The 288,358-nt window shown below is 35.6% G+C and overlaps 7 protein-coding genes across 20 annotated transcripts; 5 read left to right on the top strand and 2 right to left on the bottom strand.

Annotated features, from left to right (window-relative positions):
• Positions 1 to 22,371: 22,371 nt before the first annotated feature.
• On the top strand, positions 22,372 to 27,656 carry LOC131803876 (ATP synthase subunit alpha, mitochondrial). Its single transcript, XM_059125686.1, has 4 exons — positions 22,372 to 22,562; positions 25,530 to 26,110; positions 26,214 to 27,015; positions 27,078 to 27,656. The coding sequence occupies exons 1-4, from the start codon at positions 22,497 to 22,499 to the stop codon at positions 27,285 to 27,287; spliced, it is 1,659 nt and encodes a 552-aa protein (XP_058981669.1). The 5' UTR covers positions 22,372 to 22,496; the 3' UTR covers positions 27,288 to 27,656.
• A 15,759-nt stretch (positions 27,657 to 43,415) lies between these two features.
• LOC131803899 (G2/mitotic-specific cyclin-B-like) lies at positions 43,416 to 48,545 on the bottom strand. Its single transcript, XM_059125777.1, has 5 exons — positions 48,085 to 48,545; positions 47,542 to 47,678; positions 45,353 to 45,675; positions 44,413 to 45,290; positions 43,416 to 43,878 (listed from the first exon to the last, which is right to left on the bottom strand). Exons 1-5 carry the CDS (start codon positions 48,118 to 48,120, stop codon positions 43,588 to 43,590), a joined length of 1,665 nt encoding a protein of 554 aa, XP_058981760.1. The 5' UTR covers positions 48,121 to 48,545; the 3' UTR covers positions 43,416 to 43,587.
• A 20,892-nt stretch (positions 48,546 to 69,437) lies between these two features.
• Positions 69,438 to 128,227, top strand: LOC101893463 (uncharacterized). Its single transcript, XM_005176506.4, has 14 exons — positions 69,438 to 70,023; positions 71,428 to 72,217; positions 99,921 to 99,993; positions 105,158 to 105,445; positions 112,268 to 112,458; positions 112,545 to 113,460; positions 116,448 to 116,607; positions 116,769 to 116,897; positions 116,966 to 117,215; positions 123,805 to 123,951; positions 124,021 to 124,792; positions 125,026 to 125,339; positions 127,298 to 127,772; positions 127,842 to 128,227. The coding sequence occupies exons 2-14, from the start codon at positions 71,783 to 71,785 to the stop codon at positions 127,928 to 127,930; spliced, it is 4,239 nt and encodes a 1,412-aa protein (XP_005176563.1). The 5' UTR covers positions 69,438 to 70,023; positions 71,428 to 71,782; the 3' UTR covers positions 127,931 to 128,227.
• Positions 128,228 to 131,360: 3,133 nt separating this feature from the next.
• Positions 131,361 to 231,564, top strand: LOC131803890 (glutamic acid-rich protein-like). Of its 14 annotated transcripts, none has more exons than XM_059125739.1 (20): positions 131,397 to 131,586; positions 163,019 to 163,213; positions 180,637 to 180,696; positions 187,597 to 187,757; positions 187,830 to 188,141; positions 188,299 to 188,442; positions 188,532 to 188,626; positions 189,817 to 190,114; positions 193,247 to 195,097; positions 203,796 to 204,155; positions 204,795 to 204,941; positions 205,044 to 205,197; positions 205,263 to 205,420; positions 210,283 to 210,403; positions 225,424 to 225,495; positions 227,046 to 227,609; positions 227,672 to 227,820; positions 227,896 to 228,007; positions 231,166 to 231,263; positions 231,335 to 231,564. In XM_059125739.1, the coding sequence occupies exons 2-20, from the start codon at positions 163,153 to 163,155 to the stop codon at positions 231,515 to 231,517; spliced, it is 5,100 nt and encodes a 1,699-aa protein (XP_058981722.1). In that variant the 5' UTR covers positions 131,397 to 131,586; positions 163,019 to 163,152; the 3' UTR covers positions 231,518 to 231,564. The 14 variants fall into 14 exon arrangements, 13 of the variants coding, with proteins under 13 accessions (XP_058981729.1, XP_058981728.1, XP_058981722.1 ...); XM_059125737.1 differs by having other exon boundaries at positions 163,014 to 163,213; XM_059125740.1 differs by having other exon boundaries at positions 131,397 to 131,591.
• A 12,996-nt stretch (positions 231,565 to 244,560) lies between these two features.
• Positions 244,561 to 254,673, top strand: LOC131800344 (putative inorganic phosphate cotransporter). The gene is made up of 4 exons (XM_005176517.4): positions 244,561 to 244,697; positions 250,271 to 250,407; positions 252,056 to 253,141; positions 253,207 to 254,673. The coding sequence occupies exons 1-4, from the start codon at positions 244,676 to 244,678 to the stop codon at positions 253,396 to 253,398; spliced, it is 1,437 nt and encodes a 478-aa protein (XP_005176574.1). The 5' UTR covers positions 244,561 to 244,675; the 3' UTR covers positions 253,399 to 254,673.
• Positions 254,674 to 254,675: 2 nt separating this feature from the next.
• On the bottom strand, positions 254,676 to 259,273 carry LOC101895348 (putative inorganic phosphate cotransporter). The gene is made up of 4 exons (XM_005176518.4): positions 259,140 to 259,273; positions 258,930 to 259,066; positions 255,077 to 256,150; positions 254,676 to 255,007 (listed from the first exon to the last, which is right to left on the bottom strand). The coding sequence occupies exons 1-4, from the start codon at positions 259,159 to 259,161 to the stop codon at positions 254,813 to 254,815; spliced, it is 1,428 nt and encodes a 475-aa protein (XP_005176575.1). The 5' UTR covers positions 259,162 to 259,273; the 3' UTR covers positions 254,676 to 254,812.
• Positions 259,274 to 267,040: 7,767 nt separating this feature from the next.
• LOC101895520 (putative inorganic phosphate cotransporter) lies at positions 267,041 to 268,906 on the top strand. Its single transcript, XM_005176519.4, has 4 exons — positions 267,041 to 267,166; positions 267,249 to 267,385; positions 267,481 to 268,566; positions 268,621 to 268,906. Exons 1-4 carry the CDS (start codon positions 267,145 to 267,147, stop codon positions 268,834 to 268,836), a joined length of 1,461 nt encoding a protein of 486 aa, XP_005176576.1. The 5' UTR covers positions 267,041 to 267,144; the 3' UTR covers positions 268,837 to 268,906.
• The last annotated feature ends 19,452 nt before the right edge of the window (positions 268,907 to 288,358 follow it).

The raw sequence follows: 288,358 nt of genomic DNA, 5'->3' as shown, positions 1-288,358 counted from the left end.
GATCCAGCTCACGCACATGGACCGACGGACACATACGCAGTCATGGATATATGTACGTATATATATCAACTGTTATGCACAGCACTATTTTGTAGACTTATGCTTGTTCTATGCTCTCACACCCACACACACACTCATTCTCAGGGCCCGATTAATGTTTGAGATCACGTTCGAAACACATACACGCACGCACACACGCACGGACATACGATAGTTACAGCGAATTTTATTGTTGTTGCTTTTCAAATGGTAACGGAAAGAGTAGGAGATTTTTTTAATTGAAAAACGTATAACAACAATACAACGACAATTGTAGAAGGAGAACTCGTTACCGATGCGAGAAGAGTTGTAGTATATATTTTTTCTGTAGAGCAATTAAATAACATTAATTTTAGAGATTTTTTCCCTTAGGGTAGTTCGGGGAATTCCTTGTAATTGTAATTAGATTTTTAGTATAGTTTTTTGCATAATTAAATACTTATTTGCGACCATTAGGGAAAATAATGACAACGGAGTTAATTGCCGGATAAATCTGTAATGAGAAAAAATAGATAATTTATTAGATAGTGGTAAGAGAACGAGACATTTTCCAAATAAAAGAATAAATAACATTTTACAAGCCGCCGGAAATCTGTCTATAAAATTTTTTAGGTCTCAAAGGCTAACAAAAAATCTTCTGAAAAATGTTGTAGGCCTCAAAGGGCAACGAAAAATCTACTAGGACATTTTTAAAACATTTGTTTCTATGAAATTTCTAAGATCTCAAAGTCCATCCGAAAATTGTCAGAAAAATTTCTTCCGATCATTGAAATAGAGAAAGACTTTAACAAGCCTTTTAAACATATCTTCGGACGCATGGAGAAACTTAAATTTACTACTACAAATAATTAACTAGAATATATATTATATCATATTTAAAATTATAGCCCATGACAGAGGCATGTTAGGAGTAAAACACAATTACACTTATTATTATTATTACGGTTTAAATCCAACAAATTTGAAAATAGAACCAAACAAGTAATTAACTTTTAATACTCTCCGCCTTTGGGTAAAGAGAATATTTTAATGCAACAGTAACTAAATTTAAACGAGTTCCACTTTAAACTACAAATACCAGTCAGACCATTTGGATAATGCTCTTCAACTTTTCAAAAAAAAAAAAAAAACATATAGTAGGTGATGCCATTATATGGGGGCCACACCAAAACGGAAACCTTATAGACAATTTTATACTTCAAGAATTAGCATCTACCAATTCTTCTTAGCTCCAAAACAATTTCCTGGGTTATCAAAATACGGGGTACAGTTGTATGTGCGCTTTAGGAAAACGTGGACCTGTTCTGTCACCTGAACTAGAATCCATTATGAACAGCAAAGACCAATTTTTAGACAAGTCCGTCGAAAAATCCGGCAATTATCATCAAAATACTGAATGTTGAATGAACATTGGAACATGAACAACCGCCGGAGCTAGAACTTATTCGAACTACAAATACCAATTTTTAGACAAATCCGTGGAGGTACCGTCATATGGGAGCTTTACAAAAACGTAGACCGATACATCTCATTTTCAATATCAACCATCTTAGACACAATACAAATTGTTTTGCCAAATTTTGAAGCTCTATGTCAAATAGTGTGTGCTATATCTGTATTTTAACAGACAGATGGACAGACATACAGACGAACTTCGTTAAATCGACTTAGTATTTTATGCTGATCATGAATATATATATTTATGGGGTCGAATACTTGGATGTTACAAACGGAATGACAAAGCTATTGTACCCTTGTTTACATGGTGGAGGGTATAAAAAAGAAGACACGTTTTTTGGCGTTTTGAAAATTTGCATCGAAAAGTAACCAAAATTGAGGGGGCAAGTTCCCCCCATTCCAAACTTTTGGACATTTTCGGATTGAGATTCTACAGAATCCGTGCATTTTAGGTATATGGAGTCTTCGGCAATATTGTAGATAAATGTACAAGAAAAACTTTAGTAGAAATTATCGGCCCTCAAACGAGTAAACGTTAGTTAAACAAACAAGCTGTAAGTTCGGCTGGACCGAACTTTGAATACCCTCCATCGTTTAGAACAAATTTGGCAATTTTCAAAAACAATAAAATCCGTTAAAAATTCTGTTAAAATCTTAAAAACCACCGAATGTAGCTGTTATATTAGGGTCTATACGACGACATGGACCTGAGTAGGTAGTATTTGTCATGAATTAATAATGTAGCTAAAATCATCAAAATACCGAATATCGGGAGGTAACGTTATATGGAGGCTATACGAAGACATGGACCAGCACAGACAATCTCCTGTCATAGGCTGTTGCATCCATTACAAACATCAAATACCAAATTTGATACAATTCCGGTGAATAAAATCGTTAAAATCATCAAAATACCGAATATCGGAAGGTACCTTTATATGGTGGCTATACCAAATCGTGGACCGACATGGCCCATTTTCAATACCAAAGTCTTGCAGACATTTGAGTAAAATGTTATCAATCTACTTCAATTCGTTCGGAAACTAGAGTGATTTCCACAGACTTACGAACATCGCTAAATCGACATAGAATTTTATGCTGATCAAGAATATATATATATACTTTTTGGGGTCTAAAAGGTATATTTCGAGGTGTTACAAATGAAATGACATATACCCTTCATACTATGGTGGAGGGTGTAAAAATTCCTTTCCTCGTAGCAAGTAAAACATATTCCACAAAATTATTTGTCATAAGTTCTTACTATAAGTCCTAGAAGACTCCAAGAGTCTAAAACATACCTAAACGTCAGGAAATCATATATATGAAAAATATACATTTAAGGGATAAAGCCGTACTTTTTGTAAGTTTGTACAAAAATCTTCAACAAAGAATCAATTTAGAAAGATGACGTCAAAGAGAAAAATATTCTTCGTAAAATTTTTAATCTATGGAGGCCTATAAAAATGTTTCCGCAATACTTTTAAGACCTGCGCAAAAGCCAACGAATTTTTATACCATCAGCCATGTGGCTAGAGAGGGTATATATCATCTAATGCGCTCAAAACGTGCCTAGACGAAATAACGATTTTAGACCCTAGGTCTCATTAGACCAAATCTATTGAGGACGTTCAGATTCGATCTAGCGATGTCCGTCCGTCTGTCTGTCTAAAGGTGAGAATACATAAATACGCTTTTTTGACTGGCTTAAGTCATCGGCTGGCTTCTTCGGAAAAGAACAAAGGAGCCTCGGACCGAAATCGGTCTAAGTCAACCTAAAACTCCTTTTTTCCGTTATGAAGAAGCCAGCCGATGACTTAATCCAGATAAAAAAAGCCTTTTATGTACTTTCATCTTTAGGTTTCAGAGGCCTACAAAAAGTTTATACATTTTTGTAAAAGGAATTTTTATGAGGTACAGTAAAATGGCATTTATCTCACACATGGAACATTAAAACGAATATTGGCCAACAGAAATTGGTTATAAATATTTTGTAGACATGAATGTTAAAGAAAACATGTAAAAAGCTGTATGTTCGGCCGGGCCGAACTTTGAATACCCTCCACCATTTGGTACAAATTTAGCAATTTTCAAAAAAATTAAAATCCATTAAAAAATTCTGTTAAAATCTTAAAAATACCGAATTAGCCGTATATTAGGGTCTAGACGACGACGTGGACCTGCATACGCAACTTTTGTCATAAGCCTGCACAGGCATAGGCATACAATACTTGAAAAAATGCTGGTAAATAATGTCGCTAAAATCATAAAAATACCTTATATCGGGGGTACCGTTATATGGGGGCTATACGAAGACGGAGACCTGTACAGACAATTTTCTGTCTTATGCTGTAGTATCCATTATGAACTTCGAAAACCAAATTTGAAATAATTCCGGTAAATAATGTCGCTAAAATCATCAAAATACCGCATATCGGAAGGTACCGTTATATGGGGCCTATACGAATATGGGGACCTGCATGGCCCATTTTCAATACCAAAAGTACTGCAGACATAACACACATTTGAGTAAATTTTTATCAACTTACATCATTTCGTCCGGAAGCTAGAGTGATTTCCACAGACGGGCAAACAGATAGACGGATACCCGGACAGACGGACGCGCATTGTTAAATCGGCATAGAATTTTATGCTGATCAAGAATATATATATACTCTGTGGGGTCTTAAATCTGTATTTCGAGGTGTTACAAACGGAATCAGAAACTTAATATACCCTCCATACTATGTTGCAAGGTATAAAAAGATAAAAAAAAATTATAGGCCCCAATAACTAATAAAAAACTTTCTTGCTTCTTCAATTTTATAGCCTCAAATGCGAACAGAAAATTTTCAATGCAATTATACAGGGCTCCGAGACCTACAAAAATTTTGTACCAGATTTTTCTTTAAACATTCTGCATCAAAAATTATAACATCTGCTTTGCAACACCAACGAAAGCCCAAAGCGTGCTTGTGGCTTCCATTAAAAATTTAAAGAAATGTTGTTTTAATTTTATGTTTCCTCTCTCTCTCTCTCTCTCTGCCTTTCACCTCTGATTCCCAGATCATGGAAACGTGTTATTTTATTAGACATTATGGACGAAATACCTGTAAATTATGCATTTTATTTTTCATTCCTTCATTTCATGGTTACCTACTTGACGTGTGGTGTGGCGTGGCCAGGCGAAAATGTGATTAACATTTACTCGAAACTTTACAAGGCAGCGTTAATGTTCAGGTCATAAAGATGTTACTTCATTGTAATTTGAATCCCAAAAGATTTACTTTGGTAATATGAAAATAGCTTTTATGATACCATTGTGTTGAGTGTAAAATTGTAATTTTATGAAGAAAGTGAGGTGGGGTGAGGTGCGATGACTAAAAGAACATTGAAATACCAGGAAATTAACAACTTCAATGTTCCCTCCATACATACATATTTCAAAAGTCATGAAAAGTTTAAAGGAAATTAAAGATAAAAATAAAGCCCTGTGAAGTCGATATATTTTAAGAGTAACATTTTCGCAGACATTTGAGACTCATACAACTTTAAGAGTTTTTTTTTTCAACTATTTTGAGCGCTTCTGTGGCTAAAGAAATAAGAAAATTTTTTGAAGAATTCTGAGTCTTTAGAACCAAAAATGACTTTAACCACATACAACAGCAGCGACGTCTACTTCAAATTTCAGGATTTCAGCTCTATTCCTTTTGCCATTATCAAATTTAGTACTTTCCGAACAATTATCGTACACATTTCCAAAACCACCTCCATCTGTCCAGGCTACACATACACAATAGCCCCAATACAAAATTTCAGATTTAAAGGGACCCCAATACAAAATTTTAAAATTCCAGCTACATCCGTTCATTACAACCCAACGGTTTTCAAATTTAGTACAATTAAGTACACTCCGCTTACCATTACCTTAAACACATTTCACATTTCCAAAACCACCTTCATTTACCCAACTTTGATTCTCATAACATTTTTAGCTCTCTCCATTCACATAATACCAAATGGTACCATTTTAGAAGTTTAGTACCATTTTAGAACATTTCGTATACTTGAAGTTCGAATTAAAAAAAAAACCTTTGGTACATCTATCCTGCACTCCATCAGTGACTTTAATTCCATTTTCTAGCTCATCCCGCTTGTCTATTACAAAGTATTAATTTTTTAATACTTTTCGTACGGATTTCCAAAAACCCAGCCTTATCACAAGACTACGCACCAAGACAGACCCTCACGCAAAATTTCAATATTTTAGTTTTATCGGTTTCGTCTGATCGTTTTATTCTCGGTCAGTCACTCAATCAGTCAGTTATTTCACTAATCTTTAACAACTTCAATGTTTTATCTCATGGTCAGCCCCGCACGACTATAGCGTTTGCTTACTTGTTTGTTTTCTGAATAATTATTCGTTGACCTCTAAGGCCTACCAAAATGGTATAAACAAGTTCGGTACCCTCCACCATAAGGTAGCTAGATATTCAATGTTCTGCCACCGGAGCTAGAACCCATTACCAATTACAAATGACAATTTTTGGACAAATCGGTGACTTTGAAAAAAAAAAAATTAGAAAAATTATTGTTAGCCTCTGAAACCTAAATTTTGATACCTTACAACATACATAGTATGGAAGGTATACTAAGTTCGTCATTCCGCTTATAACTCATCGAAATAATAATTTTAGACCCAACAAAGTATATATATTCTTGATCAGCGTTAAATTCTAAGACGATTTAGGCCAGGCCGTCCGTTTGTCTGCCCGTCTGTTGTAATCACGCTACAGTCAAAAGGAATTAAGATAGGAAGCAAAAATTTTGCACTGATCTGTCTTTTGTCTGCAGGCAGGTCAAGTTCGAAGATGGGCTATATAGGTCCACGATATCATATATCCCCCATAGAACGGCACCGATGTAGGGTATTTTTAGCCACATTTTTTAATGGAATTGATATCGTATACCCCCGATGTTCGGTATTTTGATGATTTTAACCACATTTTTCAACGAAATTGTCTGAAAATTCACACAAGGAGTTCCTTGCGGGTACTTTATCTCCTAGAAGAGAATTGTCTATACAGGTTGTCGATATCGTATAGCCCCCATATAAAGGTACTCCCCGATATTTGATATTTTGATGATTTTAGCCACATTTTTTAACGGAACTATCTGAAATTGCATACAAGGAGTTCCGTGTGAGTACTTTATGTATATATACGTCCACAATATCGTATATCCCCCATATATCGGCACCATGCGATATTCGGTATTTTTAAGATTTTAACAGAATTTTTAATGGATTTTTTGTTTTTGAAAATTTCTTAATTCGTTCCAAACTGTTTTTCTACTTTTTTTGCTACAAAACTGAATAAAAAATTCAAGCACTCTAAAGTCCACAACAAAGATTCTATTCTCCAATTTTCTCGTTTTTTTTTTCAGAAATGCCTAATGTCATTGTGAATTTTTCCAACAAATTGAAATACCAATATCCCTCATTTTTATTGTGAAATAAAGATACGTTTGTTTGTTGTTGCATCAAAAATATTATTTGTGAAAATAAAAGCGAATCACTTCCAATGTATTCAATTTCCATTTAAATGCAAAAAACGAAACGAAAATAAATCCAAGTTATTTTAAATCTAGAATTTCAAAATTCATTCAGAGAAAACAAAAACAGCAACAAAAGCCTGCACTGGAAATGAACAGTGGAGAAGCAAACCAAACAAAAAAAGCACAGCCGTTTTACATTTTACGCTGATTTCTATCACACAAATTGTTGGTGCTAACAGGCACACACACACACACCAATACCACCACAAACTTGTAAGCGTGACGGTATTACTTTTCATATTACAGCCATCCAAATATCAAAAGAAGAAGCAGCGGCAGTGGCAGTAATATCATCAGTTGTGATTGTAGTTGTATGGGAGAACAACGAGTTTTCCTTTTGTTCTCCATTTTCCGCTGCTAACTTTGTTGTAGTTGTTATTGGGCGATATGATGATGGCGATGGTGGTGTGGTGGTGCTTTTTTGTTACGAAAACGAAGATGGTGAATAAGAGAAGAAAATAAAACAACTTTAACAAGTTGTCGAAAAGCAATGGCAAAGCAATCTTACACGCACACACAAACATATATACATGTTCATAAATGCCCTGGGATACGGGACCGGGGATGTTGAAGGAAACAAACAACAACGTGTTGTATGCATCCAACATCCAGAGCGTTGCTGTATTTAACCCCAGTGACACACTCACATGTTGGCAACGGGCAACAACAACAAAAAATTGACAGACAGCTGAGATTGTCCAATTTGAAGTGGAACAATCCAGCCAGCTGGGGAGGGAGAACTTTGTTGTTCTTGTCATTTCGGCAAATTTCTTATAATTTTCACATTTTCATCTCTTTTGCCTTTTTGCCCCCCACTCACATGCTGTACGAAAAACAAAACCGCTCCGAGAACAAATAAACCACCAGACTGGGAAAACTTAGAATGTGGAAATTTCTTTTGGGTTGATGTAGAGTAGTTTGTGAATGGAGATTCTTCCAACAAAATATGATTGAAAATTATGATTGTCGTTCTCCATTTATTTTTTCAGCTGTTTTCTATTCAGTTTTTTTTTCTTCTGACATGCCAACGAATAACAGCAAATTTTTCTATTCTCAATTCTTTTGTTTGTTTCATCTTTAATGTCTTTCGGTATTTTTTGGAGATTGGATTTGAGTTTTCAATGAATTCACACAAAACAGAAATTGTCTCCTCTCTCTCTTGAGCATTGGCTGAAATGTGTGTTAGTGTGTGTGTGTGTGTGCCATGCTCTCTTTCTTATTTGTTGGTAATTGAGGTATGAGTTTTGTTTTAATGAACTTTTACTTTTTTCCAGTGGAATCGTGAGTTTGTGCTTCTAACAGAAACAATGAGTCTGTGATGATGTGAAACGAGTTTTTCAATAGTTTTAGAAAGTCTTTTGTTATTTTTCTAAGAATATTTTTTTTTTCGTTGGCAGGAAATTTCTAAAGTTCCGGAGGAAATTAGAGGATGTTCTTCTTTCTTTTTTTTTGCAAAAGGGGTTTAATTTATTATGATACTCTGTAAAGTAATGTTTAAAATAACTGAAAGAGATCCCATTACCTTTAATAAAAAGGGCCATTGGTCCTCTATAGTAAGGCGTAATGTTCTTCTAAAGAAAGAGAAGACTCCATATGAGAAAACCCTTTTGTCTTCTATGAGACGACCTAATTGTCGTCTATGAGAAGACGTAATTCTCTTATATGAGAAGACCTAATTGTCTTCTATGAGAAGACCTAAGTGTCTTCTATGAGAAGACCTACTTGTCTTCTATGAGAAGACCTAATTGTTTTCTATGAGAAGACCTAACTGTCTTCTATGAGAAGACCTAACTGTCTTCTATGAGAAGACCTAATTGTCGTCTATGAGAAGACCTAACTGTCTTCTGTGAGAAGACCTAATTGTCTTCTATGAGAAGACCAATTTGTCTTCTATAAGAGAACCTAATTGTCTTCTATGAGAAGATCTATTCATCTTCTATGAGAAGACCAATTTGTCTTCTATGAGAAGATCTATTCATCTTCTATGAGAAGACCTAATTGTCTTCTATGAGAAGAACTACTTGTCTTCTATGAGAAGACCTACTTGTCTTCTATGAGAAGACCTACATGTCTTCTGAGAAGACCTACTTGTCTTCTATGAAAAGACCTACTTGTCTTCTATGAGAAGACCTACTTGTCTTCTATGAGAAGACCAATTTGTCTTCTATAAAAGAACCTAATTGTCTTCTATGAGAAGATCTATTCATCTTCTATGAGAAGACCTAATTGTCTTCTATGAGAAGAACTACTTGTCTTCTATGAGAAGACCTACTTGTCTTCTATGAGAAGACCTACTTAACTTCTATGAGAAGACCTACTTGCTTCTACGGGAAGACCTACTTGCTTCTACGGGAAGATCTACTTGTCTTCTATGAGAAGACCTAATTGTCTTCTATGAGAAGACCTAATTGTCTTCTATGAGAAGACCTAATTGTCTTCTATGAGAAGACCTTTTTGTCTTCTATTAGAATAATTGTTAATTTTCTATGGGAAGACATTTAGGCCTTCTCCGAGAACATCTTTTATGAGAAGAATTTTTGGCCTTTTTTGAGAAGATGTTCTTTTCATCTATGAGGAGACTTTTCCTCTTCTGCAAGAAGATGTTGTGGTGTTCTATGGATAGGGCTTTTGGTTTTTTTTGAGAAAATATTGGTTGTGAAAAAACTTGTTGTCTTCCAAATGAAGACCTATTGGTATTTATAAGAAGACTTTTTGGTCTTCTATGACAAGACTTTCTATAAGAAGACCTTTTGGTCTTTTATTACCGACTTTTTGGTCTTCTTCTTTAGGAATAATTTTGCTTCTCTATTGGAAAACCTTTAATATTTTTCCGAGATCATCTTTTAGTCATCCATGTGAAGACGTTCCGGTCTTCTTTGAGAAGACTTATTTGTCTTCTATGAGAAGACTTTTATGTCTTCTATGAGACGACTTTTTCGTCTTCTATAAGTAGATCCTTTGATCTTCTATGAGAGGGGCTTTTGGTCTTATATACATTTGAGAAGACCTGTTTGTCTCCCATAGCAAGACCTATTGGTCATCTGTGAGAAAATCTTTTCGTCTGTTATCAGAAAACCTATTGGCCTTCTGTTCATTACCTATTGGTCTTTTATGAGTAGTTATTTTGGTCCTGTGAAGGAAAAGATCATTTTTCTATGAGAATAATTTCTGTTTTTCTATGAGAGGTCTTTAGTAAACACAATCTACTTAGGATGTATATTTGCGAACTAAGTGAAGAAATTTTAAAAATGTTTACTACATTCTAATTATGGACGTAAATTATTTGGATAGAACGGATTATTTACATGAAACCAGATTATTCGTAGCTCTACCGCTGACATTATGCACTACAGTGAACCTTTGTCAAAACGTGGACCGATATTGAAATGTTTTTTCGGACGGATTCCGATCCTTTTTTTTTTGTTCTAAGAAAAAAAAAACTTAGCACCAAAACAAAAAATCGGTGCAAAAATAGCACCCATATGCCAAAAAGAAGATCTACATTAATAACTTATTGCGTGACTACTTTGTATGCTCTTAGGACCTCAAACTCCACACAAGTACTATGTTGGTGAAAAATTCAGCTGAAACCTTTAAAATATTTAACAATTAAACATGCAGTCAAGTTATATCAACAGGAATTCTTAATAGACTCCACCATCAGAAAAATGTTATTTCTGAAAAGGAACGTGCGATACCAAATTTCAAAAAAAAAAAAAAATCCCGTAAAATATGTGGTTAAAATCATCAAAATTTCGATTAGAGACGTTATTTGAAGGATATAGTTTAGATGATAGTTTTGGGATAATCTTTAAATGTGCGTGAGGTATTAGATTTAATATACCGACGAATTCCACTTTATCTTATGCTGATGAAAAATATTGGAATGTGCAAAACATAATGAAAATCAAAATTCTGGTTGAGAGAAATATTTAAATATAGGATCGCTGACTTTTTTCACAATATATATATATATATATATATATATATATATATATATATATATATATATATATATATATATATATATATATATATATATATATATATATATATATATATATATATATATACATATATATATATATACTTCCCATTTCATGAGTGTTTTGTTATTCAAAATGTTGATGTTTATTTTCAATTTTAAGAGAGATACAATTCTTCAAAATTTTGATGCGTTCTTGGGAAGATACCTAAGTAGTCCAATATTTTCCATATTCACACCGAATCTTGTTCCCTATAGAAATATTGGGATATGCTAACTTTAAAAGTAATAGGATGCAAGAAATGCGTTTTTTAAGTTGACCCGTTGTAGGGAAGGTGCGCGAAGGAGTGGTCCGATATATTCCATCTTCACACCTGACACCTGGGATGTGCAAAGACTGAAGAGAATCGGATGCTTTTGCATATCTTTAAAATCATAATTATTCAAAAAGTTAACCCTTAGCATGGGAGGGATATGGTGGACCGAGCGGATATTGCAGATTTTCGCGCTTAACACAGCACTGTTACAAATATAAGGATTTTCAAAGTTTGGATTATCCTTTCATGTTTTATGCGGTAAAATATTTTCTATAAAAAATTTGACCTTTTGAGGGAGAGGTACCGGAAGGAGTGATAAGATATTGCCCATGACCGAACACGAACTAATATTGACAATAATATTACGATGTACTAAGTATGAACAAGTAAAAAAACATTAAGTTCGGCCGGGCCAAACTTTTAATACCCTCCACCTTAGGGTAAAATAAACATTAGAAGAAATGTGGCAAAAACCATTAAAATGCCGATTATGGGGAGGTACCGTAATAAGGGGGCTACACCAAATGTGGGCTGTATCGTGATTTCAACAGACAGACAGACGGACATCGTTACATCGACTTAGAATTTTATGCTGATTATGAATATATATACTTTATGGGGTCTAAGACGAATATTTAAGGATGTTACAAACGGAATGACAAACGGATACTCCCTTCGTGAGTTACCGTGCGTACATACACACAGAGGGGCGGTGGGAAACATCCATATTTCCTGAAACGAATTTTGTCCAAAGGGACCTCGATTGCATAACCGATATTTTGATACGCGCATTTTGTCCGTATCAAATTATTTATACACTCTGTAGCCATATTGTTTACCCGCTAAATATTATCCGATCGCCAACCAAAATGCTAGTCTTCTGTCTTATGATTAACTCTAAGCTCTTGCAAAATTCCGTCTCGATAGATCTTTAATTGTGACCCGTAGAACGACTGCAATTTCCAGTTCTTAATCCATTTCAACCCCTAAATATTTTGGGAAAATCTTTAAAACAGTCGGCTACTATTCCGACAGTAACCCAACCCCCTTTTTGTGATGATCAGACAATAATTGCAACCTGAATAAAAAACCCCAAGACATAGTGTTGTAGGGTGTGAAAAATATTACAAGACGTACAATTCAATATTTTAAGTAAAATTGAAAAAATCTTGTGCGATTAGAAATGTTAGAAAAAATATCATAAAATACTACAAAAAATATTCACAATTTTATTTGCGTATTTTTAGGAGATTTTTCTTTTCTTCTGAATATTTTTCGATGACTATCCAAATTGGAAGGCTTCTGTCCAGCCCTGAATTCTAACCGTTTGCAAAATTTTGTTATTTGGTCTTTACTTGTGAACTCTAGAGCAACTGCAAAATCAAGAAATTAGGAAGAAGAATAGGAAGTTCTATATGTAATATCGTATGTCCAGGACCAATATTTCGAGGTGTTACATACGTTTTGACCTAATCAAACTTAGTATTGTAGGGTATAATAAACGGACAAAAATCGTTCACTCTCTCCAAATCAAGTTATCTTTATCAAGATAAAACCTCTGCTTCAAAAGTTAGGAATGACAGAAATCAATTTCGCACAGATAAGTCTTTTGTCTGCAGACAAGTCAAGATCAACGATGGGCTATATCGATCCACGGTATCATATAGCTCCCATATAACGGTACCTTCCTATATTCGGTATTTTGATGATTGTAGCCACATTTTTAATGGAATCGTCTGAAATTTTACACAAGTAGCTCTTTGTGAGTACTTTATCCCCTGAAAGAGAATTGTCCATATAAGTATTCGGTATCTCCGAATATTCGGTATTTTGATGATTGTAGCCACATTTTTAATATAATTGTTTCAAAATCCACACGAGGAGTTCCGTTAGAGTACTTAACCCCCTGGAAGAGGATTGTCTATATAGGTGCACTATATCGTATATCCTCCATATAACGGTACCTCCCGTTATTCGGTATTTTCGTGATTTTAGTCACATTTTTTAATGGAATTACCTTAAAATCCCCACCAGAAGTTCCTTCTTAGTGCTTAACCCTCTAGAAGATAATTCTCTATTTTGGTCCCTGATATTGTAAATCCCCCACATAATGGTTCCTCCCGATATTCGGCATTTTCATTGTTTTAGCCACAATTTCCAATATATTGGTCTCAAAATACACACAAGGAGTTCCGTTAGAGCACTTGACCTCCTGGAGGAGAATTATCCATATATTTTCACGATATCGTATATCCCCCATATAACTGTACCTCCCGATATTCGGTATATTGATAATTGTAAAAAAAAAATTATCGGAATTGTTTCAAATCTCGTATTTGAAGGTCGTAATGGGTAGTACAGCGTATCAGAATATTCAGTTTTTTGGCGATTTAAGCCACATTTTCCAATGAAAATTCTGAAATTATACACAAGGAGTTCCTTCTGAGTACTTAACTGAAAGACAATTGTCGATATCGAATAGCCTCCATACGATATCTGATATTCGCTATTTTGATAGTTTTAGCGACATTTTTACCAGAGTTGTTTCATATTTAAAGTTCGTAATGACAGTATGCGTATCTTGATCTATATCTTCGTATAGACCTCATGCAACATACAGTTATTTGATTATATTAGCGACATTATTCACCTGAATTGTTTCCAGTTTGATGATATTTTTACAGGAATTGCTCCAAAATTCATATTTAAAGTTCGCAATGAGTACTATAGCCCATGACGAAAAAATTGTTTATGTCTTCGTGTAGCCCCAATATAACGGTTTTCCTCTAAGCGGTATTTTTCGATGCATTTTTTTTAATTTTTTTTAAAGTTTCTTCAAAATGGTGCAGGGTATTAAAAATTCGGCCCGGCCGAATTTATCTGCTTTTTTGCTCGTTCATACTAAATTGGTGGTGTATTGAATCATTCGAAATATTGATGAAAAAATTGTTTTTTTGACATAGATCCGAAAAAAAACGGATCAATTCAAGATAAGCAGACAATTTCAATCGATGTACTATATGGAGAATCTTGAGGCATCATTTCTCAATGCTGCAAATTTTGTAAACGAAAGGTTTCCCAAAAACCTATTCAGAGGTGACAGATATTTTGGAGGCAAATCTAATTCCCACAATTCACAATTGATTCTACACAGTTTCATTAGCTTTAGTTTGTCATATTTCTAGCAAAAAAATTCGAATAGATAACAAATTGCTATATTCAAATTCTAAACACACACCTTCTTTTGGCAGCGTATTCTAATGAAACTCCATGTATTTTGTTCGAATACTTAATGTCACCAAACACACACACACTCACGCACTCAAAACGAAACAGAAATGAATACTCAAATTGTAGTTTATTTCATTTTTCATTCACACTAGTTGATCTCTTTGTTTGTGGAATGTTTGCTTGGCTTGGCTTGACTTGTCATTGCATAGAATTCGTTCGTCTTCAAGGTTGTTGGAATCGCTGCTTTGTTCGTCCAACACATTTATAGCCTTAAAGTATGCTATGACTTTTTTTTCTTCGTCTTCTTCTGCTTCTTCGCTTTTTGTTCTATGGAATTTTATTTATTTTTCTCGCACTTAACCTCTTTGCGGTTTCTTTTCTTTTTTCCTACTTTCTTTATGTTTGTTGCTCTGAGCTCCCTTAAGTATACTTGAATTTTGGTACTTCAAACGCGGCGAGCGGTGGCGGGGGCAGCGGAGCTGTTTTCATCTAAGACTTAAAGTAGATTTGGATTCTTGTGTGTTTTTGCGCGTAATAAATTAATTCCGACTTGACTTGAATTGAATTGAAAGAAGATTTGCCATAGTATGTTGGGCAATCGTTTTCACAATTTCATTTTACACTCCGCTAACATATTTATGTGAGTTTTCATCCTGTCACACACACGTGTTATTCAAAAACACACACATTTTTTCGCGATTTCGTATTCAATTGATTATTTAATCTCATCAATATTCCGAAAATTGAAAAAAATTATATTTCATTTCTTTTTTTGGCATCTTTTTGTTTATCTTTTTTCTTTTGCCTTTTTTTTAACTCCCAGTAATGTGCTCTAATTTATCTCATGTAACTAAAAGTATGCAATACTTTTGCAGTGAATTTACTGTGTATGTGAATGTGCTGGAATAGCAAAACTTAACACGTTTAATTGCCTTAATTGAATGAACTCTTGGCAATGCTTTGTTGTTCGTCACAATTTTTGTTGTTGTTATTATTATTGTTGTAGTAGTTATGTTTTTGTATTCTGCTTAAAACTTCGTTGACTGAGAAATGATGGCACTAGAAATGGCGTTGGCTGGTTAGTGTTGGTGACGAAAATGACGATGGTCGTAATGGTAGTTGTGGTGGTACCGATGCTGCTGCTCCAATGCTGGTTGGGTTGTTGATGGTGGTGGTGATGGTGATGGGGATGTTGGTTTCTGTTTTATTTTTACGTCACAGACTCAGCAGCCGCCACTCTGCTATACATAACAATAACCTTAAACATTCAAAACGTTTGTGAACGCACTCACACAAACGTACACACACACTGTCATCAGTGATACGCACTCACACTTATACACTTAACCACTTTCACATGAAAGCACACTTGCTGGCTTAACTTGCCTGCTCGACGCACAAGGATTTATTTATCAATTTCTTTTCTATTTTTATAGCCTACATTGGGGCTTTCGTTTTTTACCGAAATATATCTCTTTGGCAGCAAATTTACTTTCACTTTTTCCCCATTATTTCATTTCATTTCTTCACTTTTCATTACTTTTTGTTTTCCCCAAAAAAAAAAAAGAAACCAACGACTGAAACTAATTCCAAAAGTATTTTCACTCTTCTTTGTGGTATTAGATTTTCTCCTCGTTACGACCGTACCCTGACACGCTAAACATCGGTTTCTTAGGTTTTCAATGTTGACCCGTCTATGTGAGGCTGCTATCAGCGACTGATTTGTTGTCAGGCATCTGTGCGTTTCGCAGGAATACTCGGATTCAAAGAGCTATTTTTCACTCTTACTCTCTGTCTCTCTCTCCCGCTCATTGAATAAAAGCATCTCTTGCATCAAGTCTCCACAAGTAAATCCTGTGCTCCCCCCCCACACACACACATACACCACAACCTGCACCCTTGTCCAGCCACACAATTGGCATTCACTTCATTTCAACCCTCCCCCTTGACGTAACATTCAACAGTCATTAAACTTTCAACTTAAAATGTCCCACAATACACATTTGTGTGTGTGTTTGTATGTGTTTGTTTTTTGCCAAGAGACAATGCTGGAATACCAGAGAGCGGCAAATTGAGAGTAGTCTCCAAAAATGTATTATGTTTTTACAAGTTTTTTTGCACTCTCTCTCGTGATAACTTTCCAATGTGTTTTACTCCGTTCCCTTATCATATTTGATTTATCCTTCCTTCTTTGTATCCTTGTTTTGACATATAATTTTAGGTTAGTGGTTACTTGTTTGCCGTAATAATTTCACACATATGCATGCCAAACTCACACCGATACACTCTCACTCTAACCCAGACTGACATCTGGCGTTGCTTAGCAATAAATTAACGAAGCATCATAGTAATGAAATGAAGGAAGAGGCAAGTGATAAATGCCAAAACATATGAAACAAATAGCAGGTTAATTTCATGTACCCATATTTTGAATGCAATCTTCAGGGTGATGGCACTATGATATAAGACATGCCATGCAAGATGTCAATGAAGGAGGTCATATTAATATCTCAGTGGAAAAGCTGGAACAGGAGCTGTGATATTCATTGAAATTTGGAAATCAAAAAACTGCAGGATTAAAAATGGGTCCAATTGATTCACGATTCTGTGAATTTTCAAACATATGGCTACATTTTCCGAGGATTAAACGGTTTTGAAAATTTTAAGATTATGCAAGAACACAAGAACTTCTAAGGATGGTATAAAAAGCGGGATATTTTTGCCATTGATTTTTAAAAAACCACTAAAAATTTCAAGACGGATTTACTTTTTAAAATACGTTTTATATAACTCTACCGCTCAACTATAGGAAATTGAATTTGTAAAAACGTTTCTAACGATTCTAAGGAGACATTTGAACTGGCAGTGAACTAGAAATTAGCAAAGCGTATATACAAAGTGACCCGGTAAGACTGGCAGATCTATTTATTTTTTTGTTTTCAAAGAACATTTCCTCTAATCAAAATTATTCTCATATTAAAATTTTTTAATTTTAAAATTTTGTGAAATATTTATTTGTGTTTTCACTTTTGACAGCAAGAAAAGACTAAGGTGTGTGTGGCCTTACTAGAATGGTTTTGGAAGCTTTTATGTCTGCTATTTTGAGTCAATTACATGCTTTTGTACCTACATCAACTTGATATCTAATTAAGTTCTTAATATAAAAAAAACATTTCTGTATGATTTATTACAAACACTATTTATTTATATAAATATATTTTCTACTATTTCTATTTTAGTTCTTGATATTTTATCAAGAGGAGTGTATACATACATTTTTTTTGAATACATTTTTCTATAGATTTCAGCAGCTTTTGTAACGACCATAAGTGATGCCAAATTGTTTCCATGTGTAAACCACGTTTAGTGCTGCCCATCTCCGTTGTATACGATTTCATACATAGATGGCGCTACGTGAAATACATGTACATTCAGTCAATATAAAGTTCCTATTAACATGATTAGTTCTTTCATGTGTTGTTTTTAAACCATTGCACTAGAATAAAAGAAGATAAACCTAGATTTGGAAAAATTAAAAAGAAAAAAACGAAAAATTATTATTCTCAAGCAAATATAAATACCTTCCTCATAAGCCATGGTATAACACATGGCAGAAGACTACGGGTAGATGCATCAACGCTTGGGAGCATTGATATGTCAAAAAACATTTAAATGTTTTTTCAAATGTAAGTAGATTTTTATATGTTTTCTTAAACTACGTCATTCGGATGCTATTATAATTCGCGTTTTTCAAAAATTTTTACAAATTTAAATAATTTTTCATTCAACATTTTCAATTCCAAAATTAGTTTGACAGTTCATTGTCCCAGCAGCTGTGTCGACGCGTCTACCTATATACAAGTACGACATCTCAAACAATTTCGTTGAGTATTGTACCTAAAATCGTCAAAATACCGAATATAAGGAGGTACTGATATATGGAGCCTATACGAAGACCTGGACCTGTATAGGCAATTTTCTGTCATAGACTGTAGTTCCCATTACGAACTCTAAATACGTAATTTGAAATTACTACGGTGAATATTGACGCTAAAATCATCAAAATACCGAATATTCGGAGGTACCGTTATATGGGGGCTATACGAAGACGTGGACATGCACAGACAATTTTCTGTCTCAGGCTGTAGAATTCATTTCGAAGTTCAAATGCCAAATTTGAAACAATTCCGGTGAAAAATGTCGCTAAAATCATCAAAATACCGAATATCGGGAGGTACCGTTATATGGTTGCTATATGAAAACGTGCACCTACATGGTCCATTTACGAAAGTAACCCTGCCTAATAAACATGTGTGCAAAATTGTAGCCTTCTATCTCAATTCGTTCGAAAGATAGCATGATTACAACAGGCAGACAGACGGACGGACATGGCTAAATCGTCTTAGAATTTTACCCTGTATCAAAATTAATTTGGCCGGATATCTTCTGGTAAAGAAATTTTTGGCTGTTGAATGTGAAATCATCGTTGCCAATGTTACCAAGACTGCATACTGTGTAAGGATGATGAAGAGATAACAACGATTGGACATCTATTACCGCAAATGTCTCTCGTTGGCACCCTGGAGACTACGCATTATGGGCGATCACTCCATTTCCAGTCTCCATGATTTCAACAATATTGTATTAATCGTGCTAAAATCAAATCAAGATACAGCGGATTCAGTATTATTTTAAATCGATTTTGGAAGTTTCGAATTCTGCATTTTTAATATAAAAAAAATTTTGAATATTTTTAATTTAATATCATGGTAGAATCAAGGAGGTAAAGTTCTGCAATCATATGTTTACATTTTTTCATAAACTATTCATTCGACAACATCTCATTGTCAAAATTTGTATTTATAAATCCATTGTACATACACAAATCAGAGATGGGAACCTCTTTTTATGTAGTAAAATGTGACAAGGTAACATGGTAGAAGAATATAGGTAGACGCGTCGACACAGCTGCTGGGACAATGAACTGTCAAACCAAATTTGGAATTGAATATGTTGAATGAAAAATTATTTAAATTTGTAAAAATTGTTGAAAAACGCGAATTATAAAGCCTCCGAATGACGTGGTATAAGAAAACATATAAAAATCTTCTTATATTTGAAAAAACATTTAAAATTTTTTGACATATCAATGCTCCCAAGCGCTCTTAATTTTACCATGTTTAATATTTTGATTGGATAAACAATTTGCCCCAAATTTTGTACTTCAAATCAATTCGCCCTGATTACAACTTCCAAAAAAGCAGCTTTGTTGTAATTTTCGCCCATGTTGCTCCTGGTATTTCTACCATGCAGTTTTCTGAGGAAATTTACTAACTAACTTTTTGTACGGCCGTATTACCCATGGTACAATGATATCAAGGTAGGGCTATGATACCATATGATTTCAATTTTTTTATTTTCTTGGCTTAATATGTCATCTTTATTTGTTTATGTATGTGTTTTCTTTTCAATAATAAAAAAAAACAAAATCTAGAGTTTTTGTAGCGAAATAATCCTTTAGAGATATATAGAACCTGGTTTTGAAAAGAAGTATTGACCTTTCATTCAGTTTTTGCGGTTTTCAATTATTTATTCAAAATAAATGCAACAAGTTGTTTGATTTGTTATTGTTTTGATACTAATTCTGACATTACAAGCCAAACAGGTAGACCTCTATACTTGCAATTTTTTCAAAGTTGGCCTACCTTCTCTTCATTCTACATGGTATTAGCCAAATACGCGGAAACACTAACTCCATTCAAAATTAACTAAATTTGAAACACATTAAATATAAATTTTCATTTTCAAAATATCAAATATTCACATGTTTTCTATATTATTATTTCAAACTACCAGAAAACCCAAAGTTGACAATTTTTGGCTTTATTTTTTCATATGCTTATTTTGGGGAACTTTGTGGCGAATAACCCCGTAATTTTGTTAGAGCCTGAAAGTTATTTTACCACATTTTATTAATTATGGTTAACTCCTGCCTCGGCCACCTTAAACTGAATATGGTAACTTTATTACCCATTCAGTGTTACCACATTTTTAATTGGTCCAACATAAATTCATAAGGTTGGCAACACGTATCATTTTAACGAAGAAGTTGCTGAATAAATACAGCGTTGTATTGTTGAACGTTGCCATATTATAACACAGAAATGAACAGCGGATAGCCGCATAATGTTTCATTTCTATTTTATAATATGGTTTTGTTGTATATTTTAATTTTAAATTTGGCATAGTCCAAAATAATTTTGATTAGAAGCAATAAGTGTAAGAAAAACATCTAAATTATCTCAAAAAAAGTATTTATTGAAAAAACATAATTTTATATTGACACATCTATACAAAAGTCAAATACATAGTTTTCAATGAGTATTGCCCAAATACACATTGCGTATGAACATAAGCTTTGTATTGCTTTTTTATAGTTTTACAAGAACTTTTATGGTAAATTGTCCTTGCTAGTTAAAGCCACGGGGTTCCGAAACATCGCATTTTAGAAAAACTTTAAAGGATATACTGAACCAAACCCTTAATATAAGCCTAAAACAAAAATTACTAACTAGATTACGCGACTAATCACGAATTTAAAAAACCAAATACTACAAATATCTACAGGTACGCGTACAAGGGGCCACTAGTAACAGGAAATTAATTAGATAATGCTATAGTTCTACACTGAGTTTTTATAATTCCTAAAAGTAAAAAAAAACTGTAAGTTCGGCCGGCCTGAACTTTGAATCCTCCACCATTTGGAACGTATTTGGCATTTTTCAAAAAAAATAAAATCCGTTAAAAATTCCGTTAAAATCTTAAAAGTACCGAATGTAGCCGCTATATTAAGGTAAACATAGACAACTTTTGTCTTAAGCCATTAAAACATTCAAATGCGAAACTTGAAAAAATTCGGTGAATAATGTAGCTAAAATCAACAAAATACCGAATATAGGAAGGTACCGTTATATAGGGACCTAAACAGACAATTTGGTCCGTGGACAATTTTCTGTCATAGGCAGTAGTATCTATTATCTATTACAATCCCGGCGAATAATGTCGCTAAAATCATCAATAACATGAGGGCTATACGAAGACGTGGACCTGCCCAGACAATTTTCTGTCATAGGCTGTAGTATCCATTACGAACTTCAAATACCAAATATGAAAAAATTCTGGTGAATAATGTTGCGAAAATCACCAAAAAACCGAAAAAAGGGAGGTACCATTATATGGGAGCTATACCAAAACGTGGAGCTAAATGGACCATTTTCAATATGAAAAGTCCTGCAGACATAATATACATTTGAGGAAAAATTTATCAACCTTTATTTCGTTCGGAAGCTAGAGTGATTTCCACAGACGGGCATTGCTAAAACTACATAGAATTTGATGCTGATCAAAAATATATATTTTGAGGTGTTACAAACGGAATGACAAACTTAATATCCACACACACTATGGTGGAGGGTATGCAAGCAGTTGGCGTTAGCCAGGTTTCGAAAAAAAATTAGAGGTTTTATGATCATTTATGTGGAATACTAATTTTTCTTTAGTATACAATTATACTCCAATATAAAATAATTTAGAACAATACAACGCTTTAACATTCCCTTGTCACCATATGTCGTCCATTTGATCTGGCAACACGGAAACAACGAAAAGGAACTTAACGCTGTGGCTGAATTCGATGCTGACAAAACTTAACGTCAATGGCAAAGTGAACGAATCAGCACCACAAGTCAACCATCTTTGCAAGTATTACGTCTAGAGAGGGCTGGGTGTATAAGAAGTAAATCCGTTTTTTCTGCAAGCGACAAGAAATAGAAAATTAATTTTAAGTCAAAATGTCGATGATTTCTGCTCGTTTGGCTACATCTGTGGCCCGCAATTTGCCAAAGGCCGCTCAACAGGTATTAGTTTAAACAAATTGGAATAAATATTAAAAAACCAAAAATTATAACGAGAAAAAATGTGCAAAAATGTCTTTGCCCGACGAAAGTGTGTGAAAACTCTTCAAGAGAATGAAAAAAGTTGTGCAATCAGAAAACATGGCTTGAACGGAAAGAAAATTATGGCCACAACAAAAGTAAAGTGATTGGAACAATTTTTCACAAATAAAAAGTGAAGTTTTATGAATTTTTCATGGATTTAAAAGATTTGCCGATAATGTTACGCAACCTTTGGTTAGGTTCAGTGGCTGAGTTGAGTGGCAATGAGTTTGGAAGAATGTGGAACCAAGTAAGATGGGCCGAACCGAAGGAATAAGTGCAGTGAAATTTTGGTTTTTATCGAAGTTTAAATTGTTTATTTTGGGGTAAATTCTAAGCATAGCTTTTAAGTTTTCCCCCAAGTTACATAATGTTCAGAAAACGGCTGAATTTTGCGGCACTTTTCCCCGTCTTCGGCAACTGCTCTCTTCTTCAATGCTAAACTGTATTCTTCTATCGCTCTCTCTGGTCACTCTCCCAATGGCCCGGTTCAATTGTTGGTGTTATTTTTCTGTTTCTCTTGCTCAGCTGTCAAAAATCACATAACTGCCAAGATGAACAGCAAAATGCCTACACTACCGAGTTGAGGTTAGGTTATGTCCACATTTACATTTTAATAAATATACGATTTAAAGTAAAGAAAATATTCATAGAAGAAAAAAAACTTGAAATATTAATTTATTGTGATTTTTCTAATTGGAATTAAACTTTTGTTTGCAAATTATTGCAAAGATCTGTCTGTTATTTTTCGGTAGTGTGTGTTTGTTGGTTGCTTTTGTTCATAGTATGTGTGTGAGAAAAGAACAACCAACTGCATGTGCTGCCATATTTACTGCTGCTGATGGTTATTCAATTGCCAGATTAGACTTTTTTCGGTCAAATCTTACATAAGTGTAATTTAATGAAAATTCCATGAAATATATACAAAATTATTGACTTTTCCTGTAATTTATTGTAAATGTAAAAACTTTTGCACATTTTTTCTAAATTTAAAAAAAAATATATATATTTTGTAAGCACCCGGCATTTACATTGCATATTTGTAAAAAAACTATTATTCATCACTTACTAAGTTTAAGACAGTAGGACATTGTTTTTAATGATGTATATACATACTTATATATTGGCATTTTACCAATATTTTACTTGGTACATAGGTATGATAAAACTTTTTCCGGTTTCTGGTTGGGTTATGTCACTATATGGAAAAGGTGTCAATGCCTTCCCCCTAACGAAGAAAAATTGTTTTCTGCCAGCAAGAAAATTGATTTTGCCAACATCGGTCCTCAGATCTCGAACATATATCCTTGTTTTGATATACCTGCCTTACTATTTATTATTTGTTGTGTGCGACAATAATTTATTGGGCGTTGCTACAAAAATATTTTACGAACTTTTTTTAATATTCTGCAAAAAATTTATTTTTATTGGTTTGGAGGGGTTCAAACCTTCCCTTAAATCTAGCCTAATTACAAAAAAGTAATGAATTTTCTATTGTACATTTTAACAATGAGACTGCCCCAAGGTATTTCTTCGAGTTAACGGAGATTTTCTACATTTCTCGACTATAAAAAAGTGTATTTCAGTATTTTTTAATTGTGAATTTATTTTTTTGCTTTAATTTAGAGCCTGTATATATATCGAAATTTAAAAAGAAAAAAGAAAATGTTGGTCCTGGGTCTGCTTGATTAGTGAGAAAATACTAAGAAAAATTAAGGAAAGACCAAAGATTCATTTTCAAAATAACTGGGTACCAACCTAGAAAACAAAAACAACAAATATCCATAGACCTCTTGTAAATCGTACGCCTAAACAAAATATGACAGAAAAGAAAACAGGGATATGATTTTGGGATACATTTAAATGGTGTGTCCCTCTAGAAGAATGAAGACATTTTGAATGTATAATATATATAGAATAGTCTTTGGAAATTTTTTAATAGAAAAACTTTTAATTGCCTTATGAAACTCATTTATATGTATGTCAATGTCCTGTTGAAAATTCTCTTGTGTTGTTCTCCCATGTAATGATCTAGAATGTGAAAAATGTGCAATTGCTTGCCGCTATGCAACTAACAGTAAAGAGTTGATATCCCACTTTGTAATTGTCCCGATTTAACCTAACTCCTGCCTTTGTTGAAACCTCACGTAATTAGCTATGTATATCAATATTTGACAATCGCAGTTTTGAAAATGCTAAACTTTGCTTACCAAATGCTTCTTTCCACCCCCCTTCCTTTGGCAAGAGCACTCTGCGTCAAATTTGATCATGCCTCATTTGATGCGATTTTTTAAACTTGCCAAAACTAATTGGTGGCAAACATTTATTCATTGATTTAGTCATGTCAAGACTTTATCAAATGTATATGACTTGTCACATTTGCAAATATATATGTGCAAAACTTTCCCCCTCATTGGCATGTCAGTAGAAAAGTAGTTAAAATCTCTTGTAGTTTGCTATTTTTCTAACCTCAAATTTGTTTTTCCCTCCGAGTCCATGTCACACGATTTTTTTTTCACGGAAACTGCAGTTTTGTTTGTGGGTGGGAAGAAAATATCGTCATTATTCTTCTCTCTTACTCAGAATTCAAGAGTTATTGTGAAAAAACGTCCACAGTGTGTTATTTGACCATTTCAAAATTTGCTTTTGCACTTTTATCCACCTCGACAAAGCATCTAATACCTATTGTACTGTCTATCCGTACAACAAACTCCCAACAACTTTTTTTATTTCTTACATAACAAAAGATATATTGTAGGCATAATTTTTTTTTTGTATATTGCATAAAACAAATAGATTCTTCTTCTCAAAATAACAACACCAACAACACATGACATTTGATGAGTATTACATACTAATATATTTTTCCTTTTACTTAACTGCATTTAGGTTGCTGCCAAAGCCGCTTACCCAGCTGCAACTCTAGCTGCACGTAAACTCCATGTCTCCAGCACACAACGCAGCGCTGAAATCTCTTCCATCTTGGAAGAACGCATTATGGGCGTTGCTCCCAAGGCCGATTTGGAAGAGACTGGCCGTGTGTTGAGCATTGGTGATGGTATCGCTCGTGTCTATGGCTTGAACAACATCCAAGCCGATGAGATGGTAGAATTCTCCTCCGGTTTGAAGGGTATGGCTTTGAATTTGGAACCCGATAACGTTGGTGTTGTCGTATTCGGTAACGATAAGCTCATCAAGCAAGGCGATATTGTCAAGCGTACCGGTGCTATTGTCGATGTCCCCGTCGGTGATGAATTGTTGGGCCGTGTCGTTGATGCTTTGGGTAACGCCATTGACGGTAAGGGTGCCATCAACACCAAGGAACGTTTCCGTGTCGGTATCAAGGCCCCCGGTATCATTCCCCGTGTCTCTGTACGCGAACCTATGCAAACTGGTATTAAGGCCGTCGATTCCTTGGTACCCATTGGTCGTGGTCAACGTGAATTGATCATTGGTGATCGTCAAACTGGGTAAGATAATCTGAGGGGGGATGAAGGAGAAAGATTATTTTCCATATTATAACATGTTCTTAATATTTTTTTATTGTTTCCTTAAACCTTTCCTCAAATACAGCAAAACCGCTTTGGCTATTGATACCATCATCAACCAAAAGCGTTTCAACGATGGCCAAGATGAATCCAAGAAATTGTACTGTATCTACGTTGCCATTGGTCAGAAGCGTTCCACCGTCGCCCAAATTGTCAAGCGTTTGACTGATGCCGGCGCCATGGACTACTCCGTCATTGTCTCCGCCACTGCCTCCGATGCCGCTCCCTTACAATACTTGGCTCCCTACTCTGGCTGCGCCATGGGTGAATACTTCCGTGACAAGGGCAAGCACGCCTTGATCATCTATGACGATTTGTCCAAACAGGCCGTCGCCTACCGTCAAATGTCCCTGTTGTTGCGTCGTCCCCCAGGTCGTGAAGCCTACCCCGGTGATGTCTTCTACTTGCATTCCCGTTTGTTGGAACGTGCCGCCAAGATGTCCCCCGCCATGGGTGGTGGCTCCTTGACTGCCTTGCCCGTCATTGAAACCCAAGCCGGTGATGTATCCGCTTACATTCCAACCAACGTCATTTCCATCACTGACGGTCAGATCTTCTTGGAAACTGAATTGTTCTACAAGGGTATCCGTCCCGCCATTAACGTCGGTTTGTCTGTATCCCGTGTCGGTTCCGCTGCCCAAACCAAGGCCATGAAACAGGTCGCTGGTTCCATGAAATTGGAATTGGCCCAATACCGTGAAGTAGCTGCTTTCGCCCAATTCGGTTCCGATTTGGATGCTGCTACCCAACAATTGTTGAACCGTGGTGTTCGTTTGACTGAATTGTTGAAGCAAGGTCAATACGTACCCATGGCCATTGAAGATCAAGTAAGTATTCGGCTGGGAGTGAAATCCAGGCAAGATTATAAATTACTTTTCGTCCTGCTTAGGTTGCTGTCATCTACTGTGGTGTCCGTGGTCACTTGGACAAGATGGATCCCGCTAAGATCACCAAGTTCGAAAAGGAATTCTTGCAACACATCAAGACCTCCGAACAAGGTCTCTTGGACCAAATTGCCAAGGAAGGCAAGATCTCCGAATCCGCTGATGCTAAGTTGAAGGAAGTCGTCACCAAATTCTTGTCCACCTTCCAAGGTTAAACAAAGGATGCTAACATCTACAAATAAATTCACACAACAACAACCTACCATCGTCATTAATGTAAAAGCGTAGCATTAACAACAGCCAAAGCTACCTTACACACTCACACACCAAAATACCAACTACACAACATAGAGTGTTCCATCATCGGTGTCGTCTCACGTTATTCTTGTAATTTAAATATAAAATATCGTTAAACGATTTCACTTAAGGCATAAACACACACAGAAACGTTAAAGCAGAATTAAACACTCTTTTAAAAAGAATTAATGAAAAAATAGTCACTTGCAAAACAACAAACAAAACGTTAAGTTAAAGAAAACATTGAATAACAAACAATAAAATATAAAAACTTATAAAAATCGAAATGTTCAAAAACTCTTAAAAATTTCCATAAAAAAAAAATTTCGTTCAGGTTTTCCTTATTCTACTTTGTTATTACCCACCAATGCCCAGCCTGACCAGTAGATGAGAAGAGATAAAAACACGAGGGCTCGAATGATGCGAAATCGAAATGGCCGACAACATTAGGAGAATGTTTCCATCCAAACTTCATCATAAACAAGATCTATGAGAGAGCGCGCCTAAAGGGAGAAATGTTCTCTTGGATGTTATTAGCCGACGATATGGATTTTTTGTTTTATTTTCCCCCCAAAAAACTCGACAATTCGTTTCAAACGAATTTCTTTAAAGTGTTGCTTTTTAAAGATATGAAAATATTACTCTTACAAGCCATTATTAAACAATAAAGATTGAAAAACACATTTATATAAAGATATGATTACATCATATAATGGAGCATGTGGATGTTTAAATTAAACACATTAAATTACTGATTACTATAATAAATATAATGGAATATCCTTAAAGTTAAACAAAATACACCACTCTAAAACAATGTGTTTTTATTTCACAGTTGAAATGAACTTCTAGATTAGTGAGGGTGTTTGGATTGTAGAAAAAAAACGTGTTTCCTTACGTAAGCGTAAGGAGAGTTGGTATTGATTTGAAAGAAACAAAATTGAACGAATGTAGAATAAGGATTACCATGAATGTGGGGTGGGGAAAATGGAGGAGTTAATTTTGGTCTTTGATCAATCTGAGATTATTGTTATATGGGGGATATACGAAAACGTAAACCTACATACGAATGTTTTTGTCATAGGCTGTAGTACCGTTGACGAACTTTACATACGAAGTTTGTTACAATTCCGGTGAAAAATGTCGCACAAATCATAAAAATACCAAGTATTTGGAGGTACCGTCATATGGGGGCTATACGAAGACCTGGACCTGCATACAAACATTTTTTTATTATTAGCTGTAACACCCATTACGAACTTGAAATACGGAATTTGAAATAATTCCGGTTAATAATGCCAATCTCAATCGGACAATACATGGTAAAATTAAGGAGGTAAAGTCATTTGAAATAAGACTGTCCATCTCTGCATTTTCTGTAATTTATCTTGTCAAATTTCACTGAATAAAAAACAGGTTCCCATCTCTGATTTTTGTGTATACAATGGATTTAAAAATATAAATTTTAACAATAAGATGTTGTCAAATGAATAATTTTGAAAAAAAAAATTGTAAACATATGATTGCATGACTTTACCTTCTTCATTCTACCATGGAACAATATATGCGACATGCACTTTATTTTCAATGTATGGACATGTATAAATCGACTCAGAATGTGATTCTATGAATATCATCAAGAGGTACTATGAGTCTATCTCGTTTTATTCTGCATGTCACAGACAAATGCACAAAGACATAATACCGTGTACCGCAGTGAGTCGTAGGGTTTAATAAACATATGTAGACGATTAGGATATTTCATATACTAGATTCTTATTCTATGGAATGGAGTGGATCTATTTTATACCCTCCACCCATGGTAAAAGAATATAGGTAGACGCATCGACCCTGCTGCTGGGACAATGAACTGTCAAACCAATTTTAGAATTGAAAATGTTGAATGAAAAATGTTTTAATTTGTAAAAATTGTTGAAAAACGCGAATTATAATAAACTCCGAATGACGTAGTATAAGAAAACATATAAATATCTACTTATATATGAAAAAACATTTAATTTTTTTGATATATCAATGCTCCTAAGCGTTGATGCATCTACCTGTATTCTTCTGCCATGCCTCCACCATACTATGAAGGGTTTTGGTCTGTTCTAGAACTGTAAGAATGTACAAGTTTTTACTACTATAATCGATTCCCCTTTTATGATATCAAAAAAAAAAAAAAACAAAAATAGTAGATTATTGTAGGTACTGGAACAGATCATGTATTAACTTTGTAATTGCGTTTGTAACTCATCGAAATAAACATTTTTGTTAGAAATGATTAATTTTACTTGACAATATAAAAAAAATTCTTAATTACTGGTTTTTATCGGGCTTTTTTGGTCGGATTATTTTAAAATGAAAATAAGATTTTATTTCATTTTTTTGCTCGACGTTTCGTTGGTTTTTTTCCAACATTAACAAGAGCTTATTTATTTGAAATTTTTAATTATTTTTCATTATTATCTATTAAAATGCATTAAAAACTGGACTCCACGTACATATAATTAATACAATAAATAATAATAAAATAAAAAATCAATTGAATACTCAATTGCGATAATGTAGAAACAGTTCTGTGATAAAATTAACTTAAGTTTAACTGTTTTTTTTTTTATTATTTATTATTTATTGTATTAATTATATGTCCACGTAAAGTTTTTAATGCATATTAATAGATAATAATGAAAAATAATTAAAAATTTCAAATAAATAAGCTCTTGATAATAGTTGTGTTCCAGAACCTACAAATTAGTACTAATTCTGCTACAACGCGTTCCCGTACTCCAAAAACTAGAAAAACTTGGAGCTCCCTCGAGAAAAAAATGGCGCTGAGTGGTGCCCATTTCTGCTTGTTTTAGCTACATAAATTTGGCCGAGCAGAAATGTGCATATTGTAAATTTGACATTTAATTGGCAGGGCTAACAAGGTTGATACATTTCAATGTTCGCGCGTCACAACAAAAATAAAGAAAATGGTCAACTTAAAAACTAATATTTGTCGGGCAAAAAACAAAAAGAGAAAATATGGAGCAACTAATGTATTAATACCAGCAGTGAAGAGGACTGGCTGAATGAGGAATCAGATTAGTAATTATTATTATAGATTATTAATTTTAACTTATTATCTTCAATACTCATTTTTTAAATTTTTGCGTCCTTTTCAGTAAGTTTTCACCAGTCCGATTCAACTGTTTACTTTTGGAATTTTGACATTTTATCGCATTTTGACATTTTATGCTAATTTTCCGTTCCCTTATTTTTTTAGCACACCCTAATGAGAATGACATTTCGAACTGTTCTCTCTTCTGCTAGTTTTACTATTAAAAAAGTCCTGGAACACAACTAATGTTGGAAAAAAGCCAACGAAACGTCGAGCAAAAAATGAAATAAAATCTTATTTTCATTTTAAAACAATCCGACCAAAAAAGCCCGATAAAAACCAGTAATAAATAATTAAATTGGTCGAAAATCAAAATATAAAAATTCTAAATTTTTTTTCCAAGAAAGATAAATTTATTACAAAAAATTGCTTACTTGCAGAAAATCCAAGAATCCTTGAGTTTTTCAATTTTTTCGATATCATAAAGAGAACATCGGTTTTTATAGTTAATATTTTTAAATTCTTGCAGTTCTGGAACAGACCAAATATAAATGCTTGATCAAATGATTCTTTGCCCTTTTTAACGTTGCCATATTTTTTTTGAGTAAGCTCAAAATATATTTACATACAAATTTTTCTCATACAGGCAGGTATGAGAAAATGGTTTCAATTCCGTAATTCAAAATCGTTCGTTTTTGTTTTAGCTTCTTCAGATTTTGTACGATTTGGTGAACTACAAATTCAATTTAAATATGACAATATTAAATATTCAATATGGTAACATTAGAGGAATGAAAGAACGAATGAATGAGGAATCAAAACAAAACACATGATTAGAAACATTGTAGAAGTCTTGGTACAATAAGGAAGTAGAACAGCTTCGTAAAACTACAGAAATACAGCCCTGATGCTATGCCCGCTTCCTGTCAGAATTATTCAAAATTATAGGCAACAAGTTGATTTCATTTAAGATGATTTAACATTTTGTAAAGGTAAGAGTGCCAGCAATAATTTGGCATCAATTTAGTTGACCCCCATAATGGGCCATTTTTCGTCTTTTTTGCGGTTTTATAAAAAAATCCGGGTCCAAAAATGGATAATTTGACTATAACTTCCAAAATTAAATTCCGCTTAAAAATTACCTCATTGGTTAGATATTTTCATAAGCTTTCCAATGATACCTATATTGTATATATCGGGTAAGTAGATCCTGTCCAAGAACCGGACTTTCAGGACAAAAATCTTGGGTCCCGGGTCTGTCCTCCGAGAAAAATATAGTTTCCCGGGATCAGGTAAAAAATACGTACCACTGGAAAAAAATTAAAAAAAATGAAGAGTTTTTATTAAAAATCCTTTTTTTGTTTGAGTGTTCTTTTTGTTTTGTTTTTTCTCTACTTCAGTTTATTAAATATACCCTACAACACTATGTGTGGGGGGTTTTATAAGTTTGATTGGGCCAAAAATTATGTAACACCTCGAAATATTGGTTTCCCACATAGGAATGTATATATGGGCCTCCCTAGCTCGCCGAGCTGAGTAGATTTTGATTGATTGATGATTTTGCAGTTGCTCTATAGGCCACAATTATGAAAATTTACATGGATTTATAGTTTGGGACTGGGCAGAAACCTACCAATTTGAGCGGCCATCGGACAATAATTAGCGGGTAAAATAGACCCTAACTTTTATGTTAGAAAATAGAAAATTTCCACTAAACCGCGAATATTTTTAATCCCGGCCAAATCACAGATTTATTAGAAGGTCGCTTGTGACCATTACAGTGATGCTAATAGTCATTGAATCGGATATATAGCAAAATAGATACAAAACATATGTAAAAGAATTTATCTTATTTATTCTGCTTATAAATCAAGAACCGCTGGGCCCATCTATTCGGAATGGTCTCTTTCCAGAAAAGGATAAAATCTAAGAAAATCGCGGGAAAATATACCAATAAAAAAGTTATACCCTTTATTTCATTTTTTCCATTTTGTCATATTTTTTTATCGCATGCGATTTTTTTAATTTGACTGGGCAGAAACCTACCAATGTGAGCGGCCATCGGACAATATTTAGTGGGTAAAATAGACCCTAACTTTTATGTTAGAAAATAGGAAAATTTCCACTAAACCGCAAATATTTTTAATCCCGGCCAAATCACAGATTTATTAGAAGGTCGCTTCTGACCATTACAGTGATGCTAATAGTCATTGAATCGGATATATAGCAAAATAGATACAATACATATGTAAAAGAATTGATCTTATTTATTCTGCTTATGAATCAAGAACCGCTGGGCCGATTTTCACAATTCCCATCTATTCGGAATGGTCTCTTTCCAGAAAAGGATAAAATCTAAGAAAATCGCTTGATAATATACCAATAAAAAAGTTATACCCTTTTTTTCATTTTTTTTCCATTTTTGTCATATTTTTTATCGCATGCGATTTTTTTTAATTTGACTTACAATTTTGAATTTTAAATTTTCTAAACTTTTACACCCCCAACACTACGTTTAGCGTATTATATGTATGTAGCAATTATCGTCCGATCCTCACGGAATTTTGAATGGGGGTAGGGTCGGAATTGAAGCCTATTGTTCTTAGGATGTGCATATAGAGATTTAAATGGATAAAAAATTTAAATTTTTCTAATTTTGTAGTCGTTATATAGCCACAATTGAAAACTAATCGACACGGAATTTCGCATCGGAAGAGAGTTGAGGACAGAGAAGAAGTCTAGCATTTTGGATGACCATTGGATTATATTTTGCTGTAAAATGGATCACAACTTTCGTGTGCAATTGTTTTGAATACTTCAAAACACTACGGAGTGCGTAAATATTGGCCAAGTTCACCGGGTCAAAAACCTAAGGCTCTTTAGCATTATTTCAAAAACGAAATCTTCCAAAATGGATTTTGATATAAAGAGACTTCGAACTTATTGTAGTGTTATAGGGCATTACATGGTCGGCCCCGCACGACTATAGCCTTTGCTTACTTGTATTTTGAATAATTTTTGTTTGACGTAAAAAGTAATTTTCAAGAAAAAAGTGATGTGGCAACACTTTGTTAACAATTGGCTTCGTCAATTGAGAAACCATTAAAATTTGCTAATTATTTAAAATAAAAAAAAGTTAAAAAAATTTAATTTAACTATGTATTTGTCATTAAGATAACATTTTATTGCATAAAAGTTTTTTAAAGTGACAAGTTTCCATAAAAATACAATTTCACTTGCAAAAACAAAAGTGGTTTCAAACCGAAAAGAATTTTGCGTTTTACGATTTGTGAAGAAGCTAAGTACGAAATTAAAATCACTTTCGTACGGAATTCATTCCAGTGACATGCCTGATAATTTTATAGTTCTCACAAACTCACAACAATTGATGAGAAATATCGAAAATATTAACAATGTCCATTGTCGATCAAGCAAATTTTGATTTTATGCAAGATCTCCATAGTGCGGTTAATGTTTCCGTCAAATTCCAGTACAATAGCTTTGTAAACACAAATTTTTGATGAAAATTTGAAATTTTCTATTGACCAAAGGTCAGTATTGAAGAAATCTATTTCCGCACATCTGTCTAATGTTCTGAACACACAATTTTATTATTCTTAAAAAAATATAATACTGTTCCTATTCATCTTAGAGAGGAAAATATACTCTCTTATGTCTGCAACAACAATTTCGTCAGAGAGGTTAGGTAAGAAGCAAACGGAATACTTTCCATTGAACATGCTTACACAAAAAACCTATTTATTTTCAATCACCGTAACAAAATAAAAATTACCAAAGGAAGTTGTCAACTTCTGCAGCAGACAATGTCTGGGGTAGACTAACAAACCATAATATTAGGATTATTTCATTAGGATTATTTTATTGTTGTAAAGGATTTTTAGCGCCTTTTCTGCATTCAATGCAGCTTGCCTGGACTATTTAAGGACAGTACTTAGAGCTAGTTAAGATTCCATTGTGTTTAATTTTTTGGTCACAAGCTGAGAGGATTTGGTCACAATGTTCTTTTACCTGCAATGTATTTTTTTTGTTAATCTCTATAGGGTATTTTAGAAATCTCCGAGTTTGGTAGAAATTATAACATTGTCAACAGCAAGGAAACAAAAAAAAAAAAAGAACAAGTAAAAAGCAGTAAGTTTGACCAGGCCGAACTTTGAATACCCTCCGCCATTTGGAATGTATTTGGAAATTTTCAAAAAATAAAATTCGTTAAGAATTTTGTTAAAATCCTAAAAATACCGAATATAGCCGTTATATTGTGGTCTATACAAAAACTTGGGCCTACATAGGCATTATTTGTGATAAGCCATTACCATATTCAAAAACGGAACTTGAAAAAAAAAACGGTGAATAATGTAGATAAAATCATCAAAATACCGTATATGGGTAGGTACCGTTATATCGCAGATATACGAAGACCTGGGCCTGCATGGACAATTTTCTGTCACAGTCTGTAGTATCCATTAGGAACTTCAAATACGACATCTCACACTAATTTCGCTTAGTATTGTAGCTAAAATCGTCAAAATATAGAATATAGGGGGGTACCGTTATATGGAGGCCACACGAAGACGAGGGTCTGCATTCGCAGTATTTTGTCATGTCAAAATACGAAATATGAAAAATTTAGCTAACATCATCAAAATACCGAATATGAGAAGGTACCGTTATATGGGGGATATACGAAATTTGGTTACAAACATCAAAATATGGAATATCGGGTGTTACCGTTATATGGAGACTTCGAACAAAAAAAAAAACAAAGCAAGATCTGATCTATGCAAAATTCCGAACTTCAAATACTAAATTTAAAACAATTCAGGTGAATATTGTCGCTAATAACATCAAAATACCGAATATCGGTAGGTACCATTATATGTAGGCTATACGAAGACGTGGAATTGCATAGACAATTTCCTGTCATAGCTTACAGTACCTAATGCGAACTTCAAATACCGAATATTATGAGGTACCGTTTTATATGGGATATACGAAGACGTCAGCGTGCATATGTATTTTTTTGTCAGATAACAACAGACAGGTAGACGGACAGACAGACCCACAGCCGTAAATCGCTAAATCAACTTAGAATTTTACGAATTTCACCATATTATGGTGGAGGGTATAAAAAGGTATTATATACATAAATAGGTAATCAATTCAAGCAAGTGGACTGTTCCAGAGCCGCAAGAATGTAATAGTTTTTACTACGATAACCGATTTTACCATTATGATATCGATAAAACGTTGCAAAACTAGAAAATTCTTGAAGGATCTGGAACTGAGCAAATTTCTATAAAAGGTTTTAACATTAGGAGATCTGTAGAATACCTGTTTAATTTCTCTTGTTCATTAAACACGTTATAGAAATTCCTATCCACCAAAGACCTTTTAGAGTCCTCCTCTCTATAGAGGACACATGCAATTTTTTATTGAAGTCGTTTGGATCTCTTATCTATTGAAAGTCGGTGGAGGCCTCCAATCTTTAGAATACCTTTGTAAGGCCTCCTATGTTAAAAAAAAGTTGTGGAGATTCTTCGACCTGTAAAGGGTCATTTATTTCTCGAAGGCCTATTGAAGTTATGGGGGTCTTCTAAGGAAGGGTCTATATTTGAAACAAATTCACAGTCAGTACATGCGTAGAATTTTCATCAATGTTGCATACAAATATAGGTGTTTATAATCCTTAATATATTTAGAATCTAATGTCCTTATTATATCTGTGTACCTACCTCATAAAAAATGCCCTTCATATTCTCTTTCGAAATAACTTTCCTTCTTTTGACTACTCTTTATCATCTATCACCTTCATCACAGTATAAACACCATTGGAAGAGTTCATTGCTAACATTAGTGTGATTGTTGTACCTCTACCTCTGCTATTCGATTCGATTTATTACCGCTATTGTTGTTATTGTTTTCGATGTTTTGTTTTTTTTTTTGGTGTGTTCATTTACTAATGGCACTTGTCGAAACGCACGAAGCAACCAAATTGTTACTCACAGCAAATATGTGTATCTACAAGTCGGAAAGTAGGTAGTTGTGTACTACGCGCGAAAAGAATCTATGATGCAGGTTTTGCTATTTTGTGAAATGCAGGGTATCTACATATCTGTTCGATTGTTCGTTCACTTTCTATATGTTGCTGTGCGCCTATTCGAAAATCGAGTTTGACGGTTTTATGACCGTCATTTATTTTCTTCTTCAACTTGTTCTTGGGCTTTTTTATGGCCTGTTTTATTGCGCTACTACAACTTGCTATACCGCCGCTTTGACTGTTGTTGGTGCTGACACATTAATTACATCGAAAAGCACCACACTCTGCCTTCATTCAGAACAGACAGACATGGTGCAAATAAATGGATACATCAGGGTGTGCCGCCAAAATTGCTGGAATGTATTAAAATTGGTGATTAATAAAATGTTTTAATGAGGTTGGATTGCTGAGGAGCTATAGGAGCATAATAAAAAACATAAAAATCAGAATAAGCACTGAAATCGTTTGGTCAGTTCCAGATCTGCAAGAATCTAAAAATTTTTACTGCGATAACCGATTTTCCCTTTATGATATCGAAGAAAATTGCAAAACTAGTAGATTCTTGCAGGTTCTCGAACAGACCATTGATAGTACGGTCCAAATAATTTAATGTTTGAATATAAATTCATGCAAATGTTGAACGCGACTGCGATTCAAATAATCTGCCCGCTTAGTTCAATTTTGGCATATTCTTTCAACATTTCAGCCGGTTGCCTTCTAATGAGTCACTTAAAGCGGACTCTTCTATATATGTATACATAAAATCACATGTCATGCAAGTCAATGTCTTGAATTTTGGGCAAGAAAAGTTGGATATAGTCTCACGGTAAAGCTGACCATACACATTTACATCATCTTTGAAAAAGTACGGCTCAATGATGCCACCAGGCCACAAACCGCACCATACTGTGATGTTCATGGACGCTTGCAGTGCTCCTATCTTATATTCACTCCAAAATCGACAATTCAAATGATTTTTGTACCCATTGAGACAAATGTGAGCTTAACCGATGAATGGAGAAAAGCGCGACTAACTTTGTTAACAGGGCACGCATTTTTATGATAAAATTCAATTCATGGACCAAAGTGAAGATGATTGACAGTAAAACGAAACAAGAAACGTGGGTGAGCTGTTTAAACCAGTGCACAGTGGTCCCAACCCATGACAAAAATCAACGACCTCAATACAATTCACTTTAACTCAAGCTCAGCATAGTCACTTCAAACATTAAATTATAGGGTGAGATGAAAAAACTGCAACTGTCATTATATTGTTTACAATCGTACAAAAGCATTTTGGTGAAAATTTTCAGAAAAAAGTTATACGTGCTGGAATTCATGTGTGATAGTGTGATTTCTTTATATTTGGCTGAAAAACCACATGTGGCTATCGTTAGAGCACTCCTGCATTTAAACGTGAATAAATCTTTTGTGTCTCGTACCATTGCTCGTTACCGTGCTCCTGGTAGCGTAGCCCGACGTCAATGAAGTGAACAGCAACATCAGCAGAAATGGTTCGAAAAGCAAAGAAACTTGATCGAAACTCGCGTCGCAGTGGCCGAAAAATGGCTCGGCAAATATTGAAAAATGAGCTCAGGGTACATCCATTGAAATTCCAAAAAGTGCAAGAACTTACACCGCCACAGAAAGAAAATAAACTCAAAAGAGCTAAAGATTTGCTTCGCTTGGCCGAATGGTGATCGACCGAATTCGGTTTTCTCCGATGAGAAAACATTTTTTGTCCAGCAGTTTGTAAACAAACAAAATGATCGTGTTTACTTGCCAAAGAGGTCTGCTGAAAATGTGCACCTTCAGTTGGCCACCAGAACTTCAGCGCCGGCCGTCGTGATGGTGTGGACCGTGAATGGTTACAAAATGAGGTTCCTCGCTTCATTTCTAGCGCACAATGGCCACCAAAATCTCCGGATACCAATCCGTTGGACTATTGTGTCTGGAGTATTTTGGAAAGCAAGGTGGGCACTAAAAAATACCAAAGTGTCGATCACCTCAAGCAAGCGCTTCGCCGAAAATGGGCCAAAATACCGCAGAGCAACATTCGGGCAGCGTGTGACGGTTTCATTGGCCGTTTAAGGGCCATAATTCGTGCCAAAGGTGACCAATTCGAACAAATCTTAACTTATTTTAAAATTTGATGCTATTTCCCACATTTCTTGCTTTGATTCAAAAAAATGTAAAAAAAAATAAAAAGTTTAGCGTTTCACTTTGTTGCAGTTTTTTTAATCACCCTGTACACCAAATAATTCCTATCGCTTATCTTTTGAATTCATTGTAGGGAAAAGAAGCCAGCCAAACATACACAACAACACAAGAAGACTTACATAGCTTAGCCAACACAACTAATCCATCCTTCATCTAATGTACTCCTTAAATGTGTTTCTTATTATTCCCTTTTAGAATCATCGATTCCGATTTTTTTATTAAAGTTACTTCTTAACCGATTTTGTTTGCTTTTCTCCGTGCTGCAATTTGTCTTTAATTAATTCCTTTTTTTGAGTGCAATTCGGCCAGCAAAAAATTAAATTATTTCTTACTCGTATATTTTATGTACCTACATACGCATACAAGATAACATTTTTTCTTGGCCTCGGTACTGATAAATGCCGGTAACTGTATGTTAATTATTGAGCCTTACCATTTGCATACAGGCATACGCATCTACATATATGTATGTATGTACGAATTTATGTGCCTATCATTCTCTCTTAATCACTTACTCTATCGCTATACTTTTGATTGGAAACCAGGGGATACAGGGTGTTTTGATGTTGCTTTCCATATCTTTTTGCCAGTTCTGTGCTGCTGTTACTCAAATATGCAAAACATTATGTTTGGTTGTGTATATAGAGACGAGAAGAGTAGTAAGTTTTATTATAAGCGGAGATAATAACTGTAGAGTGCTGAGCGACTATGTCACAGACACAAGTAGTTAGACCTTCTTATGACCATATGCAATAATCTTTTCTATCAAGTTCCAGCAGAAATGAAATTGGTTCAAAACTACAACACTACAGGAATATAATTTTAACGACAATTGACATGACAGTGACAAAGAATACTTTGTAGATGTCCCATGGTTAACAGAAGGAGACACCAAACATTTCCTAGGTATGTCATAGAATGTACATCACATTTACAAGCTTATATAGCAGGCCAAAGGAAGAGATATAGGCCTATAGTTAGTTTTGATGATCTTCGTAGAATCACATTCGGACTCGATTGTTTGTCGATAATTTTTGTAAACGAAGTACAGGTCTTATTTATTTTCCACAAATCTCTTTTTGTGATAGTTCCCATATATATCTTCGTCCGATTTGAATTTAATTTTACGCCATATGCGTCAAATAGGATGTAAATCGGCACATCCGAACGAATTCAGCCTAGAAGCAAGTACTTCTAATTTGTCGGTACAGATATACCTATAGATTTGGTCTTTAAGTCCCTCTTTTTCACAATATATCCCCTAAAAACAATGTTATTTGGTACCAGATATCAAACAGAGCGCAGAAATACCCATCTTAAATTTTATGAAGATCAGTTCATATTTAGATATAGTTTCCATATCTTGCATGGATTTATAAACACTCAACCGAATTTTCCATTTGGTAGAACTCGGTTTCTTATTGCTCCTATATATATTTTTATACCCTCCAACATACATAGTATGGAGGGAATAGTAAGTTCGTCATTCAGTTTGTAACTCATCGAAACAATTTTAAACCCAACAAAGTATATATACTCTTGATGAGCGTATAATTCTGAGAAGTCCGTCGGTTGTAATCACGCTAGAGTCAAAACAAATTAAGATAGGATGCTAAAATTTTGCACAGTCTATTGTGCGCAGGCAGGTCAACTTCGAAGATGGGCTATATTGGTCCACGACATCGAAAAGCCCCATATAACGGTACCCCCGATATTCGGTGATTTTAGGCACATTTTTTCAATTGAATTTTCTAAAATTCTACACAAGGATTTCTTCACATTTGTCAATGGTATTGTCTGAAATTCTACACAAGGAGTTCTCTGTGAGTACTTGACCACCTGAAAGAGAATTTTCTATATAGGCCCACGATAAGGGTACCCCCCGATATTCGGTATTTGGATGAATTTAGCCACATTTTTCAACGGAATTGTGTGAAATTCTACACAAGGAGTTCTCTGTGAGTACTTTATCTCCTGGAATAGAATTGTTTATATAGGCCCGCAATATAGGATATTTTGATGATTCTGAAATTCTACACAAGGAGTTCTTCGTGACTACTTTAACCCCTAAAAAAGAATTGGCTATATAGGTCTACAATATAATATATCCCCCTCATAATTGTACCTCCCGATATTCGGTATTTTGATGATTTTAACCACATTTTTAAATGGATTTGTCTGAAATTCTGCCCAAGGAGTACTCTGTGAGGACTTTATCTTCTGAAAGGGAGCTTTCTATATAGGACCACGATATCCTATAGGCCCCATACAATGGTATGGGTTATTCGGTATTTTCATGATTTTAGTCACATTTTTCAATAGAATAGTCTGAAAATCCGCACAATGAGTTCTCTTTGAGTACTTTACCCCGTGGAAGAGAATTGTCTATGTAGGTATACGTTTTAGTATAGCACCCATATAACGCTACCCCGAGAAATTGGGTATTTTCAGGATTTTCGCAACATTATTCACCGGAATTGTGTCAAACTTCGCATTTGAGTTCGTAATGGGTACTACACCCACTGACGGAAAATTGTCTATGCAGGTCCACGGAGGTACAACGGTATCTCCCTTTATTGATATTCTGATTATATTAGAGACATTATTTACCGGAATTGTTTCGAATTTCATATTTGAAGTTCGGAATCGGTACTTCAGCCTATGACAGAAAATTACTAGCATTACCAACACCACGTCTTCGTATAGCCCCTTATACAAAGGTATTTATTTGAGCGATATCCCTTTCCAATGGTGAAGGGTATAAAAAGGTCTGTCCGGTCGAACTTAGCTGATTTTTTAGTTGTTTAATATAATCCTTTTCAAAGCCATATCATGCACTCGATAACAATGTTATAAAGATACAAATGTCTCCACAAATTTGGTGAAAATCGATGTGGAGTTTATAAATTATATGAGTTCCCTCCGGTTCCAAATTATAACTGCTTTAAAGCCATAATTCGCATTCAATAAAGGTTTATAGTCTCATTAATTATTTGTTACGGGTAACTCTTCTAAACATGTATAGTGGTGTAGGGTATCCGTAGGGCCTTGACCTTTATTTGTTTTATAAAGAAAGAGACAATCCTAATCTCCAAATGAAGGGGCTGCAATGGTGACAATTCAATTCTTCAACCCAAAACGGAGGACGCATGAGGATCCGAAAATTTCTGAAGCGGCGACGGACAAGCAAATTCTTTCCAAACCAAATTCAATGGGAAGAAGCAAAACGTTCTTCACGATTTAAAATGTACAAGAAATTGCCAAAGCCTAAACAGGGTCCGGCCTTTATTCTTTGCCAGAAGTGTCAACAACAATTTAGACAATTAATAAAACTACACACCCTCTTGTTTTTCTCTTATTTAAAATAATTTATATTTATTTTTTAAAACTTGTTTTACATATCATGTTTTGTGTATTTTTATGAATTAATTAAAATAATAAAAATATATAATCGAGAAAATTTGTTTTTTAAATACATACAAAAATATAAATTGCTTTTGTGTGAAATATGCGATACTTAAATTCTAATAGAAATTCGTGTAACATACACTACTACGTTTTGACCATTATTTTTGTGTTTGCATAGCATAGACGTATTCTTAGGGAAAATTTAGCTATAAAATGGGATGGATATATTGGTCGTATAAAGTGTGGCGAAAGTGACGTTTTTGTGTGTGCGGAGGGACTACCATATTTGAAACAGTGTTAAACAAAATAAAAATGGTCAAACATAAGAAAAATAAACATACCAAACAAAAAACGCTCATTAATTTATAAAATGGACAATGAGATGGGAAATTAATGAATCAACATAAAAAACTTAAAAATATAAATAATAAATGGGACAAAAAGTATTTAAAATAGCTAATGTTCGTATGGAATTTATTGAAAAATCAGTCAGATAAAGGTGAGAAAATTAGGGGAATTTTAAAGCAAAGCATTTGTTGTTAAATCTTTTTTATGAAAGGCATATAGAAAAGGAACGCTGTGTAGAAAAGAATAGTAAGTTAGAGATTTATCGCAACATTTATTTAGCCAGCAAATGCGATTGTTTTGTAAATATCATGAGTAAAACTATAAAATACAGCTGCTTTTTTCTGAGTCATACATTTGCCATGTAAGCAAATTAAGCCAAATCAAGCCGCGCCTAAGACCCGAACCTAAACAAAATCCTAACCAAATCATATTTATATATTTTTTTTGGTAACAAAAAGCCGCGCCGCGCCTATAGTTTGTTTGAAATATGGACAACAATGAAACGTTTTGTACTTCCCAAAGCTACTGGTTTTGTTTTCTTTTCAAACATCACAAGAATCAAGGTGATGTTAAAGAAAACAAATATTAAATTAATTAAACTGCCTCTATGTATGTGTGATGAATTAAATGGGGATTCCATACCAAAAATCAGTACGTACTTAATGGGTAAATTTTGTACTAAATAAGGGATGGGGTAGGGACAAAAATTAAACAATTATGCTAACTATTGTTACAATTATTAAAGACAAAGGCAGAGAGAGTAGGAAAAGTGTCATCTAGGAAATCTCAAACCTTAAGGTCTTTTTATTTTTTGAAGTTGGAAATATGATCATGGATTTCTGATCCTCACTGTGGTCAGTCAACATTAAAATGTCTAGATTCACATTAAATCATAATAATAATGCATAGTTATGTAATTTGCTTATACAATTGTTTTATGACACAAATTTGTTAATATTTATTAACATTATTAAATGGACTAAAATTTCTTTCGATGAAATTTTTCTCACTCCCTTTTGTATGTGTTTGAAAGAAGAATATTACAAACAAAAGAAAAAGTCAACCACTACAATTGTTATATCTACTCCTTACTGCTAACGATGGAATCCATTAGAGTACTATACAATTCGGAACGTGTGGAGACTTTTTGGAATTTTGAAGCTTGATATTTGGTATACACAGCCTTCAGTTTGGCATTTGGTGCATTACGAGCCACAGTGGCAATTTTCTTGGCAATGGGTCTTAAATGCTCCGGCGAGTAACGTGAATACCATTCCAAGGTCGAGTTCCAATGTTTGTTGTTCAAACCGGTGGCCATGTTGGTATTTTCTTTCAATAGATTTAGGGAGAGGAACAGTGAGGCGGCAGCAATCTGGAATGAAAAGATTAATGGTTTTACATTTTTTTTATAAATTTAAAAATAATTTTAAAAGCAATTTTAAAAAAAATGAAGTTTAAAAAATTAATTATTTGAAATATTCAAATTGATCACATCTAAAACATATTTTACATAAACATATTTTACATAATTAATGGTTTTACATTTTTTTTATAAATTTAAAAATAATTTTAAAAGCAATTTTAAAAAAAAATGAAGTTTAAAAAATTAATTATTTGAAATATTCAAATTGATCACATCTAAAACATATTTTACATATCGTTAATAAAAAAAGTAGATGATTCGCAAAAATAAAAACAATTCCATTTCGATCCAAATTTGTCCGATATTGAATCAGAGGATTTGGTTTAGTTCACTTGTCGTTGAGTGGTTGAAAATAGGTTAGGTGAAAATATTAATCTCTTACTGGTTTTAAGTGAAATAAGGTCTTACTGTTCAAATTTTTAACATTTACAATATCTACTTTATATTATACGAAAAATCTGTTAATTATCAGTCTATACTTACTTCGGATGGCTTATAATGGGACATATCATACTCAATCATGGCCAATTCCAAAAAGTATTTCGACATGGCATGATGATTGTCTTCAGCTTCAGCAGCTTTGGAAAAACGGCGCAAGAAATGTATGGGCAATGGTCGCGACAAATTGCAATCCAAAGCCTTGAATATTTGCAATTCCATTTGACGAATTTGCTTGCCAGTATAGGTATCATCGGTGATATAGATGAAATCAGCAATGGCTGGTGGGAAAAGCTCTTCATACTTGGCAGCAATGAACAATGCGGTAACACCAACCAATTGCAAATGTGATCGTTTAGTATCCTTAACAGCTTGCAAATAACGATCAATTATTGCCACAGCCAATTGGAATGTCTCAGCGGCCAAATGGAACTGAGTATGAACTTCGTTGATCCAATCAATTAGAACGGCACGCATTTTGGCGTAGACCTCAGCCTGGCCTTCCAAGTGATTTTTGGCAACTGGCTGCTCGGCTTCCAATTTGAAAAGGTACGAATAGATGTCGTTTACATAGTCTGAGACCAAAACCAAATTTTCCGAATCGCCTTCATCTATGTCCTTAACATCGTCCAATAGCTTGCTTGAGTGTGTTTGAACACTGACAATTTTCAGTTTATTATCGGCGGACTTAGTGCTGGTGGACGTAGCTGTTGTTTCGGTGGTCTTGACAACTGGTTCCTTACGGCTTAATGTGGCAGCTGCCGAATGCGATTTGACCAGTGTTGGTTTGGTTGTAGCAGCATTTTGTGTTATGGCAGCCTTGATTTTTGTTAATGATTTACGGGATAAATTGCTATCTTCACGACGTAGAGAAGGTTCGACGGTGACATCCGTTTCAGTCTTGTTGGTTGTTTTGTTGATAACTGAAAATAAAGATTTTTATTTAAATAAATGGTGATTTAAAGATATATGGGGCCCAACTTACTTTTAACTTGTTGCACTTTATTTTCGACCAGTTTTGTGGTCAGCGTCTTAACTTTATTATGCCCGACAAGCAAGTGCGAATTTGCCGATGCATGTCGTTGCAGTCCTCCCAATCCGGTGGTGGTTGTGGTGCCCAAACGCACCGAATTGGATCGGGTTAATACTTTACGCTGGGCTGCGGCAGCAGTAGGTGCCATTTCGCCGGTTGCAACATTTGTACGTGTAGCACCGCCGACTGTGGTCGTTGTTGTGGTCTTCTTCCAATGGGTATCCACACGAGCCTTGGTTGCACGCAACGCATTTTGAAGTTTTGTATCCTTCAGGCTGAAATTTAAAAAGAAGAATGGTTTGTTTATATAGAATATACTGCAGCAGACTACTGGGATGATTAAAACAATAGTCAAAACAAAAACAGGAAGAAAGGCATTCAAATATGTCGTTTTTTTAAATAACAGGTTCAACGCCGACTACACGAAGTAAAGAAAACATGATTTCAATGTACTCAACAGTCCGGGTTCAAAACTCATATCTCTGAACCAGGAAATATAACATATATTGTGGCATGTGTCAACTTTAATTTTAATTGGAACAAATTAAGTTTACACCCAGGTGGAAAAAAATGAAATTTTCCGTAAAGGTAGACCTCCTGATCCTAATTGTAATATAATCAATACTTATCGAGATATAGGGTTCCAAAGATGCAAAAATTTCCTTTTTATACTTTGCTATTTCAAAACCAGTAAAGAAAATATCGGTAAAAGATTCAGAAAAAAATCGAGCTGGGCGTACTCACTTAAAACCTTTTAATTTTCGATATTAGGGGAAGGATTTTATATAAAAACAAGTAAAAAAGTAGGTATGTTAGTCCGAAATAAGAAATTTGAAACAACTACTGTAAATAATGTCGCTAATCTCATCAAAATACCGAATATAGGGCTGTACCGATATATTGGGGTTATACGAAGATCTAGACCTGCATAGTCAATTTTCTGTCATAGGCTTTAGGACGAAACACAAAATTTTTAACCATTCCGGTGAATAATATCGCCGAAATCATTAAAATACCGAATTCAGGGAGGTACTGATATATGGTGCCTATACGAAGGCGTGGACCTGCATAGACAATTTTCTGTCACATGCTGTAGTACCCATTATCATGTACAAATACAAAATTTGAAACCATTCCTGTGAATAACGTCGCTAAAATCTTAAAAATTCCGAATATAATGAGGTACAGTTCTATGGGGGTTATATCTGGACGTGGACCTATATAGCCCATTTTACACCTATACCAAAAGTCCTGCAGATCAAACATTCAGTTGAGCAAAATTTTATCAACCTACTTCCATTCGTTCGGAAGCTGAAGTAATTTCCACAGACGGACGGACGGACAGGGCTAATCGACCTAGAATTTTATGCTGATCAAGAATACATATATTTTGTAGGGTCTAAAATGCTTAATTCTAGGTGTTACAAACGGAATGACAAACTTAATACTATGGTGGAGTGTATCGATACTTTTAATATAACACCCGTACCGTTTTAAATAACCCCCATCATGTGACCATGTGTTATCAGTAGCTTTCATACTTCATGTGCAGTAGTTTAGTAGATCTATCTGGGAGCCGGACTTTCGGGCCAAATATCTGGGCATCCGTCACGCAAGAAAAAATACAAACATCTACCTCTAGAAACAATTAAAAACCAAGATATCCTACTAAATTAGAGCTAAGCATATAAAACAATTATTTAAATTTGTGTTTCATCTATGGATGTGATCATACTGGAATGTAGATATTTAAAGAAAAATTTATATTCCATCTCTCCAAACTGCACTTATCGCACCACAATGGGTTAACATACAATAACAAGTCTACGTGATCTCTCAGCAATAAAAGCCGTTAAACTTGACGAACACTGTTTTCCATTCTACTCTTGTCCTATCTCTCTCTCTCACCATTACATACAGAGGTCTCGTACAACAAACAAAGAATAATACAAAAATGAAAATAAGAATAACAGATGGAATGGATAGATTGATTGTGTACATATAATGATTGAAGTTAAACATCCCTGGCCGGGGAGGGAAAATGGAGAAAAATGATTACATCTAAAAAAATTGAAAATCATAATCAAAAGAAATTATATTCTCCCCAGCTGTCATTAATATGAGGATTGTAAATTACTTACTCCTTTTGTGCTGCATCCTTGGCGGTAATGGTCCGTACGACACCACGATTTTGTAGGTCTCCTAATGCGGCTCTTTTTGTGACCTCTGTTGTGGAGACACCAATTTTTTTAACTTGCTTGAAAGCAGCAGACTCATTCTATAATAAAATAAATCGAGTTGAAAATTAAATGCAAATATTTTGATTTTCTTTTAACTTATTCTTGCAATGAAATTTGATAATTGTCAATTCAAGTATGAGGTAGACGCAAGAATTGAAAATGCCGCCATAAGGGTAAGTTGTTGTTGCAAATCACAGCATGCAATTGGCTGTGTTGTTTCTGTATCAAAAGGAATGGGAATAATACCGCAAGTAAAACATGCTCGAAGGAAAAGAAGATATTCCAATGGAAATTGTGGAAAAAAAAAAACATATTTGTTGTTGTTGATCGAAAACAAAACGGTAAAATTCCCAAGGAAACAATGGATTTCTTTACATTCCTCGAATGGCGGGCATTTTAAATAAAATGTTTTATTAAAGCCCTTGTGGGAAAACCTCCACTTACCTCATCGACACGTTTTAAAACAGTTGTTCCAACCATTTTTGTCTAGTTTTTGTTTTGTATTCTATAGAATCCTCTTTAGAATTTGTTATAATTACTGAAATCGATCGCTTTTTTCTTCGTTTATTTTAATTGAAAGTTTTTATTCCCAGAATTTTCTTCGAGGAGAATAAAAACTGACACACAAATACAGAGACGTTTTGTTCAGGCTCGACAAACACACAAATTTATTTGAAGTTTTTTCTTTTTGTTACTTGATTACATTAATGACACACAAAAATTGTTAATTATTTCTATTTGTTACTATTCTTTTCGATATTTCTCGTTGATTGCACTTTTGTGAAAACGTAGGTGTTTTCTTTAAAATAAAATAATAAATAAAATTCTTATAAAACGAAAATCTCTGCTCTCTACCTACGATCTGAACTCGAGCCGTTGCTGTTTGCTTTTGAATAAATGGCGTTTGAATTGTGGCGCACTTAGTTCGTTGAGTTGCGTTTCTTTCGTCAAAAAAAATGGAGTTCTCAAAAGCAAGGCAGCTGAATTCAATGTGGATGATGTGAACGCGTGTGTGTGAGTACTTGTTTTGTTTTTGCTTTGACGAAAACCTCTCTCTTGCTCTATCTCTGTTGTTGTTTTGTTGCATAATGTGTTTGAATGTTTTGTTGTTATACCAATTGGCGGGCTTTGATTGGGTTATGACGTTTAGGGTAGAAATTGTGATGTTAGAACCAAAAATACTATTTATGGACACACATTTTTGATCGTTTTACACAAAATTAATATTTTATAATAGTTTAAATAAATTAATAATGTAATTTTAGGGTATTTCTCTCGTAGAATTATTTGACGAAACTTAGCAGTGTTGTATTTGCGAATATGCTTCAAGAGGGAACCTATAGAAAATGCGTATATGATATGCCGAGGAGGTGTTGTACAATTTGTTGACAGTTTTGGAAACATTGAACATACACATTAGGGCTTTCAATGTTAAACACACCGTAGATGCACTCACAAATATGGAAAAAATACAATGTTTTTATACCCTGTGCTATAATTTGGTAGAATCAAGAAGGTAAAGCCATGCAATCATGTATTTACAATCTTTTCAAAATAATTCATTTGATAGCATCTCATTAAAATGTATATTTATTTATCCACTGTAAATACACATATCAGAGATGGGAAACTATATTTTATGCAGTGAAATTGGCTAAGGTAAATTACAGAAAATGTAGAGATGGGTATGCTTATTTCAAATGAGTTTATCTACTAAATTTTACCATGGCAACTACTCGATATACCCATATCAGACCCATCAAAGTATATACATTCTTGATCAACGTAAAAAGCTAAGTCGATTTAGCTATGCCCAACTGTCAGTTTCTCTGTCTGTTGTAATCACGATATTTTTTCGAACGAATTCAGACAGAAGGCTAAAATGTGTCACACATATGTATTTTGTCAGTAGACAGGTTAGGTTCGAAAAAGGCTCTTATCGGCTCACGTTTTCCTACAGCCCCCATATAACGATAGCTCTCAATATTCGGTATTTGGATGATTTTGGCGACATTATATACCAGAATTGTTTCGAATTTCGTATTGTAAGATCTAAATGAGTACTACTACCTATGACAAAATATTACTAAGGGTTCAAGTACATAAAACGCTTGAAGTCACGGCTTGGCATATTAATGTCAAATTATAATGGAAAACGACGGCAGGATTTTAGTGCGGCTCTGTAATCGCTTTGTGAAAAGTCACAAAATATTCCTAGCCATGACTTCAAGCCTCTTATGTACTTAGCCCTTAATACAGGTCCACGCTTCCGTATAGCCCCTATATAACGAAACCTCCCAAGATTCGGTATTTTAACGATTTTAGAGACATTATTCTCCGGAATTGTTCGTCCCGGCCGAACTTAGTTGCTTTTTATACCTTCCACCATAGTATGGTGGGTATATTAAGTTTGTCATTCCGTTTGTAACACCTCGAAATATACATTTTAGACCCCATAAAGTGCATTTATTCTTGATCAGCATAAAATTCCATGTCGATTTAGTGATGTCCGTGCGTCTGTTGAAATTATTCTAGCTTCCGAACGAATTAAAGTAGGTTGATAAAATTTTACTCAAATGTACATAATATCTGCAGGACTTTTGGGATTGAAAATGTGCCATGTAGGTCCGGTACCTCCCGATATCCGGTATTTTGATGATTTTAATGAAATTATTTACCGGAATTGTTCCAAATTTGGTTTATGAAGTTCGTAATGGATACTGCAGCCTATGACAGAAAATTGTCTGTGCAGGTCCACGACTTCGTATAGGTACCATATAACGGTATCTCCCGATATTCGGTAATTTGGATGATTTTAACGACATTATTTACAAGAATTGTTTCATATTTGGTATTTGAAGTTCGAAATGGATACTACATTCTATTACAGAAAATTCTCTGTGCAGATCCACGTTTTGGTATAGCCCTCGTATAATAGTACCTGTCTATATTCGGGATTTTGATGATTTTAGCTACATTATCTACCGATTTCTTTTTTAAGTTTCACATTTGAACATTGTAGTGGCTTATAACAAAAGTCCGCGTCGTCGTAAAGACCCTAATATAAGGATTTTAACAAAATTTTTAATGGATTTTTTTTTTTTGAAATTTGTCAATTTTGTTCCAAATGGTGGAGGGCATTCAATGTTCGATTTTTCCAATTCCAATTGTAAGACAAATCCATAAAAAAATGTGGCAAAAATAATCAAAATACCGAATATCGGGAGATACCGTTATATGGGGGCTATACCAAAGCATGGACCTATACATACAATGTTTTGCCACACAAACTAGGACCCATTATGACCTATAAATAACAATCTTCAGACAAATCCGTGAAAAAGTGAGGCAAAAATCTTAAAAATGCCGAATAGCGAGAGGTATTGTTATATGGGGACTATACCAAAATGTGGACTGATATATCTCATTTTCAATACCAACCATCCTAGACACAATACAAATTATTCTGCGGAATTTTGACGCTCTACGTCAAATAATGTGGCCTGTATTGTGATTCCAACAGACGGACGGACAGACAGACGGACATTGTTAACTCGACTCAGAATTTTATGCTGATTATGATTATATATACACTATGGGGTCTACGACGAATATTTAGGGATGTGGAGGGTATAAAAATAAGTAGATTTTTAAATGTTTTTTTTTTTATACGACGCCAATGGGAGTTTGTTATAATATGCATTTTTCAACAATTTTAACAAATTTCAATCATTTTCATTCAACACGATACCAATCGGAGGTTGTTATGGTATACATTTTTCAAAAATTTCTACAAATTTGAATAATTTTTCATTCAAAATTTTCAATTTCGAAATCGGTTTGACAGTTCATTGTCCCAGCAGCTGTGTCAATGCGACTACCTGTAATCTCCTCTCATGGTACATAGCCAAACAATAGAGGGACATATGATTTGAGATTGATGTAAAATAAGTTTGTGTATTCACATTGGTCTTATAGAATAACAGTAGGTTTTCTTTACAGAATCCATTTTTTTGTGAAAACTTTTTTATTTTTTATGTCTTCGGAAGAAAAAAACCCTTTGGAAAACCTTGAACATTAACCAACAATGACAGACAAACAGTGTTAATTGAATTTTAAACACCTTCCATTGACTTATCATTCAACAATTTATGATTTCCGCCAAATCACAAAACTGAAGTACCTACCAATCCAACAGCAAAAAAGGCAAAAACATCGCCAGAATCCATTAGCATGCATTGGTATTACAAGAAACAAAAATACACTCAGCATCAAAAACAATGACAACAACAACTAATTCTAGAATCAAAATTCTAACAAGAACATTGTTGTGTTTGTTGTTCTTGCCAATATAAGCACTTATCATCTGCATATCTTCTGCAAACTGGGTATCTTTGAAAAGAATCTTTGCACGGTGCAGCAGTGGTTAGCTGGCGGCAGAGGAAATGCCTGCAAAAAACAGTGGAAAATAAAACAAAGAACGGTCAAAAGATTTAGCTGAACTGTGTCTGGGTGTTTTTTTTTTGCGGGCACACATGTGCACGAGTCGATGATATTCACAAATATTTGTGTGTTTTGAGATGTGTTATGGAAAAATGAGCAAAAAATTAGAAAAAAAAAAAACAACTCCAAAATCAAAACAAAAAACACAAGAATTGGTTTTTCAAATTCCATTTCAACCGACTGTGATGATCAGTGTCAAGATTTGACATACAACTTGTGCTTCTTGTTTGGTCTTTTTATACCCTCCACCATAGATAGTATGGAGGGTATATTAAGTTCGTCATTCCGTTTGTAAACCATCGAAATAATAATTTTAGACCCGACAAAGTGTATATATTCTTGATCAACGTAAAATTCTTAGACACTCTTTCCGGCCGTCTGTTGTAATCACGCTACAGTCAAAACAAATTAATATAGGAAGCTAACATTTTGCACAGATCTGTGTTTTGTCTGCAGGCAGGTCAAGTTTGAAGAATTGTCTATATAGGTCCACAATATTGTTTATCGGCACCTTCCGATATTCGGTATTTTTATGATTTTAGCCACATTTTCCAGTGGAATTGTCTGAAATTCTTTTGTAAGTACTTTACCCCCTTGAAATAGAATTGTTTATATAGGTCCACAATATCGTATATACCCCATATATCGGCACCTTCCGATATTCGGTATTTTTATACCCTCCACCATACTATGAAGGGTATATTAATTTTGTCATTCCGTTTCTAACTCCTCGAAATACTCACGTCAGACCCAACAAAGTATATATATTCTTGATCAGCGTAAAATTCTAAGACGATTTAGCCATGTCCGTCTGTCTGTCTGTGTGTCTGTCTGTCTGTTGTAATCACGCTATCTTTCGAACAAATTGAGATAGAAGGCTAAAATTTTGCACACATGTTTATTTTGCCAGTAGGCAGGTTAAGTTCGTAAATGGGTCATGTAGGTCCAAGTTTTCACATAGCCCCCATATAACGGTACCTCTCGATATTCGGTATTTTGATGATTTTAGCGACATTATTCACCGGAATCGTTTGGTATTTGAAGTTCGTAATGGATACTACATCCTAAGTCAAAAAAAGAGCCATATAGGTTCACGTCTTCATATAGCCCCCATATAACGGTACCCCCCGATATTCGATATGTTGATGATTTTAGCGGTATTATTTATCGGAATCGTTCCAAATTTGGTATTTGAAGTTCATAATAGATACTGCAGCATAATACAGAAAATGGGCAATGCAGGTCCACGTCTTCATATAGCCCCCATATACCGAACCCCCTGATATTCGGCATTTTGAAGATTTTAGCGACATTATTTACCGGGATACTTCAGCCCATGCCAGAAAATTGCCTGTGCAGGTCCACGTCTTCGTATTGCCCCCATATAAAGGTACCCCTATATTCGTTATTTTGATGATTTTAGCTGCATTATAAACAGATTTTTGTTCAAGTTTCGCATTTAAATATTGTGATAACTTATGACAAAAGTTGCCTATGCAGGTCTACGTCGTCGTATAGGCATTCGGTATTTTTAATATTTTAACAGAATTTTTAACGGATTTTATTTACTTATTTTTTTGTGGAAATTGCCAAATTTGTACCAAATGGTGGAGGGTATTAAAAGTTCGGCCCGGCCGAACTTACAGCTTTTTTAATTGTTTTTTTTTTTTGAAAATTTCCTAATTCGTTGCAAATGGTGGAGGGTACTCAAAGTTCGGCCCGGCCGAACTTATTTTATTTATTTTTTTTTTTTTTGAAAATTTCATAATTCGTTCCAAATGGTGGAGGGTATTCAAATTTCGGCCCGGCCGAACTTAGAGCTTTTTTACTTGTTTATCTATTTAATGCGTTTGAATGGACAATTGTTTGCAACATGTTTGAGTGTGGCTCATTTAGTGTTTTTGTACAATTTCAATGTCGTAAAATTATGATTTATTAACGCGTCGTTCGTTACTCTTATCAGGAATTCATACCTAAAGGGTCTTAAAAATTAAATTAAGAGTTTACAGACGAAATGACACTATCAGTATATGCTTCTGAACATTGATCATGGCACAACCAGAAATGTAGTTTAAATTAACAAAGGAGGCAGAAAAATACAATTCTGTACTAGAATCTAACCATGTCAAATAGTAGTAGGAATGTGGGGTTTATTGCACAAAAGATAGAAGGGCAATATTTGTTTTATCCCAAAATTTAATAAGTTGTTCCCCACTACACTCGTTTAATCGATGGCACCTTTTTTTAACAATCTAGTACTTCTCGTACCTCCTTACTTCAAATTCGTATATTAATAGTGGTTACCTTAACATATTCAAAAATTATACCTCAGGCAAAACTATCGAATATACTGATCTTCGATACAATATATAAACAGCAACACATTTTAGTACCCATTAAGTACTTTTCGAACAATTATAGTGTATAGCCTATTCAGAACCAATTCCTTTCACCAAAAGTGAAACCCATATCAAAATTTAGGATTTCAGCTCTATTCCTTCAATCAATACCAACGCATTTGCAAAATCACCACCAGCTCTATACTCATTTAGTAATTTTCGAACAATTATAGTACACATTTCGAGAATCACCTCCATATCTTAACCGCAGATACCAACATAGTACTTCTCGTATAAATAGAGGACATATATCCAAAACACCGTCAAAGCTCAAAGACGGTTACCATCAGTAATCTAAATATCAAATTTCAGAACCGTTTATCGAACCCTTCACCCAATACCTAATATATTACCATTCAGTACTTTTCATACAATTGTAGCATACATTTTCGCAACCACCTTTATATGTCCAAGCTATACATACCAATACCAAATCGTTCCAAATTAAGTACTATTTAGTACTTTCCGTGCATTTCCAAGACCACCTCTTTATCACAAACCAACCGGCAACAGGGACCCAAATACAAAAATTCAAAATGCCAGCTTCATCTGTTCACCCCAAAACCAAACTGTTGCAAATTTAGTACCATTTAGTACATTTCGCATACTTAGTACACATTTCCAAAATGACGTTAATTTTTCAAACTTACTTTCCAACCTAATTCTCATATTCAATTTAATTTTTTTATATCCTCCACCATTGTATGGAGGGTATATTAAGTTTGTCATTCCGTTTGTAACACACCGAAATACACATTTTAGACCCCACAAAGTACATATATTCTTGATCAGCATAAAAATCTAAGTCGATTTAGGGATGTCCGTTCGTCTGTCCGTCCGTGTATCCGTCGGTCCGTCTGTGGAAATCAATCTAGCTTCCGAACTAATTGAAGTAGATTGATAAAATTTTACTCAAATGTTATTACTCAAATTTCTGCAGGACTTTTGGTATTGGAAATGGGCTATGTAGGTCCACGTTTTGGTATGGCCCGCATATAACGGTACCTCCCGATATTCGGTATTTTGATGATTTTAGCGACACTATTCACTATTCAGATTTGGTATTTGAAGTTCCAAAGGGATATTACAGCCTAAGACAGAAAATTGTCTATGCAGGTCCACGTCTTCGTATAGCCCCCCATATAACGGTACCTCCCAATATTCGGTATATGGATGATTTTATCGTCAGTGTTCACTGGAATTGTTTCAAATTACGTATTTAGAATTCGTAATGGGATCTACAGTCTGCGACAGAAAATTGTCTGTGCAGGTCCAGGTTTTCGTATAGGCTTCATATATCAGTACCTCCCTATATTCGGTATTTTGACGAGTTTAGGTACAATACGCACCAAAATTATTTGAGATGTGGTATTTGAATTTCGTAATGGAGAGAAAAATATCTACGCTGGTCCAGGTCTTCGCACAGCTCTGATTACACGGTACCTCCCCACATATGATATTTTGATGATTTTAGCTACATTATTCACCGTTTATTTCAAGTTTTCGAATTTGAATATGGTAATGGCTTATGACAAACAATGCCTATGTAGGTCCACGTCGTATAGACCCCAATAACTCATCGATATTCGGTATTTTTAAAATTTAAACAGAATTTTTTAAGAATTTTATTTTATTTTTAAATTTCCAAATTCGTTCCAAAAGGTGGAGGGTATTAAAAGTTCGGCCCGGATGAACTTACTGCTTTTTAACTTGTTTTTTTTTTAATTTGTTACAAATGGTGGAGGTTATTCAAACTACCGATTGTACTTATTCTTACTTATAAAAAAAAATTTGTAATAATGTCGAATTTATTTAAAAACGTCTCTCTTATAAACGCTACATTGTTCACACTGATGCAGCGTTGGTGTTCGATTTGAGGTCCACAAAATGAATCTAATGAATTTTCAACACAAAAACATACATACATACATACATACATTGCATATTTTAGCATTATTGGAAGAACAATGAATATGAACAAAAACAAAGATGTATACATACATACACACATATTTTCATAGTTTTAGAACAAAAGAAATGTATTTTTGAATTTTTAGAATCAAAAGCTAAGAACTTTTGAATTGTTTAAGGAAATTTTAGTGAGGTAAGAATAACGATAATTTAGTGTATAGATAGGTAAAAATGAAAATATTATTACAAACATATGTTTTGTTCCAGATTCTGCAACAATATACTAGTGCTGCATTTTTATACCCTGCATCACATTGTGGTAAGGGTATTATGTATTTGTGCACTTGTTTGTAACATGGAGAAGGAAGCGAGATAGACCCATAGTTACTTTTGAGAACATTCGCAGAACCACCATCTGAGTAGATTTATAAATGTCTGTTTGTCCGTCCGTCCGTCCGTCCGTCCATGTATTCTTGTGAACAAAATGCAGGTCGCATTTATTATCCGATTGAGATGAAGTTTTGCAAAAATATTTGTTTGGTACAAGGTCAAACCCTATTGAAATTAGTGATAATCGGATCAGATTTAGATATAGCTTCCATATATCTTCAACCGATTTCGGGTTAATTGTGCACCAAATGGCTAATATCAGTCCAAATTACCTGTATTTTGGTACGTCCCACGGAACTCCGCCTAGAAACAAGTAAACCCATATATTATGTTTTATTCGAATTGTGGGCTGAAGTCCCTCACATGAATAATATGCACTCCAGAAGAATGATATTTGATACCGGACATCAGTTACTGCTCGAAAATATCTCTGTTAAATTTTATAGAGATCGGTTCAGATTAGAATACAGTTGCCATATATATCTTTATCCGATATCAGGATTATTGTGCACCAAATGGCTAATATAAGTCCAAATGTACTGAATTCATCCTATAAACCAGTACTTCAAATTTGGTGTAAATCAGTTCAGATATAGCTATACCTCCCAAATACAGGGTGAGATGAAAAACTTAAAAAACAAACTTCAGATTGTTGTCATTCCTAAGACACTCGTCCGACAGCTGCTAAAATTATTCCATTAACAGCTCATTATATTGCTTACAAGCGTAAAAAAACATTTTGGTGAGAATTTTTCAAACAAAAAAGTTATTCCTGATGGAATTCAAGCGTGATAGTGTGATTTCTTTATATTTGGCTGGAAACCCACAAAGGGCTATCGTTAGAGTACTCCAGCATTTAAATGTGAATAAATCTTTTGTGTCTCGTACCATCACTCGTCACCGTGATACTGGTAGCGTAGCCCGATGTCAAAAAAGTGGACGGAAGAAAACAGCAACATCAGCAGAAATGGTTCGAAAAGTAAAGAAACTACTTGATCGAAACCCGCGTCGCAGTGGCCGAAAAATGGCTCGTGAGCTGAACATATCGCAATATTCTATTCGGAAAATATTGAAAAATTAGCTCGGGGTAAAGCCGTTGAAATTCCAAAAAGTGCAAGAACTTACACCGCAACAGAAAGAAAATAGACTCAAAAGAGCTAAAGAGTTGCTTCGCTTGGCCGAAAGTAGAGAACTGCCGAATTTGGTTTTCTCCGATCAGAAATTATACGTTGTCCTGCAGTTTGTAAACAAACAACTTGCCAGAGAGCTCAGGTGAAAATGTGCACCTTCGGTTGACCACTAGAACTCAAGCACCGGCCATGGTGATGGTGTGGGCCGCCATAACAGCCGATGGTCGCTCTCTGCTCGTATTAATCGACCGTGGCATCAGAATAAATACCGAATATTATCGCGAAAATATTCTGGAGGGTGTATTAAAGCATTGGGCACGCAAATTTTGTGGCCGCAGACCTGGCACATTCCAATAGGACTCAGCACCATCCACCATTCAGCACGCGCCACCGAAGAATGGTTACAATATGAAGTTCCTCGCCTAATTTCCAGCGCACAATGGCCACCAAAATCTCTGGATACCAATCCGTTGGAATATTGTGTCTGGAGCAAGCGCTTCGCCGGGAATGGGCCAAAATACCGCAGAGCAACATTCGGGCAGCGTGTGACGAGTTAATTGGCCTTTGGAAGACCATAATTCGTGCCAAAGGTGACCAATTCGAAGAAATCTAAACTTATTATAAATTTTGATGCTATTTCCGACATTTTTTGCTTTCATTCAATAAAATTAAAAAAAAATGTAAAAATGATGGCTTTTGACTTTGTTGCAGTTTTTTTATCTCATCCTCTACATTTATATTTTTCAATTGTTTGATGCCTACTTGGACACGCATTTATCTATGCAAGTATGTGTTTAAATATATTAACGACTACTTAAATTGAATAAAGGTAATCTACATTGAATACATTTATTTAAAAAAAATGTTTTGTGCCAAAGGTGACCAACTCCAAGATATCTAAACTTGTTCTAAATGTAAAAATGTAAAAAAATGTAAAAATTATGGCGTTTGGTTTTGTTGCAGTTTTTTTATCTCACCCTGTATGCTTTGTTTCTGCAAATTTTTCGATATCTAGTTTTCCAAAAATTATATTAAAATTAAATTATTTTGTGTGTTTGATTTATTCATAATTGGAAAAACGGCTCATAACAGAGTTAGATGATGTTGACCTTATTCGTATGTCTAGGTGTAATGGGAGAATTAATAGTCGTTAGATGATATAGGTATCGCCCTTAAATGCATGTGTAAAACTTGGAGAATAGAAAAAATACTATTGGTCGGTGTTAATATTAAAATATACACAAAGAAATAGCAATTCCGGTATTGTACAACCATATAGTGATGTTTTCGTAATTATACAAAACATGGCCTAGCTTGTTATTACTGTCTTAGGTTTTTTTTGCACGAATCTTATCACCCGTTGATCCACACCATTGTTATAATATCAACAATTTGAATGTTCTATGATCAGCTTCACTTAATCGGATATGAGATTATCAATAAACTGACAAAAAATGTATTTACATAAATGTATTCAACGTCAATTACCTTAACTCCATTAACGACTACTTAGTTAATAGATTTATACACATACTCGCATAGATAGAATGCATGTCCATCAAAGAATTGAAAAATATAAATGTACAGGGTGAGATAAAAAACAACTGCAACAAAGTCAAACGCCATAAGTTTTAATTATACCCTACAACACTTTGTGTTGGGGGCATTATAAGTTTGATTGGGCTAAAAATTATGTAACACCAAGAAATATTGATTTCCCACATAGGAAAGTATATATGGATCTTCCTATCTCGCCGAGCTGAGTCGATATAGCTATGTATGTCCGTCCGTCCGTCTTTCCGTCTGTCCATGTTAATTTGTAATCACTCTACAGGTCGCAGTTATGGCCCGATCTTCGCGAAATTTAAAATGTAGATGGGGTTACGGTCAGAATAGAACCCTATTTCTTTTGAAGATGATGGCATAATATTTAGGGGTTGAAATGGACCAAAAACTGAAAAATTCCTGATTTTGCAGTTGCTCTACAGGTCACAATTATAGACCAATCAAAGCGAAAGTTAGCATGGGGCTAGGCTGGGCAGAAGCCTTCCAATCGGGTAATATTTAGTGGTTGAAATAGACCATAGCATTTGTGATAAATAAAAGTCAAATTTTCCATTAAACCGCGAATACTTTTAATGCCGTCGACATCACAAATAGACGAACAGGTCAATTCTGACCGTTACGTAGATGCCGATAGTAAATATATCGATTATATATAGCGAAATAAATAAAACATATAAAGGGATGTTAGCTAGAATGCATATATCTCCAGAATGGCTGGAGGATTTTGACAAATTTTGTAAATTTAGAATGACCTTTTGGCATAAAAGTATAAAATCTAAAAAAATCGCATAAAATGATGCCAATAATGATGTTAATATAGATTTTGTAGTATTTTGTGAAATTTTTTTATTTTTTCATATTTTTTATCGCAAGCGATTTTTTCAATTTGACTCATAATATTGAAGTGTATGTTTTGTAAAATTTTTTACCTTACAACAAATGTTGGGTTATTATATACAGCATACAATTATCGTCCGATCCTCACGAAAATTTCCACAAGGATGCTCGCAATATATTTAGGGGTTGAAAGGGACCAACAACTAAAAATGTTCCTAATTTTGCATCTCTTATAAAGGTCATAAATAGAAACCAAAGGACACGAAATCTCGTAGTTAGAGTTTAGAACAGTGGGTAGAATGGACCACTACTTTTGTGTGAAAAATACCAACATTACTTACAGGCGATATCCAAAATACACAAAAAGGCGAACTTCTGGCTTTTTATGCTGATATAGCCAAATATCGTAGGGAAGAAGTCTAGCATATTTAGCTGTAAAATGGACCACAACAACAAAGAGCACAGCGGAGTTCGTAAATATAGGGCAAATGTCACTGGTCATAATACTGGGCAGTGCTCCGTGATATAATTTCAAAAGCGAAATGTTCCAAAGTAAATTTGGACATAAGAGGGCCTCTAACACATTGTAGTGTTGTAGGGTATCACATGGTCGGCCCCGCACCACTATAGCCTTTGTTTACTTGTTTTTTTTTTTTAATTTTATTGAATGAAAGCAACATATGTCGGAACTAGCATCAAATTTTAGAATAAGTTTAGATTTGTTCGAATTGGTCACCTTTGGTACGAATTATGGCCTTCAAAAGGCCAATGAAACAGGCTGCCCGAATGTTGCTCTGCAGTATTTTGTTTTCTTATCGCAGGAAACCAAATTCGGCAGTTTACCACTTTCGTTCAAGCGAAGCAACTCTTTAGCTCTTTTGAGTCTATTTTCTTTCTGTTGCGGTGTAAGTTCTTGCACTTTTTGGAATTTCAATGGCTTTACACCGAGCTCATTTTTCAATATTTGCCGAATGGAATATTGCGATATGTTCAGCTCACGAGACATTTTTTAGGCCACTGCGACCCGGGTTTCGATCAAGTTGCTTCTTTACTTTTCGAACCATTTCTGCTGATGTTGCTGTTTTCTTACGTATACTTCCTTGAGGTCGGGCTACGTTACCAGTATCAAGGTAACGCCATCGCTCGTTACCACACAAAAGATTTATTTACATTTAAATGCTGGAGTGATCTAACGGTAGCCACTTGTGGTTTTCCAGCCAAATATAAAGAAATCACACTATCACGCTTGAATTCCATCAGGAATATTTTTTTTCTGGAAAATTCTCAACAATATAATAAGCTGTCACTAGACTAATTTTAACAGCTGTCGGACGAGTGGCTTAGAAATGAAGTTAGTTGCAATTTTTTATGTCACCCTGTAATAAGGTGTCCGATATACGAATACTTTTTAATGATTCTGACAAATATCGGGCATGGCATCAACACAAAATTTTACCTCCTTATTCTACCATGGCTTCACATTTTTAAGAAATAAATACTTGTTGTATTTTACACACCCCTAAAGTTAAATGACACTTGTGAAACATAAACAAAGCAATGACATTTCTTTGTGAGTCAAGTGTAATTTGAAATTCGCCCAAATAATCAAATTCTAGAATTTTTGATGTGGTCAGAACTTTTGATTTGTAATGAAATAGGATCGTTCAAAGTTGTAGTAACTTAAGAAATGGTATGAAACGAACATACCTCTAAAGATCCAATTGCCTGAAGACGATGATTATCATAACCAAACGAAAGTTTCCAACAAAAGTTTCCACCCCTTACTCCAATTTTATTGCTGAGAATGGCACAATTGTTGGAGCAGCGAAAGAGAAATGCTTTTGTTGCCGGGAGGAGTGTTTGTGTTTGTGCCAGTCCAGTTGGTTGTGTGATGTTCGATTGGCGCTTGTCTAGGGTGAGTGTTTGTTTTGTGGGGGATCGTCTCTATTGTTGGAGGTGTTGTGGCGACGACTAGCTCTGGCTGGTTGTGTGTAACATTGCGGTGTGTTGTCGTTGTTTCGTTCATTTTTTTGTAACAATAAAAGAGAACACTTTGCTTTGCGAAGTGTGCGCTTCTGATCGTCAGCGCGATCGTTGCGTTGAAACAAGAACACACAACATTTTCATGCAAAGAGTTTTTCCCATTTGCACGAACAACAAGTCGCTCATTCGCGTTTGAAACGGCGTTGTGATACAAACGGTGAACGCGGAAAATCTTTGTTTGCCAATCGAATGAATGCAGCGTGGGGGAAATGTGAAAATTCCGAAACGAAGAAGAAACTAAGAAACGGACAAAGAATAAAAAGTGTTTAATTAATTAAATCATATAACGGTGCATAAATAATATAATAAAAACGAAATTAAAATAATTTAATATTTTTAAAATAAAAAAATATTAATTTTCAAATCCACATGTTTTGTGACCTTAAAAATAAAATAACAATACTTTGTGCTAAACATAATTTTCAAAACATAATTAAGCAAAGTTCAAAATAAAGTAAACTACTCCACATTTTGTCATGCAATTAAACAATTCTAACAATTTTGTTGTTTGGTTTTCCGTTTGGTTTTTGGTGTTTGTTATGTTTGAGTTTTGCGTCCATTTTTTAAATTTTGTCTGTTGTGGCAAAAAATGAACGAGAATAATTGGGAAAAACTAAAATGGAAAAGAACAAACTTTGTTACGCTTCAAGTGCGAACATTATAAATTATATTTTTTCGCCATGATTTTCCAAATTTAAATTTTTATTTGCCTTTTCCACTGGCATTTCTAGGTTATGTGTGTGCGTGTGGCATATAGAATAGAAGAACAAACTGAAGTTAGTCCATGGTCGGTATCATAAAAATAAAAAAGGTGCGGATTTAAAATACCCTTGCATTTCAATTGATTTATTATTGAAAATATAAAAAAAGTTTGCAAGCAGAACCATAAGTTTCTTAATTTGTTAAATTTTGTAATATTGAAAAATCCTCAGTTCGTAGTGAAAGAATGTTTTATACAGTTCCCGATAAAACAAAAAAATTAATTTTTCATTCTCTTCGGCGTAATTTTTTGCCGATTTAGCCATGTTCGTCTGTCTGTCTGCCCCTCTGTTGACATTACGATAGATTTTGCACCATTAAATATAGAGCTATGACATTTTACATAGATGATTGGGACCAAAAAAAAAAAAAAAAAAAAAAAAAAAAAAAAAAAACATAAATATCTGTCCATTTTTGGGTAAAGCTATAGATTTTGGAATATTTTCCCCTCACCAAATAAGCTGTAAATTTATATTCGGATTTTTTGGGTTTTGTATTGCTCCCATATAATTATTATACCCTCCACCATGCTATATTGATTTTAGCTATATTAATCACAATTTATTTCATGTTTCGAATTTTAATATGGTAATGACTTATGACAAACAATGCCCATGTAGGTCCACGTCGTATGGACACCAATACAGGGTTGCCCATATTCGACGGACCCATCTGGCAACGCTATAACTTTTGACAGAGATGTCACATCGCCTAATGACATACCGCGTTTGAAGCGTCAGTCCAAGCAGATTTTTACCATGAACCAATACACGCCTCGCGAGCGCTCTGAAATAGTTGAAATTTAAATTAAACAGAAGAAGTCAATAAGAACACCATTAAGCGTTTATACGAAAAATTTTCGACTGGTAAGGCTCTTCCTAATCCGAAGAGGCCATATAAAAGTCGACCAAGAATATCGCAGAATATCGCTGCCGTACGAGCCAATGTTGAGAGGTCCCCAAGAACATCCTAAAAACGCCGTTCTCAGCAGTTGGGCATGGCTCGGCCCACTTTACAACGGATTATTCGCATTGATTTGCATTTGTTCCCGTACAAAATTCAATTGACGCAAAGAATGTTGCCTGCGGACAAGCCTCGTCGATTAGAATGGACCCATGGGTCCGTCGAATATGGGCAACCCTATATAACGGCTATATTTGGTATTTTTAAAATTTTAACAGAATTTTAAGGATTTTGTTTCCTAATTCGTTCCAAATGGTGGAAGGTATTTAAAGTTCGGCCCGGCCGAACTTACTGCTTTTTCACTTTTGTTTTTTTTTTTTTTTTTTTTTTTTTTTTTTTTTTTTTTTTTTGGTATTTTAAAGATTTCTGTTTAAAATTTTCAACCAAATCAATTCCGGTGTTCTGTTGGCAGATTAAATCTTTGCTCGATTAGATTTTAGGTATTTGCTATGTTTTGATTGGTCCATGACATAAGATATAGACATTATATGTGAATTTCAAATATCTGAATTGATCTTGATATGTGTGTTCGTCCTTCCGTTTGTCCAAAAATTTTAATCACGCTACAGGTGGCTCGATCCTCACGAAATTTTGCATGGATGTGGGGTTAAGGCAAAAATAGAAGCCAATTGGGTTTGGGTTTGATTGCAAAATTTTTTGCGGTTTAAAAAGTTCCAAAGTCAGAAAATTTTCTTGATCTTGCAGTTGAGACTCGGAATTTTCCATGGGGCTGGGCAGAAGCCTACTAGTTTGGATGGTCACTGAATAATTTTAAGCGGGAGATTATTAAAATAAAAATTACGAAAATTTCCATTAAGTCGTGAATATTTTAAATCCCAGCGAAATCACAATACTTGAAGAGGTCATTTCTGAGCGCCATATTGATGCTTTGATCCAATATATCGATATATAGGAAAAATATAAAATCTCATATAAAAAAGAAGGAATTTTTAATTAGGAGTTTTTAGTTATAACTCAAGAACGGCTGGACGGATTGTAACAATTCTGTTGGCAGAAAATAATAAAATATATATGACTTTAAATAGACCAAAAAAAAAAAACCTAAAAATTGTTTGGATTTTTCAGTCGTCCTACAGTTCTCAACTAGATAGACCAATAGACATGGATTTTTATAAGGTTGGAGTTAGGGACAGCGTTGAAGCCTAGAATTTGGATGATCATTTGATAATATCTAGCTGGTGAAATAGACCACAATTTTGTGTGAAAAATACCAAAATCGGCGAAGCCACAAATACATGAAAGGCGCACCTCTGACCTTTACATTAATACAGATTTCATTGGCGAATATAGCCAATATCGGAGATACATGAAGTCATACAGAGGAATGTTAATTTTCAAATACATATTGTTTTGAATAAATTCTGTGAAGATTTGCATGACCTCGTGGTTTCGGTCAAAAGGCAAGATAAAACTTTTGCAGGACTATGTGACATTATTTAAAAAATGAAATGAAGGTAAAAATTTCAATATGCACGGAAAATTTTTTTGAATTTTAAAAAAAAAAATTTCCGAAATTTAAGTATTTGACGTTGTTGAATATCTGCTTCATCAAATACCGATGTTTTTTAGAGATCATATGTTTTTTTTTTCAACCACTTTAGCTGGAATTTCTTTTGTTTTTGATTCTTTGTAGGCAAATTAACTCCTCTCAAATAATTTAATGGAGCTTCTAAATATTAGGGATTCAACGATTTTAGGACCCAAGAAGAAGACTTAGTAAGAAGGCTTCGAAGGTGCTTAAAAGGATATTTAAAAAGCACGCTATAAATCTTGAAAAAAGTTTAAAAATGTCTTAAAAATTCGAAATACTTTCATTTCTGCACTTTTTGCATATTTTAAGAAATGAGTTTGAAGAAAATCGGTTACTGATTTCACAATTAATAAGACAATAATATAATACAACAAAATAGCTACGTTATTCCAAATAAAGTGTCAACGCCGTTCTATTATATGCGAATTTTGACATCCTGAAAAGAAACGGAAATTTAAGGAAAATCGTTTCAACAATGATTTTAGGTATCAGATGCCTCACACAGCCCAGGCATACTTCTTTCAAATTTTATAAATATCAGTTCAGAGTTGAATATAGTTGTTCACCAAATTGTTAATATCAGTCCAAATGATGTGGATTAAGGCCCATATGACCGATATCAGCCTAGAAGCAAGTACTTTAAATTTCATGAAAATCGGTTTAGATTTAGCTATAGCTCCCATATATATGTTTCATTCGATTTGGTAATTAAGTCCCTCACATTCGTAATATGCACTCCACAACAATGATATTTGGTACCAGACCAGAAATACCTCTTTCAAATTTTATCAATATCGGTTCAGATTTGGATATAGCTCCCATATATATCGTTATCCGATTTCACATTTATTGTGCACCAAATGGAAGATATCAGTCCGAATGAAGTGGATTTAGGCCTATACGACCAATCTCAGGCTGTTTCATCCGATTTAGCGTTTATGTCCTTCACATTTGTAATATGCCCTACACAACAATGATATTTGGTGCCAGATATCACAGCTAGAAATACCTTAAATTTTATCGAGCTTGGTTCAGATATGGCTATAGCTTCCATATATGTCTTCATCCGATCTTTCCGTTATTGTGCTCCTAATATGTTAAATCAATCCAAATTGGATGGATTTTTGCACATTGAACCAAGTTTTTTCTATTGGTGAGACTCGGTTCTCATACATCTATAGTTGTGATATACAGGGTGAGATGAAAAAACTACAACCAACTTCAGACTGCTGTCATTTCTAAGCAACTCGTCCGACAGCTGTTAAAATTATTCCAATGTCAGCTTATTATATTGTTTACAAGCGTACAAAAGCATTTTGGTGAGAATTTTCTAGAAAAAAAGTTATTCGTGATGGAATTCAAGCGTGATAGTGTGATTTCTTTATATCTGGCTGGAAAACCACAAGTGGCTATCGTTAGAGCACTTCAGCATTTAAATGTGAATAAATCGTTTGTGTCTCGTACCATCGGTCGTTATCGTGATACTGGTAGCGTATCCCGATGTCAAGAAAGTGAACGGAAGAAAACAGCAACATCAGCAGAAACAACAAAATGATCGTGTTTACTTGCCAAAGAGGTCAGCTGAAACTGTGCAACTTCGGTTGACCACCAGAACTCGAGCGCCGGCCATGGTGATGGTGTGGGACGCCATAACAGCCGATGGTCGATATCCGCTCGTAGTAATCGGCCGTGGCACCAGAATAAATGCCGAATATTGTCGCGGAAATATTCTGGTTGTATACCAAAGTGTCGATCACCTAAGCAATCGCTTCGCCAGGAATGAGCAAAATACCGCAGAGCAACATTCGGGCAGAGTGTGACGGTTTCATTGGCCGTTTGAAGGCCATAATTCGTGCCAAAGGTGACCAATTCGAACAAATCTAAACGTATTCTAAAAATGTAGGTCCACGTCTGCGTATAGCCCCCATATAACGGTACATCCCGATATGTGGTATTTTGATGATTTTAGTGACATTATTTACCGAAACTATTTCAGATTTGGTATTTGAAGTAAGTAATGAATACTACAGCCTGTGCCAGATAATTGTATGTGCAGTTCCACGTCTTCGTATAGCCCCCATATAACGGTACATCCCGATATATGGTATTTTGATGATTTTAGCGACATTATTCAACGGAATTGTTTCAAATTTGGCGTTGAAGTTTGTAATAGATACTGCTGCCTAAGACGGAAAATTATCCGGGCAGATTCACGCCTTCGTATAGCCCCCATATAACGGTACATCCCGATATATGGTATTTTGATGATTTTAGCGACATTATTTCAACGGAATTGTTTCAAATTACGTATTTAGAGTTCGTAATAGGAACTACAGTCTGTGACAGAAAATTGTCTATGTAGGTCCAGATCTTCGTATATATATCCGTATCTCCCTATATTCGGTATTTTGACTAGTTTAGGTACAATACCCACCGAAATTGTATGAGATGTCGTATTTGAATTTCGTAATGGATGCTATAGGTCTTCGCACATCTCCGATATAACGGTACCTCCCTATATACGATATTTTATTATATTTTATCTCAACCTGTATAGTTTTGAATATTATCCTTCTAGATACCATATAGGGTAGTGTAGGGTATCATATAGTCGGCCTAGCCCAGCCCAGCCCGACTCGAATTTTGACCTTACTTTCCTGGTTTTTACTTTCCGTTGCAAAAATCATTATCTAGCTGATAAATTTCAGAAATAGTTATGAAACTTAGAATCTAAAGTTTGTTTCCTTAATAAATATGAAAGTGGACCAAAGACTGTAAATTTAATGATAATGGAAGACGAAATTATTATTTTTTATCCCGCTGAAGATTTAAGTTAAAGTACGCCATAAAATACCAAAGATATCTATAGTTTTTAATGTTTACAATAATACATTATTGGGTTAAGTTAAAAAAAGTTAAAATTTATTCGAATGTCTTATTGAAAAGTGAGCCCCCGGGTCTTGGGAGACACCTTTGAACCTTAAACTGTTAGACTTGGGCTCATAAAATTATATAAACTACATTTTTTTTAAATCTAGACGGATAAAGAGGGGAAACTTTATAAATTTATTTCATTCGAATGAAAAAATCTAAGTCTGTAAATGATTTAGTATTTTAGTATTTCTCGACATCTATGGTAGAATTATATTTTGGGCTATATACATTGCATCATAGAATTGGTAATAATTTCATGAAACAAATGACCTCAACAGTTTATTTAAGCATCCATCAGTATCATGTGAAGCTGTCATTAGCTAAATTTGTTAAAATTGTTAGAGATTTGATAAATTTGATGCATGATATATAGAATATATAAAAAATAAATATTTATCAAATGACCCAAGAAAATTAATGATTCTAATGTGCAAAAAATGCTAACAAACCCTAGTGTTGATTGTCTTCCCACATCTAAAATTTTAATAAAACAAAAACAATCCCAAAAAAGAAATAACCTGTCTTGTTGTCGCTAAATTTTTTTGGTATATTTCAATGTTTATATTTGACAGTTTGTCTTTACAATATTTTTAGTAGCGATTTAAAACTAGGACTCTAGAGAAGCATGAGTCGGTTATGCTAGTGGACAAGTTAATAAAATCTTTAAAGCAGTTGCAGCTAAAAAAAGGTGCAACAAAAAAATATTTGTCAAACCATCGACAAAATAAAAACCACACAATAATTAACATTACAACACACACCTACATTGTACATTATAAGAAAATGAAATTTTCAGATACCTTTAAAATATAAAAAAATATTAATAATAAAAAAATAAATTTTCGAACTGCAATGTAAATATAGCAAAAAACACACACATACAACAAGTGCATGAAGTGAAACAAAAGACTTAAGCAACAAACGTGATTCTGGCTGGCTTAGAAGACGACGATATACAGCTAACCAACAACAACAACAGCAAGAGCCACAACAACCATCATCTAAGCAAGCTAGCAACCAACGAATCATCCAACCAAGCAAACAATTCACTAAGCCTGCAAATGTAAACATAACCACAAAACTATAACAAAACCCTCCTCCACCCACCCAAACCAGAGTAAAATAACATCATCGTAAGCATTATCATCATCGCTACCACCTACACCACCAGCACCACAACAACGACGACGATTAGTGGCAGCAGCAGCAATCGCTCCGTACACTGAGCCGCACTAATTCGAAACCCACCTAAACTGGAGTAAACCAAGTTAAACATAACAAACAATTAATTAGTGCATAAACTTACAAATAATTAACTGCCGTTAAATTTAACTCTTACGCCTCTGCCTTGGTGTGCAGCCAGCCCGCCGCTGCTGGCCCATCGAATTGCCCAAATGTAAGCGCACTACACAATGATTTCGTTTTTTCGAACATTCACTTTTTTATTTTTTTGTTTGGTTCGGTCCGTCGATGTGAAATTGAAGACGAGTGCAGATAAGAGAAAAACATGTAGTTTTGAAAAATGGGATTCGACTTGTAACCTGCTCTATAGGCAGCCATAATTTTTAGACAAGAGTTGGACACTTGTATCTTCAATCGGGGAAAGATTTTTTCAGAGGTTTCCTTCAGATAGTAGGCCGTTCGATAGACAATTATTCGGGTAGATATGTTGTCTTCTTATGGAAAACGAAGAGGTCTTTCCCTTGAAGAGAATAATATCTTCTCAAAGAAGAGCAGGAGATCTTCTCAAAAAAGAGCAGAAGATCTTCTCATAGAAGAGCAGAAGGTCTTCTCATAGAATAGCAGAAGGTTTTCTCATAGAAGAGCGGATGAAGGTCTTCTCAGAAAAGAGCAGAAGAAGAGAATAAGGTCTTCACATAGAATTAGAGTAGTTCTTCTCATAGAAGAGCAGAAGGTCTTCTCATAGAAGAGCAGAAGGTCTTCTCATAGAAGAGCAGAAGGTCTTCTCATAGAAGAGCAGAAGGTCTTCTCATAGAAGAGCAGAAGGTCTTCTCACAAAAGAAACATAAGTTCTTCTCACAAAAGAATGATTCATAGAAGAGCAGACGTGAAGGTTTTCTCTTAGAAAAGAAGATGAGAAAACGAGAAGATCTCTCATTTAAGAGAAGAAGGCCTTCTCATGGAAGAGAAGAGAAAATGGTATTCTCATGGGAGGTAAGACGAAATGATATTCTTATAAAAGGTAAGGAGAAAAGATAAAGTAAAAGATAATAAGAAGGTCTTCTCGTAAAAGAGAAGAAGAATGTCTTTTAGTTGAAAAAAGAGTGTCTTTTGAAAGATGAGAGGAATGGTTCGAATAGAAGATAAGAAGGTGTTCTAAGAAAATGACGAGTTAAAGAGAAACGTCTAGACGACCAGAAAGGTTTCTCTTTAGACAATCAGAAGGTATTCTCTCTCAGAGGGCCTTGTCATAGCAGTACCGATGGTCTTTCATAAGAGCACCAGAGTATCTTCTCTAGAAGACCTGAAGGTCTTGTCATAGAAGTGTTTAAGATTTTGTCAAGAAAGGCCAGAAGGTCATTTCATAGAAGACCTCTTAAAATAATATCATTTCGAGGTCCTGCGTAAATTGAATTTACATATCCTTCAGAGCTTTTCTAGTTACAGAAGACCCCTCCTCTATTCATGGAAGATCCTGCAGACCTCTTCTGTACATAAAATTTCATTCGGACGTCATCTATAGTTATTAGACACCACCTCCATCCTCTGGTGCAGAGTAAAGGCATAGTCCACATTGCCAATCATAAATTTTCAAAACAAAATTCTTCAACATTTTCAGATTCCTGAGGCGAAAATATGGCAAAATGTCTTGGAATGTTGGCAAATTATTTGGAAATTAATAACAACAACTGCTCAACAGCAATCACAAAATCAATGAGCGAGGAGGCCGCATCAGCTATCAGCAACAAAAACAACAACCCCAATAATAATGATGTTCATGCTGATGTCTATTGATCAATCAATTCCAAAAGAGGCTAATTAAAACTGCATTAAGAAGACGGCAAACGTCAGGTGCTGCAAAAATAATAACATTCGAACAGCAAAAACAACAACACCGAACACTGCCAACGAAAGTGTAACGTTTTACTTTTCGTTTCGTTGCGAATACAAACACCAACAACAAAACCACTTCAATGCTTGCCGAAAGCCCCACCTCCTGGAAAACAACACGAAAAGCGAAACATTGTAGAATGTGTTCAAACATTGGCTTGATTTTGATTTTATTAATCGCTTTATTTGGTCCATGTTTTTACAACGTCAATTGCCTGCAACAGCAGCAGCAGCAACAACAACAACATCAAAATAGTACTACAACAACACATAAACTCACAAGTGCCGGACTGCAAGGTGGTCATCATCATCACCATCCGCATGGAGTAAATATTTCGACTGATGACGTCGCCGACGATGACGACGGCGATGTGGGTGATTTTGAAAACAATTCATGGCACGCTTCGGCTACCACACACCAACCTCATGCGGATTCGGACGAAAGCTCAAGCGCAACGGGCGGTGGCCACTTTATTGATATAACACGGAAACACCAAATCCACTACAACGGTCAGTTGGTAAGTGATATTCATTTTTCATTTTTGTTGTTTTTGGAGTTTTCTTTTGTCTGTTGTTGTTTTTATTTTAAATATGTTAAAAACATTTCTTAATTTTTATGAGTTGGAAGTTTTGGGGGTAATTTAAATATTCTTGCGTTTTTAATGTAGCTAACTAATTAGGCAATATTCAAAATGTTTCATATTTTGGAAAAAAGTGTGTGGTCATAAATTACACAAAATCGGGTTGTAGTAATAGATAGACGACCTTCTAAAGATGATTTTCAACATTCCTCACAGATGGTAAATGTTAAAAAGTATTTTATAGATGGAAGCCTACGGAAACGTCTTACATTGATATTAGATATTCGAGGCGGCCTATTGTAGATATAGGGCCTTTAAATAGATTTCTGTTAAAAAAAAAAAAAAAACAAAATATCAGCAACATGTCTTCTATAATTTATAAAGCGTTTTCAGTACACCAGAATCATTTCTCATAGCAGACCGATAGGATTTCTTCTACGACTTCTTCAGGAAGACTAGAATCTTTCGCTTTGGCTTTGAACAGACAACATTCTTATAGAAGACAATAGTTCTTCTAATCGAGGGGTGGTAACCTGAAGAATTTATTTAATAAAGACAAATGGGTTCTTTAACGGAACTTCTCAATAATACTCGTAGGTCCCCCTTTAGGGAGAAGGAATAAATTCTCAGAAGTCCAGAGTCACATAGAAAAACAGGAGGCCTTTCTCTCATGGAAGAGCAGAATGTCTTCTCGTTGCAGAGAAGAAGGTCTTCTCCTCGAAAAGCACAAGGTCTTCTCTTCGCAGAGAAGAGGGTATTCTCATCGACGAGAATAAGGTCCTTCCATCGATTATAAAAAGGCCTTATCATCGATGTTGAGAAGATCCTTTATAAGATTGTCGCCTAAACATCGAAAAGAAGGTTTTCTCATCGACGGGGAGACGGATCTCCCATCAAGAAGTAAAAGTTTTTATCATCGAAAAGAAGAAGGTCTCCTCACTGCATCCATCGACTATAAAAAGGCCTTATCATCGATGATAAGAAGATCCGTTATAGGATTGTCGCCTAAACATCGAAAAGAAGGTGTTCTCATCGACGGGGAGACGGTTCTCCCATCAAGGAGTAAAAGTTTTTATCATCGAAAAGAAGAAGGTCTCCTCACTGCAGAGTCTTCTCATCGAAGAGAAAAAGGTCTTCTCAACGAAGAACAGAAGGTATTCTCATTGAAGGTCTTCTCGTCTTCTCATCGAAGAGTAGAAGGTCTTTTCACCGCAGAGAAGAAGGTCTTCTCATCGCAGAGAAGAATGTCTTCTCATCGCAGAGATGAAGGTCTTCTCATCGAAGAGAAGAAGATATTCTCATCGAAGAGAAGAAGGTATTCTCATCGAAGAGCAGAAGGTCTTTTCATCGAAGAGAAGAAGGTATTCTCATCGAAGAGAAGAAGGTCTTTTCACCGCAGAGAAGAAGGTCTTCTCATCGAAGAGAAGAAGGTCTTTTCACCGCAGAGAAGAAGGTCTTCTCATCGCAGAGAAGAAGGTCTTCTCATCGCAGAGATGAAGGTCTTCTCATCGCAGAGATGAAGGTCTTCTCATCGCAGAGATGAAGGTCTTCTCATCGCAGATATGAAGGTCTTTCCACCAAAGAGAAAAAGGTCTTTTTCATCGCAGAGGAGAAGGCCTTCTCATCGAAGAGAAAAAGGTCTTCTCATCGCAGAGAAGAAGGTATTCTCATAGAAGAGAAGAAGGTCTTCTCATCGAAGAGAAGAAGGTCTTCTCATCGAAGAGAAGAAGGTATTCTCAACGAAGAGAAGAAGGTATTCTCATCCAGGGGTGCTCAAAACCGTGTTCTAGAACATGAAGAGAAAAAAGAGATAATTTAAGAGAAAATTAAAATTCTGTTTTTCTTTATATTTTACTGTTCAATTTAATTGTTTTTAAACACGAATGTTTGCCAAAATAGTTTATAAAGCGAATGGATAAAAAATATTTGTATAAATAATGACTTAAAACTGTTTTGTTCTTGATTTAAATAAGCAAAGAGAAATTTGACTGAAAACAGATATTTCTTCTTGAGCACCCCTGTTCTCATCGCACGGAAGAAAAAGAGGCATCTCACCTCAATGAAGGAGGTTTTCTCATGGAAGAAAAAAAGATCATCACGACGAAGAGAAAAGAACGTTTTCTCTCCAAAGAGAAGAATGTCTTCTCGTTGAAGAGAAGGAAGTCTTCTCGTTGAAGAGAAGGAGGTCTTCTCGTAGAAGACCTTTCATCGAAAAGGGGAAGGTCTTTTCATCGAAAAGAGGGAGGTCTTTTCAACGAAAAGAGGAAGGTCTTCTCAGAGGTATATCTACTTATCGTAAAAAAGAATTCCTTCTCACAAAAGACAAAAATGACATCCTGTAGAAGAACTGAGAGTCTTCTTATAGATGAACAGCCAGAAGGTCTTCTCATAGAAGACAAGAATTTTTATTGCACACCATAAAGTCTTTTAATAGAAGATCGGAAGGTCTTTTCTCAGAAATCCAAATGGACTTTTCAGAGAATAGCGTAAAGTCATTTGACAGAATATGGAAGGTCTTCTCAGAAAAGACTAGAAGGTGTTGTCATTTAAAAACAGGGGGTTTCTAGTTTATATAACGAGGAAGCACCCATCTAGAAGAACCGAATGCTCTTGCTTCTCACAGAAGGCCAGAAGATAAAGCAGGTTTTATCAAAGAAGACCAGAAATTCGTCTCCCAGAAGAAATACCAAAACATTTTCTCTTTGCAAATAAAAAGGCTTTCCATAAAAAATTCTAATTTTTTCCCATTCCAGGTGGTCTTCTCACACAAAAGCAGAATGTGTACATATGAAAGGCCAGAAAAATTTTCTCATGTAATATCAGAACGTCTCCTATTGGAATATTGGTAAATCTTTCCGTGGAAGACCAAAAAGTCTTTCCACACCAGATCAAATGATCTTCTTATAGCAGAACAGAAAGAACTATTTGATAGCTTTTTTATTGACCTGTTAAAGAAATGCTATAAATTATAATACATCTCCGGTCTCGCTATGTGCGTGATCTGTCTCAATAAATCTGTGTTTCATGAATTCAAATGTTTTTTTTTTTTAACTTAAAGCCTTGTCCATAAAAAACTCTCATTGTTTCGATTTGTTATTCACCCAAGAATGTCTATCCCTGCTTTATGAATAACGTTTAATTTGAAAATCATGTAAATTACTCACATTCGAGCTCAAGTGATCATATTAAAAGACTACAAATCAATCAAACTATTTGAAATATGTATTGAATGAGGAGAGCGCCACACAACATAACATTGTCAGTCAGTCAGTCGGTCGGTTAGCCAGGCAACCAGACGAGCCTCTGTGCTACTCGTAAATCACCATCACGAATGGCTGGCTGCACAACTGACTGTCAATGATGCAAATCAGATGCCAATACCAGTCAGGCAATCTGACTCACGTGCCACCGCTATTTAACATAGATTTTCATTTGTCTCCCCTCCCAACAATGCGTCCAAAGAGCGCAACAGCAGTGGTTGCATATCTATGCCACCAATCGAACATAGATATTGTAACAAAAACAAATAACACGATCAAATATTTCAATAGAGCAAAGATCATGAAAAGAGTTTTTGTTTTGCAGCATGTCAATGTAAGTGCTAAAAGTGGGTAGGTACCGAAACGAGGTTCGAAATCGGAAGTTTATTAGTATGGACTGTGTTCATGGAATATTGGGTATAATTTGGCTAGTTTGGGATAATAATCTTTCATATATTTTTGAATGAATAACATTTTTTAGTTTTTTTTTTTAATCGAAAATGGAGCCACATTCTCACTACTACAACGTATTAATCGTTGATTTCAAAAACTTAAAAATAAGACTTATAGGTAATAACATGAAATAATTTAGTACCAGATTATGTACGACGATACGAAAGCAAATGCAAACAAAAAATACCATTCCAAATATGTTTCTCAAAAGTACAAATAAAAAATAAATAAATAAATAAAATAAAAAAAGTAAAATAGCAGTAAGTTCGGCCGGGCCGAACTTTGAATACCCTCCACCATTTGGAACAAATTAGAAAATTTTCAAAAAAATAAAATTCAATAATTTTTTTTTTTAATCTTTACAATATGTAATATGGGTAGGTGCCGATATATGGGGGTATATATGATATTGTGGACCTATTAAGACAAATCTATGTCTGGGTGTAAATTATTCACAAGGAACTACATGTGTGAATTTTCAGAATCTTCCATTGAAAAATGGGGCTAACATCTTCAAAATACCGAATATCGGAGGGTACCGTTATATGGGGGCTATACGATATCGTGGACCGATATGGTCCATCTTCGATCTTGACCTGCCTGCAGACAAAAGAAAGATCTGTGCAAAATTTTAGCTTCCTATCTTTATTCGTTTTGACTATAGCGGTATTACAACAGACGGACGGACAGGGCTAAATCGTCTTAGAATTTTACGCTGATCAAGAATATATATACTTTGTTGGGTTTAAATGATTATTTCGATGAGTTACAAACGGAATGACGAACTTAATATAACCTCCATACTATGTATGGTGAAGGGTATAATAAATTTGATCGACTTATTTTACATCGATTTTAAATGCCTTATTTCTATACTTGTAACACAAATTTTCCATACCCCCCTCATATGTAAAAAATTATGACTTTTTTATTGTTTTAGAAAAAAAATCTATGTTAGGGTTCTGTTGGCACACCCTAGAGACATTTGAACGTCAGGGTTAAGTGCAAAAATCTCAACAGTTTTCTGCATTTTTAATTCTTCGATTGTTTGCAATAAAATAAAAATGGAAATATAATTCAAAATAATTTTGTATTGTTATCTTGACAAATACTGAATAATTAAATTAAAAACTCTGAATTGAGGTGTTGTATTTAATGACAATATAATTATTGGTTTTTTGGAATTACTCAACACTGTTAATGACGATACTAAAGAGGACTAAACATTATTACTGTAAAAAGTTTTTTGTTGGGTAAGAAAAGCTTTTTTCGAGGTTATATTTTCATTTAAGATCTGAATATCTTATAACGGAAGAGAAGAAAGTCATTTCATAGAAGAAAATAGGGTTTTCTTCCGAACTAGGATAAAATCTATTGTAGAAGACCATACGAAAGTCATCTTAATAAAATGGACCAAAAGGCCCCTTACAAGAAGCCCAAGGTCGTCCCATAAAATGCCTGCTTACTATTAAAAATAACATTGCCTTCTAACGGAAAACTAATAGTTGATCTCATAGAGGCTTATCCCATTGAGGGGCTGAAGGTCTCTTCATAGAAGACAAAAAAATCTTACACAATGCCAGGCGTCCTGCTCATGAAAGACCGAAGCAGAGAGAATTGGTTGGGCTTTATTTCAAACTTTGGAAGGTTTCTTCATCAAGGACTTCGCGTAAAAGATTACAGAATCGTCTCATAAATAGACAAAGGCTTTTGCAAAAGGCCTTCTCATAGAAGAGCAAAGGTCTTCTCAAAGAGGACCAGAAAGTCTTCTCATAGAAAGACAGAAGGTCTTCTCATCGAACTCCAGAAAGTGTTTTCACAGAAGGCTAGAAGAACTTTGCACAGATGAGAAGAAGATCTGCTTACAGATGATCCCTTTAGAAGACCTCAAGGTCTTCTCTAGATGAGAGAAAGGTCTTCTCTAGAGGAACGAAAGGTCTTCTCTAGAGGAACGAAAGGTCTTCTCTAGAGGAACGAAAGGTCTTCTCTAGAGGAACGAAAGGTCTTAATTAGAGGAGAGAAAGGTCTTCTCATAGAAAAGCAATAGGTCTTCTCATGGAAGAGCAATAGGTCTTATCAAAGAAGATCAACAATTCTTCTCATAGAGCCGAAGGCCTTCTCGAAGAAGGGCTGAAGGTCTTCTCGAAGAAGAGCTGAAGGTCTTCTCGAAGAAGAGCCGAAGGTCTTCTCGAAGAAGAGCTGAAGGTCTTCTCGAAGAAGAGCTGAAGGTCTTCTCCAAGAAGAGCTGATGGTCTTCTCGAAGAAGAGCTGAAGGTCTTCTCCAAGAAGAGCTGAAGGTCTTCTCCAAGAAGAGCTGAAGGTCTTCTCCAAGAAGAGCGGAAGGTCTTCTCCAAGAAGAGCTGAAGGTCTTCTCCAAGAAGAGCTGAAGGTCTTCTCCAAGAAGAGCGGAAGGTCTTCTCCAAGAAGAGCTGAAGGTCTTCTCCAAGAAGAGCTGAAGGTCTTCTCCAAGATGAGCTGAAGGTCTTCTCCAAGAAGACCTAGAAGTCTTCTTATAGAAAAGCTGAAGGCCTTCTCCTACAAAACCTAAAAGTTTTCTCCTACAAGACCTAAAAGTTTTCTCGTAGAAGACCTAGAAGTCTTCTTATAAAAGGTTTACGGGTCTTCTTTTAGAAGGCCTCGAAGTTTTCTCATTTGAAGACCTGGAAGTATTCTCATAGAAGACCTGGAGGTCTTCCCAAAGAAGACCTGGAGGTCTTCCCACAGATGACCTGGTGGTCTTCCCACAGAAGACCTGGAGGTCTTCCCACAGAAGACCTGGAGGTCTTCCCATAGACGACCTGGAGATCCTCCCACAGAAGACCTGGAGGTCTTCCCACAGAAGACCTGGAGGTCTTCCCATAGACGACCTGGAGATCCTCCCACAGAAGACCTGGAGGTCTTCCCATAGAAGACCTGGAGGTCTTCCCATAGAAGACCTGGAGATCCTCCCACAGAAGACCTGGAGGTCTTCGCACAGAAGACCTGACGGTCTTCCCATAGAAGTTATTTTATAGAAAACCTGGAAGTCTTTTGATAGAAAACCAAAATGTCTTCTCTTAATGTCTGACTATTCCATATTTCTATCGTCGCTATGACTAAGGTGGAGATGGAATATATCGCTCCACTCCTTCTTCTTCAATTTTCAAAATTTTCTACTAACATGTTCATTATAAGAAGCGAAGAGACTATCCTCTGTTCAACAAACCTCATACTTCGTATTAATTGTATCACGCTTATTTCGGGTGCGAAAATGGACAGTATCGGTCCGCACAAAGGTCGCACTAATAATTAAAACAATAACAATAAAAAGAGTTGCAATAATATTTTTTATAATTGTTATAATTCAGATAATAAACAACAGCGACTACAACCTACTCAACAATATCTGAATTATGGCCAACAGAAAATTATCAAAAAATCTCTTCACCTTCAAATCATTCATTCCTCCACGTCTCGGAGCCAAGTACTTGAGTTGCAATTAAATCGCAATCATTTCTTTCTTATCGGTTCGGATTCTAATGTAATGACTTAATTGCAATCGAAGACTGATAGAGTCATTGTGACACACCGTCAAATAGTCAATCCACTAGAAAATCAATTGACCAGCTTGCGCTTGTTGACAATTATTTTGCCATGGCACTTCAAAACTATTGACCATTCCGCACACGTGTCGTGTAGTATCGTTGCTGGCAAACTGGCTACGTCGTCTTGTGTGTAAAGTGCAATATTTCCATTCACGTTTGCTTTTATTTTCCAGTTTTATTCTCACTTGCACTGCCTAATGATGCCTAGTATTATTATCAGCTTTTTATACCCTACAACACTATGTGTTGAGGGTATTATAAGTTTGATTGGGCCAAAAATTATGTAACACCACGAAATATTGATTTCCCACATAGGAAAGTATATATGGATCTTCCTATCTCGCCGAGCTGAGTCGATCTAGCTATGTATGTCCGTCCGTCCGTCTGTCCGTCTGTCCGTCTGTCCGTCTGTCCATGTTAATTTGTAATCACTCTACAGGTCGGAATTACGGCCCGATCTTCACGAAATTTAAAATGTAGGTGGGGTTAAGGTCAGAATAGAACCCTATTTCTTTTGGAGAGGGTTGCATAATATTTAGGGGTTGAAATGGACCAAAAACTGAAAAATTTGCTGATTTTGCAGTTGCTCTACAGGTCACAATTATAGACCGATCGACGCGGAATTCCGCATGTAGCTAGAGTTTAGGGCGGGGAAGAACCCTACCAATTTGGGTGGTCATCGGATAATATTTAGTGGGTAAAATAGACCCTATCTTTTTTGTTAAAAAAAATTCAAAATTTTTCATTAAACCGCGAATATTTTAAATCGCGGCGAAATCACAAAGCCATGACAAGGTTACTCCTGATCTTTACATTGATGTTAACATCCAACAAAACGGATATATAGCAAAATATGTGCGATATATATGTTTATCAAAGAAGATATGCTTGAAAAATCTCTTATATGTAGAGAACGGCTGAACTGATTTCGACAGTTCTCATTAATTCAGAATGGCCTCTTGGCAGGAAACAAAAAACGTCTAAAAAAATCGCATAAAAATATCTCTCTAAAGATGAAAATATTGATTTTGTAAAATGTTCTCATATTTTTTCAATTTTGTCATATTTTTGGCATATTTTCATTTTGAATAAAACATTTGGTAATATTTCTACAGCTAACAAAACCAAGTAGTTAGGATATCAGAATATCATATACAGATCGCATTTATGGCCCGATCCTTACGAAATTTTGCATGGAGATAAGATCAGGGTCAGAATAAAAGCCTATTCTTTTTGGAGATGATCGCCATATATTTAGGGGTTGAAATGGACCAAAAAACTGCAAAATTGTCAACAGGTTGTAATTATGGGGGTTACCGGACATTGCAAAAGCCAAGCAGTTTTGGATGGCCATCCAAAAATATTCAATGTGTGAAGGAGTTTGCCAACTTTTATAGACAAAATACGAAAATGTCCATTCCAGTCACTTTTTGGAGAATTCACAAATACAGGAAAGACACACTACTGACTATTTCGTTAACGCTGATTTCGTTGAAGAATATAGTCAAATGTCTATGTCTCATATAGATGCGTTTCAGTCAAAAACCAATAATAAATGTTAATCTTTTGCCACTTCTGAGAGATTATACGTCTTTGGGAAATATTGGTTCCAGATCTTGGAAGACCATTTAAGTGCAACATTTACCATGAATTGGAAATGAGCAAATTAGTTTAAGTTGCTATTATTCGAATATTAGAGAACGAAACCTGATGGTTTTCTTTTATTATTTGTGGAATTCTTTCGAGTATCTCGCCTATATAAACTGTATCGTTTATTATAGTGTTGTAGGGTATTCAACGGTCGGTCCCGCTCGACTGTAGCCTTTGCTTACTTGTTTTCTATTATTGTTTATTGTTATTGTTTATTTGTTTGTTAAACGATTGATAGATTGTGTTTCAATTGAACGCCATCGCCATCATCTTCATCCTACACCGCCGAGAGAGAGAGAGATATTGATTGCAACAAATTGTCGGTTGCAAATGAACCATTTCGAATGCATAACAAATACTTTTGTCCGGGGTCGAAGTTGTGATTTGTGGTTGCGCTGTACACTTTATTTAAATCAATTATTAATTGTTAATAAAAAGTTATTGCTGCACTGGTTACTTAACTCAGGCAATAAATAATAAAATGTGGCGGAAGCTATCTAATGCAAAAGGCAATGAAATAGCAACACGTTGTTTAGAATCGCTCATATGCAAACACCGGCAAAATATGGGTGATGAGAGTGGGTTGGTGTGACTAAAACTAAAATTGTATTAAACAGACCAAAGGATACTCAATTCCAGCATAAAAAATAAGTAGTATTTTGTAAAGGTAGTATTGTTAAATATGAAATAGGCTTTAAGTCAAGTCATAAATACATCCCAATGTTCGTAAAATCGAACAAAAATATATTGTGAGTAAAAATGGTATTAAATGTTGTGTCAACTTTTTAAGCGAATTAATAAAAATATAATTCTTGAATTTGGGATGTGGACTACGTTAATAATTTAAAATGGAATCACTAAAAATGGAATCACTATAGTATGGAATCACCATAGTATGGAGGGTATATTAAGTTTTTGATTCCGTTTGTAACATCTCGAAATATACATTTTAGACCCCACATAGTATATATATTCTTGATCAGCATAAAATTCTATGTCGATTTACCGATGTACGTCCGTCTGTGGAAATCACTCTAGCTTCCGAACAAATTCAAGTAGATTGATAAGATTTTACTTAAATGTATATTATGCATGCAAGGATTTTTGGTATATATATATTCTTGATCAGCATACAATTCTATGTCGATTTAGCGATGTTCGTCCGTCTGACCATCCGAGGAAATCACTCTAGTTTCCGAACGAATTGAAATAGGTTGATAAAATTTTACTCAAATGTATATTATGTCTGCAGGACTTTTGGTATTGAAAATGTAGGCCATGTAGGTTCACGTTTTGGTATAGGCCCCATATAATGGTAACTCCCTGTTTTCGATATTTTGGTGATTTAAGCGACATTGTTCACCGGAATTGTATACAATTTCGTATTTCAAGTTCCAAATGGGTGCTTCAGTCAATGACAGAAAATTGTCTGTGCAGGTCCAGGTCTTTATGTAACCCCCATACAATGGTACCTCGTATTAGATACATGAAAATTGTCTTTCTCGTATAAAAGACCTGAGGTCCTCTATCTCATATAGGAGACTTGGAGAACGTCTGCCTCGAATAGAAGACTTGGAGCTGGAGGTCTTCTCTCTCATATGGAAGAGCTAAAGGTCCTCTCTCTCGTATAGAAGAACTAGAAGTCCTCTATCTCGTATATAAGAGCTGGAGGTCCTCTATCTCGTATAGAAGAGCTGGAGGTCCTCTCTCTCATATGGAAGAGCTAAAGGTCCTCTCTCTCATACGGAAGAGCTGGAGGTCCTCTCTCTTGTATAGAAAATCTGGAGGTCCTCTCTCTCGTATAGAAGAACTAGAGGTCCTCTATCTCGTATATAAGAACTAGAGGTCCTCTATCTCGTATATAAGAACTAGAGGTCCTCTATCTCGTATATAAGAGCTGGAGGTCCTCTATCTCGTAAGCTTGTAAACAATATAATGAGCTTTCACTGGAGTAATTTTTTAAAGCTGTCCGGCGAGTGGCTTAGATATGACTGCAGTCTGAAGTTGGTTGCAGTTTTTTCATCTCACCCTGTACTTTAATACACGTGCATCAATTTGTAATACCAAGAATGCAACAACGCCTTGTGTTTGTATCCCTAATTCCGAAAGCTGTCTTCCTGAGCTTCAAGAGTAAGGAATTACATAGAATTATGAAAAATTTTGATATCAGCAGAAAACAATAGAAGATGAGTTCCAAGACTAGAATTGAGATACGTTTTGTCACACATATACAACTGAACTGCATGGAAAGGTCGTTGTGCATTGAAAATGCATAATTTTTTGTTGATTCCAAAGAAAACATATGTTTGACAATAAAATATGCACGTTCAGCAAGTATCATGACAAGGCAAATCATATCTCCTTTAATTGCCTTCTTTTCGAGGCAATATTGAATGACATTTCAGTTTTTTGGTTTGAGTCGGTTTAATATTCTGAGATTCCAATTTCATGCAAAAAATCACTTAATTTTCATTTTTGATGGATGGTTGGCCTGACAGGCAGACAGTCAGAAGCTACTATCAACAATAAGCTGCTAACGACATTAAGGGATTTTTTTGTTTATTTTCATTTTCATGACGGAATGTTTATGTTTTGAGTCATTGACATGAAAATTACTTCGAGCCGGTCATTTTGCTAACTGGCTCGCAGGTTTTGTGTCTCTCTTTTTTGCGGCAATTCAATTACTGTTCTTAATTTAATTTTGTAAAACCTAGTATTATTTATTGTAGTTTTGTTCGAAAGAGTAAAAAACTGATAAATATGCAAAAATAAACAAAAAATATAAATCGTACGATAATCACCTGTTCGTTGTGATGGCAAGCAATATATTCTCAAATGTGTCCAGTAATGAAATATTGTTTCGCTTTGCGTATTCAAGCAATTATTATGGGTCAAGACTTTTTTCTACCCTAATCGCAACTGGTTTTGGATGCAGTAGTTTATACACATTATTAGTTACAGATTTATGTGTCGCATTTAAAAGCTCACCATTTCAAGCATGACACCCTAACCCCATTATCTGGTTCTAAGCTATCAAAGTAAAATACTAGGCCAATTAATAAATGGTATCAGCATTAAGTTTTCACACATCAAAACATTGACATCGATGTCAGCTTCTTTAATAAAACATATATTCTGTGCTCTTGAGAAGACCTTGACGCCCTTTGGGACCAGTAGAAAACGTTAAAAAAAGATATTGCCCTTTAGAAGATCCAAAAAGACCTCGTTTTTTGATCCTGGGGGATATTCTCGAATAGAAAAAAAGATCCATCTTTAATAGAAGCCTTGGAGGTCTTCTATCTCATATAAAAGAGCTTCTATCTCCTATAGAGGACCTGGAGGTCTTCTAGCTCCCATAGAAGACCTGGAGATATTCTATCTATATCGTATAGAAGAGCTTGGAGCTCTTCTTTCTCGTATAGAAGCGCTTGGAGCTATTCTATCTCGTATAGAAGAGCTTGGAGCTCTTCTATCTCGTATATAAGAGCTTGGAGCTCTTCTATCTCTTATTGAAGAGCTTGGAACTCTTCTATCTCGTATAGAGGAGTTTGGAGCTCTTCTATCTCGTATAGAGGAGTTTGGAGCTCTTCTATCTGGTATAGAAGAGCTTGAAGCTTTTCTATCTCGTATAGAGGAGCTTGGAGCTCTTCTATATCGTATAGAAGAGCTTGGAGCTCTTCTATCTCTAACAGAAGAGCTTGGAGCTCTTCTATCTCGTACAGAAGAGCTTGGAGCTCTTCTATCTCGTACAGACGAGCTTGGAGCTCTTCTATCTCGTACAGAAGAGCTTGGAGTTCTTCTATCTCGCATAGAAGAGCTTGGGGGTCTTCTATCTCATATAGAAGAGCTTGGGGGTATTTTCTATCTCCTAGAGGAGATCTGGAGGTTTCCTCTCTCGTATAGAAGACCTGGAGATCTATCATATAGAAGACCTTGTGGGGCTTCAATTTCATATAGGAGATCTGGTGTTGAAGGCCTGGAGAACTTCTATCTGGTGTTGAAGGCCTGGAGAACTTCTATTTCGTATACGATTTTCGTCGGGTATATGGGTCTTCTATCTTGTCCTGCATTATGTAAAATGTATTTTAAAAATAACTTTTCCATTTTTGTCTGACATTTTTCATAATTGAGTAATTTTTTTAGGCTTCGATACCTCTGCCAGTTTTAGTCACAGTTACACTTTGATTTTAAAGTAGTTAATGATAACCCCCTGAACAATCAAATCCAATTCATGCCGACACTCCGTTTTTATTTTAACAAGCCGGCGGTTAGCATAACGTTTATTACATAACGATTATAATTTGAATATTTTTTGGTCGAACACACCACAACAAAAACAATGAGCATGAAAGCATTAAATAATTTCACTTAATTTCTTTAATATGCTCACAAAAAAAATCACCCCCGACAATTTTTGTTGCTGTTGTATTTTTTTTTTTTGCTACTCCAGTTTGCTCAAATTATCCAAAAACAATGGAAAACTGGTAAAGAAGACTTCATGTTTAGACAAATTATTATGTGAAATACAACATAATTGCGTTCGGAATTGTAATGAGAAATTGTTCAAATGTCATACGAGTATAGATATGTATGGTTGAGGGAGAGAGATATAGAGCAAATGGTGGTAACTAACAAAAGGCTTGAAATATATAAATGGCTGCAAAGGAGTTAAAAATTGTAACACTGAGCTTCCACAGAAGAAACCGGATGACCCTAAACCATTAAGTATTTCTAAAATGTCTTTCATTCGCCATAGAGGGCGTGGAGGTCTTCTAGGTCATAAACGAACAAATAGACAGATTGGAGATCTTGAATGGAGACCATAGAAAGTCTAGATTTCGTCTATAAGACCTGAATGTATTCTACTTGCGACCTGGATGTCTTCTACTTGAGACTTGGATGTCTTCTATATGCCGTCCTAGTTGCTTTTCATTTGCCATAGATGACCTAGAGGTCTTCTATATGCTATAAACAGATTGGATATGCTTTCTGGCTGGATGAATTCCTTATGGCATGAACGATTCTATATGCAAAAGGCGACGTGGAAGTCTTTTATGCCAATATTGAGGACGTGGATGTGTTCATAGGTGACTTTAAGGACTTATACACCGTGAGAAGGAAAAACTGCAACCAACTTCAGACTCCTGTCATTCCAGTGACAGCCTATTATATTGTTAACAAGCCTATAAAAGTGTTTTGGTGAGCATTTTCCAGAAAAAAAGTTATTCGTGATGGAATTCAAGGGCGATAGTGTGATTTCTTTAAATTTAACTGGAGAACCACAAGTGACTATCGTAAGAGCACTCCAGCAATTAAATGTGAATAAAGCTTCTGCGTATCGTACCATCGATTGTTACCGTGATATTGGTAGCGTAGCCTGACGTCAAAAAATCGACGAAAAGTAAAGAAGCGTGAGCTGAACATATCGCAATATTCCATTTGGCAATTATTGAAAAATGATCTCGGGGTAGAGCCATTGAAATTTCAAAAAGTGCAAGAAGTAACACCGCAAAATAAAAAAAGAGTTATTTACTTGCCAAAAAGGCCGCCATAACAGCCGATGGTCGCTCTCCGCTCATATTAATCGACGAAGGCATCAGAATAAATTTCGAATATTATCACGAAAATGTTCTGGAGGGTGTATTAAAGCCTTGGCACGCAAACATTTTGGCCGCAGACCTTGGACATTCCAACAGGACTCAGCACCATCGCACTTAGCACGCGCCACCCAGGAATAGTTACAAAATGAGGTTCCTCGCCTTATTTCCAGCGCACAATGGATACCAAAGTCTACGGATAACAATCCGTTGGACTATTGTGTCTGGAGTATTTTGGAAAGCAAGGTTGGCACTGAAAAGTACCAAAGTGTCGATCACCTCAAGCAAGCGCTGCGTCTGGAATGGGCCAAAATACCGCAGAGCAACATTCGGGGTGCGTGTGACGGTGACCAATTCGAACAAATCTAAATGTAGCCTAAAATTTGATGATATTTCCGACATTTCCGACAATAAAATTAAAAAAACAAGTAATCAAAGGTTATTGCCTGCAACACTACTATATGTTAGAAGTCCCTTTATATCCAAATCCATTTTGGAAGATTTCGCTTTTCAAATTATTTTACGGAGCACTGCCCAGATATTACCCTTAGCATTTTGACCAGGGTCATCTTCACAATATTTACGCACTCCGTCGTGCTGTTAGTTACAGCTAAATATAATCCAATGGTCATCCAAAATGCTAGAATTCTTCCCTGTTGTTAACTCTCGCCTCTGGCGTTTCGATTGGCTTCAATTATGTGATCAGGAAAATGTTTCTATTTTTGGTTCATTTGAACCCCTAAATATTTTGCGATCGTCTCCAAAAGCAAGAGGGCCCTCTGTATCTCCAAATTTATACTCATCTATATGATTTGCTTGTCTACGATATTTGGCTATATTCGTCAACGAAATCAACATATAAATGCAAGAAGTTCGCCATTTGTGTTTTTTGGATATCGCCTGTAAGTTATTTTCAGCGTTTCGATAGAATGGAAATGTTGGTATTTGTTCACGCAAAATTTCGTCTATTTGTGACTTCGCCGTTATTAAAAATGTTCGCGGTTTAATGGAAAATTTTACTTTTATTTAACACAAATGTTAGGATCTATTTTATTCACTAAATATTACCCGATGACCATCAAAATTGGAAGGCTTCTGGCCAGTCCTAAGCTTCAGCCCCATGCTTACCTCCGCGTCGATTAGACTATAACTGCACCTGTAGAACAACTCCAACATCAGGTAATTTTTCAGTTTTTGATCCATGCTAACTTCCGCTTCGATTGGTCTATAATTTTGCCTGTAGAGCAACGGCAAAATTAGAACCATTTTCAATTTTTAAATATTAAGCGATCATCTCCAAAAGCAAAAGGCTTCAGTTCTGGCCCTAGCTCCACTTCCATTCTAAATTTCGTGAGGATCGGGCCATAATTGCGATCTATAGCATGATTACAAATTAACATGGACAGACGGACGGACGGACCTGCATAGCTAGACCGACTCAGCTCGGCGAGATAGGAAGAAAAATATATACTTTCCTATGTGGGAAAGCAATATTTCGAGGTGTTACATAATTTTTGGCCTAATCAAACTTTAATACCTCCAACGCATAGTGTTGTTAGGTATAAAAAATGTATAAATTTAGGCGTTTGACTTTGTTGCAGTTTTTTTTATCTCACCCTGTATGCTATAGACAGACTGGAGGTCTTCCATATGCTATAGAGCGACTTGAAGGTATTCCATATGCCAAAGATGACCTGGAAGTCTTCTTTACGACATTGAGGACTTGGAGGTGTTCTTGACAACATAGGCGACCTTAAGGACTTATATTTGCCGTAGACGACCATGTGCTACAGAAATCCTGGAAATTTACTACTGGACGAGCTGGAGATGTTATATATGCCATTGAACACCTGGAGCCTTTCATATACCATAGAAAATCTAGATTTCGTCTAGAGGGCCTAGACGTCCTATATTGAATACTTCAATATAGGCGTCAAATCCAATAGATTATGTAATTTCAGGTAGTTTGAAGGGTCTCACAATATTTGTTATTCAATATTAGGGACACAAAGAAAATTTCTTGTCATATGTCTCTCAATCTTAGCTTCAAATGCTTGGTTCAAATTTGATTCGTTACAAAATACATTTCCAATATTTCGTTCAGTATTTGGATTGGAAATGCCAACAGAATTGCAAATCTTTCCTAACACCCCTTCAACATCTGTCACATATTTTCAAAAATTACAAAAGATGTTAATGCACTGCTAAAGTATCACTTAAGTTACTTTGCATTTCGTCACACAGCTGGAGCACAATATTGTGTGTTTTACCTACCATGCTCATCATTAGACGAAAATGCGATTACCTAGCCAGACAATACGGAAGTCACAGCAGACTGAATGGACTTGGATGAACCGAAAAAGAGTAGAATTGTAACAAACCAAACATACACGCATACATATATTGTTGTTATTGTTTTTAACTTCTAAAGACAATCGTTCTTTTGGTTCGTCGTCGGGGGGTTATTTATTTGTTTATGATTCTGGCCATGATGTGTGTGTGTGTGTGTGTCTGTCACTTTGATATGGAATGTTGACATTTGCGACAATTGACAATTGGTTTTTTTCTCTTCCTTTCGTACGCTTGTTAGTTAAACATCACATGAATTATGTAGGGAAAATAATTTTCTAAATTTTAGGAAAATTTCCAAATAGACATTAGAAGTTGTAATATGGGAGTAGAAGACGTTGGCAAATTGTGTAAATAAAGTTAGGTAGAGGCGGCGATTGTGCGTTTCTATGTTGTATTTGTGTGACATAAGGGTAGCGCTTCTCCTTTTCTCCTTTAATAATTTAATTTGTGAGAACATGATTACAAAATTGCCACTGAATATTTTTGCGACTAATATAAGCGGAAATTATTTATTAAACATATCTTTACATTTGAATATTGAAAAATAGTTTCATTGAGAATTTTAAATGCATTTTATTGCTTAATTGAACTTGATTTTAATTGAAATTCCATTTCATTCCACACACATCCTTCATTGTGAATTTTTCTTACATTAGCAGTGTAAAAAATTTATTAGTTTTGGTTTTTTGACGTCACTCATGTATCTTAAATTCTCATGGTGGGTGTGAGGAAATATAATTGTTATTGATTTTAATGGTTGAGAAAAGATCAACAACTAAATTAAGACAAATATTTTTAAAAGAATCACAAAATTAAAGTAAATGTAAACGTGTCCCAACTGGAATGCAGTCGTAAAATCGGAAATCGGTATCGTGAAATGATAAGCATTTTTTTGCCTGAAATTGAAGGAATGGATGTCATACAGCCAGAGAAACAATTCAATTGCTGCATCAGTCGTGATATGATTGTTCGATCTAACATCTTTAGATTTTTATACCCTATACCACAAGGTGGTCAGGAAATTGAAATTGGAGTTAATCGGTAAAAATTTAGATACAGCTCCCATATATATCTTCGCACCAAAACGTGTAATATAAGCCCGAATATTATGGAATTTTGCACATACAACCAAATTAGGCCTGAAAATAAGTATGCCAAATTTGATCAAAATCGGTTCAGATATAGCTATAGCTCTCATATATATTGTAAATCCGATTTGTTATTTTTGTCCTCCGCAGTCGTAAATGCACTCTGTAACAACAATATTTGGGAGAAATATATCAAATACAGCCCAGAAATACATTTGCTAAATTTTATCGAGATCGGTTCAGATTTGGATATATCTCCCATATATAATTTCGTCCGATTTACCATTTATTGTTCACCAAACGTCTAATATTTGCCCAAATGGGATGAAATTTGGCACTTACGACCGAATTGAGTCTAGAAGCTAGTATGTTAAATTTGGAGAAGATCGGTTCAGATATAGCTATAGCTCCCATATATATTGTTCATCCGATTTCTTATATTTGTTACCCACAGCCGTAATATGCACTACGTAACAACGATATTCAGGGAAATATATCAAATACAGCTCAGAAATATTTTTGCCAAATTTTATCGAGATCGGTTCCGATTTGGATATAACTCTCATATATATCTTTATCCGATTTCAAATATGGGCAATACAAGTCCGAATTTAAAACTTACAAATGCTTCGGCATATTTAGTCCTTTGAACTTAAAATTATAATTATAATCATAGTGTGTATGATTGAATTCTCCCATAAAAACTTTTAATTGTTATGTGGAGCTCTACTAAATTAGCAAAGTGGTGTAGGGTATCATAAAGTCAGGCCCGCCCGACTTTAAGACTTTCTTTACTGGGTTTTTTGAAGTCTATGGCTTACGCGAAAAAGCCGACGACGACTCAGGCCTTAAAAGAGGAAATTGTTATATGGGGGTCATATCAAAACGGGAACCTCTATAGACAATTTTATACTTCAAGGATTGTCATCTAGAAGATCTTCTATAATACCAAAAAAAAAAAAAAAAAAATGGTAAAAACCAACAAAATGCCGAATAACGCGAGGTCCGTTATGTGGGGGCTATACAAAACGTGGACCTATACATACAATGTTTCGCCACCGGAGCTAGAACCCATTAAGACCTTCAAATACCAATTTTTAGACAAATTCGTGTAAAAATCTGACAAAATACCGTATATCGGAGGTACCCTTATATAGGGGCTATACAAAATGTGGACCTATATATACAATGTTTCGCTACTGGAGCTAGAACCCATTACAACCTTCAAATACCAATTTTTAGATAAATTCTTGGTAAATGTAGCAAAAATCATCTAAATATAGCGTATCGGGAGGTACAGTTATGTGGGGGTTATACACAACGTGGACTTATACATACAATGTATTGCCACCGGAGCTAGAATCCATTATGAACTATAAATACAAATTTTTAGACAAATAGGTAAAAATGTGTGAAAATCATCAAAATTAGGAATATCGGGAGGTACCGTTATATGGCGGCTATGCCAAAACGTTGTCATATCCATACTATGTTTCGCCATAGGAGCTAGAACCCATTTCCGAATTATAAATACCAATTTTTGGACAAATCCGTGGAAAAATGTGGCAAAAACGTGGACCTATACATACAATGTTTCGCCACCGGAGCTAAACCGATTGCAACCTACAATTGCGAAATTTTAAACAAATTCGCGAAAAAATGTGACGAAAATCATCAAAATACTGAATATTCGTTATATACCTGGACCGGCTATACCAAAACCTGGACCTGGATATCATATTTTCAATACCAGGCATTCTAGGCACTGCATGAACTTTTGAAAATTAATGATTAATGAATTAGCATCAAATTTTAAAATAAGTTTGGATTTGTTCGAATTGGTCACCTTTGGCACGAATTATGGTCTTGGAACGGCCAATCAAACCGTCATACGCTGCCCGAATGTTGCTCTGCGGTATTTTGGGCCATTCCCGGCGAAGCGCTTGCTTGAGGTGATCGATATGTTGGTATTTTTTAGTGCCAACCTTGATTTCCAAAATACTCCAGACACAATGGTCCAACGGATTGGTATCCGGATATTTTGGTGGTCATATATTTGGGTGCCGCGTGCTGAGTGCGAAGGTGCTGAATCCTGTTGGAATGTTCAAGGTCTGAGGCCAAAATGTTTGCGTACCCATAGCTTTAATGCACCCTCCAGAATATGGTCGGTATAATATTCGGCATTTATTCCGATGTCGCGGTCGATTAATACTAGCGGAGAGAGACCATCGGCTGTTATGTTAGCCCATAATAGAAATCACACTATCACGCTTGAATTCCATCTCGAATAACTTTTTTTCTGGAAAATTCTCACCAAAATGCTTTTGAACGCCTGTTAACAATATAATGAGCTGTCACGGACGAGTCGCTTTGAAATGACAGCAATCTGAAGTTGGTTGCAGTTTTTTTATCTCACTCTGTAATGTAAGTATATTTTTGGTATCCTTCTTGTTAAAAATTGACTAGTTGCTACCATTTTTCAATTATATTTCAAATTGAAGATTATTGGGAAATATTTTTACGGGATCCTCCTGGATAAAAATCGCAAATTGTTAGGAAAAATTTTTGAGTTTCCTGATCAGAATTGTGGATTTACTTACCACTTTCCACAACAATTCGTAGGGCTATCAAAGATTCTAAAATAGCAGTTTTTTGGACATGTTTTTAGATTTTTTTTTGTCCAAAATCATGGATTTTTGCGAGAACAATTTTGAGGTTATCCTGTCAAAAAACTTATATCTGATTTTTCAAGAACATTCTTACAAAGCCATTGTGAATTTTTTTTTTATTAATATTACTTTATTACATCCTGGTCATAGCTTAAAAGTTAATATCTGCCAATAAAACAAAGGTAACTTTCTGCCCTGTTTTAGTTTTTGCCATAATAAGCCTTATCTTAGGTTTTTCAATGGCACATAATATCCATATATGTATTACAAACAATCAAGAAGGTCAATGTAAATTGAAATATTAAATGGAAACATTTTACCATAATCATATTCAAATATGCGCATTGTTAAAATAAATTACCCAAAGTCATATTTTTGATATCTGGCCTAGAAATGATCCGTATTTCAAGTAGCCACAGCAAAAAATGTGCAAATGAATTCATCTTTTCCGCAGCGCACAGAGAAGATATCATGAATTTGTGTTTTTCTTCGTTACATGGCAATCAGGGTATTTTGTTGGCTGTTACTGCACACGTGATTTCGATTCACGCCATATCTTCCCTGGCGAATGCCTTGGCTGTGTCTGAGCGTTGAGTAAAACTATAATAATCGCATACAATTATGCCGCCAACTCACATGCGACTGAATGAATGGCCAATATTGTTCATTCACAATAACGAAATGGGCATCTGGAAACCTCAGCCACACTGAACTAAGTGGCAAGTAAATGAATCGGCAAAAAATGTTTCGTATCAATGTTCGTTGTTGTTGTTGCTTTTTTTGCAATAGCTTCATTTTACTTCTCGTTTTATTAAAAGTATTTTGATGTTCTTTGTTGCTGTTGTTGTTGTGTGGTCATTGCTACTTCTTGCTATTTAAGATACTAAATTTACGGTTGCTGTAATTTCCATTTCGCGCCCTTGTGTTGGGTGCAACTACACGAAAATGAAGATTACAGAATATCGTACATAAGAACAAACAGTGCAGAACAAGATAATAGATACAGATGGTAATTATTGGAAATGTCATATGAAATGTCAACATTTGTTTACGTTTTGTCAGCTTATGCACATAATTAGCATTTTATACTTTCAGCCATATGAAACCTGCCTTATCGAAATAACGGCTTTAGATCCATTTCAGGACATTTAAAGTCGATCTAAAGATGTTCGTCTGTCCGTCCGTCTGTCTGGCTGGTGCGCCCGATAACTCTCGAAGGGAGCATCCGATTTGGTCCAAATTTGGTATATCGTAATATTATGGCCAAACTTAGGTTGAAATCGGAGATGACTACTTCTGGTATCTCCCCACAAAAGGCCAACATTTTACAAAGATAAGATAAGATAATCTACTTCATTGAAAGAGAAAGGTTCATTTGCTTTTGTGAAAATTTGCACAACCGAATATTTTTGCCAGTGCAATATCGGCCCATTCCATAAAGTACCTCCCATACAGAGGCTCAACATTTCGAACAATTATAAATCTTATAAAATGTTTAATAAGACTCCAATTGTCTTCGAATTTCACACATCCTAATTTTTATACCCTCCACCTTGGAAAGGAGGGTATATTGACTTTGTCATTCCGTTTGTAACATCCTTAAATATTCGTCCTAGACCCCTAAAGTATATATATTCATAATCAGCATAAAATTCTAAGTCGATTTAACGATGTCCGTCTCTCTGTCCGTCTGTCTGTCTGTTGAAATCACGATACAGCCCACATTATTTGACGTAGAGCGCCAAAATTTAGCAGAGCAATTTGTATTGTGTCTAGGATGGTTGGTATTGAAAATGAGACATATCGGTACACGTTCTGGTATAGTCCCCATATAACGGTACCTCCTGATATTCCATATTTAGATGATTTATGTCACGATTTTTCAGGGAAATTGGTATTTGTAGGTCATAACGGGTCTCTGTACGTGTGGCAAAATATTGCATGTATAGGTCCACGTTTTGGTATAGCCTCCCGATATTCGGTATTTTTATGGTTTTTGCCAAATTTTTTCACTGATTTGTCTAAAAATTGGTATTTGTCATAATGGGTCCTAGTTCGTGTGGCGAAACATTGTATGTGTAGGTTCACGTTTTGGTATAGTCCCCATATAACGGTACCTCCCGATATTCGGCATTTTAATGGTTTTTGCCACATTTCTTCTAATGTTTCCTTTACCCTAAGGTGGAGGGTATTAAAAGTTTGGCCCGGCCGACTTTTACTTGTTTTGTTAACAAAAGATCTGGTCTGAAGATGGGATAAATCGGCATACTCTTTCTGCTATCTCCATCACAACGGGTCAAAATTTTGAACAACAGTGAAACAAAAAGAGCCTCCGATTCTTTTAAAAATTCACACATCCCAATACTTCTACTTAAGCACAATCTGGTGTGAAGATGGTAGAGATCGGACCACTCCTTTTGGCATCTCCCACATATAGGGACAAAATTGTGAATAATTACGGTTGAGATGAAAAAACTGCAATAAAGTTAAACGTCATAATTTTTAAATTTTCGTTTTAGAATTTCATTGAATGAAAGCAAAAAATGCTGGAAATAGCATCTAATTTTAGAATAGATTTAGATTTGTTCGAATTGGTCACCTTTGACACGAATTTTGGCCTTTAAACGGCCAATAAAACCGTCACACGCCGCCCGAATGTTGCGCTGCGGTATTTTGGCCCATTCCCGGCGAAGCGCTTGCTTGAGGTGATCGACACTTTGGTATTTTTTAGTGCCAAGCTTGCTTCCCAAAATACTCCAGACACAATAGTCCAACGGATTAGTATCCGGAGATTTTAGTGACCATTGTGCCCTGGAAATAAAACGAGGAACTTCATTTTGTAACCATTCTTGGATGGCGCGTGCTGAGTGCGATGGTGCTGAGTCCTGTTGGAATGCTCAAGGTCTGGCCCAAAAATGTTTGCGTACCCAAGGCTTTAATACACCCTCCAGAATATTTTCGTGATAATATTCGGCATTTATTCTGATGCCACGGTCTATTAATAAAAGCGGACAGCGACCATCGGCTGTTATGGCGGCCCACATCATCACTATGGCCTACGCTTGAGTTCTGGTGGCCAACCGAAGGTGCACTTTTTCAGCTGACCTCTTTGGCAAGTAAACACGATTATTTTGTTTATTTACAAACTGCTGGAAAACGAATGTTTTCTAATCGGAGAAAACCAAATTCTTCAGTTCACCACTTTCGGCCAAGCGAACTCTTTAGCTCTTTTGAGTCTATTTTCTTTCTGTTGCGGAGTAAGTTCTTGCACATTTTGGAATTTCAATGGCTTTACCACGATTTAATTTTTCAAAATTTGCCGAATTTTTCGGCCACTCGCTCCTTTACTTTTCGAACCATTTTTGCTGATGTTGCTGTTTTCTTCCGTCCACTTCCTTGACGTCGGGCTATACTACCAGTATCACGGTAATGATCGATGGTACGAGACACAAAAGATCTATTCACATTTAACGATAGCCACTTGTTGTTTCCCAGCTAAATACAAAGAAATCACACTATCACGCTTGAATTCCACCACGAATAATTTTTTTTTCTGGAAAATTCTCACCAAATGCTTTTGTACGCCAGGGAATAATTTTAACAGCGGTCGGACGAGTGGCTTAAAAATGACAGCAGTTGCAGTTTTTCATCTCACCCTGTAATCTATGTAGATCTGGTATGGTACATCCCAATGACCTCCTAATTCCATATGTATACAAGAAGAGACTAATAGATACAAATGAAATCTATGCTAAATTTTTGATAATCTACGATATATCCATATACAATTCTTCACCAGTGTTATGGTCATAACAGTATCATGTAGCCAGTAGGTGGAATAATAATGCGTATAATGAAAATATTTTTCTTTTGCTGAAATTTTTTTACACATGAGCGTCAAGTTCTATCGACAGCACGAAGTAGAACTTGGCAGAGTCAGTGGTTAAAAATAATAATAAATTATAAAATATGCTAGCATGCAAAACAATGTAATTCGTTTTTTTGCTGCCAAATTGCTGTTATTATCATCATTGGGGCAGGTAGGTGGTGTGTGTGGACCTGGGCATTTCACATAATTGGTTGTTTCCCAGCAGGGCTAACTGGCTCATAATGACACGCAAGAAAATCTTTATTTTTATTCTGGAAGAATCTTAAGTAGAAAGAACGTAGAAAAGAAAGAAAAAAAAAAAATAGCCAACCTTTGAGACTTTTAAAACAGACTATCTTCCTATGATTTATTATAGAATACCTTGTGGTAATTTCTGACAGAACAGATCATTTGGTCTTGTAATTAAGAAGACCATTTGGTTTTCTATAAATTCTTCATTTTCAATAGAAGAAGTTTTCTATAAAGGAAGACCTCCTGTCTACTATAGAAGAAGACTTCATGTTCTTCTCTAGAAAAAGATCTCCTGGTCTTCTCTAGAAGGAAACTTTGTGTTTTTTTTTCTAGAAGAAAGCCTTGTGGTCTTCTCTAGAAGAAGATCTCCTGGTTCTCTACAGAAGAAGGCCTACTGGCCTTCTGTAGAAGTGGATCTCCTCTCCTTCTAGAGAAGAAGAGCCCTTCGTCTTATATAGAAGAAAGCCTACCGGACTTCTGCAGAAGAAGACCTCCTGGTCCTATAAATCTTGGATATCCTGGTCTTATATAGAAGAAGGCCTACTTGTCTTCTGTAGAAAGAGATCTCTTCGTCTACTACAGAACAAGATCTACCGGTCTTTTGTAGAAGAAGACCTCCTGGTCTTCTGTAGAAGAAGACTTCCTGGTCTCCTCGTCTTCTATAGAAGAGATCTTTCTGATCTTCTATAGAAGAGATCTTTCTGATCTTCTATAGAAGAGGTCTTTCTGGTCTTATCTAGAAGAAGACCACCTGGTCTTATCTAGAAGAAGACCACCTGGTCTTATCTAGAAGAAGACCACCTGGTCTTATCTAGAAGAAGACCACCTGGACTTCTATAGAAGAAGACCACCTGGTCTTCTATAGAAGAAGACCACCTGGTCCTCTATAGAAGAAGACCACCTGGTCTTCTATAGAAGAAGACCACCTGGTCTTCTATAGAAGAAGACCACCTGGTCTTCTATAGAAGAAGACCACCTGGTCTTCTATAGAAGAAGACCACCTGGTCTTCTATAGAAGAAGACCACCTGGCCTTCTATAGAAGAAGACCACCTGGCCTTTTATAGAAGAAGACATGGTCTTCTATAGGTGAAGACCACCTGGTCTTCTATGGAAGAAGACCACTTGGTCTTCTATGGAAGAAGACCACTTGGTCTTCTATGGAAGAAGACCACCTGGCCTTTTATAGAAGAAGACATGGTCTTCTATAGGTGAAGACCACCTGGTCTTCTATGGAAGAAGACCACTTGGTCTTCTATGGAAGAAGACCACTTGGTCTTCTATGGAAGAAGACCACTTGGTCTCTTCTATGGAAGAAGACCACTTGATCTCTTCTATGGAAGAAGACCACTTGGTCCTCTTCTATGGAAGAAGACCACTTGGTCTCTTCTATGGAAGAAGACCACTTGGTCTCTTCTATGGAAGAAGACCACTTGGTCTCTTCTATGGAAGAAGACACTTGGTCTCTTCTATGGAAGAAGACCACTTGGTCTCTTCTATGGAAGAAGACCACTTGGTCTCTTCTATGGAAGAAGACCACTTGGTCTCTTCTATGGAAGAAGACCACTTGGTCTCTTCTATGGAAGAAGACCACTTGGTCTCTTCTATGGAAGAAGACCACTTGGTCTCTTCTATGGAAGAAGACCACTTGGTCTCTTCTATGGAAGAAAACCACTTGGTCTCTTCTATGGAAGAAGACCACTTGGTCTCTTCTATGGAGAAGACCACTTGGTCTCTTCTATGGAAGAAGACCACTTGGTCTCTTCTATGGAAGAAGACCACTTGGTCTCTTCTATGGAAGAAGACCACTTGGTCTTCTATGGAAGAAGACCACCTGGTCTTCTATAGGTGAAGACCTCCTCGTCTTCTATGGAAAAGGACATCTTTGTCATCTATGGAATAAGACCTCTTCGTCTTCTTAGGAAGAAGACCTTCTCGTCTTCTATGGAAGAAGACCTCCTCGTCTTCTATAGACGAAAATCTTCTGGTCTCTTCCCCGCTTCTGCAGAAGAAGACCATATTGGCTTCTACAAAGGAAGACATTCTGATATTCTCTCCCAGAAGTAGTTCTGGTTCTCTATGGTGGAAAACACTACGACTTTCCTGTCTTCTCTAGTAGAATACCTTCGAGGTGACACACATTTATAGATCTTATACTCTAGAAAAAGAAAACTATGACAATTACAGACACGTTTCCATAACGTGAACTGCTTTGGAAAATTAATTAGTATTTGAATAACATGCCGTTATACCAACTTTATTCATTCATTCATTTCTGTTCTCAAAAAAAAAAAAAAAAAAAACACACACACACACACACAAAGAGTAACGCTTTCAAGAAAATGTAGTAAATGAAAACATGTGTTTCTTCTTCATTATATTCATGGGCAAAAAGCCGCATCCATCCCGCACACATCCGTGCTACTGTTGGTGATGGCGGATGGCATTGATATGACTACATCTCCTCCTCCTCCGTCCCTCGCTTTTAAATGAGCTCAAGTGTTAATGCTTAGTTTTCTTTCGTTTTGCATTGTTAGCAGCTTTGCTTTCAACAGCATCTGGGCTAGCAGTGGCACCCGTCGTCAATTTTATGGATATGGAAATTCACAGTGAAAGTGCTACCGCCTCTGCTGTCAATCGCTACAAAGTGAAGATCTTCTGTATCTCATTGTTGGTCTTGCCTTTTGTTTTGTAGGGCATGGTGTTGCTGTCTTCGTTTTTTTTTTTTTTACTTTTCTTAAATTATTAAATCAAAACGTTTAAATATTTTGCAGAATACGACGTTTTAATTAAAACAATAACTGTTTAATTTGAAATGGAAATTTAAATATATGTTGTTGATGTTGTTTGTTTTCTGTTTTCGTTACAGATTGATGAAGATAACTTATTGGAGCATTTGGAAGAACATGAACGCGAGTTGATATTTGGAAAGTCAAGAAAAAGTAAGTATGGTTGTGTTTGATTTTTCACATGGGGGAGGAGTGGAAGAGTGAGCACATTTAGAATAAAGAAAGTGGTAAGTTTCCATTGACAACCGATGGTTAATTAGATGTATGTACTTATTATAGTAAAGATGACAAATGAAATTATGAGAAGATAATAAAAAAATTATTTTAATAAAATGAGCTGGATCAGGGTTGAATTTTTAGGGGACAAGTTTTTGATAGAGGAAAGTCTCTAAAGACTAGATACAATTTTTAATATGACAGCAATTTGATAACAAAAAATATTTTTGCTAAAATAATGATAAATGACCATATTGGAGTAAAAATTTAAAAACTATATAAAAATTCTTTTGATAAAGCCAAATAAAATATTACAAATTTGAAATTTGACCTAAAACACCTCAACATCCACTGGACTTTAATTATTCCCTCAGCCACATGGCTAGAGAGGGTATACGGGGTGAGATAAAAAACTGCAACAAAGTCAAACGCCATAATTTTTATAGATTTTTATTTTTAGATTTTTTCGAATTAGTCACCTTTGGTACGAATTATGGCCTTCAAACAGCCAATGAAACCGTCACACGCCGCCCGAATGTTGCTCTGCGGTATTTTGGCCCGTTCCCGGGGAAGCACTTGCTTGAGGTGATCGACACTTTAGTATTTTTTAGTGCCAACCTTGCTTTCCAAAATTCCAGTCACCATAGTCGAACGGATTGGTATCCGTTGATTTTGGTGGTCATTGTGCGCTGGAAATTAAGCGAGCAACGTCATTTTGTAACCATTCTTGGGTGGCGCGTGCTGAATGCAATGATGCTGAGTCCTGTTGGAATGTTCAAAGTCTGCGTGCCCAGAATATTTTTTGGCGATAATATTCGGCATTTATTCTGATACCACCGTCGATTAATACGACCGGAGAGCGATCATTTATACCCTCCACCATTCTATGGAGGGTATATTAACTTTGTCATTCCGTTTGTAACTCCTCGAAAAATAATAGGACCTACAAAGTATATATATTCTGGATCAGCGTAAAATTCTGAGACGATCTAGCGATTTCCATCTGTATGTCTGTCTCTCCGTCTGTCTGTTGTAATCACGCTAACTTGCGAAAGAATTGAGACAGAAGGCTAAAATTTTGCATGCATACATATTTTACCAGTAGGCAGGTTAAGATCGTATATGGGCCATGTCGGTCCACGTTTTCGTATCGCCCCCACATAACGGTACCTCTCGATATTCGGTATTTTCATGATTTAAGCGACATGATTTAACGGAATTATTTCGAATTTCGTATTTAAAGTTCTTAATAGGTACTACAGTCTATGACAAAAATGTGTGTATGCAAGTCCACATTTTCGTATAGTCCCCATATAACGGTACCTCCCGATAGTCGGTATTTTGATGATTTTAGCAACATTATTCACCAGAATTGTTTCAATGTTCGTATTTGAAGTTCGTAATGGGTAGTACAACCTATGGCAAAAAATTTCGTATGCAGCTCCACGAATCCGTATAGCCCCCATATAACGGTATTCCCGATATTCGGTATTGATTTTAGCGACATTATTTACCGTAATTATTTCGAATTTGACAAAAACTTTTGTATGCTGGTCTACGTTTTCGTATAGTCCCTGTATTCGGAATTTTGTTGGTTTTAGCTACATTATAAACAGACTTTTTTTTTTCAAGTTTTGCATTTGAATATTGTAATAGCTTGTGACAAAAGTTGCCTTTGCAGGTCCACGTCGTCGTACAGATCCTAATCGGTATTCTATCCTACATTCGGTATTTTTAAGATTTTAACAGAATTTTTAACGGATTTTTTTTTTTTTTGAAAGTTGCCAGATTTATACCAAATGGTGGAGGGTATTCAAAGATTGGCCCGGCCGAACTTACAGCTTTTTTACTTGTTGGAATTTCAATGGCTTTAACCCTCGCTCATTTTTCAATATTTGCCGAATGGAATATTGCGATATGTTCAGCTCACGAGCCATTTTTCGGTCACTGCGACGCGGGTTTCGATCAAGTCACTTCTTTACTTTTAGATACATTTCTGATAATGTTGCTGTTTTCTTCCGTGCACTTCCTTGACGTCGGGCTACGCCAACAGTATCACGCTGACTAGCGATGGTACGAGACACAAAAGATTTATTCACATTTAAATTCTGGAGTGCTCTAACGATAGCTACTTGTGGTTTTCCAGCCAAATTTAAAGAACTCACATTATCACGCTTGAATTCCATCACGAATAAATTTTTTTGTGGAAAATTCTCACCAAAATGATTTTGTACGCTTTTAAACCATATATTGAGCTGTCACTGGAATAATTTTAACAGCTGTCGGACGATTGGCTTAGAAGTGACCACTGTCTGAACTTGGTTGCAGTTTTTTATCTCCCCCTGTATTTTAATAAATTGACATAGGCTGAAGTTTTATTCTTTAACCTGTTTTTCTGATAATTTGAGGGGAAGCTAAAGATTTTAATTGTCTAACAAGGAAAAATATCATTGTCCATTAAAAGTTGCAGGATACTGACCAAAAAAAAAAAACAAATTATATTCTGAGTAACAGTGTGTCTGCGCAGAGGCACCCCACGAACACCCTTTCCCTGTCTGATCAGTAAACATATTGCATCACAAATCGGCAGAAATACCATGACAATCTTTAATTTCTCCCTTTACTTTACCCACTCCTTGAAAGAAGATAACCCCTAAAAGAGGCAACAAGTACATTTAAGTTTAACCAAATCATGGCAATAATTGTTTTTTTCCATCAGTTTTTTTCCTTCTCTTCGATTAAATAGTGGTTTAACTTAATTATTGCAGTATTTTATTATTCTTTTTTTCTCCTTGTTTTCATTTCTGCACTTAATTGGCCCAGTCGGTTTGGATGGTTGGTGTGGATTACTTGGTTTTTGGGGAGAGATATGCCCCCATGATTGACTTATTGAGTTTGCAGCAAATCGAAGGTGTTATTTGATACTTTTCTGCAACTTCACTTATACGCTGCTAGCAAGCCAGCTGAGGTACATGCATATATAAGTCACCTATATTTGTGAGCAATCTATGGTTTTGTCATGGGCAACATTGTGTTTGGAAATTTACGCTTCAATGGCAAAGAAATGAGCTTTCGGAACCGCAAAGAAAAAAACACTAATCGTATGGGATGAGTGGAATTAAAAGGAAATTGTGGATGAAGGGAGGGAAATGGATTTGATGAGATACCTTGGGCGTCTATGAAAAAAATCTACGCAACATTACGAACATGATTTACTGATTATCATAGCTTCATTTATGAGAGTATATTGCTCTTTTAAGAATAAGTAAGGTATGCAGGTGAGATGAAAAAAACTGTAACCAACTTCAGACTGCTGTCAATTCTAAGCCACTCGTCCGACAGCTGTTAAAATTATTCCAGTCACAGCTCCTATCGTTAGAGCACTCCAGCATCTAAATGTGAATAAATCGTTTGTGTCTCGTACCATCGCTCATTGCCTTGATACTGGTAGCGTAACCCGACGTCAAGGAAATGGACGGAAAAAAACAGCAACATCAGCAAAAATGGTTCGAAAAGTAAAGAAGCGACTCGATCGTCGCGTCGCAGTGGCCGAAAAATGGCTCGTGAGCTGAATATATAGCATTTTTCCATTCGGCAAATATTGAAAAAAGAGCTCGGGATGAAGTCTTTGAAATTACAAAAAGTGTTAGAACTAACACCGCAACAGAAAGAAAATAGACTCAAAAGAGACAAAGAGTTGCTCCGCATGGCCGAAAGTGGTGAACTGCCGAATTTGGTTTTCTTCGATGAGAAAACATTCGTTGTCCAGTAGTTTGTAAACAAACAAAATGATCGTGTTTACTTGCCAAAGAGGTCAGCTGAAAATGTGCACCTTCGGTTGGACACCAGAACACTAGCGCTCGCCGGCCATGGTGACGGCATGGGCTGCCAAACAACTGATTGTCGCACTCCGCTCGTATTTATCGATCGTGGCATCAGAATAATTGCCGAATATTATCGCGAAAATATTCTGGAGGGTGTATTAAAGCCTTGGGTACGCAAACATTTTGGCCGCAGATCTTGGACATTCCAACAGGACTCAGCACCATCGCACTCAGCATGCGCCACCCAAGAATGGTTACAAAAATGAGGTTGCTCGCTTAATTTCTAGCGCACAATGGCCACCAAAATCTCCAGATACCAATCCGTTGGACTATTGTGCCTGGAGTATTTTGGAAGGCAAGGTTGGCACTAAAATATACCGAAGTGTCGATCACCTCAAGCAAGCGCCTTGCCGGGAATGGGCCAAAATACCGCAGGGAGCGTCTGACGATTTTATTGGCCGTTTGAAGGCCATAATTCGTGCCAAAGGTTGACAATTCGAACGAATCTAAACTTATTTTAAAATTTGATGCTATTTCCGACATTTTTTGCTTTCATGCAACAACATTTAAAAAAAATGTAAAAATTATGGCGTTTGACTTTTTTGCAGTTTTATTTCAACCTATAAAAGTCGTGAGGCGAATAAAATATTTATTAAAACATATTTGTGGACTTATTTACAGACTACAAATACCGAACTTCCGACAATCTCGTTAGTAAAATCCTAGGACCAATAATAACTAATACCAACCTTCCGAGGCACAACGCAAACTAGTGCTCCAGATTACAATGCTCTACGTCAAATAATGTAGGCTGTATCGTGATTTCAACAGACAGACAGGTCCAGGGTTTCGCATACACCCCATATATCGGTACCTCCTATATTCACCGGAATATTTATTTTTTTTTTATTTAAATATGTAATGACCTATGACAAAAATTGCCTATGAAGGTCCACGTCTTCGTATAGACCCTTATATAACTCCCCACATTCAGTACTTTTAAGTTTAAAACAAATTTTTAACGATTTTTAATTTTTTGAAAATTTCCAAACTCATTCCAAGTGATGAAGGGTATTCAAACTTTGGCCTGGCCGAACTTACTGCATTCTTACTTGTTCAGTTGTTTTCGTAAAGAGTTGCCATTTATTCAACAATTTTTAGAAATAACTTTTTAGAAAACCAATTCCACCATCTCTCAACTCCAACCTCTTTATTATGTTATCCCCAACCAATACTTCATTGCTTTTTATCTTTATTATCTCAATTTTTATTTGCAGAGCGTTCCATAAAATTGGTACATTTAATATATCGGCCAACTGCTGCAACAGCTCATCCAACAGATGTCGATGCATCGCCCCACGAAGATGATGGGGAGTCTGTGGAATTACAAATACCAAATAATAGTTTAGAAACCGTCACTGCTGCAGTCGTGCATCGCTCTAAACGATCTGACAATGAACCAGCAGCCGCAACAACAACAACAGCTACACCAAAACAACAAACGACAAATAGTCAAGGTAGTGGCGCCCAAGAGTTACCTCCAATCGTATCGGTGCAAATCAAAGGTAAGCCATTCATTTTGCATAGACCTTTCCTGGCTGGCAAGGGGACTGGGAGGGGAAGGGTAGTCAGCTCAATTGTTAAAATGTAAATTACATGGAAGCAACATATGGCCCATAATAATTTTGTAGGCATCTTTCTGCTGAGCACTTTTTGCCTTGGGCTATCTCTATCATAGATATTTTGCCGCTCTGCTAAAGTTTTTAGAGTCCAATGTTATGGTTGTTTTTTTCTTTTTTTTTTGCAACAAAGACCTATTTGACCTCTTTTTGCAGTTGCTTTACAGCTGAATGAATGAAGAACTAAGAGAAAGGGAAAAATGAATTGAAATAGACAATGTCCATTGTTTAATTAAATGCAATTAGTGTTGTTGGAGGGGGTAGAGGGTTTTTGATTGGAAGAGATGCACTTGCCATCTGGCTACCAAGTGTTGATGAATGATAAACAGCTTTGAACTGCGCCGGGAGAGCAATAACAAACCTCAGCGATGAGAGGTTAATAGATCAATTCAGAGGAAAAACAAGATGATTTTCCACATAAACCTATTGCTGATTTCCGTACACTAGACAACAAAGCTTCAATTCCCAGTTTCCTGGTGACAAGGGAACTGCTATTTTTCCTTAAATGATATCTACATTTTCCTGCCTTATATTTAGCAAGGCCTACTTTTCCCTTTTGCATTTCAAAAGATCTGCCACCCATATACATTTTTATTAAATAATGGTTCATTTCAATTTTCGCTCCACTTGACCTTCTGCCACCGATGAATTCTTTGGAAATGTTTCAAAAGTATCAAAGCATATCAAAATATGCAATCTCCGTCTTCATCTCCGTCCAACGAAGAACAACACAAAGTCGAAGTTAATTTTTGCGGTCAATGAATTTAAATTAGTATGGCAGTTCTAAGTGCTATGCATATTAGAATCTATACGAGGGTGTTCGCAAAAGTACATTCGTGTAATAACGATATATACCCTTAGTATGTAAATGTAAGCTGATTAGGTTGGATTTTGTTTTGGTTTAAAAGAATTCTACAAACTTTTTTTAGAAAATATTTTGGCAAAAATATATTAGTTTTAAGTGCACAATAACCAATTTTTAAGTGTACAAAAATATCAAATTCTCTAAAAGAATACTTTTTAAGAATTCGCAAAATTTAGTTTTTTGAAAGACATATTTTAAATGGCTACAGGTCTTTGGAAAATTATCTTTAAAAAATCTGTACTCTTCGGGTTCTTAAAAATTAAATATTTTAAAAAATTAAAGAAGCCCTTGGAAAGTATTTTATTTCATTTATGACAACATTACTGTTTTATAAAAAAAAATTAAAAAAAAAAATGTTATGATCATATATATTTCATAAAAAATTATGAGAACATTTTTGGAAAAAATTATACATTTTTTTATATTGAAGTCCCAATTATTAGGTTCTTCCTTGGAATAAAATCGAGGATTTGAAACAATCATCAATATTCAAGTTCTTAGAAATTATATTCAGTAATCCTCGAAATTCAAGCTTACGAAAATGTATTTTTAGATTTTTTTAAAAAGTGCCCACTCTTTCGACAGCGAAAAGTCCACCTTCAAAATTTAGATTCGTTCCAACAATTTGTGTTAGGTCTTTTAGTGCTCAAAATTTACAGGTTGATGAAAAAATTTTTTTAATCAAAACATCACTTGAATTTTCGTACTTAAAATGTTCGAACTTTCAAGTTTTTAGTTTTTTCGGAAAGAATAATAGGAAACTATTTACCTTTTGCACCAAAAAGTCTTCAAAGCCTTTCATTTTGTAGTTTACCGAGAAGGATATTAGTAAAACCATTGCACAATGAAACCACATCCAATTTTTCTGTCCAAAATTGTTTCAACGTCTCCACATGTTATTCTAGAAATCAACGGTGATAAAATTCAGAAATTTGCATATCCAAAACTATCTACATCACTTCACTCTAGGTACCAAAATCAGAAAATAATAACATTTAGTACTTTTTGAACAATTATAGTACGGAATTCCGAAACCACCTCCATGATTTAACCACAGGCAACAACAGTGACATCTATATCAAATTTTAAGCCTTTGGCTATATTCCTTTACACCATACCAAATCTGGTAACATTTAGTACTTTTCGAACAATTATGGTACACAATCCCAAAACCACCTCTATCTATCAATTCCAAATGCCATCAGAGACCTCTATATCAAATTTAGGGAGCCCATGTCACCCAACATCAAATTATGTACTATTTAGTACATTCCGTACAATTATAGTATATGTTTCCAAAATCATCGCCATATCTCAACTCCAGATATCAACAGCAACCTCAATATCAAATTTGAGGATTTGAGACCAAGTTTAGCTCCATATAGTACTTTTCGCACAAATATAGGACGCATTTCCAAACCAACGCCAATTTTGAATCCCGGATGCTCTGCGGTATTTTGGCCCATTTCCGGCGAAGTGCTTGCTTGAGTTGATCGACATGGACATTATGCGCTGGAAATGAAGCGAAGAACTTCATTTTGTAGCCATTCTTGGGTGGCACGTGCTGAGTGCGATGGTGCTGAGTCCTGTTGGAATGTCCAAGGTCTGCGGCCAATATGTTTGCATGGCCAAGGCTTTAAATCACTTTCCAGAATATTGCCGTTAATATTCGGCATTTATTTTGATGACACGGTCGATTAATATGAGCGGAGAACGACCATCGGCTGTTATGGCGGTCCACACCATCACTATGGCCGGCGCTTGAGTTCTGGTGGCCAACCGAACATACATTTTCAGCTGACATCTTTGGCAATTAAACACGATCATTTTGCTTGTTAACAAACTGCTGGACAACGAATGTTTTCTCATCGGAGAAAACCAAATTCGGCATTCACCACTTTCGGCCAAGCGAAGCAACTCTTTAGCTCTTTTGCGTCTATTTTCTTCCTGTTGCGGTGTAAGTTCTTGTACTTTTTGGAATTTCAATGGCTTTAACTCGAGCTCATTTATTAATATTTGCCGAATGGAATATTGCGATAGTTCAGCTCACGAGTCATTTTTCGGCCACTGCGACGCGGGTTTCGATCAAGCAGCTTCTTTACTTTTTGAACTATTTCTGCTGATGTTGTTGTTTTCTTCCGTCCACTTCCTTGACGTCGGGATACGCTACCAGGATCACGGTAACGAGCGATGGTACGAGACACGAAAGATATATTCACATTTAAATGCTGGAGTGCTTTTTGTTGCCAAATATAAAGAATCACGCTGGAACTCCATCACGAATAACTTTTTTTCTGGAAAATTCTCACCAAAATGCATTTGTACGCTTGTAAATGATATAAGGAGCTGTCACTTGAATTATTTTAAGTCGCTTAGAAATGGCAGCAGTCTGAATTGGTTGCAGTTTTCATCTCATCTTGACTATTAGTTCTTTTCGTGTATTTGTAGTACTTATTTCCAAAACCACCTCTTTTTCGCAAACCTACCACCAACAGGGACCCACATAAAAAAATAAAAAAATTTCAAAATGCTAGCATAACCTGTAAAACTACATTACAACTTTAATGTTCAAGTTTTTAGATCTATTCGATAGCACAATGCCAAATGGTAACATTTAATTTTAATTTTTTCATGATTTTTGCCACACTTTTTCACGGATTAGTCTAAAATAGTGGTTTCTAGCTCAGGTGACGAAACATTATATGTATAGGTTCACATTTTTGTATAGCCCCATATAGCGGTACCTCCCGATATTCGATATTTTGATGATTTTTGCGACCTTTTCCCACGAATATGTCTGAAAATTGGTATTTGTGGGTCATGATGGGTTCTCATGTTTCCTTTACCCTAAGGCGGAGGGTATTAAAAGTTCGACCCGGCTGAACTTAATGTTTTTTTACTTTTTTTTTAATCCTAAAATGTCAAGTCCTTAAAAAGTCTATTTTTTATTCCACACCATAGAAAAATTTAAAATATTTAGATTTTTAAATAAGTCATTTTAATATATTTTTGAAAAATCTTCTATCATTCGATTATAATATAATGATGTTGAAAAAATATTGTTTTAAACAAACAAAATATTAAAAAACAACAGCTCTAAGGTCTTCAAAAATATCTTTAGAAAGACCGTGGTATTATTTCAAAACTATCTTATTTCAAATATACAAAATAAAAATTTTGATTCAAGTTATCCTAAGAAGTTATGAAAATAGAAATAACTTAAGTGACGTTTGACATTATTAATCGAATACGATAAGGTGCCAGAGTTTTTATCACAACAATCTCGGTGAAATCACTTAAATTTGTTGAGAGTTTGTTATCAGTGATTATCAGTTAAGAACTTATCTTGTTTTTGAACCATGACCTAAAACAAACAAAAATACTGTGGACCTATACCAATTGCTTTTACGGTAGTCTATACGAAAATGCTTATGGTGATGTTATCATGTCGTTTGCAACATCTCAAGCGATTGAACTAGAGTTGTACAGGGTGAACCAAAATTTAAATTTTGATGATGATGATCTGTGAGTTTTCGTTCTTGAGCCAATTGCGAGAAGGAATATTCCCCATTTTATGAGAGTTAAAGGTATTCAAAATTTTCACCCATTGTGGGGGAGACACCACGAGGAGTGTTCCGATATATTCCATTTTCACAACAGATCTTGTGCTAGTAATAATATTTAAATGTGCATAGTTTAGAATGAATTAGTGGTTAATTTCGCATTTTATTAGTATTTTGTTATTCAAAAATTTTATCCTTTGTGGAGGAGGTACCATTAGATCAAGGGTCTAAAACCCTTGTTTCGATGATGCATGTTTTAGCATTATAAAATGATACAAATCTTCGGTGGCTGAGGGTATAAAAATCAAGTGAAAAAACGTTAAGTTCGGCCAGACGAACTTTTAGAGCCCACCAAATTTTGGCTAAAGAAACTGGGCGAGGGGCCATACCAAAACGGGAACCTTCATAGACAATTTTTTACTTTAAGGATTGTTATCTTCTTAAATATCAAAAATTGAAACAGTTTCGTGGGTAAATGTGACTAGGGTTATCAAAATACCGAATATCGGTGGGTATCGTTATTGCTCCGCCACCGGATCTAGGACCCTTTACGAACTACAAATGCCAATTTTTGGACAAATTAGTGAAAAAATGTGTACAAGATCATCAAAACGCCGAATATCGGAAGGTAGCGTTATATCGGCTATATACCAAACCGCGGACCTTTATATACTATGTTCCGCCACAGGGGCTAGAACCTATTACCAACTACAGGGTAAGATGAAAAAACCGCACCCAATTTCAGACTGCTGTCATATCTAAGTCACTCGACCGCCAGCTTTTAAAAATTGTTCCAGTGACAGCTCATTGGATTGTTTACAAGCGTACAAATGCATTTTGGTGAGAATTTTCCAGAAAAACAGTTATTCGTAATCGAATTCAAGCGTGATATCTTTATATTTGGCTGAAAACCCACAAGTGGCTATCGTTAGAGCACTCCAGCATTTAAATGTGAATAAATATTTTGTGTCCGTACCATCGCTCGTTGCCGTGATACTGGTAGCGTAGCCCGACGTCAAGGAAGTGCACGGAATGGAATGCAACATCAGCAAAAACGGTTCAAAAAGTAAAGAAGCGACTTGATCGAAACCCGCGATGCTTTGGTCGAAAAATGGCTCATGAGCTGAACACATCGCAATATTCCATTCGGCAAATATTGAAAAATGAGCTCGGAGTAAAGCCATTGAAAGTCCAAAAAATTCCAAGAACTTACACCGCAACAGAAAGAAAATAGAATCGAATGAGCTAAAGAGTTGCTTCGCTTCGCTTGGTCGAAAGTGGTGAACTGCCGAATTTGGTTTTCTCCAATGAGAAAACATTTGTTGTCCTGCAGTTTGTAAACAAACAAAATGATCGTGTTTACTTGCCAAAGAGGTCAGAGGTTGGCCACCAGAACTCAAGCGCCGACCATGGTGATGGTGTGGGCCGCAATAATAGCCGAAAGTCACTCTCCGCTCGTATTAATCGACCGTGACATCAGAATAAATGCCGAATATTATCGCGAAAATATTCGGGAGGGTGTATTTAAGCCTTGGGCTAATTTTTGGCCGCAGACCTTGGACATTCCAATAGGACTCAGCACCATCGCACTCAGCACGCGCCACCCAAGAATGTTTACAAAATTAGGTTCCTTATTTCATTTCTAGCGCACAATGGCCACCAAAATCTCCGGATACCAATCCGTTGGACCATTGTGTGTGGAGTATTTTGGAAAGCAAAGTTGGCACTAAAAAATACCAAAGTGTCGATCACCTCAAGCAAGCGCTTCTCTAAGAATGGGCCAAAATACAGAGTGAGCCGGTGTCATTGGCCGTTTAAAGTCCATAATTCATGCCAAAGGTGACCAATTCGAACAAATCTAAACTTATTCTAAAATTTGATGCTATTTCCGACATTTGTTGCTTTTATTCAATAAAATTAAAAAAAAAAATTATAAAAATCATGACTATGTTGCAGTTTTTTGTATCTCAACCTGTATACGACGATTATTTAGGCATGTTACAAATAGAATGACAAAGTTAATATACCCTCCTATTTTGGGATGAGGGCATATAAACGGTTTTCAATGTAAGTTAATGACAGTGTACACCGACTTAGTTCATTTGCTCTTTTCAAGGAAAAGTTAGCTTAAACATTCATAAGCTGTACCATTCAACAGCTTTGCACCTCGTATATTTTATGCAGAATACGACTACAAAGCTGCTGTGGCATATCAATTCCGCTCTAATGATATTTTCATTCACCCCACATTTTTTGTGGTTCCTTTTATTCTTCTTTCAGATAACGATCATTTGGTCAATTTGAAGTTGCAGCAGACGCCAAAGTTAATCGACGATGCATTCGTTTTTATTCGGCGCTATGCCAATACATCACAACTAGTTGAGAACTCACACAAACTGGCGGAACGTTTGGAGAAATGTTTCTATCACAATGAGAATTCGGCGCTGGACTTGTGCGATGGTGAAAATGTGGTAGGTAGTACAATAGCAACAACAACAACAACATATTGTTTTGCATTCAAGAATTTTAAAATATATTCCCCTTTTTTCTTTCCAAGCGTGGCCTATACCATCACAATCAAACCGACTTTATTATACATCCACTGCCCGAGAGATTTGGCAATAACACTCACATTATACTCGAATCGGAATCAGAGATTTATGACAACATCTGGTCGAAATCGTCATCAGTATTAAATGAAAATATACAATTTGAACCGGAAATGGAGGAGTTTAACGACTTGAATATTGAGACCATGGCTGATATGGAGAATACCACAAGGGCGACAAGAAATATTGAAAGTGATCCACATCAGCAAAGACATGGCTCCGATCATGCTAGGAAATTACATCACAATAATGCTGTACCTTTACATTTACGCTTTAAACCAAGACATCATCAGACACATCAGCGTCAACCACATTCACATCATTCAAATGGTCACAATCACAATGGACAAAATCGAAATCCATCCTCTCATCGCTCCCACCATAATAAACACAACCGACAACCACATCACCGCAATCATCATCTACATCCTCACCATCAGCAGCCGGAGTCCTCAATTTCTTTAATGGATTCGGAAAAATCCATCAAACGTGCTAGACGTTTTATATCACCCGTCAAGGATTGGTACAACCCGAACGATGTTCTACACATAGAGACGGCTATCTTCGTCGATACCGATCTCTATAAACATATGGCTAAGAATTTTCCCAAAGATACCAGCTCACATTTGATACGTTTCGTGTTGGCCATGATAAATGGAGTCCAGCTTCTCTATCATCATCCATCGTTGGGACGACGAGTTAATTTTGTTCTCAAACGTTTGGAAATATTGGAGAAGGATCCCTTGGATCTGCCACGTTCAAGTGATATTGATATATACTTGAGTAATTTCTGCAAATGGCAAACACGCTGGAATTCCGCTAAAGATCCGAAATTGCATTATGATCATGCCGTGATATTGACGGGTAAGTTGGGTATTACCGATTTTTATAAAGAAATTACGAATTTAAAAAAAAAAATAAAATAATTTAAAAATTGTGTGGGAGCTATATCTAAATTTGTAGTGAAAACTTGATTTTAAAAGATCGGTCGGGCCTGCAGACAATGTACTGATCTGTGCCAAATTTTTTAGTCCAAGGCCCATCCTCTAGAATATTTTCGCGATAATATTCGGCATTTATTCTGATGTCACGGTCGACACGGCTATATCTGAACTGATTTTCTCTAAATTTGATGTTCTTGCTTTTAGACTAAATTCGGATGTGCCAAAATTCAGGTCATTTGGACGGAAATGGGATATTTGGTGCACAATTAACCCGAAATCGGTTGAAGATATATGTGGGAGCTATATCTAAAATTGAACCGATTCTCACCAATTTCAATAGGGTTCGCCCTTGGACTAAAGAAATATCGTTTGGAAAGTTTTATCTCAATCGAATAATAAATGCGACCTGCACTCTGTATTGCAAACCGTGAACCTTTATGAGAGAGGTACCAGGAGGGGTAGGCCGATGTCTATCATTATCACACCGGAACCTGTGTTAGTAAAAATAAAATTTGAAAAGAATCGGATGCTTATTTCGCATTTTATGGAAGATTAATTTGTTGGAAATCCTGACCCATTATGGGGGAGGTACAAGGAGGAGTAGACCGATATATTTTACCTTTACACTAGTTCTTGTGTCAATAAAAATTGTGTAAAGTAAGAAATTAGAAGACAGTCGGTCTCTTATTTCACATTTTACAAGAATTATAATTATTCCAAATTTTAAAGCTTTGTGGGGGAGGTACTTGATGGAGTGGGTCGATTTTATCCATTTTCGCACTGACAAAAATATTGGGATTTGCAAAGTTTGCACGGAATCTAATATTTTCTCTATTTACAAGGAAAAATACTTTCTTTAAAAATTCTGAACTTTTGTGGGTGAGGTACCAGAATGAGTGGACCGATATTGCCCATCTCCGAACTCGTTCTAAGTTTGACAATGATATTACTATGTACTAAGTTTGGACGAAATCGGATACACCCTTCGAGAGTTGCCGTGCGCCAGACTGACGGACATCGCTATATCGCCTCCAAATGTCCTAAAACGGTTTTGGTCCAAAGTGACCTATGGTCTACAATCGTTATTTCGTTATTTTATGTGACACGTTTTGGCTACATCAAATAAATAAAAACCACCAAAGATTGTACATCTATGCCTTTAGATTTAGTGCCGGAGGAAGTATGCCCTATTGAATTGAACCATGTGTGCATTTTATATCAACTGGAGTTAAAGTCCGGTATTTCATACAGCTCAAATAATTTGCCTAGATTATTATACCCTCCATCATAATATGGAGAGTATATTCGATTTCTCACCGATTTTTATACCCTCAGCCATATGGCTACAGAGGGTATATACCATTTGATACGGTCAAAACGTGCCTAGTCGAAATAACGGTTTTAGACCCCAGGTCTCTTTGGACCAAATCCGTTTCAGAACATTTGGAATCGATCTAGCGATGTCCGTCCGTCCGTCCGACCGTCCCTCTGTCTGTCTGGCTGGCTGGCTGGTGCGCACGATAACTCTCGAAGGGAGTATCCGATTTAGTCCAAACTTGGTACATCGTAATATTTTTGTCAAAATTAGATCGAGTTCGGAGATGGGCAATATCGGTCCACTCCTTCTGGTACCTCCCCCACAAAAGGTCGAAATTTGCAAAAAATATATATATTTTGCACAGAAAGAGAAGGGATAATCTGATATTGCTCCAACTTTGCAAATTCTAATATTTGCATCAGTTCTACGTTAGATGTAAAAATGGACAATATCGGTTCACTCCTTCAAGTACCTCCCCCACAAATGGTCAAAATTTTAAATAATTACAACTCTCATAAAATGTGATGTAAGAGTCCGATTGCCTTCATATGTTGCAAATCCCAATATTTATATTAACCCAAGCTATGGTGTTAAGATGGAATATATCTCTCCACTCCTTCTGGTACCTCCCCCACAAATGGTCGAATTTTTCAAAAATAAAATATATATTTTGCACAGGAAGAGAAACGATGATCCGATTTTGCTCCAACTTTGCAAATTCTAATATTTGCATCAGTTCTACGTTAGGTGTAAAAATGGACAATATCGGTTCACTCCTTCAAGTACCTCTCCCACAAATGGTCAAAATTTTAAATAATTACAACTCTCATAAAATGTGATTTAAGAATTCGATTGTCTTCAAATTTCACCCATCCCAATCATTTTATTAGCCAAGGTCTGGAGTTAGATGGAGTATATCGGTTCACTTCTTCTGGTACCTCCCCAACAAATGGTCGAAATTTAAAAAATATATATTTTCTGCACAGAAAGGGAAGCAATAATCTAATTTTGAAAAACATAACACTCAAAGAAAGCGTATTAAGGGTCCAACGCTCTTAAAATTTCACACATACGTAGCGTGAAGAGGGCTGAGGGTATACATCTGTCGGCAAAACCGACCGATACTTTTTTATTTGTTTTTTCTAAGTTTCGCATTTGAATATTGTAATGGCCTATGAAAAAAGTTACCTATGCAGGTCCATGTCGTCACATTGACTCTAATATAACTGCTACATTCGGTATTTCTAAGATTTTAATAGAATTTTTAGCGGATTTTATTGTTTTTGAGAATTGCTAAATTCGTTCCAAATGGTGGAGGGCATTCAGATTTTTAGTTGTTTAATCTATTTTTCAATCTCTCAATATGCATTTTCTTTTTTAAAAAAGTATGCCTTTTTGTAATTGAAAATCCGCTTAATTGATGCAACACTTTTATGTTTCTTTTTTCTTTTCTGCATTGTTATGTCGGCTGTCGGATATATTAATTATTTTACAACTACTTGGCATTGCAAATCATTCAATATTCTTTGATTTTTTTTTATTGTTTGTTTCTTTATTTTATTGTTTTTTTTTTTTCAATCACTTCCAAGGTCTCGACTTGTATGTGGTGGATAAGAAAGGCAAACTGATTAATCAAGTGGTCGGTCTCGCACCAGTGGCTGGCATGTGCATCGACACATCATCGTGTACCATTAACGAGGGCAAACATTTTGAGAGTGTGTTTGTAGTAGCTCATGAAATTGGCCACAAGTAAGTAGGTTAAAACCGGTGATGGCGTGGCATGGCATGGAATTGAAGTGCACTGTACAATAGCCACGAAGAGGGTGGTTTAGTGACCATATTCCGTGTCAGATTTGCATTATTTTTTCTGCCGTACAATAACAACAACAATAATTATATTCTCCTTACAGTTTAGGTATGCGTCATGATAGCATCGATAATGGCTGTGAACCCACATCGCACATAATGTCACCCACACTGGGTAGTGGCAAAATAACCTGGTCGAAATGTTCAAGGGATTCATTGAATCTATTTTTGGAGTAAGTTGACATAGGCTGTCAAAGGTAGTTGTATTTTTGATTTAATAATTGTTGTATTTTGCCTTTAGGAAATCCCAAGCAAAATGTCTATTTAATCGTGCTGAATTCAATCACAATTTAGATCATTCAGCTGAGGGTATACTGCCCGGTGAGCGTTTCGATGCCAATCAACAGTGTATGCTGAAATATGGCAAAGAATCGACAAGGGCTCGCAGCCAATCATTGTCGGATATTTGTCGAGATCTTCATTGCCAGAGGGATAGGTACACTTGGACTTCGCATCCAGCGCTGGAGGGTACAGCCTGTGGTGATAATATGGTAAGCTAGATGTAATTTATTTATTATTATTATTGTAATTCTAACGAAATCTACGAGATGAAGGACTATTATAGGCAATGATGATCAACTAAAATATTAGTAAATATATATTTCTAAATATATTTTTGCTGTTTTGGGTCCTTTGAAGACATGCCATTTTATAAACTTGGGATTTTTCTTGCTCAGTTCAAGGCTACGAGCACCCAATAGGTGAAACGTTTTGCGGAATTTTTAAGTAGGATATGGATATGAAAGGATTTTGAGAGACCGAAGAGATCATACGAAATAAGAGAAATGTTCGGACAGAAATAAAGAAAAGAAAATTCTGTCATATTGTACTCTTTTTCCGAAATTATACATCCTAAGATATGAATCTGGTAGTCCTTTAAAGTTAATCTTACAAATCCATGATCATTGCTTCAGCAGACTTTTGAAAGAATTTTATAAACACAATTATCTTTATAATTCACCATCAAGGTTCTGCAAGGCCTTCAATTTTTTTTTATAATTGCCTATATTGTACTTTAATTGGGGTTTAAAAATATTCGTAAAAAGTGGCGATTTTAGCTCTATTCAAAAAATATACGATTTCAGCTCTGCTAGGACATTAAAAATATTCTTAATAATCAATTAATCAATAAATACGATTATAACTCTTGGAGGCTTTAAAACTAAATATACAATGAAAAGTCCAACTTAAAATTTTAGATTCATTCTGCCAGTTCAGTTTTCAGTATTTCGAAGGTTTCTGCCACAGCTAAAACTTGACATTTGGGTTTCCTGAAAAGTATGTTCCTTCCTTAAGAAAAATGTTCGATAAAGGCCCACTAGATGCCGTTATCCTCTAGATTTTCGGTATTTTTGAGGTTTCCGACACAGTTAAAATATGGTTTTCGCTTTTTGGACTATTTTTAAACGTATTGATATTCTAAGTAATTAATAATGTAATTTTAGTTTGATAAACCTAGTGGGGGAGAACGGACGGAGGAGGTGGAAGGATAATCGAAAAATGATTACTTTTTCCTCCAAAAAGACTTCATATTAGTTTAACCCTTGCACAATGATTCTACATCCAATTTTTCTAGCTAAAAATATTTCTTTTTTTACCCTCCACCTTGGAATTGAGGGTATATTAACTTTGTCATTCCGTTTGTAACATCCTTAAATATTCCTCGTAGACCCCATAAAGTATATATATTCATAATCAGCATAAAATTCTAAGTCGATTTAACGTTGTCCGTCTTTCTGTTGAAATCACGATACAGCCCACATTATTTGACGTAGAGCGCCAAAATTTAGCAGAGCAATTTGTATTGTGTCTAGGATGGTTGGCATTGAAAATAAGATATATCGGTCCACGTTCTGGTATAGTCCCAATATAACGGTACCTCCCTATATTCGGTATTTTGATGATTTATGCCACATTTTTTCACGGATTTGTCTGAAAATTGGTATTTGTAGGTCATAACGGGTCCCTGTATGTGTGGCAAAACATAGCATGTATAGGTCCACGTTTTGGTATAGCCTTCATATAATGGTACCTCCCGATATTCGGTATTTTAATTTTTTGACACATTTTTTTCAAGGATTTGTCTAAAAATTGGTATTTGTTGGTCATAATAGGTTCCAGCTCCGGTAGCGAAACATTGCATGTATGGGTCCATGATTTGGTATAGCCCCCTATAAAAAGGTATCTCCCAATATTCGGTATTTTGATGGTTTTTGCCACAGGTTTTCGTTGATTTGTTTAAAAATTGGTATTTGTGGGTCATAATGGATCCTAGTTCGTGTGGCAAAACATTGTATGTGTAGGTTCACGTTTTGATATAGTCCCCATATAACGGTACCTCCGAATATTCGGTAGTTTGATGATTTTTGACACATTTTTTCAAGTATTTCTCTGAAAATTGGTAGTTGTAGATCATAATGGGTCCCAGTTTGTGTGGCGAGTTATTGTGATTATAGGTCCACGTTTTGGTATAGCCCCCATATAAAGGTACCTCCCGATATTCGGTAATTTTATGATTTTTGCCTCATTTTTTCACGGATTTTTCTAAAAATTGGAATTTGTAGGTCATAATGGGTTCTAGATCCTTTGGCGAAACGTTGCATGTGTAGGTCCACGATTTGTTATAGCGCCCATATAACGGTACCTCCCGATATTCGGCATTTTAATGGTTTTTGCACATTTCTTCTAATGTTTCCTTTTCCCCTTAGGTGAAGGGTATTTAAAGTTTAGCCCGGCCGAACTTAATGTTCTTTTACTTGTTATAATAAAAACTGGCCACGACCATATATATATTTAGGAACTAACAGTGACATTACATAAAATTTCAGGATTCAAGCTCTATCGATTCAACCAAACCGAAATTTTACCACATTTGGTACCATTTAGTATTTTTGGTGCACATCTTCTGTGTTGTGGGACAACCACAACACAGAAGAGAGGACATTTGTCATTTCAACCACCAAATATCGAAAATTATTTATATTTTCGAAGTCGTCGTCTGTGAAACACCCCACACCCCACATTTATTTCTGGCTCTAAGTCTCTAGAAAATTCATCTGGAATGTATGTGGTTTGATTGGCGTTTTTTTGCTGTCTATTTCAATATCGTTTATATTTGTTGTTGTTTTATTATACCCTACAACACTATGTGTTGGGGGTATTATAAGTTTGATTGGGCCAGAATTTATGTAACACCTCGAAATATTGGTTTCCCATATAGGAAAGTATATATGGATCTTCCTAGCTCGCCGAGCTGAGTCGATCTAGCTATGTATGTCCGTCCGTCCGTCTGTCCGTCTGTCCGTCTGTCCGTCTGTCCATGTTAATTTGTAATCACTCTACAGGTCGCAATTATGGCCCGATCTTCACGAAATTTAGAATGGAGGTGGGGATTGGGTCAGAATAGAACCCTATTTCTTTTGGAGATGATCGCCAAATGTTTAGGGGTTGAAATGGACCAAATACTGAAAAAATGTCGGATTTTGCAGTAGCTATACAGGTCGCAATTATAGACCAATCGACGCGGAATTTCGCATGTAGCTAGAGTTTAGGGCGGGGAAGAAGCCTACCAATTTGGGTGGTCATCGGATAATATTTAGCGGGTAAAATAGACCATATCTTTTGTGTGGAAAAAATTCAAAATTTTTCATTAAACCGCGAATATTTTAAATCCCGGCGAAATCACAAAGCCATGACAAGGTTACTTCTGATCTTTACATTGATGTTAATATCCAACAAAACGGATATATAGCAAAATATGTGCGACATATATGTTTATCAAAGAAGATATGCTTGAAAAATCTCTTATATGTCGAGAACGGCTGAACTGATTTCGACAGTTCTCATTAATTCAGAATGGCCTCTTGGCAGGAAAGAAAAAACGACTAAAAAAATCGCATAAAAATATCTCTCTAAAGATGAAAATATGGATTTTGTAAAATTTTCTCATATTTTTTCAATTTTGTCATATTTTTGGCATATTTTCATTTTGAATTAAACATTTGGTAATATTTCTACAGCTAACAAAACTAAGTAGTTAGGATATCAGGAGATCATATACAGATCGCATTTATGGCCCGATACTTACGAAATTTTGCATGGAGATAAGATGAGGGTCAGAATAGAAGCTTACTCTTTTTGGAGATGATCGCCATATATTTAGGGGTTGAAATGGACCAAAAAACTGCAAAATTGTCTGCAGGTCTTAATTATCACCCGATCCTCACGCACATTTGAATGGGGGTTACCGAACATTACAAAAGCCAAGCAGTTTTGGATGGCCATCCAAAAATATTCAATGTGTGAAATAGTTTGCCAACTTTTGTAGACAAAATACGAAAATGTCCATTCCAGTGACTTTTTGGAGAATTCACAAATACAGGAAAGACGCACTTCTGACTATTTCGTTAACGTTGATTTCGTTGAAGAATATAGTCAAATGTCTGTATCTCATATAGATGGGTTTCAGTCAAAAACAAATAATAAATGTTAATCTTTTGCCACTTCTGAGAGATTATAGGTCTTTGGGATATATTGGTTCTAGATCTAGGAAGACCATTTAAGTGCAACATCTACCAATAAATTGGAAATGAGCAAATTAGTTTAAGTTGCTATTATTTGAAAATTAGAGAACGAATCCTGATGGTTTTCTTTTATAATTTGTCACAATATCTTGTGGAATTCTTTCGAATATCTCGCCTATATAAACTGTATCGTTTATTATAGTGTTGTAGGGTATTCAACGGTCGGCCGCGCTCGACTGTAGCCTTTGCTTACTTGTTTTGAAATTAATTTGAATCCGTCTGACCATATATTGTGATAATTAAATTCAATTAACACCTGAACGTACTTGAACTTGCAAATAATTGAAAGTTGGAAGTTATGAAATACAATTTTACAAAAAAAGAAAATCTTTGAAATTGGAGTAGTCGATGGAGAAACTATCTTGAGGCATAGTTTTGAATACTCGTTTGTTTTATATCCGCAAAATGTTTTTGGTACAGAAATCTTCATCCGCATAATGATTTCATTTGAATAGCGTTATCCGGATAATGTCGCCGCCTCGAAAACGTTATCCGGATAATGTTGCCGGCTAGAAAACGTTATCCGGATAATGTTGCCGGCTAGAAAACGTTATCCGAATAATGTTGCCGGCTAGAAAAACGTATCCGTAATCCGGATAATGTAGCCGGCTAGAAAACATTATCCGAATAATATTGTCGCTTGGAAAACCGAATCCTAATAATGTTTCCGTATGGAAAATGTTATCCGGATAATGTTGCCGCCTAGAAAAAGTTATCCGGATAATGTTGCCGCCTAGAAAATGTTGTCCGGATAATGTTGCCGCCTAGAAAATGTTGTCCGGATAATGTTGCCGCCTAGAAAATGTTATCCGGATAATGTTGCCGCCTAGAAAATGTTATCCGGATAATGTTGCCGCCTAGAAAATGTTATCCGGATAATGTTGCCGCCTAGAAAAAGTTATCCGGATAATGTTGCCGCCTAGAAAATGTTGTCCGGATAATGTTGCCGACTAGAAAATGTTATCCGGATAACGGTTTCGTATAGAAAATTTTATCCGGATAACAGGTTTTCGTATAGAAAATGTTATCCGGATAACAGGTTTTCGTATAGAAATTGTTATCCGGATAACAGGTTTTCGTATAGAAAATGTTATCCGGATAACAGGTTTTCGTATAGAAAATGTTATCCGGATAACAGGTTTTCGTATAGAAAATGTTATCCGGATAACAGGTTTTCGTATAGAAAATGTTATCCGGATAAGGTTTTCGTATAGAAAATGATATCCGAAAAATGTTGCCGTATGGAGAATGTTATCCGGATGAGGTTTTCTATACGAAACCGTTATCCGGATAACATTTTCTATACGAAAACCTTATCCGGATAACGGTTTCGTATAAAAATTGTTATCTGGATAACTGTTTTGTATAGAAAATGTTATCCGGATAACGGTTTCGTATAGAAAATGTTATCCGGATAACGGTTTTCGTATAGAAAATGTTATCCGGATAACGGTTTTCGTATAGAAAATTTTATCCGGATAACGGTTTTCGTATAGAAAATTTTATCCGAAAACTTCCCCCATATTCCAATCCAACACTCCGCCAGTAATGTTAATTTCAAATTTCAGGATTCTAGCGTCATCCGTTCGTCCAAATTCAAATTGTACCGAATTTAGTACGGTTTAGTACTTTTCGTGTAGATGAGTACTCACTTCCAAAACTACCTGCCTACATTGACTCCACTCCTCAACCTTGATTCCCATTCTGAATTTTAATTTTTTAACTTTAACCGTTCACATGATATGAAATAGTACAAAATTTAGTACATTTCGTACACTTATAGTGCGAATTTCCAGAAACCCTTTGGTACATCTGTCAAACATTCCATCAGTGACCCACATTCTAAATTTTAGCTCTACTGCTTCCTCAAATACAAAGAGTACTATATTTAGTACCTTCTAATACTTTTCGTACTGTTCTAGTCTAGCGAATAAACCTGCCTAAACTGACCGCTTCGGACCAAGAGTGACCCTCATCCAAAATGTCCAGATTCCAGCTTCATCCGTTTCATCTGGACGTTGATGAATCGTTTAGTCCGTTTCATGTAATAGGTCTGGGTTCCTCAAGAATACCTAGATCCAATATATGGTTATAGATCGGAAAAAGCCACCAAACAGATTCCAAAGATCGGTGACTATAATTATGGGATGCATAAAAAAATTCTACAATAATAACTCTAAGTGAATTCCTTATATCCACGACTTCCGCTCTGAAAGGACTTCTCAAAACCTTCCTGAGATACCTAAAGATTATATCAAAAATCCAGCTCTGGATTGACTTCAAACAATTTTAACTGTGCTCTGGAAAACCTACAAAAGTATGGACTACAAACAAAATTATAACTTATGATTATGATAACTCATGATAACTCAGAATTTCGCTAAATATATCCTTAAATATAGGATATTCTTTAGAATTTCATTAATTAAAAATATTGAAAATAAATATAAAAAATAATACTAAATAAAATGTTTCCTGCGTTCTTTTATATTTTTAGTGGTGCCGCAGTGGATTTTGTGTTGTCAAACGTATTGAATTGTACACAGCATCCAAGCAAACTGCTGGTCTCACCAAGGCCAATTATGACAAGGCAGCGTTTTTGGACAGTCCAAAATCCGGAAATTTGTTACATGAGTATCAGAAGGTAATTTAAAAAAATATAAAAAAATATTTATTTTTTCCTTCAAAGTTGCAAAATTGTCAATTTTTTCAGCCCTCAAGCAGTTGGAGTGAATGGAGTGAGCCAAGTGCCTGTGATTCCAGTTGCCTATATGGCCCTTCGAAACGTTTACGCGAGGGTAGTACCGGTCTCAAGGTATATACCCGAAAATGCGTTGACTACAAACGCCGGTGTATTGGTCGAGATCATCGATTCGAGACTTGCGTGGCCAAACAATGCTATAGTGTACCAATGTTAACGGTATCGGACTTTGCCAAACAAGTCTGTGAAAAGGCACAAAAATTCGACAGCGATCTGACGGGTGAAGGTGAACAAATCTCGGGCAACATAGAAGAATCCTGTAAGGTCTATTGCAAGACCAAGACAAATGGTACTAAATCTCGCAGCTGGACATTCCCGGATGGCACCACTTGCCAGTCGAAACTGTATCGGAATGATGAACCTTCGTATTGTATCCAGGGGCGTTGTGAAAAATTCTCCTGCGATAATTCGACAAGTAATTATTATAAAATTGATAATATCTTTTGCAAGCAGCAGGATAAATCGAATGATATGGACAATGAGACAATACGAAGGAGTTCTACATCGGTATCATCGCCTTCGTCATCGGTTACATACCAGACGTATGGTAATCAGATACCAATAGGACCTCCCTCGACGACCCACACCACGGCACCTGCTTCGTACAGCAGCAATTATGATGAATATAAATATCGCAGTAATACGAATAAGAATTACTATGATCGTGGGTCGAATGCAGATAGGATTTATGGTCCCACAACGGTGCGCAGTAAATATGAGAATGGTAAGATTTTTGATTAGTTATTGAATTTAACTAGTAAAGCAAATAGATTTTCAATGAAAACATCTTTACTTAAAAGACTTTTTGCCCATAACAGCAAAGTTTTTGTATGATTCAAGATTGAGTGCACCCTCTTTAAAAATATTTAAGGTTGTAATTTTTAAAAAAAATTATAACTTTTTTTTATAATTTTTAAATTTTTTAAAATAATTTTTTCTTTTTTTTTCATTTTCCAGAAGTTGCAGTTAAACCCTTCCATGGACAATATAACCATGATACAACAACCTATCGAAGAAAATCGGATAACTATGCACCCTGGAATAAGTACAGCTATCATGTTAACGATCATCTGCCATCCGAGTCGTCATTACCCAAATCACAAACTTCAATTTCCGTTGTAACTCCCGGTCCGCCGGAATCCAATGAAAATCTGTGGGTGGTAAAGTCAGGATGTTTTTCAAGTTGCATGGCGCGGTCTAAGGGTATCCAGGTGGTAATGAATCGTAAGACTGGCGAAAAGAATATACAACTTTGCACGCACACTGTAAAGGTAAGTGGAGAAAGAGAGAGAGAGAGAGAAAACAAAAGTTTAGCTTGCTCTCAAAGAAAGAAAGGTATTAATTTCTAGAACAAAGCATCTTATTTTTTTGATGACCGAGGAGTCTATTTTAGAACACTAAGTGATCATATCTTATAGAAGACCAATGGTCCTTCAAAAGGACAAAACAGCTCAGAAATCCTCATTCATAGAAGGAAATTTGACAGTCAGTGTTATAAGTGGTTCTCTTTAATAGAAGATTAAACAGAAAGCCAGAAGACTTTCTTTACTAGAAGAGAAGAAGGTCTTGCTAGAGAAGAACCGAGGGTATTCAAAACAGATCATCAGAAGATTTCAAACTTAGAAGACAAGAAGATCTGCTTTCACAGAGGACCGAAACATTTTTACCCAGAAGAATTTCTCTCACACACGACTATTAGCAAGTCGTCAATAGGAGCTAAGAATGTGGGTTTTTTCTTCCATTGAGGTCCAGAAGATGGCCTTTAACCCATACAGAATCAGCAGATATCCTTCTCTAATAGAAGACCAGAGGGCACTTTCCAGATTTTAACTGTCTTCCATTGAAGACCAAGAGGTCAACTTCTTTCACTGAAAACTAGAAGGTTTTCAGAATGTTGTTTTCTTCATTTGAATGCCCGAAGGTGCTCTTCTTCATATGAAGACCCGAAGGTTGCCTTTTTCCATATATGACCAGACCCCCTTCATGTATAGAAGACCAGAGAGACTTCTTCTTCAATAGAAGACCAGAAGGCGACTTTCTTCCATAGAAGACCAGAAGGTGGTCTGCTTCTATAGAAGACCCGAAGTTGGTCTTCTTCTATAGAAGAAACGAAGTTGGCCTTTTTCTATAGAAGACCCGAAGTTGGTATTATTCTATAAAATACCCGAAGTTGGCCTTCTTCTGTAGAAGACCCGAAGTTGGCCTTCTTCTATAGAAGACCCGAAGTTGGTCTTCTTCTATTGCAGACCCGAAGTTGGTCTTCTTCTATTTAAGACCCGAAGCTGGTCTTCTATTTAAGAACCGAAGTTGGTCTTCTTCTATAGAAGACCGAAAGTTGTTCTTCTTCGATAGAAGACCAGAAGGATGACTTCTTTTATAGAATATCAAAAAGGTGGTCTTCTTCCCATGAAGACCAGAAGAGGGTCTTTTGGTGAAGAAGGTCTTCTTACCCCGAAAACGAGAAGGTAGTGTTCGGCCGTAGACGAAGCTTGTCTGTAGTAGAAGATCAGAATTTGTTCTTTAAAAGAAGATAATAAAATAGTCTTCAATAGAGGACTTTTAATGTGGTCTTCTTCCATTTAGAAGACCAAAAGGTAGTCTTCAATAGAAACTGCTCTTCTTTCATAGAAGACTTGGTCTTCTTCCACAAAATACCGGATGTTTTTTTTTTTTTTCATAGAAGACTAGAAGGTAATCTCCGATAGAGAACCAGAAGCTTCAGTTGAAAATGAGGAGACGACTTCAGTAGTGGTCCAGAAAGTGACCTTCAAAAGAAGACCAGCAGTCAGACTTCAATGGAAGCCCAGAAAGTTGTCTTCAATAGAGATTTTCTTCGATATAATGTTGGAAGATCCAGAAGATCATTATATGGCTTTTTTCTATAGACCCTTGAAAAATAATCAGTAGTCCTCTTCTTTTGAAGACCAGTTGTTGATCTTCTGCTGATATGTCTTTTTCGCAAAAGACCAAAATATATACTTCTTCTACATAGGGTGAGGGACCTACACGTAAAAAAACATTTTTATTCGATTAAAGAACCATGGGTGGTTAGATTTTTTCATAGAAGATAGCTTCTTTCACAGAAGGGTTTCTTTTATAGAAGACCATTTGGTGGTTTTCTACAACTGGGGAAGTCCTAAAAGTGGTCAGTTTCCTTAGGAGCTCTTTGTTCGTAGAAGACCCTTTTATTTACTTCCTACCTAAACTGAATAAACAATTACCCTTCCAGCCCTGTGAACGCTTACAAACGACTGGAGAATTTGCCGACAACACCTGTTCCGGTTACAAGACCAAAGTTCGTGGTCTCTCCGGCCATGGTACCCAAATCGCTGCCAGTGTTGAAAATCCCGATCGCAGTTGTCGCGTGGGCTGTCAAGATGAATTCATACAACATCGTTTCTATTTGGTCAATGGCAACTATGGTCACTTCCCATTGGGGACACGGTGTTCGAACAGCGACGATCGTTATTGTGTTCAAGGCAAATGTTTGGAATTTGGTCCCGATAAAATACCACTGCAAAAGTCTCACATAAGTTTGGCTCTGTTTCGCAGTCGGCGGTCAGCAAACAGGAATCCACAGCATTCAAGGAAAAAGAGAAGTTTCCTCTATTACGAGCCGGTGAATATAACGGAAACACTGACACAAGATTTCATCGATAATATTGTTAACAGTATCATCCAATTGGAAGAGGATCAAGCGAAGGGTGAGTTGCGGAGTTGGAAATTTAAATGGGATAATATGTTATTATTATTTTTTCGGGTTTCTTTTGCAGAAGATGCTCTTCTTGGTCATCACATCGAATTTACAAATCCCATACACTACTCCATGAATGAACAGCAGCGGCGGGAGCATGAACATTGAGTCTATTTTTCGAAATGTTTTGAAATTATTTTAAATCAGAGTATCCGCTTTCTCCATTTTCGCTCCATTTTTTCTGCGATTTCATATATTTTCAAATATTTATTGATATTTTTTAATAGTATTTTTTATCTATATAAAAGTATTTATATGTATGTATGTAGGAATTTTACGAGTAATGTATCTCTCATAAGTCGTGATATTTTTTAGTTTTATAATTATTTTCGTATTCAAATGATAATCAAGATGAACAAAGGAAAGAAATTAAAATTATATATGAATTTTTACGTGTATCTCAAATATGGCGTGTTTCATTCGGTGGAGCTTGGCAACCCTGCCACTGTGTGTGTGTGCAAAATTATTTAGGTGTTGAAAAGTGGTCTTGCCTGAAGGTGTTGTAAAGGAATTCAAGCTATGTTGGTGCTTTTTTTTGGAATATCCCACTTGCGTTAGAACTAAACAACAACAACTACAAAATATCATTACGTTACAATAACATGACTGTCTACATAGTTTATGTTATAATTACCGTTGTGCTAGAAAGCTGCACGCAATACTGTTGGACATGTTTTTCCATTATGACGAGGAAACATAGACCCATATTAGACCAATGTCTCTTTGCCTAAATCATTCACGATGTACTATTAAACATAAATACAAAATAAATAATAAATTTTGAATCATCAAAATAAGAAAATAATAAATAAGTTAGTAAGATAACAATAAATATAGAAAAAAAAAAAATAATAAAAAAAATTAAAAAAATACATAGAAGACGAAAAGATGGTCGTCTGTCATAGAAGATGAAATGGCTGTCCTTTGCCATAGAAGATGAAAAGGTAGTCTTCTGACATAGAAGTCGAAAAGGTGGCCTTCAACCATAGAAGGCCAGAAGAAGGTCTTAAGCCATAGAAGGTCAGAAGGTGATCCTCTTCCCCAAAAGACCAGAGGATGGTCCAGAGAATGGCCTTCTTCTATAGAAGAGCAGAGGGCGGTCTTTTTCTACAGAAGACCAGAGGGTGGTCTTTTTCTACAGAAGATCATAGGGAGGTCTTCTTACAGAAGACCAGAGGGTGGTCATCTTCTTACAGAAGACCAGAGGGTGACCTTCTTCTGCAGAAGACCAGAGGGTGATCTTCTTATACAGAAGACCAGAAGGTGCTCTTTGGCCACAGATGACCGTGGTCTTCTGCCCTAGAAGACCAGAAGGTGTTCTTTTGCCATAGAAGACCAGAAGGTGATCTTCTGCCATAGAAAACCAGAAGGTGATCTTCTGCCACAGAAGACCAGACCGTCGACCACCATAAGGTGGTCTTCTTCTTAGGAAGACCAGAAGGTGGTCTTCTTCTATGGAAGACCAGAAAGTAGTTTTCTTTTGTGGAACGCCAGAAGTTGGTCTTCTTCTGTAGAAGACGAAAAGCTGGTCCTCTGTAATAGAAGACGAAAGGGTGGTCTTCTGCATAAAAGGCCAGAAGGTGGTCTTCTTTCACAAAAAACCAGAAGGTGGTTTCTGCCATAGAAGACCAGAACGTGGAATTCTTCCAGGTGGTATTTTTCCACAGAACACTAGAAAGTAGGATTTTTCTACAAAAGACCAGAAGGTGTTCTTCTAGAGAAGACCAAAGTCACCTAAAAGAACAGAAGGTGGTCTTCTTCTAAAGAAGACCAGGTGGTCTTCTTCTATAGAAGATCAGAAGGTGGTCATCCGCCACAGTGGTTTTCTATCAAAACCAGAAGGTGGTCATCTGCATTAGAAGACCAGAATGTGGTTTTCTATCATAGAAGACCAGATGGTAATATTCTGCATTGACAAAATAGACCAGAAGCTGATCTTTTTCTATAGAAGAAAAGAAGGTGCTCTTCTGCCACAGAAGACCAGACGGTGGTCTTCTTCTATGGAAGACCATAAGGTGGTTCTTCTTCTATAGAAGACCAGAAGGTGATGTTCTTATGTAAAATACCAGAAGGTGGTCCTCCTCTGGTGTCTTCTTCTGTAGAGGACCAGAAGGGGGTCTTTTTCCACAGAAGACTACAAAGCGGTCTTCGGGAGTAAAATACCTGTAGGTGGTCTTCTTCTATAAAAGACCAGTATGTGGTCTTCTTCTATAAAAGACCAGTATATGGTCTTCTTCTATAAAAGACCATAAAGTGGTTTTCTTCTATGGAAGACCATAAGGTGGTCTCCTTCTAAGAAAGACCAGAAGGTGGTCTTCTTCTATGGAAGACCAGAAGGCCGTCTTCTGCTATGGAAGACCACATGGTTGTTTTCTTTTGTGGAAGGCTAGAAGTTGGCTTTCTTCTCTAGAAGACCAGAAGTTTTTTCTTTTGAGAAAGCCCAGAAGTTGGCCTTCTTCTGTAGAAGACTAGAAAGTGGTTTTCTTCTATAGAAGACCAGAAGGTGGTCTTCTTGTGTAAAAGACCAGAATGTGGTCTTCTTCTGCAGAAGACCAGAAGGGGGTCTTCTTCTATAGAAGACGACAATGGGGTTTTCTGCCATAGTGACCGAAAGGCGGTATACTTCCACAGAAGACCATATGGTATTAGTATTAGTCTCCTTCATCAAGCAATAAACCTTCACAGAAGACAAGCAGCAGGTCTTCTTCCAGCTGATTGTCTTCTTCTTTAGAAAATCAGCAAGTGTCGATTTTCCTCAAAAGGCAAGAAAGTGGTCCTCGTCTACAGAAGATCAGAAGGTGATGTATTTTTCTTCTCAACATTATAGACCACAAAGTTGCCAGCTTTGGCGTGCCTCTTCTATAGAAGACCATATTGCAGTCTTCATAGAACAGTAGGTGGTTTTTTGCTCAGAAGGCGAGAAGATGATCCTTGTCTACAGAAAACCAGAAGGTGGTCGTCTTCCAGATAAGGTAATTAAGTGGTTTTCCTGCATTGAAGACACGCAAATAGTAGCATACCAGAATGTTGTTTCTATCACTGAACACCAGGAGATGGTATTTTATCCCTTTAAGGCCAGATCTTTGTAACAGATTATTGTCTCTTTCTTTAAAAAGATAAGGGTTATAATAATCCACTAAAGCAATATGCCCTTCCTTTTGCAACGGAATATTAAATTCCAAACACTGTGTTGGCTGCGTAAACCCCACAGACACATTCATACCCCAACACGAAAACCTATGACCTGCACCCACTAGGTGGCTCATGTTCATGTCGTGGTAGCCGACCCTAACTTTTGCACAATTGGCCACAAGTACTAACAACAAGTGCATTTATTACCCGTACTCTCTGTTTTTCTTTACATAGTCTCTCTCTCTCTCTCTCTCTCAATTACCAAAAGTAAACTTACTCTCTTTGGACAATTCCGTTGATAGAAGACAACAACGTGACACCGCAACAGCCATGTATTCCAACGGTGGGAGAAAAGAAAAATTAGATAAAATAAATGTACCTGAACCGGATATGACACAGTCCACGAAGGATACGCGAACCCTAAAGACGTCCTAAGGAAGACAAAAAAGAAAATAAAATTGAAAAAAAGAAGAACAAAAAATAAAAGAAAATCAATTAAGTGCATATTTTCAAATAAATAATATAATTTTCCCAACAATACTGGCAGAAAAAGTGTGGAAATGTAAAAGCAAGTGAAACAAAGTATTTTGATATGTGCAAAGGAAAAACGTGAAGAATTTGCATCAAGTCTTGTAAGGTGTTTTTATTTTTGTACATGCCATGGCATAAATTTGCATATTTTGAAGAAAATTGTGCTCGACTCGAGGATATTCAATAGGACATTGACCATTGCCCGACCAGGGACTGGGTTAAAGCCACAGGGTCATTGTGCAATATTTGAACCACGATGAAGTGAAAATTGCAATGGCCATGGAAAATCGGTGTGAAGTGTGTGAGTGCGTATGAATGTGTGTTAAAGAAGAGAAGCAATTGAAGTTGTAGCTGAATTGAAACTGGACATATTTTGAAGTACCTACATGTTTTAGGTCAAGAAACTGTTTATGGTGAAATTAGTCTCATTGAATCAATACTATATTTTTTGGATTCTTTTATCAGGAGGTGTTTTTGTTATTTGTTTTTAGGAAAAATATTTGGTTTTAATTTATTTAAAGATATGTTATCATATACAGTCCATCGGGTTTTTGTTTGCCAGTCTGTGCGTGTCAAGTATCCTATAAAATATAAATACAAAAGGCTAACGTCGACAGAAAAAAACATGTGACATTTAAATATGTATTATGATATAAAAAAACAAGTAAGCAAAGGCTACAGTCGAGCAGGGCCGACCGTTGAATACCCTACAACACTATAATAAACGATACAGTTTATATAGGCGAGATAATTGAATAAATTCCACAAGACATTGTGACAAATAATAAAAGAAAACCATCAGGTTTCGTGCGTTAGGATCGGGCGATAATTACGACCTGCTGACAATTTTGCAGTTTTTTAGTCCATTTCAACCCCTAAATATATGGCGATCATCTCCAAAAAGAGTAGGCTTCTATTCTGACCCTCATCTTATCCCTATGCAAAATTTTGTAAGGATCGGACCATAAATGCGATCTGTATATGATATCCTGATATCCTAACTACTTAGTTTTGTTAGCTGTAGAAATATTACCAAATGTTTAATTCAAAATGAAAATATGCCAAAAATATGACAAAATTGAAAAAATTTGAGAAAATTTTACAAAATTAATATTTTCATCTTTAGAGAGATATTTTTGTGCGATTTTTTTAGACGTTTTTTCTTTCCTGCCAAGAGGCCATTCTGAATTAATGAGAACTGTCGAAATCTGTTCAGCCGTTCTCGACATATAAGAGATCTTTCAAGCATATCTTCTTTTATAGACATATATATCGCACATATTTTGCTATATATCCGATTTGTTGGATGTTAACATCAATGTAAAGATCAGAAGTAACCTTGTCATGGCTTTGTGATTTCGCCGGGATTTAAAATATTCGCGGTTTAACGAAAAATTTTCGATTTTTTTCAACACAAAAGATATGGTCTATTTTACCCGCTAAATATTATCCGATGACCACCCAAAACGGTAGGCTTCTTCCCCGCCCTAAACTCTAGCTACATGCGAAATTCCATGTCGATTGGTCTATAATTGCGACCTGTATAGCTACTGCAAAATCCGGCATTTTTTCAGTATTTGGTCCATTTCAACCCCTAAACATTTGGCGATCATCTCCAAAAGAAATAGGCTTTTATTCTGACCCTAACCCCACCTTCGTGCAAAATTTCGTTAGGATCAGGCCATAATTGCGACCTGTAGAGTGATTACAAATTAACATGGACAGACGGACAGACGGACGGACGGACATACATAGCTAGATCGACTCTGCTCGGCGAGCTAGGAAGATCCATATATACTTTTCTATATGGGAAACCAATATTTCGAGGTGTTACATAAATTCTGGCCCAATCAAACTTATAATACCCCCAACACATAGTGTTGTAGGGTATAAAAATAGAACAACAATGGATTTTTGTTGAAAGAGGATGAAAGATGCCACTTTTTTAGAAACAGTGGATAATCTTCTTATTTTTGTGTCGTTTTGAAATCTGTTAAAGCACGTAAATTTGTATCGCAAAAGAAGCAAAACAACTACATTCCAAAAATTTTCGGGCCATTTTCTGGCGATTAGTAGATTCCAAAGAGATTAATAGATCCCACACAGATTTGGGTTGCCACGTCAAAGGGCCCATTACACACAGCCTAAGAACCTCAAATTGTTTGCTTATACTTAACATTTGATTTGATACAGGACTTTAGGTTAGGTTGTAGAATCATTTGTACAAAATATGGGTTATACCGGTTCACTTTTTGGCATTTTTATATTTCTATACCACATAGTGGTAAGGGTATTATGTCTTTGTGTATTTGTTTGTAACATGGAGAGGGAAGCGAGATAGACCCATAACTAATTTTGAGGATCTTCATAGTCAGTCCGTCTGTCTGTCCGTCCGTCTGTCCATGTATTTTTGTGAACAAAATGCAGGTCCCACTTTTTATCCGATGGAAATGAAATTTCGCAAACAATATTTGTTTGGTCCAAGGACAAACCCTATTGAAATTGGTGAGAATCGGTTCAAATTTAAATAAAGCTCTTATACATATCTTCAACCGATTTCGTGTTGATTGTGCATCAAATGGCCAACATCAGTCCAAATTATCAGATTTTTTACATATTCGATCAAATTAAGTCAAGAAGCAAGTATATCAAATATGCAGAAAATCTGTTCATGTGTTTCATCCAATTTGGGACTATATGTCCTTCACATGCGTAATATGCACTCCACAAGAATGATATTTGGCACCAGATATATAGCTTAGAAACAAGTGCCTAAAATGTTGTCAATATCGGTTTAGATTTGGATATAGCTTCCATATAGATCTTCGTCCGATTTCAGGTTTTTCGTGCACCAGATGAATTGTGGTATATACGACCGAATTTACTCTAGAAGTAAGTACATCAAATTTAGAGAAAATCGGTTCAGATATAGCTACCATAGAAATATTTCATCCGATTTGGGGTTTTAAGTCTTTCACATGCGTAATATACACCCCACAACAATGGTATTTGATACAGCTATAAAATACCTCTGCCAAATTTTATTGAGATCGGTTCAGATTTTTATATAGCTACGATATACATCTTCATCGATTTTTTTGTTATTGCTCACCATATATTAATATCAGCCCAAATTGGATAAATTTTTTCATATTTAAGCCAATTTTACCATTTGGTCAAACTCCGTCCGGTATACCTATTGCTCCAATTATTATTTTTCATATTATTCTTATCGAATTCCAATCATGCACTATACAGCAATGTTATCTGGATCATAGGCGGTATGATTTACTTCCCATAAATGTCCAATATACTCTTTTAAATACGCACAGTGGTGTAGGGTATCATATGGTCGGCCCGCCCGACTTTTGATCTTCCCTTAATGGTTCATAATAATTTCGGCAAATGTTGGTAGTTAAAATACTTAATAATAAAAAAAAAACATTCTTGAAAAATCAATAATGACCCACGTTCTGCTATAATCCTCATTTGAAGGTAGCCCCTGATTTTAATTATTTTCGAAGTCTTGGACATTTTTTTAAATTGATTTGGCTCTTATGTGGCATTTTGGTTTCGAAGGGGTGGAAAACCATTTCGCACAATTTTTTTCAATGTGGGTCAATTTTTTGGAGCATGATTTTATCTTGTTCGAGGGGCTTGACTAAATTTTCCAATGGGTTGGGGGTAGATAAACATATTACAGAAAAATTTCTATATAGGTACATATTTTTTTATCAACACTCCAAACAACAATTCTCTTGGAGGTTACAAAATCTGCAAGCTGGTTATCTACCCCCGTAGCCAAACCGCATGGAAAATGTGGGCAAGACCCTGGAAATAGGTACTATCACTCTGAAAAAATCTTTCTTGATAAATTGTCGACTTGTGGATAACATTGTATCCTGGCTCTCCTGTGAAATGATTACTTCTCCGACAGTTTTTGTACATTTTACAGGGATAAGATAATTTTTTGTTAGTTGGGGTCTCCACTCTGAATCAAAATCGATTATTTTACCAATGTTTTTAGTATTGAATTAAACCTGAAATACTTTTTGGGATGTGCTTAAAAAATCTTGGGAAGCAAAATTTTTAAACACCATAAATTTTAAGGAATTTTTTTTTGGATTTTTGGCTATAAAATCATTGATTCTTGTCCAAGAAAAAAAAATACTAATTTTACGTGAGAGGTTCATTTTTGTTATTTGGGGTCCCCACCACTTTTCGTACAAGTGAACTTGAAAAAAAAAATTAAAAATTTTTAGTTTGGATTTACATAACATTTTAAAAAATAAAGGTTTCGGGAATCTATTCTAAAAAATGCACTATACTTAATCAGGCCATATGTTCTGGTCTTTTTCCTACATTTTATATAGAAAATTATTTTTTTTATTTATGCATGCCAATAGACGGGAGAACAGCTTTCATTACATCTGTTGCAAGACTGTGCTTTCCATCTACGTATGAGTACTATGGTATAATGGTGACATATAATAAGTATACGCAGTGGTTTACCACAGTTTAACTTATTGAATTCGTAATGTTTGTAACATATCGACGATTTAGAAATGAGTTTAATTTAAACAAGTAAGCAAAGGCTATAGTCGTGCGGGCCGACCATGTGATACCCTACAACACTACAAATGTTCGAAGTCCCCTTATATACAAATCCATTTTGGAAGATTTCGTTTTTGAAATAATGCTTAAGAGCCCTGCCCAGAGGTTACCCTTAGGTTTTTGACCCGAAGAATTTGGCCAATATTTACGCACTCCGTAGTACTGTGAAGCATTAAAAACAATTGCATACGAAAGTTGTGGTCCATTTTACAGCTAAATATAATCCAATAGTCATCCAAAATGCTAGACTTCTTCTCTGTCCTCAACTCTCTTCCGATGCAAAATTCCGCGTCGATTAGTTTTCAATTGTGGCCTATAGAACGACTACAAAATTAGAAAAATTAAAATTTTTTTAGCCGTTTAAACCTCTAAATGCACATCCTAAGAACAATAGGCTTCAATTCCGACCCACCCCCATGCAAAATTTCGTGAGGATCGCACGATAATTCACATAATGCACATTCATATAATACCCTCAAAACGTAGTGTTGGGGGGTGTAACAATTTAGAAAATTTAAAATTCAAAATAATAAAATAAATTCAAAAAAAGTCAAATTAAAAAAATCTTATCGCATGCGATTTTTGACAAAAATGGAAAAAAATGAAACAAAAATGTAACTTTTTTAGATTAGATTAGATTTTATCGTTTTCTGGCAAGAGACCATTCCGAATTGATGTTAATTGTGAAAATCGGTTCTTGATTTATAAGCAGAAAAAATTAGATCAATTTTTTTACATTTGTATTGTACCTATTTTGCTATATATCCGATTTCTTGGCTCTTAGCATCATTGTAATGGTCAGAAGTGATTCTTTAAAGTATTTGTGATTTGACTGGGATTAAAAATATTCGCGGTTTAGTGGAAATTTTCCTATTTCCCAAATTGGTGGGTTTCTGCCCTCTACTAAACTCTAACTCCATGTAAATTTTCGCGTCGATTGGTTCATAATTGTGACCTATAGAGCAACTGCAAAATCAGGAAAAATTTTGGTTTTTGGTCCATTTCAACCCCTAAATATAGTGCGATCATCTCCAAAAGCAATAGGGTTCTATTCTGACCCTAACCCCACCTCCATTTTCAATATCGTGAGGATCGGTTTATAATTGCGACCTGTAGCTTGATTACAAATGAACATGGACAGACGGACAGACGGACATACATAGCTAGATCGACTCAGCTCGGCGGGCTAGGAAGATCCATATATACTTTCCTATATGGGAAACCAATATTTCGAGGTGTTACATAATTTTTGGCCCAATCAAACTTATAATACCCCCAACACATAGTGTTGTAGGGTATAAAAATAATATTACAGGCTCTAAAAAATTGAAAAATAGTGTCCAATTCACTTTAGAATATATCTAGTGTGAAAATCGGAAATATCGCCCGATGTTTCTTGTGCGTTCGCAAAGAGTTCTTAACATTTTCGAACAATATTTTTCTCAAAAAAGAGACGGGAGCGAAATTAAAAATATTGAACTACAAAGGTTTTTAATTTCTTATGGGAAGTCATAAAATTAAAAAAAGGTCCAGACCTTCGGCCCCCAAATCAAATATTAGATCAAATAATGATAAAAGGTAAAATTAGTTCCTGACTTTCCTAAACTCAAAAATGCTTTACTGGAACAGACAAAATTAAAATTCATTTTTGAAATAATGCCATACAGTCACTCAGAAGGTTACTTTTTGTTTTTGTTCTGTTTCCTGCCTCTGTTGTGCTAATCAGTACCCAAAATTTGCACAATTGCACATAAAAGTAGTGGGCCATTTAACCCTCTAAATATAATCCAATGGCATAAAAAATGGTAGGTTTCTGCCCTATCCAAAACTCTAATCTCATGCAAAATTCCGTGTCCATTGGTCCTTATCTGTGACTTGTAGTGCTACTACAAAATCTTAACAATTTTTAAGTTTTTGGTCCATTTTTAACCCAAATTATTTTACTTAAATCTTCAAAACAATAGGCTTCTATTACGAACCTAACCCTACCTCCATGATAAATTTCGTGAGGATAGGACAATAATTGCGATCTGCATATAACACCTCCAACAAATAGTTTTGTAGGGTGTAACAAGTGTTTCCAGTCAAATTAAAAAAAAAAAAACAAGTTAAAAAGCATCAGTCGGTTTAGCCGACAGATGTATACCCCCAGCCAATGTTCGATTCTTTAGTTCCTGTTATGATCGTTCAAATTGAGTAGGTTCCGAAGTAATGGACCAAAATTGTCCATTTCGTATCGGACCTAAAGAAATATGATGTAAATATTGCAGCGTGAAAGGTTTGAGACATGTGATAATTTTTAGAAAATTTCGAAAATTTGTACCTAATACCGAAGTCGACCAAAGTATTCCATACTTCATCTACTACAGATAAAAAGCTTGGTATGGACAAAATTACAAGAAAATCTAATATTTATATCCAATTTATGAAAAATCATAAATTCCATTTTCATATTTATATTAAATATGTGATAAGTTTTAGAAAATGTTAAAATGTGCGTGAGGTACCAGATCGCGAGGTATAACCGACCAAGGTATTCCATTTTCATACATCATCAAATACAGACAAAAATATTGGTATGGGCAAAATTACAACAAGATTTAACATTTGGATCCAATTTTATGCGAAATCATAAATTCCATATTCATCTTAGGTTTCCGGTTGAGATAAATATTTAGTGTTTCGAAAGTTATGACAGAAAAAAGTATTGAAAGTTTTAACCCTTTGTGGGTGAGGTACCAGAAGTGCTTCGCAGATAGATATCATCTTCACAACAGATCTTGTGTTAGCAAAATACTTGAGCGTTTTGGTTTCTAAATTAAATCGAACGTTAATTTCGGGTTGTGTGAGCTTGATGGATATTAAAAATTTTGACCCTTTGTGGGGGAGGTACCAAAAGACATGGTCCGATCATCCGTATAACAGATCTTGTATTGATGGAAATATTGAGATGTATCAAGTCTGAATGGAAGTGGATGTTAATTTCATTGTAAGAGTTTCGTGAGTATTCAAATTTTGGATACTTTATGTGGGAGGTACCAGAAGGAGTGGACCGATATATCCCATCTCTATAGCAAACCTTGTGTTAGTAGAAATAATGGGATGTGTGAAATATGAAGAGAACAGTGTGTCAATTTCGGATTTTATAATCGTTTTGGTTATTCAAAACTTTAACCCTCTGTGCGGGAGTTACGAGCAGAAACGGTCCGATCTCTACCATCTTTATAGCAGTTGTTGTGTTGATAGAAATATTGAGATGTGCCTCCCACAAAAGGGGGAGGTACCGGAAGGATATATTCCATCCAAAAATATTGTGATGTGTGTAATTTGAAGGCAATCGGGCCCTTAATTCTCATTTTGTAAGTGGAAACATTATTCAAAAATTTGACCCCCTCCTTTTTTGCACCTAACATAGCACTGATGAAAATAGGAGGATTTGCAAAGTTGGAGGAAATTTGGATCATCCTTTCTGATTCTGCCTTTTTTTCTGCCTTTTGATTTTGTTGCAGTTTTTTTTATCTCACCCTGTATACCTTCTGGAGCCATAAGGCTCAGGGTATAAAAATGATATTTGCGAATACCTTAGCTTTTGTATATAACTATCGGATGAACGAAAGATACTCTTTAGTTTGTTCAAATATAGGGTTGTCCATATTCGACGGACCCATCTGGCAACGCCATAACTTTTGACAGAGATGTCCCATCACTTAATGACATACCGTGCTTTTAAAACATTAAAAAATGTGAGAAGTGCGCCTTCCCCAAGAACATCCCAAAAATGCCGTTCTCAGTAGTTGGGCATGGCTCGGTCCACTTTACAACGGATTATTCGCATTGATTTGTATTTCTTCCCGTACAAAATTCAATTGACGCAAAGAATATTGCCTGCGGACAAGCCTCGTCGATTGGAATGGGCCCAAAGGACCTAAAGGTCCGTCGAATATGGGCAACCCTGTACAAATATCCAACATTTTAGTGACATTTTTTCGCTCAAGCCACCATAAAGAGATTGCTGTCACCCACTACGCAACTACCACCCTCTTTGCTTGACCTTCACAATACTGGCCTGCGAGAAACATTAAATGACAATTTAGTTTACATTTCTCTCACTTCTGAAATATAATAAATATACCAATCTACTTTTTCTCCAATGACAAATGCCCCAAGCCAATTCCATTAGCTAAGATAGCAACTAAAGGCAGCTTATTAATGTCTTTTTAACAAATGATCAACTTCTTTCTTTTTACCACAGTTGACAAAAGCTTTTCAAGGTGAAGCAAGCGACGAGCAATTATTGAACCCGAACAGCGGAATTAAATGTCAATACATGCTAATCATAATGTTAATCAATTGACATAGATTTTGGACAATGACCAAATGACCGAATGACCAAAATTCCCAATAGCATGGCTGCGGGCGATAGCGCACGTTGTCCGGAAATTGGGTCAAATTGTTTCAAGTTATGACCAAAGAAAACAAAAACAATAAAAACACCCATACACACGAAAAAGTTGAAAACAAATAAGACAAGGAATGTGGGTAAAAAGTAAATGAATTAAGTGACTACGACATGACGAAGTAAAGGAACGTGTTATCCTTCAAAGAGTTTCAGTTGTTATTATAGATATTAAAATGGGTGACAATGGAAATACCCATGGCGATGACGGCGGTGGTGGTGGTTTCTGTTTATCTTGTGCACAGAAAGCCATTAAGAAAACTATAGTAAATGAAGTATTCTAGAAGGAAAAGAGAAAACATGAGTTTCTAATAATAAGGAAGTCGATGAACCATGTGTACAAGGTCGTGTCATTTTATCCATTTTTGTTGTTTGTGGCTTTTTATGTTGCGTAGGAGTAATCTTAAGTTATGACCAGTTGTTTTTTCTCATAATTATATGAAATAGAAATTTTTTCTATTAATATCCTGATAATGATCCTGATTAATTGATATAATTTAAGATAACACATGTGTCTATAGGCTAATAGGGTCATCGAATGTCATGTGCTCTCAAATTTGATAGGATGGGAATTCTAAGTTTACTTTGCCTCAAAAGGTTGTAACACCTTGAAATATTATATCTTAGACGCGCGTTTTAGTATACCGCTCGCCGTATCTGCTTGAGACAAGTCGATCTAGCTATATGTGTGTACGTGTGATCTCCACAGGACTCTCGTCAGAAGGTTTGCCCTTATGTGGGTTAGCCTTCATTTTAGAGGTCAGAAAAGAGAGTGAGTAGTTCATGGTCAAGTTTACCCTTTGGCAGTTGCGATTGATTCTCTTCGAAATTCCACACTGCCTTAAGGTTCGTCCTGAAGCTATTTCTCTCTTTGCAAGCTGAGTGGGGTCTAGGCTAATGAACTTTTATTTTTATAGCCTCAGCCATATGGCTAGACGGGTTATATATCATTTGTTACGGCTAAAACGTGCCTAATCGATATAACGGTCTTAGACCCCTAGGTCTCTTTGGACCAAATCCGTTTCAGGACATTAGAGTCAAACTTAGATCAAGTTCGGGATGGGTAATATTGGTCCACTCCTTTTGGTACCTCCCGCCAAAAATCAACATATTCAAGAAGAAAATATTTGGTTGCACAGAAAGAGAAATGATGATCCGATTTTGCTCTAACTCTGCGAATCCTAACATTTGTATCATTGCTATGTCATGTGCGAAAATGGACAACATTGGTCCACTCCATCAAGTACCTCCCCCACAAAGGGTCAACATTTTGATTAATTATAACTCTTATAAAATGTGATGTAAGTGTCCGACTGTCTTCAAATTACACACATTACAATATTCTAATTAACCCATCGAACGATGTGTATATGGAATGTATAGGTCCATTCCTTCTGGTACCTCCCCCTTCCCAAAGGGCCAAAATTTTGAATATCCATGAAGCTCATAAAAAGCGAAATCAACATCCAATACCATTCAGACTTGGTACATCTCAATATATCCAATAACACAAGTTCTGTTATATAGGTGGTACAGATCGGACCATTTCTCTGGTGTCTCTCCCAAATAGGGTTCAAGATTTTTGAAAAACAAAATGCTCAAAGAATGCGGAAGAAAGCAGCAACATTAGCAGATATGGTTCAAAATAAAGAAGCGACTTGATCGAAATCCACGTCGCAGTGGCCGAAAAATGTCTTGTGAGCTGAACATATCGCAATATTCCATTCGGCAAATATTGAAAAATGAGCTCGGGGTAGAGTCATTGAAATTCTAAAAAGTTCAAGAATTCACACCGCAGCAGAAAGAAAATAAACTCAAAAGAGCTAAAGAGTTGCGTCGCTTGGACGAAGGTGGTGAACTGCCGAATTTGGGTTTCTCCGATGAGAAAACATTCGTTGTCCAGCAGTTTGTAAACAAACAAAATGATAGTGTTTACTTGCCAAAGAGGTCAGCTAAATATGTGAACCTTCCGTTTGCCACCAGAGCCCAAGTGCCGGCCATGGCGATGGTGTGGGCCGCCATAACTGTCAATGGTCGCTCTCCGCTCGAATCGACCGTGGCATCGGAATAAAGGCCGAATATTATCGCGAAAATATTCTGGAGGTTGTATTAAAGCACACAAAAGTTTTGGCCGCAGACCTAGGACAATCCAACAGGACTCAGCACCGTCGCACTGAGCACGCGCCACCCAAGTAAGGTTACAAAATGAGGTTCCTGGCTTAATTTCCAGCGCACAATGGCCATCAAAATCTCCGGACACCAATTCCTTGGACTATTGTGTCTGGAGTATTTTGGAAAGCAAGGTTAGCACTAAAAACGGCCAAAGTGTCGATCACTTCAAGTATGCGCTTCGCCGGGAATGGACCAAAATACCGCATAGCAACAATCTGGCAGTGTGTGTCTGTTTCATTGGCCATTTCAAGGACATAATTCGTGTCAAATGTGACCAATTCGAACAAATCTAAACTTGTTCAAAAATTTGATGCTATTTCCGACATGTTTTGCCTTTATTAAATAAAATTTAAAAAAAATTGTTGCAGTTTTTTATCTCACCCTGTATATCTGCCAACCCATTTCCATTATTTATATCTATCATAACTTGCGAAACAAGTCAGCGATTCTTTACAACTTGCTATTTCCAAATAATTCTCTTAACCAGAAATCTGATATGAATATGTGATTTATCGAGATTTATGGTTTCACCTGAAATTGGATATAAATGTTCGATTTCCTTCAAACTTTGCCCAGACCAATATTTAAATCTGTATTGTATGAAGTATGAAAATGTAATACTTTGGTCAGCTATATCAGTTACGACGCATATTTCCGCGTTTTTGACAAATTTGCACATTAACATATAAAGTACAGGAAGCAGTCGATAAAGTCCAAATCTGGTACGTTGTAATATTTGTATCAGATTTATGTCACATACGAATTGGTCAATATTGGCCAACTGCTTCAGAACCTCCTCCGGAAGGGGTCAACAATGTGAATAATCATAACTCAAGGCTAGATATATGCCATCTGATGGAAAAACCGATTGGCACCATTTTTATACCCTACACCACAAGGGGGTCAGGGTATTATGTCTTTGTGCATTTGTTTGTAACAGCCAAAAGGAAACGATATAGACCCTTTCCTTTTGATGATCTGCATAGAAAAATTCTGAGTCGATTTATGCATGTCCGTCCGTCCGTCCGTCTGTCCATGTATTTTTGTAAACAAAGTACAGTTCGCATTTGTTGCCCTATTCAGATGAAATTTTGCACAAATCATTTTTTTGGCCCAAGGACGAACCCTATTGAAATTGGAGATAATCGGTCAAAATTTGGATATAGCTCCGATATATATCTTCGTCCGATTTGCCTTTTATTGTGCACCAAACGTGTAATATCAGCCCGAATTTTATGGAATTTTGCATATACACCCAAATTAGGCCTGAAAATTTGTATGCCAAATTTGATCGGTTCAGATACAGCTATAGCACCCATATATATTGTTCATCCGATTTGTTATTTTTGTCCTCCGCAGCCGTAATATACACTCTGTCACAACAATATTTGGGGAAATATATCAAATACAGCTCAGGAATACATTTGCTAAATTTTATCGAGATCGGTTTAGATTTGGATATAGCTCCCATATATAACTTCGTCCGATTTACCTTTGATTGTGCACCAATCGTCTAGTATTTGCCCAAATTGGATGAAATTTTACTCTTACGACCAAATTGAATCTAGAAGCTTGTATGTCAAATTTGGTGAAGATCGGTTCAGATATAGCTATAGCTCCCATATATACTGTTCATCCGATTTGTCATATTTGTTACCCACAGCCGTAATATGCACTCCGTAACAACGATATTCAGGAAAAAATATCAAATACAGCTCAGAAATATATTTACCAAATTTTATCGAGATCGGTTCCGATTGGGATATAGCTCCCATACATATTTTTATCCGATTTCAAATTAATTGTGCACCAACTGGGCAATACAAGTCCGAATTTAAAAGATACAAATGCTTCGGCATATTTATTCCTTTGAACTTTAAATTATAATTATAATCATGGCTTGTATGATTGAGTTTCCCCATTAAAACTTTTAATTGTTATGTGGAGCTCTTCTGAATTAGCAAAGTGGTGTAGGGTATCCTAAAGTCGGCCCCGGCCCGCCTTTAAGACTTTCTTTACTGTTTTTTTTTCATTCTGGCCTCGCTTTATACCAATGACTCCTCCTTGTTCCTTCATTTATTCCTGTTAATATTAAAATCACTGCAGTTATTTCTATACCCCTTCTCCAAACAAATTCGTACTATTTATCATCCGATACTATTATATCCTAATCCAAAAAAAAAAAAAAAAAAAAAACAATTTAAACAATGTAATTGAGGCCAGAATGCAACTGACCGCAAGTAATCATTTATTTATGACCAGTTTTATATGGAAGCAATGGAAAACAGCAACAAACAAACAGCTAAAATTTCCCACAACAACAAAAACAATAACAATAATGTACGAACATGCAATTTTATGTTAGGGACATATAATCCTGCTGCTGACATATAGGTACCCCAATAATAATAATAATTACAATGGGAAAAACTAGATTAAAATATGTCGGGACAAAATGACAACAATACGTTAAACGGTGTCTGATTAATATGAGGTGGCAAAAATGTTTCGTGATTTAAATTTTTGTTTTACTGTTATTAGAAAAACAGAAAAGAAAATGAGTGGAGGAAAAATGTTGACACATAGGTTTTTATGATACCCATTCAGCAATTAGCTGGAGGAGGCTATTACAGTGATGGTTTTATACTACAGTTATCAAGGAATAAAATCATCGAGAACTATATTTTATTTTTGGATTTTTATACCCTCCACCTTGGAAAGGAGGGTATATTAACTTTGTCATTCCGTTTGTATCATCCTTAAATATTTGTCGTAGACCCCATAAGGTATATATACTCATAATCAGCATAAAATTCAAAGTCGATTTAACGACGTTCGTCTGTCTGTCTGTCTGTTTAAATCACGATACAGACCTCATTATTTGACGCAGAGCGCCTAAATTTAGCAGATCAATTTGTATTGTGTCTAGGATGGTTGGTATTGAAATTGAGATATATCGGTCCACGTTCCGGTATAGTCCCCATATAACGGTACCTCTCGATATTCGGTATTTTGATGATTTATTCCACATTTTTTCACGGATTTGTCTGAAAATTGGTATTTGTTGGTCATAATGGGTTCCAGCTCCGGTAGCGAAACATTGCATGTATGGGTCCATAGTTTGGTATAGCCCCCATATAAAGGTACCTCCCGATATTCGGCATTTTAATGGTTTTTGCCACATTTTTGCACTGATTTGTCTACAAATTGGTATTTGTGGGTCATAATGAATCCCAGTTCATGTGGCGAGTCATTGTAATTATAGGTCCACGTTTTGGTATAGCCCCCATATAACGGTACCTCCCAATATTCGGTATTTTGATTATTTTTGCCACATTTTTTCACGGATTTGTCTAAAAATTGGTATTTGTTGGTAATAATGGGTTCCAGCGTCGGTGGTGAAACATTGCATGTATGCGTCCACGATTTGGTATAGCCCCCATATAACGACACCTCCCAATATTCGGCATTTTAATGGTTGTTGTCACATTTCTTCTAATGTTTCCTTTACCCTAAGGTGGAGGGTATTAAAAGTTTGGCCCGGCCGAAGTTAATGTTTTTTTACTTGTTTATTTTACTTTTACCCCATACTTTGCAGAGTACATTAACTTTGTCATTCCGTAGCGTAAATAGCCCTATATTTTGAAGGAATTGAGATAGCAGACGATTAAGTAGGCAGGTTAAGTTCATAAATGGGTAATGTCTGTCCACGATTTCGAATAGTCCCCATATTTTTTGAGGGGTTTTAACTTGAACAGTATTTTTGGAAGGATTTTTTTTTGAAAATTTTAAAGTTCCTTCCAAATGGTGGAGGGTATTGAAAGTTCGACCCGGCCTGTTTTTATACCTTACACCACATAGTGGTAAGGGTATTATGTCTTTGTGCATTTGTTTGTAAAATGGAAAAGAAAGTGAGATATGCCCATAGTTAGTGTAGAGGATCTTCATGTCAGTCCTTCTGTCCATGTATTTTGTGAATAAAATGCAGATCGCATTTATTATCGGATTGAGATGAAAATTTCCAATCAATATTTGTTTGGCCCAAGAACGAACCTTATTGGAATTGGTGAGAATCGGCCCTTATATATATATATATCTTCAACGGATTACGGGTTAATTGTGCACCAAATGGCCAATATCAGTCCAATTAACCTGAATTTTGGCACATCCACCCTTACTCAGTATAGAAGTAAGTACATCAAATTTGAAAATCGGATAAGATATAGATATAGCTCCTATATGCATATATTTATATGTTTCATCTGATTTGGGGTTTTAGCCATGTCCGTCCGACTGTGGAAATCACTCTAGTTTCCGAACGAAATGAAGGAGGTCGATAAAATTTTACTCAAATGTATATTATGTATGCAGGTACATTAAAAATGGGCCATGCAGGTCCACGTTTTGGTATAGCCCCCATATAACGGTACCTACCGATATTTGGTATTTTGATGATTTCAGCGACTATATTCATCGAAATTCTTTCAATTTTGGTATTTGACGTTTGTAATGGATGCCCCAGCCTATGACAGGAGATTGTCTGTGCAGGTCCACTTCTTCGTATAGCCTCCATATAACGGTACCTCCCGATATTCGGTATTTTAATGATTTTAGCGACATTATTTACCGGAATTGTTTAAATTTTGGTATTTGATGTTTATAATAGATGCTAGAGCCTATGACAGGAAATTGTCTGTGCAGTTTCACGTCTTCGTATAGCCTCCATATAACGGTACCTCCCGATATTCGGTATTTTGTTGATTTTAGCGACATTATCTACAGGAACTGCTTCAAATTTGGTATTTGAAGTTCGTAATGCAGCCTACGACAAAAAATTGCCTGTGCAGGTCCACGTCTTCGTATAGCCCCCATATTACGGTACCTCCCGATATTCGGTATTTTGATGATTTTAGCGACATTATTTACCGGAATTGTTTCAAATTTGGTATTTGAAGTTCGTAATGGATACTACAGCCTAAGACAGAAAATTGTCTGTGCAGGTCCACGTCTTCGTATAGCCCCCATATAACGTTACCTCCCGATATTCGGTATTTTGATAATTTTAGCGACATTATTCACCGGAACTGTTTCAAATTTGGTTTTTAAAGTTCGTAATGGATACTACAGCCTAAGACAGAAAATTGCCTGTGCAGGTCCACGTCTTCGTATAGCCCACATATAACGGTACCTCCCCATATTCGGTATTTTGATGATTTTAGCTACATTATTCACCTACTTTTTTAATTTCGTATTTGAATATTTTAATGGCTTATGACCAAATTTACCTCGTCCCATTGACCCTAATATAACAACTACATTCGGTATTTTTAAGATTTTAACAGAATTTTTATCGGATTTTATTTTTTTTCTTTTGAGAATTGCCAAATTCGTTCCAAATGGTGGAAGGTATTCAAAGTTTGTCCCGGCCGAACTTACAGCTTTTTTACTTGATTTACTTGTCTAATATAGTTTTTATCCAAGTCATATCATGCACAATACCTCAAGGTTATTAAGTACTAGAGATACAAAAGCCTCCGCCAAATTTGTTGACAATCAATTCAAAGTTGATTAGTAGTTCCCAAATTGTGATTACTCTAAAGCCACATAAATTTTCTAATATAACCTTTTTTGTTACGGAAGCTCTAATAAATACGCATAGTGATGTAGGATATCATATAGTCGACTCCGCCCGACTTTTTACTGGTCTATTTGATATTGTTATTTAATGGATTTTTCCGGTGTTTACACCTTTCCATTGCAAATATGCTCTTTGAAGGCAAGACGAACAAGTTCTTTCAATTCGAGCGTAATTGTCGTCTTTGTGAAATTGAAATTATCCAATGCTGTTTTCTCCATCGATTTATTTTGAATTAAAAATTTAAACATTCTTTAGAATTTCCAATGCCCTTCATTGAAATCAAAACTCTGCTTGGGAAATTTGTTTCAATTAAACTTAACTTCAAAAAACAATTTTCGTTACAAAATTGGAATGACGTCATATAATGTTAACTAAAAGCAAAATATTTCAGTATCTGCGACAAAAAGGTTGTAAATAATTCAATTTGTTTTTAAGTTGTGCGTTTATTTTTGAAATTGTCTTTTCTTTTTTGTGGGATTTAAAATTGTGTAATTGTTTTAGGTTTTGTTGAGTTTTACAAGAATTAAAGACTTGTAGTTATAAAAAAAACTTGTTACCGCTAAAATTGCAGTTAGGTTGGCTGTTATATCTAACAGTTCTTACCCCAATCACTGCATACTATAGCGTGCCATTTTCAGCCACATGTATTTTTATTGGGTTAATTTGGGGGACGTGAAATGAAACGTAATCTACAACAATTACCTCCACAACATATGGCTTAAATAACATCAAACTTACGATTTTATTTTTACCCGTAAGTCCTCAAAACATTTTTTAATTAATTCGTGATTGAAAACGTCTTGGATATTTCTCACGAAATATCCAATATATAAGAAGACAACAAAATATTTTTTTACACCATGTTTCATATTTGAAATATGTTCTGGTGAAAACTGTACAGGGTGAGATAAAAAACTGTAACCAACTTCAGATTGCTACCACTTCCAAGCCAATCGTCCGACAGCTGTTAAAGTTATTCCAGTGACAGCTGATTATATTGTTTACAAGCGTACAAAAGCATTTTGGTGAGAGTGTTCTAGAAACAAGTGATCGTGTTTACTTGCTAAGGAGGTCAGCTGAAAATGTGCACCTTCGGTTAACCACCAAAACTCAAGCGCTGGCCATGGAGATGGTGTGGGCCGCCATAACAGCTGAAGATTGATCTCCGCTCGTATTAATCGACCGTGGCATCAGAGTAAATGCCGAATATTATAGCGAAAATATTCTGGAGGGTGTATTAAAGCCGTGGGCACACAAACATTTGAACCGCAGACTTTTGTCAGGATTCAGCATCATCGCACTCAGCACGCGCCACCCAAGAATGGTTATAGAATGAGGTTCATCGCTTAATATCCAGCGCACAATGGCCACCAAAATCTCCGGATACCAATCTGTTGGACTATTGTGTCTAGAATATTTTGGAAAGCAAGGTTGGCACTAAAAAATACCAACGTGTCGATCACCTCAAGCAAGCGCTTCGCCGGGAATGGGCCAAAATAACGCAGAGCAACATTCGGTCAGCGTGTGACGGTTTCGCTGGTCGTTTGAAGGCCATAATCAGTGCCAAAGGTGTCCAATTTAAACGTATTCTAAAATTTGATGCTATTTCCAATTTATTTTCACTTTCATTCAAAAAATTTTAAAAATGTAAAAATGATGGCGTTTAACTTTGTTGCAGTTTTTTTTTATCTGACCCTGTATAGCATCTGCACAACAGATTTTGTATTAGCAAAAATGTTTGTATATGAAATTTGAAGAGAGTTGGTTGCTTATTTCGCTTTCCTAGAGCGTTTTGTTTTTCAAAATCTTGAACCCTATGTGCGGCAGGTAGCAAAAGAAATAGTCCGATATCTACAATCTTTATAACGGATGTTGTGTTGATGGAAATATTGAGATGTACCAAGTCTTCAATGGAATTGGATATTAATTTTCCTTTTAATGAGCTTCATGGATATTCAAAATTTTGAGCCTTTGTGGGGTAGGTACCAAAAGGAGTAAACCGATATATTCCATCTTCACAACATATCTTCTGTTAGTGGAAATAATGGGATGTGTGAAATATAAAGAGACCCTGATGCTTATTTCGGATTCTATAAACGTTTTGGTATAAGTTTTGAATAAAACTTTGACACTTTGTGGGGGAGAAACCAGAAGGAATGGTCCGATCTCTACCGTTTTTATAACATATTCTGTGTTGATATATTCAGATGTGGCAAGTCTAAATGGAATGGGATGTTAATTTCGCATTTTATGAGCTTAATAGATATTCAAAATATCGACCTTTTGTGGGGGAGGTACCAGGGTACTTTGTGTTGATAAAAATATTGCGATGTGTGAAATTTGAAGACAATCAGACTCTAACATCACATTTTATAAAAGTTGAATTTTTCAAAATTTTGACCCTTTGTGGGGGAGGTACTCGATGGAGTGGATCGATATTGTCTGTTTTCGCACCTAACGTAGCACTGGTGCAAATATTAGAATTTGCAAATTGTACAAAATCAGATTATCGTTTCTCTTTCTGTGCAGAAAATATTTTTTTCTTTAATTTCAACCTTTTGTGGGGGAGGAGTGTACCAATATTGTCCATCTCCAAACTCGATCTAAGTTTGACAAAAATATTATGATGTACCAAGTTTGGACCAAATCGGATATTCCTTTCGAGAGTTATCGTACGCACCAGCCAGACGGACGCATATCGCTATATCGACTCCAAATTTCCTGAAACGGATTGGGTCCAAAGAGACCTAGGGTCTAAAACCGTTATTTCGCCTAGGTACGTTTTGTCGCTATCAAATGATAGCAATATGGCTGAGGATAAAAAAATCCTAGGGACCTAGAATGCATCTCAACAAATTGTTATCAACTTGCTTCATTTCGTTGGGAAGTAGATGGACAGACATGACTAAATCAACTTTAGTGGTACCCAATTTAGAACCTCAATAAATTCTGGGTATGATATAGTTTACTGCTTTGCAAATTTAGTTCTTCAAATCTATGTATAAAAGAGTAGTGAAATAACAAAATACTGACTGATCGAGAATCAACACCCAGACGAAACGGCACCAAAGAAGTTTTGGAAATTCGAACTTTAAGGCTACCAAAAATTCAGAAATGCAACTAAACTTTTAGGTGGTAGGTGGTGGTAGGTTTGCGTTAAAGATGTGTTTTTTGGAAAGGTGCCCTACAAGTGCACAAAAAATACTAATAAGTAAAAAAGCTCTAAATTCGGCTGGGCCGATCTCTAAATACCAAAAAAAAAAAAAAAAACAAGTAAAAAAACATTAAGTTCGGCCGGGCCAAACTTTTAATACCCTCCACCCTAGGGTAAAAGAACATTAGAAGAAATGTGGCAAAAAACATTAAAATGCCGAATATCGGGAGGTACCGTTATATAGGGGCTACACCAACACGTGCACCTATAATTACAATGTTTCGCCACACGAACTAGGACCCATTATGACCCACAAATACCAACTTTTACACAAATCAGTGAAAAAATGTGGCATAAATCATCAAAATACCGAATATCGGGAGGTACCGTTATATGGGGACTATACCAGAACGTGGACCTATACATGCAATAATTTGCCACACGCTCAGGGAACCGTTGTGACCTACAAATACCAATTTTCAGACAAATCCGTGAAAAAATGTGGCATAAATCATCAAAATACCGAATATCGGTAGGTACCGTTATATGGGGGCTATACCAAAACGTGTACCTATACATGCAATGTTTTGCCACACGCTCAGGGACCCGTCATGACCTACAAATACCAATTTTCAGATAAATCCGTGAAAAAATGTGGCATAAATCATCAAAATACCGAATATCGGGAGGTACCGTTATATGGGGACTATACCAGAAAGTGGACCGATATATCTCATTTTCAATACCAACCATCCTAGGCACAATACACACACTTGTGCCAAATTTCAAAGGTCTACGTCAAATAATGTGGGCTCTATCGTGATTTCAACAGACAGACAGACAGACGGACAGACAGACAGACAGACAGACAGACAGACGGACATCGCTAAATCGTCTTAGAATTTTATGCTGATTATGAATATATATACTTTATGGGGTCTACGACGAATATTTAGAGGTGTTACAAACGGAATGACAAAGTTAATATACCCTCCTACCCATGGTGGAGGGTATACAAATAAATAAAATAAATTAATAAATAAGTTCGGCCGGGCCAAAATCCATTAAAAATTCTGGTAACATCTTAAAAATACCGAATATCGGAACGTGTCGATATATGGGATATATACGATAGTGTGGACCTATATAAACAATTCTATTTGAAGGTGGTAAAGTACTTACAAAAGAATTTCAGACAATTCCATTGAACATATTTGTTAAAATCATAAAAATACCGACTATCGGAGGGTACCATAATATGGGGGATATACGATATCGTGGATCTATATAAACAAAAATCTTCTAGGGGATAAAGTACTCTCGCGGAACTCCTTGTGTGAATTTTTAGAAAATTCCATTAAAAATGTGGCCAAAATCAATAAAATACCGAATATCGGGGAACCGTTATATGGGGGCTATACGATATCGTAGACCCATACAGATAATTCTCTCCCAGGGGATAAAGTTCTCGCAAGTAAATTCTTGGGTGGATTTTCAGACAATTCCTGCAGTCAAAAGACAGATCTTTGCAAAATTTTAGCTTCCTATCTTAATTCGTTTTGACTGAATCGTGATTACAACAAACGGACAGAATTTTACGCTGATCAAGAATATGTATACTTTGTTGGGTCTAAAATTATTATTTCGATGAGTTAAAAACGGAATGACAAACTTAATATACCCTTTATATACAAACTTAATATACCCTCCATTTATGGTGGAGTGTATAAAAAGTACTATATGTTTGGTATTGGGTGAAAAGATGGTAAGGGTATTTTGTTTTTGTGCATTTGTTTGTAACATGGAGAAGGAAGCGAGATAGAACCATAGCTACTTTTGAGAATCTTCATAGAATGATTTTCTTTTTGTGAACAAAATGCATTTATTATTGAAATAAATATATAGCTCCCATATACATTTTTTTTCGACATGACTTATATCAGTCCAAATAACCTGGATCTTGGCAATTCCGACTGAATTCTTTCTAGAAACAAGTACTTTTAGCTTGGTGAAGATTGAGCTCTGCCAAATTTTATCAAGATCGGTTCAGATTTGCATATAGCTCCTATATATACATTTATCCGATTTCAGGTTTATTGTGCACTAAATGGCTAATATCAGCTCAAATGAAGTGAATTGTGGCACTTCCGACCGAATTCAGCCTAGAAGCATGTACTTCAAATTTGGTGGAAATCGGTTCAGATAAAGCTAGAGCTACTATATGTTTTTTTTTTCGATTTGATGGTAAAGTTCCTTACATGCGTAAAATACACTCAATTTAATAAAGGACATTAGATACAGCTCGAAAATAATTCTGCCAAATCTTATCGAGATCCGTTCAAAATTTATATATATACGTTCGACAGTAATGGACTTTAGTACTAAAGGTACAAAAATCTTCGTCAAATTTATTGAAAATCGAATCAGAGTTGGCTATAGTTTCCAAATTGTGACCACTCTAAAGCCATGATACGCACTCGAATAAGGTTCATAGTTGGTATGTTCTACTTCATATACATTCCCAATATATATACATATTTTTATACCCTCCACCATAGTATGGAGTGTATATTAAGTTTGTCATTCCGTTTGTAACACCTCGAAATACACATTTTAGACCCCACAAAGTATATATATTCCTGATCAGCATCAAATTCTATGTCGATTTAGCGATGTCCGCCCGTCTGCCCGTCTGTCCGTCTGTGGAAATCACTCTAGCTTCCGAACGAATTGAAGTAGATTGATAAAATTTTGCTCAAATGTATGTTATGTCTGCAGGACTTTTGGTATTGAAAATGTACATGGCCACGTTTTGGTACAGCACCCATATAACGGTACGTCCCGATATTCGGTATTTTGATGATTTAAGTATTTGGTATTTGAAGTTCGTAATGGATACTACAGCCTAAGACAGAAAATTGCCTGTGCAGGTTCACGTATTCGTATAGGCCCCATATAACGGTACCTCCCAATTTTCGGTATTTTGATGATTTTAGCGAATTTATTCAACGGAATTGTTTCAAATTTGGTATTTGAAGTCCATAATGGATACTATAGCCTATGACAGAAAATTGTCTGTGCTGGTCCACGTCTTCGTATAACCTTCGTATAACGGTACTCTAGTAAATACGCATAGTGGTGTAGGATATCATATAGTCGTATAGTACACATACAATTGGTTCCCATATTCTAAAATTAAACATTTTGTTCATCCCTAAGCATTTTGACAAATGTATACTTGCTTTGAAGCGTACCTTAGGTTGGACATGCTGCTTCAATAATGCAGCCCATTGGAGTAGGTATCTATGTCATTACGGTTCATTACAAATGCAACATGCTATAATGACAACAACAATATCAACAACAAAAACTACGAATAGAAAAATCACTTTAACCGAAAATCAAAAGCATATGTTTATTGAATCAAAACGAACACGAACATTTGCTATCTCTCGAAATAGGGATAATAAAATAACTCCAACAACACCATTCACCCACCCACTCATGGTGTTCTCCTTCATAAACAGAAGAACACAACAAAACAAACAAAAGAGAACAATAAAAACGAGAGAGTGGCCAAACTATCCATGGGAGAACAAACTTTCATGTTGGACACCACATTTTATTGTCCATTAATTGAGATTGCGCCAGTTTCGAACATTAACTTATGGTCGCAACAAATCTCCCCCGCCCACACAAGCACACACTCACTTTAACTAGGAGACAGTCAGTTGTCATTTAGTTGGATTCTTCGAATTCTAAACTTGTGGTCAGTTGCAGTTTGTGAGCGCCACTCTCAGAACACATTAACGTGTCCATCCAGTCGACTGTCCACTTGGTTGATTTTCGAACTAAAACGGATATGAAATGTAGAGCTTTTTTCAAAGTAAATGACACAGCCTTATGTACCTTCAATGCCTACGGTACACAAATTGACTGTACGCTAAATAGAAACAAAAACAAAAAAACGTGAAATAATATTAAAATACAACAACAACAACATCACGATATATTCAAATTGGCACCAGTACAAAGCGAAATAGTTGAACGTGCGGCTGAAACGGAAGGAAATTCGCTATAAAAACGTGTGATTTTTAATGGGGGGACTAAGCAACATTCACATTTGAAACGCCCCATGTCAAACAAGTGGTCAAAATGGCCGTGAGTTAGAGACCGACCGGTGCATAGTGAGTGTGTATGGGTGATAAAGGATTATTGTGAATGTATTGGTGTGTGAAAGAAAATATATTATATTGCAGTTCATATTGTAGTTGGTGTATGAGAAATTCCAAGAAATTTGTGAAATAGCAATTTATTTGAAAGTATTTATTTGACAATATGTGTGGAATGTAAAAATATCGTCAAATTAAATATGGAGATTTTTTTATGAAAATGTTTTCAATTGTTATTAAATTGGCTGCTAGCCTAATTACAGTTTAAAATTATTGGTAAGAAATGTTTTATTTCCACTAAACCAAATTCATTTATTTTTCTAGAAATTTTGGAAAGTGTTTTGTATTGACTAATAGTGTATTGGGGTTTCTGTGGATGTGAAATCAGTTTACCAACAATTATCTCACAGAGTTTAGTTTTGCTCGTTTTTACTCGCGAGTGTGAAACATACCTATGAGCGAGTAAGAGTACAAAAAGTTTACTGTCCACTCTTCTATTTTATGTGGGAGCGCTAGAGAGTTATTCCCGTCTGAAAAATCAAATTGGGGATCAAAACGCACCAAATGGAGTAGAGATTACTCTACGAGTAAAATCGAAAGGAACCATATATTTTGTTTGCCGATTTAGGTATTCAAATGTGTGTTAAGTCGGAAACATGTGTTGATATTGGGAGTATAAAACCTAAGAAGAATAACAGCAGAATCATTGTGTTGTGACAAAACTAAAAGAGTGCTCGGCAAGACTGGAATTTGCGAATGAGTTTCACTCTTTATTCGAATTTGAGCGAGTATTTTGGAGGTCTGGTCAAAAGTTGTACATCAACATCAAAATTTCAGCGGATTTTTATTATTATACCCTCCACCATGGCATGGCGGGCATATTAAGTTTGTCATTCCGTTTGTAACACCTCGAAATATACATTTTAAATCCCACAAAGTGAATATATTCAGTATTAGGATAAAATTCTATGCGATGACCGTCCGTCTGCTATTGTTGTTATAGCAGCTCATACTGCTGTGTTCGACTTTTCCCAATCTGGTTCTGTCTCTAAGTCCAGTCTCCAACCTGTGAGAGTTGGGTCCACAACGAGACTGGAGTTATGTAAGTAGGTTTGGCTTGACAGCGAAATAGGTGCCACCTGTACAACAAGCTGGGCAGTTGTTCTGCACATCGCTGTCGATCCGGGTCCAAAAGAAATTCAGACAGCTGCGCCTGAGCCAAAACTACTCGGGTTTGTCGGGGCAGCTCTCGCTCTTCCATGACTTCTGAGACCGCTTTAAGTGAATACTATTTAGTTCCGTTTGATAGGCCTGTTGATCTAGAGTCTCTCTCTTACACCCCTGTACCTCTGTCTCTAGATCATGAAGATCTCTCCTTAAGTGCCTGGGCGAAGGTTGCCTATACATACAAGCAGGCATTGCATTGACAGCATTTTATTATGCTGTTGCATCGGTAGCACCTTCGCCTCCTCTTCAGGTCTCATGAGGAGGCACCCTGTTGCGGTTCTAAAGGAAGCATTCTGGCAGGACTGAATATTTTTCCACTGCATAGCGCATAGCACGTTGTCGGACCACCCCGGAGCCGCATAGTTTACCACAGACCGGCCTATCGCGTTGTAAGAGGTCAACAAGATTTCCTTATCAGCTCCCCAAGTGCTGCCGGCCAGAGACTTAAGAACCTTGTTTCTACTTCTAATCTAATCGCCATGCTTGGACGAAAGGCTATCCAATGTGATCCCAAAGACCTTGGGGTAGTTGGTGGTTAAACGTGTGGCGGATATGGATATAGTGGTCAACTAAGATCAACTAAGTAAGCGTTTAACCGATCGCATACATCATCTATGATGGGTCCGGACGCCACGAGCGTAAATCATCTGCGTGAGTTATTATCTCTATGCCGTCTGGAGGGCGTATCAGAAAGGTAAACGGGAATATCACCCCACCTTGGGGAATTCCCTGTTTCACTCTACGGATGATCGACTTCTTGTTTCCAAAATTCCATGTACGATTGGTGGTCGCCAATGTAATGTAGTTTACTATACAACGTTTCATACTTGGCCGATACGTTCAATTCCCTCGAACAGTGTAGCTTGATTGACTGTATCAAAAAAGTGCCACCATAACTGTTCTTTCACACAGCCTGTTCTTTCTTCTGTTGAGTCTCTGCTGACATGTGTTGAAATGGTGTGTAAAGCTGCTGTTATGCTATGCAATTTTCTGAAATCCGTGTTGATGATAGACTACTGGGCAAAACTCTCTAATGCTGGGAAGGAGTAAAGCTTCAAGCGTCTTTGCTACTGGTGACAAAATTGATATCAGCCTGTATGAATTACTTTTGCTGGCATCCTTGTCTGGCTTCAGTAGCGGAAATACCCTGTCCATTTTCCAGACATCGGGAACTATAAGGCTGGGTTTGGAGGAGTTTGGTGAAATACTCAACTCCTGGATCATACAGTGGCTTCAACATCTCAACAGAGATTCCGTCAGGGCCAAGCGCTTTGGATGACTTTGCGCTCCTGATGACATGTGCAATGTGGTGGTACCTCCTCGGCTGTAAGAGATCGAACACGGCGTAGGATTATTCTCTTAGCCTTGTCACTCTTAGGATGCTCTATGAATTGCCGGTTGAAAATCAATGGTCTGTTGATGTCTGTCTGTGAAAATGACAGCATTGAAGTAGGAACAATGCAAATTGAAACTTTACTCGAATGTGTGTTTCGTTTGCTGGACTTTTGATACTGAAAATGGGCTATAAAGGTTCATGTTTTGGTGTAGCCCCTATATTGAAATTTCGTATTTTAAGTTCCTAATGGGTACTACAGTCTATGATAGAAAATTGCCTATGCATGCATTCGTATAGCTCCCACATATCGGCACCTCGCTATATTCAGTATTTTGACGATTTTAGTTACATTATTCACCGGACTTTTTTCTAGTTTCGTATTTTAAGATCGTAATGGATACTACAGTCTATGACAGGAAAATGTCTATGTAGTTCCTGGTCTTTGTATAGTCCCCTTATATCGGTACCTTCCAATATTGCGTTTTTGATTATTTTAGCTACTTTATTCACTGGAATTTTTTCAAGTTTCTGAAAAAATTGAATTTTGTAATGGTCTATGACAGAGATTGCCTATTCAGGTCCACGCCTTCATGTAAACCCCAGTACAACGGCAACTTCCTATTCCAAATTCGTTCCATTGGTGGGAGGGTATTCAAAGTTCGGAAAGTCTGCAACTTAAGGAAAAGAATATTCCTAACTTCTCCAGAAGGGCATATAACGTATTTTTATGGATAAGAGTCCGCATGCAAATATTTTAAACTTAGAAAGGATATAAGGGCATTATATTACGGTTACAATATACTAAGTTTCACAGTGTTATAATGTCTGATATCTTCTTCGAAAAAACCAACTTTTTTTTGGATTTTTATACCCAACACCATATGGAGGGTATATTAAGTTCGTCATTCCGTTTCATGTCAGACCCAACAAAGTATATATATTCTTGGTCAGCGTAAAATTCTAAGTCGATTTAGCCATGTCCGTCCGTCTGTCTGTCTGTCTGTCTGTCCGTCTGTCTGTTGTAATCATGCTATCTTTCGAACAAATTGAGATAGAAGGCTAAACGTACCTCCTGATATTCGGTATTTTGATGATTTTAGCGATATTATTCACCGGAATTTTTTCAAATTTTTTATATGAAGTTCGTAATGGATACTACAGCCTGTGAAATTGTCTGTGCAGGTCCACGTTTTCTTAAAGCCCCCATATAACAGTACCTCCCGATATTCGGTATTGTGAAGATTTTAACGACATTATTCACCGGAATTGTACAGCCTAAGACAGAAAATCGGTCATGTAGGTCCACGTCTTCGTATAAGCCCCACATATTAGTACCTCACTACATTCGGTATTTTGATGAATTTAGGATGAATTTAGGTATAGTACTCACCTAAATTGTGGATGCTACAGCCTGTGACACAAAATTGTTTATGCAGGACCAGGTCTTCGTATAGCTATACACGGTATTTTGATGATTTTAGCAACATTATTCACCGATTATTTCTAGTTTCGAATTTTAATATGGTAACGGCTTATGACAAACAATGCGTATGTAGGTTCACGTCATAAAGACCTCAATATAACGGCTATATTTGCCATTTTTAAGATTTTAACAGATTTTATTTTTTGAAAATGTCTAAATTCGTTCAAAATGGTGAAGAATATTCAAAGTTCGGCCCGGTCGAACTTATTGCTTTTTAACTTGTTCTCGCCTCAAAAGATACTGCCAGATTCAGATATTATTTTCTATTATTTTTAGTAACTTTCTGTGCTCTACTACTTATCATTTATTCTTAAAATGATCGGTTAAAGCTGACATTTTCCTCTGGAACAGCGTGACCGTTGTGCCACTAAAGTATCAATTTTGCCACCTTTTTTGGGTTTTGATACCTTTGTGCCACTTTTTTATTTTGATCCTAAATGAGCCACTTTTTTGAATTTTTGTGCCACTTTTTTATACATTGTGCCACCTTTTTTTAAATTACATATATTTTAATCTAAACGCTGTATTTAAAACAATGAAATGAAACAATGACAAGCGTCGTACGCTGCCATTTCCAATTTGCGATAGCAAATTTTAGAGCAAACGCTCTTATATTAGGTGTTTGTAAGTGGTTTTCGCTTGCTCGAAGTTGTCAACATTGTTCTGTTTGTTTATTTCTGGAACAACTGTTATGCTAGGAACACAATTGGAGCGAACGACGAATTTCGCCCTACGCGGCGACAAAATGAGCCACGAAAATTCGTCGTATGGAACACAATACCGACGAAATTATAAAACAGCTGATCAAGTTGTTTACTTTTTGCTCATTTGTTGACTACAATGAAAATTATACAAGAACTCATAATTCTTTATTATTTCAGTTATGTCCATCTTCTCTATTATAAATTCACTGATATCCATCTTCACTCAGGCGCAAGTGCACAAATAAATAAACAAATTATTTATGTTTTTTATACGAATAACAGATAGTAGAGTGACCATAACAAATTCTAAAGTAAAAAGTAACTTTATTTACTAAAACACATAAAATTCGTACAAGTATGGCCACCTTGTACTGTTTTGTCGCCGTTCGCCGGCGTATGAAATAGAAATAAAGCTAATTGAGTTCGCGGCGACCGACGAAATTTTCGCCGGCGCCGTGATTGTGTGCACTTCCATATACACATATGTTTTTTATTTTTGACGACGAACATACGCCGCGAAAAAATTCGTCGTTCGCTCCAATTGTGTTTCTAGCATTAAGAGACATTTTTAATTACTTTACTACAGCCTATGACAGAAAATTTTCTGTGCAGGTCTACTTCTTCGTATAGCCCCCATATTACGGTACCCCCGATATACAGTATTTTGTTGATTTTAGCTGCATTATTTACCGGAATTATTTCAAATTTTGTATTTGAAGTTTGTAATGGATACTACATCCTATGCCAGAAAATTGCCTGTGCAGGCTTATGACAAAAGTTGCTTATGCAGATCCACGTCGTCGTATAGACCCTGATATCCGGCTACATTCGGTATTTTTAAGATTTTCACAGAATTTTTAATGGATTTTAGTTTTTTGAAAATTGCCAAATTTGTACCATATGGTGGAGGGTATTCAAAATTCGGCCCGGCCGAACTTACTGCTTTTTTACTTGTTATACCCTACACCACAAGATGGTCAGGGTATTATGTCTTTGTGCATTTGTTTGTAACAGGCAAAAGGAAACTAGATAGACCCATAGTTCCTTTTGATGATCTGCATAGAATCACATTCTGAGTCGATTTATGCATGTCTGTCCGTCCGTCCGTCCGTCCGTCCGTCCGTCTGTCTGTCTGACTGTCTGTCCATGTATTTTTGAGAACAAAGTACATTTCGCATTTATTACCCTATCCTGATGAAATTTTGCACCAATCATTTGCAAACTCTATTGAAATTGGAGATAATCGGTCAAAATTTAGATATAGCTCCCATATATATCTTCGTCCGATTTGACTTTTATTGTGCACCAAACGTGTAATATCGGCCCGAATAGTATGGAATTTTGCACATACAGCCAAATTAAGCCTGATATAATAATATAGCTATAGCTCCCATATATATTGTTCATCCGCAGCCGTAATATGCACTCTGTAACAACGATATTCAGGGAAATATATCAAATACAGCTCAGAAATATCTTTGCCAAATTTTAACGAGATCGGTTCCGATTTGGATATAGCTCACATATATATCTTTATCCGATTTCAAACTAATTTAAACTAATTTAAAAGATACAAATGCTTGAGCATATTTAGTCCTTTGAACTTTAAATTCATAGCGTGTATGATTGAGTTCTCGCATAAAAACTTTTAATTGTTATGCGGAGCGCTACAAAATTAGCAAAGTGGTGTAGGGTATCATAAAGATGACTTTAAGGCTTTCTCTACTGGTTAAATGTGCAATATGTACATACATATATTATTACTATATAGTATTATATATAGTTGAATTTGTTGTTTTGTTCTAAACTGTTATTTTTTAAATAAAATATGAAATAAATTGTGCCACTTTCTGTGCCACCATTTAAAATAATATGTGCCACTTTTTTCAAGAAATGATACTTTTTGTGATACTTTTTGAAAATTTCCAGCGGTCACACTGCTCTGGAATAGCCCACATAGAGCTTGGCAAACAATGTGTCATTGTGTATGCCATTGTATGTATGCATTTCGTTCTAATTTTTTTTTAACATCGTTATTACCACAAATAATAATAATAATAATAGTAATAATTATAATCACCATCATTGTGAATTGTCCTGCAGGATAGTGACAAAATAAGCTTCAACAAATTTTGTGTAAAAACCCAAGTGAAAAATATGACTTATTTTCCGGCTGACGTTTTGTTTTTGTATTCCACAGAAAATGATAACAAAATATGAATGCATAAAACTCCGCCACAGGCTAAGATATGACAAATTAGTTTCAAACACGATGTCGAAATGAGGTGAACGCCAAAAGATAGACATCAATGCAACGTTAATAACAAAAAAAAAAGTGAAACACTTACACACACACAGACACCCACCCACGAGTGAGTATGAATGAAATGCTGTGTGGAAAATTTTATTGAAAACAATTTGTATACATTACTGTGTCTTGTAAAAAATAAAGAAACAGTCATTTGTTAATCATCAACGAAGTCTTCGTGAATACGGTCGTCGTTCTCGTGGCTGTATTGTTAAATTCGCCATTACATTGCGTTTCGTTTCGTATCGGCCATTCATTCGCCAGCTTAGTTTTCTTCCATTTCCATCGATGAGAATTGTAAAACGGATATCGCACCAACAAATACTGTCCGCCTTAATGAATTCCGTGTACCCGGATAAATAATTAACCAAGTTTTAGTTGTCAACAATTAAATATTGAAAAAATGCCTCCCAAACGCCGACGTCGTTTTCAAGGCTTATACTATCATTCGTCGCCGCCTAAAGGTAAGTGAAAATAAATGTCGTATATATATATATATGTACTTAAACACATTCTGTAGTAGTATTAGTGCATATGAATAGAGCATAGGGAGAATTCAATTGAAATCTTCAAATGTATTGTAAAGTTGTCGTTGTTAATTATTGTTATTATTAAAATAGGCTTATGACAGGTAACAAAAATTTAATATAAGGCTAAATAGAATTTGTAAAACAATCGAACATTGTCGAGGACGAATACTCAAGGTTTCTAGATTAAGGGTTAATAATGGAATATTTTTTGACATTTGAGATTGAAAAAGTGACTATTACAGAACGTTTTCCCATTTGAGTGTCTTGGTATTTTGCTCTACTCCGACTGGATTGGTGGTATGTTGGGTTGAGTAGTTCAAAACCTACAGATTGCAAATTAGAGAATATAAGCAGAGAAGATAAGGTGTGCATTGTTTACAAACATTCGATTTTTTGGTTAGGAAGTTAGCCATCAATATAAGACCTGCGATTTTTATACCCTCCACCTTGGAAAGGAGGGTATATTAACCTTGTCATTCCGTTTGCAACATCCCTAAATATTTTCCGCAGACCCCATAAAGTATATATATTCATAATCAGCATAAAATTTTAAGTCGATTTAACGATGTCCGTCTTTCTGTCTGTCTGTCCGTCCGTATGTCTGTATATCTGTTGAAATCAAGATACAGCCCACATTATTTGACATAGAGCGCCAAAATTCAGCAGAATAATTTGTATTGTGTCTAGAATGGTTGGTATTGAAAATGAGATATATCCGTCCACGTTTTGGTATAGTCCCCATATAACGGTACCTTCCGATATGCGGTACTTTTATGGTTTTTGTCACATTTTTTACGGATTTATTTAAAAATTGGTATTTGTTGGTCCTAATGGGTTCTGGCTCCGGTGGCAAAACATTGTATGTATAGGTCCACGATTTGGTATAGCCCCCATATAATGGTACTTCCCGATATGCGGTATTTTTATGGTTTTTGTCACATTTTTTTTACGGATTTGTCTAAAAATTGGTATTTGTTAGTCATAATGAGTTCTGGCTGCGGTGGCGAAACATTGTATGTAAAGGTCCACGTTTTGGTATAGCTCCCATATAACGGTACATCCAGATATTCGGTATTTTGATGATTTTGCGACATTTTCCCACGAATATGTCTAAATATTGGTATTTGTGGGGCCCGGCCGAACTTAATGTTTTTTTACTTGTTATACGCTGCACCATACATAGTATGGAGGTTATATCGAGGTTGTCATTATTTTAGGCACATTTTTCAATTGAATTGTGTGAAATTCTGCATAAGGTGTGGGTACTTTACTTTCTGGAAGATATATAACGATAGCTCTCGATATTCCGTATTTTGATGATTGTAGCTGAATATTTCATTGAAATTGTCTGAAAATCCACAGAAGGAGTTTATTCTGAGTAATTTACCTCTAAAAGAGAAATTTCTATATATGCCCACGATATCGTATATCCTCCACGAATTATGTCCTTTGAACGGCCAATGAAACCGTCACACGCGGCCCGAATGTTACTCTGCGGTATTTTGGCCCATTCTCGGCGAAGGGCTTGCTTGAGGTGATCGACAATTTGGTATTTTTTTATTGCCAACCTTGCTTTTGAAAATTCTCCAGACACAATAGTCCAACGGATTGTTATCCGGAGATTTTGGTGGCCATTGCGGGCTGGGAATGAAGCGAGGAACCTCATTTTGTAACCATTCTTGGGTTACGGAGAGCGACCACGGGCTGTTATGGCGGCCCCCACCATCACCATGGCCGGCGCTTGAGTTCTGGTGGACAACCGAAGGTGCACATTTTCAGCTGATCTCTTTGGCAAGTAAACACGATAATTTTGTTTGTTTAGCATCTGCTGGACAACGAATGTTTCTTATCGGAGAAAAACAAATTCGGCAGTTCACCACTTTCGGCCAAGCGAAGCAACTCTATAGCTTTTTTGAGTCTATTTTCTTTCTGTTGCGCTGTAAGTTCTTGCACTTTTTGGAATTTCAATGGCTTTACTCCGAGCTCATTTTTCAATATTTGCCGAATGCAATATTGCGATATGTGCAGCTCACGAGCCATTTTTGGGCCTCTGTGGCGCGGGTTTCGATCAACTCGCTTCTTTACTTTTCGAACCATTTCTGCTGATGTTTTCTTCCTGTTTACTTTCGTCCACTTTCTTGTCGTCGGGCTACGCTACCAGTATCGCGGTAACGAGCTATAGTACGCGGCACAAAATATTTATTCACATTTAAATGCTGGAGTGTTCTAACGATAGCCACTTGTGGTTTTCCAGCCAAATATAAAGAAATCACACTATCACGCTTGAATTCCATTACGAATAACTTCGTTGCAACAGATCTTGTGTCGATGGAAATATTAAGGTGTTCTATGTCTGATTGGAGTTGGGTGTTAATTTCGCATTTTATGAGCTTCATGGATGTTCAAAATGTTGGCCCTTTGTGGGGGAAGTACTTGATGGAGTGGGCCGATATTGTCCATTTTTGCGCTTGACCTAACTCTGATGCAAATATTAGGATTTGCAAAGTTGAAGCAAAATCTGATCTTTCTTTCCACTAAAATATTTTTTTCTTTAAAATAGGTTGAGGAATTAAAAAACTTCAAAAATCACTTGGTAATTGGCTGGTCCCTGAAAAATATTTATTATAATCCTTAAAAAAGTATTTTGCCAAAAGTGACGATTGTAGCACTTTTGGCCAATGGAAATAACATTTGTTGTCAATTTCACGATCTGGCATTCTTTAAAAATATATTCTTTAAAAATCCACCAATGTGGGTATCTTGGTCTCGGAAAAAATAAATGCTGACATCGAGAAATGCGAATTACTGTTACATGGAAGAAATTTTCGATATTGGTCTTGAAGAAAAATTCTTGAATATTGAACAACAAATTTTCCTAAAAATCGATGTTTATACCTACGTGGATCTTGACCATCATATACTTAACAATTCTTTTCCGTTTGTGAAATGTATAAATTTTTCTAACTGAAATTGACCTTCAAAATACATTACCTAACTCAATAGCGTTTTCACTTAAAGGATAAGTCATCCCTCCCTCCCCATCTCTTTGTTTATATGCTCCATGACAGGTTGTGCACGTTTTTGCCAATGTTAATTAAGGGAAAAACATAATTTCATTCATTTAAGGGTTCCAACCGACCTCGCACACTTTGATATATATCACGAGTATAGATAACCGCACATAATTCTATTGTAACGAAACACATCATTTAATTGCCAATTCAATCGACAAAGTGTTTTTAGATAAATTTTATGTCACCCAGACATGCAAGGGTTATGAGAGCCAATAAATTCACGCACGCTGAAAGTTTCAGACATCGACTATGATGGCAAGGAAATGTGCGTAGATTGCGTGTCTAGCTTCCAAAAGGAAAGTGGTCGGCAGCCAAGACGATTTGGTCGTTTGTTGTTTGACTTTTTGGCGCAATTAAGTTGTAGATTAGTGTTCGTTAGAAAGGTGTTTGTCTGCATGTATTTATCGAAGGAATTTCCATACGGTACAGTAGATTCCTAATAAGTGAAAACAATGAAATTTGAAATATATAACTGGAAAAATGTGTTGGTGCGTGTAGAGTTCGAACAAGTTCGTTCGTTAAGTAGTTCCTGGAACTCCGGTCGTATGAGTGGTATGAAAATTATTAAATAACTCATACGTTTAGGAACTGGTGTACTGAATTATGAACTAGATTGAAAAAAGTCTATGTATGTGTATAACCCCATTAATTTAACTAGACTAGACTTTAACTGGCGCAGCTTAACTGTAATACCTTAACTTCTCCAAGTAATTAAAATGTACTCCTTTGTATACCATACAACACTATGTATTTACGGGTATTATAAGGTTTATTGGACCAAAAATGATGTAATACCTCCAAATATTGGTCCCTAATATAGAGAAATATACATGAATCTAGCGGGTAAAATAACTCATAACTTTTATTTCAAAAATTCGAAAATTTCCACTAAACTGCGAATATTTTTTTAATCCCGGCCGAATCACAAATACATTAAAAGGTCACTTGTGATCATTACAGTGATGCTGATAGCCAAGATATGGGATGTATAGCAAAATAGGTAGAATACAAATTTAAAAGAAATATCAATATCTCATAAGTTCGGAATGGTATTTGACCAGAAAAGGTTAACATCTAAGAAAATCGCTTAAAAACATGCCAATAATAAAACATTGAATATTTTTCTTCAATTTTTGTTATATTTTAAGGGAATGTGAATTTTCAGTTTTTTCTACAGCCTTCAATACTATGTGTTGAGGGTGTTATATACAAGTCACAATTCTCGACCGAACCTCACGAAATTTTGCATGGGGTAGTCTTATGGTCAGAAGTAAAGTCTATTGTTTTTGAAGATGTACACTAGGGGTTGAAATAGACCAAAAAAAATTAAAATTTTAGTGATTTTGCAGTCACTCTATGAGACATAATTGAAACCAATCGACAGGGAATTTTGCATGAGAAAAGAGTTAAGGACGGGGAAGAGGTCTAGAACATCGGGGCAGAGCTCTATGACATCATTTAAAAAACCAGTAAAGAAAGTCTTAAAGTCGGGCGGGGCCGGCTTTATGATACCCTACACCACTTTAGTAGAGCCGCGCATAACAATTAAAAGTTTTTATGGGAGAATTCATTCATACACGCTATGATTATAATTGTAATTTATAGTTCAAAGGACTAAATATGCCGAAGCATTTGTATCTTTTAAATTCGGACTTGTATTGCCCATTTGGTGCACAATTAATTTGAAATCTAATAAAAATATATATGGGAGCTATATACAAATCTGAAAAGATCTCGATAAAATTTGGAAAAGATATTTCTGAGCTGTATTTGATACATTTCTTTGAATATCGTTGTTACGGAGTGCATATTACGGCTGTGGGTAACAAATATGACAAATCGGAACTGCGATATTCAGAGAAATGTATCAAATACAGCTCAGAAATATCTTTTCCAAATTTTATTGAGATCGAACAGTATATCGAACAGTATATACGGTAGCTATAGCTATATCTGAACCGATCTTCACCAAATTTGACATACTAGCTTCTAGACCCAATTCGGCCGTAAGTGCCAAATTTCATCCAATTTGGGCAAATATTAGACGTTTGGTGCACAACCAAAGTAAATCGGAGCTATATCCAAATCTGAACCGATCTCGATAAAATTTTGCAAATGTATTTCTGAGCTGCATTTGATATATTTCCCCAAATATTGTTGTTACAGAGTGCATATTATGGCTGAGGAGGACAAAAATAACAAATCGGATGAACAATATATATGGGAGCTATAGCTATATCTGATTGTACGTGCAAAATTCCATACTATTCGGACTGCACAATATAAGGCAAATCGGACGAAGATATATATGGGAGCTATATCTAAATTTTGACGGATTATCTACAATTTCAATAGTGTTTGTCCTTGGGACGAATTTCAAAATTTCATCTGGATAGGGCAATAAATGCGAACTGTACTTTGTTTACAAAATTACATGGACAGACGCACATGCATAAAACGACTCAGAATGTGATTCTATGCAAATCATCAAAAGGAACTATGGGTCCATCTCGTTTCCTTTTGCCTGTTACAAACAAATGCACAAAGACATAATACCCTGACCACCTTGTGATGTAGGGTATAATGAGTTTTCCAAATGAATTTGGACATAAGGGAGCTTTCAACATATTAAAGTGTTGTAGGGTATCACATGGTAGGCCACGCACGACTGTAGCCTTTGATTACTAGTATACATTTAACTTAAAAATGTGGGGGTATGACAATATTGTAGTTAAAAACAAAAGGATGGTTAATCGAATATATTAAACTCCCAAGTTAGTTACCGAAGAGATCTTTTCTTCTTTTTTTTAAATATTATTGAAAAACCCTTTAAATAGCATCAAGATATTCTGCAAATTGTTTTGTCACAGAATTCCACTATAGGTTTTAGAAAACGTCAAAAGGCAGAATTTTACCTAAACGTACAGTTATGCCAATGTATTTCGATCAAACTATCTCGCTTCTTCTTTAGTAGAGTAGTATGAATTTTATGATATCACCCATAAGTTTAGGAACTGTTGTAATGAATTATGAACTGGATTGATACAACTCTACCTAAACGCCAGAAATTTCTATATACTATACAGGGTGAGATGCAAAAACTGCAACCAATTTTAGACTGCTGCCATTTTTAAGTCACTCGTCCGACAGCTGTTAAAATTATTCCAGTAACAGCTCATTATATTGTTTACAAGCGTACAATAGCATTTTGGTGAGAATTTTCCAGAAAAAAAGTTATTCGTGATGGAATTCAATTCAATTCCAAAAAGTGCAAGAACTTACACCGCAGCAGAAAGAAAATAGACTCAAAAGAGCTACAGAGTTGCTTCGCTTGGCCGAAAGTGGTGAACCGCCGAATTTGGTTTTCTCCGATGAGAAAACATTCGTTGTCCAGCAATTTGTAGACAAACAAAATAATTGGGTTTACTTGCCGAAAAGGTCAGCTGAAAATGTGCACCTTCGGTTGGCCACCAGAACTAAAGCGCCGGCCATGGTGTTGGTGTGGGCCGCCATAACAGCCGAAATGTTCAACTTTGCTAGTTTTGAGAAAAAAAAAACAAGTTAACGAATTTGAATACCCTCCACCATTTGGAACGGATTTGAAAATTTTCTAAAAATAAAATCCTTAAAAAACTCTTTTAAATTTATAAAAATATCGAATATAGCCGTTATATTTGGTTCTATACGACGTGGACCTTCATATGTATTGTTTGTCATAAGCCATTACCATATTAAAATTCGAAACTTGAAATAAATTGTGAATAATATAGTTAAAATCATCAAAATACCGTTATATCGGAGCTGTGCGAAGACCTGGACCAGCATAAACAATTTTCTGTCACAGGCTGTAGCATCCATTACGAACTTCAAATACGACTTTTCAAACAATTTCGGTGGGTATTGCACCTAAAATCGTCAAATACCGAATATAGAAAGGTACTGATATATGTGGCCTATACGAAGACCTTGACCAGCATAGACAATTTTCTGCACAGACTGTAGTTCCCATTACGAACTCTAAATACCTAATTTGAAACAATTCTGGTGAATAATGTCGCTAAAATCATTAAAATACTAAATATCGGTAGGTACCGTTATATGGGGCTATGCGAAGTCGTGGACCTACATGGCCCATTTTCTGTTTTAAGCCGTAGTATCTATTACTAACCTCAAACATCAAATTTGAAACAATTCCGGTAAATAATGGCGCATCAAAATACCGAATGTCGGGAGGTACCGTTATATGGGGGCTATACGAAGACGTGGACATACATGGCCCATTTTTAATACCAAAATTTTTGCAGACATAATACACATTTGAGTGAAATTTTCAACCTACTTCATTTCGTTCGGAAGCTAGAGTAATTTCCACAGACGGATAGACGGACAAATGGACGGACATCGCTAAATTGACATAGAATTTTAAGTTGATCAAGAATATATATACTTTGTGGGGTCTAAAATGTATATTTCGAGGTGTTACAAACGGAATGACAAACTTTATATACCCTCCATACTATGGTGGAGGGTATAAAAAATAAGAAATACACTTATATGGTGGAAATACAATTTAAGAAATAAACGTTTACATATCTATTAATCCATGGCTATTTTAATACTGAAAATTTTGTTAAAATCTTTATTTATGGGCCTTTTTGTTGTCCTGGAATGCATTTTTAAAAATTGCAGTCCCACAAAAAATCTTATTTTTTCTTAAGCAAAACTGATTTTAGAAAAAATTGCGAATGCGATGAAGATTCTTAACATCAGATTTTGTAGAATTTCAATTCCCCTTTTTTCAATCCTTTTGAAGCTGTCGAAAAAAGTATAATGTTGTCTTAGTTGTAATTTCAGAGCTCTCTTTGGATCTCATCGAAGTAATATGAACAAATTTCTATTTATGCGGAATCGATAGTACTAGTACTATTTTCGTACATATATGCTATTTATACAACAGAAAAAAAAAACATGCGACACAAACATAATGGTGTATATAATATATATGTGTGTACAGATAATTAGTGGTGAACAATAAATTTCAAAAACTGGCGCCATGGGACATTATTTTGTTTCTATTTTTTGCGGGGCCAACAAGTGGTTTTGTCAAATCACAAACATTTTTTCGGTGATTTATGTGTCGGTAAATAACTGTCGCTTCCAACAAATCTAATAATAAATGCATGAAACTTCATAGCTCTTGAGAAATTAGCATTTTATTGAACGTCATCACAAAGACATTAGACAGCAAAGAATATTGAAAACTGACATGGGATAATTGAGAAGATATGTGGTTAGATGCTTCATTGAAATCAAACTCACAATAAAATCGACAAACTTCAGCCGTAATTTCAGTTATCAAAAAGAAGGGTCACGATATCAAAAAAGCTAAAAGTTTGTTGAACCCAGGGTGAATATCTTCTCTTCATACAGTCCAGAGGTGGGAGTCATTGTAACGTTACTAAAAGTAAATTTCTTCTTACAATTTTTCCAGTAACAGAGACAAGGCTTCTGCCCATGTCTCCGTTTAAGGCGGTACAACTAAGAAAGTAATAAATAAATAAATAAATAAAAATTCCGTAATTTCGGCCAAGCCGAACTTTTAATGCCCCCACTTCCCCAATTTCGCAATTTTCAAAAAAAAAATAATCCGTTAAAAAGAGTGTTACAATCTTAAAAAATACCGAATGTAGCCATTATATTAGTGTCTATACGACGATGTGGACCTGCATAGGCAACTTTTGACGTTAGCCATTACAATATTCAAATGCAAAACTTAAAAAAATCGGTGTGTAATATAGCTAAACTACACCAAAAACGTGGACCTGCACAGATAGTTTTCTGTCTAAGGCATCTAAGCATCCATTACGAACTTTAACTACTCTATTTGAAACACTTCCGGTGAATGATGTCGATAAAATCACCAAATTACCGAATATCGGTAGGTATCTTTATATGGGGGCTATACGAAGACGTGGATCTGCACAGTTTTCTGTCTTAGGCTGTAGTATACATTAAGAATTTCAAATACGAAATTTGAAACAATTCAGGTGAATAATGTAGCTAAAATCATCAAAATTCCAAATATTGGGAGGTTCCGTTATATGGGGGCTATACAAAATCGTGGACCAGCACATACAATTTTCTGTCTTAGGCTGTAGTATCCATTACGAACTTCAATTACCAAATTTGAAACCATTCCGGTAAATTACCAAAATACCGAAAATAGGGAGGTACCATTATATGGCGGCTATACCAAAACGTGAACCTACATGGCTCATTTTCAATACCAAAAGTCCTGCAGAAATTATGAAATTTTGCATGCCATCAGGGTTAAGAAGATTATTTCAAATTTTAGAGGATACAATGGATCAAAATCGGGATTGACAATGCAAATCTGCACGGTTTTATCTAAGGCGTAAACAGGGTCTTTAGGGGTCAGGCCTCTACTACTCTGAAATTTTGCCTTGAACATGTATTTCTCTAATAGTGGAGGTATAATGAGTTTGGCATAGTTGAACTTAATTTAGGTTATGTTAAATGACGAGCGATTGTCTTTAGGCAGCATTTACACTCGAAGACCTGCTGGTTTATTGTGCTTATCCCAAATTTAGGAAAGGGAAAGGAAAGTGACCTGTGATGATACCCACCCCAAGTTTCAAGTCAGTTTTCGCCATGGAGATGAACGATTTTGTTATCTTCTCGGAGATTATAGACCAGCTTTTTTAGAGGCTTTTCATCCCCTTTCATTGAACCATTTTTGTTGAAAATTTTCGGAGTAGTATTCGTTTATCACAGGAAAAAGTGGAAAAAGGGTGGTCTGATCGAGTTCTCTACTTCTAAGTCAATTAATTCAGATCCCGTCGTGCCAATTCATCTGCTGCCTCATTACCTTGAATGTAACAATGGCCTGGGACCCAGCAGAGCTTGATGGACAACCCAGTTTTTTCCAGGGCTTCTCTGGTAAAAGAATTTAATGTCCCCTGTGCCGCTTGAATATCAACATATACGGTCGCCGGATCGTTAACATCACTGTTCCTATGTGCCTGTATATGGGTTTTTTAATCGCTAAGATTTCTGCCTATGAAATCTTAAGGATATCGCAGAAGACTCTAGCACCTGGCCCACATTTTCCCTTAGAACAGTCATTATATACAGTTATACCGCATAAAGGTGATTTGTTGAGGGTCCAGATGTCCATGTCAAGTATGTGTATATGAGTTTAAGTGGTTCGGAGTTCAACTGTTCACCATTGTTTAAAGTATCTGAGTCGTAGGACACAGTTGTATGAATTTAGGTTGAATTACCTAAAGACCCATATATCCACTTGATTATATGCGACTTAAGATCCTAACTTTTACCTATAGAAATTTGTCAAGAGTAAAGTGCGACTAAGCCTCTATTTGAGCACTCTTAAGAAATTCTCTTCCAGTTTAAATTATGGTCGAGAATAGTATCGAGATATTTGGCTTCTGAGGAGAGAGTAAACATTAAACCATCTATCTTTGGTGGAAAGAATTTAGAATTTTACGTTGCTCGTAAAGACGGTCGGCTCTATTTTTGATAAGTTTACGCCCAGTCTATTGATGCGTGCTCACCTTGATAGTTTAACGAGAGCTCCTTGCATTAGAGCCGGAATTGTTTACAGAAACTTCCCTGCGATCAAGAGAACCACATCGTCGGCAAAGGCAACGACCTTTGTCCCAGTTTGTTGCAGATGCTTCAGTATGTTATTAATAACCATAAACCACAATAATGGCGATAGAACACAGCCCTATGGTGTACCCCATTGGACTGAATTCTTAATGGAGGTCTCCAAATGTGCGAATAGAAGCTTCTGCTGCTGAGCATGGCATCAATACATTCTATGAAGAGCTGGGGTACATTAAGTTTTAAGAGAGAAATGAAAGCATACGAGTGTGATATTGTTAAAGGCTCCCTTGATATTGAGAATAGCATTGACATTTTTCTCTTTGTCCTCCTTTTATATAGGCATGCCGAGCAGTGTTGATTGCAGTCGGAGGTGGCAGAGTCAACTAACCTTTCAATATTTTAGTAGAAAGGTGGAGAGATTAATAGGTCTGTAGTACCTTGGATGTGAATGACTTGGTTTCCCAGCTTTGGGAATTTAAGTGACGGAGACTTTCCCCCACAGTATCGGAATGTGTGATAGAAACTGACAGGCTTTAATAATCTCCCACAGAATCGAAACGATTGCGGTCGAAGCATAATGTAGCTTGGATATGAACTTTCTATCTTTGGATATGAACTTTCCGAAGAAGTAGTCGCTTACAGGCACATCATTTATGAATCTTTTTGCACTCTTTGTTCTGTGTACTACATGGAGATGGAGAAACTGAGAGACTCGGTGCGTACAGATTACTTAGAGCCCTTTTGAAAAAGGCTTTGGTTTTTTTATACTCGTCGCGGGCTCGTTTCTAGAGTTATGTTACATTTTACCATAATTCCACCATAGACAATTTGAAGGTTTAAACGGCTTCCATTTATATAAGACCTTCTAAGGTCTGTAGAGATAGGCCTCGTATGGACCTTGTAATGAGTCTAGAATAAGACTAGGAAAAGAGAGTCCCATGGGATATCTGGGTGTTCACCAACACAATTGTAAACGAAGGCTATAGTCGTGCGGGGCCGACCATGTAATACCCCTTATGTCCAAATCCATTTTGGAAGATTTCGCTTTAGAAATTATGTCACGGAGCACATTCTTCCCCGTCCTTAAATCTTGTCTCTGGCGAGTCGATTGGCTTTAATTGTGTGATTCGGATTTTTCTCTGTTTTGATCATTTGAACCCCTAAATATTATGCGATCATCTCCAAAAACAATAGGCTTCTATTCTGGCCCTAGACCATACATAGCATACATAGCCAGATCGACTCAGCTCGGCGAGATAGGAAGATCCATATATAAATAATTTTGAGCTTATCTGCCTAGAGTAATGGAGAATATGTTTTTTTATGAACTCACATTGCTTCTTGAGAATTTGTAATGTTTTTTCCTTTGAACATCATCGCAAAGCATTCGACGGCTTCCAATGAACTGAAATATTACAAGAATTGCTTACCACAAAGAAGTTCGAGTTCATTAATAACTAGGAAAAATTCCCATAAATAATTAAGCCTTAGGACAACATAATTAAGTCTCATTTAATTTGACGATTATCGAAATTAATTTAAGCGGAAACAAGAAATGAAAGAATTCACGATTTTGACTGTGGCTGGTTTGATTCTTGTTTAATATGCAAATATTAATCAAACGGTTAGTAGGAAAGTGGAACATTATGATAAGAATGTGGTGAAAAAAAAGGGAACAATATTTGGAGTGACAGTTTTACAACATCATTGGTTTGAAAATTTAGAGAAAGATAATTGGGAAGCACACTATTTGAGTAATGATATGAGTTTTTGAAATGTTTGGAAAATAGACAAGTAAAAAAGCTGTAAGTTCGTCCCGGCCGAGCTTTAATACCCTCCACCATTTGGAACGATTTTGGAAATTTTCAAAAAAATAAAATCCGTTAAAAATTCTGTTAAAATCTTAAAAATACCCAATGTGGCCATCATATTAGGGTCTAAACGACGACGTGGACCTGCATAGGCAACTTTTGTTATAAGCTATTACAGTATTCGAATGCGAAACTTAAAGAAATTGGTGAATAATGTAGCTAAACTCATCAATATAGGGAGGTACTTTTATATGGGGGCTATATCAAAATGTGGACCTGAACAAACAATTTTCTGCTATTGGCTGCCCGCTAAAATCATCAAAACACCAAATATAGGGAGGTACCGTCATATGGGGGCTATAAAAGTACGTGAACCTGCACAGAAAATTTTCTGTAGTAGGCTGTGGTATTCATTACGAACTTCAAATACCAAATTTGAGACAGTTCCGGTGAATAATGTCGCTAAAATCATCAAAATACCGAACATTGGGAGGTACCGTTATATGGGGGCTATAGGAAGACGTGCACCTGCACAAAAAATTTTCTGTCTTAGACTGTAGCATTCAATACGAACTTCAAACACCAAATTTGAAACAATTCCGGTGAATAATGTCGCTAAAATAATCATCATACCGAATATCGGATCATCATCATACCGAATATCGGGAGGTACAGTTATATGGAAAATACACCAAAACGTTGACCTACTCGGCCATTTTCAGTACCAACAGTCCTGCAGGCATAGTATACATTTGTCAATCTACTTTATTTCATTCGGAAGCTAGAGTGATTTCCACCGACGGACAGTCGGATGGACATCGCTTAAACGACATAGAATTTTTTTGGGGTCTAAAATGTATATTTCAAGATTTTAAAAATGAAATGAAAAAATTAATATACCCTCCACATTATGGTGGGGGGTATAAAACCTTCCAAAATGTCATTGATTTTTGAAAGGAACATTTGATTTTTTAAAAATCTTGTAGATTTTTTTCAGGTTCCAAAACCAACCAAACCAAAATTAAGGCACTAGGGACCAATTGTAAAATTTATATGATAGGCAAAAGTAATCTTTTTGGGCCACCTTGTATGTGAAATAGAAATAGATCTGCTTATAAGTCAAGAACCGCTGGACTGATTTTCACAATTCTCATCAATTCGGAATGTACTCTTACTAACAGAAAAAATATGACAATAACCAGTAAAGAAAGTCTTAAACACGGGCGGGGCCGACTTTATGATACTCTAAACCACTTTGCTAATCTAGTAGAGCTCCACATAACAGTTAAAAAATTTGTATCTTTTAAATTCGGATTTGTATTGCCCATTTGGTGCACAATTAATTCGGAAATCGGATAAAGATATATATGGGAGCTATATCCAAATCGGGACCGATCTTGATAAAATTTGACAAAGATATTTCTGAGCTGTATTTGATATATTTCCCTGAATATCGTTGTTACGGAGTGCATAATACGGCTATGGGTAACAAATTTAACAAATCGGATGAAACGTAAATATATGGGAGCTATAGCTATATCTGAACCGATCTTCAACAAATTTGGCATACTAGATTCTAGACTCAATTCGGTCGTAAGTGCTAAATTCCATCCCATTGGACAAATATTATACGTTTAGTGCACAATAAAAGGTAAATCGAACGAAGTTATATATGGGAGCTATATCCAAATCTGAACCGACCTCGATAAAATTTATCAAATGTTTTTCTGAGATGTATTTGATATATTTCCCCAAATATTGTTGTTACAGAGTGCATATTACGGCTGCGGAGGACAAAAATAACAAATCGGATGAACAATATATATGGGAGGTATAGCTATATCTGAACCGATTTCGATCAAATTTAGCATACTTATTTTCAGACCTAATTTGGTTGTATGTGCAAAATTCCATACTATTCCGGCTGATATTAAACGTTTGGTGTAATATCAAATCAAATCGGAGGAAGATATATGACAGCTATATCTAAATTTGGACCGATTATCTCCAATTTCAATAGGGTTCGTCCTCGGGCCAAACAAATGATTTGTGCAAAACTTCTTCTGCATAGGGCAATAAATGCGAAATGTAATGGTTTACAAAAATACATGGACGCATGCTGAGTCCTGTTGGCATGTCCAAAGTCTGCGGCCAAAATGTTTGCGTGCCCTAGGCTTTAATACGCCCTCCAGAATATTTTCGTGATAAAATTCGGCATTTATTTTGATTATTACGACCATCAGCTGTTATGGAGCCCACACCATCACCATGGCCGGCGCTTGAGTTCTGGTGGCCAAACGAAGGTATAAATTTTCAGCTGACATCTTTGGCAATTAAACACGATCATTTTTTTGTTTACAAATTGCTGGACAACGATTGTTTTCTTATCGGAGGAAACCAAATTCGGCAGCTCACCACTGTCGGCCAAGCGAAGCAACTCTGTAGCTGTTTTGAGTCTATTTTCCTTGCGTTGCAGTGTAAGTTCTGTCACTTTTTGGAATTTTAATGGCTTTAATCCGAGCTCATTTTTCAATATTTGCCGAATAGAATATTGCGATATGTTCAGCTCACGAGCCATTTTTCGGCCACTGCGATACGGGTTTCAATCAAGTTTACTTTTCAAACCATTTCTGCTGAGGTTACTGTTTTCTTCCGTCCACTTCCTTGACGTCGGGCTACGCTACCAGTATCACGATAACGAGCGATGGTATGAGACACAAAAGATTTATTCACATTTGAATGCTGGAGTGCTCTAACAATAGCCACTTGTGCTTTTCCAGCCATATATAAAGAAATCACACTATCACTATCACACTAATTCCATTACGAATAAATTTTTTTTCTGGAAAATTCTCACCAAAATACTTTTGTACGCTTGTAAACAATATAATGAGCTGTCACCGGAATAATTTTATCAGCTGTCGGACGAGTGGCTTAGAAATGACAGCAGTCTGAAGTTGGTTGCAGTTTTTATACCCTTAACCTTGTAAAAGACGGTATATTTACTTTGTCATTCTGTTTGTAACATCCTTAAATATTCGTCGTAGACCCCATGAAGTATATATATTCATAATCAGCATAAAATTCTAAGTCGCCTGTCTGTCTGTATGTCTGTCCGTCTGTCTGTTGAAATCACGATACAGTCCACATTATTTGACGTAGAGCGAGAGAAAAATTTAGCAGAGCAATTTGTATTGTGTCTAGAATGGTTGGTATTGAAAATGAGATATATCGGTCCACGTTTTGGTATAGCCTTCATATGACCGTACCTGCCGATATTCGGTATTTTGATGGTTTTTGTCACATTTTTTCACTGATTTGTATAAAAATTGGTATTTGTAGGTCATAGTGGGTCCTAATTCGTGTGGCGAAAGATTGTATGTACAGGTGGTCCACGTTTTGATATAATCCCCATATAACGGTACCTCCCAATATTCGATATTTTGATGATTTTTGACACATTTTTTTTACGAATTTCTCTGAAAATTGGTCATAATGGGTCCCAGTTCGTGTGGCGAATCATTGTAATTATACGTCCCCGATTTGGGTATAGCCCCCATATAACGGTACCTCCCGATATTCGGCATTTTAATTGTTTTTGACACATTTCTTCGAAATGGTATTTGTTGGTCCAAATGGGTTCTAGCTCTTTTGGCGAAACACTGTATGTATAGGTCCACGTTTTTGTATTTCGTATTCGTATTTCCCTATATTCGGTATTTTAATGATTTTTGGCACATTTTCCCATGAATATGTCTAAAAATTGGTATATGTGGGTCAAATGGACTCTAATGTTTTCTCTATCCTAAGGTGGAGGGTATTAAAAGTTTGGCCCGGCCGAACTTAATGTTTTTTTACTTGTTTTCATCTCACCACGTATGGTTTCTTTGGAACCTCCATTTTCGTTTCTCCTTCCTATCACCCCAAAGAAAGTTACCTCGATTATTAATAAGAATTAACTCTCTCCCCTCCCCCCCCAACTCTTCGTGATCTTCCGTGGAAAAAAGTATTGGTCGTCTATAACATGTGGAAGCAAACAAATAATTGTTTGTTTTGCTGTTAATGAGAAATTTTAGACGGTAACCACTGGTCATTAGTTTTATGGGTCGCCGGTTTTTTGAAAGAAAAATAAAATACTTTTGTGGGGGTATGATGATGACCAGAATGTTTGTTCTGGCTGATTGTTTGAATGATGGGGCTGTCGACGACAACTGCTACCAAACCGTGTTCTACATATTGACCATGTCATTTGTTTGGTCATGTCAACCAAAAAAAAAAAAAAAAATAAAAAAAAAAACAATGAAATCACAAATAAATAATATGCACCTTTGTATTCCTTGGCCATATACACATAAAATCCCCTGCTTGTCCTTATTCCTCCTGTCCGTCAACGTCACACATTTATTGGTAATCCAAATTTATTTTGGCAGGGGTTTTAGTATTTTTGTTAAAAAGGTTCCATGAACTTAACTTTTTGATTTAGTTGTTAGCCGGCTTTCTGTGGCAATACACGTGCGGTTCGCTCAAAATACATTTCGACTTTTGGACATTTGTAGCAAGTCAGTCAGTTAGTCAGTCAGCAACCTGTCATTAGTGGTGTTGTTGGATACATTTATTTATTTATCTGTGTGGTTGAGTATTCCAGCCATTGTCCTGAAGTTGTTGTTACTAATATTAAAGCACTCACAAAGGAGTAGAAGTAGAATATTTAAGTGAAATTAACATTTATTTGATTGATTGTTGAAATATTGACTTTAATTGTGATGACTCATGATTTATAGATAATTTTAAAGTTGTTTCTTTTATTAATTTTTAATTGCAGTACTACCCATGAATGGTCAGCTGCCAAATGATAGTGCCCGTCGGAGGCGTGGAAGCGATGGTAAGTTTTGACAATATGAAAATAATACGGGCTGGGTTTATTTGGTGTAGACTTACGGTGGATCCGGGGCAACTATGCAACCTTTTTTTCGAAAGAGGATACAATGTTTTAGGACATTAATGCAATATTTTTTATAGCTAATTAAAAATGGGAAGAAGTTATACATAAAAAAATATTCATTTGGACCAGGACCCTGCACGCCAGAGGACCCTCCAGCCCGGCCCTGAACATGGTTTATGTTCTGTCATTTTCAGTTCATCTTCGATGAAAACGTTAATTTCTTCCAGGTTCAACCTCCACGGATTTGCTTTGAATTCTGATCTAAATTAATTACCAAATGCATTTAATTACCAAATGCATTTTCCGAATATTAAGTTGCTCAGACTACGGTATTATTGGACTGCGATATAATGATTTAATTACCAAATGCATTTTCCGAATATTAAGTTGCTCAGACTACGGTATTATTGGACTGCGATATAATGTAAAGCCACAAAAAATATTTGAAAATCCTGATAGAACATTTGTTCTCGTAAATTTTCTGGCCCAACAAAAACTCAAAAATTTTCTTGCAGTGAGGTCTTATGAAAGACGACCAAAGGGACTTTTTATACCATTAGCCATATGGCTAGAGAGGTTATATATCATTGGATACAGCCAAAACATGCCTTATCGAAACAACGGTTATAGATTCTTTGGGCCAAATTCGTTTCAGAACATTTGGAGGCGATCTAGCGATGTATATCCGTCCGTCTGTCTGGCTGGAGCGCACGATAACCCTCGAAGGGAGTATCCGATTTGGTTCGCACTTGGTTCGTCGTAATACTTTTATAAAACTTAGATCGAGCTCGGAGATGGGCAATATCGGTCCACTCTTTCTGGTATCTCCCCCACAAAAGGTCGAAGTTTTCAAAAAATAATCTACTGCACAGAAAGATAATGGATAATTCTAATATTTGATAGGTTAGGTGCGAAAATGGATAATATCGGGCCACTCCATTAAGTACCTCCCTCACAAAGGGTCAAAATTTTAAATAATTATAACAACATCGGGCCACTCCATCAAGTACCTTCCCCACATAGGATCAAAATTTTGAATTATTATAAAAAAAATGTGTGAAAGCTTCCGATTGTCTTCGAATTACACTCATCACAATATTTTTATTAAACCAAGATCTGGTGTGAAGATGGACTCCTTGTGGTACCTCTCCCCCAAAGGGTCAACATTTTGAATATCCATGAAGCTCATAACACGCGGAATTAACATCCAATTCCATTCAGACTTGGCACATCTTAATCTTTCTACTAACACAAGATCTGTTATAAAATGGTAGAGATCGGACCATTACTTGACCCCACAAAGGGTCAAAGTATTGAATAACCAAACAATTAATTAACCAAACTTTTAATATTTGAAGATGTAATGTATCGGTCTACTCCTTCTGGTACCTCTCCTACGAAGGGTCAACATTTTGAATATCTATGGAGCTCATAAAACGCGAAACTAATATCCGATTAACATCAAATTTCACACATTTTTGGTAACGCAAGATCTGTTGTGAAGATATATCCAGAATGTCTTCTAGTGGAGGGATATAAGATTTTCTTGCAGAGGACCATAGATTTGCTCGAATGAGACTAGAAGACTTTTCCTGATGTGACAAGAAGGCCGTCTCGCGGAAGTCTTTTCAGGATTTCTCTAAGAAGACCATAAGCTCTTCTTTTAATGGAAAGAAGGTCTTTTCGTTGTGGACCAGAAGGTCCTCTCATAAAGACCAAAAGGACTTCTTTATAAAATGAGAGAGTCTTCTCATTGGACTGGCAGAAGAGCAGAGGTTTTTCCATAGCAGAGCATAAGGTAAACGTATAGTTGAGCAGAAGGTTTGCTCACGGAAGTGTTTGCTCAAAGCAAAAGTTCTGCTCTCAAAAGATCCGAAGCTTTGCTCACAGCTAAGCAGACGATTGTCGCACAGCAGAGCAGAAGGACTGCTTATAGCTGAGCAAAAGTTTTGCTCCCAGCAGAGTAGAAAGTCTGGTCATAGCAGAGCTGAATGCATAACATGGAGAAACGTCGTTTCATCGCTGATCAGAATGTCGTGTATTCGCAGAGAAAACTGACGGCTCATCGAAAGGTAGAAGGTTTTCTACAACGCCAGGTCCTTTTTTCCAAAAATAACTGATAATTTTGGGCATTGAATTGCTAATTGAAAGGAATTTTTGGAGAAACTGCTAAATTGAAAAATTTTTCGGCAACTTTCTTCATTTTTATTACGTTACTAGATTAACACTCAGGTCTCAAATTATATGTATATATATCATAAATGTAGGTTGGGTATAATAATAGTTATCAATTCCTTATCTATGGACATTAAGGACATTATCTTATTTACACATAGTTTCACAGTGTTGGTCATTAAAACAACTTCATTTTTATACAGTGCCAGCTTAAGAAAGTGTAAAGGTCATTTGTTCTTTCTTATATCTCTAACAAGAAGCAAAAACACATACCCACATATATAAATTAATTGGTTTAATGGAAGGAAATTCCCAAAAATAGTTGAGAAAAACAGTTTTTTATTTGTCCAAGTGGAATGGAAGTACACGGATAATATTTAAACAAAATTGTTTGAAATAAAAATAAAAAAAACAACAACAGAATTGAAGCTACTTTGTTACACGCCATATGTCTCAATTCTCATGGGAAATATTAAAACAATTAACAAAATTAAAATTAAAACAATTCAATTATCAATTTATTTGAAATGAAAGTAGGGATAGGCAGGTGGTAGAAAGGGCTGAGAGTTTGGTTGGGCCAACCCTCTTTTGACCTGCAATACAAAGAGATATTTTTTAATGCTGAGGTGGCACAATCAAATTTCATGTTGTTTCAAAATATTGTAGGAGACAAGTAGGTGATTATTTAAAAATGTAATATAACGCTGTGGATTTTTATATTAAATATTTAGTGAAATAATAAGCTACTGTGTCTTTAATATTCCCCTGAAAATGACGTTGCCCAAAGTCAGAATATTGGATATAAAAACCAAAATTTTAAAAATAAGATACTGATTTTTATACTCTACAACACTATGTGTTGGGGGTATTATAAGTTTGATTGGGCCAAAAATTATGTAACACCTCGAAATATTGGTTTCCCACATAGGAAAGTATATATGGATCTTCCTAGCTCGCCGAGCTGAGTCGATCTAGCTATGTATGTCCGTCCGTCCGTCTGTCCGTCTGTCCGTCTGTCCATGTTAATTTGTAATCACTCTACAGGTCGCAATTATGGCCCGATCTTCACGAAATTTAGAATGTAGGTGGGGCTTGGACCAGAATAGAACCCTATTGCTTTTGGAGATGATCGCCAAATGTTTAGGGGTTTAAATGGACCAAATACTGAAAAAATGTCGGATTTTGCAGTAGCTATACAGGTCGCAATTATAGACCAATCGACGCGAAATTTCGCATGTAGATAAAGTTTAGGGCGGGAAAGAAGCCTACTAATTTGGGTGGTCATCGGATAATATTTAGCGGGTAAAATAGACCATATCTTTTGTGTTGAAAAAAATCAAAATTTTTCATTAAACCGTGAATATTTTAAATCCCGGCGAAATCACAAAGCTATCCCAAGGTTACTTCTGACCTTTACATTGATGTTATTATCCAACAAATCGGATATATAGCAAAATATGTGCGATATATATGCCTATCAAAGGAGATATGCTTGAAAGATCTCTTATATGTCGAGAACGGCTGAACTGATTTCGACAGTTCTCATTAATTCAGAATGGCCTCTTGGCAGGAAAGAAAAAACGTCTAAAAAATCGCATAAACATATCTCTCTAAAGATGAAAATATTGATTTTGTAAAATTTTCTCACATTTTTTCAATTTTGTCATATTTTTGGCATATTTTCATTTTGAATTAAAAATTTGGTAATATTTCTACATCTAACAAAACTAAGTAGTTAGGATATCAGGATATCATATACAGATCTCATTTAAGGCCCGATCCTTACGAAATTTTGCATGGGGATAAGATGAGGGTCAGAATAGAAGCCTACTCTTTTTGGAGATGATCGCAATATATTTAGGGGTTGAAATGGAGCAAAAAACTGCAAAATTGTCGGCAGGTCGTAATTATCGCCCGATCCTCACGCACATTTGAATGGGGGTTACCGGGCATTGCAAAAGCCAAGCAGTTTCGGATGACCATCCAAAAATATTCAATGTGTGAAATAGTTTGCCAACTTTTGTAGACAAAATACGAAAAGGTCCATTCCAGTGACTTTTTGGAGAATTCACAAATACAGGAAAGACACACTTCTCACTATTTCGTTAACGCTGATTTCGTTGAAGAATATAGTCAAATGTCTGTATCTCATATTGATGCGTTTCATTCAAAAAAAAAAAAAAAAAAAAAAATAATAAATGTTAATCTTTTGCCACTTCTGAGAGGTTATAGGTCTTTGGGAAATATTGGTTCCAGATCTAGGAAGACCATTTACGTGCAACATCTACCAATAAATTGGAAATGAGCAAATTAGTTAAAGTTTCTATTATTCGAAAATTAGAGAACGAAACCTGGTGGTTTTCTTTTATTATTTGTCACAATATCTTGTGGAATTCTTTCGAGTATCTTGCCTATGTAAACAGTATCGTTTATTATAGTGTTGTAGGGTATTCAACGGTCGGCCCCGCTCGACTGTAGCCTTTGCTTACTTGTTTTTATTTGACTTCAATTCAAAAGAAGTAAAAAAACAGTATGTTCAGCTGGGCCGAACTTTGAATACCCTCCACCAAATGTAAAAAATTTGGAAATTTTCAAAAAAAAAACATCACTTAACAATTCTGTTAAAATTTAAAGTATGCAGAATGTAGAGGTTTGCAGTTATATTGGTGTCCATAGGAAAACGTCTAAAGGGAGGTACCGATATATGGACGCTGTACGAAGACCTCGACCTGCAAAGGTAGTTTTCTGTCACAGGTTTTAGTATTCGTTACGACGTGCAAATACGAAATAAAAACCATTTCGGTGTATAATGTAACCAAAGTCATCAGGTGAATAATGTAGCTAAAATTATCAAAATACCGAATATTAGGAAGTACAGTTATATGGGGGTCTTTATAGCTCATTTTTAATACCAAAAGTCCTGCAGATCAATTGCACATTTTTATGATTTACTCGAGTGATAATCACATATTTTGGGAGCAAATCGGATTAATAATACTGGACTTTGTAGGTTGGTTTCACTGATTTTTAAAACAAATTTTTCTTATTCAGATTTTGAAAAACGACTTCAAAAATCTATTTTGCAAAAATAGATTTCTAAAAAAAGATTATCTGGAATTTATCCTTGATTTTTAAATGATTTTTGAAAAAACTTTCTATGCTATAGGTGTGAATTTGTTCTATCTGAGGTGTAATTGTAAATTTTCAAAATGTGAATTTTTCGAAGGATAATTTGGTTTATAATTCTTAAAATCAAATATTGAAGGACAAGTTTGGCTCAAATCGACCGTTTTAATATCCTATACTACATAGAGAAGTAAGCGAGATAGACCCATAGTTCCTTTTGATGATCTACATAGAATCACATTCAGAGCCGATTAATGCATATCCGCCCGTCTATGTATTTTTGTAAACAAAGTACAGGTCGCTTTTATTGTCCGATCGAGATGGAATTTTGCACACCATGGCCGGCTCTCGAGTTCAGGTGGCCTACCAATGGTGCACATTTTCAGCTGACCTCTTTGGCAAGTAAACACGATCATTTTGGACAAACGAATGTTTTCTCATCGGAGAAAAGCAAATTCGGCAGTTCATCACTTTCGGCAAAGCGAAGCAACTCTTTAGCTCTTTTGAGTCTATTTTCTATCTGCTGTGTAAGTTTTTGCACTTTTTGGAATTTAATATGGGTGCTATATCCAAATCCGAACCGATCTCGACAAATTTTGGAAAAGGTATTTCTGTGCTATATTTCACCAAATATCGTTGTAACAGAGTGCCTATTACGGCTGCGGAGAATAAAAATATCAAAACCTATGCACAATATATACATATGGGAGCATTAGCTATATCTGAACCGATTTCGATCAAATTTGACATACTTATTTCAAGGCTTAATTTGGTCGTATATTCAAAATTTCATACTATTTGGGCTGATATTACACGTTTGGTGCACAATCAAAGGCAATCGGACGACGATATATATGGGAGCTATATCTAAGTTTTGACCCATTTACTTTAATTTCTATAGATTTCGTCCTTGAGTGCAGGACTTTCGGGGCTCTGGATTTCCTATTTGGGCAGTGGTATTGTCTTAAATCTTCAGCTTTTTGCTCTAAACATTAAATTTCGATTTTCAACAATTATCGTTGTCCTTTAAAAAAGAACTAACATCTTCCTCCCTTTTGTTTATTGCCCGACCTTGGGTTGTGATGGCGATAAAACTTTTACTTTCACTTTTCAAATTTCCCGTTCTCACTTCAACTTACTTTGACTTAAGAAAATTTACAGTAATGTCATTTTCATTGCTTTCAATGATTGCACTTGAAAACTAATTTCATGAATTGCTCGGCGAGAATATTTGGGTGAGAAATGGCAAACTTTTACAACGAAAGGCCTTTTTTTGGTTTTATTTAAAGAAGTCATCGTGTGAAATAAATCACAAAATTACAAAACGAAAAAAAAACGGAACTTTTCAAAAATAACTTGTCTTGATTGACATGCAAACATGCAATAAATAATAATTGAAAAACAAAAGTTTTTCACAGGCAAGGAAAAGACACAAGAAAACGGTGGCGGAAAAAAGAACTTTAAATTAGTTCACACACACAGACAAGAATTTTGGCGAAAGGAGTAACGGAATTGTAATTTTGTTGTTTTTGTTTGCAGATTTTTCCATCAAGCTCTCCACAATACGAATATGGATGCATGAAAAGGAAATTGGTAAACTAACCCGCATATTATGGGCTGGCCAGGGGAATCGTTTAAGGCAACAGGCCAGCACCAATCCCAGAGTCAAGAGATTTCTAGCTGCAGTGCCTTATGTGATGGTGAGAACCAAGGAATCCTTAAGGATATGATTAAAAGGATTTAATGTCTGGGTCTCTTATTTCCGCTTTTAGAATTCCATTCGCGATGTCCATCAAGCAGTAATCGACAACAATTTGGAAAATCTTCAGGCCCATTTGGAACCACCTGTACCACCGGCCTTGGTGACATGTCGTGATGCAAATGGCCTAAATCTGATACACAAAGCAGCCGGCCTTGGCCATGCCACAATCTTGGAATATCTGATCACCACCTGGCCCGATGGCGTACACGAGTGTGATATAACCGGCAAGACCCCCCTGCATTGGGCTGCCAGTGCCAAAAATAATATGCGCTGTTACACGCTGCTCACGCAAGCTGGCTGTGACGAGGAAGCCGTTGACTATGTAAGTTTGTCACTTTGGCGAAATTAAAAACTTCAAAAATTCCAGCGTCAATGGGTTTTGATTGAAATGCATTGTTTTTCTGTTGTCTTCCTTATGCGTTCTGTTATTTTTTTGTTGGTATGACATTGACAATCGTTGCGACAAATTGAAAAAATAGAAAATGAAAACGCCTTCATTTTATCGCCATAAACCGCATGAAATCGAAAGGGCGTTTCTGACGTATGTTCCCGAGGCACCACGAGTATCACCGGATGTGGCCACAGATTGGGAGGCCTTGAGTGATGACAGCGGTGATGGCAAGGTGGGTATATCGAGGGGTTTTTGTCAAGGTGCAGTGGAAGATAATTTAATGGTTTTTTGTATTTGGATTTTTTTTTGATATGTCTTTAGAATCCCAACATCAAAATACCCGAAATGAATGGTTTCGGTAGACATTCCAATACGGAGAGTAATGAAAACACATCGGAAGCTGAAATGACGGAGGGGTAAGTATTGGGGGATTTATTTTGCATTATTTTTGAAAGAATTTAATCGGGGATTTCAAGGATATTTTTCATAGAATATCGGTAAGGGAATAGTTGTGAACTTTCAAAAGTGAATTTTCTGGATCATTCGTGTATTTAACATTTTTTCGAATCTAAAAAAAAAGATTTTGCAAGAATAGTTGTGGTTTAAAATACTAAAATATTTTTGAAGGAGGGAGGTATGGAAGCAATGATCTTAAATACACCTTTTAAGACTTCAATTATAGTTTTTTTATTTTGAAAATTTAAAATTATTTTTTTTTACAACGGTACTTTTGATGTTTATTATTAAAAAAATCTCAAATCACGGATTTTAATTTTTCAAGGCATAATTTACCGGGAACCATCACACATCCATATGTAGATTGTTTAAAGAATATTTTTCCAAGGACTATCAGGGAAATTAACGTGGATTTTTTGAAGAACATTTTTAAGGACTATATTGTTGAAATAAACTTGATATTTTAAAAGAATTTTAAACCACCAAACGTAGATTTTAAATAACATTTTCAACGACTATTAAAGCAATGAGCGTAAGAGTTTTTTAATGACGCTATAGAATATTTTATCAATAATTTCAAGGAACATAAGGCATATGTTGGAGATTTAAGTTTTTATTCAATATTTCGTGGGTTTTCTATATATATATATATATATATATATATATATATATATATATATATATATATATACATATATATATATATACATATATTACATATTATAATTTTCAAGGACCTTTTGGAATAAAATAGAGAATTTCAATTTTTTGTTTTTTATTAAAAACTACGTGGGTTTTCTAAAGACTAGTTTTTCCATATTTTTCAAGAACTATCTGGGGTAAAATCAAAAATTAAAATGGTTTTCAATTTTGGGAACATAATTGAAGATTTAAATTTGTATTCAATACTTAATGGATTTTCTTAAAGATGCACTATCAGAGCTATTGTCTATGATTTTTTTCAATACGCTTTCAGCGTGGATTTTGTTGTAATATTTTCAATAGGTCAGGACTGCTGATTTTTGACGAAAAAATTTTAAAAGATTAATTTAGCTAATATATAGTGGATTGAAACATAATTTTGAAAGTATCTCAGATCTAAAATCATGAATTTAAAAGCAATTTAATTTATTTTCCCTCCCAAAAACAGCGCAAGTGCAGCGGATGACGATGATGCTGGTGGTGGGGACGATGAAGCCCTGACAGAAGAACCAGAAAAAGAAGGAGAACCTGCCGCTGAAGAAAATGGTGATGGAGATGCCGAACCAGTGGCTGATGAAGAAGAAGAAGAAGAGCAGGCTGAAGAAGAAAAACCTGCCGAAGATGAGACCGAAGATAAGAAAGTAGAAGAAAATGGCGAGGAAACCGAAAGTGCTAACGAAGAAACCCAAACTAATGACGATGAAGCTGCAGCTGCAGCCGAAGACAAAGAAGAACCACAAGATGAAGTAAGTACTTTCAATTTCATTTAACTTTTTTGGCTTTCATGTGCACCCTTAAGAAGCTAGGAACTGTAAATACAATTTTTTTTAGGAAGAAAGGCTTTCCAAATTTATTTGAAACTAGAAATTGCTAGGCAAAAAAAAACAGCTTTTCCTATGTTATGATTTTGTTACTTCGTATTTTTTCCTTGCAAAAGAAACAATTGGGATTGAAAGTAAAAAACTATTGTTAATTTAAAAAAATGTATTCATTTTGTAAATATTTCTTTTATGTTTAAAAAAAGCTTAAAGGCACATTAAATTTATCTATGCAAAAAATAGCTATGCTTGTTTGTCTCTTAAACTTGTAGCCCAAATCCCATTACCAACAATGTTTTACTGACAAACATGAGATGAGAACAAAATGAACTTGTTTTTTTTTTTTTGTTAATGAACAAATGGTCTGTTAAAAGTAAGCCATTGTCGGCCTTGATTTTATTTCCTCATCTTCAAGAGTTTTTTAATTTTCAGTTCATTTTGTTGTTACTAAATATATTTCCTATAACTCTATCTTAAAATTGGAATATAGATTTGTCATCATTCCTACAGGTGGAAGTCAATGAGCTAAACATATTCTCGTGTGCTGATATAGAGGGTTTTGGAGGAATAGAGTGAGCGTTTAATTATAAATATCTGTGAAGGATAATGACTCTTTTTACGGACATTAAGGGGGTTTCTCCTTCACTGGAAGAAAGTCCAGACTTTCAATTGGTTTTAATTTTACTGAAGGTTTTTGTGTACAAGAATTCGAGTAGATATAATAAATACGGACGATTTGTGCCCCTTATTTTGCGTAGTGAAGCCTTATAGATGTATTTAGGTACATATTCTGTAGGTAGGAGATATTTCATAGGTATTATGAGGATGGAATACCATCTACAGCTATTCGAGAAATGAAGGACTCTATACAGGTCTAATATTAACAGACAGGCGTTCTTTTATAGAAAGTAAACCATCTACAGGTCTCTTTCAAATGGAGAACGTACCACAAGTATTCCTGCGGAAGTGCGCCGTCTACAAGTCCGATACTATCTTTTTTAGATAGGGTTTCCATGTTTACAGATTTTGTAGGATTTTTTATTCAGGTCTTCTATGATCAGATTAGTTCATACAATATATTTCCAAAGACTCCATGCCATAAAATCGAGGATTTAAATTTGAATTTAATATATCGTGGGTTTCTTTTTTCTCGAAGTTTTCAAAGTCTATTTATTTAAATTTTTCGTGGGTTACTAAAGAATATTTTGTAATACTTTCAAGAACTCACTATCTGGGATATAATTGAGGATTTCAATTTTTGTTTTAATATTTCTAAGAAGATTTTCTAAAGAAAATTTGCTTATGAAGGGCTACAGATATTCCAGAAGAAGAGGGCCATCTACAAGTCCGATTCCGTCTTTTTTGGATAGGTGACAATGTTTCTACGTTCCTCATTCTCTACTTAGAAGACTTTGTAGGAAGAATTCCTTCAACAGGTTCTGTAAATATGAGACCTTTTACGAGCTATCTACTTTGTTGGCAAAAAACCTTCTGTGTGTCTTCCATACAACGTTTTGATAAGACAACCTCATTAAATATAAGGCTGGTCAGCTGGACTTCTGTTTCCACTATAGACCTTTTTCAGATCTGGGAATAGAAGCCTTTTATCTGGTCTTCTTCTTTGGGTCTTTTATTGGCAGATGAAACTTCTTTCACAGTTCTGTGAATAGAACACCTTCTTTTGGTCTCCTTAAGATAGAAAATCTTAAATCTTCATGACTTCTCATAATAGAAGACCTCAAAACATGAAGGTCCTCTTCAGGTTTTTTGAAAGCCCGTTAGTGGTAATCCTTTAAAATAGAATTCTCTACAGGTCAGACTGTCTAGATGCTCTCTATAGATAGAAGACCTAAAGTAATTTTGTAGATAGGAGGCCTGGTAAAGTCTTCTAGAGGTAATACATAGACATACAATCATTTACAGATCGTTAATGGAAGATATTTAAATCTTCTATAAGTTGTAGTGCTGCGGATGCCTTCTGCAAAAAGCTCTTCACAATTCTATAAATTGAAAATAGTCTAGAGTTCTGTATAGAATCTACTTTTCTGGAAGACCATAGATATTCTGTTCAGACATTTTCAAAATAGAAGACGTTCTTCAGATCTTCAATAAAAAAATTGAGATTCTTTAGCTCTTTAAAGGACAGATTAGCTTTTTCAAGTCTTTTCCAGATATCAGGTCGTCAACAGATCTTTTGCGCAAAGAACCTTCAGGAGATAGAAGACTTTCTAAATACTTTCTGTTCTACACGGAATTATGCTCTCAAGCTTTCTTCAAATCTCCAGGGATGTTTCATACAGGAGATTTTGTAAATATCTTCTATTGAGAGAAGTTTCCATTAGGAGATGAGTCTTCTTTTTAGATGAGAAGTATTAAAACAGAAGAGTTACTTGGTCAGCTTTGACCAGGGGTCGGACAAGAACAAAGGCACAACACATTTATAACAACCGGCGCTCCTGTCTGCATCGAGCCCTCAATGATAATATTGTTGCTTGCTTCCATGATTTTTAGTTTTTAAAATTGCCGACCCCTGGTATTTATCAAATATATGAAAACAACTAATAACACAACCGGCAACGCCATGGAGATGGGAGTAGTGTCTGTTTTATCTGTGGTTTCTTTCTCCCTTCTCATTTTCCAGCGAATAGCTCAATACCGACCCCTGATCTAAACAGGCTGTCGAACCCAGATTTAGATAAAATATCTTCTAAATGCCTTCCTTATATAACAAGGTGGCCGGTGGATTTTTTTAAGTGGAATTCCACCCTAAGCGTTATTCTCACTTAATTTCTTTACTCTCCCCCAACATTCTTGCTCTCTCCTTTTCAATATATGCTCTCAGAAAATATGTTTAGCTCACCACATCTCTTCTTGATGACAAATCGATATTCCATTCTCAAAACTTTGTTCCATATTTCTCTGCTAAATAAACAATGCTTAACCCCCCAAAATATGCAGAGGTTTTATGCATTACATTTAAAACAAAAATACAAATACAAAAAAGATACAACAACAAGAAAAAGACAAAAAAATCAGTCGACAATTGTTTACTTTTTACAGAAACAAACACAGTCTGTAAATGAAACGAATGCCACCACCACCACCAACGACAGCGAAACGAATAAGGCCGAAGAGGAGGATCACGAAGGAGAAAATGAAAAACAAAATGACGAAGAAGAGAGTGAAAATAGTAAAGAAACTGTCATCGAAAAAAGTGATGAGGGAGCCCAAGAGAGGGAAGACAATGAAAAGGAAGTCAATGAAAAAGATGAAAAAACTATTGAAACTGCTGAAGAAATAAAGGAAATAGAGGAAAAGAAGGTGGGAACTGAAGACAGTGATAAAAGCGAAAAGAAAAAGGAAGACGATGAAGATTTAGAAAGCCATGACAAAGAAAAGGAAGAAGACGAAGTTGTGGAAAGTCATGATAAAGCAAAGGAGGAGAAGGAAGATCTAGAAAGTCATGATAAAGGAAAAGAGGAGGAAGAAGATCTAGAAAGTCATGATAAAGGAAAGGAGGAGAAGGAAGATCTAGAAAGCCATGATAAGGGAAAGGCAGAAGAGAAAAGTGAGGATCATGTAAAAGAAAATGAACAGGATAGTAGTAAGGAAGCAGAAACAAAAGAGGGTGAAAATGAGGCCAATGATAAGGCAAACGAGGTTGAACTGAATGGCAACAATAAAGGTGAGCACAATGAAGAAAAAGGTGATAGTATTAAAGAAGGCGATAATGAGGGTAAAGGCGATGGAAAGGATGTTGTAAAGGATATGGAAGATAAGGATGATCTAACCAAAAACGATCATGAAAAGGATTCGCTAGAAGAAGGAAACCAAGAAAATAATAAAAATAACGAAAAGGATGAGGAAAACGAAACAGTGGAAAAGACAAATAAGAATAATGAAAAAGAAGATGATAATAAAGATAAAGAAAACGACGACCAAACTCAGGGTAAGAATGGAGATTCTAAAACTGAAGGTAAGCATGAAGAAAGCTCGATAAAAGATGAAACAGAAATCTCAGTAGATTCAGGAAAAGTAGATGCGAATATCACAAAGAATAAAGAGGACTCCGCAAAAGAAGATGTGAATTCAACAAAAGAAGAAACAATCACGGAAGTGGAAACAGAAAAGGAAAAGAAGAATGAAACAAATGGCAAACCCGCTGAAAATGAAAAAATGCCAGACGTAGGCTCAAACAAATCCAGTGAAAATGGAAAAGACGAAGAGCAAGTACCAAAGACCGATGACAATCAAAAAGACATTAAAATCATAGAAGAGAAGTCGGAGAATGCGGAAGAAGAAATCAAAAAAGAAAAACTCGGAACTAATGAAAGTTTTGTTAAATTGAATTTAGTTCCAACGGGAATTTTAAAGGCGGACCATAAGGAAACATCGATGAGCGATGAAAAGAAGAAAACAGAGGAGCAAGAAGAAGATGAAAATAATAATAATGCAGTATCCCCCACTAACAATGAAGAAAAAGATGATCATGATCCTAATAGATCTTCTGAATCCCCACAAAAATCACCCAAATCCCCAAGTGACACAGATGAGTCCCAAGACATTGAAGATTTCCTCAAGCAAACCCAACAAGACATTAGCGATAAATTTGATGAAATTAGCGACAATTTAAAAGAAAATGTTAAAGAATTTTCCAATAAAATAAAAAATATTTTTACCACTTCAGATGAAAATGAAAACGACGATAAGAGAGATGGTGATGAAAGAGAGGACAATAAAACCCCCAAGGATTCGAATGAAAATGAATCGAATGACATTGTCGTAGGTAATGCCAATACTCCGAAATCTCAGCACAAAGTGGTGAATGGCAAGGGCAGTGGCCGTAAATCGGGCAAACATCGCTCGGGTGGTGAGAATAGTAGCGAAGATGATGACGACGAAGATGATGAGGTACAATTTGGCACACTCTAAATTCTTCTTTGAGTTTGCCTTTGTTTTGATTTCTGAAAAAAGTAGTGTCGGATTGTTGCAAAAAAATGATAACAAAATTCTTTTCACACACAGTTCACCAAACTCTATCTCTATCTTTCTCCCCCCTCTGTAAACTGTTTTTGAAAACAAATCAAAATCTTTTGCACTGTGGTTTCGTATACGATTTAAAACCAAAAACAAAAACCCAAAGCAATCTAATTACTAAGTGATATCTATATATGAACCAACAATTACATAATGTTTCCTATTTGAAGTAGTTCCAAATAACTTTGTATGTGTGTGTGATTTCCAGAGCACAGTAGTAGTATTTTTGGTCCAAACTAAGAGCATAAACGATACTCTCAATTATACAATTATATGAAAACAAATGTATTTGTAATAATTTAGTTAAATTTCTTGAAGTTATTGTGTATTGTGTCTCTCAACTCTTCTTTAAGTTATGAAAAATTCTAAATAAACAAGAGTATATGAATTTTATCTGAAATGTTTGTATGTTGATTTTATTCGAAATTTTAATTTTTTTTATTGGAATATATGTGTTTTTTTTCTTGTGTAAAAGCTAAAATGCTAGGTTAGGGTATGGGTGAATACAATTCTGAGATAAAATATATTTGAGAAAAACATGCTTTTATAGAAGCTAAAAAACAGGATCTATTATTGTTTGTTTTTTTTTTTTTTTTTGTATTTAAAATATAAAATGGGATTCCAGTGGGATAAGTTACAATTTTTCTGTTTTTTTGTTAGTGCTGTATTCTCTCAGAGACTACATTTTATGCAATATTATAGAATTGAGAGAGGGGATTTTCCATGGAACCATGAAAGAATTCTCATTACATACATGTAATTTTTAATTAAGATTTTGAAACTAGAAACTTCTGTTTCTGTTGCCGACAAGTGATGTAGGCCCACATCACAGTTACTTTGAAAAAAGAGACTAAAATTTCGACTTACTGGCTTAAGCCCGAGTTGAGTAGTAGTTATATTCGATATAATTTGAATTTCGGAATTTAGTTCAACCAACACAATTTTTAAGTTTATTGAAAGTAAACGACCATGCGGCTGGAGAGGATGTTAACAACAACGGATACTTCATTCAACTGGCAATTTATCTTGTGTCACACACGCTTACATCTCTTATGTTAATGGCATCCTATCTCCGTTATCGATTATATTGTATCGCTATACTCTTCACATGGTAGTATAATATAGGTAGGCGCATCGACACAGCTTCTGGGACAATGAACTGTCAAACCAATTTTGGAATTTAAAATGTTGAATGAAAAATTATTTAAATTTGTAAAAATTGTTGAAAAACGCGACTTATAATAGCCTCCGAATGACGTAGTATAAAAAACCTATAAAAACTACTTATTTTTGAAAAAAAAAACATTTAAATTTTTTTGACATATCAATGCTCCCAAGCGTTGATGCATCTACCTGTATTCATGACAGAAGAAGACTCTTCATGAGCACTAAAGATGGCCCTAAATATATATGTTGCTCCTTTAGATTACAATATTCAACAAAGCTTAATATAGCAGAAACCAGTAATGAAAGTCTTAAAGTCGGGCTGGCCGTTTTTATGGGAGTATTCAACATACACGCAATAATTAATTATAATCATAATTATGATTATTATGGAGCTAATTATAGTTATATATAATCATAATTATATATAATTAAATTATAATTATATTATAATTATATTAATTATTAGTTATTATTTTTATAATTATATATAATTATAATTATCGTTGTTACGGGGTGTATATTACGGCTGTGGGTAACAAATATAACAAATCGGATGAACAGCATATATGGGAGCTATAGCTATATCTGAACCGATCTTCACAAAATTTGACATACAAGTTTCTAGACTTCGGTCGAAAGTGCAAAATTCCATCCCATTTGGACAAATATTAGACGTTTGGTGCATAAGAAAACGTAAATCAGTCGAAGTTTTATATGGGAGCTATATGCAGGCTATATTTTTAGGCCTAATTTGGTTGTGTGTATAAAATGATATGCTGATATTACAGGTTTGGTGCACAATAAAAAGCAAATCGGACGAAGATATATATGGGAGCTATATCTAAATTTTGACCGATTATCTCCAATTTCAATAGGGTTCGTCCTTGGCCAAACAAATGATTTGTGCAAAATTACATCTGGATAGGGTAATAAATGCGAACTGTACTTTGTTTAGGTGTTTATGCAGATCATCAAAAGGAACTTTCTATCTCGTTTTCTTTTTGCCTGTTACAAACAAATGCACAAAAACATAATACCCTGACCATCTTGTGGTGTAGGGTACAAAAAGTGTTCCAAAGTTTCGTTGCCGTCTCGCTCGGATTTGCTCGAAGTTTTTTCTCTACACTCTTATAATTTATGTGAGAGCGCTAGCAGGATTAAAATCTGCTTGATTTCGAACGAAATTTGCTCCTTCTGTAAAACGAGGAAAACATGTACGTTTCTATTTAAGAAACGAAAAATCGTTTCGTATGTTTCTACCTACCGGAGTGCTTCCGCTCCAATTCGAACAACTTTCTATCTTTGTTCAAATTTGAGCGATTTTTCTAGAGAAGAGAACAGCAGGAACATGCGGCCGGATTGGTATCCGAAGATTTTGGTGGCTATTGTGCGAGGAACCTCATTTTGTATCCATTCTTAGTTGGCGCGTGCTGAGTGCGATGGTGCTGAATTCTGTTGCAATGTCCAAGGTTTCGCGATAATATTCAGCATTTATTCTGATGCCACGGTCGGTTAAAAAGAGCGGAGAGGGACCATCGGCTGTTAAGGCGGCCCACACCATCACCATGCCCGGCGCATGAGTTCTGGTGGCCAACTGAAGGTGTACATTTTCATCTGATATTTTTGGCAACACGATCATTTTGTTGGTTTACAAACTGCTAGACAACGAATTTATTCTCATCGGAGAAAACCAAATTCGGCAGTTCACCACTTTCGGCCAAGCGAAGCAACTCTTTAGCTCTTTTGAGTTTATTTTCTTTCTGTTGCGGGGATGGTTTTACCCCGAGCTCATTTTTCAATGTTTGCCGAATGGAATATTGCGATATGTTCAGACTCAAAAGACTTATTCACATTTATATGCTGAAGTGCTCTAACGATAGCCACTTGTGGTTTTCCAGCCAAATATAAAGAAATCACACAATCACGCTTGAATTCCATCACGAATAATTTTTTTTTGGAAAATTCTTACCAAAATTCTTTTGTACGCTTGAAAACAATATAATGAGCTGTCACTGGAATAATTTTAACAGCTGTTGGACGAGTGGTTTATAAATGGCAGCAGTCTGAAGTTGGTTGCAGTTTTTTCATCTCACCCTGTATATATAAAAACTAGGCTGGTAATTTAGCCTTCATATCCTAACACTTAAAAAATTTTAGAATTTTTTTGAAAAAGAAAAATTTGAAGCTCCATATTTTGACGAAAATATGGACATATTTTGAATGAATTTTCATTATATTTTCACATCACTGTTTTACAAATTTTTATTCTGAAACATTAATAGCTTCCTATAGTCAATGTTTTCTTTTTAAAATTATCGCTTCTGATGGGGAAAAACTTTATTATACTTTAAAATACCGAAAACAAATGTTTTCCTTCTTCTTGCGATAAAGTGAAGCATTTCTCAAGTCTAGCCTGTGTATTTAAAAGAATAAAAATCTACGACTTTGAAATTTTCTATACTAAATTAACATTTTGTGTTCTGTTATAGTCAATTATCCCAAAGAAGAATTTTATTATTTTTTTAATTAATCTCCGTTTTTTTGTGTCTTTACCCCTCTGTGAGTCGTTGGATGGTGACTATTCAAGGTTCACATACCTGGGCTATACAAAATCGGGGCAATATATATTTTTTCCACAGTGGTTGGTTCCAAATAATTAAGTTCAAATGTCGACTTTCCAACTATTTCTTCCGAAAATTGGATGCTATCGTCATGAAAACAAAAACGAATTTCAAGTACCAAAATTCAAATAATCGCAAAATGTTCCTAAAATCATTAAAATATAAAAAAGTTTGGGATAACTTGGATCGTATATGTACTACAGCAAATTTTAAGCAACTCCATTGAAAATATGGTTTAAATCTTTATCACCCTTATGGGCAATTTAAAAATTTTATATTCAGTGCCTTTCCTTAAAATACATTTGCCATTAAAAGAATGCATTAAATTCGCTTCTCTCGCATGGTAGTTTGTTTTCTTAATTAAAGCATACTTCTAGGCGGTTTTTAAATCTAAAACCACAATAATGGAAACACTTGTAAGTAAACTGTTAATATAATATCTAATTCTCTACATAGCGCATGGAAATTCCCAACTTCTTTAAATTCCCGCCTTCCAATATAAACATTTATGCATTTTCATATATAACTTTCAATTTCTATAACTCCCACTATTGATTTTTACCTCCTAGTTCTTCTTAAAATGAAATTAAAAGTTATGAACATATATATATATATATTTTTTTTTTAATTTATTGACTTTCAACCTAGAAATAGTTGAAATAGCTTCCGTTCAAAGTTAGTTTCATTTTTTTTATTTTTGATTTTGCCATAACTGTCAAACAATCGTTATTTTTCATGGCGCGAAACTCAGCGCATATCTAGAATGGCATCTAGGCATGCAATTTATAGCTGCTAAATGAACGAAGCAACTATAGCTTGATAGTTTTTGCTTTTTTTCTAGCGTCAGTTGTGTATTTGAGATATGACACCCCTGACAAGTTTCTTTAATATTTTATTTCATTTTATTTAGAGTTGTACCTATGACATAGAAAAATGATAGTAAATATGTCAATAGTGGGGAATTTTGCAATTTTACATATTAAATATTATATAGTAAATATTATTCACAATAAAGAACTTAGTGAAATTTGCTAAAAAACATAATTCGATTTGGGTTTTTACTTAAAAAAATAAATAAAAAAATAAACACTATAAAAATAATAATTTTTAAAAAAAATCATTTAAGTAATTATAATTAATGTACATTAATATAGTTCTAATTATTTATTTATAATAATTATTTATAGTTTTGATAATTAATTAAGCTCATTTGAGAGACTTTTAAGTATTTATATACATTTTCCAACCACACACGAATTATTTGGTGTGGAACACGAGTTATTTTAAGGTCCTAAATGAGAAGAATGCATTCAATATTCAGTGTAATTCAAAGTTTTTAACAGATTGGGCTAAATTTTGCAAATTTGGTTCTCTCGGATATAGACCATGATTATTTTACCGTTTTGCAACTTTAACGAACGATTTTAAAGGTTTTAATAAATTTTCCTGAATAAAAAAAAAAAACAGTTTCAGGGTTTTCGAACTAAAAAGTACTGAAAGTTTTACCATGGTATCCGATGTACGAATTCGTTTTCGATATACGAATAGAGAACGAAATATAATATTTGATCTAAGAGTAACTAATAGGTGAAGATTAGATACATGTTGAGTACTAAATTGTGTACAACTGGCATTAACTGGCACTTTTTGCACTGGGAATGGAAACAATAGGGATGAGATCTACGATTCTCAGTTTTATATAGTTTTAACAATACGGAAGTGTACTAAATGGGTATTTGGTGAAAATAAGGTATGGACTTTCAAAAATTGGTACTTTATTCTGTACTACTGGCAAAACAGGAACTTAAAATTTTGAAAGTGGGAACACTTCTAGTTTTTTAGGTAAAAATCATTATATCTTAGTTGCACTATAAATGTACGAAAGTATTAAAAAAATATGTTGGTTGAAGAAATAGTTAAAAAATTGATTATTTTTTTCTGCACCACTGGTAATATTGAAAATTAGAAAATTAAAATTTTGGAAAGAAATATTGGTGTGTAGAATTGAGATCCTTGTATCAATGTTGCAAATTCGTACTAAAAGTGCGCGAAAAGTATCAAATTGATATTGGCTGAACAAAAAATCATAGCCCTAATTTCAAGAATTCCTTGGGAGGTTACTGCCGTTTGAGAGACGCCAAAAAGCAGGTGATTTTCAAAAGTAGAACTATGAGTGTAGAAGCCAAGCTTGGTACACTTGGTAGTAAATTAAAAAAAAGGGATAGGTTTTATAAAATATTTTATTTAATTAGAAGGTGAGGTGTACCTAAAGGTACTAAATATGGTACCATTTGTAATAGGAGAATTTATGGAACTTATCAAAATATTCTTCGAAATTATTTGTCATAAAATTCTACTATAGTCAAACGCCATAGTTTTTACCTTTTTTTTTAATTTTACTGAAAAATGTGCCAAAATAGCATCAAATTTTAGAATAAGTTTAGATTTGTACGATTTGGTCACCTTTGACACGAATTATGGCCTTCAAACGGCCAATGAAACCGTCACACGAATTTTCAGTGCCAACCTTGCTTTCCAAAATACTCCAGACACAATAGTCTAACGGATTGGTATCCGGAGATTTTGGTGACCATTGTGCGCTGGTAATGAAGCGAGGAACCTCATTTTGTAACCATTCTTGGGTGGCGCGTGCTGAGTGCGATAGTGCTGAGTCCTGTTGAAATGTCCAAGGTCTGCTGCCAAAATGTTTGCATGCCCAAGGCTTTAATACACCCTCCAGAATATTTTCGCGACAATATTCGGCATTTATTCTGATGCCACGGTCGATTAATACGAGCTGTAAATCTCAGAATAAACCATATAACCAAGTTTTAATAGTTTTTATGAAAAATATGTCATGATCCCCACAATAAATAAAATTAGAGGTTTAGAGATTAAAAGCTGGACCTATATTGAACATTTTTGTGCATAGAGTTTCTAAGTAATGAAAACTCCAAATATCAACATTTGGCGAAATTAAATTGGAAACATGTCCAAAACTTAAAAAATACTTGAAGTCGATTTTGGAAAAACCTCCTATTTAATAATTGATCCTATTTAGGGTTTTCGAAGATGTTTCCTTAACTTAAGTTTTCAAATATTCCCCTACAATTTAAGCAAACACCAGTATTCCTAGTGGGTTGTTCGAGGCTTTTAATTACGGTAGATAGACCAGACTTCATTTCAAACATTTTTATACCCTACAACACTTTGTTGGGGGTATTATAAGCTTGATTGGGCCAAAAATTATGTAACACCTCGAAATATTGGTTTCCCACATAGGAAAGTATATATGGATCTTCCTATCTCGCCGAGCTGAGTCGATCTAGCTATGTATGTCCGTCCGTCCGTCTGTCCATGTTAATTTGTAACCACGCTACAGGTCGCAATTATGGCCCGATCTTAACGAAATTTAAAATGTAGGTGGGGTTAATGTCAGAATAGAACCCTATTTCTTTTGGAGATGATCGCAATATATTTATGGGTTCAATATAGTAAAGCCAATCGACACGCCTGAGAAGATAGTTAAGCACAGTGAAGAATTCTAGCATTTTGGATGACCATTGAATTATATTTAGCCGTAAAATGGACCACAAAAACTAACAGCACGACGGAGTGCGGAAAATGTCCCTGGTCAAAATGCTAAGGGTAATATCTGGGCAGTGCTCCGTGACATAATTTCAAAAGCGAAATCTTCCAAAATGGATATTGGAATATTGTAGTGTTGTAGGGTATCACATGGTCGGCCCCGCACGACTGTAGCCTTTGCTTACTTGTTTTTTGTTAAATTGAAAAGCTTTTGAATCAAACAACTGCAATTAAACTTCTAATAACCTCAACTTTAGGGTAAAGGAAACATTAGAAGAAATGTGGCAAAAACCATTAAAATGCCGAATATAGGGAGGTACCGTCATATGGGGGCTATACCAAATCGTGGAACTTCACATGCAATGTTTCCCAAAGGAGCTAGAACCCATTATGACCTACAAAAACCAATTTTTAGACAAATCCCTGAAAAAATGTAGCAAAAAAAATTAAAATACCGAATATCAGGAGGTACCTTTATATGGGGGCTATACAAAAACGTGGACCTATATATGCAATGTTTTGCCACACGCACTGGGACCCGTTATGACCTACAAATACCAATTTTCAGACAAATCCATAAAAAAAATTGTGGCATAAATCATCAAAATTCCGAATATCGGGAGGTACCGTTATATTGGGACTATACCAGAACGTGAACCGATATATCTCATTTTCAATACCAACCATCGTAGGCACAATACAAATTGCTCAGCTAAATTTTGGCGCTCTACGTGAACTAATGTGGGCTGTATCGTGATTTCTACAGACAGACAGACAGACGGACATCGCTAAATCGACATAGAATTTTATGCTGATTATGAATATATATACTTTATGGGGTCTACGACGAATATTTAAGGATGTTACAAACGGAATGTTAAGTTAATACACCCTCCTTTCCAAGGTGGATGGTATAATAATCAGAAAATTAAAATCAGCCACGACTCGCTATGTACCAAAGTCCCATCATTATCCTTGATACAAGAGTAGTTAATACGCTTTAAATTTTAGGCAATTCAACTGGTAGAATCGATTGTAGCTAAGATTGATTGATCAGAACTCGTACTGTAGTCAGTAGTTAGTGCATGATCATTTTAGAGATTATCGTAGATTTGTTGCATTTTAGCTAAAATTGGCCATAAAATTCAAAAACAAAAAGAACTCCTTTCCAAAAAAATCTTCCCACTTTTTCCTAGGAAACTGAAGCAGAGGCGGCGGCAGACGACGGCGAAAATGATAACGACGATGAAAAAGAAAATGATGAAGAAGGTGAAGAAGATGAAGAAAATGAACCAAATGACGAGGAGGACAACGAAAATGACGTGGAAAACGACGTAGATAATAATGAAACCGATAAAGATAATGAAAATGAAGCGGAAAAAGATGACGACAACGAAGAGGAAAATGCCGAGGCAGAGCCTGAGGATGATGGTGGTGCCGATGGCACTGAGTCACCCACCTCATCAATGGCCATTGAAGGTTTTGTCGAGGGAGTTGCCGATGATAATACAGTTCAGTCACATAAAGCTGCTTATGTTGAAGATGATAATGATGAAGTATAACTTTTCGAAAACAAACTCCTATTGTTGTCCTGTTTGTTTATTTTTATTCCTCTCAGCAAACAAACAATTCTGATGCTGTTACAATATTTGATATTTTCATTTCTTATGAGTTTTAACAAAACAATCCATGCGTAGTGTCTTGTCATAACTGAACACATACACACACACTTGTCTGTCACAACTCTGAACTGTCAGTCGATTAGTCAATTTGTGCACTTTTCGAAACTTTGCCACCTTGAAATTAATTTCTTCAGGGACATTTGACACTCACTCACACGACCACCACCACCACGAAGATACACCTACTATTCCAGAAGCTTTCTTCATTCCCAATTGATTCTTTTTCTCTTTAATTTTTTACCTTTTATTAGGTTATCTTATTTTCGAGCACGTTTTAGAGCACTGTGCACCCCTTTTTTAATTTTTGTCCTTTGTGATTTCTTTTTCCTGTAGATGTACTATTTTTCGTTTCAATTTTGTGTGTTTTGATAACAAAATTCTATTTAATTTGATACTTAACGCCATCATATTTTATCATCACCGAACCCTACCCCTTCATTCCCCTCTAAAAAAAAAAAAAAAAAAAAAAAAAAACAAAAATAAAAAACCAAACAAATTCGAATCACCCAAAAGGAGTCACGTATCAATAGAATCATAGCTTCTGGAGATATGGAACAATTGGCCCAAATCGTATTGAATGGGGATGGTCAGAAGCTATTGAATGTCAAAGCCAAAGAATCGGAAATTCAGGCGTTCCTGAGGAATGTACCAAATTATATGGTGAGTCATTCATATATTGGGCGCCACATTTGATAAAATAAAGCGTGGCCACTATAGTAGTATAAATATTTAAAAATTATTAAACAATTATATCGCTTCCAGGATAAAATTCGTCGGGTCCACGAAGCTGCCCGTGGCGGTAGTTTATTGAATTTGCAACAGGCGCTAGATCGACGAAAGTTTGCCATAGCCAAAGATGAAATATCACCAAATGGAGCAACGCCATTACATGTAGCTGTGCTATTTGGCCATAGTGGTAAGTTCGATAGGTTTTTCAAATGAACAAATTATCGTCATCTATTTTCCAATTGTATCTTTCAGATATTGTTCGATATTTGTCTGCTCGATTCCCTGAAACCACCTCTGTAACAGATAATGATGGTCGAACCGCCCTACATTATGCAGCAGTTATAAGCGATAATGGACATTTTTATAATGTACTCCAGCAGTTGGGAGCAAATCCAAAAGCTATGGACAATGTAAGTCAAATGCATCAAACTGTATAATTTGAAACAGTGCTAGGAAATGCAGGAACGTATGTTCTCAGAAAACCAAGTTATCTACACACACACACACACGCACTTTAAATCACTGAAAAAATGTAATCGGTGGGAAGCGAATTTGGGAGATCATAACATTTGGGAGATCAGTGTGAGGTCGAGTCATAGACAAATAAAAGCATACACTGAAAAGTTTTAATGTTTTCCCACCCGGCAGATTCACCCAGGACTAATAAAGTCACCTCCAATTTTTTTTGTCCAAAGCTATTTCAACGTCACCATATGTAAGCCCTAGAAAACAACAGTAACCTTAATATCAATTTTCTGAATTTCAGCTCTTCTCAGCTAACAGTTAGTACACATTTCCAATACAATCTAGATCTCTATATTCTAGAAATCAACAGTGATTTAAAATTAGTATAATTTTATACTTTTGGAACAATTACAAAATGCATTTGCAAAACAACCACCAGCTCTCAACACAAGATACCAAGAGATTCCTCAATATCACATTTCAGGATTCCAGTTCTGTGCATTCATTTAATTTAGTAATTTTCGTTCAAATATATTAAGCAAAGATACCAAATGTTACATCTATATCAAATTTCAGGGTACTACAGCCAATAACAGAAAATTATTATCCTCATATAGTGGTACCTCCCTATATTCGGTATTTGAATGATTTTAGCGGCAATATTCACCGAATTGTTTTAAAGTTTCGCATTTGAATATTGTAAACGTTGCCTATGCAGGTCCACGTCGTCGTTTAGACCGTAATTTTAACAGATTTTTTTGTTGTTATTTTTTGGCCAATGATTATTTCTATTGTTTGTGTGTTTTAGCTTCTTGACCTTAGGTTTCATATACAAATTAAAACAAAATTATTTTATTTTGTATTTTATTCCCGACGTTTCGTCGCTGTTTTGGCGACTTCTTCTGGGGAATTCGTAATATAATTTTTAAGACGAGTTTACATAGAACATATAATAAACTACACTACTTAAAAATTAATATCACAGTTTTTTACTTTATTGCCACTCCATAGCACGAACTTATGTTGTCAGTGACTGACAAATACAAAATAAAATAATTTTGTTTTAATTTGTATATGAAACCTAAGGTCAAGAAGCTAAAACACACAAACAATTAACAGATTTTATTTATTTGAAAATTCCCAAATTCGTTCCAAATGGTGGAGGTTATTCAAAATTCGAACCGGCCGAATTTACAGATTTTTATACCCTACAACACTTTGTGTTGGGGGTATTATATGTTTGATTGGGCCAAAAATTATGTAACACCTCGAAATATTGGTTTCCCATATAGGAAAGTATATATGGATCTTCCTAGCTCGCCGAGCTGAGTCGATCTAGCTATGTATGTCCGTCCGTCCGTCTGTCCGTCTGTCCATGTTAATTTGTAACCACGCTACAGGTCGCAATTATGGCCCGATCCTTACGAAATTTAGAATGAAGGTGGGGATAAGGTCAGAATAGAACCCTATTTCTTTTGGAGATGATCGCATTTAGGGGTTGAAATGAACCAAATACTGAAAAATTTCCTGATTTTGCAGTTGCTCTACAGGTCGCAATTATTGACCAATCGACGCGAAAATTAGCATGGGGCTAAAGCCTCGGGCTGGGCAGAAGCCTTCCGATTTTGATGGTCATCGGGTAATATTTAGTGGGTGAAAAAGACTATAACATTTGTGTTAAATAAAAGTCAAATTTCCATTATACCGCGAATATTTTTAGTCCCGGCGATATCATAAATAGACGAACAGGTCAATTCTGACCGTTACGTAGATGCCGATAGTAAATATATCGGATATATATAGCGAAATATAAACAATGTGTATATACAAAGGAAAGGAATGTTAGATGGAATGCTTATATCTCAAGAATGGCTGGACCGATTTTGACGAATTTTGTCAATTCAAAATGCCCTCTGGACATAAAAGTATATAATTTAAAAAAATCGCATAAAAATAAGTCAAAAATTATCTTAATATAGATTTTTTAATATTTTGTGACATTTTTTTATTTTTTCATATTTTTTATCACATGCGATTTTTTCAATTTGACTTATAATATTAAGGTGTAATATTTTTCCACCTTACAACACAGTTTTGGGATATTATATACAGATTGCAATTATCGTCCGATCCTCACGAAAAGGGTAGGGTTAGGCTCAGAAGGACTTGGCCTATTGTTTTCAAAGATGTCCGCAATATATTTAGGGGTTGAAATGGACCAACAACTAAAAATGTTCCTGATTTTGCAGCCGTTATAAAGGTCATAAAGGGACACGAAATCTCGCATGAAGTTAGGGTTTAGGACAGCGGGTAGAATGGTTCACTACTTTTGTCTGAAAATTACCAACATTACTTACAGGCGATAGCCGAAATACACAAAATGCGAACTTCTGCCTTTTTTGCTGATTTCGTTGACGAATATAGCCAAATATCGTAGGCAAGAAGATCGTATAGAAGAGTCTAAATTTGGAGATACAGAGGGGCCTCTTGCTTTTGGAGATGATCGCAAAATACGACGGAGTGCGTAAACATTGGGCAAATGTCCCTGGTCAAAATGCTGAGGGTAATATCTGGCAGTGCTCCGTCACATAATTTCAAAAGCGAAATCTTCCAAAATGGATTTGGACATAAGGGGGCTTCGAACATATTGTAGTGTTGTAGGGTATCACATGGTCGGCCCCGCACGACTATAGCCTTTGCGTACTTGTTTACTTTTTTATTTGGTAAATAGATAATGCTAGTATTTTGAAATTACCGTGGGTAGATTGGTCAGGGAAACATATATGGAGATAACATTTTAATTCGTACACTAAATGTACCAAAAGGTACCCAACTTGATAACGTTAATAATTGGTGATCGGAAAATTTTAGAATATGATATTAAATGAATGTGTATTTACATTAAACTGTAAAATTTGATATGAGGAACACTAATGTATAAAAAAAATAAATAAAAAGGCTCTCAGATTTTAGCCCCAATAACAAATTTAGTAATATTTAGTACTTTTCCTAAAATTGTTCACCATAATTGTACAAATACTTTTACTATTTTTATATATAATATCGAATTTTGGGATTCCAGCCTTATCCCTTCATCCAATTCCAAATTTAGTACCATACAGTACTTTTCATACAAAAATAGGACGCATCAGATATGAACATTTATCAAAATATCAAATTTCAGAAAAGTATCTCTATCCCTTCACCCAATACAAAATATAGTACCATTCAATACTTTTCGTAAAATTGTGAAACTACCCCCATATGTGCAGGCTACACATGAACATCGATCTTAATACCATATTTCAGATTTAAAGGACTGTAAACCGTTTCTGGATTTTCAATCTAAAAAATTACGAAATGTGCTAATTATTGTACCATTCGTATTTGGTGAAAGAATTGATGTTGAAATCTGAATTTTTTGAAGAGGTTTTCAACATCGCATTAAAATTGCACGAAAAGTGTAAAAGGGTACTGATTTTTTCAGCAGTAGGAGCTAAAACAAGTAAAAACAATTAAAAAAGAAGTAAGTTCGGCCGGGCCGAACTTTGAATACCCTCCAACATTAGGAACGAATTACAAAATTTTTAAAAAATAAAATCCATTAACAATTCTTTTAAAATTTTTAAAATACCTTATATCGGAAGTTGCCGATATATGGGGGATATGCCATATTGTGGACCTATATAGAAAAATCTATGTCTGGGGGTAAAGTACTCACAAAGAACTCCTTATGTAGAATTTCTGAAAATTCCATTGAAAAATGGTGCTAAAATCATCAAAATACCGATTATTGGGGGATACTGTTATATGGGGGGATATACGATATCATGGACCTATATAGACAACTTTCGTTTAGTGGATAAAGTAACCACAAAGAACTCCTCATGTAGACATTCAGACAATTGCGTTGGAAAATGTGGCAAAAATCATCAAAATACCGAATACCGGGGGTACTGATATATAGGGGCTATACGATATCGTTAAGCTATATAGAAAATTCTCTGTCAGGGGGTAAAGAGTTTACAAAGAACCCCTTGTGTACAATTTCAGACAATTCCGTTGAAAAATGTGGCTAAAATCGTCAAAATACCGAATATCGGGGGTACCGTTATATGGGGGCCATACAATATCGTGGACCTTTTAGGGGATAAAGCACTCACACGGAACTACTTGTGCGAATTTTCACACAATTCTATTGAAAAATACTCATAAAGACAATTCCATTAAAAAGTGTGGTTAAAATCATCAAAATACTGAATATCCTACACATGCGACCTACACATGCAATGTTTCGCCAACAAAACTAGAACCCATTACCAATTTTTAGACAAATCCGTGAAATAAATTGCCAAAAATCATGAAAATATCGAATATCGGGAGTTGCCGTTATATGGGGGCTAAAATACCAATTTTTAGACAAATCCGTGATAAAATGTTGAAAAAATCATCAAAATACCGGATATCTAGAGGTACCGTTATATGGAAACTATTCCAAAACGTGGACCGATATATCAATACCATTTTCAATACCTATATATCAATACCATTTTCAATATCATTTTCAATACCAACCATCCTAGACACAATAAAAATTGTTCAGAAAATATATACATACGTGAAAAGGTGTGAACAAAATGTTAAAGGCCTTTATGACAATTCCTGGGAATTGACACCTGGTCATGTAATGTAGGTTATTTTGTTTCACAAAGGAATAAAAATTGAGTAATCAATAATGGAGTAAAATAAAACAAGGATTCACATTTAACATCAACCTTTGTTAAATAATGAATATTCTTCCTTTCAGTTTGACAAAACCCCCGAACAATATTTGGCCGATAATGATATGAAGGACACATTTAATTATGGTCTACTTTTGAAGAATTTCGGTGCCGAAGAATTGGAAGAACAACTTTTGAGTGATCAAGGTAAGTGGGTAAATATTTGGTCTATCTTGGGATTTCATGTTGGTTGGGGTTTATTTTGAATTTGTGTTTTTTTTTAGAGATAATTACATAAAGTTTTCATTTTCAATGTGTGCTTGCATGTGTATGTGTGTGTATTGGCATCATGTATATGTGTTGTTTTATTTTTTCCCCCTTTTTCTAATTTTAATTGACCAACAATGGGGTGTCATCGCAAATGTGTGTTCTTTTAAAATGCTTTTTCATTTGTATTTCTTTTACATTTTTTGTTTGTTTATTCAATTGCTTTTTATTGTCTCTGTTTTTATTAAATGAGGAATGAAAATAATTGCTATTTTATTTTTAGCGTGACAAATTTTATGATTTTTATTTTATTTTTTTTTTCTCTTTAATTTAAAAAGAGGTTGCTTTCAGGATTTTTTTTTTCAAAATGCTTTTCTTATTGAGCCATGAAATTTAGGGATTCGTAGTTTTATATAAGAGTCCACTTTAAGACTTTCCGATGTTTACCTTCAACAAAAATAATCGACAATACGATCTCTCGATTTTGCCTATCTGGCGATAATATTAAAGTATTCGATTTTTTTTTGATTTGAACCTTTCAAACCAAACGAGTTTAGAGTTTAACATCGAAGTTATTGAATTAATTAGCAATAATTACACAACAACAAAAAAAAAAAAACAAAACCAGTTAAACGTTGCATACTTTTTGGCTCGTATGAAAATGAAGGGGGCTCAAATCGATTCGAACAAAGCCATATATTACAATTATAGGAGGCCAAGAAAGTTTCTCTTTTGATGAAGAAAATTTCTCAAAAATCTTTTTTCTTCAGAATATTTCTATAAGGTCTTCTCTCTATAAAAGGCATGAAAACGAAATTTGCTAGAAGACCTGTGAATATTTTATCTCCATAGGCGATCTCTAAAAGTCGTTGCTTTATAGGAAACTTCTGGAGGCCTTTTATCTATGGAAGACCCTTGATTGGTTTAAACCTATAAGAGAATTGTAAACGATTTACCTCTTTTCAAAGGTCTTCTAAACGAAATTTTTTTAGAAGGCCTCTGAGATGTTTTGTATCTATAGAAGGCCTTTCAGATATCTTCTATCTATGGTAGTTCTCTCAGAGGTTACATTGAATATCACTATCTTCTATCTTTAGAAAGTCTCTGAGAGATCATACATCCATAGAAGTCCTCTGGAGGTATTTTATCCAAATAAAAAGGCCTCTGAGTGCTCATTTATCTAAAGAAGGCTTCTAAGATATAAAGACTCCTTCTGGTACCTCTAGTATCTATAGAAGGAAGGAGATATAAATACTCCTTCTGGTACCTCTAGTATCTATAGAAGGCCTTTCAGATGTCGTCTATTTATAGAACTACCTCAGAGGTGGTATACATATTGAATGTAAGTAAGAGGTCTTATATCTTGAAGACATCTGGGAGGTATTATATTTATATACGGACGCTGAGAGGTCTTCTATCTTTAGAAGGTCTCTGAGAGATCTTATATCAATAGAAGTTCTCTGGGAGGTATTTTATCCAAATAAGAAGGCCTCTTAGTGCTCATTTATCTAAAGAAAGTTTCTAAGATATAAAGAAAGCCTACGAGACGTATTCTATCTAAAGAAGGTCATTGAGAACTATTTTATCTATAGCAAGCCATGGAAAGGTTTTTTCCCAATAGATGGCACCTTGATAAGGCTTCTGAGTGGCATTTTATTTATTAAAGACCTCGGATAGGTCTTTATTAAAAAATATATCTCTGAGAGATCATATATTCTTAGAAGGTCTTTGATAGGTTATCTATCTAAAGAAGTCCGCTATGAAATCTTAAAACTATAGAAGGACATATCATACCCATGTATGATACCTGTAGACGGCATCTAAGAGTTCTGCTTTTTATATCCACAAAACTCGAAATGTTTGAAGATACTATTTTACTGCACAAAAAGGAAAGGATCATTCGATTTTGCACCAACTTTACTTATCCTAATGTTTGCATGAGTGCTAAGACAAGTGCAAATATGGTCCACTCCGTTAAGTACCTCCCTTACATAGGTTCAACAGTTTTAAATCTTTTAAAACTTGACACAATAGTACGATTGTATTCAAATTCACACATCACAATATTTTCATTGACACAAGATCTGGTGTAAAGATGAGATATTTTGGTCCACTCCTTCTGGTACCTCCCCCAGAAAAGGTCAAAATTGTAATATCCATGATTCCATTCAAACTCGGAACATATAAATATTTCTACACAACACAAGATCTAGTATGACAATGGAAGAGATCGGACCATTTCTTCTGATTGTGAATAACCAAAACGCATTTTAGACGACCTCTAGAAGGCCTCTTTTTCTATAGAAGATTTCAAGAAGGTCTCCTGCCTATAGAGCTCCTACATTGACAGAACTAACTTTTGAATGTACTTACCTTTCTTTTATTTTAAAGACAACAATTCTGTCGTCCCAATACCCCAACATTTCCTTCCATATTTCAGGGTCATCGATTTACGTGCATCTACGAATCACACCCCCAAATTATTTCCTCTATTTCCCCAATAAATTAAATATTCAATTAAAATATTAAATAAATTAGGGTCTATTTATTACCTGTTATCATATTTCTGGAAGTTTCTTTATTGTGTGCGTGATTTTGTTGTCTTCACCTTTTCCTGTTACCAATCTCGTTCATAAGTTTATGTTCTCTGGCGGCATTTAGTTCGGTTGTTTGTTCAGCGCTTTAAATTATAAATAATGTTTGATTGGTAGCCACCTTCTGCAGACAATGTCACCTCCCCCCATTGGGGGTCAACCTTAAACTTGTATGACCAACATGGGTCATGGATACCAAAAAGGCTACATGGGGTTGGGGGTGGCAGGTGTTGGAAGGATGACATTGGTGCACGGATCGATGTCAATTGTCGTTGTCGTATGACAGACAGGTCATGAATTACATTTTTAAAATCCATGCAGTTAGTCGTTGTTTTAAAGTTTTGTCCATCGGTTGTGTCAATCACAAATTGTCCCACGGATAAGTTGCAAAAGAAAATTAAACGTTTTCCGTTTGTACAATATAGCCGAACATTGTTTCAAATCGTGTTGTGTTATTGTTATCGATTTTTTTCATCTGCAATTATATGACTCTACAGAGGAAGAGAGAGAATTCGTTTTAAGTAGGCAATAGTTGAATTGTAAATTTAAATTGCTTAGAATAAAACATTTTTATTTATGAATTTGTTTCGAAAACAACATGGATAATCGTCAATTCTTTAATCACATTATAAGTAATATTGACGATGTTTTCGGTAAGTGAAAGGAAGTGAAAATCAAAAATGCCCTGCATAAAACAATTGGAATTACTTTTTACAGCAGTGTAATTTAGAACTCATTTAATTTAACCATTGCGTTTGGACTTCATGAACGTTATAGAAATTAAAATAATTCTTTAGTCACGTGATATGCAGCAAATCGAAGTAAAAGTTGTACGGAATTATTTTCATTGCTTTAGCTGCATTGTTTTGAAGCTAAAAAATTTAAAAGTGAATCATATAAAACCGATGAATGGAAAACCCCAAAAAATAAAGGTTTCGTCCTATTTGTGAAGGACTTTTAAATAAAGCATAATTTTTTTTTTTAATTATATAAACCTGAAAGTATCGAAATTATATCGCCCTGACACTGTAAAACTCAGAAGTGTAGAGAAGGACAGACGTTTCTGACTACGATGTTGCATATATATACAGGATAATATAAAACAAGTTAAAAAGCATTAAGTTTTGAATACCCTCCACTATTTGGAACGAATTTGGAAATTTTCAAAAGATAAAATCCTTAAAAAATTCTGTTTACATTTTAAAAATACCGAATATAGCCGTTTTATTGGAGTCTATACGACTTGGACCTACATAGGCATTGTTTGTCATAAGCCATTACCATATTCAAATCCGAAAACTTAAAATACGAAGACCTGGACCAGCATAGACAATTTTCTGTCATAGGCTGTAGCATCCATTACGAAGTTCAAATACGACATCTCAAACAATTTCGGTGGGTATTGTACCTAAACTCGTCAAAATACCGAATATAGGGAGGTACTGATATATGGGACCTGGACCTGCATAGACAATTGTCTGTCACAGACTGTAGATCCTAGACGATAAAATCATCAAATTACTGAATTTTGGGAGGTACCGTTATATGGGGGCTATACGACGACGTGGACCTGCATAGACAATTTTCTGTCATAGGCTGTAGTATCCATTTCGAACTTCAAATACCAAATTTGAAACAATCCCGGTGAATAATGTCGCTAAAATCATCAAAATACCGAATATCAGGAGTTACCGTTATATGGGGGCTGTATGAAGACGTGGACCTGCATAGACAATTTTCTGTATTAGTCTGTAGTATCCCTCTCGAATTTCGAATACCAAATTTGAAACAATTCTGGTGAATAATGTCGCTAAAATCATCAAAATGCCGAATGTAGGGAGGTACCGTTATATGGGAGCTATATGCGGACGTAGACCTGCATAGACAGTTTTCTGTCTTGGGCTGTAGTATCCCTCTCGAATTTCGAATACCAAATTTGAAACAATCCCGGTGAATAATGTCGCTAAAATCATCAAAATACCGAATATCAGGAGGTACCGTTATATGGGGGCTATATGAAGACGTGGACCTGCATAGACAATTTTCTGTATTAGTCTGTAGTATCCCTCTCGAATTTCGAATACCAAATTTGAAACAATTCCGGTGAATAATGTCGCTAAATTCATTAAAATACCGAATATCAGGAGGTACCGTTATATGGGGGCTATATGAAGACGTGGACCTGCATATACAATTTTCTGTATTAGTCTGTAGTATCCCTCTCGAATTTCGAATACCAAATTTGAAACAATTCCGGTGAATAATGTCGCTAAAATCATCAAAATACCGAATATCGGAAGGTACCGTTATATGGGGGCTATACGACGACGTGGACCTGCATAGACAATTTTCTGTCATAGGCTGTAGTATACATTTCGAACTTCAAATACCAAATTTGAAACAATTCCGGTGAATAATGTAGCTTAAATTACCAAAATTCAGAAGGAGGGAGGTTATGTGGTGGCTATACCAAACGTGGACGTACATGGCCCATTTTCAATACCAAAAGTCCTGCAGACATAATATACATTTGAGAACAATTTTATAAACCTATTTCATTTCGTTCGGAAGCTAGAGTAATTTCCAAAAATATATATACTTTGTAGGGTCTAAAATGTATATTTCGAGGTGTTACGGACGGAATGGCAAACCATATTATGGTGGTATAAAAAATTAGCTGAAAAGGTTTTTTTTTTTTTTTGTTTTGGTATTGATCTACCTAATTTTCAAGCTTAAATGAAAATTTCATTTTGGTACGTATCGTATCGTAACATATCGATCCATTTGATATTTACATTTTTTGAAGATTATGATTGACGTAATAAGCACTTAGAATAGTATTCGCCTGTGTACAGAGAGTACAAATATTTTGTCGATGCGATTTTTTAAGTTTTAATTAATTAATTAAAGTAAAAGGTCTTTTAAATTCAATCTTTTGATTTTAATTTTCATTTATTGTTGTAACAGCACCTGGCTTGTTATATTATCACCTTTTTAATTTTCTGTGTAAATGTGATGGAGATTTTTATAATCAGTATAGTTTTGGTTTTCATTCAACTGTAAATAAATATTTCAAATAATTTCTCTAAATTATTTTTTTGGGATTCTAAATATTCAATATCATTTTATTTCAAAATGTTTTTCATTATAGGCCAGCAATAAGTGTTCAATTTTAATGTTGTTCGTTCGTTCTTCAGTTTTTGATTTCTGTAAATATTAATAAAAAGAACATATATATTTGTTATGATGTGTGATGACAATAGATGGCGTTGTGTGTGTTAAGCTAACTCAACAAAATAATTAAAAAAAAAAAACGAAAAACATGAATCCTTATTCTGCACTTCTCTGCATTCTCCTCTTCTTTTGTCTTCTTTTCACTACAACTCCAATATTTCTATCACCTGTAACGTGTACATCCAAAAACCAATAAACGATAAACCCGTATTATTTATGGTCCTCACCCCCTGCAGTACCAGATGATTTGCACAGTTCGAGGCGTTTGTTAAACGATGGTGATATTCAGCGCACATTGGATCGTTGCTTCAGCGTAATACAGGAATCAAGTAAGGTATGGAGTGGTGCCACTGCCTCTGCCTTGGCCCAGAAGAAACCATTGTCGGATAATAATTCCCTACAGCTGGCCGTTACGGGATATTTGAGTCGTTTCCTGAAACCCTCGGTGTATGAGAAAATAAAGAAGCGTCAAACACGTTTGGATCACAATCTCTTCGATGTCCTGTGGCCGGCATTGCGAAAGACATCGAAGGAGCGCCATCTGGAGGAAGATATAAACTGTGGCGTAATTGCTCCCGACTTTGATGTCTATGTGGTGTTTCAGGAGTTTATGGTCCCCTTGATTAAGGATATGCATTGCATGTCTGTAACGGCCGATTTTAAGCCACATCCTCGCATTGCCTATTTCCCAATGCAAAATGCCGAACGCCTTAACACAGCCTACTTTGTATTTGAAGACGATTCCAATTTGGTGGTTCGTTGTCAGGTGGAATGTTCCAGAAATTTAGATACCTTTGAGTTACCTCTCAACTTGACCATTGGACAAATTGAACAAGCCGAACGTTTGATGATGGCCAAAATATTTAGCTCAGCCTTTATAGAGGCCATAGATGAGGAGGAACCGGGTAGTTACTATACTTTAACAGAGATCCTAGAAGAAAACTCTGAGGTCCATGAAATGCTCAGTAGCTATAATCTTCTCATACCTTTGCTTGACCAAAAAGATCCGGTACAACAGGCTGAGTCCATAGCCTTTAATGGACCCCTTTGGCCATATGGTCGTGGAGTGTATGTCAGTGCCTCCAATAACATGGCCTTGTGGTTGAATTGCCAGGAGCATTTGCGCATCATTTCCAGCACCTCGTCCAAGGATGCTGCTGACATCGGATCAGTTTATACACGAATTGGACGTTGTATTTCATTCCTCGAGCAACAGTTACATTTCAAAGAAAGCTATCTGCTGGGCTATTTACAATCTCGACCCTCCTTCCTCGGCACCGGCCTGAAGATGACAACAATTATACGTTTGCCAAATCTCATGAAAGAAATGGACAATTTACGCCATCTGTGCTCGGTGCGGGGTTTGGCCCTCACCACCAATCGCCAATCAAAGCTGAGCGTACGCCTGATAAATATGCAGTCCATGGGCTCCGTGGAACACATACTCTTCCAGGACTATTGTACGGCTGTCACGAACATTCTGTCGCTGGAGAAGGATATGTCACTGACCAATTCCAAGCACATTGCCTCAATGTTGGTGAAAATATTTCGTCGTAAGAAAAATAGTTTAGCTGAACGCCACTAGATGCCAAATGATTCGATGTGATTGATGACCACTTCCCCCAATTCCCAAAAAACGCTTAAAGACCTCCCCACCACCTCTGAAGCCAAATTAAGAGATATGTAAATACAATACAAAAAACCCAAACCAAAAAGTCATTTATTCATCACTTAACGAAACTGTATTATACAAAGTAATGAAAAAAAAAAAAGAAAAATCAATTGTCCTCTATTATCTCCCTGCTTTTTGTTCCTGATTTTATTTCGTTGTCAGAAAGCAAAGCCAAAAAATAAAACACAAAAAACCTGCAAACTCATTACGGATTCGTAAGTTTCATTTTACATTTTCCTTACATTACTTGTATTTGATGTCCTCTTTTTTCGGTTCATGTCTTGTCTAAAAGAATTTTCTCTTGAGTTGCTTTAACATGCATTTATACATCTGTAGATTATTTTTAATTTCTTTTGTCCTTCTATCATAGTTTTTTTTTTTTTTTGAGAAAAGCACTTCAAATTTATTTATTTACGTTTAAAATACAAATCCCGGAAAGCATTTTTTTGTGTAAGATATTTGAGACTTAAACCAACCCTGCTTTCTTACAGAGGGTACATACATCTTGGAATGGCTTTTTAAGATCCCCTGTTCCCTTATAAGGATTCGTCCGTCTAGCTGATTAAAGTGAACAATTATTTTCGTTAAATCGCTAATTATACCCTCAGCCATACGGCCAAAACCTGTCTCATCGAAATTACGATTTTAGAAGCAGGTATCATTGATCCAAATCCATTTCAGGACATTTGGTTCCGATCTAGCGATGTCCGTCCTCTTAAAGGGGTCCAAACTTGGTACATCCTAATATTATTATCAAAATTAGGTCTAGTTCGGAGATGGGAAATATCGGCCCATTACTTCTAGTACCTTCCCAACAAGAGGTCGAAATTTAAAAATTAATAAATTACTGCACAGAAAGAGAGAGGATAATCGGATTTTACTCCAACTTTGGAAATCCTAATATTTGCAACAGTACTAGGTTAGGTGTGAAAATGAACAATATCAGTCCACTCCACCATATACCTGTGGTGCAGCGTCAACATTTTGAATAATTATAACTCTTATAAAATATGAATTAAGCGTCGGATTGTCTTCAAACTATACACATCGCTATTGAATATATCGGTCTACTCACATAGAGTCAAGATTTTGAATAATCGTGAAGCTCATAAAACGCGAACTTAACATCCGATTAGATTCAGAATAGGTATATTATATATTTTTATCAGCACAAGATCTGGTAGAGCTTGGACCATTCCTTCTAGTATCTTACCCGGAAGGTATCAAAGTCTTGAATAACCAAAACGATTATAAAATCCGAAAGAGGCACTCCTCATATTTCATATTTCACACAATTTTTATTAACCCATGGTCTGGTGTAAAGATGGCATATACAGGGTGACATAAAAACCGCAACAAAGTCAAACGTCATAATTTTTAATTCTTTTTAATTAAAACAGAAATGTCGGAAATAACATCAAATTTCAAAATAAGTTTAGATTTTTTCATATTGGTCACTTTTGGTACGAATTATGGCCTTCAAATGGCCAATGAAACCGTCACACGCAGACTGAATGTTGCTCTGCGGTATTTTGGCGGCGAAGCACTTGCTTGAGGTGATCGATACTTTGGTATTTTTTAGTGTCAACCTCGCTTTCCAAAATGCAGAAACAATAGTGCAACAGATTGGTATCCGGAGATTTTGGGAGCCAATCGAGGAACCTCATTTTGTTATCATTCTTGGGTGGCGGGTGCTGAGTGCGATGGTGCTGAGTCCTGTTGGAAAGCCCAAGGTCTGCGACCAAAATGTTTGCGTAGCCAAAGCTTTATTACACCCTTCAGAATATTTTCGCGATAATATTCGGCATTTATTCTGATGCCACGGTCGGTTAGTACGAGCGGACAGCGATCATTGGTTGTTATGGCGGCCCACACCATCACCATGGCCGGCGCTTGAGTTCTGGTGGCCAAGCGAAGGTGCACATTTTCAGCTGACCTTTTTGGCAAGTAAACACCATCATATTGTTTGCTTATAAACTGTTGGACAACGAATTTTTTCTCATGGGAGAAAGCCAAATTCGGCATTTCACCACTTTTGGCGAAGCGAAGCAACTCTTTAGCTCTTTTGAGTCTAATTTCTTTCTGTTGCGGTGTAAGTTCTTGCACTTTTTGGAATTTCAATGTCTTTATCGCGAGCTCATTTTTCAATATTTGCCTAATGGAATATTGCAATATGTTCAGCTCACTAGATATTTTTCGGCCACTGCGACGCGGGTTTCGATCAAATCGCTGGAGAATTCTCACCTGGAGAATTCTCACCAAAATGCTTTTGTACGCTTGTAAACAAACGAGTGGCTTAGAAATGACAGCAATCTGAAGTTGATTGCAGTTTTTTCATCTCTCCCTGTATAGTTCCATTCCTTCTGATACGTCCTCCACAAAGGGTCAAAATTTTGATTATCCATAAAACTCATAAAAGGCGAAATTAACATCAGATTCCATTTTGACTTTGTTCATCTCAATATTTCCATCAACACAAGATCTATAATAAGATGGTAGAGATCGAACCATTTCTTCAAGATTTTGAAAAACAAACCGGCCAAAGAAAGCGAGATAAGCATCCAACTCCCTTCAAATTTCACACATACAATAATTTTTTCTAATACAAAATCTGTTTTCAAGATGATGTCGCAATATTTATATAATATTTAGTTATGTCCGATACGAAATGGACAAATTTGGTCCATTCATTCGGCTGACCATGTGATACTCTACAACACAACAATATGATAGAAGCCCCCTTGTGTCCAAATCCATTTTAGAAGATTTCGCTTTTGTAATTATGTCATGGAACAGTGCCCAGATATTACCCTTAGCAGGGACATTTGTCCAATATTTACGAACTCCGTTGTGCTGTTAGTTGTTGTGGTCCATTCTACAGCTAAATCATCCAAACTGCTACACTTCGTCCCTGTCCTGTACTCTCTCTTTCCTTTTTTTGGGTCATTTGAATCCCTAAATGTTTTGCAATCATCTCCAAAAGCAAGAGGCCCCTCTGTTTCTTCAAATTTAGACTCATCTATATGATTTGCTTGTCTACGATATTTGGCTATATTCGTCAACGAAAAGCATACAAAAGCCAGAAATTCGCCTTTTGTGTATTTCGGATTTTGTCTGTAAGTTATTTTCAGAGTTTCGGTGGATTTGGAAATGTTGGCATTTTCACACAAAAGTATTGGTCCATTCTACTCGCTGCCTTAAACTCTAACTTCATGCGAGCGTTCGTGTCCTTTGGTTCTATTTGTGACCTTTATAAAGGCTGCAAAACCAGGAACATTTTTAGTTGTTGGTTCGTTTCAACCCCTAAATATATTGCGGACATCTTTGAAAATAATAGGCCTAGCCGTTCTGAGCCTAACCCTACCCTTGTGAAAAAAGGATGTTTTTTTAAAGGATTTTTCACAAATTTGACCTTTTGTGTGTTTTTTTTATCCATTTGTAAAATAATATAAAGTAAAAATGCCAGCCGAACTTTGACCACCAAATGGAAGATATTTGCGAATTTCAAAAAAAAAAAAAAAATAAAATAAAAATCCGTCGAAAAATACTGTTTAAATCATATAATTCCGAATATGGGGAATTACCTTTATATTGGGCACTATACGAAGACATGGACCTGTATAGGCAAATTTTGTCATAAACCATAACGATACTCAAATACGAAACTTAAAACAGTTCCGTGTACCTATTTCGAACTTCAAATACGAAATTTGAAACAAAAAACATAATATCGGGAGGTATCGTTAAATGGGGGGCCATACGAAGACCTGGAACTGCATAAGCAATGTTCTGTTCTTTTTCAAAAACAAAATTCCTGCAGATCAATCTACTCCATTTCGTTCGGAAGTAAGAGTGATTTCCGCAGACGACCAGGCCGACGGACATTGCAAAATCGACAAAGAATTTTATGCTGATCGTGGTCTAACATTTCCATTTCGAGGTGTTAGAAATGGAATGACAAACTTAATATACCCTCCATACTATGGTGGAGGGTATAATTTTGACAAGATGATGAGGAGATTTATAAAAAAAAAAACGAGCATAAAGAGACTATTAAAGACAAGCTGGTAGGGATGTTTCCACAAACGAGCTGATATGAGTGAGAGCGAATTAGCTAGAGAGGATATCAACGGGATAAACTGAAAATTAAGTCTATTGTAGATGAGATGAAGAGCAAGTCCATTCGAGCTTATGAAGGTCAATTATGGACGAGGCAGCAGAGTAGCCTTTTATATACGAGGTGATGGAAACTTATCTATAGACCAACTCTTATGGTGTTCATTATAGCCAGATCAGCCGATGAGGGAGTCTGATAAGGTAATATAGGATACAAACTTTTTTAACCGTTTCGATTTGATTATCGATTATCTATCAGCTGGATAATAACCCGGTTGTTGTAGAAGAGTCGAAAACATATAGCTGATTAACGTTTAGCGTTTTACGACAGTGGACTGCTGACGAGCGGGATGATTGTAGTCCACTTATCTTTAAAGTACTTGGCTGATAGACTTTGGATTATCAACTTATTCATGATAATAGGGTTGTAATAGTTGGAATTTTCCTCAACCTTTGATGATATTGGAGTCCATGGGGTCAAGCCTAATATAGTACCTACTTTTATGATCACTTTTCGAGTGTGGAGGAAATGCATGGAAGAATCTTACACTCAAAAGTTCTGTAAGCAATTGTGGAGCGCTATCTTAATTTTATTTCAGAACTTTACTTCTGAATATTTTTACCCTATACCACACTGTGGCAAAGACATAGAAGCATTAAGATATGGCAAGACTGAGTCAAAATATGGCAACCATGTGAAAATGCCAATGTTGGCAATATGCAAATTTTTAAAAAGGTCTACGGAATAGAATTTTGAAACCACATATTTGAATTTTTCAAACTTTTATTTGAATATTATATTTCCGTTATTGGGTTTTTATACCCTACAATACTATGTATTGGGGGTATTATAAGTTTGATTGGGCCAGAATTTATGTAACACCACGAAATATTGGTTTCCCATATAGGAGAGTATATATGGATCTTCCTAGCTTGCCGAGCTGAGTCGATCTAGCTATGTATGTCCGTCCGTCCGTCTGTCCGTCTGTCCGTCTGTCCATGTTAATTTGTAATCACTCTACAGGTCACAATTATGGACCGATCCTTACGAAATTTTGCACGAAGGTGGGGTTAGGGTCAGAATAGCAGCCTATTTCTTTTGGAGATGATCGCCAAATGTTTAGGGGTTGAAATGGACCAAATACGGAAAAAATGTCGGATTTTGCAGTAGCTATACAGGTCGCAATTATAGACCAATCGACGCGGAATTTCGCATGAAGCTAGAGTTTAGGGCGGGGAAGAAGCCTACAAATTTGGGTGGTCATTGGATAATATTTAGCGGGTAAAATAGACCATATCTTTTGTGTTGAAAAAATTCAAAATTTTTCATTAAACCGCGAATATTTAAATCCCGGCGAAATCACAAAGCCATGGCAAGGTTACTTCTGATCTTTACATTGATGTTAACATCCAACAAAACGGATATATAGCAAAATATGTGCGATATATATGTTTATCAAAGAAGATATGCTTGAAAAATCTCTTATATGTCGAGAACGGCTGAACTAATTTCGACAGTTCTCATTAATCCAGAATGTCCTCTTGGCAGGAAAGAAAAAACGTCAAAAAAAAATCGCATAAAAATATCTGTCTAAAGATGAAAATATTGATCTTGTAACATTTTCTCATATTTTTTCAATTTTGTCACATTTTTGGCATATTTTCATTTTGAATTAAACATTTGGTAATATTTCTACAGCTAACAAAACTAAGTAGTTAGGATATCAGAATATCATATACAGATCGCATTTATGGCCTGATCCTTACGAACTTTTGCATGGAGATAAGATTAGGATCAGAATAGAAGCCTACTCATTTTGGAGATGATCGCCATATATTTAGGGGTAGGAGTGCAAAAGTGTCAGGAGGTCGTAATTATCGCCCGATCCTCACGCACATTTCAATCCGGGTTACCGGACATTGCAAAAGCCAAGCAGTTTTGGATGGCCATCCAAAAATATTCAATGTGTGAATAGTTTGTCAACTTTTCTAGACAAAATACGAAAAAGTTCCATTCCAGTGACTTTTTGGAGAATTCACAAATACAGGAAAGACGCACTTCTGACTATTTCGTTAACGCTGATTTCGTTGAAGAATATAGTCAAATGTCTGTATCTCATATAGATGCGTTTCAGTCAAAAACCAATAATAAATGTTAATATTTTGCCACTTCTGAGAGATTATAGGTATTTGGGAAATATTGGTTCCAGATCTAGGAAGAGTGAAACATCTACCAATAAATTGGAAATGAGCAAATTAGTTAAAGTTGCTATTATTCGAAAATTAGAGAACGAAACCTGGTGGTTTTCTTTTATAATTTGTCACAATATCTTGTGGAATTCTTTCGAGTATCTCGCCTATATAAACTGTATCGTTTGTTATAGTGTTGTAGGGTATTCAACGGTCGCCCCGCTCGACTGTAGCCTTTGCTTACTTGTTTATATTAACATCCCTCTGTCATGAGCTGTTGCTCGACGTATTGTAGACACAAATTTACATTACAGCTCAGAAATACTTTTGCTAGTTTTTTTCGAGATCGGTTCAGGTTTGGGTATAGTTCCCATATATATATTTACTTGATTCCTAATTTATTGTGCTCCAAATAGTTAAAATAAGCCCGAATTGAATGTATTTCGGCATATGCGAACGAATTTAGCCTGGAAGAAAGTATATCAAATTTGGTGAAAATAGCTTAAGATATAGCCATAGGTCCTATATATATAAATATTCATCCGATTTTTTATTTTACTCCCTCACATCCGTAAAATATTCTCCATGACATCAAAATTTGGTGCCAATTATCCGATGCAGCATAGAAATACTTGTGCTAAATTTTGTACAGATCAGTTCAGATTTCGATAAATCTTCTGTATTTATCTTCATCCGATTTCACGTTTATTGGACCTAAAAAGTGTAATATCAGCTCAAATATGATGGTTTTTGATATGTATCGGTTCAGACACAAACTCCCCCATCAAATTTAGTGGAATGCGATAGAAGCCTGTCATATTTTGGTTGGTATGCTACAGTTTACAGTTGGTATGTTTTTTTTTTTTAATCCCAATAAAAACGTGTATTTGTTATATGCACGTAGCTCTATCATAAATGCAAAGTGGTGCATGGTAACATAAAGTAGGTCCATCCCGACTTTGGCCTTTCTTTACTGGTTTTAACATCCTAATCTTATGGTGGAGGATAAACAAATTAAAGTTACACAAAATATTTTGTTTTTGTAGGATTTGCAGCTTTTTAATGCTTTTTTAGATGCAGTAATTTGTAGTGTTGTAAATAATAAAAAATATTAAATGTTAATAATTTTTTATGGATTTTTTTTCTTATTTTAGGTAAAATAGAAAATCATAGTTTTGAAGAAAATCCCATATTCAAAACAGAACAAGGCAAATATTTAGCTGAAAGTAAGTACAAATAATAATTTCTAATTTATATAATTTTTTTTTTAATACAGGGTGAGATAAAAAATTGCAAGATAATCAAACGGCATAGTTTTTACATTTCTTTTTAAATTTTATTGAATGAAAACAAAAAAAAAAAAAAACATCGGAAATATCATCAAATTTTAGAATAAGTTGAGATTTCTTCGAATTGGTCACCTGTGGCACGAATTATGGCCTTCAAACGGCCAATGAAACCGTCACACGCTGCCCGAATGTTACTCTGCGGTATTTTGGCCCATACCCGGAGAAGCGCCTGCTTGAGGTGATCGACACTTTGGTATTTTTTAGTGCCTTTCCAAAATACTCCAGACACAATAGTCCAACGGATTGGTATCCGGAGATTTTGGTGGCCATTGTGCGCTGGAAATGAGCGAGGAACCTCATTTCGTAACCATTTTTGGGTGGCGCGTGCTGAGTGCGATGGTACTGAGTCCTGTTAGAATATAAAAGGTCTGCGGCCAAAATGTTTGAATGCCTAAGGCTTTAATACACCCTCCAGAATATTTTCGCGATAATATTCGGCATTTATTCTGATACCACGGTCGATTACTACGAGCAGAGATCGATAATCGGCTGTATTCGCCGTCCACACCATCACCGTGTCCGGCGCTTGAGTTCTTGTGGCCAACCGAATGTGCAAATTTTCAGCTCACCTATTTGGCAAGTAAACACGATAATTTAGTTGGTTTACAAACTGCTGCATAACGAATGTTTTCTCATCGAGTAAACCAAATTCTGCAGTTCACCACTTTCGGCTAAGCGAAGCAACTTTTTAGCTCTTTTGAGTCTATTTTCTTTCTGTTGCGATGTAAGTACTTGCACTTCTTGGAATTTCAATAGCTTTTCTCCGAGATCATTTTTCAATATTTGCCGAATGAAATATTGCGATATGTTCAGCTCACGAGCCATTTTTCGGCCACTGCGACGCGGGTTTCGATCAAGTCACTTCTTTACTTTTCAAACCATTTCTGCAGATGTTTCTGTTTTCTTCCGTTCACTTCCTTGACGTCTGGCTACGCTACCAGTATCACAGTAACAAGCGATGGAACGAGACACAAAAGATTTATTCAGATTTAAATTCTGGAGTGCTCTAACGATAGCCACTTGTGGTTTTCCAGCCAAATATAAAGAAATCACACTATCACGCTTGAATTCCATCACGAATAACTTTTTTTCTGGAAAATTCTCACCAAAATACACTTTTACACAATATAATATGCTGTCACTTTAATAATTTTAACAGCTGTCGGACGAGTGGCTTAGAAATGACAGCAGTCTGAAGTTAATTGAAGTTTTTTCATCTCACCCTGCAGTTTTCAACAAGGGTGGTTAAGATAGTTCTCTGGCCTGAATAGTATTCGGTAACGGTGTCATGGAATAGTTAAGATTAAGAATTTGGAATTAAAAAAACAAAAATATCATATTCTTGGCCCTCCCAGAGAACTATGTTTTCTTGCTCCAATCAACGAAACTGCCCAAAATTTTATAATTCCCCAATATTTCTTTTGCAGATCTAGCCGATCCCCTTATCAAAGCTTTAACACAAGTTGCACAAAAACGCCCACAAGATCCCCTGCAATATTTAACGAATTATCTGCAAACATTTGTGGCACAGCGTAACACAAATGGACGAACAGTAGTACAAGCTGCCGTCCATTCGGGCAGTAGTCACACAGACTCCACGGCACTGGCGGCCAATTCGCAAACAGACTCACTTGAAGAGAAGCCAGTTATTCCTACTTCACGTATGAATGGACATGTGACACGCGACAAGGGTGAAGATATCGGAACGGATCCTGCTCAACAACAAATCGACGATGAGGATGCCGATGAAGCGGAGGCTGCACTGTCCAAGCGCTTAGAGGAACGCGATGAACATGGTCAGAGTATGCTGCATTTTGCAAGTGCCCGGTCACATCGTCGCGGTGGTCTACTGCAGTTGATCGAAGAATCGAATGTGGATATAACATATCGTGATGAGTTGTATCGCACGGCCCGTGATGTTGCCCTGCAGGCGAATCAGGTGGTCAATGCCAAGGATATTGATCGTTATTTGATATCGCTGGCGATTGTTGGTAGGAAGCCGTATGAGATTTTCGAATTTGAATATATTTCCATTTATTGTGTCTTTGTATAGGTGATGTCAAACCCTTTGAGTATTTTGCCATTGCCGGCTATGATCATATCATTGATGTAATGGAAGATGACAGATCAATTATCGAGGTTGCCGAATCGAAAGGTCATACAGAGTTGGCAACCTATTTGCGTACCATACGTCCTATGGAGGTAATTTAATTTGAAATTTTACTACTCTCTATGATAGGCAATGAGAATATTTGTATTAAATTTTAATTTTTTTAGGAATTACGAGAAGAACTTCATCAAATGATTCGTGACCATAAAGTGGATCGAGTTAAGGAAATTGTTGCTGGGCCAGAAGCCAAATGGTTGTTAATGGCCAGAAATTATTATGGTAAACATAGCTATATAATTGGCTCAATGTTGTTGTTTCAACTGATTTTATTGGTGTTTTCTTTGCCATTCTGCTATTAACTCCAAGTTCATAATGAGGTTGATGTTGGTCGAGTAGATTTCGTTCAGTGGTTGAAGGGTTGCAAACTGTTATGTGGGGCAGATCTACAAAATAACAAGTAGACACATTAAGGTCGGCCGAACTTTTAATCCTCTTCACCCTGGGTAAAGGAAACACTTTTACATAGAAGTATCTGAATTTAAGCGTGTTCTACTTTAAACGTCATATGCCAGTAAGACTGTTTGGAAAATGCAGTTAAACTTATCAAAAAAAAAGTGGGTGAGGCCACTATATGATGAGGCCATACCAAAACGGAAACCTCTATAGACAATTTTCTGCTTCAAGGATTCTCATCTATCAAATTCGTGGGTATGTGACTAGGATTATTAAAATACCGAATATCGGTGGGTACGTTACATATAGGAAAACGTGAAACTAAATATACAATATTCTGCCTCCGGGCTAGAACGCATTGCAAACTTAAAATACCAATTTTTACACAAATCCGTGAAAAAATATGGCAAAAATCATCAAAATTCTGAATGTCGGGAGGTTCCGTTAAATGGGGACTATACCAAAACGTGGACCAATATATCTCATTTTCAATACCAACCATCCTAAACACAATAAAAATCGTTCTGCACTGTAGGCTGTATCGTGATTTCAACAGACAGACGGACATCGTTACTAAAATATCAACTATCAATCGGGTTTCCTTTTAAAAATCTTGTTCCGGTGTGAAAAGTCCTGAAGAAGAACTTTAAAAGTACTTGAGATATCACACTAACTTAGGAAAAAGTGTGGGTATCTGCAATTTTTTGTTATTTCTGGCATCTGGAGATTCAAACGTGTCCTAAAAGGAATATATATTTTTATTCTAATTATGCAAATCCTAATACAGGGTTGCTCATATTCGACGGACCTTTGGGCCCATTCCAATTGACGAGGCTTGTCCGCAGGCAACAATCTTTGCGTCAATTGAACTTTGTACGGGAACAAATGCAAATCAATGCGAATAATCCGTTATAAAGTGGACCGAGCCATGCCCAACTGCTGAGAACGGCGTTTTTGGGCAGCGATATTCTCGGCCGATCGCCTTGGTCGACTTTTATGTGGCCTCTTCGGATAAAAAAAGCCTTACCAGTCGAAAATTTTTCGTATAAACGCTTGATGGTGTTCTTAAAAGGCGCACTTCTCACATTTTTTAATGTTTTAAAAACACGTTGAGTTTTCACAATTGACTTCTTCTGTTGAATATAAATTTCACCTATTTCAGAGCGCTCGCGTGGCGTGTATTGGTTCATGGTAAAAATCTGCTTGGACTGACGCTTCAAACGCGGTATGTCATTAAGCGATGGGACATCTCTGTAAGAAGTTATGGCGCTGCCTTTCATGGGGTAAAGTACTCACAAAAGAACTCCTTGTGTAAAATTTCAGACAAATACATTGGAAAATGTGGCTAAAATCATCAAAATACCGAATATCGGGGTGTAACGTTCCATGGGGGCTATACAATATCGTGGACCGATATAACACATCTTTGACCTTGACCTGCCTGCAGACAAAATACAGATCTGTGCAAAATTTCAGTTTCCTATCTTAATTTATTTTGATTGTAGCTTCATAAGAACAGACGGACGAAAGGACAGGGCTAAATCGTCTTACAATTTTACGCTGATCAAGAAAATATATACTTTGTTGGATCTAAAATTATTATTTCGATGAGATATAAACGGAATGACGAACTTAATATACCCTCCATACTATGTATGGTGGAGAATGTAAAAATCGGTTAATTGAAAGCCGACCAAAGTCGAAATTTCGTAAATTGTTGCATACCTTTTAGCTGTGTAGAAATTAAAGTCGATCAACAATCAATGAATGTATACCGAAAATAATATTTTCGATAACAAAAATCAGGAGTATCAAAGCTTTGATTTCTGTGTAATCATGACCATGATATTTTCCGACCATAAATTTTGCGGTCAAAAAGACCACAGACCTGCTGGTCACGAGGAGCACTGAGGTCAGCGGTCCGGTGACTATTTATGTCGATAGTCAAGCGGCACTGATGGCCTTAAATTCCTTTACTATCAAGTCTAGGGCTGTTTTGAACTGAAGGGAATCCTTGGAAAACACTGGGTTGTCCATCAAGCTCTGTTGGGTTCCTGGCCATTATAACATCCCAGGTAACGAGACTGCAGACGAATTGGCCAGGCTAGGATCCGAATCAACTTCAATTGAAGTAGACAACTCGGTTAAACCACCACTGTGTCATTTCCTACAGGTCATTCACAGACATTACTCTGAGAAAATCCAACAAAAATGGCTGAACGAAATGGGATGCACCATCTCCAAAAGAATCTGGCCTACACTCTCAGAGAAGAGAACAAGATCGCTGATGTCATTGTCAAAACCTGATTAAAAACTTGTGGTGGGTATCATCACAGGTCATTGTAAGGTGAGGGATATGATCTTGAAATGGGACAGCGACGACATTGACTACTTTAGGAACTGTCAAGATGAAGAAGAAATCGAGACAGTCGAACAGTTGCTCTGCCACTGCCCAGCACTCATAAATGTGAGATACAGACTAGTGGGAGAACTAGTGTCACATGATCTGTCCTCTTTTTCTAATCCTTCGATTAGCCAGAAGATTCAAGTGGCTAAAGACCACACGGCAAACTCCTCAGCCGTAGATCACACTCTTAAACTCTATTTCTTATATTCATCTCTTCTACAACCACTTTTTCTCTCTTTTCCTAACATTCTTCTAGGATGAACACAATGGTCTCCTAGTGAAGCGGTTGCCATATGGTAACCGCGCGTCCTTTAAAATAACCTAAACTAACGATAAGAACATATGGCTTGAAAGCATGTCACATGAATGTTTGTGATTGGTCTTAATTTTGGCTCGGTTCAAAAGCAACCGGGTTTTCCAAGTTTCATGTTGGTTCAAATCAGCAAAATGTAGCCCTGGTTGAAATGTTGTTTCTTTCGAATGGCGGTTGCTTAATACGAATAATCATCATTCATAATTTAACTAAACTGCTTTATGTATTTTAAATGAATGATTTACGTTTAATTCTATATGACAGGAAGGACAGCGCTGCATATAGCCATATTAAAAGAAGACGAGGAGCTGGTGGAACATTTTGTTAAAATATGTCCGGAGGCCTTGAAAATCGGTGATAATGTAAGATTTATATAATTGGATTTTCTTCACTTTGCCAATTCAATGAACTTATTTCAAATTTTCACTTACAGCTGGAACGGTCTCCTCTGCACTATGCCATGGGCACAAATCTGGTCGAAGGCATCAGTCGGATACTCATACAAAACGGGGCCAAGCGAACGAATAAGGACTTGAAGGGACGACAACCAAGCTATTATTTTATGAATAAGGCAGACATTCTGCGATTACAAGAGGAGGAAGATGAAAACCGCTAATGTGGATCAATATTCACACACACACACACACACACACACACATTCACCAGCTCACCCAAACACATGTCACCTAATTTAAAGTAAAGATTGTCTTATAAACACCTTGTATTGTTGCCTAATTTTAACTTTTAAATTTATCGACAATTTTAATTTCCCCTCCAAAAAAAAAAAAAAAAAAAAAAAAAAAAAAACTGAAGTATTATTTTGTAAGAAAATCAAACAACGTGTAGTGTCAAATGTTTAAATTTTAAGTAACCAAAAAAAAAAAAAAATATTTTAAAAAAAAGTGCACTTAAATGAACGTCTATATTGTTTAACAATTGTGGTTTCCTTTACGATTTATTCTGAAATTAAGTGCCTTTTTAGGAAGTAAAAAAAATCTAAAACATTTTTTGAGCACTTTGGTGTGCCCTCTTAAAAATTAAGTGCCTTAAGAAATCAAACAAAATTAAAATATCTAAAATTATACAATTTAAAATTTAAACAAAATTCACAACGAATTTATTTATTCATAATTTGGAAGAAAAACAAAAAACTGTTTAATTTAAGTATTTATAAATTATTTAAAATTGATAATATGTTTTATTTATTTGTTGAATAAAGGAAAGGTAAATGGAATTGGATGTGTTTAATAAGGAGTAACGAATTAATGGGTGAGGGTGCATTATACCAATATTATACTCAGAATATTTACACTGTGCAACACAAACCAGTAAATAAAATCTTAAAGTCGGGCGGGGCCGACTTTATGATACCCTACACCACTTTGTTAATTTAGTAGAGCTCCGCATAACAATTAAAACATTTTATGGGAGAATTCATTCCTACACGCCATGATTATAATTATAATTTAAAGTTCAAAGGACAAAATATGCCGGAGCAATTGTATTTTTTAAATTCGGACTTGTATGGCCCATTTGGTGCACAATTAATTTGAAATCAGATAAAGATATATATGGGAGCTATATCCAAATCGGAACCGATCTCGATAAAATTTGGTAAAGATATATTTCCCTGAATATCGTTGTTACGGAGTGCATATTACGGCTGTAGGTAACAAATACAACAAATCGGATGAACAATATATATGGGAGCTATAGCTATAACTGAACCGATCTTCACCAGATTTGGCATACTAGCTTCTACACTCAATTCGCTCATAAGTGCCAAATTCCATCCCATTTGGGCAAATATTAGACGGTTGGTGCACAATAAAAGGTAAATCGGACGAAGTTATATATAGCTATATCCAAGTCTGAATCGATCTCTATAAAATTTAGCAAATGTATTTCTGAGCTGTATTTGATATATTTTCCCAAATATTGTTGTTACAGAGTGCATATTACGGTTGCGGAGGACAAAATAACAAATCGGATGAACAATATATATATGGGAGCTTAAGCTATATCTGAACCGATTTCGATCAAATTTGGCATACTTATTTTCAGGCCTAATTTGGATGTATGTGAAAAATTCCATACTATTCGTACTGATATTAGACGTTTGGTGCAAAATAAAAGGCAAATCGGACGAAGATATATATGGGAGCTATATCAAAATTTATACCGATTATTCTTGGGCCAAACAAATAATTTGTGCAAAATTTCATATGGATAGGGCAATAAATGCGAAATGTACTTTGTTTACAAAAAAAACACCTTGTGGTGTAGGGTATACAAATAATTACGTCGAAAATGCAGTAGATTATGAAAGTCAAAGAAACCTAAACAGAGCTGGCAAGCCACCACCACCTCTCCCACACTTTTAGAAATATTCGGATTAAGATTCCTCGAAATCTGAGCATTTTAGGTAAATAGTGTCTTCGGCAATATTACAGGCAAAACTACGAGGAAAAATTTTCGTCGAAAAAATTGAACTTCAAGCTAGTCAACAAACAAGCCTTCTCTTAAGTATGCAAGTTAAAATATTTCACAAAATCATTTGTCATAAAATTCTACTGTAGGTCCTAGAACACGATAGATGTACACTCACAGCATGTGGTCGATTATTTAAATATATTTTGACTTATAATTATTCAAATTGTTGATCCTGGAATGGGTTACGAAGAAATCGGCAATATTGCCCATTTCGTATTGGACCTAAATAAATATGATCTGAATATTGCGACGTGTCAGGTTTGGACTATATTCGTTACTTCCTTCACTTTATATGAGACATGTGATAATTTTTAGAAAATGTTAAAATCTGTCTGATGTACCACGTACTAGTTGCGATAAAAAACTGCAACAAAGTCAAACGCGATAATTTTTACATTTTTTTTTTTAAATTTTATTGAATGAAAGCAAAAAATATCGGAAATAGAATCAAATTTTAGAACAAGTTTATATTGTTCGAATTGGTCACCTTTGGCATGAATTATGGCCTTCAAACGGCCAATGAAACTGTCACACGCTGCCCAAATGTTGCTCTGCGGTATTTTGGCCCATTCCAGGCAAAGCGCTTGCTTGAGATGATCGACACTTTGGTATTTTTTAGTGCCAACCTTGCTTTCCAAAATCCCAGTCACAATAGTCCAACGGATTGGTATCCGAAGATTTTGCGAGGAACCTCATTTTGTAAACATTCTTGAGTGGCGGGTGCTAAGTACGATGGTGCTGAGTCCTGTTTTAATGTCAAAGGTCTGCTGCCAAAATGTTTGCAAGACCAAGGCTTTAGTACGCCCTCCAGAATATTTTCGCGATAATATTCGGCATTTATTCAGATGCCACGGACTATTAATACCAGCGGAAAGCGACCGTCAGCTGTTATAGCGATCCACATCATCACCATGGCCGGCGCTTGAGTTCTGGAAGCCAACCGAAGGTGCACATTTTAGCTGACCTCTTTGGCAAGTAAACACGATCATTTTGTTTGTTTACAAACTGCTGGACTACAAATGTTTTCTCATCGGAGAAAACCAAATTCGGCAGTTCACCACTTGCGGCCAAGTGAAGCAAATCTTTGGCTCTTTTGAGTCTATTTTCTTTCTGTTGCTGTGTAAGTTCTCGCACTTTTGGAATTTCAATGGCTATACCAGAAGAACTGGTCTGATCTCTACCATCATTATTCCAGATCTTGGGCTGATAGAAATATTGAGATGTACCGAGTCTGAATGGAATCGGATGTTAATTTCCCATATTATGAGCTTCCACTTACTCAAAATGTTCAGCCTTTGTGGAGGAGGTACCTGAATTAGTTGACCGATATATTCCATCTTCACACCAGACCTTGGATTAATACAAATTTTGTGATGTGTGTAATGCTTTTTTCGATGCTTATTTGGATTTTATGATCGTTTTTGTTATTCAAAACTTTGACCATTTGTGGATACCAGAAAAAAGTGATCCGATCTCTACCATCTTTATAAAAAATCTTGTGTTAATGTACATATTGGGATGTGCCTAGTCTGAATGAAATCGGATGTTAATTTCTTTGAGGTAAACTATTTTCTTTAAAAAAAATATGGAGTTGCCAGAAGGAGTGAATCCGTGTTGCCCATCTCCGAACTCGGACCATGCTTGACAATAATATTACGATGTACCGAGTTTGCGTGCGCAAATAGATAGACAGACAGGCGGACGCCCATAGATCGACTTTTGGTATTGAAAATGGGCCATGTGCGTCCACGTTTTGTTATAGCCCCCATATAGTCGTACCTCCCTATTTTCAGTTGTTTAGTGATTTAAGCGACATTATTCACCTTAAATGTTTTAAATTTGATATTTGAAGTTCGTAATGGATGCTACATCCTAAGACAGAAAATTGTCTGTTAAAAAAAATAATAAATAAATAAAACAAATTAATAAATAAATAAACCACTTCAAAATTCTGTTAAAATCTTAAAAATGTCGAATATAGGAAGTGGCCGTTATACTGGAGTCTATACGAAGACATGGACCTGTATAGAAAATTTTCTGTCATAGACTATAGAACCTATTAGGATCTTCAAATGCGAGATTTGAAACAACTCGGGTGAATTATGTGTCTAAAATGATCAAAATACCGAATAAGGGTGGGGGGTTATACGATATCGTCGTCCTATATAGGGGGTAAAATACTCAGAAGAAACTCCTTGTGTGGATTTTGAGACAATTGCATGGGAATGTTTGGCTACAGTCATCAAAAAACCGAATATCTGGGATACCGTTATATGGGTGCTATATGATATCGTGGGCTGATATAGCCCATCTTCGTACCTGACCCGGCAGATGGACAGGCGGACGGACGGACGGACAGGGCTAAATCATCTTAGAATTTTACGCTGATCAATAATATATACACTTCGTTAGATCTGAAATTATTATTTCGATGTGTTATAAACGGAATGACGAACTTAATAAACCCCAACACTATGTATGTTGAAGGGTATGAAAAAAAAATGGATCAATATTTCAAGTATTTATTGCGTTTTAGTCATATTTTCCATTGCATTTAGTAAAAAATCAAAAATGTCCAGTCCAGTTTGTTGTTATTGTGAGGTTTTGGTCATAGCTACCAATCGACTTGGCTTTAACGAGGTTTTTAGGGCGTTTAACACTTTTTCGCGATAAATTTCAATTATTTCTGAATTTTGCCTATAATTATAATGCTCCTGACTTAATTTGAAACTATTAGCTCTTGGTTTGTACCATTAATTTATGCTGTTATTAAAATCCTGCCCTATCCCCTGACGTTGTAAAAAGAGATTTTGCAAAAAAAAATGTTTTGCAAAATTTCTAAAGTTTCAACTCTTATAAATTTGTTCAATAACAATGGCGCACCGTTGTTTACTTTTTAAATCCTTAAAGTATGAACTTTGGTAAGCTGATAGCTGAGTTTTTATTCATTTCAACTAATTTCTATATCCCGTGCGTCATGCTCAAATTTCCAAAGAAATCATGCGATAATTGTAATTTATGATATTCCCACGACCCGCCGCAGGTGGGAGAAAGCGCAAATCGTTGATATCAACGTTTATAGTTCAGTTCTATTTTAAATCCAATAATTTGGGACCCCCATCTACTCGCTCAGTCTTAGAGGCGTAGTGCAACACTACTTCCCAGCAAAACTATTTTTGAGATTAATTATTATTATTAATTAATTATTAATTATTATTAACTATCGCATTTCTTGCTCGGCTAAGTAAGGGTCAGGCCCTTGGAAGCTAAATGTTAAAAGAGAGTAAAAGAGACTTCGTTTCGTTGAGAAAGTTAAAAATAGTTGTGAAGTTCCTTTAGTCGTATAAGGGTCAGTCTAAAATGTTTAAGGCTTAGATCGTGAAATGGGCCGCAAATTGGTACAGATCTATTTTCTAGATTCCATTAGAACTCAAATTAATTGGTTGATAAGGACTATGACAATTTTTTATACCCTCCACCATTCTATGGAAGGTATATTAGCTTTGTCATTCCGTTTTAACTCCTCGAAGTACTCATATTAGATCATACAAAGTATATATATTCTGGATCAGCATAAAAAGTCGATTTATCGTCTGTCTACGTATCTGTCCGTTTGTCTGTTGTAATCAAGGTATCTTTCGAAAAAAAATTGAGATAGAGGGATAAAATTTAGCACATGTGTGTATTTTTCCAGTGGGCAAGTTAAGTTCGTTAATGACCTATGTTTTCGTATAGTCCCCATATAACGGCAACTATCGATATTCGGCACTTTTATGAGTTTAGAGACATTATTCGCCGGAATTGTTTCAAAGTTCTTAGTAATCGGTAACACAGCCTATGACAAAAAAATTACGTATGCATGTGTAGTTTCTCGTATAGCCCCCATAAAACGGTAGCGACGTAATCTACCGGAATTGTTTCAAATTTCTTAAAAGGTTCTAATACATATTACAAAAAATTGTGTATGCCGATCCACCTCTTCGTATAACCACAATATAAAGATACCTCCCGATATTCAGCATTTTGATGATATTAGCGATATTATTCATCAGAATTTCTCCAAATTTCGTATCTGAACTTCGGAATCGGTACAACAAGCTATGCCGGAAAATCACTTATGCCTTCTTTCTTTCATATGGTGGAGGGTATTAAAAGTTCAGTCCGGCCGAACTTAACTTCTTTTTTATATCCTCCACCATACATAGTATGGAGGGTAAATTAAGTTCGTCATTCCGTTTGTAACTCATACAAATAATAATTTTAGACCCAACGAAGTATATATATTTTTGACCAGCGTAAAATTCTAAGACGATTTAGACCTGAATCAGGCTGCAGTCAAAACGAATTAAGATAGGAAGCTAAAAGCTTGCACAGAAATCTATCTTATCTGCAGGCAGGTCAAGTTTGAAGATGAGTTATATCAGTCCACGGTACCCCCGATATTCGGTATTTTCATGATTTTAGCCTATTTTTTCAATGGAATTATCCTACACAAGGAGTGCCTTGTGAGTACTCTACCCCTTCAGATATTCGGTATTTTGTTGATTATAGCCACATTTTCCAATGGAATTGTCTGACAACAACACACAAGGAGTTCCTTGTGAGTACTTTATCGCCTGGAAGTTTAATATCGTTAAAGGTCTATGATGTCGTATAGCACCCATACAACGGTATCCCCCGATATTTGGTATTTTGATTATTTTAGCCACATTTTTTAATTATCTGAAATTCTACACAAGGAGTTCTTTGTGAGTACTTTTCTTCCTGAAAGATAATTGTCTATATAGGTCCACAATATCGTATATCCCCCATGTAACGGCACCTGCCGATATTCGGTACTTTGATGATTTTAACCATATTTCCAATGGAATTGTGTGCAAATCCACACAAGGAGTTCCTTGTGAGTACTTTAGCCCCAGAAAGAGTATTATCTATAAAGGACCAAATTGCCGTATAGCACCCATATAACGGTACTCCCCGATATTCGGTATTTTGATGATTTTAGCCACATTTTTCAACAGAATTGTCTGAAATTCTACACAAAGGGTTCTTTGCGAGAACTTTATAATCTGAAATAGATTAGTCCATATAGGTCCACAATTCATGTATCGTAATTTTCCGATATGCGGTGTTTTTAGATTTTAACAGAATTTTTAACGGATTTTATTTTTTTGAAAATTTCTAAATTCGTTCCAAATGGTGGAGGGTATTTAAAGTTCGGCCCGGCCGAACTTACTGCTTTTAAACTTGTTAGTTGCTCTGTACAAGATCACCTCCGCCATCTTTCCCGTCTTTTCCCCATCGTCCCCTTCTCCAACCCTCTTTCCAATCCTTTACTTATATAAAGACCTCTTTCAATTTTTCTTGTCTTTGCGGTTCTCTTCATTCATTCATTAAGTCAAAGTATGTCCATTGTTTTTAATAGCTCCAGAATAACAGTAGGATCTCTTCTTCCACATCCAATGAAACTTATTGCTTTCATTTTCTGTGGTTGAAAATATAAAATTTGAACGATTTCCATCAATTGTTTTGCTGGGGTTTCGCCACAATAACTCAATTATTTTCTCAGTGTAGCCTATCACCAACCATAAAAGACGTTTATTGGCCTTTTTAAATAACAAACATTTAAAAATACATATCTTTAAGAACTGATCATCTTTAATACCTCTTCGTCATTTCAATTTTCCCACTTGTGATCTTATCTGGATGGAAGAAAACAAATATTAAATCTCTTTGCCGATTAAAACGTGTGGCCGGGTGATTTGGAAAAATTTATGAGTGCCATAACATAAATCTGAAGTACGCTCGATGGAGTAAACTATGAACTGTCGTTAATTAAACAAAACGCCAAAGTGAAGTGCAGAGCGCAGCGTTAATTTTTGGACAGCAAAAAATATATCTGATAAGATAATTTGCAAAGAGCAAACCAGTAGTAGCAATGGAAGCAGATAGTTATCTGCTATTGTTGGCCTATGTGCTATTCAAGGCAACCCTAATGGTAAATGACGTTTCAACCCAGATTCGATAATGAATACATTCAGATTACATTGATTTATAATCCTTTGATTGTTATTAAAAGTCAATAAAATTATTTGACTTTTGTTGATAATTTTAGTAAAGAAATCTATGAGGCATGACAAAGGAAAACAAACACCTGAAAAGTCATAACATTTACGGTCGAAGGTGGCGTGTTGAGTTTAAGTGGTAATTAAGTTATGACGATGGATTAGCTTTGTTTGGGATTTTCTTGTGACGTCAGCTGGAGGGCACTCTTTTGCAGACAAATGTTATCATATCTGTTTGATATGTTTATTTAATGGTGTTTTTACTAAGAGTATCACGTTGTCCATTATCAGACAATAAAGTGCTTTAAAGTTAAGCACTCGCCAATATGGTGATTATGATCCAGTTGAAGAATGGACCTATAAGTGTTGTACGCTTTTCCTTAAAACTATGCAGTTTGTAGTCTTTAGAAGTTAGAAAATTCAATATTCCAGCCAAAAATGTCTAATATAGAATCAAGGTTTGGAGAAGCCACTACATAAGAGTTTTGATCGGTATATATCAATTATCATCGTATAATTATTAGAAGGTGCTGTCTGTTGGAATTTCAATTTTCGAATACGAACAGAGGTTTTAAAGGAGAAAATGGTAAAAAGATTAATTTTCAAAAAAAAAAAAAAAAAAAAAAAAACAAGTAAAAAAGCTGTAAGTTCGGCCAGACTTTGAATACCCTTCACCATTTGGCACGAATTTAACAATTTACAAAAAAAAAAAACTGTTTTAAAATTCTGTTAAAATCATGCAGCCGTATATTAGAGTCTATATGGCGACGTGGACCTGCATAGGCAACTTATATCACAATATTCAAATGCGAAACTTGAAAAAAATCTGTTTAAAATGTAGCTAAAATCGTCAAAATCGTCGAATATAGGGAGGTACCATGTTGGTTATAAAACGTGGATCTGCACAGACAATTTTTTTCATAGGCTGTTATATCGAACTTCACGAACTTCAAATGCGAAATTTGAAACAATTCCGATAAATAATGTCGCTAAAATCATCAAAATACCGAATATCGGGGTGTACCGTTATATGGGGGCTATACGAAGACGTGGACCTGCAAAGGCAATTTTCTGTAGGCTGTAGTATTCATTACGAACTTCAAATGCGAAATTTGAAACAATTCCGGTAAATAGGTTCGCTAAAATCATGAAAATACAGAAGATCGGGGGTACCGGGAGCTATACGAAGGCGTGGACCTGCACAGACAATTTTCTGTGATAGGCTGTAGCATCCATTACAAACTTCAAATACTAAATTTGAAATAGTTCCGGTAAATAATGTCGCTTAAATCATCAAAATACTGAATATTGGGGGGTACCGTTATATGGGGGCTATACGAAGACGTAGACCTACATTGCCCATTTTCTGTTTTATGCTGCAGTATCTATTGAAAACTTTAAATACCAAATTTGAAACAATTCCGGTAAATAATGTAGCTAAAATCATCAAAATACCGAATATCGGGAGGTACAGTTATATGGGAGCTATCCGAAGACGTGGACCTATATGGCCCATTTTCATTACCAAAAGTCCTGCAGACATAGTACACATTTGAGTAAAATTTTATCAACCTACTTCATTTCGTTCGGAAGCTAGAGTGATTTCCACAGACGGACAGACGGACGGACATTGATAAATTGACATAGAATTTTATGCTGATCAAGAATATATATACTTTGTGGGGTCTAAAATGTATATTTCGAGGTGTTACAAACGGAATGACAAACTTAATATACCCTCCATACTATAGTGGAGGGTATAAAAAACAAGTAGAAAAGTATCGGTCAGTTTTGCCGACAGATAGGGTATACATCTGCCAATATTCGATTATTTAAAAATATTTTGACTTCTGTTATGAATTTTCAAACTCTTGGCCCTCTATGGAGTGGTTTTTGAAAGAACGGGTCTATATTGTCCATTTCCTATCGTACCTAAATAAATACGATATAAATATATAAGAAAATCGAACATTTATATATATATTTATATTTATATCCAATTTATGGTAAATCCATATTCATCTCAGGATTCGAGTTGAGAAATATATATTTAGATATAACAAGTTGTAAAGAATCGCTGAGTTGCTTCGAAATTTATGACAGCTAAAAGTATTGAAAATTGTGTCCTTTTGTGGGTGAGGTACCAGTAGGGGCTCACAGATTATAGCATCTTCACAACAGATCTTGTGTTAGCAAAAGTGTCTGTATGTGTGAAATTTGAAGAGATTTAGTTGCTTATTTCGTTTTTTTTTTGAGCGTTTTGTTTTTCAAAATCTTGAGCCCTATGTGGAGGAGGTAGCAAAAGAAATGGTACCATCTTTATAACAGATCTTGTATTGATGGAAATATCTGATATCTGGTATCAAATACCACTTGTGTGGAGTGCACATTACGAATGTGAAGGACTTAAACTCCGAATCGGATGAGATAAAAAAACTGCAACAAAGTCAAAAGCCATGATTTTTACATTTTTTTTAATCTTATTGAATGAAAATGTCGGAAATAGCATCAACTTTTAGAATACATTTAGATTTGTTCGAATTGGTTACCCTTGGCACGAATTAAGACCTTCAAACGGCCAAAGAAACCGTCGCACGCTGCCCGAATGTTGCTCTGTGGTATTTTGGTCCATGCCCAGTGAAGCGCTTGTTTGAGGTAATCGACACATTGGTATTTTTTAGTGCCAATTTTGCTTTCCAAAATACCCCAGACTCAATAGTCCAACGGATTGTTATCCGGAGATTTTGGTGGCCATTTTGCGCAGGAAATGAAGCGAGGAACCTCATTTTGTAACCATTCTTGGCTGGCGCGTGCTGAGTGCGATGGTTCTGAGTCCTGTTGGAATGTCCAATGTTTGCGACCAAAATGTTTGCGTTCCCAAAACTTTAATACACCCTCCAGAATATTTTCGAGATAATATTCAGCATTTATTCTAATACCACGGTCGATTAATACGAGCAGAGAGCGACTATTGGCTGTTATAGAGGCCCACACCATCACCATTGCCGGCGCTTGAGTTTTGGTGGCCAACCGAAGGTGCATATGTTCAGCTGTACTGTTTGGCAAGTAAACACGATCATTTTGTTTGTTTACAAACTGCTGGACAACAAATGTTTTCTCATCGGAGGAAACCAAAGTCGGCAGTTTACTACTTTCGGCCAAGCAAAGCAACTCTTTAGCTCTTTTGAGTCTGTTTTCTTTCTGTTGCGGTGTAAGTTCTTGCGACGCGTGCATTGATCTAGTCGCTTCTTTACTTTTTCGAACCATTTCTGTTGATGTCTTTTTCCGTCCACTTCCTTGACGTCGAGCTACGCTAGAAGTCAAGCGGCGGCCATGGTGATGGTCGCTCTCCGCTTGTATTAATCGACCGTGGCATCAGAATAAATGCCGAAAATATTTTGGAAGGTGTATTAAAGCTTTGGGCACGCAAACTTTTTGGCCGCAGACATTGGACATTATAACAGGACTCAGCACCATCGCACTCAGCACGCGCCACCCAAGTATGGTTACAAAATGAGGTCCTCGCTTCATTTCCTGCGCACAATGGCCACCAAAATCTCCGTTGGACTTTTGTGTCTGGAGAATTTTGCGTTTCTCCGGGAATGGGGCAAAATACCGCAGAGCAACATTCGGGCAGCGTGTGACGGTTTCATTGGTCGTTTGAAGGTCATAATTCGGGCCAAAGGCAATCAATCCGAACAAATGTAAACTTATTCTTAAATTTGATTCTAGAATGTAAAAATTATGGCCTTTAACTTTGTTGCGGTTTTTTTATCTCACCCTGTACCTTGTGGGGTACACAATTTTTGTTTCGAGGTGTTACAAACGGAATGACAAACTTAATATACCAACATACTATAGTGGAGAAATTTCAAAAATTCGCATTTTTATAAAAGCTATACGATTTTGTATGCCCTCAGTCATGTGGTTAGAGTGGGTATATATCATTTGGTATGGCCTAACGAAATAACGGTTTTAAAATCTAGGTCTCTTCGGACCAAATCGATTTCAGACAATATGGAGCTGCTGCGCGCCATAACTCTCGAAGGGGGTTTCCGGTTTGGTCCAAACTTGGTACATCGCAATGTTATTATCAAACATAGATCGGGGAGGGTCAAAATTGGCTCAATCCTAGTGGATCTCCTCCAGAAAATGTCGACATTTTTGAAAAAATTTTTTTTTTTGCAATTTTGGATAATGCGATTTTGCTTCAACTTGGCAAATCTTAATATTTGCATCAGTCCTAGGCCGGGTGCAAAAATGGACAATATCGGTTCACTCCATTTACGGTCATATATACCCGGAATCAAAAACGACAGATGTATACACCCAGCCAATGTTCGATTTTATTTTCGCATGAATTTGGATATGAATGTTAGATTTTCTTGTAATTTTGCCCATACCAGTATTTTTATCATAAATTTCTAAATATATATATATATATATCAACTCAGGTTTCTGATTGAAAGTATGGTGACATAGAAAAGTATTGCAAATTGTGACCCTTTGAGGGTAAGATACCAAAAGGGGTTACTATCTTCAAAACAGATATTGTGGTAGTATGTGTGAAATTTGATGAGAGTTGGTTGCTTATTTCCCTTTCTTTGAGCGTTTTGTTTTTCAAAATCTTAAACTTATTGTTGGAGAGGTACCAGAAGAAAAGGACCATTTCTACCACATACCGTTCGATATGCGGTCTCATTTCATATCTCATATAGCTTGACTCAGTTAAGCCGAAAATATACTCCTTATTTCCAACTTAATTTTATAGGCTGATAAAACTTCGTCGTTTATAATTATAGATTGAAAAAATCCGTGCACCCTGTTGGGTATTGCCAATCGATAAGTTTTATTTAATCAAATAACTCACTTATTAAATCAATATTTTGTTTTGGATTTCCTTTCGGTGGGGGGAGATTATTTGCAAATTTTCACTATATCGCTGCCCAGATTATTGTTTAGTTCGTTATCATCGATTATCGTTGTTCTTTCTATTGACTTTGATTTATATTTGTTATTTTCTGTGTGGAAAGACAAAAAAAACCGTTTATGATAATATGACCACTGCTGGCTGTGCCACTGCGAGCGACCAAAGTTTTCATTTTAGTGGATAATAAATGACATAATTGAGTCGTTGATCGAACCTCCACTCAGGCGGTAGTGGAACGGTAGTTGCATTTAAAGGATATTAGAAACAATTCAAAAAAAAAAAAAAAATGACTGCGGATATAGAAAAGGGTAAAATATTAAAAAAATGCTCAATAGTGTGAAAGTGAAAAAATAAAGATTTGTTATGAAAAGTGAAAAAATAAAAAACGAAGAGGAAGATGATAAAAAATAATATTACCAAAAATATAATTCTAAGTTAAAATAAGATTGAAGAAAAAACAATGAATTAACAATATGGCATCGGTCGTAAACAAAAACAATAAATGTTACATACCTTTGATACATTTCAAAATAGTTTCTTTTGAAACACTTAATCAGTTGACTGGATGTTCCCAGCTTGGGAGTCCTAAATATGAATTCTGAAAAAAAAATACACTTTTCGTTATTTTTTGAGGGACCACTTCCTTCCAAAAAGTTGTTAAGAAATGTGAAACTTTTAAATTGAAAATAAAAACCTCAAATTGGAAAAAATAGAATTAACCTTGTATAACCTAGCCAAATGGCACAACATTTAACAGATAACTGACTGATTACATCCTGAGAGTTTGTATAATTACCACAAATGACATAACATAGAAGACACTGCAATGAATTGGCCAAATATATAAATAACACAAGAAGGAAAAAGTCAAAAGATTATGAAAGTTGAAAGTGAATTTTTGGTCAATGGTGTCTTCGACGTTATTACTGATGATAATAAAATAAATATTTTGATCGAAAATGTTAACCCTCAAGCGGTCTTCTTGGTCCTTTTTTTCAAAATATGGTTGAAAATTACCTTTAAACGGGAGGCATATTAAACGAAATCACAACCAACAACCAAAGAAAAGCAATGTCAGTTTCCATTATAAAGAACTTAATGGAATGTGTTCCTAATTTTTTATACCCTCAGCCATATGGCTACAGAAAGAATATATTATTTGATACGGCCATAACATGACCTATAAAAATGAAGATTTTAAATCTTAGGCCTCTTTGAACGAAATCCGTTTAAGGACAATTATGATCGATTTAAGAAAGGATGTTCCAGGTTAATATAAAATTTGCAAATCCCAACCCAGTTCTATGTTAGGTGGGAAAATGGAAAATATTGGCCCAATCCATCAAGTGCTTCCCTCACAAGGGGTCAAAGTTTTGAATAATTATAACTCATACAAAACGTGAAACGTGAAACAAGAATGCGCCTAAAATTTCACACATCTATCTATTGCCGCCAACACTGTGAAAATGATAGATATTGACACATCCCTTTTTGAACCTCCACCACGAAGGGTCATCATTTTCAACATTTACATCTCATAATGTGAGGAGCAAGTTAGCGATTCTTTCCAATGTTGGTATATCCATGGTACAATAAGGAGGTAGCTTACAGCTTCGTAAAACTACAGAAATACAGCCCTGAGCATGGTACAATGAAGAGAAGGTAGGTCAATTTTGAAAAAAATTCAAATATAGAGGTCTACCTGTTTGGCTTGTAATGTCAAAATTAGTATCAAAACAATAAAAAATCAAACAACTTGTTGCATTTATTTTGAATAAATAATTGAAAACCGCGATAACTGAATGAAAGGTCAACACTTATTTTCAAAATCATGTGCTATATATCTCTAAAGGATTATTTCGCTACAAAAACTCTAGATTTTTTCGATGCATACGTTGAAATAAACATTTTGAAAATATCCGAATTTGAATATTTTCGGAACAATTTTTTTGTTATTGAAAAGAAAACACATACATAAACAAATACAGATGACATATTAAGCCAAGAAAATAAAAAAATTAAAATCATATGGTATCGTAGCCCTACCTTGATATCATTGTACCATGGCCCTGAGGCTATGCCCGCTTCCTGTCAGACACATTCAAAATTGTTGTTGTTTTAATTTTTTCATATTTTTCCTAATTTTTAAATTGAGTTAAATATCACGAAAAATTAGCAAAATGCCTGAATTTTCTCCCAAAAACATGATCCAATCTGTTCAATCTTTCAATTTCATGGCTAAACGGGTTAATAGCTTTAATGCGCGAGCCGCAATGTACGTGTCTTCCAATCAATGGTTTTGAAAATACTTTGTTTTAATTTTTCAAAACAATAAATACATACACGAAATTGGCAGAAGTCGGGCACAATTAGAAAAAAATGTAATCAGCTGGGAGCTCTACCTTACCTTTTTATTGTACCATGGGTATATCCAAGGTACAATGATATCAAGGTAGGGCTATGATACCATATGATTTTAATTTTTTTATTTTCTTGGCCTTATATATCATCTTTATTTGTTTATGTATGTGTTTTCTTTTCAATAACAAAAAAATTGTTCAGAAAATATTCAAATTCGGCTGTTTTCAAAATGTTTATTTCAACGTATGCATCGACAAAATCTAGTTTTTGTAGCGAAATAATCCTTTTTGAGATACATAGTCCATGATTTTGAAAAGAAGTGTTGACCTTTCATTCAGTTATCGCGTTTTTCAATTATTTATTCAAAATAAATGCAACAAGTTGTTTGATTTTTAATTGTTTTGATACTAATTCTGACATTACAAGCCTCTAGAGACCCCTATACTTACAATTTTTTCAAAGTTGGCCTACCTTCTCTTCGTTGTACCATGGGTATATCCAAATATTTCTCTCATTTGCACTTAACAATATTTTTAATCAGTGTAAGATGAAGTGTGAAAATTGAACATTTCGGTCCAATACATCTAGTACCTCCCGCACATTTCATATATCTCACGTAAAGTGAAGGAAGACTAAGGTCAGATAGGAAATGTACAAAATTGACCCACTCCGGTAGTTGGAATAATCACGGACATTGACTTTTTAGCCTATTAATTTTGTTAGTTTTTTTGCTCTACACCACATAGTGGTAAGGGGAAAATGGGTTCAGATACAGCAATGGCTCGCATATATATGTTTCATCCGATTTGGAGGGTTTGAGTCCCTCACATGCGAAATATGCACTCTACAACAATGATCTATGGTACCCGATATCAGATACAGCTCAGAAATACATCTATAAAATTTTATGGAGATCGGATCAGATTCGGACATAGCACCCATACATATCTTTATCTGATATCAGGTTTATTGTTCATCAAATGGCTAATATCAGCCAAAATGAACTTAATATTGATAATTCCGATGGAATTCATCCAAGAAGCAAGTACTTCAAATTTGGTGAAAATCTGGTCAGATATAGTTATAGCTCCCATATATATGTTTCATCCGATTTGGTGTTGCGTAATATGCACTCCTCAACAATGATATTTTATAAAGAGCATCAGATATTACTTAAAAATACCTCTGCTAAATATTATCGAGATCGGTTCAGGTTTTTATGTAGCTTCGATATACATATATATTATACGGTTATTGTTCATTATATATGTAATATATGTATAGGTTTTTTCATATTCAACCGAATTTTATCATTTGGCGAAACTCGGTCTGGTATATCTATTGCTCCAAGAAATATTTTTATACCCTACAACACTAGATGTGTTGGCGAGTTTGATTGGCCCAAAAATTATGTAACACCTCCATATATTGGTTTCCCACATAGGAAAGTATATATGGATATTCCTATCTCGTCGAGCTGAGTAGTTCTAGCTATGTATGTCCGTTTTCCATGTTAATTTGTAATCACGAAATTTACAAAGGAGTTGGGGTTAGGGACAGAGTAGAACCCTACTGCTTTTGGAGATGATCGCATAATACTTAGGGATTGAAATGGACCAAAACCTGAAAAACTTCCTGAATTTGAGGTTGCTCTACAGGTCACAATTATGGACCACTCGACGCGGAAGTTAGCATAAGGCTAGAGCTTAGGGCTGGGCAGAAGTCTTCCAATTTTGATGGTCATCGGATAATATTTAGTGGGTGAAATAAACCATAACATTTGTGTTGAATAAAAGTCAAATTTTCCATTAAACCGTGAATATTTTTAATCACGGCGAAATCACAAATAGACGAACAGGTCCATTCTGACCGTTACGTAGATGCCCATAGTAAATATATCGATTATATATAGCGAAATATAAACAATGAAGGGGATGTTAGCTAGAATGCTTATATCTCAAGAATGGCTGGGCCGATTTTGACAAATTTTGTCAATTTAGAATGCCCTATCGGCATAAAAGTATAAAATCTAAAAAAAAATCGCGTAAAAATATGCCAATAATGATCTTAATATAGATTTTGAAGTATTTTGTAACATTTTTATATTTTTTCATATTTTTTTATCGCATGCGATTTTTTTAATTTGACTTACAATATTGAAGTGCAAATTTTGTAATATTTTTTCACCTAACAACACAGGTTGAGGTTATTTTATACAGATTGCAAAAATCGTCCGATTTTCACAAAAATTTTCCCAAGGGCAGGGTTAGGCTCAAAAGGGCTAGGCCTATTGCTTCCAAAGATGTCCCAACAATTAAAAATGTTCCTGATTTTGCATTTGTCGAATATAGCCTAATATCGTAGACAAGCAAATCATATAGATGAGTCTAAATTTTGGAGATAAAGAGGTGCCTCTCGTTTTTGGAGATGATCGCAAAATAGTTAGGGGTTTAAATTAACCAAAAACATAAACAGTTTCCTGATCGCACAATTTAAACCAATCGACAAGTCTGAGAAGATAGTTAAGGACAGGGAAGAATTCTAGAATTTTGGATGACCTTTGGATTAAATTTAGCTGTAAAATGACCACAAAAATCAACAATATTGGGCAAATGTCCCTGGTGAAAATTATAAGGGTAATATCTGGGCAGTGCTCCGTCGCAGAATTTTAAAAGCGAAATCTTCCAAAATGGATTTGGACATAAGTGGGCTTCTAACATATTGTAGTGTTGTAGGGTATCACATGGTCAGCCCAACATGACTATAGCCTTTGCTTACTTGTTTAATATAATCCTTATCGAGGTTATATCATGCACTACACAGCAATGTTGTTTGGTACTAGCGGGCAAAAGCCTCCGTCAAAATCGATTCAGAGTTGGACTACTCTAAAGCCATAAGCATTTAAATAAGGATCATCGTTTTTAAGATCTACTTCACATATATTCCCAATATAAACGTTTTTGTTATGGGAGCTCTACTAAACACGCATAGTGGTGTGGAATATCATATAGTCAGCCCCGCCTGACTTTTAATCTTTCCTTACTGGTTTATATATGTGTATCGATTGGATAAAATTTACTTCACGAAACATTATTAATACTGGTCTAAGATTCCATAATTGTATCATATGGTGGCACCAGCTATTTTTAAGGTGTGTTTTATGTCCTGATAACATTTTTCCCGATCGTAGTGACTATAATTAAATATTTAGAATTCTAAATTTGTAGAAAAAAAACCATATCCTTGTAAATATTTTTCATGCCGATAGAGATTTTGGAATTTCTGTTGATCGGTTTGGCCTTCAATCATGGGTATTGTGAAAGTTCTAACCATTGAACTAACTACAAATTAATATTTTTACACGTTATGGTATCTGACCCTTTTTCTGATTTAAGAAAACTGATTTCAAAATAATTCAAATTTTGATATGGTGAAGGTCTTAAAATGTTCGGCTCGGCCAAAATAAAATAATATCTTTACTAGTTTTTTTATTGAATTCAATTTTTGTATATTAAAATAGGACCTATTTTGGGCCAACGACATCTGCAGGTGTTCCTGCTCTTCCTTGCCATTACCGTGAATTATATTGCTAAATTTAATGCTGGAGTAGCGGTGGTTGCCATGACAAATGCAGAAACAACAAATCCAGATTTTCCGGTAAGTAAAAATAATAGGAAAACCCTCAGATATAATTTAAGAGGAGTTCCAAAGATTATTCTAATATAAATATATTCAAAATGTTCTTAATAAATAGAAGACCTTCAAGACACCTCTTCGATGTTTCTGAAATACTATTGGAAGCCTTCAGAAGATCTACTGTAAAAAACTCTTGATTAATCTTTCAAAGAAAGCCTTCTATTTTTGAAGGCTATCTTGAATATATGTCAAACATAGAAGCTTTTTTGAAGGACTTGCATTTCGAAAAAAATCTGTTGACGTTTATACAGCTATATTTTGGATGTCTTCGCTGAATAAATGCTTTTGAAAGGTCTCCTATTTATGGAAATCCTTCGGAAGGTCTTCTTTCTTTTAATACTCCTTGAAGGTTTTTTGCTCATTGAAGATCCATGGAAGGATGTATTTTTATGGTATATATTTTTTTTTTTTTGAATTGTATATACTTCTCTTCCCTTGTGAGGAGGATTTTCAGGAGTCATCAATAATTAATTTTTATACCCTACACCACAAGGTGGTCAGGGTATTATGTCTTTGTGCATTTGTTGTAACAGGCAAAAGTAAACGAGATAGACCCATAGTTCCTTTTGATGATCTGCATAGAATCACATTCTAAGTCGATTTATGCACGTCCGTCCATCTGTCCATGTAATTTGTAAACAAAATACAGGTCGCATTTATTGCCCGATCCAGATGAAATTTTGCACAAATCATTTGTTTGGCCCAAGGACGAACCCTATTGAAAACCTAAGATAATCGGTCAAAATTTAGATATAGCTCCCATATATATCTTCGTCCAGCCCGAATTGTATGGAATTTTGAATATACACCCAAATTAAGCCTAACAATAAGTATGTCAAATTTGATCGAAATCGGTTCAGATATGGCTATAGCTCCCATATATATTGTTCATCCGATTTGTTATTTTTGTCCTAAGCTGCGTAATATGCGCTCTGCAACGAATATATCAAATACAGCTCAGAAATACATTTGCTAAATTGTATCGAGATCGGTTCAGATTTGGATATAGCTCCCATATATAACTTCCGATTACTTTTGATTTACTTTTGATTTACTTTTGATTGTGCACCAAACGTCTAATATTTGTCTGAATGGGATGGAATCTGGCACTTACGACCGAATTGAGTCTAGAAGCTAGTATGTCAAATTTGGTGAATATCGGTTCAGATATAGATATAGGTGCCATATATATTGTTCATCCGATTTGTTATATTTGTTACCCACAACCGTAATATGCACTCCGTAACAACGATATTCAGGGAAATATATCAAATACAGCTCAGAAATATTTTTGCCAAATTTTAGCGAGATCGGTTCAGATTTGGATATAGCTCCCATATACATTTTTATCTGATTTTAAATTATTTGTGCACCAAATGGGCAACACAAGTCCGAATTCAAAAGATACAAATGCTTCGGCATATTTAGTCCTCTGAACTTTAAATTATAATTATAATCATAGCGTGTATGATTAAATTCTCTCACAAAAACTTTTAATTGTTATGTGGAGCTCTACTAAATTAGCAAAGTGGTGTAGGGTATCATAAAGTCGGCTCGCCCGACGTTAAGACTTTGTTTACTGGTTTTTATTATTTTTTATGTTTTTCAGGAATACGATTGGAATGAAATGGAAAAATCCTACATCCTGTCGAGTTTCTTTTGGGGTTACTTTGTGACACAATTTCCCGGTGGCTACTTGTGTCGGCGATTTGGTGCCAAATTGACAATGTTTGTTTCAACGTTAGGCTCCGCCTTGGGGGCTCTGCTTATACCGTTCACCGTGGACTGGGGTGGCTGGCAGGTGTATTGTGGCATTCGTGTTGTACAGGGTCTATTCCAAGGTCTGCTATTTCCCTGTATTCATTCTCACCTGGCCGCCTGGTGTCCGGTGAGCGAGAGAAATCGTTTGGGAGCACTAGCCAATACGGGTATAGAATGTGGCACGGTGCTGGCAATGTTTTTAAGTGGCATTATAGCTGCCTCCAGCATGGGATGGCCGGGTATTTCTTATATATCCTGCGGTGTTGGTGTTGTATGGTGTATTTTGTGGATTGTATTTGCCGCCAATAGCCCCAGTGAATCGAAATTAATTTCCGAAGCCGAATGCAATTACATTGAAAGTTCCAAGAATGCCTTGAAGGAGGTGGATGCACGTGACACACCGAAAAAGATTCCTGTGCCATGGGAGGCTATTATGAGCTCATGGCCGTTCTGGGCGTTGCTGGTTGCCAGATCTGCCCAATCGTGGGGTTTCTCAACGCTACAAGCTGAGATTCCTTCCTATATGAATGGTGTCCTGGGCATGGATATGAAGAGTAATGCCTTGTTTTCGGCCCTACCCTATTTTGCCATGTGGTGTATGTCGTATATCTATTTGATTTTATCGGATGTTTTATTGCAAAAGGAAATCTTGAGCCTAAATGGAATTAGGAAAACTTTCAACTCCTTGGCATTTTGGGTACCAGCAGTTGGTCTAATAGCTGTGGGATTTGTGGGCGAAAGCCAACAAACATTGGCCATTGTTTTGATGACAGCAAATGTGGGCATCAATGCGGGTTCCACCATTGGTAGTGCCTTGAATACCATTGATTTGTCGCCCAATCATGCTGGCATTCTAATGGGTATTGTCAATACATCGGCCAATATTATACCAATTTTGACACCGCTGCTGGTGGGATTGATTGTGAAGAATGAGGTAAGTAACAGATGAAGAATTTGATGAGGTACAACAAAGTAATGCTTCTTCATTTTGGTTTCTAGGAGGATCGCACAGAATGGCAAATAGTCTTTGCCATTTCGGCCATTGTCTTTGGTTTGGGCAACTTGTTCTACATTGTCTTTGGATCCACAAAACTGCAGCCATGGGATGATGAAAATTTCCTCCTTTCGAAAGATATACAAAATGAAGACTGTGTTGATAACAAATCGACGGAAACGAAAGAAAAGTATTAAATTATATTATTTAAGATTATATTAGACATATAAGTCATATGATATGTTAAAGTATTATAAGTAGTTTTTAGATATACGGCTTTTTAATTTATTAAACAACAACAAGTAAAAAGGCAGTAAATTCGGCCGGGCCGAACTTTGAATACAATCCACCATTTGAAAAATTTAAAAAAAAAATAAATTCCATTAAAATTTCAGTTAATATCTTTAAAATACTTAATATCGAAAGGTGCCGATATATGGGGGATATACGATATTGTGGATCTATATAGACAAAGTACTCACAAAGAACTCCTTGTATAGAATTTCAGACAGTTCCGTTGAAAAATGTATCTAAAATCGTCAAAATACCGAATATCTGGGTGTACCGTTATATGGAGGATATAGTTATCGTGGACCTATATAGACAATTCTCTTCCAGGGGGCAAAGTACTCACAAGGAACTTCTTGTGTGGATTTTCACCAAAATATCCAATATCGGGGGTACCGTTATATAGGGGCTATACGATATCGTGGACCTAATTCTCTTCCAAGGGATAAAGTATCCACAAGGAACTCCTTGTGCGAAATTTTGGACAATTCCATTAAAAAATGGGGCTAAAATAATCAAAATACCGAATATCGGGGCGTACCGTTATATGGGGGATATACGATATCGTGGACCTATATAGACAATTCTCTTTCAGGGGGTACAGTGCTCACAAGGAACTCCTTGTGTGGAATTTCAGACAATTCCATTAAAAAAAGGGGCTAAAATAATCAAAATACCGAATATCGGGAGGTGCCGTTATATGGGGGCTATACGATATCGTGGACCGATGTAGCCCATCTTCGAACTTGACCTGCCTGCAGACAAAAGGTACCGTTATATGGGGGCTATACGATATCGTGGACCGATATAGCCCATATTCGAACTCGACCTGCCTGAGAACAAAAGACAGATCTATGCAAAATTTTAGCTTCCTATCTTTATTCGTTTTCGTGATTACAACGGACGGACAGACGGACAGATATGGCTAAATCGTCTTAGAATTTTACGCTGATCAAGAATATATATACTTTGTTGGGTCTAAAATGATTATTTCGATGAGTTACAAACGGAATGACGAACTTATGTATGGTGGAGGGTATAAAAATCACAAAATGTTTTTTTCTGCAGCAGTTTGACAGAAAATAAAGTGTGGTATTGAATATTTATAGATTATAATTTTATACAGAGTTACGCCTAAGAACAATACCATCGTAGAACAATTAAAAAAAGTGTAAAAGACTTGATTTCTTGCTAGAGTTCTGCATTTTTATTTTACCCCGAAAGTCCTTTAGATATATCGATATGATAATTTTATTGATGTGCCTGATTAGTGACAAATTAAACCTGATGCCAGTACTCCCACTTATCCAAAATCCAATGTTCTTATGTGATATCTTTTCGACCAGATTGTTGTTCATCGGAACTGCATTCAATATCATCTCGACATTTGGGCAACAAAAAGTTCGGATCATTCCAGGGTTGGGCATCCGTTGAGCCCCAAATTAGATAAATTATATTACCCACGAAATATATCAAAGCACAAATGATAAACAGAATTTGCCACTGTCTATCATCGGACTAAAATAGATAAGTAAATGTTAGGTTAGATTTTAACAGCCCTGAAAATGTAGATAACATTTTACTTACATCATCGTGTACGACGGCAGCCATTACCAGAGGATTTAACATAGGCATTATACTACCCGCCGCATTTAGAATGCTCATCAAAATGTCGGTGTGATTTGGTGACAGATCAATGACATTTAAACCACTGCCAATCATATTACCCGCATTGATGCCCACAATGACAATCATCAAAATTCCGGCAATAATCTGTTGATGGGGCTTCAGAAAACCAATGCCTATCAGACATATGGCTGGTATCCAAAATGCAATGGAGTTAAAAGTTTTTCTCAACGCATTCAGCGATAATATTTTATAATTTATCAAAAGATCCGCCAGTATCAAATATACATAGGACATTACCCACAGGAGTATATAGGGCAAGGCCGAGTAGAGCGTATTATTTTTCATATCCATACAAAACACACCATTCATGTATTCAGGCAAGGCTGCTTGAACTGCGGTGAAGGACCAGGCCTCCGAACATCGAGCCACAATTAAAGCCCAAAAGGCTGGCGATAATAGAATAGCCTTCCAGGGTATGGGTATTGATTTTTTGCTACCCTCCACAGTTTCTTTTTTCGATATTTGAATATAAGTTTTTTCCTCGAGTGATATAAACTTTGAAGTATTTGGTGAGCTGGCACCAAATATTATCCATAAGAGACACCAAATAAGTCCAATGCCACAGAATATATAGGAAATTCCTGGCCAACCAAGTGCTGATATGGCTATAAGGCCACTAAGTAACATGGCCATCAGTGTGCCACATTCATTACCCGAAAATGCCAATGCACCCAGACGATTCCTTTCCTCCACCGGGCACCAATTGGCTAAAAGTGCATAGGCGCCAGATAAATCCAAGCCCTGGAACACACCTTGTACTACTCGCACAGCACAAAATATTTGCCAGTCGCCAAATTTCAAGGTGATGGGTAATATCAGCCCCACCAAAGATGAACCAAATATTGCCGTAAACAAAGTGACTTTTTCACCAAAACGCTTACAATAATAGCCTGCAAACAGTTGTGTAAAGAGATAACCCCAAAAGAAACTGGACAATATGTAGGATTTTTCCGATTCGTTCCAATTATATTGCTGAAAATAAAAGACAATACTAATATATAACAAGTAAGCAAAGGCTATAGTCGTGCGGGGCCGATACCCTACAACACAACAATATGTGAGAAGCCCCCCTCATATCCAAATCCATTTTGGAAGAATTCGCTTTTGAAATTATGTCACGGAGCACTGCCCAGATATTACCCTTAGCATTTTGACCAGGTACATTTTCCCAATATTTGTGCACTCCGTTGTGCTGTTAGTTTTTGTGGTCCATTTTAGGGCTAAATATAATCCAATGGTCATCCAAAATGCCAGAATTCTTCCCTGTGCTTAACTATCTTCTCAGGCGTGTCGATTGGCTTCAATTGTGTGATCAGGATTTTTTTCTTCTTTTTGTTCATTTGAACCCCTAAATATTTTGGGATCATCTCCAAAAGCAATTTGGCTATATTTGTCAACGAAATCAGCATAAACAAGTAAGCAAAGGCTACAGTCGAGCGGGGCCGACCGTTGAATACCCTACAACACTATAATAAACGATACAGTTTATATAGGCGAGATACTCGAAAGAATTCCACAAGATATTGTGACAAATAATAAAAGAAAACCATCAGGTTTCGTTCTCTAATTTTCGAATAATAGCAACTTTAACTAATTTGCTCATTTCCAATTTATTGGTAGATGTTGCACGTAAATGGTCTTCCTAGATTTGTAACCAATATTTCCCAAAGACCTATAATCTCTAAGAAGTGGCAAAAGATTAACATTTATTATTGGTTTTTCACTGAAACGCATCTATATAAGATACAGACATTTGACTATATTCTTCAACAATATCAGCGTTAACGAAATAGTCAGAAGTGCGTCTTTCCTATATTTGTGAATTCTCCAAAAAGTCTCTGGAATGGACATTTTCGTATTTAGTCTACAAAAGTTGACAAACTATTCCACACATTGAATATTTTTGGATGGCCATCCGAAACTGCTTGGCTTTTGCAATGTAACCCCCATTCAAATGTGCGTGAGGATCGGGCGATAATTACGACCTGCTGACAATTTGGCAGTTTTTTGGACCATTTCAACCCCTATATATATAGCGATCATCTCCAAAAAGAGTAGGCATCTATTCTGACCCTCATCTTATCCCCATGCAAAATTTCGTAAGGATCGGCCCATAAATGCGATCTGTATATGATATCCTGATATCCTAACTACTTAGTTTTGTTAGCTGTAAAAATATTACCAAATGTTTAATTCAAAATGAAAATATGCCAAAAATATGACAAAATTGAAAAAATATGAGAAAATTTTACAAAATCAATATTTTCATCTTTAGAGAGATATTTTTATGCGATTTTTTTAGACGGTTTTTCTTTCCTGCCAAGAGGCCATTCTGAATTAATGAGAACTGTCGAAATCAGTTCAGCCGTTCTCGACATATAAGAGATCTTTCAAGCATATCTTCTTTGATAGACATATATATCGCACATATTTTGCTATATATCCGATTTGTTGGATGTTAGCATCAATGTAAAGATCAGAAGTAACCTTGTCATGGCTTTGTGATTTCGCATGGATTTAAAATATTCGCGGTTTAATGAAAAATTTTGAATTTTTTCAACACAAAAAATATGGTATATTTTACCCGCTAAATATTATCCGATGACCACCCAAATTGGTAGGCTTCTTCCCCGCCCTAAACTCTAGCTACATGCGAAATTCCGCGTCGATTGGTCTATAATTGCGACCTGTATAGCTACTGCAAAATCCGATATTTTTCAGTTTTTGGTCTATTTCGACCCCTAAATATTATGCGATCATCTCCAAAAGAAATAGGGTTCTATTCTGACCCTAGCCCCACCTCCATTCTAAATTTCGTGAAAATCGGGCCATAATTGCGACCTGTAGAGTGATTACAAATTAACATGGACAGACGGACAGACGGACGGACCGACATATATAGCTAGATCGACTCGATCGGCGAGATAGGAAGATCCATATATACTTTCCTATGTGGGAAATCAATATTTCGAGGTGTTACATAGTTTTTGGCCCAATCAAACTTATAATACCCCCAACACATAGTGTTGTAGGGTATAAAAAGCCAGAAGTTCGCCTATTGTGTATTTCGGATATCGCCTGTAAGTAATGTCAGTATTTTTTCAAACAAAAGTAGTGGTCCAATCTACCGGCTGTCTTAAATTCTAACTTCATGCAAGATTTCGTGTCCTTTGGTTTCTATTTGTAACCTTTTTAACGGCTACAAAATCAGGAACATTTTGAGTTGCTGGTCCATTTCAACCCCTAAATATATTGCGGACATCTTTGAAAACAATAGGCTTAGCCCTTCTGAGCCTAACCCTACCTTTGTCAAAAATTTCGTGAGGATCGAACGATAATTGCAATCTGTGTATAAATAATAACTCCAACCTGTGTTGTAAAGTGCAAAAATATTTACAAAATATACACTTCAATATTATAAGTCAAATTGGAAAAATCGCATGCGATCATCTCCAAAAGAAATAGGGTTCTATTCTGACATTAACCACACCTACATTTTAAATTTCGTGAAGATCGAGCCATAATAGCGACTTGTAGAGTGATTAGAAATTAACATGGACAGACGGACGGACGGACATACATAGCTAGATCGACTCAGCTCGGCGAGATAGGAAGATCCATATATACTTTCCTATGTGGGAAATCAATATTTCGTGGTGTTAAATAATTTTTGGCCCATTCAAACTTATAATACCCCCAGCACAAAGTGTTGTAGGGTATAATAATATGTTGTTTCAAAATTAAAACTCACCGGAAAATTAGGATTGGTTGTCGATGAGTTTGTCATTGCCACCAAAGATATACTGGCGCTGTATCTGGTCATATAATTTATTGCAGCAAAACCAAACAACAGCAATGTCTGGACATGTCTTTGGCCAATAACCGGACCTAAATTAGCAAAATTAATAGGCATTGCCAATTGATTCAGAACTCCATCTATTGAAATTAAAAAGGTCAGTACCTTTGCTGATATCACTTTCCATTGGAGATTCTCACTTTAGATATTCCGTCGACAGTAGACGCCGTGATCGTTGGGAAATGATTGAACCTCAGCCAACAACTGCAACCGCAATTGCACTGCCCAAACGTTATCTAGTTAAAAAAGAAACAAACTTATAGCATAAAAAACATGCGATAACAACTTCACATTAAGTTGTCATCAGAAAAAATCAAAAGATATTAAATGATATTACATGAACATTTTTTATTCCACGTTTGTGTATTTTTAACGCGCTTAACAGTTTTAAATTAACGATAAATAGTGAGTAGCACCATTCAACCAATGTGTACAAGCATACATACATAAGTATAAAATCGCGAACAACGAATTTTGTCCAGAAAGTGATGCCAATGTTCTTTCCAAATTAAAATCAGTTAAAAAGTATCTATCGGTTTTGCCGACAGATGTGTACCCTCAACCAATGAAGTATTACTTAAAAATATTGTGAAATCTGTTATGATTATTCAAATATATAACCCCTTATGGAGTAGATTCCGAAGGAATGGGCCAATATTGGCCATTTCGTATCGGACCTAAGTAAATATGATATAAATATTGCGACGTGGGGTTGTACTATACTATAAAACCAGTAAAGAAAGTCTTAAAGTCGGGCCGGGCCACGCTATGATTATAATTATAATTATATTATTACTACAATATATATAATTATTATTATTATTATTATTATTATTATTATCATTATTATTATCATTATGATTATTATTATTATTATTATTATTATTATTATTATTATTATTATTATTATTATTATTATTATTATTATTATTATTATTATTATTATTATTATTAATATTATTATTGTTATTGTTATTGTTATTATTATTATTATTATTATTATTACTATTATTATTATTATTATTATTATTATTATTATTATTATTATTATTATTATTATTATTATTATTATTATTATTATTATTATTATTATTATTATTATTATTATTATTATTATTATTATTATTATTATTATTATTATTATTATTATTATTATTATTATTATTATTATTATTATTATTATTATTATTATTATTATTATTATTATTATTATTATTATTATTATTATTATTATCATTATTATTATTATTATTATTATTATTATTATTATTATTATATTTTATAATTATAATTTAAAGTTCAAAGAGCTAAATATGCCGAAGCATTTGTATCTTTTAAATTCGGACTTGTGTTGACCATTTGGTGCACAATTAATTTGAAATCGGAGAAATATATATATATATATGAGAGCTATATCCAAATCTGAACCGATCTCGATAAAATTTGGCAAAGATATTTCTGATCTGTATTTGATATATTTCCCTGAATATCGTTGTTACGGAGTGCATATTACGGTTGTGGGTAACAAATATAACAAATCGGATGGACAATATATATGGGAGCTATAGCTTAATCTGAACCGATCATTCACTAAATTTGACATACTAGCTTCTAGACTCAATTCGGTCGTAAGTGTCAAGTTCCATCCCATTTGGACAAATATTAGACGTTTGGTGCACAATAAAAGGTAAATCGGACGAAATTATTTATGGGAGCTATATCCAAATCTGAACCGATCTCGATAAAATTTAGCAGATGTATTTCTGAGCTGTATTTGATATATTTCCATAAATATTGTTGTTACAGAGTGCATATTACGCAGCGGAGGACAAAAATAATAAATCGGATGAACAATATATATGGGAGCAATAGCTATATCTAAACCGATTTTGATTAAATTTGGCATACTTATTTTCAGACCTAATTTTGTTGTATGTGAAAAATTCCATACTGTTCGGGCTGATATTACACGTTTGGTGCACAATAAAAGGCAATCGGACGAAGATATATATGGGAGTTATCTAAATTTTTACCGATTATCTCCAATTTCAATAGGGTTCGTCGTTGGGCCAAACAAATGATTTTTGCAAAATGTCATCTGAATAGGGTAATAAATGCGATCTGTACTTTGTTTACAAAAATACGTGGACAGACGTACAGACAGACGGATGGACATGCATAAATCGACTCAGAATGTGATTCTAAGCATATCGTCAAAAGGAACTATGGGTCTATCTCGTTTCCTTTTGCCTGTTACAAACAAATGCACAAAGACGTAATACCCTGACCACTTTGTGGTGTAGGGTATAAAAATTGGTATGGGCAATATTACAGGAAAATCGAACATTAATATCCAATTTATGGGAAATAATAAATTCCATATTCATCTCACGTTTCTGGCAAAGGGGGATATATTTATATATAGCAAGTTTTAAAGAATTGTTTCGCAATTTATGACAGATAAATGTATTGAATTTTTTGTGCCTTTGTGGCACAAGATAGCAACAGATCTTGTGTTAGCAAAAATGCTTGTATGTGTGAAATTTGAAGAGAGTGGGATGCTTATTTCGCTTTCTCTGAGCGTTATGTTTTTCAAAATTCTGAACTCTATGTTGGGCAGGTAGCACTCTACTCTACAACTCTATGTTGGGCAGTCCGGTCTCTACCATCTTTATAACAGATCTTGTGTTGATGGAAATAGTGAGATGTACCACGTCTAGAATGGAATCAGATGTTGATTTCGCTTCTTATGAACTTCATGGATATTGAAAATTTTGAGCGTTTGTGGGGGAGGTACCAGATGGAGTTGACCGATATATGCCGTCTTACTGCCAGATCTTGGGTTCATAAAAATACTAGGATATGTGAAATTTGAAGACAATCGGACTCTTACATAATATTTTTTAAGAGTTATAATTATTCAACATTTTGACCCTTTGTATAAGAGGCACTTGATGAAGGGCACCAATATTATCGACTTTGGCACGAGACCTAGAACTGACGCAAATTTTCGACCTAGAACTGACGCAAATTTTCAACATTCAAATTTCGACATTTTGTGGGGGAGGTACCACAAGGAGTGGACCGATATTGTCCATCTTAACACCAGACCTTGGGTTAATATAAATATTGGGATGTGTGAAATTTGATGACAATCGGACTCTTACATAACATTTTATGAGAGTTGTATTTATTCAAAATTTTGACCATTTGTGTGGGAGGAACTTGATGGAGTGGGCCGATATTGTCCATTTTCACACCTGACGCAAAAACTACGATTTGCAAAGTTGGAGCAAAAATGGAATAACCTTTCTCTTTCTCTGCAAAAAAATAAATTTTTTGAAAATGTCGATCTTTTGTGGGGGAGGTACTAAAAAGGGTGGATCGATATTGCCCATCTCCGAACTCGATCTAAGTTTGACAAAAAATATTACGATGTACCCATTTTGGACTAAATCAGATTCTCCTTTCGAAGGTTATCGTGCGCACCAGCCAGACAGACAGACGGACGGATATAGCTAGATCGACTCCAAATGTTCTGCAACGGATTTGGTCCAAAGAGACCTAGGGTCTAAAACCGTTATTTCAACTAGGCACGTTTTGACCGTAGCAAATTTTACATACCCTCTGTAGCACTTAACGTCTTAAGGTAGGCAATTGCTATAGCCGACTGGAATATTTGCGTGGCATAGTGTGTAAAGTCTACAACAGCATAGATGTACAAAAATGTACGTTAGTGGCGCTGGATGTGAGCGTATTCTATTTTCTCGCTTTTCGTTAGCGATTTTAATACCCTACACCACAAGGTGGTCAGGGTATTATGTCTTTGTGCATTTCTTATAGTTCATTTTAATGATCTGCATAGAATCACATTCTGAGTCGATTTATACATGTCCGCCCGTCTGTCCATGTATTTTTTTAAACAAATAAATCATCGCTCGTTACCGTGATACTGGTAGCGTAGCCCGACGTCAAGGAAGTGGACGGAAGAAACCAGCAAAATCAGCAGAAATGGTTCGAAAAGTAAAGAAGCGACTTGATCGAAACCCGCGTCGCAATGACCGAAAAACGGCTTGTGAGCTGAACATATTGCAATATTCCATTTGGCAAATATTGAAAAACGAGCTCGGGGTAAAGCCATTGAAATTCCAAAAAGTGCAAGAACTTTCACCGCTACAGAAAGAAAATAGACTCAAAAGAGCTAAAGTGGAACTTTGCACTTACCACTAAATTGAGCATTGAAACAAATACGTTAAACATCGGTTCAGATATAGGTATAGCTCCCATATGTATTGTACATTCGATTTATTATATTTGTTCTGCACAGCCGTAATATGCACTCCGTTACAACAAAATTCAGGGAAATATATCAAATACAGCTCGGAAATATATTTGCCAAATTTTTGGGAGATCGGTTCAGGTTTGGATATAGCTCCCATATATATCTTTATCAGATTTCAAATTAAATGTGCACCGAATGGGTAATACAAGCCCGAATTGAAAAAATACAAATACCCCGGCAAATTTAATCCTTTGGACTTTAAATTTTAATTATAATCCTAGTTGGGATGATGTAATTCTCACAAAATCCCCATAAAAACTTTTATTTGTTATCTGAAGACTTTATTGACTGGTTGGTTATGAATTCTCATTTACGCTCATACACTCACTCGCAATTTTGGTTATGCCCATCCAGAGATGTCAATTGTATTTGTTTTTTTTGTATTTGTATGAAACGAGCAAAAAAGAATAAGGAAACGAGGCCAATATATAACATTGAACAAGTGAAAAAGAAGCTAAGTTCGACCAGGCTGAAATTTTAATAGCATCCACCATTTTGAAGGAACTTGAAAAATTAAAAAAAAAAAATAAATAAATAAATAAATCAAAAAAAAAAAAAAATAATAATAAAATCTGTCGAAAACTAACGCTGAAAGGAAACCCGTTAAATGGGGGCTATACCAGGACGTGGTCTTGCATATACAGATTTTTGTCATAGGCTGGAGTACACATTACAAACTTTAGATTCGACATTTGAAACAATTCCGGTAAAAATGTCGCTAAATTAATCCAAATGGGCGAATATCGGGGGAACAGTTAAATGGGGGCCATACGATATCGTGGACCTATAAAGACAATTCTCTTCCAGAGGGTAAAGTACTCAGAAGTAACTCCTTGTGTAGATTTTCAGATAATTCCATTGAAAAATGTGGCTAAAATCATCAAAATATCGAATATCGGGAGTTAAAGTTATATCGGGGAATATACGATATCGTTGTCCTTATATGTGGTGCCGTTAAATGTGGACTATATGAAGACGTGGACCTACATAGACAATTTTCTGTCATGGGTTGTAGTACCCATTACAAACTTTGAATACGGAATTATAAACAATTCCGGTAAGAAATGTCGCCGAATTCATCCAAATAATGAATATCGGGGAATGCCGTAGTTAAATTTTTGTTTCAAAATAGTTAGTATTTATTGCATTATTTTTGATTTTATAAAAATTATGTTTATTCATTAGTAGAGAGAGAGATTTATTTTAAATAACTGTTGGGGAGAATATCCCCACGCAAAAACCATAGCAACTGACCAAGGTTGGTGGCTACTTCCGAGACCATCTTGTTTCCGACCCTTTTATACCCTCCACCTTGGAAAGGAGGGTATATTAACTTTGTCATTCCACTTGTAACATCCTTAAATATTCGTCGTAGACCCCATAATGTATATATATTCATAATCAGCATAAAATTCTAAGTCGATTTAACGATGTCCGTCTGTCTGTCTATTGAAATCACGATACAGCCCACATTATTTGACGTAGAGCGCCAACATTTATCACATCAATTTGTATTGTGTCTAGGATGGTTAGTATTGAAAATGAGATATATCGGTCCACGTTCTGGTACCGTAACGGTACCTCCCAATATTCGGTATTTTGATGATTTATGCCACATTTTTTCACGGATTTGTCTAAAAATTGGTATTTGTTGGTCATAATGGGTTCCAGCTTCGGTGGCGAAACATTGCATGTATGGGTCCACGATTTGGTATAGCCCCCATATAACGGTACCTCCCGGTATTCGGTATTTTGCCATATTTTTTCACTGATTTGTCTAAAAATTGGTATTTGTGGGTCATAATGGGTCCTAGTTCGTGTGGCGAAACATTGTATGTATAGGTCCACGTTTTGGTATAGTCCCCATATAACGGTACCTCCCAATATTCGGTATTTTGATGATTTTTGCCACATTTTTTCACGAATTTCTCTGAAAATTTCGTAGTTGTAGAACATAATGGCTCCCAGATCGTGTGGCGAGTCATTGAAATTATAGGTTCACGTTTTGGTATAGCCCCCAGATAATGGTACCACCCGATATTCGGTAATTTGATGATTTTTGCCACATTTTTTCACGGATTTGTCGGAAAATTGGTATTTGTAGGTCATAATGGGTTCTAGCTCCTTTGGCGAAACATTGCATGTGTAGGTCTACGATTTGGTATAGTCCCCATATAACTGCACCTCCCGATATTCGGCATTTTAATGGTTTTTGCCGCACTTATTCTAATGTTTCTTTACCCTAAGGTGGAGGGTATTAAAAGTTTGGCCCGGCCGAACTTAATGTGTTTTTACTTGTTCTATAATAATAAATAAACATTTTTATTATATGAATAAAGCCTTACGATATTGCAGTACATTTCTATACCCTAAAACGCTATGTGTTAGGGGGTATTATAAGTTTGATTGGGCCACACATTATGTAACACCTCGAAATTTTAGTTTCCCACCTAGGAAAGTATATATCTAGCTATGTATGTCCGCCCGTCCGTCCGTCAGTCCATGTTAATTTGTACTCATTTTACAGGTTGCAATTATGGCCCGAAATTTAGAATGGAGGTGGGGCTAGGGCCAGAATAGAAGCATATTTCTTGTGAAGATGATCTCATAATGATCAAAAATTGAAAAAAATTTCTGATTTTGCAGTTGCTTTACAGATTGCAATTATAGACTAATCGCATGTGGCTAGAGCTTAGGCCTGGGTAGAAGCCTTCCAATTTTGATGGTCATCGGGTAATATATGGTGGGTGGAAAAAAACATATCATTTGTGTTAAATAAAAGTCAAATTTGCTATTAAAACGCGAATATTTTTAATCCCGGCGAAATCGCAAATAGACGAACAGATCAATTGTGACCATTACGTAGATGCCGATAGTAAATATATCGGATATATATAGCGAAATATATACAATGTATATTTGTTAAATGCTTATATCTCAAGATTGGCTGGACCGGTTTTGATAAATTTTGTCAATTCAGAATGCTCTCTTGGCATAAAAAATAAAATCTAAAAAAATCGCATAAAAAGATGACAATAATGACGTAAACATAGATTTTGTCGTATTTTGTGGCATTTTTTATATTTTCATATTTTTTATCTCATGCTATTTTTTTAATTTGACTGTATATATTTTGACTGTGTATATTTTGTAATAATTTTTCATTTGCACATAAGGGCGTTTCTAATATATTGTAGTATTGTAGGGTATCACATGGTCGGTCCCACACGGCTATAGCTTTTGCTTACTTGTTTTACACTGAAATTGTGGGTTTTTTTAAGTGCATTTACTGGTTACTATTATTTGTAAATATAAACCATACTTATTGGTCGGTTATGGTTTTTATAAACGATTACAAGTAGTCATATCGACTGGTACTTTCGAAATTTTTTTTTTGCTTATTGCCAAGGGTGCAATATGTCGAACTCAAGGACAGTTTTGTTTGTTTGTTTTACAAATCAGCAAATTTTTAACGAAAGTGATCGATTCATTCAATGTTTTCTGTAATAAGCATTTTTTTGTTACACTTTTATCGCAAGTTTTATGTTAAAAGTCCTTAGCTTGAGTATCTTATGGCTGGTACGTGTTTTGACGCCAGATAACATTGCTATATTGGATCAATTCATTTTTCAGTGAAATTTTCTATTTAAGTTGAATAGGGTCTGGTACAACGATTTGTTAAACGCCCAGTGTGACGCCAAGCGGGCAGGATATTTTAGAGCGGATTATTATTTTTCTTTTTTTTTTTTGGCTTAGAAAAACTTAAGGATGACAACAGCTGGTTCAAAAGGTATGTTCACAAAAATCTTTTTTTTATTTAATAATTGCTCAAAAAAGGTTCCATAATAAATACAATGTGATTTACTCCCGAGGACCCCTAATTGGTCAGAGACATGTCCAAGCAGTCTTGCTATTTTTTGGAATTGCCATAAATTACATGACCAAATACAGTGCCAGCATATCATTGGTGGCCATGACGAATGCTTTAACCACAAATCCGAATTTTCCGGTAGGTCAAGCAAAACAGATCATTTTTTTTTTAAGAAAATAACTGAAATACATTTTAAAATTGTTTTTTTTTTTTTTTTTTTTTTTTTTTTTTAGCAATACGATTGGAGTGAAACGGAAAAATCGTATATATTATCCAGTTTCTTTTGGGGTTATGTTGTTACCCAACTTCCAGCGGGTTATGTGTGTAAACGCTATGGCGCCAAAGCAACATTGTTGGCTGCAACACTTGGCTCTTCATTGGTGGGCCTAGTTCTACCCTTCACCTTGAAATGGGGCGATTGGCAAATATTTTGTGCCGTTCGAGTTTTGCAAGGTCTGCTGCAGGGCTTTGATTTGGCCGCAGCCTATGCACATTTGGCCAATTGGTGCCCGGTGAAAGAACGTAATCGTTTGGGTGCCTTGGCCAATTCGGGTATTGAATGTGGCACTCTATTGGGTATGTTAGTAAGTGGCATCATTGCAACTTCCAGCCTAGGCTGGCCGGGAATTTCTTATATAGCATGTGCAGCTGGCATAATTTGGTGCGGGTTATGGGAGATTCTCGGTTCCAGTACACCCAATACCTCTAAATTGATAACTCCTGAAGAGAGGCTGTACATTCTGACTTCATTGGAGAAAAAAGCTTCGGAAGACAGTGAAGCCACTCGGAAATCAATACCCATACCATGGAAGGCTATTTTAACCTCCCCACCTGTTTGGGCCCTGCTGGTGGCTCGCAGTTCCGAGGCCTGGTGTTTTTCGGCAATACAAGCTGCCATACCAAACTACATGAACGGAGTGTTTGCCATGGATATGAAAAGTAATACTTTCTATTCCGCCTTACCCTTCATAGTGTTGTGGATAATGTCCTATGTATATTTGGTGCTGGCTGATGTGCTCTTGAATTACAAGGTGCTGACTTTGAATGGTCTGAGAAAAACATACAACTCCATTTCATTTTGGATACCGGCAGCATGCCTTTTTGGTTTGGGCTTATTGGAGGTACAACAACAGGTTTTGGCTGCCATTTTGCTGATAGTGATTGTGGCCACCAATGCTGGCAATATGATTGGCAGTGGCCTAAATGTCATCGACCTATCTCCAAATCACACCGGTATTGTGATGAGTCTTATAAATGCCACGGCAACCATAATGCCAATTCTAACGCCCATAGTGGCGAGTGCCATTGTCGAGGATAATGTAAGTTCAGTACTGAGAAGTTTGATTAAAAAACACTTAATTGTTGTTCTGCAGTCCAATTACAGACAATGGCAAATCTTGTTTGCCATCTGTGGCAGTGTTTACACTGTGGGTAATATAATCTATCTGATTTCGGGATCCACCGATCCTCAGCCATGGAATGATCCAGATTTTCTTTTGCATAGAAGTCAAAATGATTATGAACCGAGTTTGGACGATCAGCCGTCAGGGAGTAAAGTTGCAATTGAAATTAATAAAATTGGAGATTGAACCCTCAACAAGTGGTCATGGGTTAAAATTGTTCCTTTGTGTTTTTATTTTTTATAAATATTACACCATTTAACTGTTGACATTTATAGTCTTGAAACGTTGTGATTAAAAATTCTTGAAAAATAATCTTTTTTTAATCGCATTAGGTAAATATCGTCTAATACTTAGAATTCAAAATCGGCAAAACAAATTTCGTACAAAATTTCGAACTAACTTTAGGTTTCAGGTTCAAAAATTTTAAAAATTGTTGGTCAAGAGTAAATTTTAAATTTTGTGTACAAATTAAAAATTTTCCATCAAAAGGACAGAAATTCCGAGAAATTCTTGATTAAGACTGACATTATAATTCTTCAAATAATTATACTTAAAACAAGTAAGGAAAGCTCAAAAGTCGGGCGGGGCCGACTATATGATACCCTACACCACTATGCATATTTAGTAGAGCTCTCGTAAAAAGGTTTATGCAGGGCATTTCAGAGCTCTATGAGATATTTGGTACAAAATCAAAATCTATCTAATTCTATCGTGCATTTTACGAACTATAGCTACCTCTGAACCGGGTTTCTCCAAATTTTACGTATTAGCTTCTAGACTGGTGATTTGGGCTGATATTGACCATTTAGTGCACATTTAACCCGAAATCGGATGAAGATATATATGGGAGCTATATCCAAATCTGAACCGATTTCGATAAAATTTAGAACAGCTATTCCTGTGCTCCATCTAATACCTGGTACCAAATATCACGGTTGTGGAGTGAATATTACGAATGTATGGGACTAAAACTCTAAATCGGATGAAACATATATATGGTTGCTAAATCTATATCTGAACCGATTTTCACTAAATTTGATATACTTGCTTCTAGGCTGAATTTGGTCCGATGTACTAAAATTCAGTCCATTTGGACTTATATCGGCCATTTGGTGCACAATTAACCCGAAATCGGATGAAGATATATATGGGAGCTATATCCAAATCTGAACCGATTTCGATAAAATTACAAACAGCTATTTCTGGGCTGTATCTTATATCTGGTACCAAATATCATTCTTGTGGAGTGCATATTACGAATGTGAGAGGCTTAAACACCAAATCGGATAAAACATATATATGGGAGCTATAGCTGTATCTGAACCGATTTTCTCCAAATTTGATATACTTGCTTCTAGGCCGAACTCGGTTGGGTGTGCCAAAATTCAGGTAATTTGGACTGATAGTGGACATTTGGTGCACATTTAACCCGAAATCGGATGAAGATATATATGGGAGCTATATCTAAATTTGATCCGATTCTCACCAATTTCAATAGGGTTCGTCCTTGGGCCAAAAAAATATTGTTTGGAAAATTTCATCTGAATCGGATAATAAATGCGACCTGCATTTTGTTCACAAGAATACATGGACAGACGGACGGACAGACGGACTGACATGCATAAATCGACTCAGAAAGTGATTCTATGAAGGTTCTCAAAAGTAACTATGGGTCTATCTCGTTTCCTTCTCCATGTTACAAACAAATGCACAAGGACATAATACCCTTACCACTATGTGGTGTAGGGTATAAAAATACAATTTTTTGGCCAAACCGTTCTTTAAAGGTTTATAGAAATCCTTAATTATACCCTACACCACATAGTGGTAGGGGTATTATGTTATTGTGCATTTGTTTATAACATGGAGAAGGAAGCGAGATAGACCCATAGTTACTTTTGAGGATCTCCATGGAATCACTTTCTGAGTGGATTTATGCATGTCAGTCCGTCCGTCCGTCCGTCTGTCCATGCATTCTTGTGAACAAAATACAGGTCGCATTTATAAACCGATTGAGATGAAATTTTCCAAACTGTATTTGTTTGACCCAAGGACGAACCCTATTGAAATTGGTGATAATCGGATCAGGTTTATCAGTCCGACTGACCTGCTTTTTGGCACATCCGACAGAATTAAGTCAAGAATCAAGCGCAGCAAATTTTGCGAAAATAGGTGCAAATATAGCAATAGGTCCCATATATATGTTTAATCCGATTTGGTGTATAAGTCCCTCACATTCGTAATATGCTATTAGACAACATTGATATTTGGTACCATGTATCTTATTATGCTCCATAATATCTTTGCCAAATTCAATCGAGAACGGGAAAGATTTGGATATAGCTCTCATATAAATTCTTAATCCGATTTCAGGTTTATTTTGCAAATAGTGGCTAATGTCAGCCCAAATGGAGTGAATTTCGGGACGTAGGTTCCCATTTTGTGCAACTCGTCTCCGATGTATATTATACCCTACATCACAAGGTGGTCAGGGTATTCTGTCTTTGTGCATTTGTTTGTAACAAGCAAAAGGAAACGAGATAGACCCATAGTTTCTTTTGATGATCTGCATAGAATCACATTCTGAGTCGATTTATGAATGTCCGTCCGTCCGTCTGTCCATGTATTTTTGTAAACAAAGTACGCATTTATTGCCCAATCCAGATGAAATTTTGCACAAATCATTTGTTTGGCCCAAGGAGAAGAAATTGGAGGAAATTGGAGATAATCGGTCAAAATTTAGATATAGCTACCATATATATCTTCGTCCGATTTGCCTTTTATTGTGCACCAAACGTGTAATAATAGTTGGAATAGTATGGAATTTTGAACGTACGGTCAGATTGGACCTGAAAATAAGTATGCCAAATTTGATCGAAATCAGTTGAGATATAGCTATAGCTCCCATATATACTGTTCATCCGATTTGTTATTTTTGTCCACCGCCGCCGTAATATGCACTCTACAACAACAATATTTGGGAAAATATATCAAATTCAGCTCAGAAATACCTTTGCAAAATTTTATCGAGATCGAGGTTCAGATTTGAATATTGCTCCCATATCTAACTTCGTCCGATTTATCTTTTATTGTGCTCCAAACGTCTAATATTTGTCCAAATGGGATGGAATTTGGCACTTACGACCGAATTGAGTCTAGAAGCTAGTATGTCAAATTTGGTGAAGATCGGTTCAGATATAGCTATAGTTTCCGTATATATTACTCATCCGATTTGTTATATTTGTTACCCACAACCGTAGTATGCTCTCCGTAACAACGATATTCAGGGAAATATATCAAATACAGCTCAGAAGTATCTTTGCCAAATTTTATCGAGATCAGTTCAGATTTGGATATAGCACCCATATATATCTTTATCCGATTTCAAATTAATTGTGCACCAAATGGGCAATACAATTCCGAATTTAAAATATACAAATGCTTTGGCATATTTAGTCCTTGAACTTTAAATTATAATTATAATCATGGCTTGTATGATTGAGTTTCCCCATTAAAACTTTTAATTGTTATGTGGAGCTCTACTAAATTAACAACGTGGTGTAGGGTATCATAAAGTCGGCCCCGCCCGACTTTTAGACTTTCTTTACTGGTTTTTTTGATACAATCCTTCTCTAAGTGATATCATGCACTCGATAGCAAACTATAACTGCTCTAAAGCCAAATGTTGATAGGTGGTATTATCTATCACATAAAATCTTTTGTTGTGGGAACTCTACAAAATATACATAGTGGTATAATATGGTCGGCACCTCCCGACTTCCTGGTTTTAGTTAGAACATTCTTAGCACGACTTTTGACATTTTTTTTTTAAATCAAAATTTCATGGCAGATGGTTTTTCAATTTTTGGTTTGTCAATTTCGAATTTTCAACCAGAAGGTACTTCAAAAATTTTTATAAAATAATATTTTTCATTTTTGTCCAGAAGTTTCTTCACAATTTTTTAATTACGACTTTTTGTACGGGCGTCCTTCAATTTTATGTTCAAAAATACAAGATAATTGATGTATTAAAAAAGTTAATTTTTTATTGTTTCTTTCATAAAATGTCATTTAGTTCAACACAGGTTCAAACGATGTTTTTAAAACAATTGGAAGGGTTTCTTACGAAATGTTCATAAAAATTGACGATTTTTAGCCAAAAAGGTACTCCAATATATTTTCTTAAAACATCGTTTATATTTGGTCGGAGAATTCTATATATTCTAAATAAATCTACAATATTCTTCATATTTTTTTTAAATATTCAAGATTTTTTGTCATATTGTCATTCACAAAATCCCCGTTTTTCGAGTTTTTCATAAAAAAATCAAAGTTTCCACAAATTAACTTAAAACTTCACCATTTTTCGGCCGCAAAATCCTTCAAACTTTTTTCTTTGAAAAAAATTGTGGTCAATTAAACGAACTTACCCACAATTTTTGGTAAATTGCTTCTTAAAAATCTATGGTAACTACCTACGTTTTGTGATACTTCAAAAATGTTTCCTTATAAATTCACCGTTTTTGATCCTTCAAAAAACCCAATATTTTTTGTTATAAGGCCCGATTTTTGACCAGATTGCCCTTATAAAAAAAGGATTTTTTCTAATCCTTTTATTATACCCTCCACCATGGGTAGGAGGGTATATTAACTTTGTCATTCCGTTTGTAACACCTCTAAATATTCGTCGTAGACCCCATAAAGTATATATATTCATAATCAGCATAAAATTCTAAGACGATTTAGCGATGTCCGTCTGTCTGTCTGTCCGTCTGTCTGTCTGTCTGTCTGTCTGTCCGTCTGTCTGTCTGTCTGTCTGTTGAAATCACGATAGAGCCCACATTATTTGACGTAGACCTTTGAAATTTGGCACAAGTGTGTGTATTGTCCCTAGGATGGTTGGTATTGAAAATGAGATATATCGGTCCACGTTCTGGTATAGTCCCCATATAACGGTACCTCCCGATATTCGGTATTTTGATGATTTATGCCACATTTTTTCACGGATTTATCTGAAAATTGGTATTTGTAGGTCATGACGGGTCCCTGAGCGTGTGGCAAAACATTGCATGTATAGGTCCACGTTTTGGTATAGCCCACATATAACGGTACCTACCGATATTCGGTATTTTGATGATTTATGCCACATTTTTTCACGGATTTGTCTGAAAATTGGTATTTGTAGGTCACAACGGGTCCCTGAGCGTGTAGCAAAACATTGCATGTATAGGTCCACGTTCTGGTATAGTCCCCATATAACGGTACCTCCCGATATTCGGTATTTTGATGATTTATGCCACATTTTTTCACTGATTTGTGTAAAAGTTGGTATTTGTGGGCCATAATGGGTCCTAGCTCGTGTGGCGAAACATTGTAATTATAGGTGCACGTGTTGGTGTAGCCCCTATATAACGGTACCTCCCGATATTCGCATTTTAATGTTTTTTGCCACATTTTTTCTAATGTTCTTTTACCCTAGGGTGGAGGGTATTAAAAGTTTGGCCCGGCCGAACTTAATGTTTTTTTACTTGTTTACAACCTTCATTTTTTTCTTTTTCAAAGAAATGACTACAATAATATTTATACCCTCAACCTTGGAAAGGAGGGTATATTAACTTTGTCATTCCGTTTTATAACATCCCTATATATTCGTCGTAGACCTCATAAAGTATATATATTCATAATCAGCATAAAATTCTAAGTCGATGTCTGTCTGTCTGTCTGTCTGTCTCTTAAAATCGCGATACAGCCCACATTATTTGACGTTGGGCGTCAAAATTAAGCAGAACAATTTGTATTGTATCTAGTAAGTTTGGTATTGAAAATGAGACATATCCGTCCACGATTTGGTATAGTCCCCATATAATGGTACCTCCCGATATTCGGTATTTTGATGATTTTTGCCACATTTTTTCACGGATTTGTCTGAAATACGGGATTTTGTATGTCATAGTGGGTCCTAGTTCGTGTGACAAAACATTGCATGTATAGGTCCACGATTTAGTATAGCCTCCATATAACGGTTCCTCCTGATATTCGGTATTTTGATGACTTTTGCTACATGTTTTTCACCGATTTGTCTAAAAATTGATATTTGTTGGCCATAATGAATTCTGGCTGCGGTGGCGAAACATTTTATGTATAGGTCCACGTTTTGGTATAGCTCCCATATAACGGTACTCCATATATTCAGTATTTTGTTGATTTTTATCACATTTCTTCGCGGATTTGTCTAAAAATTGGTTTTTGTGTGTCCTAATAGGATCTAGCTTCGTTGGCGAAACATTGTGTGTAAAGGTTCACGTTTTATTTTATGGTTTTTGCGACATTTTCCCACGAATATGTCTAAAAATTGGTATTTGTGGGTCACAATGCGTTCTTGTGTTTCCTTTCCCATAAGATGGAGGGTATTAAAAGTTTAGCCCGGCCGAACTTAATGTTTTTTTATCTGTTTTTTTTTTAAACGATTCTTCACTAAAGCGATATTTTATGATTTTCAATAATCCAATTTTTTTGGTCAACGATTCTTCCAAAATTGTTTATAAAAACCCATGATTATTGATCAAGTCCCGAAATTTTTTTTAGTTGGAAGATTCTTCATAGGATTTTCTTAAAAAATCCGCAATTTCCCTTCATAAAATGTCTACGAAATCAAATACTTTTTGTCCTCAAAATAAATAATTTAAATAATCCACAAATGTTGGTCAGTAAGTCCTTTACAAATTTTTGATCAAAGGGCCCTTAAAAATTTTGAATAACACATTTTTTAAAAAATCCACATGTTTTGGTCGCAACGTGCATCATCTTTTTTTTTAAATAAAAGATTTTTTTCAAAAAAAAAAAAAAAAAAAAATGTCTTTAAAAAGTTTACGATGTTTGGTCAGGATGTCTTTTAATATTTTTTAAGCCCACGGAAATATCTGTAAATAATTGTCAAAACAAACTTCATGGTGTTTGGTCAGAAGATCTTTTATCATGTCTCTTTAAAAAATCTACAATTTTCGGTATGACAAACCTTCATAATTTGGTCAAAAAGTCCTTTAAAATATTTTCGCAAAAAATCCAAAATTGTTAATCTAAAGGTACCTCATAAAATAGCCTTAAAAATATAATTTTTTTTTCAAAAATGTAAGATTTTTGGTCAAAAGGTTATTACAAAATTCAAAATTTTAAAAATCACGCTAAATATTTTAGATACAAATATGATTTTAGATACAAATATGATTCTGTAAGACAATGAAAACAAGTTAAAAAGTATCAGTCGGTATTGCCGACAGATATATACCCTCAGCCTATGTTCGATTAAATAATCGAAATATATTTGACTAGTGTTACAATTATTCAAACGTTTGACCCTCTATGGAGCCGGTTTCAAAGGAATGGGCCAATATTGTCCATTTCGTATCAGACTCAAAAATATGAAGAAAAGTTATTTATGTCAAATTTTATGCGAAATCATAAATTTCATATTCATATCAGGCTTCTTATTAAGAGAAATATTTGAACATAGCAAACAGTAAAGGATTGCTTAATTGTTTCGAAAGTTATGACAGATACAATTATTGAAAATTGTGACCCTTCGTATAAACTTCACAACAGATATTGTGTTTGCAAAAATATTTGTGTGTGTGAAATTTGAAAAGAGTTGGATGCTTATTTAGCTTTATTTGTGCGATTTGTTTTTCAAAATCTTGAACCCTATGTATAGGGGAGGTACCAGAAGAAATGGTTCGATCTATACCACCTTTATAACAGATCTTGTGTTGATAGAAATATTGAGATGTGCCAAGTCTAAATGGAATCGGATCTTAATTTGGCTTTTTATGAGCTTCATGGGTATTCAAAATTTCGACACTTTGTGGGGGAGGTACCAGAAGGAGTGGACCGATACATTCCATGTTAACACCAGATCTTGGGTTTATAAAAATATTGGAATTTGTGAAATTTGAAGACGTTCGGACTCTTACATCACATTTTATAAAAGTTGTAATTATTCAAAATTTTGACCCTTTGTGGGGGAGGTCCCTGATGGAGTCGACCGATATTGTCCATTTTCGCACCTGACCTAGCACTGACGCAAATATTAGGATTTGCAAAGTTAGAGCAAAACCGGTTAATCGCTTCTCTTTGTGTGCAAAAAATATTTTTTGAAATTTCGACCTTTTGTGGGGGAGGTACCGGAAGGAGTGGACCGATACATTCCATTTGCGCACCAAACCTTGTGCTAATAAAATTATTGCGATGTGTGAAATTTGAAGACTATCGGGCTCTTACATCACATTTTATAAGGGTTGTAATTATTCAAAATTTTGACCCTTTGTGGGGGAGGTCCCTGATGGAGTGAACCGATATTGCCCATTTTCGCACCTGAACTAGAACTGATGAAAATATTAGGATTCGCAAAGTTCGAGGAAAATCGGATTATCCTTTCTCTTTCTGTGCAATAAATTATTTTCTTTGAAAATTTGGACATTTTGTGTGGGAGGTACCAGAAGGAGTGGACCGATATAGCCCATTTCCGAACTCGATCTAAGTTTGACAAAAATATTGCGATGTACCAAGTTTGGGCCAAATCGGATACTCCCTTCGAGAGTTATCGTGCGCACCAGCCAGCCAGACAGACGGACGGACGGACGGACATCGCTAGATCGACTCCAAATGTTCTGAAACGGATTTGGTCCAAAGAGACCTAGGGTCTAAAACCGTTATTTCGACTAGGCACGTTTTGGCCGTATCAAATGATATATACCCTCTGTAGCCATATGGCTGAGGGTATAAAAACTTCCATCAAATATTATCGGTGAGCTGAACATATCGCAATATTCCATTCGCCAAATATTGAAAAATGAGCCATTAAAATTCCAAAAAGTACAAGAACTTACACCGCTCGGGGTAAGGCCATTGAAATTCCAAAAACTGCAAGAACTTACACCGCAAAAGAAAGAAAAATAGACTCAAAAGAGCTAAAGAGTTGGTTTATTTTGCCGAAAGTGGTGAACTGCCGAATTTGGTTTTCTCCAATGAGAAAACATTCATTGTCCAGCAGTTTGCAAACAAACAAAATGATCGTGTTTACTTGCCAAAGGGGTCAGCTGAAAATGTGCACCTTCGGTTGGCCGCCAGAACTCAAGCGTCGGCCAAAAGTGTCGAACACCTTAAGCAAGCGCTTCGCCGGGAATGGGCCAAAATACCGCAGACCAATATTCAGGCAGCGTGTGACGGTTTCATTGGACGTTTGAAGGTCATAATTCGTGTCGAAGGTGACCAATTTGAACAAATCTAAAGTTATTCTAAAATTTTATGCTAATTCCAAAATTTTTTGCTGTAAACAAATGTAAAAATTATGGGTTTTTTTATCTCACTCTGTACGACGAATATTTAGGAATATTGCAAAGTTTCCATGGTGGAGGGTGTAAAATTATATATTGATCATATGTAGAGTGAAGGAGGTATTTTTACATTATGGCAAACTTGAAACTCTTGTAAGACTGCAATTGTATCCAGACCGTTCACAATTAATTTTCAATAAAGAAGAACTTTCAACTTATGGTGGATGTATCAGAAGGAGTATTTTCGGCATTCGGAGTTGCAAAGTTTTGGGAAGTTAGAAACAGATTTTCAAAATTTTAAGTCTTTAATTATTTGTTAATATTAATTTTGTTTTTAAGTGATAAGTGTTATGATAAGTGTTTTAAAAGCAATTTAATAGATTGGGTCGATTTTCCAATATAAAGTGTGAACTAAAAACTTTATATTGAAAAATCGACCCAATCTATTAAATTCCCTTTAAAATACTTATCATAGTGAAAAATGTTCTAAATCCGCAAAAATGACGGAATGTATACAAATGTAATATTTATCAATTTTGACAATCTAAAACTATTTAGTCGTACTTCATCGATATCTTTAGTTTAGTTAGTGTTTGTTTTGACTTGAGTACTTTTCACTTGGCCCTTCACTTCTGATAATACAACAAACGCTTTTCAGTGAGACAGATTCGATTTTTGTTGCCAGTGCGATTAAATCAAAGAAATTTTTGCTAGACATTTATTAAAAACAGGTTGGGAAATATCAGTCGGTTTTGCCGACAGGCAATGTTCGATTATTTAAACATATTTTCTGTTATGATGAATCAAATTGTTGGTCCTCTATGGAGTAGGTTAGAAAGGAATGGACCAATTTCAATTCGTATCGGACCTAAAAGAATATGATACAAATATTGCGACGTGCCAAATTTGGACTATATGGACGGCTTCTTTTACTTTATATGATGTATGTGCAAATTTTTAGAAGATATTAAAAGTGTGTGCGATTTGCCACTTATAATCAACCGATATATTCCAATTTCATACCTCATCTAATACAGATAAAAATATTGGTATGGGCAATATTACAAGAAAATCCATATTCATTTCAGGTTTCTGGTTGAGAGATATATAGATATAGCATTTTGTAAAGAATCGCTGAGTTGTTTCGCAATTTATGATAGATAAAAGTATTGAAAATTTTTCCCTTTATAGGTGAGGTACCAGAAGGGGTTCGCAGATATATGGCATCTTCACAACAGATCTTGTGTTAGCAAAAATGTTTGTATGTGTGAAATTTGAAGAGGGTTGGGTGCTTGTTTCGCTTTCTTTGAGCATAATGTATTTCAAAATTTTAAACCCTATGTTGGACAGGTAGCAAAAGAAATGGCCCCATCTATACCATCTTTATAACAGATCTTGTGTTGATGGACATTTTGAGACGTACCATGTCTGGAATGGAATCGGATGTTGACTTCGCTTTTTAAAAACTTCGTAGATATTAAAAATTTTGAGCGTTTGTGGGGGAGATACCAGAAGAAGTGGACCGATATATTCCGTCTTACTGCCAGATCTTGGTTCATAAAAATATTAGGATGTGTAAAATTTGAAGACAATCGGACTCTTACATCACATTTTTAAAGAGTTATAGTTATTCAAAAAGTTGACCCTTTTTGGTAGAGGCTCTTGGTGGAGTGGACCAATATTATCCATAATGGCACCTGACCTAGAACTGACGCAAATATTAGGATTTGCAAAGTTGGAACAAAATCGGATAATGTTTTCACTTTCTGTGCTAAAAATATATATTTTTTTAAAATTTCGACATTTTGTGTGGGAGGTCCCACAAGGAGTGGACCGATATTGTCCATCTTAATACCAGACCTTGGGTTAGTATAAGTATTGGGATGTATGATGTGTGATGTCCGTCAATCTGGCTGGCTGGTGCGCACGATAACTCTCGAAGGGAGTATCCGATTTGGTCCAAACTTGGTACATCGTAATATTTTTGTTAAACTTAGATCGAGTTCGGAGATGGACAATATCGGTCAACTGCTTCTGCTACAAAACGTCGAAATTTTCAAAGAAAAAACATTTTCTGCCCTGAAAGAGAAGAGAAGAGATAGTCCGATTTTTCTCCAACTTTGCAAATCGTAATATTTGCGTTAGTGCTAGGTCAGGTGCGAAAATGGAGAATATCGGTCCACTCCATCAAGTACCTCCCCCATAAGTGGTCGAAATTTTGAATAATTACAACTCTTATAAAATGTGATATAAGAGTCCGATTGTCTTCAAATTTCACACATCCCAATATTTTTGGTAACCCAAGGTCTGGTGTTAAAATGGAATACATCGGTCCTCTCCTTCTGGTACCTTTCCCACAAAAGGTCGATATTTTGAATATCCATTAAGCTCATAAAGTGCGAAATTTACATCCGATTTCATTTATATTTGGCACATCTCAATATTACCATCAACGCAGGATCTATTATAAAAAAGGGTGAGATCGGACCATTCCTTCTGATACCTGCCCCACATAAATTAAAAAGAAAAAAAACAAAACGCTCAAAAATGCGAAGAAAGAATCCAATTCTCATCAAATTTCACACATACAAACATTTTTGTTAATACAAGATCTGTTGTGAAGATGATATATATCTGCGAAGCTCCTCTGATACCTCACCCACAAAGTGTCACAATTTTTAGTACTTTTATCTGTCATAAATTGCGAAACAAGTCAGCGAATTTTTTACAACTGGCCGTATCTAACCATTTTTCTCAACCAAAAACCTGAGATGAATATGGAATTTATGATTTCGCATAAAATTGGATATAAATGTTTGATTTTTTGTAATTTTGCCCATATCAATATTTTTATATGTATTATATGAAGCATGAAAATGGAATACTTCGGTTGACTATACCTGGTACCTGTGTCATGTAAAGTAAAGGAAGTTGCCAACCTGTTTCCAAGTTATCCCGCAACTTGGCAATATTGGCTCATTCCATAGAGGGTCAACAGTTTGAATAATCATAACAGAAGTCAAAATATATATAAATAATCGGACAATGGCGGAGGGTATAGTTCTGTCGGCAGAGCTGATTGATATTTTTTAACTTGTTTGATTTTTTTGGACGTAGGATTGATGAAGATTTTTAGAAATAAATTTGTAGCGGTTTTAATTTTTTTTAATTTTGTGGAATTTTGATGTCATTGCTCTTCAAAATGTTCTAAAAAAAATATATTTTTGCGCGGCATATGTACTATGTACAAAAATGCGAAGTATTTGGCATTGCCAGCGTTTATCAGAGACAATACAAAATTTCACACGCCTATCTAAAGATAACTCAATAGCTGTGAAGGTATGCATTTCCTTATCGCGTCAATATCAATATGTATATGCATTTTGTATTATCTCAGACGTGCTTTGACTGCGCACGGTGAAAGACGCATTGTGAGTTAAACATCATTTGGTCGATCCATCATCTCTTTACAATAATAATTATATTTGAAAAAAAAAAATGTTGATGTCAAAAAAAAAAAAAGAAAGAGATTTGCGCGGTCATCAAACGGATTAGCAAATTGTAAAACAATAACAATTAACACACGCATTATGCGTACATTGTACGCACATTTTGAACCCACGGCAACGACATGGCAATGAATACGGAGATCTCCGATCTAAGCAACACTAGCAGTTATGAAAGCAGTGATCCTGAAGAAAACAACAACGACTGGCAGGAGGTGCCAATGAAGAGGAAAAATACAGGGTCACATAAAATATTTGAACAAAAACGTCCACATTATGAACAAACCGCTACAACCAGCAACAGATTCGTTGCTTTAGCCACTGATAAAAATAATGTTGATAACAATATTGGCAATACTCAACTATCATCACCCAAGCCCCCACCAATATTTTTCCCAGTTGTTGAAGACATTGGGAAAATGGTATCAAGCTTATGCAAATTTGTTAAAAGCTCCGAATTTCATTACAAATCTTTACGAGATGGACAGGTTCGCTTAAGCATGAAAACAGTTGAGTCATATCGTACCATCATCAAGTATCTAGACGAATGTAAAATTAAATATCATACGTTTCAAATGAAAAGCGAAAGAGCCTTTAGAGCAGTGATTAAAAATCTCCACCACACAACAAGTGTGTCAGATATTAAAGCGATGCTTTTAAGCTTAGGACACCAAGTTAGAAGTGTGAGAAACATTGTCAGTAGAACTACTAAAAAACCTCTACCTATGTTTCATGTTGATCTAGATCCTAGTGACAATAATAAAGAAATATTCAATATCAGATCATTCGGACCAGCTATAATTCAAGTGGAGCCACCCAAAAAAATTGACGAGATGCCTCAGTGTTTCAGATGCCAAGACTATGGACATACGAAAACGTATTGTAGGAGAGAATTTCGATGTGTCAAATGTAGCTTAAACCACCCTACAAAGGATTGTAGGAAAAGTGAAGAAACTCCCCCAACATGTGTACACTGCAAAAGTAATCACACAGCAAATTACAAAGGCTGTTCAATTTACAAAACTTTGATGAGCAAAAGGTACAATACGAACAGAAATGTGCATAAAAACGGTCAAGAATATTATAACACAACGTCTTATAATAATACACCCAATAACAATCCACCCATGCAAAATGGCTGCAGTTATTCTCAAGTTCTTCGAGGTAACCAATCATCAGATAATTCCAATTTTCAAAAAATCGAAGCAATGATCAATAAACAGATTGAACTAACCAACACTTTGATCAACATGATTTCTATGCTCATGTCTAAAATATGCAAGTAAATCTTATAATAGCCGAATGGAATGCAAACGGCATTCTAAATCGCCTTAAGGAACTAGAAATATTCTTAAAAGAATACTGCATCGACATAATGTTAATATCCGAGTCTCATCTAACCAATAAGTCGCACTGCAAAATACAAAAGTATGACGTTATAACAGCAAACCACACAGAAAACAAAGCTCGCGGTGGTGCTGCTATCTTGATCAAATCAACTATAAAATATGAAATTGCCGATCCTATTGCAGAACCGTATCTACAAGCGGCTGGAATAAAAATTGTATGTGACAACTGTCCTATATCTATATACTCGGTATATTTTCCACCTAGATATAATGTAAAGTGTGACAAATTTGAAAATTTCTTCAAAGCACTTGGCAATAAATTTATAGTAGGAGGCGATTTTAACGCGAAACATCCATGGTGGGGCTCCAGAACAACAAATCCAAAAGGAAATGCGTTATACAAATGTGTAAATAATAAACAATGTAATATTATGTCGACTGGAAGTCCAACTTTTTGGCCTTCTAATCCTGCCCAACTACCCGATCTTCTGGATTTCTTTGTATACAAAGGTATTTCACAGACCTATTTAGATATAGTAGCCAATGACGACCTGAGTTCTGATCACAGCCCAATAATACTAAATTACCGGACCTCGACAAGAAAGCTCAGCCCGAACCGTAATATCTTCACAAAAAGCACAGATCGGAAAATATTCCAAAGATATATTGACGAACACTTAGATTTAAATGTAAAATTAAAATCTGATAAAGAATTAGATTTTGCCGTAGAAGAATTTACTAAATTATTACACGAAGCAGCGTTTCAATCTACGCCTCAATATTTAACTAAAAATATATCCAGCTATAAAATATCATTTGAGATTCGGCAACTTATTGCTAGGAAAAGACGTCTGCGTAAAATTTGGCACAGAACAAGGAGTCCTTCAGATAAAAGTATACTAAATAGAGCTACAAATCAATTAAAATATATTCTTAAAGGCCAGAAAAACGAACGAATACATAACTTCCTAACTAATTTAAGTCCAACAAACAACAATGAGTTTAATCTATACAGAGCTACAAAATATCTGAGACATCCCCAAAAAAGAAACATATGTATCAAAGACCAGCATGGCGTATGGTGCAGATCTGACAAGAGCAAAACTACCGCATTTAAGACGTACTTAGAACAAATATTTTCGGCAGTACCATTATCTCAGACTCAGGATGATAAAGATATTATGAACCTTCTAGATGTGCCCTGCCCAATGGATTTTCCAATAAAACCTTTCAGAATACAGGAAGTTGTTAATGAAGTCAAGAAGCTGAAATCGAAAAAGTCTCCTGGATTTGATCTCATTGATTCCAGTGTTATCAAGGCGTTGCCAAAAAAAGGATACGTGTTCATGACGGTTTTGTTCAATTCGATTTTAAGATTGTCACATTTCCCCACGCCTTGGAAATGTGCAAAAATTATTATGACATTGAAACCCAACAAACCAGAAAATATTATAACCTCATATAGGCCCATCAGCCTATTACCAATTTTATCTAAGCTGTTTGAACGACTTTTCCAGAAAAGATTACTTCCTGTTTTGGAGTCAATTAACATATTACCTGATCATCAATTTGGCTTACGTCGCAGCCATGGAACACCTGATCAATGTCACAGGGTTATAAATGTGATAAGAAACTGCCTAGAAGTTAAACAATACTGCTCTTCTGTTTTTCTTGATGTCAAACAAGCTTTTGACAAGGTATGGCACTGTGGTCTGCTATTTAAGCTGAAACTCAACTTACCAACACCGTTCTACCTTCTACTTAAATCGTACCTAAATGAAAGAACATTTTTTGTCAGCGTTAACGATGAAGAATCCGGCGTTCCTCAAGGTAGCGTGCTCGGACCGACTTTATATACCCTATTTACATCAGATATGCCAACAAACAACGATGTCACTATTGAAACATACGCTGCCGATACGGCAATTTTGGCAACAGATACATCACCAATTGATGCATCGGTTAAAGTACAATGTCAACTAAACGTTATTGAGAGCTGGTGTAAAAAGTGGAAGATAAATATAAACGCTGACAAATCTATTCAAGTTACCTATACTTTAAAAAAGGGAAATTGTCCATCTGTGACTTTTAATGGGGTCACAATTCCATCAGCAGATAGCGCCAAGTATCTTGGACTTCATATAGGCAGGCGTCTCAATTGGAAACATCACATTAAGCAAACGAAAGAACAACTAAACATTAAGACCAACAAAATGTTTTGGCTTCTTGGACCCAGGTCACAACTTAGTATGGAGAACAAAGTATTACTATATAAAACTATATTAAAGCCAGTGTGGACTTATGGAATCGAATTGTGGGGCACTGCTAGTACTTCTAATGTGGAAATTCTTCAAAGATACCAGTCTAAGACACTTCGAACTATCACGAACGCCCCTAGGTTTGTCAACAATAACAACATTCACCGAGATTTAGGTATACCCAAAATTATAAATGAAATTCGAGGCGCAGAACAAACTACTTAAATAGACTAAAATACCATCCGAATATTTTAGCTATAACTCTTCTTGATGATAGTAATGAAGTTAGGACACTAAAAAGAAAGCATGTCCTTGATCTGCCTTTTCTACAAAAAAACAAGTAAGCAAAGGCTACAGTCGAGCGGGGCCAACCGTTGAATACCCTACAACACTATAATAAATGATACAGTTTATATAGACGAGATACTCGAAAGAATTCCACAAGATATTGTGACAAATAATAAAAGAAAACCATCAGGTTTCGTTCTCTAATTTTCGAATAATAGCAACTTAAACTAATTTGCTCATTTCCAATTTATTGGTAAATGGTCTTCCTAGATCTGGAACCAATATTTCCCAAAGACCTATAATATCTTAGAAGTGGCAAAAAATTAACATTTATTATTGGTTTTTGACTGAAACGCATCTATATGAGATACAGACATTTGACTATATTCTTCAGCGAAATCAGCGTTAACGAAATAGTCAGAAGTGCGTCTTTCCTGTATTTCTGAAGTCACTGGAATGGACATTTTATTATTTTGTCTACAAAAGATGGCAAACTCCTTTACACATTGAATATTTTTGGATGGCCATCCAAAACTGCTTGGCTTTTGCAATGTCCGGTAACCCCCATTCAAATGTGCATGAGGATTTCAACCCCTAAATATATGGCGATCATCTCCAAAAAGAGTAGGCTTCTATTCTGACCGTCATCTGAACCCATGCAAAATTTCGTTAGGATCGGGCCATGAATGCGATCTGTATATGATATCCTGATATCCTAACTACTTAGTTTTATTAGCTGTAGAAATATTACCAAATGTTTCATTCAAAATGAACACATGCCAAAAATATGACAAAATTGAAAAAATATGAAAAATATTACAAAATCAATATTTTAATCTTTAGAGAGATATTTTTATGCGATTTTTAGACGTTTTTTCTTTCCTGTCAAGAGGCCATTCTGAATTAATGAGAACTGTCGAAATCAGCTCAGCCGTTCTCGACATATATGAGATCTTTCAAGCATATCTTCTTTGATAGACATATATATTGCACATATTTTGCTATATATCCGATTTGTTGTATGTTAACATCAATGTAAAGTTCAGAAGTAACCTTGTCATAACTTTGTGATTTCGCCGGGATTTAAGATATTCGCGGTTTAATGAAAAATTTTGAATTTTTTCAACAAAAAAGATATGGTATATTTTACCCGCTAGATATTATCCGATGGCCATCAAAATTGGTAGGCCTCTTCCCAGCCCTAAACTCTAGCTACATGCGAAATTCCGCGTCGATTGGTCTATAATTGCGACCTGTATAGCTACTGCAAAATCCGACATTTTTTCAGTATTTGGTCCATTTCGACCCCTAAATATTATGCGATCATCTTTAAAAGAAATAGGGTTCTATTCTGACCTTAACCCCACCTCCATTCTAAATTTCGTGAAGATCGTGCCATAATTGCGACCTGTAGAGTGATTACAAATTAACATGGACAGACGGACGGACGGACATACATAGCTAGATCGACTCAGCTCGGCGAGCTAGGAAGATCCATATATACTTTCCTATATGGGAAACCAATATTTCGAGGTGTTACATAAATTCTGGCCCAATCAAACTTATAATACCCCCAACACATAGTGTTGTAGGGTATAAAAATCCTAAATGTAAATATAAAGATTTAGCAAAATAAGATAATATATACTTTATAAGCTTGTTGGAGCTTATAAATACAGTCATGTTATTTTAGTTTTTACGAAATTTGCTTAATGTTTATATATAAACAGATTGCAAATAAAAAAATATATATAAAAAAATTGTATTATCTAATCAGTTATTAAGTTCATTAAAATGAAGGTTGTGTTTGGAACTACACTGATTTAAAAATTACATTTTAATGCTACTTCTAAGATAAATGACTCCACAGTCACATAATTAAATATTATAAATACCCTAAAACACTATGTGTTGGAGGTATTATAAGTTTGATTGAGCCAAAAATTATGTTACATCACGAAAAACTGGTTTCCCACCCAGGAAAGTTTATATGGATCTTCCTGTCTCACCAAGCTGAGTCGATCTAGCCCGTCTGTCTATGTTAATTTGTAATCACTCTACAGGTCGCAATTTTGGTCCCATCTTTACGAACTTTAGACCGGGGTGGGTCTAGGGCCGGAATCGAAGCCTATTGCTTTTGGAGATGATCACATAATATTTAGGGGTTGAAATGGACCAAAAATGTTCCTGTTTTGCTCTACAGGTTGCAGTTATAAACCAATCGAGGCGGAAGTTAGCATGTGGCTAGGGCTTAGGGCTGGGCAGAAACCTTCCAATGGTCATCGGGTAATATTTAGTGGGAGAAATAGACCATAACATTTGTGTTAAATAAAACTCAAACTTTCCAGTAAACCGCGAATATTTTTAATCACGGCGAAATCACAAATATACGATCAGGTCAATTCTGACCGTTACGTAGATGCCGATAGTAAATATATCGGATATACATAGTGAAATATATACAATGTATGTATACAAGGGAAGGGATTGTTATCTAGAATGTTTATATCTCAAGAATGGCTGGACCGCATTTGACAAATTTTATCAAAATATGCAAATAATTATATTAATATAGATTTTGTAGTACTTTTTGATATGTTTCTATTTTTTTCATATTTTTTTATCGCATGCGATTATTTCAATTCGACTTATAATATTAAAGTGTATATTTTTTCACCTTACAATACAGGTTGGGGTTATTATATACAGATTGTAATTATCGGCCGATTCTCACAAGGCTAGGGTTAGGCTCAGAAGGGCTAGGCCTATTGTTTTCAAAGATGTCCGCAATATATTTAAGGGTTCAAATGAACCGAAAACACACACAATCACACAATTGAAGCCAACCGACACGCCTTAGAAGAGAGTTAAGGACAGGGAGGAATTCTAGCATTTTGGATGATCATTGGATTATATTTAGCTGTAAAACGGTCCACAACACCTAACAGCACGACAGAGTGCGTAAATATTGGGCAAAT

This window comes from Musca domestica, unplaced genomic scaffold (assembly GCF_030504385.1).
Source record: "Musca domestica strain aabys unplaced genomic scaffold, Musca_domestica.polishedcontigs.V.1.1 35, whole genome shotgun sequence".
NCBI lineage: Eukaryota > Metazoa > Arthropoda > Insecta > Diptera > Muscidae > Musca > Musca domestica.
This window is presented reverse-complemented; position numbering and strand designations above follow the sequence as displayed.

What these genes read in the sequence shown, in the direction of transcription:
- LOC101893463 (XM_005176506.4), top strand. Translation starts at nt 71,783, where the DNA reads ATGCTTGCCGAAAGCCCCACCTCCTGGAAAACAACACGAAAAGCGAAA. An exon ending in CGTATCGGTGCAAATCAAAG is followed by an intron (nt 105,446 to 112,267) that starts GTAAGCCATTCA and finishes TTCTTCTTTCAG; the next exon opens with ATAACGATCATTTGGTCAAT. An exon ending in GCTCATGAAATTGGCCACAA is followed by an intron (nt 116,608 to 116,768) that starts GTAAGTAGGTTA and finishes TTCTCCTTACAG; the next exon opens with TTTAGGTATGCGTCATGATA.
- LOC101895520 (XM_005176519.4), top strand. Translation starts at nt 267,145, where the DNA reads ATGACAACAGCTGGTTCAAAAG. An exon ending in CCACAAATCCGAATTTTCCG is followed by an intron (nt 267,386 to 267,480) that starts GTAGGTCAAGCA and finishes TTTTTTTTTTAG; the next exon opens with CAATACGATTGGAGTGAAAC. An exon ending in GTGCCATTGTCGAGGATAAT is followed by an intron (nt 268,567 to 268,620) that starts GTAAGTTCAGTA and finishes GTTGTTCTGCAG; the next exon opens with TCCAATTACAGACAATGGCA.
- LOC131803890 (XM_059125739.1), top strand. Translation starts at nt 163,153, where the DNA reads ATGCCTCCCAAACGCCGACGTCGTTTTCAAGGCTTATACTATCATTCG. An exon ending in ACGAGGAAGCCGTTGACTAT is followed by an intron (nt 188,142 to 188,298) that starts GTAAGTTTGTCA and finishes TTGAAAAAATAG; the next exon opens with AAAATGAAAACGCCTTCATT. An exon ending in TTGAAGATGATAATGATGAA is followed by an intron (nt 204,156 to 204,794) that starts GTATAACTTTTC and finishes ATCACCCAAAAG; the next exon opens with GAGTCACGTATCAATAGAAT.
- LOC131800344 (XM_005176517.4), top strand. Translation starts at nt 244,676, where the DNA reads ATGACTGCGGATATAGAAAAGG. An exon ending in GACTGCGGATATAGAAAAGG is followed by an intron (nt 244,698 to 250,270) that starts GTAAAATATTAA and finishes ATATTAAAATAG; the next exon opens with GACCTATTTTGGGCCAACGA. An exon ending in CAACAAATCCAGATTTTCCG is followed by an intron (nt 250,408 to 252,055) that starts GTAAGTAAAAAT and finishes TATGTTTTTCAG; the next exon opens with GAATACGATTGGAATGAAAT.
- LOC101895348 (XM_005176518.4), bottom strand. Translation starts at nt 259,161, where the DNA reads ATGGAAAGTGATATCAGCAAAG. An exon ending in GGAAAGTGATATCAGCAAAG is followed by an intron (nt 259,067 to 259,139) that starts GTACTGACCTTT and finishes TTGCTAATTTAG; the next exon opens with GTCCGGTTATTGGCCAAAGA. An exon ending in CTGCCGTCGTACACGATGAT is followed by an intron (nt 255,008 to 255,076) that starts GTAAGTAAAATG and finishes TATCTATTTTAG; the next exon opens with TCCGATGATAGACAGTGGCA.
- LOC131803876 (XM_059125686.1), top strand. Translation starts at nt 22,497, where the DNA reads ATGTCGATGATTTCTGCTCGTTTGGCTACATCTGTGGCCCGCAATTTG. An exon ending in TGCCAAAGGCCGCTCAACAG is followed by an intron (nt 22,563 to 25,529) that starts GTATTAGTTTAA and finishes AACTGCATTTAG; the next exon opens with GTTGCTGCCAAAGCCGCTTA. An exon ending in ATTGGTGATCGTCAAACTGG is followed by an intron (nt 26,111 to 26,213) that starts GTAAGATAATCT and finishes CCTCAAATACAG; the next exon opens with CAAAACCGCTTTGGCTATTG.
- LOC131803899 (XM_059125777.1), bottom strand. Translation starts at nt 48,120, where the DNA reads ATGGTTGGAACAACTGTTTTAAAACGTGTCGATGAG. An exon ending in AAGGATGCAGCACAAAAGGA is followed by an intron (nt 45,676 to 47,541) that starts GTAAGTAATTTA and finishes TTTAAATTTCAG; the next exon opens with CCTGAAGGATACAAAACTTC. An exon ending in TAAAGTGCAACAAGTTAAAA is followed by an intron (nt 45,291 to 45,352) that starts GTAAGTTGGGCC and finishes CTTTATTTTCAG; the next exon opens with TTATCAACAAAACAACCAAC.